At 39.0% G+C, this 237,500-nt stretch overlaps 13 protein-coding genes, 2 long non-coding RNA genes and 3 pseudogenes across 21 annotated transcripts in view; 11 read left to right on the top strand and 7 right to left on the bottom strand.

The window, feature by feature from the left end:
* The first annotated feature begins 4,093 nt into the window (after positions 1-4,093).
* LOC149106283 (tetratricopeptide repeat protein 28-like) lies at positions 4,094-6,110 on the top strand (annotated as a pseudogene).
* A 7,340-nt stretch (positions 6,111-13,450) lies between these two features.
* On the top strand, positions 13,451-14,689 carry LOC110067911 (uncharacterized). The gene is made up of 2 exons (XR_002298709.2): positions 13,451-13,609; positions 14,391-14,689. It is a non-coding gene; the product is annotated as an uncharacterized LOC110067911 (long non-coding RNA).
* Positions 14,690-17,547: 2,858 nt separating this feature from the next.
* LOC110067900 (uncharacterized) lies at positions 17,548-47,823 on the bottom strand. Its single transcript, XM_020775245.2, has 41 exons — positions 47,641-47,823; positions 47,412-47,509; positions 44,274-44,327; positions 42,237-42,296; positions 41,287-41,408; positions 40,788-40,906; positions 40,513-40,583; positions 40,154-40,227; positions 39,755-39,830; positions 38,996-39,084; positions 38,390-38,484; positions 38,092-38,178; positions 37,872-37,932; positions 36,956-36,998; positions 36,220-36,297; positions 35,977-36,053; positions 35,086-35,125; positions 34,874-34,944; positions 33,648-33,717; positions 33,035-33,116; positions 32,843-32,933; positions 32,058-32,112; positions 31,862-31,965; positions 31,537-31,605; positions 31,103-31,171; positions 30,919-31,003; positions 30,178-30,279; positions 29,749-29,877; positions 29,206-29,307; positions 28,472-28,534; positions 27,635-27,747; positions 27,417-27,504; positions 26,274-26,360; positions 24,370-24,613; positions 23,766-23,952; positions 23,116-23,263; positions 22,426-22,457; positions 21,957-22,060; positions 20,629-21,323; positions 19,283-20,241; positions 17,548-18,620 (listed from the first exon to the last, which is right to left on the bottom strand). The coding sequence occupies exons 1-41, from the start codon at positions 47,678-47,680 to the stop codon at positions 18,464-18,466; spliced, it is 5,190 nt and encodes a 1,729-aa protein (XP_020630904.2). The 5' UTR covers positions 47,681-47,823; the 3' UTR covers positions 17,548-18,463.
* A 1,344-nt stretch (positions 47,824-49,167) lies between these two features.
* LOC110067909 (uncharacterized) lies at positions 49,168-54,135 on the bottom strand. Its single transcript, XM_020775257.2, has 2 exons — positions 53,713-54,135; positions 49,168-50,600 (listed from the first exon to the last, which is right to left on the bottom strand). The coding sequence occupies exons 1-2, from the start codon at positions 54,118-54,120 to the stop codon at positions 50,280-50,282; spliced, it is 729 nt and encodes a 242-aa protein (XP_020630916.1). The 5' UTR covers positions 54,121-54,135; the 3' UTR covers positions 49,168-50,279.
* A 553-nt stretch (positions 54,136-54,688) lies between these two features.
* Positions 54,689-76,258, top strand: LOC110067907 (beta,beta-carotene 15,15'-dioxygenase-like). 2 transcript variants are annotated; one of them, XM_020775250.2, is made up of 3 exons: positions 54,689-54,896; positions 67,816-68,396; positions 73,949-76,258. In XM_020775250.2, the coding sequence occupies exons 2-3, from the start codon at positions 67,910-67,912 to the stop codon at positions 75,022-75,024; spliced, it is 1,563 nt and encodes a 520-aa protein (XP_020630909.1). In that variant the 5' UTR covers positions 54,689-54,896; positions 67,816-67,909; the 3' UTR covers positions 75,025-76,258. The 2 variants fall into 2 exon arrangements, with proteins under 2 accessions (XP_020630909.1, XP_020630908.1); XM_020775249.2 differs by lacking the exon at positions 54,689-54,896 and adding an exon at positions 64,025-64,275.
* A 700-nt stretch (positions 76,259-76,958) lies between these two features.
* LOC110067908 (opsin Rh4-like) lies at positions 76,959-86,573 on the top strand. 4 transcript variants are annotated; one of them, XM_089298438.1, is made up of 2 exons: positions 76,959-77,063; positions 84,363-86,573. In XM_089298438.1, the coding sequence occupies exon 2, from the start codon at positions 84,457-84,459 to the stop codon at positions 85,357-85,359; it is 903 nt and encodes a 300-aa protein (XP_089154564.1). In that variant the 5' UTR covers positions 76,959-77,063; positions 84,363-84,456; the 3' UTR covers positions 85,360-86,573. The 4 variants fall into 4 exon arrangements, with proteins under 4 accessions (XP_089154564.1, XP_020630912.1, XP_020630915.1 ...); XM_020775253.2 differs by lacking the exon at positions 76,959-77,063 and adding an exon at positions 77,129-78,259; XM_020775256.2 differs by lacking the exon at positions 76,959-77,063 and adding an exon at positions 82,537-83,492.
* A 4,372-nt stretch (positions 86,574-90,945) lies between these two features.
* LOC110067896 (NADH dehydrogenase [ubiquinone] iron-sulfur protein 3, mitochondrial-like) lies at positions 90,946-98,148 on the top strand. The gene is made up of 6 exons (XM_020775240.2): positions 90,946-91,165; positions 92,407-92,490; positions 93,422-93,651; positions 96,162-96,287; positions 96,559-96,678; positions 97,764-98,148. The coding sequence occupies exons 1-6, from the start codon at positions 90,961-90,963 to the stop codon at positions 97,932-97,934; spliced, it is 936 nt and encodes a 311-aa protein (XP_020630899.2). The 5' UTR covers positions 90,946-90,960; the 3' UTR covers positions 97,935-98,148.
* Positions 98,149-99,197: 1,049 nt separating this feature from the next.
* On the bottom strand, positions 99,198-111,960 carry LOC110067895 (uncharacterized). Of its 2 annotated transcripts, none has more exons than XM_089298436.1 (6): positions 110,546-111,960; positions 107,110-107,667; positions 106,524-106,571; positions 102,744-102,863; positions 102,218-102,387; positions 99,198-100,633 (listed from the first exon to the last, which is right to left on the bottom strand). In XM_089298436.1, the coding sequence occupies exons 1-6, from the start codon at positions 111,786-111,788 to the stop codon at positions 100,175-100,177; spliced, it is 2,598 nt and encodes an 865-aa protein (XP_089154562.1). In that variant the 5' UTR covers positions 111,789-111,960; the 3' UTR covers positions 99,198-100,174. The 2 variants fall into 2 exon arrangements, with proteins under 2 accessions (XP_089154562.1, XP_089154561.1); XM_089298435.1 differs by having other exon boundaries at positions 102,218-102,390; positions 110,546-111,945.
* Positions 111,961-120,059: 8,099 nt separating this feature from the next.
* On the bottom strand, positions 120,060-123,320 carry LOC149106284 (ras-related protein Rab-13-like). Its single transcript, XM_089297431.1, has 2 exons — positions 123,015-123,320; positions 120,060-121,492 (listed from the first exon to the last, which is right to left on the bottom strand). The coding sequence occupies exons 1-2, from the start codon at positions 123,195-123,197 to the stop codon at positions 121,034-121,036; spliced, it is 642 nt and encodes a 213-aa protein (XP_089153557.1). The 5' UTR covers positions 123,198-123,320; the 3' UTR covers positions 120,060-121,033.
* A 42-nt stretch (positions 123,321-123,362) lies between these two features.
* On the top strand, positions 123,363-127,547 carry LOC110067897 (ras-related protein Rab-1B-like). Its single transcript, XM_020775242.2, has 3 exons — positions 123,363-123,467; positions 124,312-124,572; positions 125,710-127,547. The coding sequence occupies exons 2-3, from the start codon at positions 124,408-124,410 to the stop codon at positions 126,196-126,198; spliced, it is 654 nt and encodes a 217-aa protein (XP_020630901.1). The 5' UTR covers positions 123,363-123,467; positions 124,312-124,407; the 3' UTR covers positions 126,199-127,547.
* A 944-nt stretch (positions 127,548-128,491) lies between these two features.
* On the bottom strand, positions 128,492-132,876 carry LOC110067921 (ras-related protein Rab-43-like). The gene is made up of 2 exons (XM_020775270.2): positions 132,635-132,876; positions 128,492-131,289 (listed from the first exon to the last, which is right to left on the bottom strand). The coding sequence occupies exons 1-2, from the start codon at positions 132,809-132,811 to the stop codon at positions 130,852-130,854; spliced, it is 615 nt and encodes a 204-aa protein (XP_020630929.1). The 5' UTR covers positions 132,812-132,876; the 3' UTR covers positions 128,492-130,851.
* A 649-nt stretch (positions 132,877-133,525) lies between these two features.
* LOC149106285 (uncharacterized) lies at positions 133,526-138,399 on the top strand. Its single transcript, XM_089297432.1, has 2 exons — positions 133,526-133,734; positions 136,053-138,399. Exons 1-2 carry the CDS (start codon positions 133,552-133,554, stop codon positions 136,479-136,481), a joined length of 612 nt encoding a protein of 203 aa, XP_089153558.1. The 5' UTR covers positions 133,526-133,551; the 3' UTR covers positions 136,482-138,399.
* Positions 138,400-154,660: 16,261 nt separating this feature from the next.
* On the top strand, positions 154,661-155,407 carry LOC149106286 (uncharacterized; annotated as a pseudogene).
* A 6,223-nt stretch (positions 155,408-161,630) lies between these two features.
* On the bottom strand, positions 161,631-207,918 carry LOC110069499 (uncharacterized). The gene is made up of 15 exons (XM_089298013.1): positions 207,875-207,918; positions 207,665-207,792; positions 204,843-204,917; positions 202,423-202,497; positions 200,963-201,048; positions 194,494-194,704; positions 192,383-192,475; positions 191,764-191,856; positions 191,095-191,187; positions 190,520-190,612; positions 172,378-172,463; positions 171,207-171,423; positions 165,955-166,158; positions 164,726-164,795; positions 161,631-163,037 (listed from the first exon to the last, which is right to left on the bottom strand). Exons 2-15 carry the CDS (start codon positions 207,723-207,725, stop codon positions 163,022-163,024), a joined length of 1,473 nt encoding a protein of 490 aa, XP_089154139.1. The 5' UTR covers positions 207,726-207,792; positions 207,875-207,918; the 3' UTR covers positions 161,631-163,021.
* LOC110053709 (uncharacterized) lies at positions 173,575-180,141 on the top strand. The gene has a single exon (XM_089298295.1). The coding sequence runs from the start codon at positions 173,989-173,991 to the stop codon at positions 180,139-180,141; it is 6,153 nt and encodes a 2,050-aa protein (XP_089154421.1). The 5' UTR covers positions 173,575-173,988.
* On the top strand, positions 179,745-182,068 carry LOC149106287 (uncharacterized; annotated as a pseudogene).
* Positions 207,919-215,506: 7,588 nt separating the features above from the next.
* LOC149106288 (uncharacterized) lies at positions 215,507-217,271 on the top strand. The gene is made up of 2 exons (XR_016210037.1): positions 215,507-216,096; positions 216,602-217,271. It is a non-coding gene; the product is annotated as an uncharacterized LOC149106288 (long non-coding RNA).
* A 3,484-nt stretch (positions 217,272-220,755) lies between these two features.
* LOC110069503 (uncharacterized) overlaps positions 220,756-237,500 on the bottom strand; it is a 66,672-nt gene continuing 49,927 nt past the window's right edge. Inside the window, exons 5-15 of one of the 2 annotated variants that reach the window (XM_089298010.1) lie at positions 233,754-233,964; positions 231,483-231,578; positions 230,862-230,954; positions 230,210-230,302; positions 229,560-229,652; positions 229,030-229,092; positions 226,219-226,304; positions 225,036-225,252; positions 224,103-224,297; positions 223,241-223,310; positions 220,756-221,951 (exon numbers count right to left, since the gene is read on the bottom strand). In XM_089298010.1, coding sequence (XP_089154136.1) covers positions 221,933-221,951; positions 223,241-223,310; positions 224,103-224,297; positions 225,036-225,252; positions 226,219-226,304; positions 229,030-229,092; positions 229,560-229,652; positions 230,210-230,302; positions 230,862-230,954; positions 231,483-231,578; positions 233,754-233,964 — 1,236 coding nt within the window. In that variant the 3' untranslated portion in view covers positions 220,756-221,932. The remainder of the gene's footprint in view (positions 221,952-223,240; positions 223,311-224,102; positions 224,298-225,035; positions 225,253-226,218; positions 226,305-229,029; positions 229,093-229,559; positions 229,653-230,209; positions 230,303-230,861; positions 230,955-231,482; positions 231,579-233,753; positions 233,965-237,500) is intronic. The other variant, XM_089298008.1, reaches the window with a different exon arrangement.

A 237,500-nucleotide genomic window follows, 5' to 3' on the forward strand; every position in this document is an offset into this window, starting at 1 on the left:
GCGAGATTATGAAACATTTGTAATTTATTAAATTTTATTGCGAATATCAAATCAAATGCAGTAGGCGCTTGCCGGTTACGGCAGTGTCCTTAGATAGATTTATTTGCATACCGTACGAGTATGGTTTTTGCACGTGAAAACTGTTTTATTACTATGAAACTTGAGAAATCGTGAACAGGTGAATTGTGTGCTCTTCCCAGATTTTTTTCAGTCATAGAAAACCAAGATAGTGGCGGTTCAACTCTTCCATCAGACAGAAAAATATGGTGCTGTCAACACTCTACATAAGTTTCTGGTCTCTTTATTCATTTTATTGCGTCAAAGACATGCGTATACACGATTTTCCATAGTTTTACACGGCATATAGTTTCTTGTCTAAACTAACTAGGACCACTCGAGTACGGATGATTTATTGACTTGCCAGACGGAATTCGCTTGTTTTACAACAGCTTTGCACCATAAATTTACTTGCATCGCAAATCTTCAGATCCTGTCAAAGGGAGGATTTATAGCAAAGGAAAAAGTTATTTTCTACCAATTGAACCATCATTCAAAATACACTGAATTAGAACGGCCTCCTGAACGACAAGTTATCGCACTTAATCATGAGTAAACATGAACATGAAGGGGCATGTATAATAGGCCGGGTACACCAGTTTATTTATTTTTTAATTATTACTTTTTCTTTAATTCTCTTTCTTTAATTAATTTCAAACATTTTTCTCATAATTATTATAATTTTTTGATGTTCCGGAATATTCCGGAAAGTTCCATGTTCCGGCTTTTATCGACGGCGATAATTTTCATTACAACTCGCGTTTAAAAAGAACCTGGGCAAATCTCGAGATATTTTCGGCCTCGCTTCGTGAAATCCGAAAAGTCACGGACTAATCTTACCCACCTGTTGGCATTACGGTTACTGGCTATTAGCTAGTAACCACTAAAAGGAAAAAGAAACTCGACCGAAACTTTGACGGAGAAAAAAACCTTGACGGTAAACTCAACCTAGAGCAGAATAAGTCAGTGCCTCTAAACCGCTAAATAGCTCCTTTTATGTAAACAATTCAGGAAGGAAGATTATGTTTGCCCATCTCACAATAAATCCGTCACAAAGCTTCACGTAAAAATTAAAGAAGCCATGTACATCAATTGGGAGAAGCCTGCTTTTAATCAGCAAAATCATCATGTTAATTTCTCTCTTTCAATTTAATTTTTTTCTGGACCTTTTTTCTGCATTCGCCTTTTGTTCTTTTTTTTTTTTCTTTTGTTCTACGTATTTTATTTACGTTACTCTAGGTAACAGCTATTGAACAAAACTTATGTATTAAGTTGTATATTCAAATTCACTCCAAGTGTAACTGACCATGACAGACGTTACTGTGAAAACATGTATTTCAAACTGAGAAGCGTTGCCTATTTTTTAAAATCCAAAATAATATTAATAGGTTAAAACAAAGCATTTCTAAATTTCAGTTTTTTCGGAAAATGTAAAATCTGAAATGACGGACTTGAAAATTTCATTTTCTAAGTTTCTCGTGCAACGTCTGATTTTATGACGTACTTACTGATATCCGGTGTTTACTTTCCAAAGTGAACAGTGTACAACAAACCTGATAGTAAAGTTCACTTCATGCAAGGAATGCAAGCTGGTCTTCAGACTTTTATATGGTGAGTACAACTTCTATTGAATTGTATGCCTTAAGTTTATATAATCTTTACTAGTTTAACCAAAAAGGGAAAATATTGTTTCGCAAATATTTAAGACGGATCGAGCAACAAGTGCTAAAAATCTACTCCGTTATAGCGCAGTAACTTTTGGAATACCATTTAAAACAACTCACTTTAGTTCATTTCTCGAAGTGAACCCGGGATTAAATTCTCAAGCATGTATTTTCGAGAAAGTTAATGTAAGAATGCTGAAAGCGTGTGTTATTGTAGGCATGATGATCGATGCGAATGCAGCCATAACACTACTGGAAAAAAGACACGTAAAGGGCCAACCCACACACGACCGCTCTCATGCGGCTTTGATAGCTCAGTTGGGAGAGCATTGCACCGGTATCGCAAAAGTCGTGGGCTCGAATCCCGTAAGGTCTAGGAAAAACCTCACGACAATAAAGGGATAATCAAGAAACACGTTCGCGGCAAATGGGAGACTTTTGCACTAAATGTTTAGTAGTTTATATGCTAAAGAGAAAAGATGAGTATTTGGGGCGACAAGGAGAATTTTTTGTCTATTTTGTCTATTATTTTTAATTTCAGTGTTATAGGGAAAGAAAACGAATTAAGACGAAATTTTTGCCATTTGTCGTTGGCTTCTTCAACCCTCTTTTTGCTGTCAACAAAGTTGAATTTACTTATGAAAAGATTCCTATAGCCGAAGTTGATTGGTACATTACATCGTTTTGTGGTTTGAAAGCGAACCGGAAATGTCAAGTACAACATGGCGAAAATGAAATTGTACACCCCAAATGAATTCGGTCCTTTTACAGCAAGCACTCTTTTGCCATTTATTTCTTTAGTTCATTAGACTTGCAGATCTAATGAACAGATTTAGAATGCTAATTTGCTCGAGAAAGGGGGGGAGGTGGGGTTCCTCCTTATAAGGGCTATGTAGGGTTGTGTGTACCCAAAGAGTATGGTTTTTTGATTCGTTTGGGTCAGAAATAGCATATCAATTTTGTCCATTTTGGTCTTAAATAGGGTATGGGTTTTGCTTCTCTAGTCTTGAATTGGGTATGTTTTTTAGAAGCTATCATTTTAAGGATTAAAGGATAAGGTCTTAAATAGAGTATCAAAATGTTTGGTCAGGTCATAAATAGTATAGGGAAAATCGCAGGTTTTAGTCTCAAATAGGGTAAGGGTTTCGGGAAGTGGGCCGCCCATCCCTGACAATTTTTCTGGGCGTATACCCCCAGGGCGGGGGGGGGGGGGGGGGGAAATTTGCTCAACCTTGGCTATTTCGAGTTCCTGCGCTTCTTCGTAATGACACAAAACTCATTACGTAATGTGGCAAAATTCTACGCTCAGCTTCACTCGGTTTATTTTTCAGTTACAAGACTTACCGAGGAAGGCGTCATGAATCACAAAGAAATTATACAAGCCATCCATATAGGCTGCTTTGTTGGCCATGCTTTAAAAGCCATCGAGTTATGCAAGGAAAGCTTGGTTTTGCGCAGTAACAAAGCGCTGAGTAAAGAAAAGCAATTAGGTCAATTATTTTACAAAAACATCTATTACATCATGTTTGAGGCGTACCGCCGTGGCGATCACACAAATGCGATAGCGTGCGGCAGGAAACTTCTTGCCATTGTCCACGAGTGTGGTGATACATTCAAAGCAGGTCGGCTTAGCATAAAACTGGCACAGATTCATCAGAGTCAAAGTACATGTATGCATGCTGAGGCAAAAGAACTTCTTGAGAGAGCAATCCCTGCCAATTAAGCGAGCAAGTGGTCACAGAAGAGAAGAAGCAGTCGCTTATGGAGGGTTAGGAAATGTGTTTCATTCTCTCGGTGAATATGTCAAGGCTAAAGAATATTACCAAAAAGCACTTGCGATCAGCATGGAAATTGGTGACAGAAAAAATGAAAATGCATGTTGTAGAAACCAAGGAGATGTGTTTCAATATCTCGGTGAATACGTCACGGCAAAAGAACATCAGTAGAGTAGGAGAAGGAAGATGTTGTGGAACGCTAGGAACTGTGTTTCATTCTCTCGGTGAATTTTTCAAAGCTAGAGAATATTCCGAGAAAGCACTTGCGATCACCATGGAAAATGAAGACAAAGTAGGAGAAGCAACATGTTATGGAAACCTAGGTAGTGTGTTTCAGTCTTACGGTGAATATGTCAAGGCTAGAAAATATTACGAGAAAGCGCTTGCGATCAGCATGGAAATTGGTCACAAAGAAGGGAAAGCAACAGAGTGTAGGAGCCTTGGAACTGTGTTTAGCTCTATCGGTGAATACGTCAAGGCTAAAGAATATTACGAGAAAGCACTTGCGATCAACATGGAAATTGGTGACAGAGCGGGAGAAGCATCATCTTATGGAAACCTAGGAACTTTGTCTCATTCACTCGGTGAATATTGCAAGGCTGAAGAATATCACGAGAAAGCTCTGATCAAACTGGAAATTGGTAATCGAAAAGGACAAGTAGTAACATATGTAAACCTGGCAACTGTCTTTCAGGATCTTGGAGAATACATAGAAAGAGTAAATCATATTGTGATGAAGCACTTGCAATCAGCAAGAAAAGTCGTGATAAAGTATTACTAACAGAAGCAAACTGTTAGCAAAGGGAACAGACTTTTTTAAAATTCCTTGGTGATAAAGTGAAAGCCAAAGCCTTCTTTGAGAAAGCTCTTGCGATTCCAGTTGAAATTGGTGACAGAAAACTGGAAGCAGAAATTTATGTAGACCTTGGGCTAGTGTTTCAGTCTCTTGGCGATCATGAGGTGGCCGGAGATTATCTTGAGAAGGGACTTTCAACAAGTAAAGATATTGGAGCCGCTGAAATTGAGTTATCGTGCTATTGTGGTCTTTCACTGACGAAGTTATCACAAAAGAACTTTGAGAGAGCTTTTCCCCTTTTGTTTCGAGGTATATAAAAATCCGAAAAAATGCGAGGTTTTCTTCAAGACAGCGATCAAATGAAGATATTCTTTGCAGACATGCATCTTTTTCCCTACCAGCAGCTTAGTAGCTTGCATTGTTCTGTGAAGCTGGAAATCATAAAGCTGCTCTCGATGTCGCAGAGCTTGGACGTGCTAGAGCCCTAGCAGACTTGATGGCAACTCAGTACTCAGCTGAAAAATGCATATCAGCTGACCCGAAATTATGGGCTGGTGTTGAAAATGTTACGAAGAAAGAAAGTAACTGTACTTGCCTTTACATTTCTTATTCTGGTCAAAGAGTCTTTCTGTGGATTCTTAAGACAAGCGGTGTCATTCAGTTCCGAAAAATTGAAGTGGATAAAAAGACTCTTCACACCAGATTAACAGAGGTTGCTAGAGATTTAATATTTGGATGAATTTTTTGCTATCATGGCTGGAAGCTTTCGAAGATGAGCAATTTTACCCGAGGAGGTGTGCGAAGATCGATCTATAACTGACAATAACACATTGAAATAAATCCTGAATCTAGTCGAGAAGGGAGCCCCACATCTTTGCGACGAGGTAAGCCTGGGAATATGAATGATCCCGCACCGAGTCTAACTTTGTTCTACGAACTACTCGTCCATCCTGTATCCGACTTACTTGATGAGCCTGAAATCATTATTGTTCCTGATCGCAGCCTGTACCGTGTTCCATTTCCTGCTTTACTCAGTGAAAAAGGGAAATATTTACCAGAGAATTTTAGAATCCGCGTGGTTCCTTCTTTGTCGACTCTCAAGCTCATCCAGGACAGTCCTGCAGACTATCACAGTCAGACTGATGTTCTGGTAGTGGGAGATCCTGATGTCGGAACTAAGGTGATTTACAGGGGAAGTATCAAGAAAGACTTCTACCCATTGCCTGGCGCTAGAAAGGAAGCAGAGATGATTGGACGACGGCTGGGCGTTGAGCCTTTGTTAGGACAGCACGCAACGAAGCCAGCGGTAATTGAGAGGATAAAGTCTGCTAGTCTGATACATATTGCTGCACATGGCAATGCTGAAAGAGGAGAAATTGCTCTTGCCCCTCCAGCCTCCACTACCGAGATTCCACAAGAAGACGACTACCTTTTGAAAATGTCCGACATTGCAAAAGTTCAAGTTCGAGCTAGACTGGTGGTACTAAGCTGTTGTCACAGTGGCCGTGGACAAATTAGAGCCGAGGGAGTTGTTGGAATTGCTCGCGCGTTCCTAGGATCCGGTGCACGCTCAGTGTTGGTGGCACTGTGGGCTCTAGACGACAGAGCAACAAAGAAATTGATGAGTAGTTTCTACGAGCACCTTGTTCGTGAAGAAAGTGCTAGTGTATCTCTCCACGCGGCCATGAAGTGGATGAGAGATCACGGCTTTACCAAGGTTTCCAGCTGGGCACCGTTTATGCTGATTGGAGATGACGTGACATTCCCGTTTGGAAAATAAAGGTGTGTTTCTCATAGCGTAGAAAACATTTCATAATTTTGGTAAGTTGGTTAACTGTATGAGTTAACTCAAAAGTGAAACATCCGTACTTTTTTTTTTTTTAACAGGGACAAAATCTAACTGTGTTGTACAGTAAGGAACTGCAGAAGTGTATAACAGATTTTTTTCAGTTATTGGAAAAACCGTTTTTAACAAGACTTTTTTGTGAGGCGAGCAGATCCGTTATACTTGTGATCTCCCTACCTAAAATTTGATACTTATGCTTAAAAGTAAAGAGATCTCGTGCCATTGCCTGGTGCAAGAGAGGAAGAGATGATAGGACGAGTACGTCTGCAATCAGTTCAAGAAATAAACTGTATTCATCATCTACTGTACGAATATATTTAATTTCGACATGCAATGATCACACAAATGAAAGAGCTCACAGTTGACAAAGCACTCAGCCAACGTTGTAGCAGTCGTAGGTACAAATCCCTTTCAAGCTTGCCTTCTGTTTCAGTTTTTTTCAGACATTAATGTAATGTAATGGTTACTGGAAAGTTTAAGAAAGTTCGCGCTCAAAATGTTCCCACGTACGGAATTTTTTCAACACTTGCCATGCAGTAAGGCAAACATAATCCATTGTCAAAAAGTGAAAAAATGCGAGGTCACCGTGCTCCTTTTCGAAATAAGGCTGACGACACGAGAACAGAAAAGGCGCAATAAACGTAACTTCTCATGTACAGATTTTTTACCTGTTTTTAGTTAAAATGTAGAAAATCATTTGAGAGCAAATATCAGGCGAAGTTGGCGCACTTAGCGCTAAACCATATATACTTACTTTTATTAAAAGCAGAATCATTGGATAATGCAATTTGAGAGTTTTCATTGGCTTAGCCATCGTGGGTCATTTACAGGTTAACACACTCAGCGAGTGAATTATCGGGATTTTACCTGCACGAGTTCACCAACAATGAACAAGAAATTTCAATACCGCACGAGGCTTTGCCTCGTGCGGTATTGAAAATTTCGAGTTCTTTGTTAGTGAACGAGTACAGGTAAGTCCCGACAATTCACGAGCAATGAGTGCGTTAACATTTTTATTATTCAAATTGAATACACTGCACAAAGGAACCACTAAATGTGAGTCAGCCGAAGCCGTGGTGTAACGACAGTGGTGTGTTAAATTTACACCACGGCTATTACACCACGATAACGACGTCAAGGTGGTTGTCTCGTCACAACCCAGTATCACGTGGTACAAATCAGCCAATCAGAAAATCGGAATTCGTACAGTGCATGAAAGTTGAAAAACGGTCATCTCCGGGTCAGAATCGTTTATAAAACAGAAGAATGCAAAAAGGCAAGAAAATACAACACTGACATGTTTGTAATCCAAGCCCAAAAGAGTTATTGCAAAAATGTAATACCACCGTAAAGCAAACAAGAACAAACATGGTGTTCTGTAAACAGCGGACAATCTTGTCACTGATAGATATTTACGGCACGGAAGTGCTTTAAACAAACCGTTTCTTTTGCGACGGAAACATTAACATTGAAAGTTTGACTTTATTTAACAAAATTAACGTTACTCCAGATATTGACGTTTAAAATGAAAAATGAAATAGACTTATTTCAAAGGGTTCCGAAGCAAAATAAACATGCCCGTTTTTTTTATTTATTTATTTTTTTTACTTTTATAAATTTTTTAATCCACTTTCATCCTCGCCCTCGCTTTCCATATTCACTTCTTAATGGGTTTTCGTCATTTGTCGAGTACTGGTGGACAAAATCAAAACTTTATTGTTGTGGCTCAATGTGTTCTAGGTGGCTTTATGAATCCATTCTCAATGGTGAATTCTCAGCAGTTCCCACGTCGTGAATACACTACGTAAGAAGTACGAGGTCTCCCGGTTCTTGAACGAAATCAAAAACTACCAAAAAAATCCCATAGGTGCTTCATGCAAAGTGTAAAGCAGATGTCAAACATAATTAACTCGAGGACTGGACAAAAGAATTACTGACGTGTCTTCGAGAAGCTTTATAAACATGGAGAGATCAAGAGAATATGATTGTCTTGAGAGAAATGATAAAATAACTACCTAATGGCTTTTAATTTTGTTGCCAAAGATATTTTAAAGCTCAGCTAGCAGCATATGAGACAGCTGTTAAATTCCACTCTTAAAATTGACTGTTCATTTATAGAATGTTCTTGATTGATATTTTAACATAAGCTCAGTAAGGCACGAACATGTAATCATATGAAATATTTAGCGGCTAAACGAAATCAGTCAATGTGGCTGATTGCTCACAACATAGTTAAAACTATGTTCACAACAATATGACCATTACAGCGATATTTTTAGAAGCGTTCACGCGCCATTACCTTGACAGTAAGTATTCTTATAATATAATTAAAATGATTTATATCCTCATTAAATTACTTGAAAAGAATTGTAGCTGAAATAAAAGCTTATTCGAAAAGAAAGAACTGCAAGTTTAATCAGGAAAACAATCAAGATTCGAATACATTTTTTTTTTTCATAAGGACGAACCCTCCTTCACTTGGTTGGATTCAATTCACGGTATTTGATTAGGAGGAAAAAAGGAACTCTGTTTGTTTTATTTGTCTGATCAATTTCCTCAACCATTAGGCTGGGTTGAATTGGTGGATTTGGAATAAAGTTTAGAGTTGCAATTGCTGAACAATTTCTCCTTTTTGATAAACTTTTCAAGCTGACGAAACGAACACGTCTTCTTTTAATAGTCAGGAATTCCATCAAATTGGCCAGTCGACCGGCGCGGCTGTTTATTCCAAAAAGCTCTCGATCATTCCGACCAAAAATGGTTAAGGAAGTGCCGAGTTGGCAATTTGGAAAACGTCGACCAAATCTGTTTGTAAAGGAAATGATGTCAAGATAGAACACGGCGTAGCTAAATAAAGACATTCTCAGCATTAGCTAATTAGCATTTCATATTTATTGTTCCTCTTCAAGTGTGAGCGTTCATCCTGGCCGATAGTTCGGTTAGTATGACACAACAACTCCTCTAGTTTGGCAACATTGTAAGGCAAATAAAACGCTTTTATAACTTTTCATAAAGTTTTATTTCTTAACGAACTATTACAACAAGGAAGTAGATTGTCGAGGTTGAAATTTGTTCCATACTCTTGAAAATCTCCTTTTTTATCTCGTTAAAACCGTACCAATTGTGTTTTGCAGTCGACAAGTCGTGGTATGGTGTTCCCGAGGAAACAAATATTCATGGTATTACAAATAATCACAGACTTGAAGTTGGTCTGTTTGTGATTTAACAAGAAGGCACTCTACCGTAGGTCTCAAAATTTGTAAAGTAAGATTTATGTTGTAAGAATAACGTCCTGTTAATTGGCAATATCTGAAAGCAATGGCAGGCTTACAAATTAATTAATGATTTCTATAAAAAAATTCATGTCTACGAAATAACTGTCTATGAAGATCTCGATAACTTCAAAGATTTTATGCGCTGCAACCGGAGCGCAAAAGCAGTTCTGAGGCCAAATTGTTGACGATGCCTCCCTTGTCCTGTGTAATGTCTTGAGCATACAGACCAAATCACGTGACATAACAAGCCTGATTGAATTTCACTTCCTTACGTATTTCAGCCAAAGCGGTTAAAGTCCTCAAGCCTATTCAGGTACTGTTTATGGCTTTCGAATAGGAAGGAACAACGATATATTCATTAAAGGTGGTTCTATACACACATATACCTACATAATATTGTGATATTTTCTTAAAGCTAAGCTCGACAGGGATGTTTTCTCCCAAACGAACACGGTGACCACAACTTTTTAATTTAAATATAAATGAGATACGATTGACTACAGTGCAAAAATTCTGCTTTGAGACATTTTTCCTTGAGGTCTGTGAAGAACACGTCCGCGCACATTGTGGAAAAAAGACAGCTTCGTGACCCTCATTTTGTTCCATTTTTTTATAATAGAGAGCTTAAGCATGACGCTACGTCAAACGGCAAACGGCAAAAATGAAACTTTTGCTGTCTGTCTTCAGCTGTTTGTACAGTAGAATAAAAATATCTGTATTTGCAGTGAATAGTAGGAGACATTGTTCTATTTTTGTGTGATTTAGTTAAGAATTACAAGAAACGAGTAAAAATTCAGAGGTAAAGGTAATCTTTGCCGCCGTTTTGCCGTCTGCCGGAAATGTCATCCGTAAACTCTCTAATATTCACAACATAAATACCTAGTGAACCTTGTTCAAAAGAATATTCTTTTACGATGGAATCGCTTTAAGAAGAAAGGTGCATCTTGAACTAAAAGGTTTTTTTGTGACTGATGTACGAAAACCTTTATTTCTGTGGCTTCTGTGGTCGCAAGACCTAAAGTGTGATTGTTCCCAACAAAATCAACATTACAGCAGTGAGTGTCTTGAAAAACAATTAAAATGTTACTTAGCGTTATCTCAGGTGTTTATAGCATGAGAAGACACGCACGGCTTGTACTGTAAGTATCCGGAGAGCTCCATGTTCATTGAACGAAACAAAAGGGGACTTATTCGGAAAGAAAGAACTTAAGAAAACGTAAACGTTCAACTTCAGGAAACAAAAAACAATCAAAATTCGATAACATCTTGTTCCGTAAGGATGAACCAGTCTTTACTTGGTTGGGTTCAATGGTATTTGATTAGAGGGGAAAAAAGTTTTTTTCGTTTTATTAGTCTGATTGATGTCTTCAACCAACATTAACCTGGGTTGAATTGGTGTATATGGAATGAATGAAGTATTGCAACTGTTGAACAATTTCGATTGAAAAGTTTCAAGCTAAAGAACCGAATACATCTTCTGTTCTGTTCTCAGTATTAGTTTTGGTCTCGAATGGAGTCAGCTTGTCACATGCAAATCATTGTAGTAACACGGCAACTGATTAGCCTGACTTTCTAGACAGAAACAACAATACATGGCAAACCTTAAGGTCCTTAGATCGTTTCCAAAAAGGCAAATGTTTGTTTTGTAGTCACCATTTGGAGTAAAAACATTGTACACATTATTTGTCCAACGTTTGTAAAGGTACTGCAGTTACAAGCATTCATCCATCACAGTACTACATTAATTAACACTTTCAAGAAATTCATGGCGTACATCGCGTCACGTAAAAGTGATGAATACTGAATAATTATGCATGTGGGTAAGATTTTAACGCTTTTTATGGCCATAAAATTTGTTAAGAAAAAACATGTTTTCCATACTAATGTCTAAGAACTTATGTTCTTATTACAGTATTAGAAAACTAAAACATGGAACTTCAAATTTTCAAACAAAAACTTTTCGCCTTTTCAGACCTTTTCAAAATTGCGTTTTGTAAAAGGAAACTGCGAGCATAAGGATCAAATGCGCGCATAAACAGCAAAACAGCAGGAATATGAATTAAGATATAAATACCCTGAAAAAGAAGACCGTAGAAAAAGTCGGCGTTCATTGATGTTCTTTGGCAGTCAGCTGTGTTTGTTTAACGACTCCGACATTATCTTGATTGGTTATATCTAAGCCCAACTTTAAACTGAAATTTATGGTGCGCCCCATACGCTTGCTAAAATCTATTTAAAAGAGATCGATAATGTGTTTTATCACATCATTTCAGAATATTTTAAGAATGAACCTGAAGCTGAGTTTTAAAAAGAATATAACTTTGTGCGTTAAAAATTTGTAAATATAAATTATACGCTTTTGACTAAACCGTATAAAATACTTCCATTCTCTGAACGACAAAACAAGCCAAAAAAAAACAACAACAACAACAACAGCACTAGCCATATTTTCGATACTAATAACATTTCTGTAAGAAATTATATGCGTCCTATCAGGCTTTAATCCCTGCAGATTGGCTCCAAAATTACTTGAACTCCATCCAGACACCAAATACATTCGAAAGCACAAATGTCATACGCTATAATCTAAAAATATTCACAAGAATATTTTCAGCCTAAAATCGGCAGAAAAATAAGAATATCAAGCCTCGGCCGGAAAAACAATATTCTTATAAAAGTGGAAGAGTATAAGAGTGTAGTCTATTAAGAGTTAATTTCATGTTTTATTACTATAGAATAAGAACATAATGTACGAAAGTGTTTTAAGCCACTGTACATTATTAATTGCTTTTTCCTCGCCTCATAGCTTCAGGTAATATCAAGCCTCGGCCGGAAAAACAATATTCTTATAAAAGTGGAAGAGTATAAGAGTGTAGTCTATTAAGAGTTAATTTCATGTTTTATTATTATTATTTTTTTTTTATGTCGTAAAATCGACACGATGTCTGGTGATTTGATAAAAGTTCGATCGCTTGATCGATTTTACTCAGTAGGGGATTCATACATTATCAACAACAAGTTAAGTCAGCAGCCAAACCGAGTCTGCGATAAAAACAATTGCAACTGCTGCCGATTTCTGTGACCGTAGCACAAATTGTCTTCTTAGAGAAAATAATAAATTGAAAAAAAAAAAAAAAAGCGGTACGTTATTGTTTTAGAATGTTAACTGGGAAACGATATAGGGGCAATAAAGATCCAAGGGGCAATTGTAAGAAAAATAAAACGATTATATAGCGCCGTTCCGACTATAGAATAAGAACATAATGTACGAAAGTGTTTTAAGCCACTGTACATTATTAATTGCTTTTTCCTCGCCTCATAGCTTCAGGTAATTATGGCAATTGTATGTTTGGGTAAAGAAAATTGTAATAAGGAATACCTACCAAGAAATGTTTTTTTTTTTTAAATCTATTTTTAAAAATTTAAATGAAAGAATTGAATGAGCTTCATTCGGACTCTCTCAAAGGAGAAAAAAAAATTAAGGAAGAAAATATTTAGAAATATTGTCTGACAGTTTCACCAGTAGTTTCATTATATTTGTTTCCAGAATGTTTTCTAGTAGCGTTTGATAAAGGTTATGTCATTTTGTTATTAACAGCTGTTTAGAGAAACGAACATGACAACGTCGAAAGGTATTATGGGTATGTGTGATTTACGGTTGCTTGACATTAAAGCTCATGGTGTTTCAGCGTGATAGAAGAGAACAGCATAAACACTTGTATTCATTGTTCCCCTTTCTTGTTACTGCAACACTGTGAACCTCAGTCAAACAACGCGAAAATATTACCACCCACGACAACAATCAGCTCTGTCGCGAACGCTCTTACGCTATTATGGGACAACCTTAGTCGAAACAGCTGTATGCATATCCAACAAGTTGAAGCTTATGATTAACCAAGCGGGATAAAAATTGGGTTACAAACCATTTACTGCCACGTGCTGCTTGATCACAATATAGATGATTATCTTACAGGAATTAATTGTCAAATAAGTCGTCATCATAATGGATAGGCATTTTTTACACCTGCTAATGGTCAAAACAGAGCATAATTAAAACGGATGGCGAAGCTGAGTCACTGAGTTCTACTGAGACCGAACTTGCATCACGTTCATCAAGATGTTCAAGCTTCTCCCACTTGTTTGGCTGACATTCATTCTTCTGGAGGTGGAGTGTGCTCCAAATTTCAAGAGAAGAGGTAAACCGTCATTTTATCAGTTTTTTTTTTATTCTAGTTTTCTGTCGATCTTATTTTTTTCAGCACTTTAGTCGGCGAGGCTAGCTGGGTGGTATTTTTTTCTTAATTCTTTCGTTAGAAATATCAGATGGTTATCTTGCCTTTATATGGAGCATTTCATTCCCTCTGAAACTAACGATTACATTCGAAAATAAAGAAACTCAGTGACCTAACTTGTTATGAGAAGACATGGAAGCTCAACTGCTGCAAAACTGACCCAGCTGACAATTCCACATCAAAAGAAACTCAAAGGCAAAATTACTTTCTTCTGATGCAAAATTGATTGTTGCAAAACTCGTTTAATCCTTTTTGTTCTAGATCTCTATGCAAAAAACAAAGAGTGATTCCTTCTAGGAAACTTTATTCAAAATATTGCTATTTTCTTATGATCGAAAAATCCGCTCACACATAGCCCGCGTTTTAGTTGTAGGAACGTAGCGTTCGGCATACCAAAAGTAGCCAGAACCGTATAGCCAGTGTGAAGCAAACCGAGGCACTTGCCACAGTCATTTTGTTGTTGTTGTTGTTTTTCTTTTTAAAGGGGGAAAGTGAAACACTGTTAAATACCTAAGAGGAGAGTTTATTAGATAAGGATGATTGCCTCTGTCAATTTTTTTTTTCTGGCTACGGCCCTGGTAGCTAGCGATGGAAACAGCTGCTTACCCCGAGAGCCAAAGAAGGTTCGTTACTTTCGGAGGTCTACGGTTTATGACTAGCTGCTGTTGTTTTGTTTTTTCGACAGATGAATCAGACTTGAGGGTTCAGCGACAGAGTTCCGACTGCTACGATTTCAAGCCAAGAGTATGCCAACAATTGGTTCCAAGCGATTGCGCAGCATCTACCGTTCAGAGAGATTGTGCAAGAACCTGTCAGATGTGCGATTATCTTCTCGCCTAGAAGAACAGTCTGCGACATTGTGACAAATTAAGTTAAGATTCTGTCAGTAAAGCGTTATAACTGTAAATTCAACTACAATGTTACTTCGGGAGTAAATCATAAAGCTAAATTTGGGATGAATAAAGATACGCTTTAGAAGCTGGTCATGCAAGGCAAATCATGTCTATAATCTAGATTACCTTCCCACCACCAGCATGGTTTCAGTATATAAAGAGAAAAAAGTGTCGCTGGCTTCTACAAGTCCCACTTACACTACGAAGCATTCATCTTTTTTAGGTAACGCGGCTTTCCTAAGCACTTAAAGCCGTGCCAGTCGCCACCCGCCTGATCAAAAAATTGGTTGACTGAAGTGTTGAGTGAAGTTGAGTGAAGTTGGTTCAAGTGAAGTATTCTTTTCCCTTCCTTTCGCTCCAGAAATTTATCTTTATAAAATATTTGGATAAAGAAATTTCAAAAAGGGCGCATGCTTACATGAAACTGTAGCAATTGAAACCCGATGGGCAAATTCTCATATTGGCATGAAGTAGATATCAATATTCAATGTAAATATCATTACGGCAAGAACAGTCTAATTGTCTTCAAAAACCGCCGGACGTCATTTGCAGCCGCTCCTCGGTGTAATAGCTACGTCTGACATCACATTTTTGGTAATGGAGTATTAATAATAATATAATGTTCATATTATGATGGCTCATGTTGTACCCTCGCCGGAGACTCCGGCCGATCCAGTCTACCAACGTTGGTCCAATTGAAGGCCCCATGGAACCAACAATCAACAAAATATCTCGATGGGAATAGTAACTCTGGACCAACTCCGGGAACAATAACCTCAGACACTTCATGGCAACATAAAAAGTCCCCTGTACTTGTATAATTTCTAGCAATAACCAAGAAAACCATAAGAACCATGCACCAGAAACAAACCCAGTGCACCCAAATGAGCCAAACACATTCAGTCAACAGGCCATGTTCAATATATCAATACTCAACATGGCTTAGAGGCTTTCGGGTCAAAATTGCAATTTTTTAAAGTTTCTTTTGTCCCTCAATTCCCAAAAGAGACTTGGATACAAGGAAAACACCACCAAATATAGAAGTCTGTCCTGAAAGCCTCGGAACCATGCTAGAATATTGATATATCGAACGTGGCCTATTACCACGTGATCAACAAGCCCAATATCGTAACGTTGAATAACGCAGTTGCTGCAGGCGCGGAAAATGGTTTTATTCTATAAATTATAAAGTTGAAAATAATCCAATTTTATCAGGTAATTTTGCGCGTAAATTGAAATAACCGGAGCCTGTTACAAAGGCTAAAATAAAGACGTACAAGACGTGTAACAAAGAAAGGTTCTTCCTGTAAACCTGCTCATGTCCAATTTTTCTATTTTGAAATTAATCAATTAAACTCACCAACAAAAAGTCCGCAAAACGTTTTAATTGTAGTTTGCGGTTTCTTACGAAATTGAACGCCCCTATAGCAAATATAAATGCGGAAAATACGATAGGAAAATTATTGAAAAGAGCGTCTGAATGTCTGATTTGCAACGTTCTAATTTCTGCTGAGTTTTTAAAGTCTACACCGTACCCATGACATAAGAACTTATACTAGCTCATATGAACTAATTACCCATTTCTTAGTCCAACTTTTGTCTTCATCCGTAAACTCTATTCAAATCATCTAATTTTTCAACTGAAGCGGTTCCAGACTACTGGAGACGCATGTCCAAATAACATGACACAAGAGTTTGTTTAGCTTTTATGGTCCAGCCTCTTGTCTTCATCCGTAAAGCTATACTCTAATTTTTAAATAGAAAGGCTCCAAACAACTGTGGCTGTTCCAAAAACACGATACCTAAAAACTTAATTAACAAACAAGGAACTTTGCTCATCACGTACTGTTCTTAGAACACATAGTTTGTCTTGCAGGAAACGTGAAATAATTTTACGGTAAAAAATTATGAGATGGGGAGAAGTAAAAAAGAATTAAGTTATACAAAAAAAAATTGTTCTAAATTCAAAAACGATGGCGCAGTTAATTTAAGGTGGCTCGATCAGATTTTTGTGTGACGATACCGTTCAACTTTGAGCGACTAGAGCACCACCATTATTGATCCAACAGAAAATCAAACGTTATTGGTGTGCTAGAGCTGTACAGGGGGAAAGATTAAAGTTTCAAATGGGGTACACTTCACAAGGATTTGAGTTACCATAGCAACGAAATGACGCCATACCCCATTTTACAAATTGTTTCCTTGTCCAGGGTGATGCAAGTCTTCGCTTTCCCGTTCCGCTGGACAAGGGTAACGAAGGCTCTGGGAACGAGATTGCCTGAGCCCGTAAGCAGTGCTAGGGATGCGCACAAAGCTGCGCAGTACGTTTTTCCGCTCTGAACTCTTATCCTACACCGCCGTCATGTTGAACATTCTAACAATCTACGCGATGAGAAAAACTACGTCGTTGCCAAAGCGTTTAAAAACATTGCTCCCGAGACTTGCTGTTTCTGATCTTGGTGTTGGTTTACTGGTTCAACCCTTGTACATCGCACGGGTGGTAAATCTCGCTTATTCCACAAACATCAAGTTAAACTTCGTCCACGTTGTATTTTATATTGCCCCATTCTTTACTCTCCTGGCCATGAGTGTTGACAGGTTCTTGCCGATTACACCAGGCCCGCGGAGCAGCCTGCCTACATGACCTATATAAACAAACAAGGTGGCACGCGGAATTGTTTTCTCATATATTTCGAACGCAGTTGGTAATACTTTTCACTTTTCGCATCAATGTTACCAGCTTCCGTTAACAGTTACATTTTACGGCGCAATATGACGCTTTTTCGAGTAAACAATGAGCACACAGTCATGCCAAGCACACTCTCGGCACTTCACTTCATACCCCTTATCTTTTTACTTTGTCGCGCGCGAAAGGTTCCGTGAAACAGTCTTTGCCGTCGCTGCAGACGACTTAAGTTTTACAAGGTTAAATCACGACAAAACAAAACAAAATGGTAATGTCGATTTTATTTAGTTGCTACGGATTTGATCTCATCAAATGCGGTGCAAGGTTCACATTTGGTAATGTTGAGCAAAATGACCGAACTGTACGTACCAAGATGTGCAACAGTAACAAACAAAATTATCAATTTACCATTTATACTAATACTGATATTCTACCTAGGTACACTTTACTGCAATTTATATAAAGCACCGAATTTACAGCAATTTGCCTAATTTTTAACCCCACTCCTTCCCCGCTTATTTAAAACTAAACCCTTCTGATGCAGCTGTCTAGTTTTGTCACGAGTCAGTTCCCGCAACAAGGTTGCGTAACGCTTTCCCCAATAACGCTGTGTGATGCACCTCCCGTGACGAGCCAGTGAACAGTCTGAACATGGAACCTAGAGCACTGCGTGGATGGCTAAGCCCGGACTTAACGTTCAATGTTTTATTCCTCTTCTTCAGCGATTGCTTATGTTAATTTTATATTACAGTTAGAAGTAGTGTAAGTGTAAAAGTGTACAGAGTTACAGGAAGTCCGAATTAGCTTGCCCTGCTCCGAATAGCCGTGGTTGGACTTACTGTTGTTGTTGTTTTTTCCCCTTGATTAACAAAATGAACATTTCACAAGCGTTTTTACCCATCGATTTACATTTTCACCATTAGACTACAAATCAACCAACATGGTTTGTCGAAATATAGCTTGCAGTGAACGACGTAAATGTACTAATTGCGGACAAATTTTGTATCAAAAAGAAGCTTTGTCAATAAAAAATAGTTACTGTAAAATAATCTGCATAAACGTATATAGACATGTACATCTTAATTTTTTTTTTTTTTGGCAGCTTTGTGTCAGCACACCTACACTCAGTTGTAAACTAATACGCTCTAATTAACATTCAAATAAGTTCACACATTTTGTTTATAATACTGTATCGGCTGCAGAGGTTAAGATTTTCTCCAAGGTCGCTGCATCGGGACTTTTCGGACTTTTTGGAATAGCACCGTTTTCTGTCGTGGCTTTAGTTTCGTCCTTCTGCTGTGATATTTGATCTTCTTCCTTGAGGGCTGCAGGCGCCCTAAAGAGGAACAGAATCAGCGGGATCATCAAGAGTCCATCATACAGACAAACAAACAAACAAACAAACGAAACATTAACAAATCACTCCGAAAGTTGTCACACCAATATCAGAACTAAATACAATTTTCTCAGCAATTTTATTTCAACTGAACTGAAAGAAAATGAACAAGCAACCATTTCATATTGATGCACGCTAGAAATTCTGTTTGTTTTCGGATTCCCGCATTTGGAAGTTAGTCACTACTAGAGGTCATTTGTCCTCGATCTTCAAAACGATTCATCGATCCAGCATGTAGTGTCATTTCTTCCGTTTTTATGCATAACCTTTTCTCACATATACTCCTCTACACCCCCTTCACCTCGTACGCGCTAATCCCTCGTTGTTAATCACTTATAAACACCAATGTGAAACTTCCCACCCTCCCCTCCCACGTCCTCGCGAGCCTACTCCCAGGCGGTAACGACTTTGGAACACTGATTTGCACAAGTACGCGCCGAGGAGGGTGTTCAATATGTCCCACGTAAAGCCAACGAATAAGGAATAATACTACATGTGGTAACTTCTCGTCTCTTCTATTCTGACAGAACAATGAACGTTTATTACAGTGCAGACTAAAATATTTGGTTTTGCACTACAGGGAAATGGGGTGAAATACTTACGGACTTTGATCCTCTGAATCCTCTGGGATGGGTTCTTCGCTGTTACTCCCACTTCGCTCTTTCTTTGCCCCTCTAACAGCATCCTCACCGCCGGCTTTTGGCATTTCCCAGCTTAACTTTCTGGACAGCATGCTAGAGGGTGCCTGCCCGGGGGACCAGGGTTTGGGTAGAGTAGCTGACCGCACCGAAGCCGCTTGTCCCTTCTCTGTGCCAGAGGTGCTTCGTTGAATCTTCAGCGACATTGATCGACCACCTGGTCTAAGCGCTTCTTTGCCAGAGTCGCGCTTTACCCATAAATCGTCTTTTGCTACAGCTGTTTCATTATCGCCTCCCTTCTCTATGTGATGTGTCTCTCCGTTGTCTACTTTTCCATCCACACTTTCTGCTTCTTTGCTTACTCCAGAGTCGGCGCTAACATCTTCTAACTTCTGTTTCACGTTTGGCTTTTCCAATTCTGTACTTGGCTTCCCTTCTTTCGCTTCTGTTTCTTCCTTTTTCGTTTCCTCCTCTTTTTTCTTTACTTCTTCAACTGAAACATTTTCTACGATTTTCTCTTTATCTTCCACTGCTTCTTCTTTCTTTTGCGCTGTCAAGGTTTGCTCCTCCCTTTTCCCGGCCAGTTCTTCCTCTCTCTTTTCTTCCGGTTTAACTGCCTTTATTTCTTCCTTCACTTCCGGTTTCTCCTCCTTTTTCTCTTCCGGTTTATCTTCTTTCTTCACCGCCGGTTTTTCCTCTCCCTTCTCCTCTCTCTTTTCTTCTTGCGCTTCTCTCTTGAGATCTTTCTTAGCAGGCCGTGGAGCGGGTTTTGGCGGAGTACCGGACGGTAGCCTGGGCCTCTTCAATGACGACGGTTTCACAAGTTTTTCCTTCGTGACTTCCGCATCCGTCTCTTTATTTCCGTTGGTCTCCTTTCCTAGCTCGACTGGTTTGCTCTCGGCTGGCTTGTCTGACGCTTTGTTCTGTTAAAAAATCAAATATCGCAAACAGTGAACACATTAACTTTACTGTAAGTATGGATTCTGAGTCAGGGGAAGGGATGCTAGACAATACCTCAATACCTTGGTGAAACAGATTATATTCATACATTTATTCAGGCAATTTCTTATTTTTGAATAAGTTTTCTCTAACGCTAACGCCTTAAAAGAAAAAAACTCCACCGGCCTCATCCAAAACTGCTTCTTGATTGGAATATTCCTATCGCACACCGTCGTAAATAAATCAGAATAAAATCAGACAGAACACACAAACTTGCAAAACATTCATTCATCACTATCCACAGTCCCTTACTTCTCCTGATAAATTCTGGGTATACTAATGTGGTGTCTGAATATCGCAGGATAACTCACCCTTCCTAAACTAGCCGCCCTCTCTTGCCTCATCTTCATTTCAGCCAATAGCCCTCCACCTGCTGCCCCGCCTATCCCAATTCCAAATTTGGGAGGTCCGCGCGGTCTAGCAGGTTCTTCCGGGGTGGCCGGCTTCGCAACGTCCTTTTCAGCCGAGGACGCCCTATCGCGCGGTTGGGAGGTTGGCGGTCGAGAAGCCGTCTCTGTAGCTACCCTATCACGCGGAAGAGCAAATGGCTTTACCCCCATAATGATTGGTCTTGCGACTTCCGGTTTACCTGCCGAAGGCGTCCTCTCTCGTTTTGTCTGCGAGGATACTCTTTCTCTAGAAACGACTTCACTTTCCTCAGCAGTTTTCTGATCTATCTTCACTTCAGGTATCTTATCAGAAACGGTCGTTTGTTTGGGTACTTCTTCTTTTTTCTCTGAAGGAGCCTTCTCTGGTTCTTTCGCAGAAGGCGCCTTTTCTATGGGTGCTTCTTTCTTCTTATCAGAGGGTGACCTTTCTTTGGACACCTCCGTTTTCTTTTCAGAGGGTACCCTTTCTTTGGGTGCTTCTGGCTTCTTCTCAGAGGGTACCCTTTCCTTGGGTGGCTCTGATTTCTTCTCAGAGGGGAGCCTCTCTTTGGAAACCTTTGTTTCTTCCTTAGAGGGAGCTCCATTTCGGGAATCTGTATTTTTCTTCTTTTCAGCCTCTGAAATCCAAAAGGAGCGAGTGCCATTAGTTCCAAAATGAAGAAAACACTCCTATTCTCTCTACGACAACAATGCAAACCCAATAAACACGCAATACAGCGGCATCTTTTGAGCAAGGAAAAAACCGTTCAATTAAGCTGTGGTTTGCAGTGACGTTCGTTCAAATCAACCTTGTTTCGAAGTAATCAGACGGAATTGTAGGATAGGCTAAGCAAAACAACTTTACAAAATCTGATAAAGTTGTTGGCGCAGGATTTTCGAGAATGCAAAAAAACTTCTGCGCATCCACGATTTTCCTCTGCTGCTTTTGTACATCAACGTGAAATACACACAGAAATACTCACTTCACATCTCGTTTACTTCGATTTCGCATTAATCTTGAAGATTAATTATTCCTTATGGAATACGGATGATTGATAGAATGCTTTGTGTTTTGTACAATTCAGAGATGTTCCACGAAGCTGTGGTAACTCCAAAGAAAGAGCATCTTTGTAGAGTTTAGAGCAGTTTAGATTTTGCATCGATAAATGCATCGGATGTAGACCGTCTCTTCTAAGTGACTTGGTTTGAAAATTCCACAAACTAGTGCAATAACAGGTATAAGGACATCACTTAATTTTAAAATTCTTTACCGTTGTTAGTGTACCAAGATGTGGAAGCCGATTCTGAACCCGGCGCTGTTGAAGCACGGTCCCTGCTTGGTTTCTTCTTTAAAAATCCTGGAAGGCTAATACCCCTAAGGAAGAAATACAAACTCCTCAAAATGCCGTTTCCTACTGTAGAAACTGTGACAAAGGGTGGGAAAACTGTAATTTATCTTCTTAAAACGGCTTTACGCAAATCGAGAACGTACGCAACTAGCAGGTGAATCAACTACTGAGTATTTTAAGGTGCTACTCGCACGAAATGTTGGCAAAAAATGCTCGATTATCAATATGGTAAAGGGATGCAGCATTTCTACTGTAGCTGTGTGAAATAGGTAGCTTTTTGTATGAAAAAGATACCCTATTCCGGATTGAAGCGCCTTCGCAGAGTGATCGCCGGGCATCGCTCGGAAACAACATGCAAGAAATAACATCAAACAAGTCTCTTTACCCTTACCCTTTGTGTATCCAGCCAGTTTTTTTGCTTTCCTGTTAAGACAAAATTTCACTCGAATGTTAAGCAAGAAAACAGCTTTCTACCGCTGACAAAGTTTAATTACATTACTTTTTAATATAGATTGCTTTATTACAAACATTCATATTGGCGAACAATTGAGCTCACTACCTTATGTTACAGTTATTACCAGGGGTTCTAGTTAATTCTGGAGACAATCGCTACTTTCATTTAGTCGTTCATCTGCGATGGTCGTTAGTTAGGAATTAAAGGGTACGAGAACTTTTCACTCGCTAATTACGGGATAAACACTGGGTAAAGATATTGTAGGTTTCGAATCGTTGTTACTAATGGTAGAGCTGAGTACGAACACGGTCGTAACATTTCTGATAATTGGTTCTTAAAGTTACCGTATGCCTTTAGAAATGCCTAGCGTCCAAGCAACGCTTTCCGTTTTAACTGCAGATACGTAGAGGTCTGTAGAGGTCATTCGACAATTCATTCTATTTCAAAATTCTTGGTATAGTTTGATAACCAACTCTATAAAGTTTAATTTGATATAGGGGTTTACGTATCTAAACTTTAAACCGGACGCGCTACATCGCTTGGAGGCGAAAAACCTCTAAAGGTATACGGTAATCTAAAGGGACGCGTTCCTTCATTAATTCTACAGTTATCACTAAATCCCGTTACCTCGCTGTCTTTTGGCTTGGGTGAGGGTTTTGGTTTGGTTGCAGGTCTGGGGGGAGTGGTCTTGCTTGGAGGCGTGACAGTCGAGGGGGGTGGTTTAGATGTTGATGTCTTCTTTGCGTTCTTCTCTGGCGTGACTACCACGCTCGGCCTGCAAAAAGAAAGAGCATGATTGAAGAAACAGCTCGGATGGGAATTTTAAAACATGGCTGTTGTTACTGCTGTTCCAAACCAGTTGGGAAATCAGAGGTTACACATGAGGTTCACTATGATAGTTCACGTCGAATTCAACCTTGCAATGTTCATTAAAAACGAAGTACGTCTTGATATATAAAGCTTGGACAAACGGAAACATATACTAGTGGAATTCATAAAACCGTAATTTTGGAGTCACTTCACTCTCGTATTTCAAGCGATAGTTAAATGACCAAGCTCTTCTATTCTTCATCAGGTCCGCAGTAAACATCTTCGACACTTCTGCGAAGATCTCAGACACAGTTTTTCCAAAATAGCTGACTGGCCAAAACCTTTCTTATATTTCTACACACCATAATTCCGTTCCAAACTCAGTTGCTCTATACAAGCTGTCGCGCCAACGTTTCTTGCCAAATGTCACGAGTTTCGAGGGAAAGAGACAAAGGAAACACGCTTACTCTTCTACCGTCTTGCTCCAAAATACTTCAATATCTTCCTCTTCGTTGTTCTCTTCCTTGGCAGAGTCTTTAGCCGCAGTTGGTCTGTTTGAGGGACGGGTGGGTAGGCGCCTTTTTTGAGGGGGTCGAGCACGGTCCTTGACCAAGTGCTTCAAATCCGAGCCCTTCATCTCTATGTCGGTGAAGACTGGAATGATGCACCAAAGTAAGTTAAACAAAAGGGTAAAAAAAAAAAAAAAAAAATTAAATAAAATACTGCCCCAGTAACAGTTTACCTACACTTACACAAAACGATTCCCAGCACTATCCAGGACGTATATTTTGATGGATCACTATAACCAGTCTTCATCAGATGATGCTACAATCAGGGTATCGAAAAAAACTGCCCAATCATTGCCCTCATTTTCGTGACACTATATGTTACCATAGCAACAGTACGGCCTGCTGAATACACCCTTAATTGTAGCTTTAAGTACTTATATTTCTAAAAACGGCGCGGTGAAACAATTTTTATCATAGAATTGTGATAAGAAGAATAAAATGCAACTTTTTGCAAAGTTTCAAAAACTTCTGTACATGGGGTTCAGAACCACGTTCAACGTACCAACATTTTTTGGCACAACTAGAGTCGCTGAAGGCGCCTCGTCGACCTCTTCCTTGGCCACCTTTACGACCGGGACCTCTTCTTTGTTGTCTTGTTCGTCTTCTTCAGGGACTCCTCTGGGAGACGGACGCCTGTTGATTGTAGGCCTCCTCTTGCCGCTCCTTTTACCTGGGCCATCTGTTCCGTCTGTCACGGGCACCGTCAGCTGGGCTGTGCTAAGGCGATTTCGAGCTTTTTTAGCCACCTGGAAAACCAGGAATGAATTAGTTAGTAAAGGCAGAATATATGTCGAGTTTGCAACGAGCAGGTTGCTGAGGCGGAAAGGGTGAATTCAAGAGATTGGCCAGAGAAATGAGCTTGCATGTAAATTACACACGCATAAACCGTCCCGTGCAGAACAATCAAACTATGGTTCTTCTGAAGACGTGAATCTCGAAGATTCAGTTTCAAGGTCCTTCTTGGATATAAAAAGACACACGAGATTCAATTGATATAAATATATGCGATATCAGTGCAAAATACCCTTTTCAACTTTTCAACTTTTCATCTTGGTACCATAAAATAACAATTAGTATAGGTAATCGTATGAATGCGAGTGCAATTACTAGTAAGGACTTCCACTACGAGTGATATTTGAAAATTTTCTCCAAATTGCACGAGGCTTAAAGCGAGCGTAATTGAAAGAAATCAATTTTCAAATAGAGCGGTTTTCCACTGAGTGTTATAAAACTCAAACCAAACCAATTACTTATTAATTTGACTTCTCAGCCAATCTCAAACCGTATTAAAACCAAAACCAAAACGAAAAACAACGTAATTCTCAATTGAAAACCGCTCTATCACGGGCAGTGCAAATCCTAATTCCTCGAGCTTTTATGGCATTATCCATTTATTATTTTTACCATAACTGTCTAATTTGTTGCGCGTTGATTGACTAATTTTTATCATCAATAAGAGTACAGACGGATAAAATTTTAATTTATGCAAGCTTTCAAGTTCAACTTTCAGCTGTCAAACTGTCAACTTCTAAACCAATGAGATTTTATGGACTTTTTCAAGAAGCCAATCAAAAGCGAGAAAAGGTATTGACAATGTTCGCGTCATTTTGAATAAAATTCACTTATCTTTGTTTACGGCGTCTTTTCCCCTCATTTATTCCCGGCATTGGACCATTTTGGGGTCTTCTTATTGTGAAAAACAAATTGACGTCAGTTTTTTAAGCGTCTGTCCTCTTATTGATGATAAATTTCGTCACAACATTGTCAAAGTTTACTGCGGAACCACTCGCCTGCGGCTCGTGGTTCTACGGCCACTTTGACAATGTTAAGTCCTGGCCAAACGGAGTCGCAAGCGGTCGCAACTAGCCACAAGTTGAACTTGCGTAGAGACTTGCGTTGGGTGGCCAAATGGACGCGCAAGTTTCCTCGCAAGTACACACAAGTCGCAAAAAACCCATTTTAAGGGACACATATGCTGCATTTCATTGGCTGATAATAGGTTAATGGACGTCACTCAACTTGCGTTGACTTGGGTTGGGTGGCCAAACGGTGAAAAACGTGGGTCGACTTGCGTGAAAATTTGATCTCGACCAAAGTGAGCGCAAGTTATCGCAAGTCAACGCAAGTGCACGCAAGGCCTTGGCAAACGGAGTCGCAAGTAGACGCAAGTTGAGAATATGCGTCTACTTGCGACTCCGTTTGGCCAGGGCTTTATGACGCAATTTATCATCATTATGAGGACAGACGCCTAAACAACTGACGTCAATTTGTTAAATAACTGAGAAACGTGCGAGCGCGAACATAATCAGCACCTTATCATAACTCCCTCGTTACTAAAAACACTGAAACCCCTCTGGCTTAGTAACTGAAATTATTGACTGATTACGCATGCCCAGGGTGTCTTACCGCTGCCACGTCGTCCTCCTCGGCGCTCTTTTCAGTCTCCGTGTCCTTGTCCTCCTTTTTGCTTCGATAGTCATTCAGAAGTAACTCCTGTTAAGTAAGCTCGACATGTTAATTCTCCGTACAGAATGTCTGAGATTTGCTTCAAGTTACTGGGGAGAATTTCGTGATACATCAAAATAATATTCTCTGAAATGCACTTGACTGTATCTAATGTAATACTTTCTAGATGATGCACTGTATCATGACCTAACACAATGTCTGTTTGTAACGTTGTGCCGTTAACATTTTTTTTTCCTGGAGAGAATATTTTCTGCTGGTGAATTCCTTCATTTCCGTCAGTAGTGTAGCTGAACATTTACGCTGCAAAACCGCACGACAGATTAAGTCATTTAAAAAAAAAAAAAACAAAAAAAAAAAAACGATGAACAATAAGTTTACTGATAAAAAGATCATTGCAATTACGCTTTTACCGTAAACTTTCAGCCAATTCACAGGATGAAACTGATGAATGAAAGAATATTTTTCGTTATTTATTTATTTATTTATTTACTTATTTATTTATTTCTTTCTTCTTTGCCTTGTTCAAAGAATATTTGTCAAGTTTCATAATTTTCCTCACTTTTATTTCTCGCCGCGTGACTTAAGTCATGTTTGCGTTATGTTCGCTGTCCTCTTCAGAGCCTTTGCTAAAGCACAAATTTCGTTCTTTCAGATAGCCTTCCGGACCTTTCATGAAAGGACTTAGGTCCGCTGATATTAAACTGGATTTCTAAATAAGACTTTGAACATCATTGCCACCCTGTGCATTGTACTCATGCGTGAATATTCCCGAAATTTTCCAGACAGAATTGACGAATATAACCAACGTGACAAATCGCTTATAAGGAAACGTTTCCTTGAAGCGAAAGTTACATCGAGCTATTTAGCATCAAGATCCTCCGAGTAGGTGTAAAATACACATAAACAGCAAGTTAAATTGTCACGTTATATTTGATTACGCTAGCCACACACGCATGATTGCAAGAACCAGATTCTCTGAAACAGTGAGATGCGTAACACGAGCAAATGCACCCAAAGTTTTAAGATCCCGCTTGTGTGAGGCTCGTCGGTGATTGTGTGTATAATTCTTGAGGTGTCACTCACCAGTTTGTTGACGCTGTTCTCCAGTTGATGTATCACCATCTCCATGATCGTGTCGGCCATGACAGAAGCCACTGTAAGCTTGTCTTCACTGCAAAGTAACACCGCGAGGAAGGGGTGGGTTAGTTGCTCACTTCACTTCTAGAGAACATACTAGAACAGGAACTTCGATGACATGTGACTTGTTACCGCAGATAAGTCAAAATGTGTGTATTACTGACCTTAACCTATTGGCGATACCCGCAGCAGCTCGAGTGAGTATCACTTCCTCCACAAATGTTTCATTTATACTTGACTTGCCCCGTACAACAGCTTGTAGACGGCTCTTCACGTCCTAGAAACAACACAGAAGACAGGACTTTGATAACCCTAGCATTCTGGACGGTATATAATTGAATTAACTAGTAACAGATCTCTCTTCAAAAATATTAGTGCAAGACTGGGATTCTCGTTAGAAAGATATAGCAACTCAAAGGCGAATAACTGTTATTGCACTTGAGTCTGCGGTCAAATATGTTACTAGCTACGGCACTGACTGTTGTCAAAGGCATACAAACGATATGAAAGGCTCAATACTATAACATGTCATTTATTTTTGTTGCGCTGTGTCACAATATATCACGTCATTTTTGTTGTTGGTAAAATAATATTTAACCAAGGGAGGCATAGAATACTCATACAAAGAGATAATGATAAACGACATATGAATATGGACTGTAAGGACTGAGAAGGACTGGGACGGATCATAATAACCGAACTTGAACAAACAAGGCTGAAGTTTCCCCACGATACGGCATCCGTGATAAAGGTTCTTTAAAGAAGGAACAACTGTCGTCACAGTTATCAGCGGTTTGACATACAAACCAGGAGAAAGGGTCAGTTCTACTTTGGACAGTTCAGCGTTTAAAAACTTTTGGAGAGCTTAAAACAGCAATAGAAACCGGAAGCGCACTTCTCTCGTTCAGTCAAACATCCACTTGTTTCACCACAACACGGAAATTGCTTGAGAACGTCTTCTACATCTGAGATCTTACACGCTTTAATTACTCGTTACTCACGTCCGCAGATGTGATGTAAGGACAAAGTTCTTTTGCGCAATCGATCATCTTGTCCATGTTGCTCTGAAAAGAAATCATACGTAGAAAGGCGTTGAACTTGGGCAATAATGCGAAAAACGTGTATGTGTGCTATGACCACTGAACACGAACATGCAACGCAAACAGCATCCTTCAACCAGTACCTCGAGTACAAGAGAACGACAACCGTGGTCAACTATGGATATTTTTTTCTTTGCCTAACGCCGCCTTTTGATTTTAGAAATGTACGCACTTGGGCATTGTCGCACCGTCAACAATAATGCACCGAATATTGCAGGGATTGTTGCAACGTGTGGCCACGCCCTCTAGAACAGTTGCACATAAATGCTGCATCCAGTGTTGCACCCGTAACGTGACCAGGACTTATAACACTGTCTCGTAACTGTGTTCATGGCAGTAGCATTTTCTTCACAGACTAGAAGCTGGCATGTAACTAATTAAAAAAAAAAACAACCTACATGCTACTTGCATTGCCTAATTTGCACCCGTTAAAATACTCGAAAGGGGTATAATAAACTTCATGGCAACAAAGCAAGTCTCCAAGACGCTGACGCACCTATCAAGTCCCAAGCTATGACCAGTCGGGTCTTAAAGCCATGCAAGTAACTTTAAGAACTCGTAAATTTGGGCCGTTGTTCAGATGGATCGCAACTACTGACGATGAATAGGAACAATTATATTACTTTCTTTATTACCTTCATTTTATCCTCAGCTGCTTTGTAAAAGTCGCTCGCAAGTTCAGCAAATCGGGCCTCTATGTCACTGTCACTTGTACACAAATGGAACTTTAGCAACAGCTGTTGAAACACATTTAAGGGTAAAGTGAGACTGCTGTATTGTTCAAGAAATCGGTGAAATCGTTGTTGTAAATATAGACATCCTCAGCCCTCTCACTCTCGGAAGTATCAAGGTCAAGAATCAAACTTGAAATAAAATGTAATGAAATGAAATGAAACGAAATAAGGCAAGATCAAATATTAGCTTTTGAGAGTGAAACAGCTACTGAAGACGCAGTTACTCTAGGGTGTTTGAATAATAGGTCTATCAATTCTGTTGCAAGTAGTAAATTGGTATGACTTTTGCAATGTTTAAAACGTCTGTTGTATAGGGTGGTCCTAATCGCTACAATACTTGGGTTTGGATTCTGCCATATACCTACTGCGAAACACGTTGATATCTCGATAGGTTACCATACGCAAAATAAAGTGTTAACTGTTCAAATGCTGAGGTTTCCAAACCTGTTTGAGCTTGTCTGCATCCTGTATACAGTGTTTAGCAGTTTTGATCTCGTTCTTTACGTCAGGGTCCTTGCAGAGTCGGAGCGCACTCACAAGGTCCTGTAACTGAACCACCAGGCGATCTACCATCTAAAAGGCCAAAAAGAGCCGTGTAACGGTGTAACCTGAGATGTTAATCTAAACTCTAACTGTCTAGACTGTCAGCGTTACAGGTTCATGACAAATCCTTTTCAAGTACTAGTGTTAACGTTTCAGTGGTTAGTTGACAACTTTACGTAACACTGACCAGGAAATGTCCCTTTTATGAGCCTCTTGTTAAGATACGCCGATGAAAACCTCGGGTTCAGTTCACCATTTTGATTCGAAAAACAGATGCTTGCCTCGCGACTACAATGATATGAAAGTGCAAAGAAATAGTTTCACTCGTACCTGTTGCTGTGTGGATGTGAGTAGCAAACCCTGTTGCAATCTGTACGCCTGTTCTGTAACCACTTTGTGAGGCGATTGATTCCTGAGTAACAACTGTTCGATCTATAGTAAAGCACTAAACGTCATCCAATAATATTAAGGACAAATTAGATGTAAAGGTTTTGAAATGCCGTTTGAATGTTTGGGCACCCCACTATCTTTCAATTTACCTTGCAGCTTTTTACTCTCTTACAAAATAAACAAAAGCAAAAGCAAGTGAGGAAAATCAATCATGTTGTGAGCATGCAGTCAGACCTCCACTACAAAGGAGGAGGAAATACTACACTGTATACTGGAATTTTGGAATTTTGGAATTTTGGAATTTTGGAATAAAAACTAGCGATAAAAAGTCATGACGTTTCGACCTCTCCGAGGTCATTTTCAAGTGCGAGTAAAAAAAATTATAAGTAGCATCAATACGTTTTTAACAGTAGAAAAGAGTTTAAAATGTCACGAACGGTAGAATGCAATGAAATATGTAAGATAAGTGATAAAAATAATTACGAAGATAAAAAGGGACCTAAAACTACAAGACAATAAAACAATACTAACAAGCTTTTAAAGAACTGACCTAAACAAATAATTTAACGCGATTTGAATCACACTGTTTGTTCAGTATTGGTTTCATACTGGATTTATTACAATTTTATTACAATAAAAACCACAGAAGCATTTAAGAGAAGCTGACAACTTAACACTAACCTTTCTCAGGTGCTGCTCTGTTTGTGGTTTAAGCGACTGTGCAGCATCGTGTAGAGGCATTGGCATGGACAGCAGCGTATGGTTACTACAAGAAACAAAGACAGCCTTGAACGTTAGAATTATGATAAACAGTCAGATATACACACGATTACAAGACACAAAATGTCACAAGAGTAAAGCTCACCACTCCAGAGCTGCTGCGATGTCTCCAAATCCTCTGTAAGTTGTTCCGTTCTTGTCCCAGTCTAGAGTCCTAAATATTTCAAAGGTTTCTCATGTTATCCTCTTTGAGTGGTTATCACTAACAGTAACTCAAAGCTGTATAGAGTAAATCCATGTCGATTGTTAGTTCAAAGTGTTAGTTTGTGACCATTCAAAGGAAAGCTACGACACGGTTTTTTTTTCCAAGTGGTGCCTTTTTATATGTCGTTGTTTAATTGACAATTTTGAATTTCACACTCTTATAGAGGCGACAACTGTATATTAAACAAACAGATACTGTCTGTTTATCTACTCCTGCCTTTTGTTCTGTCTTCTCTATTTGTCATGTTGACAAGTGTAGACAGGTAACTCACAATTCTACGACTCAACAGACGATCGAGTATGAGCATTCCTCACCTGAGTTTCGTGTTGATTTGAAGAGCCTTGGCCAGAATGCGGGCTCCTTCGTCGCCCATTTGATTTCCGCTGAAAAAATCAAGTAGAGTCCACCATTATACCGTAAAGAAAAGTGCTCCACATAATAACAAAGCTCATGCATAGAGTTAACAAGAACAAGAAAATTCTCATTTTATACATTTTTCCCTCAGCAAAGTATCCCTCTAAGGGGTAGCTACAATTGTAGTTACTAGTTCTAAGGTTAGTAAATGACTACTTGTTGATCTTGTTAACGAAAAAGGACAGGCCAAGATACAACGCTTGGTGAACCAGCTGAGAGTTTTACCTGATGTCAAGTTCTTTCAACGTTTCGTTTGTCCCGAGAGCATCTAAGAGCGGGATAATGTCCTGTTTCAGTTTGGATTCAGCTAAAGAGATGGATTCGATGTGCTAAAATAAAGAAAAAGGGGAATCACATTAAACGCCACAAAAAGCAGATTATTTTACAGATAAAGTGATTTCATCGTTTTGACTTTACGTACCGAGTTTTCTTCGGATATTAGCTGAACTAACGCTTCCATAACTGCAGACGAACTCCTACAAAGAATAGCCAAGTTAATGATTACATGTGTGACTATCAAAAACTACTGATTAGATTTAAACCGAGAACAGCAACCAGCGTAACGTACACCGGCTGCGAGATTCCGACAAAAATTATTATTTCCTCCAAAATCGGAGTCAAAGTCCACTGAAAAAAAACAACAACTTCACCAAAAGAATGGCACTGTAGCAAAACAGTTTTGACGTGAATGCTCTTAAACTTGAGGGTAACATTACATCAGTCAGCCAATATAGGTGTCCATTTCAAAATTGAGTCTAAGGAACCGTCAACAATGCGCCGGAGAAATTTGAAAACGCAGCTATATTTCTGCGAATAATCCTACCGTCTACACTGATCCGTCACGAAAACAAAGCTTTTCGAAAACGCTCTTCAAACCGGAGGAATTTGAAAACGCCGGTTTTGCGATTTATTTTCACCCTGAAAACTCATCAAATGATTTCCGTCCACACTACACCGGAGAAAGACGGGAAACATTTTGAAAACGGAGCTTTTCGAAAACAATGTGATTTCCCTGCCAAAGTTTTCCAAACTGACCGATGATTGTTGCGTTTTTAAACTTCTCTGGTGTAGTGTAGACGGAAATCATTTGACGAGTTTTCAGGGTGAAAAAAAAGTTTTCAAATTTCTCCGGCGTAGTGTGGACGAGACCTAAAGTAAGAAACTAACATGCTTCAAGTACATTGTTGGTGGGTTCAGAAACCTTACCGCTGTCTCGTGTTCTGTCCAAGGTTCAAATACTTCAACGCTTTGTTTGAGGACATCTTTTCAAGTATTCTGATCAAGTCCATTTCAAATCCTGAAACCAGAGAAACAACATTTTCTTTTATTGGAAAACAACTGAACCAAAAGATCTGAGGAGTTTCCTGCCAAATAAGATACAAATCTAATACCACTCACCGTTATCACTAATATTTAGTCTGCTCACACACTTCAGCCTGGATATATTTTCAGCAATAGCTTTGGCTCCTTGACTTCTAAGCTGCAAGGGTTATTCAAATTTGTATTCAGTGGAATTCTCATTCAAATTGGCCAACATGTTTATGTCGCCACCAAAGGTTCGGCTACATGTAAACAACTCCACAGTTAGTATAGTGCAAGAATTATTTGGTATCAGAGTCCCATACAAACACAATTGTCATAACTCTTTACTCCCTTTACAAAATGGTGGGAAACAATCGAACACGAATCAATGCAATCACTGATTTTGCAACAATTTGCACGACCTTGAATTCTCCTCTATGGTTTTATTGTCTTAAGTTAATTCAGTTTATCACAGAAATCTATTTCCCTGTGAAGCTTTATGCCTTTATTTTCTTCACACAGGCTGAGTTCCTTGGATCACATTCAGGTATTGTAGGACTCTACCACAAAGTATAACTAGGAGTTCCATCAATATTGAAATGAGTTTAATGGCACTTCAAAGTGCAAGCAAGCGTAAATGGAAACAATTTTTTTTATCAGTCAGCATCACTCATTTCAGCTTCCGTCAGATTTTCACAGCCAGACTCACCTCATTGTTGCTGATGTTAAGTTCAACATCAGTGAGAACGCTATTTTCACGTAATCCTTCGAGGATTGCTCTAAATAAAACAAATAAACAAACAAACAAACATACAAAAATAAAGTTGAACCCTTCTACAATTTTTGAACTCGCCGGGAATATGAAAAATAGTTCGAAATAGCGGGAGATTTCGAAATATTTTAGCAGATAGTAATTGAAGGCAGGACAAATCCAAAGGAAATGGTTGTGAGTTGGAAATAACGGGGAATTTGAAATAACCGAGTTCGAATTAGCGGGGACCAATCGTCGTGGTTTACGTTGCAGTTTTTAAACGACGCTTACTTCTAAAAGTGCAATAAAAACTAACCCCTTGCTCAAACAACCAGAAACGTTCAGTTCAGCAGAATAACAGTGACAATAATCACCACAACACATTGCCTACAACCACGACCAATGGCTAGCTACAACACCTACAACATCACACCACACTCAAGAACATTCACAATCCCTTCAACAGTCCGAATGGCAACAACACCTACACAACACCACCACTGGCTGTGAACCCACAACAGCGATCACAGGCGTCCCAAACCCACGATTCGAGGAATCGGTCAAATATTAATGATTTATGTACGCGCATCAAGTGGGACGTGACCACCTAAAGTGTGCGGTGTTGTGTTACACTTTCAGCTGTTAAGAATTTGAGCGCTCTAAGAGGCATTGTATGGAGTTTAAAATAACGGAAGATAAAAACGCTAAACGAAATAAAATGTTATTGAAAAAAAATAATAAAATAATGTTGCTCAAATTCTCAACGGTCCAACGTGTAACACAACACTGCACACTTTAGGTGGTTACGTCCCACACGTTACGCGTACATATGTTTGCCCGATTCCTCGAATCGTGAGTTTGGGACGCCTGTGCAGTTACTATGACCATCACTCTCAGAAACACAATAAAACCAGGCCAAGCAGCCACCGGATACAACTACAACAACATTCACCACAACGAACAGGCTGGTCACAATAATTACAATTTACCGTCACGATGGTCACACCACCACCACCACCACTGCAACACAGCCACCACCACCCTGCACCACACACCACTACTGCCACACCACACCCACCACTATTACAGCACAAAAACATTTTTGTGTCACGGAAAAACCCACAAGATCCAACAAAACCTAATGAAAAGACTGCTTTATAGAGAGGAAAGATAAATCTACTCACCTGACCGCATCAGCATGTAACTTACAGTCTGATACATCTAAAAATTTAAGAGCTTGGGAACTGCTAAAAAACTAGGGAAGAAAGAAAAAGTTTACCAATAAACAAAGTTCCAATGACTACAAAATGGATCATGTATAACGTAAAAATGTATCAGTATGAATGAACAAAAGCATAGGTGAAGTGTGTACTTTACAATATCACATTGATCTCACCTGTTTGAATGAAGGTGGGACAATTGCATCTTTAGTTTTCCTGTGCAAGACAAACATAATTTCATCAATTAAAAGTTTTATGTGCTATATATGATCAAGTACTAATATGGAGACGTAACTGCCAATTGAGCATCAAAATGTATTCCAGGACTATCACAGAAATTAAGGTAATTCCTCACATTTGCATTGCGCATCCTTACTGCGCATAATTTATGGCGTCATAGCGCGCGCTCGTGCACGCGCACATTGAAAACATGACGGATTTGCCTTGATATTGAGCTCTTTCAGTTGAAAAATGGCTCTAGCTCACCAACGAGCACGGACACCCCAATTTTTTTTCCAGTCATTGTAATCAACTAATCATAAGCTTCGCGTGAGGTAAGACTGATCTAATTTCTATTGCTGAAAATTGAATAAATAAGAAAAATATTAGATACACTGTGGTCTTTTTTATCTTGCAGTCGGTAACCACGTCAAGAAATTTGGTTCAATTTTTTAATCAAGGATTTAGCTTTCTGTCTGAATCAAACTTAAAATGTGTCCGACACAGTGTATTGACTGTAGTTTAATGCGTTTTCTTATGAGTCTGGGCTCAAAACGATTTTACAATTACTGGGAATACGTTTTTACAATAAGCATTAAATAATGCCAAAATGGGGCATTTTCAATGCCTCACTGCTCCTTAATGAGCATGGGCACCCCCATTTTTTCTTTCAAAATTGAAGTTATCATATGACAAATATTCAGTGGACAAAGTTTGAACAAAAATCTATTGTCACTTTAATTTCAGAGGAATTACCTCAACATACAGTGCATGTATTTTGTTTAAGTGTACTTTGCATATCACATTCAAAAATAAACATGCACAAATAAAATGCATGATCTTCTTACTTTGTGGTAAAACTGTTTCCAGCAAGGTGGATAGATGCTAACTGCTGAGCACAGCCTCGAATAAGAGCACCAAATAACTAAGAGAAATAACATATTCCACAGTAGGCAAAACAAGTCTGACTGAATCAATGCAGGTATCGTGTTACTCAAAATTAAACAAATTATGAGTCTCCTTAAAAAATTTACATGTATGCCACTCAGATAATGAATTATTAAGCAACGATTGTAAATACTAATTGTTACCAGGTCAAGTGGACATTCAGTTGCTGAGAGATCCAGGTGGGTCAGCATGTTTGGCTTTGACAAGAAATCGCACAGACCCTAAGAAAAATAGCACTTTCTACTTAAGGTCTAGGAAAATACAAATCAGATGTTTGTGACTTTATGCGGCTTCACCATCAATAACAGCTGGCACCAGCATAACAAACAAACACATTAATAGTAACCCTAAATGAAGACTTGGATGTTCAGTAAATGGATGTCAATCAACAACAGGACCTTGATGAATCTTTTTTTTTTTTCAACAGGATGCACTTTAAATATACATGATGTAGCTATACACATGGACATGTACAGTCTCCAACAGCAAACCCTCTCCACAAAAGACTGCAAAACAGTTGTCTTTAGTATTTTGTTCAGCACAAAGCACTGCAAACATTCATCCTCATAATTATGAGAAACATCTATGCCTACTTAGCCTCTTCCACGCGTTCAGTTAGTTGGGACGCAGTGCAGAAATTCTCGTGCGCTGTTTCCTTCTCGCTGTTTTGAAGGAAAACGTTCCGTCCAGAGCTTTTCTTCAGAGATGATGAGAGTTTGCAAAAACTAGGAGGGTCAGTGTTTTGTAGTCACAAAAACCCCACAACATAATCTTTAAAAGTAGGTTCTGGGGTATATTTTCCCTGCTCAGATTATTTTTTGACTTTAACTGAGACTATCATCAGAAGTTTTTCCAAGTTTACGTCTGGAAATAACTTACAGCTATCCCATCTCCTTTAAAAGGATTCTTGCTAAGGTCCAGTCTGAAAGAAAAATTGACAATTGTAAATAAATGACCCTTCTCACCATTATCCTAAGATATTTGAACAGCTTTTGAACTAGACAATTAGTGATGACCATTTTCATGTACCGTAAATCGTCGAATTAGCGCCTCCCTCGAATAAATGCCCCCTTCAAATAAGCATCCAAATTTAAAATAAGCACCCCCACCCTCTTAAATAGGCACCCCCTCCCCTCCCCCCATTTTGTGGACGAGTAATGAAACAGCAAAGGATATTTAACAATTAGACCCGTGGCCCTTGAGGGCGAAGGGTCTAATTGTTTTAGTATCACCCAACTAGTCGGACAGAAAAGGCAATAATAAAGTTAGCAAATGCAGGTTGAAGAAATATTTATTTGGGAATAAAACGAAAGAAAGCATCATGCTCGATTGCGCCAATTTCGCTACTCGAGGACTATTACTAATATTCCTCTAGTGGCATAGCCAATCAAAATGCAGGATTTGCATTAGTCCACTAGCTGGGTGATACTAAATAGTTTTGGTCATGTAGTATTAGGTTTGTACATTGTTTCGGTTTGTGAACATGTTAAGTTTGGAAAAAAAAAATTACAAGTACTAATGGTGCTGAAAATAAAATTTTAGGATCAGCTTTTTATGTTGATAAACAGCTTAATATGCTGTTGTTTGTGCGCAGATGATGTATTAAAAAAATGATATGTCAGGCCACGATTTGGGAAAAATTAAATAAGTGCCCTCCCCCCCACCCCACCCTTGATTAAGTGCCTTCTCAACTAAGCACCCCCTTCAAATAAGCACCCTCCATTTTCTCCTAAATTTGAAATAAGCACCCTGGGCCTGCTAATTCGAGGATTTACAGTAAGTAAGAAATGCTTACCTCTGTAGGGAGCTTTCATTATACTTGTTGCTTTTTAATGCCAGACCCAGTGAGCTTGCTCCTGTGAAACACACACACAAAAATGCGTTTAGAATGAGTCATTAAGAATATTGTATCTTATTCTACAGAAAAGCAGATATCAGGTCAAGCACAGTACACATGGAAATGAACAGATTACAACAACACTCACAAAATTAATAAAACTGTCTATTACTGCTACCTTTGGATGTAATTCCATTGTCAGCAAGACAGAGACACACCAAACCCTGAGGAAGCTTACTGAAGACACCAGACAAATGCACTGAACCTTACAAGCAAAAATTATGAGAGAATTAAACAATTAAACAAACCACCAGAAAAAAAAAAAAAAAAAAAAAACGAGTGCAACACTTAAGTCACAGCTGATAACCCAGGCACTAAACAGGTTTGCCTTGATTTCACTTCATATCTCTAATAGAGTAAAACAAAATGCCAGCATTTACAGAACACCATCCACAAATTAAACCAGAACCACCCACCTCTGTCCTCGATGGAGTTACCATTTAAATTCAATGAATGCAAAGATGTTTTGGGGTTTGATGTAAGAGCCAATGCCAGCTTCTGACAATATTCCCTGGAATCAAAATTTCAAGAAAATTATTGTACCCATAATTTGTGCTTATACATTTAGAGCAGCTTTCACTCGAGTGTCAAAATGTTATTGGTTCTGCATCACTATGCTACAATTGGTTTCAAAAAAAGTTACACATGTATCTTTTTCATCCAATCAAAAGTAAAACCAAACAAAAGTGTGACTCGTTAGCACATGCTTATTCCTGCACTTTCATGTCAGCTGGTTTAATGAAACTCAATTGAAAACTGCTCTATGGAAACACTACACGTAAGCACTTATTAATAATAAAATGTCCTACTTGTATTTAACTTTTGCGGTCTGAGCAAGCATGAGCTCCAGAGGAAAAATAAAATGTGATCAACATTAAAATTTGCTTGCCAAAGGAGGAACATTATTGTATGTTGCTTTATCTGGCCTTCAACAAGCATGGGCACTGTTTATGTGTCATGAAACTGGTCTGAATTTGCTGTTAAAATACTAATTTAAAAAAAAAAAAAATTATATTTTTTACCTGCCAAAACTGGCACTATCAAGGACTAATTCTTCTATTGTGGATGACTTTACCATAATTCTGACAATTGCATCACACACTTCAGATCCCTTTGGTAATAAAAATAAATGTATCAACAACTATTTTATTTACTACTGAATATAGCAGACCTAAGACATGATCCTTGCCATTATTTCCAGCAAAAATTGTTCCCTGTCCACAGCTAAGCTACATGTAAGTAAGTTCACTTTCTTTTACAGGGTTCAACATCTTATTTGTACCTTTTTACATGTAATTTCTGCTTTATAGCGTAACGAAAACAACGGTATATTAGCTCAGGCCTATAGGATTGTTTAGATCATGGTATTAAGACTAGTACATGTACAGTATGATATACAACTTACTGGGTATGCACATACTATGCTCCCTCACTAAATGTTATACTACTCAGAAGTAAGTGATGTTTATTTTGAGCCATGCAGTTTGTAAATTAAAATAATTACATGTATTAAGTTCACGCTTGACTAGTGTCTATCAAGTTACACATATAGATGTACACAGGAAAGTTAAGAGCAATTCTAGCTTGGAGAGTGCAATCCAAACTCCACAAGAGCATGAGAGAAGCATATTAGAGTTGCTCAAAGCATAGGCAATAGCAACTTTACTGTCAGCAGCTTCATGAGTGCTCTCCAAACTCCCAAGTGTTTATCGAGTTATGGATGTACAGTCACACTATAGATTTTGGTCACACAAATTCCCTGGCTATGCTACATACAGTACCAGTCGAAATGAGTCACATGTCAGCTTAGTAAACCAGTCATTGTACTCCAGTGTTGAAATAAGTGGAACCAAGTCCCTGAAAGATCAAGATCATATGCATGGCATGAATGGTCTATCGACTGGCTGGCTGTGCATCTTGCAGCAGAATTTCAGCAACAAAGAAAGGGGCAGAACACATTCATGTAAATTGGCTAGCCATATAAGATGTGACTTGACATTTCTTTCTTAATTAAAGCATAGTATTGCTGTTGCAAGAACTACAGGTAACGTCTCTAATTAAAAGTTTTTAAGTTTGACATATTTTTATTTAACATTTGCTTCTCCAGCAAAGAACTCGATGAGAAATTCTGTGCAACACTGAAAACCCCTGCTACCCTGCCGCAAAAAAAAAAGTCTTACTTGTGTTCCAGGTGGTCAAAGTCTTGAATGTTTAACTCTTTTGTATTGAGTGATAAATAGATTGTGTCAATATCCTGAAGATAAAGTTCAAAGAAAAAGAAAGAAAAAGAAGTGTTAAATTCTCCACCTTTCCAATGCTCTGTGGCAAGGCCATGCAGCTTGCAGGTGCCTCTCATAATTTCTTACAGCTAAGATTTTCCTCCAGGTACAGTGTACTGTACATTCACCCAGTCAAGTACCAAGAACATGTACACTCAACAGCTGTTTCCTGTACATGTCTTTTTGCCACACAAAAAGACCATCTGACCTTCTGAATATTACACACAATTTCTTTGTTCACTTTGATAACAAGTACATACCCAAACAACTTCTTCCAAATGTGGCTGTCCATAAAAATCACACATGGAAACATATACTTTGGAAAATCCACCTAATAAACAATAAAGTAAGAATGCTATTGGTAAAAACAAAATAATCAACATAATCTAGTTTGATGCTGTGGGCATGGCCTGCAGGAAGAAAAACATAACACATACAGTAGTGATATACAAGTAAAGAGAAGAATGATACATTTCCAATAAATGCACTATCAGAAAAGATCCTGCCAAATTTGAGTAAAGCCGCTGACACTCACCACAAGGCCCAGACTCTACTTCTCCTCCTGCATTTCGCAGGTTATTGACAAGTGTTGTGACCTGTGCTTGTCGTGCATCACTTTCCTCTGGTGGTCCATAGACCACTCTGAGAAGACGACTAAGATTACAAAACAACAATTGTAATGAGTACATGTAATCGTCACTGAAGTTTGCAATCATTCATGATATCTTTCAGTTGGTACAAAGCTCTGACTGGTCAATTAAGCAGGCACTCAACTGACTAATTACATTTAACGCTGAACGTTCTTGACTTGAATTGGTTTCCAGAACCCAGTAAAGTACAGCTACACTCAAATGAAGCCCAGGTCATGCACATGTACGTACATACACATGCAATGCCTTGTACATGTATTAAACCCTGCCAGCACTAGACAGTACATTTGTCTGTTGACATTAGAACAATTAACTGCATGTTGACCCTATGCTATATGTTACAGGTGTGCAGCATACATGGTACATGTACAGGATTATACTCACTCTGGATTTCCAGATGGAAAGTTAGATTTAAGAGAAGCTAAGATATGAGCAATAATCTCTGTACAATCCTTTGGTTGAAGAACTCGGAAATAATGGGACTTTTCTCCACATAGTAGAGTTAACTACAACAAAAGGAAAAACTATGTCACTCAATCAAATTCTTAATACTAAAGAGCTTGCATGGATGTGTACAATACAAAATGTAACTACACGTCCTTGTAATTCCTCTAATAGTGAAAGGGTACAAGTGAGGGCATGTAATAACGTACATAATGATGCAGGTGTTTCATTAACGGCCAGGGACCAGACAAATTGACCGGCTGTGAGGACGATTTTGCCCACCTAGTTTGACCATCCAGCAGAACATTTTTCCTATAAAGAAGTTCACTTCTAACAGTTTTGCCTGCCTGTGAAAACCAGTTACCCTCCTGCTGGAAATGTTAATAAAACCCCTGATGATGTACATGTGCATGCACACGTATGTATATCCAACATGAACTCGAACTGTGTAAAATTGTACATGTAGTGGGCAAATGCTTTCAGGACAATTTTAGAAAAAATACCATCTAGCAACAAATAACCCGTTCATTTTTCCTGACATCCCCTCCCCTAAAGATAATGTTGGAATCTTGGGCCTAAGATAAACTAAGATGGAACAACATCAACACTGTGTTCAGGAATCAAGACAAAGAAGAGTGTTTGCATAAAGGTAAAGGGTCCAAAGATACAATTGTACATTGTATCTGTAGATCTATAAACTATATATGTACATGATTTGGACTTGATATAGGCATACTGTATTTCATAGACTGGACTGTACATGTACTAGACTGGGTTAGCAAAACACAGATTTAACTTAAAGTTACATGTAGCAAAACATTGACTCGTAAAACGAGGATTAGTAAAATGCCAATTTTAGTGCATGTAAATTGCAGACTAGTAAAACATACCAGAAGAGGTTTACTACTCTCTATTTTCTGTATTTCCAAAACATGCATGCTAAAATCCACCTGAAAGAGAAAATTAAGCAACCAAAATGTTATTAAGATATATGCAAGTAAAGCTCATTGAATACGCCCTTGTTAAGGTGGCCGAACACAGTTTTCGCATGCGCTGTTGCTGATGCAATTCAGTGTGCACACAAGTATTGCAAAAAACAAACATGCCGTCAATAGAGCAATCATTTAATTTACTCAACACTTGCACTATCTGTGTTACTTTTCTCTATAACTGAATGCAGTGTATTGATGGCTTTAGTAACGATGCAAAGAACCCAGCAATTATCAGCTTTTTCTTTGTTACCAAAAGAACCCAGTTAAATGCAGTGCATGCGTAGTAAGTCAAAAAAAAATGCAATTGGATGAAAAATTGAACTCTCAGAAATATGCCTATTTCTCGATAACCGCTCATTAGCATTTTGCACAAAAATACTTTAGGAAATATGTAACTGGAGTATTGAAAATAATTGAACTTTAACAAAGGAAATTCTAGATATTCCAGTGAACCTTCAACAAGGGATAATTTAAGATCTCTGTTAAATTATTAGCAAAATGGTGTTAACTTGAGACAATCGTTACAAGCTTGTTGCATGCAAATTATAAAGAAAATCTAATGACTAGATTTTCTACAAATAAACAAAACCGATTTTAAAGGCCTGTTTATATTTATTCATGCTGCCATGGTAACGGCACATACATCAGCTTAACCATAAAAAAAACCCCAAAGTTTGTGTTGTTAACTTGCTTGCTGCCACTTTTGGCAACCAAGAGATCAAGGGTTTTGGAGAAAAAGGTGAATGAAACACAGGTATCAAAGCTGTGTTCAGCCACCTTAAACAGCAATGTTTGTTTGTTTGTTTGTTTGTTTTGCAAGAGAGTCGAACTCATTGGCATGCATGTCCATTGAAGAATGGCTTACAAACTTGAGGTTTTTCCAAAATCAGAAAACCAACCACGCAAGATGGTGCTTACCATTTAAAATTTGATTTCCCATTATGTTTCACCATCAATAAGAGACTAGAAACTGGGGAATTCAGCAAAAGGTAAGGAACGATATTTCTGCCATTTTGTTATGAACAGAAAGAAAGGACTAACTCTTGGAGTTACTGAATGGATTTTCTGGGAAATTAATGTTCCAAATGACCTTCCACTAACATTTTCTAGATTTTCTGGCTAAATAGTAAGCACCCTAGGTGACCATGAATTGAATCACACAACCTGATTTCAGGGCTGTCATTGAGGGTCATTACCCATATAACACCTGTCATTATCCAACTGCAGCCAATACTGTCCAAATAACAGTACAAATACACAGCGATATTGTACAGTTATTTGTACAGTAGAAAACCTGTTTGCCGGACAGGTTGGCACGTGCACACAAAACTGTCACACTCTCCCTATTTCACTAGTAAATTTATTGACTACAGCAATTGGATAATAAATCTCTTATTAGATGCTTTGTGTGTAGTATTGCTTTACATTTTTCCTCGTTGTTTGTATTTTGACTCACCCTATGGGCTCGTCAAAAAACGGCACAACTCGTAAAAATTTACAGTGACATTACACACCAAAACATCTAATAAGATATATTTATAGCTGAGTATGCTTGACGGATCCTTGATGCCGCGGGTGAACTTTCTAGTTGTTGATGTAATTCATACACAAAGTAACAAGACTGTCACGGCTGTGAAGATCAAGGACACAGGCGACTCAAACTTATGACAGCCTTGGATTTATTAAAGCTGTGGACAGGTGTAATTTGCTTAAAATCTAGACCGCCTCACACATTTTTTATTGCTTCCAGGCAATTGCCATTTTCAGTAGCTTTTTGGATGTTTTAAAATTAATTATAATTAGTAACTAACAAAATTCACAATTACAATGTGCCATGCTAGTTTGGTTCAGATGTACAGTACATCTTAGTCTGCTCAAACTAAAACAGACTTGGACAACAAGATATATTATGTACTAATTATTCCAGGTACATACCTTGCAGCCATTCTTGGAGCTCGTAAGGACATAAAGTCGGTGGGTAGAAAGGGCCTGAAGTAAAAACCATTGTTTTAAAAAAATGTGTCTCAACTATTACACAAACAAAGAAAACTATACAATGGCACATAACAAACAGCAGGTAATTTTGCAAACAAATTAAAGCCACTGTCTATAAAGCCTTAATTTAGTTTGAAACATTAACAGCACCTGCATCTGAAGGTTTTTTTGAAAAGAAAATTATGTCACAGTAGGTCTACTGTACAAAAATTATCAAACCAACTGATTTAAAAAAAAACCAAAGATGGGAGAAAAGGTAAATGTGAGTTAACTCCAAACTGCATGTTAAAACAGATTGAATACCTTAAAATAATGAATTTATGCATGCTACCAGAATGTGACAAGCATTACTTGCCTCATTAACTCTGGTCAACCCTACCTCTTGTTTTTATACACGAGATGTTACATATAAATACAAAATAAGCTGCATGCAGCATGATCAACATCAGTTGAACAGAGATCTTAAAGGAACTGTAGAATGCATGCAAACAAAACATGATTTCAAGCATGGCAAGCAGAGCAGAACTGGAGATGCAACTGTATATCACCTGCAAACTTTCCTTTTGTCCTTTCAATTAAAAATTCATGTACAGCTGTAGAATGGTTCTTTAACGAATCCACAGTTTTACACCAATTTAATAGCAGGAACATTATGCATTATAAGAAGACTTCAATTAACTATAACATATAGGCACTGTGAATGGCCCCATAGGTCTTACATGTACATTATGTATTCCCTAGTACATGTATAGTCTGCTTTTCGCTTTTAAACTAGAAATTTATGTTTTTATTTTTTCCAGAACAATATACATGTATTCAGTGGTGGATCTAGGGGGGCCCACCCCCCCCCCCCCCTTTATTTTGGGTAAAAAATGAAGAAATCACAGAAGGAAGAAAAGCCGGCAGGGCAAGTTCACAGCATGTCTTTTTATTTCATTAGCTAGCCAAGTGTCTCCTCAGTCGGTACTGACCTCTGACATTTTGTGGATCCATCTGATGCTTTATGCTTGGGCTACTTAAATCAAAATGGTCAAAAAACTTGGTAGCCTGGGTCTTTGTCATACATTGTACCTTACTAAAAGACTAAGCTAGTCCAGAGGGCCAAAAAAAAAATCAACCAATCAAATTATTCTAGGGCTGTTCCAAAATTCTCCATCTACATCTGATTATCTGGGCAATGTACAGTGTATGTGTGTTGACCATTCAATCTTCAAAGTTTTCTTGTAGTTTTATACCTTAAGAATTAAAGAATTGAACTACCACATAAATCTTTATTTTTTGTTTTCTCTTGCCTTTCTTTAAGCGAGTAGGTGCAAAGTTGGCTCTCAATCAGAATTGCCAGCTTAACATTTACAACATCATTCCAGTCTATGACTGTGGGATTTTTCCGTGAAATTTTTTAGTCATGTTTACAATAAATAACTTTAGTTAGTAACCAGGCTTGGTTGGAGTAGTGCTACAGTAAGAGAATGTCAGCCTTTTTTCTGTACCGACCTTGCTGCCCCTAATGTGTACTGTCAAGATCACAGGACAATGTTATCCCAGCATGATCCTCGCACTTGGTTAATACCATTTAAGTGCAAACCTCAGACTTAATTAAGAAAACATTTAGGGGCATGCTAGACAACGGAATTAGTACAAAGATAACAAGAGGGTCAGATATATGTAAAAAATATCTCAATATTGCACATTAATTAGATGTTACCCACATTTGCACAATATTTTCAATTAAATTTTAAATGTACTGGACAAGAGAATCATGTTCTGAGTGCAATAAAATGATTAAAAATACAAGTAACTGTCAGTTATGTCTAGTCACAACTGTATGCAAGGTGTCAAACTCAAAGTTTGAATGGACAAAGGCTGAGCAAGAATCTCATATTGTGCAGTTGTCATTGCTATTGTTATTAATCACTGAATATTGTCATTCAGTAGCATTTCAAATCATAAAACTGACAAAAGTTAAAACGAGGCCTAAAACAACTGTAAAATTAATTGATATTTAAAAAAAAAAAGATCAAATGATTTTAACATCAATCAATCTTACAGTTAGTTTCAGGTCTCATTTTAACTTTTGCCAATTATCATTTTGCTATTATTATTATTATTTTGTAATTTTCTAGAGGAAAATAATACATTCAAAAATAGCTATTCAATAAAGCATTGATTAATGAGGCCTGTAATATTACTGAGACAAGTATAATGTAAACTGGAAAGAGCAGACCTATGAGCGCATACAAAACGCTTTCGATTGAAATTTTTGCACAAAATTAGATTTAATTTCTGTTTTCAAGTATTTACTAGCTGTGTACACATATTATGTAGTTTTACAATACATACAGTATGTACAATTTCGATCCACACTTTCACACTATTTTTAATCATGGGCTAATTTGTTGATTGTTCGTAAATCAAATAAAAACAGAACCAAAATATTATGCCAAAAACATCGGAATAAAGTGGAAGTTATCAAAACAAGTGACAACAAAAGCGAGCGAAGGTAGCAATTTTAAAATTTTGAACTTTCATCCTGACGGTAGAGCTTCTTGAACGAGAGTAAATAATTCACACACACCCAAACCAAGCACTCGTAATATTGTTAGCTCAGCAAGATCATAAGCGCTGACCTAGAACTTGCGCGAGACATCATGTCGGCGATAATCTTGTCTGACAAATCTAGACACTTTCGAAACAGCAAGGTATCGCTTTAGCTTGAATAGAGACACAGTTTCTGATGACTCGCTGTTTTAATTTAGGAGTTTTTCTGTTATTTTCCTGTCCCGACAGGCGCTAAGGAAACCATACAGAACCTACCCACGGCGCGGTTTGTTTGAAAGAACAATTGCAAGTGCAGGAATGTTTTGACTCGGCAAATCATGCTTAGGCGAGACTACAGCACTCAAGGATAATCTATGATTCGAGAACAAATAAATCTACCACAAACGCATAGCAGTATAAGACAGTTGTTTTAAATTCAAGCCCCGCTTGAGTCTTTATTTTTTCGCCTATCGATATCGCTACGACCCTTTCAATGTGTTGTGGGCAAACACAAATTAAACTAGTTGGATAACTACTCACCAAGATTCGAGCCTCTGACCGGTCACCTTTGAATTCAACTTTCGCTTTCTTGACAAAAGCCAATTCTATATTCCTTCTAATAGCCAACTGCACACTTTCTGTGGATATGATCGAGAGGCAAAACTAAGAAACGTGAAAACATTGATAATGCCACTGGGTTCCTGACGGAAGTCAAGATTTTAACCTCTGCATGTGTGAGAAAAACACGCGTTCTAAAGACAGTTATTACCCAAGAGAGCCGGCTCTATCTCCGCTGAATCATCCGTCATGGTTTCTTCGACCAAATTCGCTGCTAATTTCACGGATGGAGGTTGTCTTGGTTTAGCAAACGTCGCTCCAAAAATCCGAAACCTTCCTGTCACACATTCATCATGCTTTCCTTCCTGTTCATTCACCAGACGAGTGAGTGATTACCATATTAGGTGTGTACCAAGTCACTGGGCGGGGTGGGGTAGGGAAAGGCAGCGAGGAAACATGGGCGACGCATCATTCTCGGCTTGTTTTTGCATTGATAGAAAAAAAATGCCAATTTTCGCAAAGGCACTCTGTAGAAAAGACAAAGGCTACACATCGCTGTAATTCTAAGACATATACTTTTTAACATTTTCCCTTTGGCTGGCAGCCTTAGGTGGTTTTTTTTTTCTGGGAGGGGGAGTTTGATATTTACCCCATCACTGTAATCCCCGTCTCTTGAAATCCTGATTATCACCCCGACCTGACTTCCCCGTTCCATTCCTAAAAGTGGGCAGAGGAAAAAAGAATTCATTTCCCAGCCCAACGTTTGCCCACATCCACATTTCCCAGGCTATTTTTTGTCCAGTCGTTATTTTTATGTTACTTTGTTTTCCAGTTCCAGAGACCCAAACCCCATTTTCCCAGTGAAAAAGTAGGCAAATGCCAGTTCCAATTTTACCCCATTCGGAACCCGCTTAATTTTATTCTATATTCCACAATACTTAGCCATCAATGTTATGAATAACTCACCTTTCTGGGGGTCTTAAAGACATTGTACAGGTAACAGGTTGGCTAGATTGGATCAGATTTGAGCTAAAGATAATTGAAACCTTGGAAATGGCATGTCCCATTTTGATGCTCTCCAAATGTGTAGTTCCAGAGAATATCCATACCTCCCCCACCCCTCTGGAAATTAAAGTTAATCTAGCTTCATACATTTCTTTACATTTTTGGTCACATAGGACCCCCCCCCCCCCACACCATCCCCCAGGAAATTCCAATCCCTTCTGTGGGAGAGTATGGATATTTTCTGGAACCCCACAATGCAAAAGAATGGGAGCCTCTAGTAACAAGAATTAAATCTCAGACCAGACCTATTTTCTTTGCAAATCTGCTTAAATTATATAAACTGTAAAATATCCCTAAGTCCTAACATGGCCAGTGAGGGTTAGGTGTGGCCACAGAATCAAATTTGCTAAAATAGACAATATCAAACGTTTATTACCTTTCATTCAATGGGGGATGGCAGGAAGAAAAGGAACCAGGTGTTGAGAGAAGGACTTGAAGAAAAAAGGAAATGCTTTGCAACATCATGCTTATGGTTGTTTCTAGCATTTTGCAGTAAAAAAAGCTGCACAATGCAAGGTGGAGACTGCAAAAAAGGCAGGTGAATCAGATTATGTTGTTCCAGAAAATATTCATACCCCTCCAACAGAGGGTTTCAGCCAGAACGTGAAGGGTACTGAAGTGGAATGTTCAGTCTCCCTGCCCTCCTCCTAGTTCTAGAGAAGTTCTCAAGCGATTATTTATTGATCAAAATCAGCCTAAGCTCTTTATTGGACAAAGAAAATGACAAGAGTTAAAGGTCACTCGTGGACAAACCCCCCAAGTTCAGCACAGCCAAGTCTACTGCATGTATCACGCATAGAAATCAAGAGCCAATAATCTAATTGTTATGAATAATGAATAATTATAATGAATAATTAATATGAACTCAGTTAAATGACCTTGCTCTCCACAAGTATTTGTAGCTCAGTGGATAGAGCGCCCACGCGGTGTTAAGGAGGGTTGGGTTCAATTCCCGTCGGGGACTCAGATTTTTTCTTTGTCCCACGGTCGTGTCATGTTGATCAGTTCACTTTTCACAATCTAATTGTTTTATTAGCATAGATCTACTAGTCATTGATTCAAAACTTTATCTCAACCTATTTCACAACCATCGAAAATGCAATGGAGTAGTGGCTGCCATGACTGTGTTAACAGCTGCACACTGCTGGGTTACTCACTATCTACAATTAAAGAGATAGAAGATGTTGGGTACGTGCAGGCAGTAAAATCAAGGAAGACACAAAAATGATCCCTGTCTGCCCAATAGTTCTCAACCCTTAATCAAATAAGTCATTCTTCAGCAATGAGGCTAGCTACCAAAACAGAGTAAACAAACATAATATATTAATTGACATTAGCTTCACTTATGCACCAAAAATATCTCTTAACTGATTTAAACATCATTAAAAATTATCACCAAATAAACTGGCCACCATCTTGCACTTATTTTCCTTCAAGAACATTCAAAAACATTTTCCTAAGTTTATTTCATTTCCCTCGGTTCAAATAATGTGCAATGGCCAACAAAGAGCTTGTTTTACAAAATGTTTCAATTTGTTTTATTTTATTTATTTATCTATTTATTTTTTCGTTTCATTGTGTTGCGTTGTGTTGAATGCAGTAAGCTGAATGGGTGAGGATGGCTTGGATGTTTGCATTGGTACAAAACGAATTCAAAATAGCCCCTAAAATCCATCTTGGCAAAGTTTACAAATTGTTTTAATCTATCAATAAATTGACCTTGAGCTAGTTATTTGGAATATACTAAGAACACAGTTACATTTTGTAACATTCAAAAGACATCAATTACAACTTTGGAGCATCAAGTGTTAGTTGTTTAGGTGATACAATGATACCATCAAGATCTGAGTAAACATAGTGACCGGGCGTAAACATCACCCCTCCAAATCGCACTGCAATGTCTCTTTCTCCGAGACCTTTCTTCACAGATTTCAATGGCATTGTTCCTATGGCTTTTACACCTACATCCATCTTTCCAATTTCTTCCGAGTCTCGTATACAGCCGTACATCACAACTCCTGCCCAATTGTTCTTGATTACAAGTCCAGCAAGCATGTCCCCAAACATGCCACATCTTAATGAACCTCCAGCATCAACAACTAGGACCTAGCAAAACAAGAAAGATAAATCAATGAATTGTAATAAGGCAGCCAAAACTTTGAAAAATATATTGCACCAAAACCTGACTAGCAGAAAATCTGGCTAGTTAAATAATATTATGCAACATGATAAAATTTGCTCTAAAGTATAATCATCATATCTGGTATGTCCTTTTCACTTCATGCAATCAGACGTTTCATTAAGTGCCGGACTGACTGGCTGTGAGGATGATTTTGCCCGCCTTGTTTGACCATCTACAGTAGAGAAATGTTTTTCTTACAAAGAAGTTCAATTCAAATAGGTTTTGTCCATGTGACAACCAGTTGCCCTCCACTAAAAACATTTAATTCAATTTATGAAACCCCTGTGCAATGCACAAGTCCTCCAATATATCTAACTACAATTTTGTGCCATAGAGGCAACTTCTTCACCTATGTGTATTCAGGCAGTCTAACCTCTTTTTCCAGGGTGAGGCAATTCACCCTTATAATTTATTTTTGTGAGCTATGATTTAGCTCTTTTTTGAGTATGAAATGTGAGGTACAGTAGCTGCCAGTTTCGCCCCACGGCAAGTTCGCCCCCACATCGACTCAACCTGATTGAGTTCACCTCAAGCTTTATTGTACGGTGACCCACAACTGTCACATCAAAAACAAATTGCTCACATCAAAAACAAATTGCTCACATCAAATTCAAATTGCTCACATCAAAAGCAAATTCCTCACATCAAAAGCAAATTGCTCACATCAAATTCAAATTCCTCACATCAAAAACAAATTGCTAATCGCTCACATCAAAATCAAAAACAAAAACAAAATCATTACTCACTGGTCAGCGGCTACGTTAGAAAGACTATCCCCAGTTTTCACTCGATTTTTCACTTGACCGCCAGTTTTTTGTTCGAGTCCCGTTGTTTTGAGTTTTGGAGCTATTTGACAGCTATTTACCAGGCAAAATTTAATTGAAAGGGTTTTTGTTTTGTTTCTTTTGTAATATAAATATTGCTATAATGTTATCAAGGAGGATCCCCCTTTTCCCATCAGAGTATGACAACCAGGCCATTTGATACTTTGTCACTGATATATTTTTAGCCTTGTGAATTGTCAGCTGACTCTTTATCTGTTCATCTAAAGCAAATGTACCAGGTTTTTTCATACTCTCTTAGTTGTTCATCATTAAATTGTCTTTCAGTTTGAATATACTTGTCCTTATTCACTTTCAGTATCTGGTATCTAGCGGTTTATTCTGTTTGATATAAAGGTAGTTTAATACAAATGAAATGGCCAAACGCCTATATAACTAGATAAACAACCAGGGCCATCAAGCTCCAGCTGTATTCTCGTTCTAACTTCTGTTTCATAAAAATCGGCACCCCTGCGTTGCACACCGAGTGATTTGTATCACTCACCATGAAACTTAGACAGGAACACAATGATAACATCGTATTCGTATCCCTGACTGAAATAATATCTTAGCACAAGCTCCTCCTTTGCCACAAAAGGAGCAGTAATTGTAATCAAGTAACAGTTTCTTTACAAATTCCACAGGTATAAAGAGCCCGCTAGCGTGAAGTTCTTGCTCACTTTCGTTACCCGCCATATTGAATTGCACTTGCACACAATCAAGCATGCTCAACCGCTGACCTATCTGTAGTGGAATTTAGTGTTCGGTTGGAATTTGATGTGTGCAATTTGAATTTGATGTGAGCAATTTGCTTTTGATGTGAGCAATTTGAATTTGATGTGAGCAATTTGTTTTTGATGTGAGCAATTTGTTTTTGATGTGAGCAATTTGTTTTTGATGTGAACAATTTGTTTTTGATGTGAGCAATTTGTTTCTGTTGTGACAGTTGTGGGCCACCGTATTATTGAGTTTGCCCCCAATGAGATCGTGTTCACTCTCATGTCAGTATTCGTTCGATCTTGAATTCTTAAATTCAATCTTGAATTCTTTTCAAACTTGAATTCTTGAAATGTGAATGGACATTAATTAGCATGTTCAAGTCAAGCATGTAACATAATTGGCCAGCCGCTGACTCGACTTACTAAGACTTGCGAATGAAGCCAACTCACACTTTGAACATGAGACCTCGAGCTAACTTTTATTCATACTTGCCGCAATAAAACGTTTTAAATGTAGTTCAATAAGAAGTTTTAACACAGTTCATTCTTTTAAGCATCATTCATCTATCAAGGTCTACCGATTGATCAGTGGGTTTTGTTTGACTTCGTTGCTATGCACCAACTGCAACAAGCCAACAATCATCAACTAAGCTTGTCAAACATTCAGACTGAAATGGTTCTTCATCTTCGAAAATGTTTAATAACTCGATATCAACTACGGAAACGTTTAATAAAAAAGTTTTTAATGCAGTTCATTCGCGACAATGTAAACGTTATGTGCGTGTACTCATCAACACAAAGAGACTAAAATTTTTCTCTATTGCTGCATCGAAAAGTTGGGGCAAACTTGATAAAGGTGGGGATGAACCCAAAATAGAAATTTTATAGTGGGGGAAACTCAGTGTGGGCGAACTTGCCATGGGGCAAAACCAGTTGTTTATTTTTTTTTCTGTGAAAAGTGGCATGCTGACTCCTGATCTAATGATCTGAATAATTCTACAATGTCATTAGATTCTATAGTCAATACCCATGACAAAAAGGAAAAGCTTAATGTTTCCTGTGAAAATTTGTGCTTTTGTAGCGGGCACTCTGAGGTTAAGTGAAGGTTTATGAACTGGAGAAAAGATACAGCGAGTGTTTAAGTAAAAGTGTTCCTCTTGTAGCACAACTTTAAACTTACACCGCCGGCCTTGAGGTCAAGAGTCCAAGAAGAGGTTCCTACCGTTGTAACGTAACATCTATAAACTGTTATAAGATATTTAAGGTAATACGCGCGCTTTCGTTGGTGGATGAGAGTATGTAACCCCCCGTTTTGAGAAATATTTTATAACAGCAAGAGGACTTTTTTCCGTGTTTACCTAGTGTTAAATAGCGTCATCTAAACACTCGTGGGGTTGGGAGAATTCTCGAAAGTTATGCACACCCGAGAGGCAGTCGGGTCTGCATGACTTTCGAGAATGTTTTCGAGAATGTTTTTAAGAACCCTTTGTTCTTACCCGTTTGTTCCCTGGCTCGTTCAGAGTTTGCTTGACAAGCAAATTGTCCTCGTGGCACTTTACAGTTGATATCACTCCCCCAAATTTCGACTTTCCTCCATAATTCCGAAAGAGATTTGGCTGGACGTATTGCAATGTGTCGCTGTAAGCGTCGCTCAAATCAGCTAAGTTCATTGTACCACTATTAAAACAGAAAGGACGTCGAAATGTAGCAAGAAGACAAAGAACAGGACCTCCTTGAGCGACTTGGTCGAAGTTCACTCCGACGCACTTTGCCACGCGTCGAGCGTGAAAAGCCATTTGTACTTCCAGTGGTCGAGGTAGACTGGTGACATAAAGTTCAATTACTCGTTCCCAGGTCTTCCCAGGAGGGTTGCGCGAGAACGTCGTCTGAAAGAAATGCCACATTTTGCGGCATGAGATAGTTCTTAATTTGTTTTGTTTGTTGGGGCTTCTCTGTATTTTGTTAAAGCCCAGTTTACGTGTGGCTTTAGTTTCTTTGTAACCATTGTGATAAAGATTAAGTCATTTAACAACATCATAAAGAGATTAATCCAGGATTTAGGCCTCAAAGAAGGAACCCCGGAAATAGAGAGCGCACTTTGAACACTCACGTGCAAAGCCTCTGATCATACCACAGGATATCCAGCTCTGAATACGATGCCTCATTCAATTACTGTTTACAGCTTTCTGTTTCTTGATGAGTAATATTGCCCTTTCCATGAAACATATCTAGCCATAGAGGTGCCACTTGGTCTCTGTTAGGAACACGATGCTTTCGTGCATGCATTTCCTAACAAAGGCCGGTGTCAAAGAACCCGGAAAAGAGTGTAATTAAGGACATTAGCTATTCAATTAATTGAGAGTATAAAAACAATCGAGGTTAATTGTAGCCAATCGGATTCGCGTGTTTAAAGCCGGTGCTTTGAAAATAAAGGGGTTGATATTACACCTAACAATATCAGTGGTGATTGTCCTCATTATTTACAGAATTTATCTGTCGCCTAGCGATACGTCACCATACAGGACCAGATAACTTTACAGGAACTACATCATTCAAGAACTTTTTCTCCACTACGTCAAGCAAATGTAAGCTGTCTTTTCGAGGGCCAACACAGAAGAATCAGCACGTCGAGCAGCGGAAGAAGAAACGAAGAACCAGTTTCTCCAAGCTACTAAGAAAGGTAAGTAAAAGTAAACATTTCTGCTTTGTGGCCACGACTCGACCGAGATATATTTTATTCTTATTATTATCTTGTCAAAAAATTTTTTTCCCGTTTATACTGTCTTTTGGATCGCTGAAGGGTCCGCATTCGTGATCAGCAAAGGGCGGCTCCGGAACATACAGTGCGCATCAAAAGATATCACATACACACTGTGGCACAAGATTTCATACGAATCGAAATCGAGTCGATCACCATGCATAAGAATGAATAAGTCGTTTTACGAAGTGATTCCCGGATTTTTGTTTATAGGTCATCCGTGCGAATTAGAAGTACGGAAAATCCTGACTGTTGCGCAATCAGCTGCATGTTTTTCAATGTGCACTTGTTGATGGAACGGTTGTATATAAAAGAAACGAACGTTACTATAACTACATTGCGCGCTACATTACCTTGCGCGCTACATTGTGAGTGTTCTGTTGTTGTCAGACTCTTTATATTGCACGATTATCGACCGATTCCGAGATGGGACACTTGCCTCTCTTTCTTACGTCTTTCCGCTTCGAAACCGGTTTGCGCAATAGCACAGCGGTGGCGTAAACGTAGTAAACTGTAAGTAGCCTTATCTGTTGGTTTACGAAAGTGTTTTGACACCAATAATCCCTTCTTTTCTTTGTACACTTTTTACTGTCTAAAAATTGAATAAGAGTTTCGAAGCCCTATAGCTAGTTGTTTGGTTGAAGATTATCATCATAAACGTTATTCCCCCTCCAGAACATGTACATATGCTTTCCGAGAATGAAGAGTTCTGTTAGCGGTCTATTATTAGACAGTGACTGAGAATCGAGCTTCATCATGCAGTTGACGCATGTGCCTAGTTTGTTAAGTCATCTAAGTCATCTAAGAACGTACTCATTTGAAACGCGTGCTAAACCGACCCTACCCGCGCCTACAGTTTTAAGTTACTTGGATGTATTTTCCTCATTTTCAACAACCGGTAGCAGTGCGAAGGGCAAATTTCTTCTCGACGGGTCGAAAACGAACAACTCCTGCGCCACACGTGATCATTAGTCCGCTGTGATTACCACATCCGTTCATCTAAGCGATCATCCATTAATGACCGGATTTCTAAGATGGTCCCGCAGTAACTATAGCGATCTTTCGAAGTTGGAACCCGAACCCAAAGCTATTCGGAAATCGCATAAATTTCACACTTGTAAGGCCAAAATAAAGAAGACCAGATACTATGCTGAAAATAGCGTTGGGACGGAAGTTTTATAATAACGTTAACTTGTCAGTAAAAATATAATCCCGAATTGCTGAGCTACTCGTTAAAGGTCCGCTGAAGAAAAAGTCAACTGCTCTTACACATCAGTACACATGCATGTATCGCCTTTTTGGACGGAAAGCACAATTAATTTAAGTGGAGAGAGAGAGGTCGGTATCAACGTTCGTCTGTAGATCAACTCTTAAGATCAGAATAAATCCTCTTTGTAATCGGCTAGTCTTCGATTGTTCTGCCGTATTGAGTATAAAGAGGAAGTCTTAATTACAAGTGGCCACTGGAACAGTCCATCCGCATTCCATAGGGTTACGATTACCAATTGTCATAATAGTTGACAACGTGTGAAATCTTGTACAGGCCTAACATTTGACTTGTTGTCTCATGACTCAATCCATGGAATCAGTTCATTGAATATGAGCTCAATGTCAGGCATATTTTTTTGCCTACCACGTTTCGGCGCGAGAGCTGCGAGGCCGCGAGGAGAATGGGTAGTAGTTAAGTTGATATTGATCCCGTCGCACCTTCCCTGGACTTGGCGGTTTCGCTGCCGAAAGCAAAGCAGCACCCACGGCTTCTCCAGCAGTCGTTTCGCCGCCCACCGCACTCCCGCGAAAAAAGTCCCACAAGATACCGTTTGATGCAGTTTTGATAGCACACGAGAGTGCCGTTTTCAGGTCCGGTTGCAATTGTCGTAATACTAGACCGGCTTATTTCGGTACCTTAATTTAAATTTATCTTTTCGAGTATCTGTTTAACATTCTGTAATAAAATCATTTATATTATTTTTTACTTTTAAGCTGCAGCACTAGAAAAAGAGCCAAGCGAAAATTGAGATTTTCTCGTTTCTCTTCATTTTGGGAGCTCAACCCGGAAAGGCGTTCCCTGCCAGCGGGGAGTGATAATCAGACTTTCTTAATTACTCGAAGTGATAACAAGTCATGTGTAACAAGCCGTGATAAAGTAATGCTCTATTTTCTTTTTCTGAGACCGGTCACGTGTTCGTGTACTAAAAATATTGTCCAGTTACTCTGCGATTTATCGTTTTCATCGCTTACTAAAATAGCAACCAGTTTTAAATTAAATACACCATGCCAAAAGCTAAAACAACTCGGCCACAGTGGAGAAGTACCACGGATTTATCCGATAATTTGGTTTTCTATATACAGCACCAGCCTTCCTGTTATTAATTGTTTATCATGATCAGGCATTTATTTGAAATATCATATCACCGTGAATTATCAGATAATATTAAACATGGTTATTGATCCCGTCTAAAAAAAAAAAAGAAGCTAGAAATTCGACAGAAAACAATGAAATAAGTTATACTGAGGCATTCTTTTTCAGTGTTGTTGTATCTTGTTTTCATCTGTCTTTACTCTCCGGGAAGAATTAGTCTGCGCTGTAAAAACAATACGATCTGGTCTATATTAGTTTTATTGCTCGTGATCCACTAGCATTCAAGCGTGGGTTTTTATCGCTACTCCATGTCGCCCCTCGACTAACGGAACGCTTAGAACATCTCTTTGTCAGTTTCGAGGAAGCCGGTTAAGAAACATACCAGGCAAATTTTTTTACAACAGACTAATGTAAATTGCAGGACCGGGGGAAGTGCTCCCTTATATGGACTATATACTGTGCGGCCCCAAAGGTACGGTTTTCAGCCGTTTAGGTCATTAACTGAGGGGATCGATTTTGGCCATTTTGGTAATAAATAGGGTATGGTTTTGTACTCTAGTCTTGAATTGGGTATCTTTTTTTTAAAAAAGCTACTTTTCATCATTATCTTATAAGAGTATAAACAAAAGCCCTTCAAAAATTATGTTTAGGGCAACTGTGTCAGCCGCAACGGTCGATCAAAGGGTCTCGAATTTTTGGTCTGGTCATAAATAGGGTAGGGAAAATAGTAGACTTTGGTCATAAAGAGGGCAAGGGTTTTCGGAAGCGGGGAGCACACCCGCACCAAATTTTTCTGGGGCGTACCCCCCCCCCCCCTCCCCCCTTCCGGGATTGCAGGCATAAATCAAAATAAATTTGTGTTTCTGGCCATTGGCCAGGTTTTGGTTTATAAAAAGAACGAGCTCGGAGTGTTTGTCAGCTGCCAGTTAATCCCATATGATTAAAGACAGGCCGACATGAAAATCCGTGGAAAACCACAGGCATTGCCTGGACTTGAATGTAATTGGAGGACACAGTACTATTGTATTGTGCATTGTACTGTGAAGCTGTACTCCTCTTCGTCAGAGATCGTTACCCTACGAACACAAAGCGAACTCACCCACATATTAGCTGATACATTTCAAAAGAAAGCTAAGTGGAATTGTAACAGCTGGCTTGTTATTTAAGTCTTCCCACGTAGTTTACAAGGTAAGTTATGATGCTAGAGAAAGCGAAACCAATCTACGGTATATCTTTTATAGTCAACTAAGAAAAGCGCCGCATGACCAAAACTTGTATTTCAAAGCAAATGTCAGTGTACTGTATGGTTAACAAACAGCAAACCGGCGAAAAGGTAGATACACTCTTTCTTCTGTTTGCAGCCGGCGCACAGTTCAAGCTCTTGAGAGAAAGAATAGCGATCCCTCTTATTTTATTTAGTCATTTGTTGTTTTGAAAGCGGAATAGCGCAGTCCAGGTTTTTTTTTTTAGCAAATTAGAACGGCTTGAAAGGTTGAATGCGAGCAACCCTTCATTTCGTCAAATCGTCCACGCGAACGCAACATCAGTTATCCTAAGTAAGGGGGCTGGTCACCGGGAATTTGTTGTAAACTGGAATAGCAAGGATATGTCCGTACATCGAACATACATATAAAACGTTTTCTACGGGGCAATTTCTTAATACCGAATTTTATGTCGCAACGCCAATGGCTTTCCTAGCTCGGCTTTCACTGCCTTCTTCCCAAGCATCCTTGCTATGCAATTAGGTCGAATTGCGCACTGTATGTCCAGCACAAATATTCTTTGGATGTTTACGAGCTTCTTGAAATCACCGTGCCAGTATGCTTAAAATAGATGACCGGAGGGTGTCAGTCAGAAATAGCAGAAGATCTGTGAAATATGCAATCATCGAGTCGCCTAAAATATCATCTACTATGGGAAGGGGACCACCTACAGTTTGCACGGAAGTCGGATCTGATTGAATTTGATTTACGGTATATAATCTGCAGTAGTTGTTTTCCTATTTCTCGAGAGATTTTCCCTTTGCTTTTAGCCTACCACTTTGTCTCGTAACTTTTAACTTTCCACATTGTGCAGTGCAGCGAATTTTTATAATTGCCCAACTTTTAAACATTGAATCTTTATGAATTTTGACCATAGGGCCGGGTCGCACTAGAGCGAATTCAAATATTTCCAATTTTTGGCGAGGAAAAAAATTGGCAACAATTCGCAAGTACCAAATTTTTGGCAGTGGTCGCATTAGACCAACATGTTGGAACCAAAACGTTACTGATTGAAATATACGTCACAAGATCTATAATGTCTCAATTAAGTATTTTTTTAGATTCCGTGCAAGAGCAGATTTTTCTCCACGCTGCATGTTCTTGACTCTCCGCTCTACAGCAACTCGTGAGTTTCGGTCCATAATTGGACGAGCAGATTTTGCTCGGCTTGCGTTTGTGTTGCTTGCGCCACTTGCGCTAGAAGAAGATTGTCTCGCTGAAACCATCTCTTCAAAGTGCTGACAGTAACCGGCTCTAGGGTATGGGTCATAAGAATTTGTATAAAAGCGCCGCTCACATTTCTCGCTTGCATTGAAATAACTTGTAAAAAGCGTCAGATGGACCGGGTAAAATATGATTTTGTCGTGCCATCGCACGCGCCAAACTGGACGAGCCGTCAAAGTTGTTTTCTCGTCATAATTTTATCCAGACTTGTTTTAAAAAATATGACAGTCAAATGGTTTAAAAAAAACAACAACAAAATTGTTTGCTTTGCCAAAATTATGAAGCCTCCGAGGCAGCTCTTCGGTTTCTTTGAAGATTGGCAAAATTTTGGCAATCCGCAAAAATTTGGCCGGCAAGTTTTTGAAACTGGGGGTGGCACTTATTTTGCGCTACTTACTGACAGATTTATTACTTACACAAACAAAATTGGCTCTAGTGCGATCCGGGTGCAGTGTGTCTTGATATGCGACAATTCATAATTTCAGTATGGACTACAAAGTGCTATTTGAAAATAGCTCGTACGGTAGAATGTGTTTACTCGAACTGACTATGGTAACTTCTATACTCTCTATCTGGCGATTTAGCGAATGGCCTAAAACTACGAGTTATCAAGGGCTACTTTAGGTTTTGTGCATCCTAAAAAGCTTAGCCTGAATATTTCCGAATTCATGCATTGTAATCCATGTTAGTCTTCTCCATCCTTTAATAACCATTCTTGTTCCTTTATGGTTTATTATTATCTGTTTGGTGCTTTTTTATCTCAGTAAACTACCATTTCCAGGTCTCTTTCAATTTAAAGGTAATTTTGTACGTGGTCAAAAACTGAAAGTTAACAGTACGTGAAAAAACCTAAGTAATTGCCAGCGGAAATTGAGTATCAGCGCGTCTTGTCTTTTTATCTTATTCCCTCTCAACGATCCCGGGCTCAAAAAGTTTCGTTCCGTGCTCGTAGCTTCAGTTCTTGTCTCACCCAAGACGGAAATCAAAAAAGTATAAATGATCGCATTTTTACAGTTAACCGTTTCACTGTCAAGCAAGTTTTGTGAGGAATAAATCACCCTCAGTCCGGTTGGAGATCAGGCTGAAAACAGCGACGAGCAATCTATATCAAAATCAACGCTCGGATATTTTCTGTAAGGTAAGTCCTTGAATCTCTCGTTAAGCTGCTCTATTAGAAAAAAAAAGGGTTATAAGATCCTTAGGAACAACAAGAGCAGCAAAAGAACAACGTAACAAGCTGCTTACTTTCAAACAACTCCGCAAAGCCGAAAAGTATCGATTCTTGAAAGGAAACCGGGATTGAAATTTTCGACTAACTAGAGAAGCAATTTCCTTTCAGAATAAATATTTTCGCTTCAAACATCTTTTTCGGTGGAGAAGACAAACATTAATGTTCTCATTTACCGATATCAGCTTGCTTTGTTCTCATCAGCTGCGCGCGCAGGAGAGCGGCGTAAAGCGACATAACATATATTTCTTACGTTCTTATTGTAAGACAGCTGTGTGTTGGTACTGCGGTAGATACTCTTGATATGCAGGTTACATAATCATGCTACGAAATTGAATATTTCTAAAAGGAGTTTGTCTGTTAGGTGTTAATCGACGGCATCTCCGTTTTTGATCCCTGACCAAGTCAATCTCGAAACTTTGATTTACTTTTTAGAAAATTTTGTGCCATGGCTGATACTTGTTTCGGTATAGTAGTGTCGTTTTACAGGGTTAAGTCTGCATCAATAAATGAGATGCCCTCTCTTATACGCCTGGTCTTCTTACTTGTGCTAAGTTAGAAATTATTTTGATTTTAGACAAAAAAAAAAAATCCCTTTCAGACATGTCAGGGTCAGCTGTTGTAGACTGCAAGGTATCATTGGCAGCCATTCCTTTAAAGACCGGATAATAAATGCTTACACACACACACACACACACACAAAAGAAACAATTTATGACTGTTTCACGCTACGTTTGTTATTGTAAATACATTTTATGCCCTTTTCGAAGACATCTTCTGGGAGCATGCCCCTCGAACCCGTAGTTAAAGCCACGCCGCTTAGGCATCTGTGTTTAACCCACCCTCCCCGCCTCTCTTCGCCCCACAAAATTTGCTGCGTAGGCACTGACACGGTTTTATCTATACCTCTAGAGGTTCGTCTTAAAACTGAATGCGCAAATAAACAGGAACTAGTTAGTAAGGGAAATTAAAGTGACCTTTAGAAGTCGCTGTTCTTAATTTCAGAATGACTCTTGGTCTTGCCATTATCTCTCGTCACTTTGATATCATTTTAGAGTATACCTTGGTACTTTTGATGGTATAAAATTAACTTTTCAGTACAACCACAAAATGGAATCTAGGTTGTATTATTTTTAGTTTTAGAAGTCTGTTGTCAAATTTTCAGCATGAACAAGGCGCTGCATCGCTTTCCTCCTCTCCGACACGCAGTTTCGTCATCTGTTCTTGTAGCAAAATCGTGTGCAACTAAAGGAAGTTGTTACAGATACACTACACTTCCTGTGAATTACTACGATGACAGCTATCGTAATTAACTTCATAGCATAGGAGTGTATTACTGATTCATCCTGAGAAATGTGTAGGAACACATCCTAACTCAACAAATAAGCAAATAACATATGGTTTCACTTGAAATTGCGACATGTTCCTGTGCGGAACTTGTTGCTATTTTAACTCTTTGGTGATCTGCACGCGGTCAAGTTTTCAAAGAGGCCCCGTCCACATCACGCCGGAGAAAATTAAGAACGGAGCTTTCACTTTTGAACACGCGTCAAATATTTTCCGTCTACACTACGTTGGAGGAATTTGAAAACGCAACGTACAATCAGCGGTCATTTTGGATTTGTGTTTGAGGAAAACTCGATCAAGGAAATCCCATGATTATCGTGACACCATCGTTTTAGTAAAGTTCCGTTTTAAAAAGGTTTTCCGTCCACGCGAATACGTAAAGCCGGCGTTTTCTAATTCCTCCGGTTTGAAGAGCGTTTTCGAAAAAGCTCCGTTTTCGGGACAGATCAGTGTGGAAGTAAAGCTGCGTTTTGAAATTCCTCCGACGTAGTGTGGTCGCTCCCGGAAACAAATTTATGCCTTTACTTTTCTCTGTTTAGCAACTTATAAATCATTTTTTTTTATGACTTTTTAATATTTCACGCTGTAGGTAAAAAGGTAGGAGGATTATTTCACCAATAAGAGGTTCGCGTATCCTCGTCCAAGTGCGACAAGACCGGACTGAGAGCTTTAGTATATAGAGAGCTGTGCTCGTAATGACCATTAGAACTTATGTGGAGTTAATCCTCTTTTGGTTTCACTCAGTTCCTGTTTTCAAAAATTTTAAATGACTACTTTTAAACAAAGGAAACACTTTTTATTTGTGTATTTATTAGTTTTTTGTTCCGGCAGAAATTCTCTGCAATCCAGGGATGTTTGTGTGTGTGTGTGTTGTCATGAACTGAGCATTCCTTGTGCTATTTTATTCTGTTTTAGTCGGTACTTTTAGAAACCGCCATGTCTTACTAATGTTACACAGCTGAGTTTGAATTTAAATTTCTGGGTAAATTTTACAGACCTCAAAACGGCAGCTCTATTAATTAAACTGAATTTATCTCCATTGACCCTCACCAAGTGGTTAGGCGGGACCAGTGAAATATTTGCGTTGCGTTGCACTTACTGCAATTATTACTTGTCAAAACACTAAACAATTGGTCACTGGTCTCTCACATACAAATAAACATGTCAAGGAAATGGCAGATCAACTGAATTAATGGAGGGCGAGATAAATTTTATTTTAGGTCAAAACCCGGCTTCAAACCAAACCTCTTGGAGAAGTTGTATGTGTGTGACAAAACAAGTAACTCCCCATTAAAACCGCCTAATATCAACAAAGCAAGCTACGCAGGCTTCAATAAAACGCTATCCGGCCCTGATGACCTCATTAACGAACAACGTGCTATTTCTAAGGCGTGTTAGCACGTCTTTGTTTTTTGGTAAAGTTAAATTGTTTACTCCGGATTTTCCGCTTCTCCCTAATTTCAACCCTTACTTACAAGAACGTCATGACGAATCTACAATCAGATTTCATAAACAATTTAAATGTTTTGTATGGGATAAAACTGCACAATAACAGGAACGGATTAATCGATTACATTGTTTTCGCCGGGCGGTTAAAACGCGGCGCAATTTTTTGCACCATGTTAGTATTTTTAGACGAGTGGTAAGGTGAACAGCGCTCTTGCAAACTTTGTTTCATCTTCGAAACTTTGAAATTCGAGTCAAAATCCAAACAAAAGTTTACAAGTTGACACTGCGGAAAACGAGTTCCGGTGGAAGACGGAGGTATAAAACACGTGCAAAAGTGGATTTTATAACTTATATAATCCGCGAGAAAGATTTGGCCTGTATCCAGTATCTGAACAAATTCTGGTGGATCTTGCTACACCACCACATAACGTAAGTAGCTTTGAAGTTATTTCCAACTATTTTCTTGTTCTTTCAGGGCTTGCGTTGTTTGACAAATCGAGCGCGGAACTACCAGTATACAGTACAAACTGAAGTAGATAAGGAGTTCGCCATGAAAAGTTAAACATTCTTATGAAAGCTGTATGTAAATTGATGTGGAGTTACTACAGACTTATTTCTTATAACTGAATCACGGTTTTGTAGAGTTTTGTTTAGATCAAATCAGTTTTCATGCGCCACAGGACTCTTGTTGCTATTATTTCGCCTCAAATCGGTCAAGTTACGCAATAACACGGCAGTGCTGAGTCAAATCACCAAGAAAATTTAGCTACTCTGTAGAATCCATGCATTAGTCCCCATTCCCCCTTCAATTCGGAAACCACGCGTAGTGCATATTTTTTTAAACTAGACCTTTTCCTGTTTGTGTATAATTTTACTGTCTTTATACCAAAATAGGAAATTTTCTACCTCAAAAAAATTGATTGTATTCGTCACTTTTGCTTTTGTTGTTGTTGGAATCCTATCACTATTATAGATCACTGATAAACTTTTCTGGGAGGTCCCTTTTTGCAAGAATAGCCAGACTTCCAGCTGTATCAATACAAGTTAATGCAAGTTTACTTTTTATGTTTTCCAAATATTGAATCTTTTGGAGAATGAAAATGATTGTTTTCTGCCTTAGAGACTAGTTTCATTCCAGTCCGCCGACTATGTGTCTTCGCAGCGTTTGTCGTTACGTAAATTCGCGCCACGTCTACTGTAGTTTTCCTCAATGTCAAAGAGCAAGATACAGCTAGCGTGGGAAAATGTTTAAAATTTCCCCTCTCGTCGCATGCAAGATCTCATGCAGCAGACACTGACGTTCTTTCTGTCCCGAAATTCTAACAATGCTCTGCGTCACCTAGACGTATTAACACTTCTACAGGTTGACCCGAATGGCGCCCAACAATACCGCGTCACGTATTCCGATCGCGATAAACGTACGATCATATCATTTCACATACAAAAGAGCACTTTCGTCACGAAGCAGGGCCATTTTTGGATATCTTTTAGCCTGACTTCACTAACTCAAACTATTAAATTATTGTCGACCTTTATATTGAGAGAATTCAAATGAATGTGCGGTCAGATAGGCGACTTATCTTTCTTACGTCTCTGGTTTAGGCTCGTGCCAGGCGACTCACGTGAAAGGAGCATTTGTGGATGCAATAAACGTATTTCCTCTATTTGATGTTATCGCTTTTTTCACGTGAGAGTGGGTGCTTGTGTAAGCGTGCTAATTGCTGGCTTCAAAACCACAAAGATTCACTGAAAATTTCCCTGTCCGGTTGACAGAAGTTGAGGAAACGCGATTCTAAAAAAAATTATAATCCGATTTAAGTAAGAATTTAGGGTTGATTTTAGCTCCAGCTAAGTTCTACTCTCTTTAGTCCATAAATAGCTGCGGATAACATATATAAAATGTGGAAGGAAATTCCGGCTCACAGTTCTTGTAAGACCATGTTTGGTATCTTGTTAGCCAGTTTGCTTTGTTGCTAGCGCTTTATATTCCACCGCCCAGACAAGTCGTTCATCTTTTTGGGTTTGCCGGTCCGTCCGTCCGTACGTCCAATAAGGGTTTTACCATCGAACGTTTGCTTTCCAAATCCTTGACCTTAGAGCCTTTTATGGCGCTTTCACACGGCCAGGCCGAAAACAGGACCTTTTTTCTACTGAGCACGGAGTCCAATAAAAATTTCGTCTACAGGGTCTTTCGCGATGGCAATTTTGAATATAGCATGCATTAGTTAGTACATGGTAGCTCAGGTTAGAAACGAACTTGTGTATTTATTTTGAGCACCGGCTAATCCTCGCTAATGGGTAACGGGGGTCTTACGAAAGGAAATACACGCGGCATTTCATTTAGCCTGTTCGTGCGCTCGTGCAGTTAGTGTTTTCATTTTGTCACACGTGGTACTTAAAACCTAACCCCTGTATATTAGTTTCGCTAAACGAACTTCTGGTTAAAAACGCGCCTTGTTGACTTGCTGCTTAGGTAGTCGGCGGGGATTGGAATTAAGTTGGGAAGGTCAAACGATAAATTAATGTTCGAGAAGAATCGGTCATTGAACATGGCTCAAAGTAGCTTCCGAGTACCGAGCCGAGGGTCCAGATAAGACCATGCGGCCGTTTCCTATGCTCTTGAAAATTAAGAAAAAAACAAATCGCTAATCGGAAGTTGCGTCTATAACTGGTGAACATGTGTTCCTTCACATTTGTAGCGATTCTACAATTCCGAGGCTTAACTCTAAATTTACGCTTTATTAGAGGTCCTTAAACAGCGAACATTTTAATTAACCTCGAAGAAACTAGCGACTCAAGTTTTGACTATACAAGAACATCAGAAAAACCGGAACTCTGTCATTCAACTGCTTATTTAAAGTGGGCGTAATGGATTTTGCACCCCGCTTTGACAAACTAATTGCAAAGCTCCCGATAAACGATTGAGGAATCTTTCCGCCTTTCCTGATTTGCTCTATTCATTTCTGTCAGCAAATGGGGTGATTTTCAATGACTCGTTATTTAGCGTGCGTTCATGTATCAACGTTCGTCTTGTATCAACTTTGTCTTTCGCGAAAACTATGTTTCCTGCACGCAGATGTAACAAAATCTATTCATACATCTCTTTTACGCAAAAGCCAAGGTGGAAGGGGGTAAAATCCTTTTCTATTTTTTTAATGTTTATTCAGATCAGCTGGTTAACCATTACTCACGCGATATGATCGTTATGTGTTTAGTAATACGAGACTTGTTTTCCACCTGTTTTGCAAATTTGTGAAATGATTAGAGAATCTCATAGTATCCCAGTAACAACGACTGGCAGCTGCTGAAACTGTTAGCTTTGTAAACCAACCACACGCATTTTTATGCAGGAATTTCAAACTTTCCCAAGAGGGCAGGCACCCCCGTTACTTTCGACTCTCGTCAATACGAACACGTTCAAGTTTTCATCAACAAACGCCAAACACGAGTGCGCCGCCTTAGACGAAGATGACGTAACAGATGAACAGACACGATTATTCTTTCATCGAGCACTTTCCAGAGTGAAACAATAGTCCAGAGTTTAATTTGTGTGTAGCTAAAAGCATTTTAGAGTTATATTACACATAATTGACCGAAAAAATGGAGCCAAAATTGCAAGAAATGACAGAATCTGTCGTTCGCTGCATCTGTCTTCATTGTGTAAAAACGTCGGGGTCAAAATTTTGTTTTTTAAATCCAGATATTTGCTCCTCATTTGTTGACTTAACGTGACTGGTCGTGATGTCCAATGCCTGCTAATTAAGTGAAATTTTTCGCTGTGAAAACCCATTATTTGAATTAATTCTTTTCTGGTTTAGCAATTATTTCGTCCGAATGCTGGGTTGTTTAGCGATAGGGAAAGCGTGACTGGTAGGAGTTTCCTTCTTTGGAATGCCATCCTACGATAAGCTGATACCATTTGTTATATAATATCATTCAGTGCTGTCATCAATCTATTGTTTTCTGCAGAGGTCGACGGACATAAATTCAGAGAGAGGGACTTCAATTCTGTCAGTTTAAGTTGTATTTTGACGTGTCCACTTCGTTAAAGATCGGAAGCACAATGGATGAGCTTTATCAAACAGTCAAAGAACAAGTCAGCCCTGTGGAAGCCAAGGTCGAAGGCGTTATTCCCCTTTGGCTCAATGGATCCTTACTTCGAAATGGGCCTGCTATGTACGAAGTCGGACCCGAAGCCTACAAGCACTGGTTCGATGGCCTGGGTATGCTACAGAATTTCAAGGTGGAAAATGGAAAAGTCACCTACTGCAGCCGCTACTTAAGAAGCCAGGCGTTCGTCCGCGCGGAGGCGCGTAGAGGCATCGCGTACGCAGAGTTTGGAACGCCACTGCCGCCCGACCCGTGCAAGAACATCTTTGCGCGCTTCTTCTCTTACTTCGTGCCACCCGAGCGGACGGATAACTGCTCCATTAACGTTGTTACGATGAACGGGCAGACTTTCGCCAGCAGTGATTCTCCGTTCTTGATCGGTTTTGACCCGAGTAGCTTACAAGCTTTGTCTGAGTACAACATAAGGAATGACTTTCCAGGTATGTTTTGATTATCTCTATTGTTACATATACTCTTTTTATACCACAAGAGGAAGAAAAAAAGGAAGTTTAAATTTAACTTTTGTATCGGGTTCTGTCTGTTTATTTACGTCTGGGAGAAAAGCGGCCACGGACGTAAACACCACACAGGAAGGAAAGTAAGAATGTCTCCTTACGACTCTCTTTACGCTTTCGTTAAAGATTCCTCTAGAACAAAAACAAAACAAGAGATGCCGTGATAACGCCTCCGGGAACGCCTCCATGCCCACACCCAACAGTGTCTCTTAGGGTGCTAATTCAGTACTGGGTATCACACTGGCCTGTTAAAATGTTCCTTGTTTACTCTGACAATCCGCACTGCACTAAATCGTCTATTGTGGCTTTTACTGCTCGCGTCCACACCAAAAAAAATTGAGTGAAGTAGGCGAAGGCCTTCTTTTCCTAGTTACCATTACAATCGTGCCAATTTGCCGGCGGTTTTGGTTCGAAAAATTAAATCGGATTAGTTAAAAAACGGTTTACCCTTGGCGCAGGAGATTCGCACGGAAGGGGGCGGCAGAAAAAGCCTTTATCACTTTCAGTAGCGACAAAACTTTTCAACTTTGACACCTGGTTCAGTTCTTAGAACTTCAGATTAAAAGCAAGCATTTAGTTTACTGCGTGAACCACACCTCATCAACTCCACTTGAATAGAGACAAATTGAATGTCCGATAATTGTGCCGTACTTGTATTTTATTTCAAGTTTTGATCGATATTTTTAGGGACTCTTTTCTGCAACAATTGGCAAAACTGGAGCTAAATTGGAATGGTCTAAAGAATGCGAGTTTCTTCGAAGGTCTCCTGGGGTCAGGAATAGTTTTGACAAGTTTAAGGTATTGAAGATAACAAAGACGATATTTGGTTGCAACAGTCTGATAAAAAGGCATTCTTGAGTTATTAGATAAACACAAGCATTCGTCAAATACAAAAAGAACTGAAAACTGTTTTTCTTGAAAACAAAATTTAAAAGGACCTCTGCTCAGTCCAGTATCACAGAGAATTCCGGAAATGAGAGAATCATCATTTCGTCCTTGGATTGATGTGTAAGTAAATTGAATTTCTCTTGTCCAAGGATAAACTCATTAGCCAGCTTGCTTAAATATGAATAAGGGTGGGGTGCTAAGATAAGAGATACACTGTACACGGGAGAAAACATATAAATTGCTAGAATACTTACCTAAAAAAAATGCTTAGCAGCTTTACTGAATATATTGTAAGAACAGCAAGTTTTAAAAGCTTATATCTCGAGAGAACGGAGAAGATTTTCAACTTGAGATATGAAAATATCCTATTTTAGTAGAGTTAGTCAAAACATATCGTTTGCTGGGCTTGGGTTAGATGTGGAGTTAAGGAGGGATTTCCAGAACACGGTCTCTTCATAACATCCATTGTATCCATTTCAATCAAGTCACTGCATGCTGCGGATATGAATTCGTGTGCGACATAAGCACAAGATATTGTAGATCGCGGACTCTGGTGAACGGAATTAGAGATCCAACGTGCCATTTCATGCTCGCTTTCAGTGTCTTTTTTGACCACACACAAGTAAAAGAAAGGGGTTTTTGTTTCGCTTTTTAACAGATTTTGACACATCCTTCAGTACACTTTACCTCGAGCCATTCTAGGGAAAGAAAAAGAGCAGGTCTACTTAAGTGGATTTTACTCAGTTTACATCTAAAAGGCAATCACGGAACCGCATAAAAGCCTAGATGAGGCCGTTTTCGCACCAATCTGTCATTAAGTAGTGCTTAATCGCACCATTTGATAATGTTGTTTCATTTCATCTGGTAGGTCAGAGGTCTTTCAAAAGATATCGTCAAAAGCCAATAAGTTGTAAACTATATCTCCTTACTCCTTGTTCCAGCCTGCCGCCTGCTTTCTTTCTCCAGAAATCTCCTTCTGGCCGCCCTGTTTAAGCGTGAATTTGCCCTTTTATCGTCTTTTATAGTGCTTCAGTGAAGACTTGTGGCCAGGGCAATAAGTATGGGTTTTCATCGTGCAAATTGTAGCCATGTACTTAATATTTCAACAGTCCCTTGTCGAGTTTATAAGTCGTGCACGGCTATAGGTGAAATGCGGAAAGATTATCCATGTTCTGTGGTCTGTGGTGGAAAGAGTTCGTGCTCGTCTGCGCGAAGTGTTTCGTTAATAAAGATAGCTTATGAAGGGGTTCTGCTTGCACTGTCACTCGCGAGTCCAATCCAACTGTGGAACTGACTTACAGAAGCAAGATTCCCTTGAGAAAATTTCAATAACTGGATAACCAAAGTAGGAAAATAAACAAATGCAATCGCATTTAACACTGAAAACAATAGGCTAATCAGGATTTCAGCGGAGTTTTGTTTACTTATATAAATATTTTTGACCGGAAGAACACCAAGGGTTGAGTGTTTGCCTTGAATGAGCTTCGTTTTAATAACCTGGCTTATCAGCGAAGATTTTTATCTGGCATGTGAGCATAAGGCTATAGATTTGTTTGTCTTCCGGTGGAGATTTGTCAAAATTTCTCGAGAAATTAGCTTAATTGCGGAGTGGGCGCATTAAAAACACTCGCTAATCTTCGGAGCCGGTGAAAAGGCGGTCGCTGGGCTTCCCTTGGAAATGCTCCTCGGTTTACTTAATATATAACAGACATGGGCCGAGGCACGTGAGCAAATTGATATCGAATCAGTGAGCATTTGCGTATCACTGGCTGAAAAAAGAGAACGTTGTACCAACACCGGCGAGCCTAAGGGGAGAGTCAGATACAAATATCGAATGAAAAATACACCACAGTCATTCAAACTTAATGTCTAAAATGAAATTCATTGATTTTCCAACTCTCTTCTTGGAAGAAGAGAACCACACATTCATTAACTGTGTTTTGTGCTGCACGCTGTACACCTATCATCCTGTTTAACCGGTTTCCTAGAGCAGGTATATCGTGGGATAATTGCACTCATTTTTCACGCAAGTTTTTCAAACTTTACCGATCGGAGAAGGGTAATGAATGAAAATATTTTCGAATGAAAGAGGAACAGAACAAACGGGAAGGTAAAAACTTTTGCAATGAATCCAAAAGGAATTCATCATCATGATTCATTAAACATCTGTCAACTTGGAGCTGGTGATAATTGCATAATTGTTATCAGGCATGTTTGAGTTGGCAAAAAGTTCTCTTGGTTTAGCAGCAGGAAGTTCCTAGTTCCTGTGCGTGATTGTGTTTCACTGGCACGTTTCAACTTGTTCAATTAATTGTTGAAGTGTGCTTTGTTTGATGAAGAGATGACATGCGAAAAGTCAGTAGCTTTGACAAATCTCTAAGGTTGTTATAAAATATAAAAAATCAGGTTTTTTAAATTTCTTTTTAATTATTCCAAGATGCCAATCTCTTCACTAAGCTCATGCATGTGTGGAGTAGCTTGGACAAAATTCATTTTTAGTGTCCTCTTTCTTCTAAACTGCTTAATAAAGATTCATAAGAAATTACGTAATGAAACATCGGAAGAATGCATGAAATTATTTAAGTTCTGTGGCAATCAAAAAGTGACGCAACATCTCTTTTAAATGCCTGAGCAAGTTTCTTTTTTTCCACCAAGGGCTTAGATAACGAAGATCAACTTCTGATGTTGAAATCCTTGCAAACAATGATAAAGATATTGGAGAGAAAAAGCAAAGTGAACATTGGAAGAAAGCGGCAACACAGTAAAACAGAAAGCCTGGAAATAGTTGCATAAAAACAAACAAACAAAGCAACAAATAAATGCACAACAAGCCAAAAATCATATAATATTAATGTTGTGTAAACATGATTGCCAGAGCTTTACAAACTTGACCGCGTGCTGTGCTCCAGAAAGCCCTCTTGCAGATTTAAAAGGATTTAGTCAGTGTGATAGGACCGTTTTGTACGGAAATCGATTACATCGAAAGGAATTTGTGTTACCCTCGAGGGTATTACATGACACAGTTGAAAGTTCATTAAGCTCACGTTTCCTGTATTGTTAATGAGCTAACTTAAAAGCTTATTGGCTTCCAGCTCCTCAAAGAACCCTTGATAAAAATCAGTTCCCAGACTTAAGAAGTCGGTGTGTGATCGTGAAATAGCCCTCGGCCAGTGATGGGGAGTTTCAAGGGGATGACTTCAGAGGCCCTCAGACACGTAGACTATAGTGACGGAAATGGCTTTATTTTAAACGAAAAAAGACGATAATTGTTTCTGTTGTGTACTTATTACAGTCTAAGAAAGCCTTGACTTGGAGACCCCAGTAACGTCACTTAGCTGAGATAAGGATTTGATCTTGCAACAGATGGTAACTGAACTGAAAGTTGTCTTATGAGCTCTCAATGAATTTTCTGTGTCCTGATCATACCCTGCAATGAACCGATAAAAACAATAAGATTAGCATCTTTCATGCTTGCTGTCAGTTATCTCTTTGCTTCCTTGCGACGGAAGCAATTCAGTTATCTGAAAATCTCAATGATGTGCAATGGATAAAGACCTCAATAATGAAGCTAAAGATTTAAAAGTGCGGCTGCTTTGACTGCCATGGAAAGTATGGCTCTTCCATCAACAAGAAAAAAGCACCGAAAAAAAAATCAGTATAAATCAGTTTCAATGAATTTCTACAGGTCATATGATCATTCCTTAAATCTTAAGATACAAAAAAGCTGTTAAAAAATAACATAAAATAAGCAATTCGTTAAGCCTTAAAACCCTTGCTCTCAACTATCGTTTTCCGTCCGTGCAACGGAAGTAATTTTAACTAGAAATCATAACAAAGTGACATAGTATTAAACTACTAATCCTTTCAACTCCGATCAAAGCTTAGAGTATCAATCCTCTCAGACACCGTTTGTCATACTTCTTTCATGGTCTTCTCTGAAGATTTGTTTTATAAATAAACTCATCCCTTGATGAATACTTTAATGTTTTTTCAGTATACTTTATACCCATACCCATCTCAACCAGTTTGCAAACAGCCTCCATCATGCATGTTCCGTTTAGTCGTCTTTTTGACTAAGCGGATTTTCTTTTACCATAACATTTCCTGACGGCAAACAATCCGAGGATGAGATGAAAGTTTAAAGTTGGCTTAATTACTGAGACGCATTTGCACAATCTTATTAGCTCTAGCCTTATTAGCTCTTGCTTTTTGTAAGCCCTTGCTACGCGGTACTTACTACACCTTTTTTGCCGCATCGCGCTTATAATTACCGTTTTAATTGTTATCTAGTAGAGTTTGGGATGGGCTAATTTAAGCTTGGATTTTGCTTGTACCTCAATAGTTTGTCTGAGATCGAGCTTACGAAGCAAAACAGAAAATTTGGCCTTCTCTTCTCTGTGTTCGTAGAGACTCTTGTGCACGCGCTTTTACCTGCGTCTGCGTCGCTAGTGCAAGCTACAAGTGGTAGGCTCTAATTCGAACATTTAGACAGCGCTGTGGTTGATGTGGTGGAGAGTATTTCTAATGCAACTTTAGGTCTTCTGTTGTTGTGCCTCGCTTTTTAACATTTCCTTTCATTCTTCTCGCAGGGCCCGTGCGAATGTTCTCCATGACACCACATCCCCACGAGGACGAAGAGGGAAACGTGTACAACGTGGCTGTGTCGCTCAAGAAAGGAACGCGTTACAACATAACACAAGTTCCGCCGCGGCCATCAACACCAGGAGACAGCCCTCCACACCCGCTTCAAGGGGTCAACGTCATGTCTACGTTTGTCCCGAAAAATCGTCTCTGTTACTACCACAGCTTCGCCATGACGCCCAACTACTTCGTGTTCATCGAGAACCCCTTCGTTGTGAATGTCTGGGCGCTGCTCACCATGAAGATCAAGGGGCGTTCTTTCCACGAGTGCATGAAGTGGGACAACAAACAGCCGTCGCGTTTTTACGTTATCGAGCGCAAGACGGGAAAAGTGGTCGCCCAATACAAAACAGAGAACTTCTTCTCTTTCCATCACGTGAACGCCTACGAGACAGAAACCGACATCATCATGGATGTGTGCTGTTACCCTGATGCGCGCATCGTGTATCAGTACTACCTCCATCACCTGCGCACTAAGCCAGAGAACGAAGTGAGCAAGGGCTTCCCTGATCCCGCCCTCCGTCGTTACCGACTGCCTATTCCTACCACTCCATTCTCCAAGTGTTCACAGAGGTTACCCAGCTACTCGGACGGCCGCGACTACAAGGTGCTGTACTATGGTGTGGAGCTGCCCCAGATCAACTACAACTTCTCGAATGGCAAGCCTTACCGGTACATGTATGGCGTGGGTCCACACAGGCGTGGAGACTTCCTGAACCAGCTAATCAAGGTGGACGTTCTGGGGAAAGAGGCCAAGACTTGGCATGAACCCCACTGCTACCCATCCGAGCCTGTGTTTGTAGCAGCACCAGGTGCTGAAACCGAAGACGACGGAGTCATCATATCCTCCGTGGTAGGTGTACGTGGAAAGCGGTCCTTCTTGCTCATTCTTGATGGGTCCACCTTCAAGGAAATTGCGCGCGCGACAGTGCTATGCCCCATGGCGCACTCCTTGCATGGTATGTTCAGACCTAGGTCACCAGCTTCACTTGTACAGCTCCGAAGAGCCTGGGCCGAGATTTGATTCTTCGCGCACAGTATTGTGGAGACAAAAAGACAAGCTCTGACTGACTTGGAGTGCTTACATCATCCTATACAGGCGCCCATAAACAATGACATTCAGCAGCAAGAAACGGTGTTAGCCCGCAAATCAAATAGATAAAGGTTTGCTCATAAAGACACTTAAAGATAGCAGTGACTGGACAAGGTGCCAGATAATGAAAAGAACGTTTCAAAGGCTGCGTATTTCTAAAAATCCCTTATAACTGTAAATTTTCATCCTAATCGTGGAATAATATCTAGATCAAAATGGATCACGATCAGGCAAGAAGCTTGATGAAATCCATTTCGTTGTATGGTTATAAGGTTTTTCCATTGCTAGAAAAGTGTAAAAAAGGAAAACGGCAGTTAAATTTAAGAAATTAGGCAACGCTATTGAAAATGTACCAAAATTTACCATTTCATATCTTCATAATATTCCTTGCGCGTATCAGAAATGGTGTCGCATATTGATAACTTTCAAGTGTAAGATAAATTTATAGTTTAGATTCGTTATTCTTATTCACTTCCTGCGAAACTCGTTAAGTAATAGGCACAGTTAGTCCAGAATCAAGTGCCGTTCCTTGGTTATTTCCGAGAAAATATCGATTGAGCCCAGGTCGGCATGTGTTGTAAGAGTAGTTTCTTAACAACGTGGCGTTCAAGCTCAGTGACTAGACAATGTGCGTGGTAGCCGACAAGCACACTTATTGGTCGGTAAACTTCGTCAGTCATCGCGGACTTACGAATATTCTTCGGCCAAAAACGACACTTGTTGACACTGGATTGTGCTATTTAAAATGACAAAATAATCAAAGGAAAACAAAAGCATACAAACCAAAACGAAAGCAACACACTAACCAGTAATATTACCTTTATTTAAAACGGCCTATATGTAACTGCTGCCGTTGAAATATTTTAAGCATTTTAAGTTATAAAGTAACGTTTTTAGGCAATCAGAGTTATAAAGTATTTTCTTAGAAAGGTGAAGTATATTTGGGAAATCAGTTGTTTTTAAATATCACACATAATATATATTAATCTTGAGGTTGTTTAAATTTAGAATATGATATTTACTGACTCGTGGAAGTGATTTTTTTGTTAACTTGATATTAAATGCGTGAAATCTTATTGTGCTCTTATTATGCGTGAGATTTTATTGTGAGCATTTATTGCCAAAGATGCATGTACTGTTCAATAAACATTTCTGTATTTCTTCTCTCTTTTGTGTAATTTTGTCCAGCGTTGGAGCTATGGTGAAAAAGAAAATAAAAATAAAATACAAAATTGGGGTCTCGGGAATTTATATAAAAACTTCAAGCTAAAATTAAACCTAGCATTACAAAATTTGGTAATTAAATCCAATTATTTGTCAAGTTTGAAATAAAAATGTGGAAAGGGATTCAGGGTCTCTTTTCGGAAATTTTAGGTGGCTCCGCGACACTTTTTTCTCTATTTTGTGAAAAGTGGCATCCTGACATGTTGATTACAATTCGATGACATTTAGTAGATAATTGGCCTTCGAGTGGGTTGTTGTTGTTGTTTGTTTGTTTTTGTTTTGTTTTGTTTTGGTTTGTTTTTGTTGCTAAACCGGGCTGATTTGATTGCTAGACTCAACCAGGTCGAAACAGCTGTCCACGATTGCATTTTGACTTTTAGTTTTAACTCTATCATATCGTTGTTGCATTACGTTTTGAACTTGTTTCAGCCGTGCTTAATTGTGCTCTGTCTCTAGTTCTATAGACTGCAAAAACTTCTTCTGTTTTTTCGGTGAGGTATTTTGACCTCACCTTAGAATACGGAGTTTATTTGCAGTGTAATCGTCAAACGCAAATAGTGCGTGCGCTCTTGCTAAGAAAAGCCTGATACTCAGGTTATGCGTGCGTGACCTCGAGCATGGAGCGCGAGGTGCCTTGTGGGTTGTCTGGGTGTTTGGGCTGGGATAGGTCAAATCGCGAGTTCAGTCACGCGTGCCGTTCCCTCGAGTGCGAGCCTTGCAAATCGTTTCACCTGGACAAAGATCTGGTAAGAATGCTTAGTTAAACAGCGTAAACGGTGTTGATGTACTGTTAAGTCGTTAAATATGTGAAGAAAACCCTCATGATTTTGACACTTGACTTCTTCGTCTTTGTTTCAAGTGGGCGAGCTGAGGCACACCCAGCCGTCCATAAATTCACCAATCTTTTTGAAGTTTGTCGTTCGAAATCAATCTTACTCTTGCTAGGTCGCAAGCATTTCTTGATAAGTTTCGGTTTATTTACTCCTGTGATGTTTTCTCACTCCCGAAAATTATTATTCATATTGCGGTTTCCCTCAACTTGAAAGTAATTATGTAATTATGATTTGTACCTCACATCAGATAGCTTCTATACACAGACACATGAATACCTACAAACTCTAAAGTAGAGAAGATTCCGTCAATCGTAAAATCGGCCTCGTTTCAGCGGCTACTGTACACTTAACCATCGATTGCCAATGTTTCAGAGTAAGATTGCGTGACACAAGTAAAGGGAGACAAACATCAGTGAATATCAGCGTACGTGCGCGTTCATGACATTTAAAGACACCCTCAAGCACGCCGAGGAAATGAAAAGGTGAAATAAAACAACAATTTGCATAACAGAGGTACAATATCGCCTTTGGGGGAGACAAACTGCTATTTGCTGCGGTTCGTGGAATAGCAGTAAATTTACGTTTTCACTGTTCGCCGGAGATTTGACAGTTGTCATGGCAACATCATAATCGAGATCGTGTGTTGGCGGGATTTTACTTGGGGAATCATTCTAGACTGGCCCTGCTACCAACATGTGCTAATTTTATTTTATGAAGTATACTGTATACATATCATTACAGATAGCTTGTCTAAATAGTGCACTAGTGTAGCTTACAACCTCTCCCTCGAGGTTCCTATATATGTGCCTGGCTCTGCATTCGAGGGGGATCAGGTTTCCTCCTAAAGAAAAGGGGCTTTTTCCTGGCGGGCAGTAGGCACACTAGTTTTTAATGTACTTGTTCAGTTTCATATAACGTACACTATCTAAGCTTATCTGAAGTTCTCAATAATAATCCGGTGCAGCAACCAGTGCCCCATTTACCAGTGGAAAGTTGTGTTTTATTGATTGATTGATGTAGGGAATAGGGAAAATCATCAGTGAATATCAGCGTACGTGCGCGTCCATGACATTTAAAGACACCCTCAGGCACGCCGAGGAAATGAAAAGGTGAAATAAAACAACAATTTGCATAACAGAGGTACCATATCGCCTTCGAAACCAAAACACAGTACAAAATGGCACCCAGTCCTTTTCACGGGTTGTACGCCGAGCGAGGAACTGAGAGAAGTAATTAAACTCGTGATTGGCACAAGGGAAAGCGCACTAAAATCAAGTGCCGCACCATTGCATTGCATTATAAAGGTCATGAACGTACATACAAGCGTCCTGTCAAAGCTGAAATGATCTTCAAGTTTTAAGAGGCTGTCCATGTAATAACCGACAACTCGATTTTCGGCCGAAGACAGAATTTCTTCAAATTTTCTGTGCGAGACAATTAGTCCATATGATAAACAAAAATAGCAATAATTTGGCTTTTTATGCTATTTTTCAATTATTCCGGCGACGATTTTCGAGGACGGTCCAAAACAGTTAAAATCGTTCTTTTGCGAGTCAAATTTAGGCGTTACGCTGAAGGCGCTGAAAAATTACGCTTTTACTGAAATACGATAAACTTACAGATCACTTTATTTCATGTTTCATATTTTGATAAACGTTAATATGTTAGAAATCGGACTTAAGAAAAATCAATTATGATTTTTTGAAAATGTCCCACAAAGAGCCTTTGCAAGATTCAAGCGGACATGCTGCTGGTTGAAGGAGTGTTTCTCAAAAGTATAACGTGATCTGGAGCCTCGACCAATATCCATGTTTAGTGCTAAGACTAGTGTACCGGGAACAGGAAAAAAAACTTTGGGCACTAACCTTTTTGAACCACAGGAGTTCGATCAACATAGCTAATATTCAGCCGCGAAAACGTCCGTCACACAATTTTGCACCGCTCGTAGTTCCTAAGTTTCCCACATAAATTTTGAAGTTTCCCACATAGAGTAATGTTACCTTGAAGCAGATATTCTCAAAACGTGCTCTTTGCTCGGGATAATAAAAAAGTCGTGAATAGCCTTAAATTCACCAAAGAGTCCTCCAAAACTTTGAATTAAAAAGCTAAAATGAGCGGCTGCGGTGTAAGTTACTGTTATCTTCTGTCTGGCCTAAGAGCTGTTTCGGCTGAAATTATATATAGGTTAAATAAGATTTGGTCTATATGTAAAAGGACTCTCATATTTAAAAATTAGAACCTTTTACCATAGAACTTACTGCCTAGCTAGAAAGGAAAATTATTTATCGGACATTTATCGCTTGTGTACTTCAGCTGTAGAGCTGTAGGTGATGTAAAGAAAATGTAGATTTCAGTCGTCGTCATTGTACAACGCTAGAATGTCTACACATATCCACACGTATCCGGATATTTTTGAATCCGCAGCATTTTCTTTCCGGATTCAAAAATTTCCCCGTCCACACGTAGTGTATTCAAATCGACTTCGCCTGTCCACACGCATCCGATGATATGCGGATTCACTCTAGAGAAACTAGGCCTGCACGTTGTGCCGCCATATTGGTTTATTGTTCGGTAAGAGACTGGACACGATTTTGCTGCGTCATCGGATTCGAAAATATCCGGATTCACCGTCCACACGTTATCGGATTCGTTGCGGATTTATTTTTTTCCACTTTGGAGAGCAGATTTAAAAATATCCGGATTCGCTGCTGAATTCGCTGAATGCGTGTGGACGGAAGCCGTATCTGGAAAGAAAAAGTTGCGGATTCAAAAATATCCGGATACACGTGGACGGGGCCTAAGTTATTTTTAGCCTGTCAAGGACATTCTTACCGGGTTGTTAAGTCATGTTAAGTTGTAATAGTAGTGACTGCTAGAATAGTTATGCTGAATTGTACACTTTCTCTCTTTGGTTTCATTTTGTTTGAAATAGCGTTTATCAAAATTTGGTGCAGGTTTACAACACAATGTGTCAATCAGGAGAGTTCATATTTTCGGCGAGCAAAAAAATCAAAACAAGAAACTGAAGAAAGAAAAGGAACTTTCGTCTGGAATTCAATGTTTATCCTGCTACCCTGAGTTTCCGATGGGTGGAAGAAGGCAAATAAAGTTGAAAAGGCTACTAACTTGAATTTAACTCAGTTACACAAATTAAGTTCTGTGATTCCGCTCAATATATTCACGATTATTTCACGCTGTTAGTCAGGGGTCCCGTAGCAGTAAATGGCTTGTAAAACCATTTTCGTTTAGTTAGTTCGTTAAAAAAATATATATTTTTAAGCCCGGCGTAGCTATCATGCCCAATACATTCTGAAGTAGACAGTTTGTAAACTTGTTTTCCTAACGGCGGCATTCACATCCCTAAGAATGTGGATAGGTTCACTACCAAATTTGATCCTTTTTGACAACCTCCACTGTGTTTCAATGATTGAGCAGACTGCATACCAGTCCTGTTGGCACGAATCAAAGATGTGCGCATTTGATTTCAGCTCAACCTTGCCAGTGCTAACATTCAATCTTAGTTATGACCGTTGATATGTGCCAGCCAAGGCCTCGTTTTCCGACCCAATCGGACTGCTTCTCGCGATATTTCATTTGAAGAAATTTCATGGCCCAGTCCATTATTAGAATAGCTGACTTGTTGTCGGCTGTGATCCTGTTTAGCCTCTCAGGCCTGGTTTATCGAACATCTTGCTTTCCACAGCAAGATGTCTGACTTGCGCGGTCAAAGGCATATAACAGATCTTCTCGTTGCTCTGAGCTTCCTGATCCGTGTTTGTTAAGTACCTAGAATCTGCGGCATGACCACACGATTATATACCACGCCCACCAGCCCCCTCCCAAACGAAATAATGGTGAACCTTGAACGACCAGTAGGTAGTTGTATTGCTAAGCAACTTTGTAAATAAAAGAATGAGCAATTTTATTAATGTTGTTGTTGTTGTTTTAAAATTTGTGTAATATTCAGAACAAACTATCTTTCATTGCGGCAGGGTGCCCGATAGTCTCTAAACGATGCACTCCTGGATACACCCATAGCGCACTCGTGAAATGACTCATGGGAAAATGAAGTCTGTGTCAGCTTTAGGGCCTTCAAACGTAAACAGTGACAACAACATGCAGTGGTTACAAAATAAAATCTTCAAAGATAAAACCTACGCGAACCAACGGGTGTAGCTTATCCAGAAGATGTTTTTAACTTTCCTGGCTAGCTTGAAATTAATTACATGTGTTCCAGTCACCGCCGTTGATGTCTTGGATACTGGCAGGTGTTAGGGGTTGCCGGTACTTTCCCAGGGTAAATTAAAACATAATTAAAACGATGAGCTAGATAAACCGTCATATTCTTAACCTGTTCTTCTGAGAGCTCTACAAAACCTGCACTTGCCAGTATTAGATCTTTTTCAGAAACATTTTGAAGATGCGACCTGGTCTCGCTGTCACAGGTGTTTAGGGCTACACAATCTGTTAATCCACGACTACTTCCGCACCCATCACCTGTAAACTGCCGAGAAGGAACACAAGCCTGCCATTTCAAACAGCAAAAACAACGCAAAGCGGCAAAAAATAAATTCGTTTTCTCTAGCGTAATTCAAAATTTTTGTTATTTACACCGCTTCTAAGTTTTGTTTGTGTGGAACCTTCTGTAAGTTAGGTATACTTATTAGATGTACAATTTAAACCGGTTTTCATTGAAAACAATCTGAATTTGCATGACAGCCTTATTTGCATTATGAAGTGTGATATTCTCGAAAGCCCTTAAAGTTCGAAGTTGCTGTGAAGATAAAAAGCGCAAGGTATTTTTACACTTCTATGCTTCCCAACATCTGTTTGGCAGAATTTAGTTGAAGTTTAATTACAGACGGTCCTGTCTAGACTTGAGAAATTATCTATCTGATCTATCGGGTAGACTTTTACTTGTACGAACCTCTGACTCAAAATATATCGAAAGTAGCACGCGCTCTGAGCCTTTTGAAGGAACACGGAGATAGCTAGGAATAATAATAAATTTTTGTTGCGCTCGGTGGTTTTTGAACAGAGAGCTCATCCATTTCGGCAATTTTCCATCTTGGCCATGCTCAAATTAGGCGTCTTGCAGGCTCTGAATTCAATATTATGACGTACCGATTTCCAAAAACAACTAAATTCGTTACATTTACTTGTGACACGACAACGTTCACTGGGCACAAATGCAATGAATCGCTTTTACAGAGACTGCCACACAAAAACTGAAATCGATTGCGGAATCTGAAAAATAGCTTGGTATGAAAAAAATTAACCTCATAGATTGCAATTTGTAACAAAACTAATTTATATGCAATTTATCTCTGCAATATTTTACAAATAGTTAAGTTAATTTATTTTATTTCATCTTTGTTTACGGTTGATCTTTTAAAGATTCAGTCTTCTTTGGTATATGTAAGTTTACTCAGTAATGGCAAAACTGTTTGGTTATCACATTACTGAATAAATTAACATGTACCAGTGAAGACTTAATTTATCTGCTTTTGTAGCCAGCGTGATTGAAGGTTCTAAATTTATTTATGCTTTTTAGAGTTAAAAACAGTCTTTTATTGCACACCTCCAGCTGAGAAAAATATGACAAAGCAAATACTTAGAACAGACAATATTAACAAAATACCGGTCTTTTGCACAGATGTACTTAAACTCGGCAAAATGCAGGCAAATGTGTTCACTGTATATGTCCTTTGCTTAAAAAACAAATGCTAACTAAACGCGACTGCCTCGAGAGCAAGCCAGTATTCAATTAAGAATGTTCTGTTCATTAAGAAATGTCCACTAATGCATTCGGCGGCTGAAAAGGTTTGTAACATAAGTGTGCAGATGCATAATTTGTTGGTTTTTTTTTTTTTTTTTTTTCGTCCCCTAGTTCGGCGACTATAAAACACTTCCTTCCTCACCTGACAGTCAGATGTTTTTCGTAAGGTTAGTGCCAAGCACAATAACAGCATGAATAATGCGGTGTTAAAATCTTGAAAAGAGTGGCTTTTTCGGACAACAGGATCAAAAACATTTGAATAATAATAATAAAAAAAATAATCAGCTGAATCAAACGGTGCCGCAGTGGGTTTATAATAGTTTTATGATCGCAAGGTCTTTTCATAATCTGTCATTAAGCGCTGCTTGCGGGGAGAAACAGGTTCAAACAGCGATCGACGCTTTTTTCTTACAAAAAAAAGATCTCTCCTGAATTCCTCTGTAAGAGTTGGTCTACATTCAGCACACGGAACAGCTTGCTGCTATTTGAATCACTCTATTTCGGAGATCAAGATTGAAGAAAAGTTTTCAGACCAGTAGCGGGACATTTTGGAGACCGGAAAGGTCAGTGAATTTTAAAAGAGGACACGGTTAGATTTTTGCAGTTGTATAGCCATAGAAACAAGTATTGCCGACTAAGTGAATACGTACGGTTGAAAATTTATCTTGGAAACACTTCCGAATGTATATATTTTGCAGTTGTTTTCACAGGGAGATATCTTATTTCTATAAGCATACACGGTTTTACACCTATCGTTAAATACGGCTTAGTAGCACAAGAGATCGAGATATTACCAATGTTTTTGTAGCGATACTTGTCGTATATGTGGATCAAATTTTATTGGATATCTTTAATTCCCCAGAGGCTATTAGGGAATCAATAGGATCAACCTGTTTCTCCTCGAGAGGAAATGGAACTGCTACAGGGCACACATTAGATTTAATGCTCGGTGATTGGACAAATCTTAGATACGTGTTTTCCAGCTACTTCGATTTTCAGGGGTGTTAAATTAATAGCGGTTATCTTTCCGGCAGGTGCTTTGTTTTGCGAACTGCGCTTTACACGTTTTGATACCTCTGTCTGATTCTGGTATGATAGCTTTAAGGTGTTGCAAATGGAGTGTTTCCTTGCCAGAATAGTGTGACCGACGTGCGTTTTTGAATTTCAAGTGCTAGTAGCACTAATAGAGCTGCTTAATTGGTTTTGTTGTGTTGGCGAGGAGCAAAGACACAATGCAAACCCAAATAGCAGGATGTGCGAAAGTGAAAGCTCCATAGGGTTCATTAATTTACATACGGCACACCTGCGCCCCACGTACTATAATAATAACAAAAAATAGAACCTATTGATAAAGTGCAGTTTAATTCCGTTCCTCATTGATTCGCGGCGCCTAAATTGTGCTATAAATCACGTTCGCTGTACTTTGTTCACAGATTCGCATGCCGAGAAGATCTTTTCGCAATAGCTTCGTTCGCGGTGTGGAAGCCGGCCAGAAATCAGCTTGTTTTTCACGATTAATCAGGCGACATGCAGAACTACGAGCAATATACTGCCACTACAGCCTTCGTTTGCCCGTTGTATCTTCTCACTATCGTCCTGGGCTCGCTCGGTAATGGAATGGTGATCTACTCCTATTTGACGGACAAGTCGATTCACCAGACTTTCAACTTTCTCATCACCAACTTGGCCATCGCCGACCTCTTAATCTGCCTTCTCTTCACGCCGATGCTGTTCATCTACCGAGTGTACCCGAAAGGAGAGATCATCGCGAACACGCCAGTCTGTGAAATAAGCTTGTTCTTGTCCATGTTCAGCATTTCACTGATGTATTTCGTGTTCCCTCTGTTGGCGTATCATCGAAAAGACGTCATGCTACGACCGCAGAATCCAAGGCTCTCTCTGGCGCAAGCACGCCTGGTGATGTACATTTTCTGGTTCCTCTGCATCTTGGCCTCGCTGTTCATGGTCCTACTGGCTCGAAATGAGTTCACAAGTGGTGACACCACCCCGAAACTTTACCGCTGCCTGTTGATCAACCAGCGCTTGGACACCTACGCGAAAATCTTCCTCGGCTACTCAGCGACCCTCTATGGCCTTTCCATTCTCATAACAGCCGTGACGTACGTCCAGATATTCCGAACGCTGCACACTCACATAGAAGGAGTGAATGGCTCGGCGGACGAGCGACACGTCACGAAGTTGTGTTTCTGGGTCGCCATCGTCTACACCGCTTTCTGGACCCCGTTTCTTCTCGTCCAACTTGGTGGCGTCTTTGGTACTTACACGGAGCTTCACTTTAACCTGCATGGTTGTTCTTCTGCTATTGGAGTGATTGGGTCAGCGGTGAATCCTGTGTTGTATGCGGTCATGAACCCTTACTACAGGACCAGGCTGTACCACGTGTTCAAGAAAGCGACTTGTCGCCAGTGACAGTAACATGCGAAGATTGCTGTTCATTGCTTGGTGTTGTAAAAGCTTAAAGCTTTAGGCTTAATGCTTTTTGGTTAGGAGATAACAAAAAGTTATCAGTGATTACAGTTGGTGTTGTTAGAAATGACGAAGGTTAAAACATCTCTTACTGTGTATTTAAGTTAAATGTTCGGGATGAAGTTTTAAATGCTAAGAGTACCATTATTAACTTCTATTAAGGCTTAGCCTAGGTATAATTAAGTCGAAAATCTCAAGCATAGTGCTATTCCCTTGGCCTTATTTTGTTTTGCACATAAAAGGCAGGGGGATAACTTGAAAACCGCAAGGTTCATTTATCCCCTTGGCTCGACTTTAAGCACATATCTTTATTTTCTATGCAAATGCGTATCAAGTGTCTAGAGGGTCCTAGAGTGAATAAAGCATTGTTGTTGTAAGAATACATGTATAGTTGAGTCGCTGGCTTGTTAAAGTATTTCTTAACTAAAACTTTAAATTTGTTGCTACTATACAAAAACTCGACCGTATCAGTTTTCTTGGAAACTGCACCATTTGTAACTGATGGTTCAGTCGACTCTAAAAGGAAAAATCATAGATCATTTATCAGGAAAACAGGCTCGTTTTTTCCGAACGAATCTGTTTCACACCTTTCTCAAGTTTAGCCGAGTTGATTCAAGGGTGCAACAGTTTTGTCTTGATTCCCCAATGAATCGTGAATTTTATCTTGACTTGCTTTGTCTGCCCTCGAAACTTGTTTTGCCATTGTGACACAAGACCGCGAGAAAGAAAAACAAACAAACAAACAAACAAACAAACAACAACAACAATAACAGGCAAGCTAAGTTTTATTCAACTTGTTTTATGTCGATTTATGGCTATCAATGCGGTAACTATCACAGGAGACACACTCGTTATTCCTACGAGTACGTATGTAAGAAATAACATGATGTATATAATATGTGCAAAGAAAGTTCGCTACGTAAGCTCTGATTTTAAGTGCATGTTACTAACATACTTTATGTATGATATCTGAACCCAGATATACGTTATACCAACTTTTCAGAGGTAATATAAGAAAGTAAACTATTCTGAAAAACTGAACTTGAATTTTGCGTCAGTTTATTGAACTGTCGAATGAAACAGTAATGTAAGAAAGAAAACCCAAAGAAATAAAATCGTGTCAGACGAGAAAGAGAAAAATAAATAATCATGAACGACGTGATGCGTCCTATGTTAAATTGTGTTTTATATGAAAAATGATTGCTCGCCCGCGTATCAAAGCTTCCTCATATCTGACTGGTGCCGCGGTATTTTATTTTTGATGTCAGATTTAACAAAGAGCGCAGCAAAAGGCGTTATCAGTTCACCGGTAGATGAAAAATAGTTTCGATCAAAAAATTCAATTATTCAGCGTTTAAAGATGATTGATTTTGCTAGGTCCTTTTTTTTAGGGAGGGGGGGGGGGGAGGGGGAATCAAGGAAGTGGTGACAAGCCGACATTTTCTGCCAAATAGGTAAGTCTTTGCTTCCTTTTTTAAAGACTCACCAAGTATACAATCCTAGATGTTTTTCACTGGGCTTTTCTATTCAAATACCGACGCTCCATATTCTTTAGTCAGTGTCAGCAGTAAACCGCTACGTTCTTCACAACAACAATTCTGTGAAAACAAATTAGTAATACCCCGAAGCAAGGGAACGTTGAATACCGACGATTGATTTGGGGCTGCCGGAAACAAACGGTCGGGAAAGCTTCGGTCGGGAAATGTGTACCAGATGTAGTTTTAGTGGCTTTTTCGGTGCACGGCCCACAAAAAGACGGCTGTAGCCGGGAATCAACGCTGGTTCAGTTGTAGGGCTAGATTAAAATGTGTAGCGTCTAATCTAGGCTCGAGGCGTTTTGGTTCTTCCGGAAGCAATGGCCTTCTTCCTGTCTCCCCAGTGTATAGTTGAAAACATGATAAATTAATGATCACGTGTGGGCGAACATTTGATCATGAAACTGGTGAGTGATTATTATTCCTGCATTGATTTCATCGTCAAAGCCGCTGCAATTGATTATTGAAGCCCTCGATCAATCGGTGGCATGGATTCAAGTTTCTTTTCTTTTTTTTTTTTTTTCATATTTTATTAACCTGCGTTCAGGCGTTCTTTTTCTCCCCGTTCGCCGAAAAAAAAGAACGCCTGATCGCAGGGTTAATATTTTGTAAACAAGATCAGCAAAAGAGCACGTGTGTCGGGATTTCAGGTCGGGTTGGACTGTTTATTTTTTGTCCTGCCAGCAAGGTTAGTCTGGTCAGAATCCACCTGCTGTGGAATGCCTGATAGTAGCCCTTAGAGCCTGTCTAGTAGTTCCCTAGTTCAGACCAGAGTCAAAAGACATCGAGAGGGGCCTTTGTTTATGTTCTTATCAATAAAGATGAAAAAGTTAGTTCTTCTAAAAAACATGCCCAATTCAAGACTAAAGTGCAAAAACCAGACCCTATTAATGATCAAAATGGCTAAAATCGATACCCTATTTATGACCAAAACGGCTGAAAAACCATACCCTTTGGGGCCGCTTATACCCTCCACCCACCCCAAGGTCTATGCCCACGAGGTAACTTCGGAATTCTTCAACCGACTGGTCATCTAGATCTTAACTGACTGGGTTTTTTAACCCTTTGTATACCAAGGGGGGTGGTATTTATTTGTTACAAAAATGAGTATATTTTACAAGAATGCTTGCCAAGCCTGTTCTTTACAACAAAACCCTTTAAAACTATATATATGTGCATTAAAAATACTTTCACATCAACCATAGAAATTATGACACATGTCAAAATTGTGACGTCGTAATAAGCATAATTTGCATAATTATGCACATTTTTTAAGAAACGCTTTGAAATCACCAGTTTTAAACAAATACTCCAACTTTTAGTTTCTTACTGGAAATTCTAATCGCTTTTCAGTATAATTTCAAAAGGTAAGAAGTATTAATAAGGGTTGTAACCCCTGTTTTAGAGAATTTAAGACAGATTAATGATTGCCTTTTGTGAAGTAAAAATTGAAAAAATAATGAAATATGCAAAAGATGCAAGTAGTTTCTTTATGGGTAATACAGTCCCTAGTTATATGCCGAACTAGCACAAAACTATGTTCACACATTAACCACGAGTTAATCTCTTAAAGATCTTCTTCTTCCTCTTTGATATGGCCTCCCTCTTGCTTCTTTTAGCCAACGGGGACCATCTCGACTTTCATCATCATAGTAGTAGTCTTGCATCGTGTGGTACCTTTGAAAACAAGGCTCAGGGCACAATCTAACGCCACAAATAGCACAGCTGTAGATAGTCTTCACCTTCTGGATATGGACCGTGAAAGGTGATCTTGTATCATTGCTCACAGGGTAATGGAAATGATCCCGATTGAATCTTATGTCAGGAATAGCAACAGGGGTCGGCACGAATCCTGTGTCTCTTCGAAAGCACTTGCCTTGAACTAATGTGCTGACCAACTCCTTTCTGAACTGCAGTGCTCTTAGACTGACATGATTCTGGGATTTGGTGTGGAGAACATGTGCATTTGATACACACACCTCAGTCATATAAAAAGCACTTTATAATACCAGACTGACCCCTTCATAAGTCTGGCATATGCAATGGTTCGCTGGTCAGACACATCTACTCCACCCATATAGGTGTTGTGGAGGTCAATTACACCTGGTCTAAAAAACTGCTTCTTCTCCCACTTCCCATTTACTTTTACTGATCGCTGAACCGAGCTTGAGTCTGTTGTACTGGTGGGAAGGGTGGCTAACACACTAACTGGCTTTCTGTCATGCCATGTCACGCAAGTCAAATTTCCCTTTTGCCTATACAAACACTTTCCTCTTTTAAGATCTTTCACTGCCTTTTCCTTCACACCACAAATCTCTCTTGGCAAGGCTACCCTGTTGGACCGAACTGTGCCACATGCAAGGGTGTTTCTTTCTTCTAACTCTTCAAACAGAGCTACAGAAGTGTAATAGTTGTCCATGAAGGAATAAAATCCCTTATCTAGATAAGGTTGCAGCACAGACATAACTGCCTTCCTTCCTAAGTCTTTCTGTACTTCATTATTCTCCTTGCCAGTGTAAATCTTACTATTCAACACATAGCCACTGGTGGATCCTGCAAGGGTGAAAGCCTTTATACCAAATCGTCCCGGCTTTATGGGGATAAACTGCCTGAAGTGTACTTTGCCTTTGAATTTAATTAAAGTCTCATCTATGGCAAGTTTTCGCTCAGGGGTGTACACGTTGTGACAACTTGCCATTACCAAATCTAGGAAAGGCTGGATTTTGTACAGCTTATTGTAGTCTGTGGAGTCTCGCGGGGGAGCATGGTTGTTGTCAGCAAAGTGCAGGTACCACAAAATTTGAAAGAATCGAGTCCGGGACATCAAAGATGGGAAGAAAGGAGAACTTAGGACGGGATCAGTACTCCAGTGACAATTAAGGTTTGGTTTTGTAACCAACCCCATATTTAGGTACAGACTAATCCAGGCCTTCATTTCACTTTCTGTGACTGGATACCACACAGAGCTTTCTGCTGACCCTCTCTTCTGTTCTGCATATATATTAGTTTGACTAACTAACAACTGCCATACCTCTTGGGTAAAACGCAGCTCAAAATAATCCAAACACGATTTCAGGTTTCTTGTGCTGACATTTATTCCAGGCTCTTCACCAAAATCAATATCTACTCTGCGTTCGACTTCTCTAGACCAATGTTCTTCATCCGATTCCACTTCGTTGTCTTCCTCTTCCGACTCTTCGCTCGAATTCTCGGAGCTTAATTCCGATGCACCAGAGTGAAACTTCTCATCAGAAGCTTGATGCTCGATTATACTGGCGAGAGGGAAGTCTTCTTCGTCGATAAACTGAATTTCGACGTTGTTTTGGTCGCCGAAATGTAGTACAGCATCATCTTGAAGAGCCGCCATTTTTAAATCTCCCCGTTGAAAACGTTTAAATCACAAAAAGCCTCAAAATTCGCCCGAAAACAAGCTCGATGGAAGAAATCCTCGAAAAAACTAATAAAGCAGTTCATGTAATCTACATTAAAATGTAGTCGTAGTTTCAGCCCCTCAAATCCCTCTCTTAAGGCCCGATCGAATGAGGACTGTATTAAGTGGCCATATATGGCCGCTTGGTACGCAAAGGGTTAACCAATAATAATCCCTCTCACAGTCTGGCGTTTACTGATTGAATCCGGCTCTTGATCGTTTCATTCCTGTTGTTCGCCAACGCCGATTCCATTGGGGTGCATTTAGTAGCTATTTGTGACCTACCCTCAGGGCTATTGATCTTGTTTGCCGGATTCATGCTTTTGATTTAGATTAGATTTCTTAGATCTAGGGGATCAAGCAAAAGCTTTTAGTACTGCTGACTTAGAGAACCAAAATTGGTCTTGAGCTCATCGGTGATTTTATCCGTGATCTAAGAATTTGGAACAGAAGAAATGTCGGACATAGCGAGGACAGTTCATGAGACTTGATATTGAGGGAGGGGTGGCAGGGAGTTTCAACTCTCCTCTTCCCGTACCTTTTCTTCTCGGGTTTTTGCCCATCATCCCGCCATACTAGATGGAGTCAGTGAAAACAATGATTACTGGTGTGGTGTGGGGACATAAATTTTCCCTGCGCGAGCCTGCGCATCTTAGAACAAAGGCAGCGGCTTCTCACAGAGAGCAACCGCACCAGAGCCTTCACGTTCTCAAAATGGCGTCCTCGAAAGTTCGTTCTCTGCTGAGATTGGGGGCAATTGCAAGTCCCAGAGTTCTACTGAGAAGTATGTATTCTATGTTTTGAGTTTTGAAGCTAATTTTTTTAAACCTCAATTTGCTTTTTAATAGTAAAAATTCCCAATGAGATAGGCAAAATTGCACTGAAACTAACTTGTTCTTATTGTCGTAAGCTTTGCTTGAACTCAAGTGTATTTACTTGTAAACAATTGCTTGACGGTGTTTTTGAGCTGAAGCTTAAACGTTTTCACGTTAGCTTACAGGTTGTAGCGAAACCTAAGATCCCCGAAAGCTAAGACCTAAGACCTAAGACCCGAAAACGAAGACTCCCCTATTTTCTTTCTTTAACAAGACGTTTTTATCGTTTGTCTCACGATGTAGTCAGTTGAGATGTAGATCGCGACGTTTTGACTGCTTACTGCTAGTCTTCTTCAGGCGATAAGGTCGACTGATTGCACGGTATCATTTATATCAAAAAGGTCGGCTGTGACATGTCCAGCTCCAGTTTTTTTCTTTTTAACAGCGGTAAAGTACTGTACCATCAAACCATCAACCATCAAACACCGGTTTTACATGTATTCCCTTAATTCCGCTCAATGGTTACCATATGAGAGCTGTTGGATTCTTGTTTCGTTGTTGTTTCTCAAACGGCCTTCATCTTTGAGTGTGGTACTATAATATAATGGTACTTTTCCTGGCCGAACCAGTGTGAAATGAAAACTGGAGGAAAATTGCCAAACCCTGTTCATTTATGTGGAATGTAACAACCTCAAGCACATTTTACACCAGCAGCAAATTTTTTGATGCAAACTTCAAAAGAGCTTCAAAAACAGTACTTTTGTTGTTTTTAAAAAATAAACAAAACAGAGGGGGTCTTCATTTTCGGGTTTTCGGGTCTTTGTTTCAGGTTTTCAGGTCTTCTTTTTTGGGTCTGCATGTTTTACTGCTATTAGAAACATTAAAACCAGAGCGGAATATGTCCAGTGAGAAACCATAACAAGATCATATTAAATAAAGAAAATAAAAGGTCTTCATTTTCAGGTCTTAGGTCTTAGCTGGTGGGGGTGTTAGTTTTCGCTACAGCCTTATCTTACACGTGCATGGGTAAATGGTACATCAATTAAATTTGGTCAACATAGTTTTATTCTGTGGTATATTCATGTAAAAAAAAATAATAATAAAATAAAAAAATAAAAAAAAAAACCTTCAAAGACAGACACAGGCTGGAGCCTTCAATATCTGTTAAATTGTAATCATTCATCAATTCAATGAATATTGTCTTTTTTAGATCAATACAAACGCACACCTGTCTGTACTCGTGCATTCTCCTCGCAGCAATCAAGAAAATTATCAACTGAAGTTGCAGTCAAAGGTGATACCTGTTATATTTAAAACTGTTCTGTGTGGAATTACATGGAGTAGCAACTGGGTTGCAGGAATGACATGAGTAAGGTTGCCAATTTTGAGATTGAGTGTGCTAGCTTATTAAGGTACATGTAATTCCATTGAAATAGAACTCACAATAGATGTTCTTTCAAACTTTACCTGTTGGCTGCTTACATGTAAGTCAAGAGAACTTAAAATTTGAAATAAAACAGGGGGGTCCCTGTATCGTTTAGGAGCAGGAGAACCTTCAATAAACCCCATAATTCCAGAAATTATTTGCTTTCAGAAATGTGTATATTTTAATCATTCACCTTATGCTTTAAGAGAACAGCAAAATAGGGAGAAAGTTAAACGAGAAATACATGTACAACAATGGATGTATTGCATCAATGTTAAGGAGCAATTTGATGTATGTTTCATGATAAAGGCAAGCATATTTAGTCGACAGGGATTCAATATGTTCCAAGCATGGAGTGTTCTTCATTTACAAGTACTAGCTATGCTCTCAATTTTTGTGGTAATTTTTTACTCTGCAAAAGAAATTGGTCCATGTTCACTATATAGAAAGAAGGTGATCTCTGTATTCAAATTAAATAAAAAAAATCGTTAGGTTGCAGCACTTGTTTCCAAGAAAAAAAACGATGATTTGTCTCTCGCAAGCCAAGCCATTTAGAAAAAGGCCACCATTTTGTATATGTTGTGTATATGTTGTATGCATGTGCTCATGAGTGCGCTAATGATGTGAAAATCGTGCACAGTAGGACTGTGCAATGCAATTCTGAGGAATCACCTTAATGGAAGTTTCAAAGTCAGGCAAAATGACTGGTCCAACTGTTTGTGACTTGTTTATAATGCGTAGGTAATGAGAGGTGCTTATCTTAAGTCATTCACCTTTTGTTGTCTTGTTTGTTGTTCAGAGGATGCAGCTGTCGCACAGCTGTCTGAGTTTGGGCAGTATGTAGCTAGCATATTGCCAAAGTACATTCAACAGGCACAGATAACGCAAACAAAAGAACTGGAATTGTTGATTGCTCCGGAGGGAATCATCCCTGTCCTTACCTTCTTAAGGGACCATACTAATGCTCAATACAAGTCTCTGGCAGACCTGACAGCAGTGGATAAGCTGGGAAAGCCTTTCAGATTTGAGGTACATGTACAGTGTATGTTGCAGGTTTAATTTTAAAATCTAAAAATTTTAAAACCAGTTTGATTGTCTTTCGTTTTTCTTTTATCAAACCCTGACATTATTAAGTAAACTCTTTGGTTTGAACTTGTCTCAAGCACAGAACAGAAAGTAAAGCCCTTTTTATATTTGGCCTAGTGGCTTGGGAGCTCAAAAACACTGAACCCCGGTCTGTGGACCCCCATTACGGACAGGGTCCATGGACTACTCCTACGGACTCCCTCTATGGATCACCCCGAAAAGAGAATGAAAATTACAATACATGTACACGTAAATAAAGATTTCTCTTACGGTTTGTCTAAGGCAACATTCATGCTACAGCAGAGAACTTTGAAAATGTGGCTTTATTTCTACAATTCAGTTTTGAAAAGGCTCTTCCAATGGGAGGAATTTCAAAATGCCACCTTTTCATTTTTGTGTAGACAGAAAACATCTTGAAAGCTTTTGGAAAACAGTGGTGCCATGATAATCATGTTATTTCCCTGACTAAGTTTTCCTCAAACACAAATCCAAAATGACTGGTGATTGTTGCATTTTCAAATTTCTCTGCAGTAATAATAATAATGATAATGATAATGATAATGATAATGATAATGATAATGATAGTGATAGTGAGTGATAGTGATAGTGATAGTGATAGTGATAGTGATAGTGATAGTGATATGATAATGATAATGATAATGATAATGATAATAATAATAATAATGGTAGTAATAATAGCATTTTGTAAAGCTTAGCTCTAGTTTTTGTCACAATAAACACTCCTCATTATTATAATAGTAGTAATAATAATAATAATAATAATAATAATAATTTATTGCAGGGCTCGAAATTAACTTTTTCGTTCGGGAGCCAGCTGGCGACAAACGGAAAAATTTTGGTTGCCAGATCGTAAATTTTGGTCGCCAACTTATTTTATAAATAACCTACACAAGGACACGATTTTCTACATTACTTTGCATGCAAGAAAAGTCACAATTGAAGAGCGAAAACAACTAGAAACAACACGAGTAACACTTAGTTATAAAGCTACCGTTGTTCTCAGGTGATATGTCTCTGGTCCGAAGGCAATGGTTGTCTCCATAGTCATTTTAAATGAAGCGAAGCATAAAACGTTTTAAGTCCGTGGTTTTCATTGTGAGACAAACACGGGTCCTTGCGTATTTTCTCTTTGCTACTTCTTCGAAATGCCATTCTTTATTTTTGACTTGCTTTCCTCGAAGGATTCAAAGTTTGGATTAACCTTTTGGCTGAATCTTCATTCCCCGCACGTAAAAACTCACGTAATTCCTTCAATTGATTGGTATCTGCTGCCATTTTCGCGGCAAATGAAAAGCATGTGGTGTTGAAGTGCGCCTGCGATCCCAGTTTCAGAAGAAGCCGATGAAACAATATGGCGCGCCGTGAACGCAGTATCGACATGTCGAATTACATTCAATTTTTTCGATTATCTTGTAATATTCAGACATTATTTTACTGGGGACGGAAAGGTGACTTGTATGCTATCTACCATATCCGAATGATTTCCTAATATAAGGATTTAAAAACAAAAGTTGTGTCGTGGTGTTCTTTAGTTATCGGACAAAATGCGAGTCGCCGGCTGGCGACCAGTTCTGAAAATTTAGTTGCCAGTGCTCAATTTTTGGTCGCATTGGCGACCAGTGAGTCGCATTTTCGAGCCCTGTATTGATTTATTTTTCTGCAAAGTGTGGACAGAAAACGTTTGATACATTTTCAGTGTGAAACCTGAAAATGCATCAAATGTTTTCAGAGTGAAACCTGATCATTTTTCGGGTGTAAAAAACTCAAGTCTGTAACAGACTTGAGTTTTTTTTAAACCCCCAAAATGATGTCTAAAAGCTATTTTTGGCAAAAAGAGAAGCTGGTGGCAGAAAAAGGAAAGTTTGTACATTCCATGGGTGGCTGAATCTGACTAATCTGGCTTGTCTGACTTTTAGCTTGTTTCTTGTTTTTATCTGTTATTTGGCTGAGCAAACTGGGAAGCCCGGGGGAGTTCACAAACCTGTGAGAGAATGAGCTGAACAAAATGGAGGAGGGACAGGAGCACAAATTTCAAGACTTTCCAGAGGCTTCTCGGTCTTTCATACATGTACATACAATAGCCACAGCAAAGGAAATGGCAATGTGTAATGAATGATATAACTTGCGCCCAATCCTGAACCCAAGTCTGTTACATTTGCACAGTGTAATCCTTAAAATTTCGCCTACACAAGTGATCTACATGTATAATAATTAGACAAACCGTAGGTGAAGTCTTTATATATTATTTTAATTCTATTTTTGGGGTGGTCAGTAGAGGGGTCTGTAATCCTTGGTGCTCAACTCTATTTCTTGTGGTGTGAAGTGTACCTGTACTTCCTGTGGTACAGGTACTTGTCCATCAAAGTTTTACTCCTAAGCATTTTGAGTACATGGACGTCTTTTTTTTTCTTTCTTCCTTTTTTTTTTTGTAGATTGTGTACAATTTGCTGTCCCTGAGGTACAACTCAAGGATTCGAGTAAAAACATACACTGATGAATTGACACCAGTTGACTCTGCTGACCCAGTGTTTAAGATAGCAAACTGGTATGAAAGAGAGGTAAGTGTCCACATGTATACCAAGGCTAACATGTACAGTATGTACAGTATTGTTTTGCATTTTCCTCATCTCTACATCATCTACTCCTATTCTGTAGTAATTCACATGTCAGAAGTACAATCAACATGAGAAAGCCAAACCATGGAATCTTTATTTGTGGTTGAAACGTGACAAATATGCAGAATTACCTGCAGCTCCCTGAATAGTGATTGAGGCTTCAAATGTAATAGAGTAGAAGTTGTTCTTATTTGTCATCTCTGGATCCTTTTAGATATGGGACATGTACGGTGTGTTCTTTGCGGATCATCCAGACTTACGAAGAATTTTGACAGACTATGGGTTTGAAGGACACCCCTTTAGGAAAGATTTCCCTCTTACTGGTTATGTTGAGGTAATCGATTTAATGATTTTACACTGATCTGCTTTCATCCTTTCTTTCCCACTGTTGTTGTTAATCTCTTTTTGAGTAAACATTTACAAGAGTAGTGTTGCAATTATGGGCACTCACTTAGTTAAATTATGTTTTAAGCAATCTCTCATTGTTGTTTCCTATTTTCCGTAACACTTTCTGTCAGTTATGATACATGTTTGCATTGTACCAGACTTTTCACTAAGTGCTACATATAACTAAGTTTTCACTTTAGTTAAAAGTACCTTTACAATGGTCAGCATGTGTTTACATTCAAAGTACAGTATTACCTGGAATCATTTGGCAATGCACATTGGCACGGGTGAACCGCAGTGACAGAATGCGTGAATTGCATGCGAGAGAAGTGAGATGAAACGGCGTGGTTCAAGAAAGAAACTCACCCAATTCATGAACAAAAACCTAGGTTGAAATTTTACTTTAATTTTTCAAATGGATGGATGAATGACTGACACAATAGCAATATTGGGATTTTATTCTTTTTCTGTTGAGATGAAATTCTTTGCACCCAAAGTTGTTCAGGGAAGGGTTTGTTATCAATTAACAGTAACTTAATCATGTCACATCAGCCTTTAGGAAAGTACCTTTTCCTATTTCATACATTTGATATACATTCATACATGGATGGCACGGCATGGCAGAGAACAAAACGAAACTGTTTCATTCTAATTGTTGTTTTGGTATCTCTTGTAATTTGGTCATATACCGAGTAATAAAATACAGCTATGAAGTTAACAAAGGCGATTAAGAGTATGAAGACACAACCATACGTATTTGGACAAGTCAATGGGTTTTCCCCTGGGTTTTGTTTTGGTTTCATCTCGTGTTTCATTTGTTCCTCCCAAGGTGGTCACATGGGAAAACCTCATGTACTGCCTTGTGAAACTGGTGGCTAATGTGCATATGAAGTCAGGTGGTACTGTAATGCAATTCTTGCTTTTAACTAGTGTGAATTGATGGTAAGATTGTACAGTGTGTACTTAATATCTTCATCACTGTAGTTTAGGCTTCAATGCCAAAATAAAATATAAATATGTATTTGTTTTCAGGTGCGTTATGATGATGAACTTAAACGAGTTGTCTGTGAACCAATTGAAATGGCCCAAGAATTCCGCAGGTTTGACTTTCAGACTCCTTGGGAGAATTTCCCAGCACACAGGAAAGAGGTAGAAGCTCTTTCAGAACAACTACCCAAAGGGAACAAGCCAGACAAGAGTTAATTGATTTCTTCATTTAGCTGTTTGAAAAAAGGTTTTGTAACAAAATACATCTTATTTGGTGATTGCATACAGGTACAGCTGCATTCTGAGCAGTGTTCTTTAATGATGGAAGAAGTCATTGCTATAATAAATTGTAAATATCTTATTACAACCAAATACACTGTATGTCCATTGGTACATGTGCCAATAATTAAAGAGCTTTCTTTTAACTGTCTATTTACTGTTTGCCTAAGTCTTTTACCATTCTGTGTGAAACTTGAACGATTTAAACATCAACAAATGGCCGAAATGAAAGATCGAGTACCTAAAAAACGACTGGGCACTAGCAGGTTAAATGACGTTTTTCTCAATATCTAAGTACCCATATGACCCCACCTCAAAGTTTCAGGAATTAGAAATTGGCTCCAATGTAACATTCATGCATTTTTACAAACTAAGAAAATGTGAAATCAAAAATAGTCTTACAGATTTCTGTTAAATCTTGGCTCTAAACACGATTCACCTGGACAAATCAACTGTGAAAATTTCATCATGGGTTGTATGGTAGGTTTTCTAGCAATCCTCGATCAAAGACAGGCTTTTACAACCTTGGACGGGAATTGGAGTCATGCCCTTTATATAGCCATGCACTCATGTGACACCAGGTATTGCATACGAGGAAGTGAGAGAAAATTAGAGCTCTTTTACTCGTAGTTTATCGACCTTTTTTGTCACATTTTATTGGCCCTAGGCTTAAACACATACTAGGATTTCACACCACCTTAACAGACCAAGTACATTTGCACACAAGTTGAGCTTGAAAAGCTGAGCTCTGAATGAGAAAATGTCTGTGATGATCATACATGCAGCTACATGTACAGACACAAAGGACACAGACCAAGAAACTCGTGTGGCAATTCAATTCAATTTTATGGGACATTCTGTGAGCAACTAGGATCGACTCTAAATGACTTAATGCATTTTTTTTTCCTCAGACATTTGCTATTGCCTAGTAAACACGTGGTTTAAAGCACTGGGTTTAGTGTTTTGCTAGCCAGCTAACACTAGCTGCCAGGCTCTAAATCACAAGTCTCAACATAAGCTCAACATGTTGTAAAATGTGGACTCAACCCAAATTACTAAATTTGTCAAAGTGAGAAGCACATCAACAATTTTTTTCCTTTTTCTTGTTATAAATAAATCTTTATTATTTAAAATAGTACCAAAAAACATACATGTATATTTCAATTTAAATTAATATATAAAGCCAATAACAGCAAAAGATTTTTCTCCTTTCCTTTATTGGTGGTTATCACCAAAATTAAGTGCCCAGTTATTTAAGATGTTTATGGTTAAAGTTGGTAAACAAATGAGGGCAAATGAAACAGGAATGATTTAAAAATCCAGGTACTTCTAGCCAGCAGTGCAGACGAACAAGTGCACATAATTATTCCAGTGTCGAGTGTTACATATAGGCTGCCATCTTGGATTGGGTAAACAGTGGAGGGCTGGGGTGAGGGTTAAAATTGCCAAAAGCTCTCTCTCAATCGTTGTAACTCTCCATGTTTTGTAAACTTGCCACCAAAACTGCCTGCACTGCAGGCTAGGGACCTTAATACTAGAAACAGGAGGGAGAATTACTATATACAGGTTTATCCTTCCCATTATTATTTGGAAGAGAGAAACTGCGACCCTTTGACCCTCCCTTCCTCATTCCCCCCTCCGATATTACCTGGAAGGAACTTCTTTGATCCTCAGCATGCTGACTCACTGCTGAGTGTGCAGGAGCTTTTGATTGGGATAATAAACTAAAAAAAGCATTACAGCAGATTTTCAACAGACCTGCCTTGTGCAATTATCAGCCACTGACTAGCAGTTTGTGTTTACAGTGACACCCTTCTGAACACAATATTTAGCTACACCTGTGGGCTAGCAATGGAATCTGGATTCCTATGACCCTCTCAAACCTCTGAGGGAAAGCAAAGTTTGTGGAACAAATTATCAAGGATCAGAAATCGAGGAACCTGATACAGATGAGTGTTCAGTGTCCAGAGCAAATCTGAAGGTGGTTACTTTTGGGATTCCACTGTTCTACTTTTACATGTACATGTAAGGATGCTAATTTTGTAGCATTATACTGACCACTAGAGAGCTCTTGAACTTGACCCTACAGTTTTCTTTTATGGCAAGGTTTGATTCCAATGCACACATGCAATTTGTTAGTGAGTCACTTAAAGATAATTTAATATTAACATTAATTTTTAACATGGGCAGCTGCTTGTTGTGGAAGGGGTGCTTGCTGGTTCAGGTTTGGATTTAATCTTGTCAAATTCTCTTCTTGAATTGCTGGGTTCTGCATTTTTAAGTAGATATTTAGCAACGTTTTGTATAAGTTCATTAATTCCTGTATTTTCCTTTGCTGAAGTTTCTGCTATGAATTTAAACTTGCAAACAGATCTGTCCCTTTCCTTGTGATTGCAGAGTAGCTTTTCAGCATCTTTAATGTCCACACACTGGAGTTCTTGGTCTACCTTATTTCGCACTAATACGACAGCAGCTCCACTAGCATTATTTTTGGCATCTTCGTAGTAACCTGCAAGATCTTTTAGTGACTCCATATCATCACAATCATAGACAAAGAGCACGACACTGCTTCCAAAGTAGTGTTGGCGGGTCAAGCGAGAGTATCTTTCCATTCCAGATGTGTCCCAAAGGTCAATCTAAGTGTTGGAAAGTTCAAGAAGAAATAACAGATCAAACAAAAATTTTGTAAAACATCCTTTACTGTGCCTTTTAATAACATGCAGACCCTAAAATTCAAAGTTCAACCGACAAATGCATTTTTTGCTACCGCCAATCAAATGTTTGGTCACTCCTCCCAGCTTCCCACTACTGCCGAGTACTGTTTCGTTGTCTGAACTGTGCTCAGCGATTTGATTACCTGTGCTCGGCATTAATCGAAAGCTGTGAGGAGCCGCCGAACATTTGATTGACGGTAGTGAAAAACGCATTTGTCGGTTGAGCTTTGAATTTTAGAGTCCGCATGTTATTGAAAGGTATAGTAAGGCACCAGGATCTCTTGTGGGGTTTGGCTCTTATTCCCTACATACACCTGACTGTAGGGCAATGTAGACTGTCAAATTCAAGACTAATAAGCTGTAATAAGTGTCACTGAGCCACACTGCAAGGGTAAAAAGGTAACCAGAGCAGTTAATACAGAATGTGGTAACTATGACACACTTAAAGCATTATCAAAACATGACTTTCAATCCCTGAAAGGAAGAACATGCAGCACATTCAACACCAAGCCAGATATCTTTGCATCACAACGAAATAATAGGCTATTTTTTGACTTTTGCCTTGTTACAGTAAGTAGTTGATTTGCATGGAAATAAACATGCGAGTACAACTCATTTTCGTGTTGAACAATTTGTTCTCTGCTTAGCACTTTTCAGGATTTGATTTGAACTGGGGGTAAAGGGAGCTCAAAATTGCCCATTAGCCCAAAAAGAATTTGCTTCCCTGACAGATGCACAGACACAATTAATTTAGTAGCCAGTAGCCGTTCACAGCAAATAAAAATCACTTATAACACTGAATTATTATACCCATTGTATGTTTAACAATAATAATTATTAACAACATACAACTCTTTACACCAAACAAAAGTGACGTTATCTTTCACTGATCTCTAGATACTATTACTACTAAAATTGATGAACTGAACCTACTGTCGCTTGAACAAAGAAGAGCTTTAGCTGATGTTTCATTCTTTTACAAGGCACTAAATGGCATGATTGATATTGATGTTCAACCTTACATATATGTATGTTGAATACTATTCAGAACGTGGCCATTATTCTCTCAGGCATAGTGATAATTTGACTCTAGAACTAATGTGCTAAAATCCTCATTTTTTCATAGAATTATAGATATATGGAATGAACTGCCATTGGCACTCGCTGTGAATCCAATCTGAGAGCTTTTAAGGCAAAAGCTAGAAAATTCTCAATGTCATAATCTTTTATTCGAGGGGCTGAGGGGATTTTATTTTATTATTTATTATTATTATTATCATTATTATAATTATTACTATTACTATTACTATTACTATTACTATTACTATTATTATTATTGTTATTATCATTTATTTATTCAAGCTTATTTGTTTATATATTTTTTCTTCTATTTTGTTGGTCTGTTTTTATATGGGGTTTTGCGTCCTTTACAGATCGTCCATGAGGCTTATTTTTATTCTTTGTAGTAGTCATTAAATCGTAATAAATAAATAATTGTTTTCTTACTATAATGGTCTTTTCTTCAACTTGGACTTCGATCTTTTCTTCTGCCAAGTGTTGAAATTTGGAAGTGTCGATTTCGAAGCCATCGCCTCTAAGTCTGCGAAAAATGGAGGTTTTTCCAACGCCACTTTTACCACATAGGGCAACCTTGTACACTGGTAGTTCCTTGCGGGCTTCTTGTACCATGTAAAATTAAATGCAGGGTCAAATCAATGATGAAAATGACAGTTCAAAAGATACATGTAGGGAGGTCCAATGTCCACCATATTTATATTGCAAACCCGTTTTGTGAAAGTTAACAGTCGACACTCGGCGAAAAAAAAGGCGAGGCTACTAAGCTAGTTCGGCTCAAATTTCAGCAAAGGGGAAATTGCTTGACTTACTACAATGTAATTGTCAAGAACCAGAGCAGAATTTAAACTTGTACTAAATGAATTTTAAACAGTCACAGATGAAGATCTCATGGATTAGGCAGAGTTTTTCAGTTTTGCTATTTCTCAATGACAATGGTACCAGAAATGATCATTACCATGAAATCCTAGGGCTTGTCTTGATACTGATCCTGGATTTTTCCCAAGGTACTTTTTGAGTGCTTCATACTCCTCTTCTGAGAATGTTGTTTTAAGCTTCAACTCTGCAAGGCTCAATGCTGTAAAATTAAATGCAGGGTAAAGTCAATAATGAAATGACAGATCAAGATACATGTAGGGAGGTCCAATGTCTCCCATATTCCAAACCTTTTTTGTGAAAGTTCATGGTATGTACTTCATGGCTGAAAGCTAGACTTGCTCTCAGCTATCACCTCTACCAACTCTTGCGCTTCTTTTGTGCTCTCCAAACTCCCTGCATGCATCCATAACTGGATGTTAAGGTGTACAATAGCCTGCTTCCCCTTTACAGAGAGAGACCTGAGAGATGCGTTGTTGGAAGATCTGAAATGGATGCGTGCCTTGAAAAAGGACCCCATCTATCAAGAAGTAGTGGCAACCAGAGATGAATTAATGGAGGAAAAGGGATATGACTGGTTAGAATCCACAGAACTGGCCATTCACCAGAGGTGATTTCTACTGAACAGGCTGTTTAAAGAACAACGGGTTCCTGGAGAGTGAAAACTGCTGATGCTGTTTGTCATAATTCAAAGAATACATACTTTCAAAGATATGCTTTAACAGTTTTATTAAACACCTGTATTTACATGATTTAGTGTTGTCTGATGGGTTGTAGAACTCCAACATACCCTGGTTCATCTTTTAATACATTAAAATGAAAGCGTATTTCCTCTGGGTTTGTGGGTGATGGTCCGCCACTAAATACCCATAGGGCTGAGTAGTGGCTCGTTCGTACAGAGGCATAAAACGTTTCGCATCACCCATCCAACGTTGCCCCAGTGTTTTACTGTAACGGGTGTCAGCTGGATTTCTAAAAAGGATTGTGTATTCATTTGATAGTTGCAATTCATTCCAGCGCTGTGCTTGCCTAAGACATACAGGTTTCGTGTGACCACATCACGAAGAGATTGAGGTGATGAGCCTTCTTACTGAGTAAATCCATCACTTGATCTGAGTCAACAGTTTCTCTCATCAAGTCATCTAGCACTAACAAACTAGGACCTTGTTCCGGGGGAAACACTTCTTCCCAAGGGATGGTTGGTATTCCTGGGTGAAAGGTAACACCCATGTCTTGTTGCATTCTTGTGAACATCGGTTGCCAGGAGGAGCCGTAACAGTACAAGGCTTGATGAAAACATGCACTGTCTCCAGTGTCATCTCAAAAATAGGTGACTGCATTCTGTATCAGTTTGGACAACCATGTGGTCTTTCCACTGAAGGAGGGTCCCACGATTTGCATGCTGCCTCATACACGAAAACGTGGGTCATAGGTCTTGCTCCTACCCATTCCACTCTGTGAGTTGGCTTCTAACCAGGGTAAGGAGGGTGTGGTACTTGTCTTGGGTGTCGGCCCACTGGGCATGTAGGGGCAGTGCCGCCGCCGCCAGTGCTGCAGCCATAAACACGAATGCCCCAGCCAACACTGCCGCCGCAGCCAACACTGCCACCAACTTGCAGAGTGGAATGGGTAGGAGCAAGACCCACGACCCATGTTTTCGTGTACCAGGCAGCATGCAAATCGTGGTATCCTCCTTCAGTGGAAAGACCACATGGTTGTCCAAACTGATACAGGATGCAGTCACCTATTTTCGAGATGACACTGGAGACAGTGCATGTTTTCATCAAGCCTTGTACTGTTACGGCTCCTCCTGGCAACCGATGTTCACAAGAATGCAACAAGACATGGGTGTTACCTTTCACCCAGGAATACCAACCATCCCTTGGGAAGAAGTGTTTCCCCCGGAACAAGGTCCTAGTTTGTTAGTGCTAGATGACTTGATGAGAGAAACTGTTGACTCAGATCAAGTGATGGATTTACTCAGTAAGAAGGCTCATCACCTCAATCTCTTCGTGATTGTGGTCACACAAAACCTGTATGCCTTAGGCAAGCACAGCTCTGGAATGAATTGCAACTATCAATACACAATCCCTTTTAGAGACCCAGCTGACACCTGTTAAATTAAAACACTGGGGCAACGTTGGATGGGTGATGGGAAACGTTTTATGCCTCTGTACGAATGAGCCACTACTCAGCCCTATGGGTATTTAGTGGTGGACCATCACCCACAAACCCTAGAGGAAATACACTTTCGTTTTAATGTATTAAAAGATGAACCAGAGTATGTTGGAGTTCTACAACCCATCAAACAACACCAAATTTTTTTCTTCATCTTCTCCTCCCTCTGGTTCTTCATCTTCTTCCTCCTCTGGTTCATCATCTTCTTCTTCCTCTGATTCGTCCTCTGGTTCTTCATGTTCATTATCCTCGTCGTGTTCGTCTTCTTCCACTATGTTTTCATCATCACTAACGTCCCTCTCACTGTACTCCATTGTGAGCTGTATGGTCTGACCTGACGTCTCATGACACTTCTTTTTGTAAATTTTTCAGTGCAGTGGGTGTTTGTTGATAAACATCATGCACTTCCACTCAATGGAGTTAACAAGTGGGATTCACTGGTAACAGCAGGTACTCGTTCTCACATGCCTTGGGGTTTGCACCATTGACGATGGTAGAAGGCATAGCGGGAAACCAAGGTGTGCAACACATTGGGCTCCAATTGCACAGCTGCTGCTTTCAAGCACATACCTTCTGGAGGCATGTTTGGATCCTTGGTTTTTTCTACACAGTGTTTTCTTTATGTAGTATCTGTGGATCCGTTCTTCCAAAGGAATAGTCATCTCTACTGGAATAGATGCTGGTTCTGCCATAGCTTTCTGAGCCGCCGGTGTTTGGTGGAGGTACTGACTGAGTGAGCAGCTCTCTTGCTACAGTACTTTTCTTGTTTTCTTTAGGTATAAACACAACGGATTCCTCATCAGCTGATGCTAATCCAGCTTTTTTCCTGTAAAACGTCAATTCGTTCCAGGCTTGTTGCAACTTCACCACATCCTGGGATAAACTATCAATGCAACTCAACAAGTGAAACTTGGTTTTCATGTATAACTGCGGCGAACTCTCGACCACGTTGGACACCAACGTATTGGTCAGTTGGGTGGTGCTGTGGATCAACTGGTCTAACGACTGGCAAAATTTCTGTTCTTGCACATCGATATTCATAATGTGTCCTCAATGCTGCCTTCAGTGTGAATCAAGAAAAATCGCATTAGGTAGCGCGCTTTTATACCCATCTGGGAACGCACTCACACCACACGACAATGTTTTTTCCAAAAAAAAAACCAGGGCCTTTATTCATAAATGTCTATAAGTATGTTTTCAAACCATAACGTTTTTTTTAAAGATCAATGTCCTAGCCATTTGTCCCCTCATGTGTGTTGAGTTTGACAAACCAGACTGTCTTGCGACAGGCGACTTCTTCCCCAGCTAGGGAGGGTTTCGTGCGCCACCCACCAGTTGGGCCACCATGTGCCACCTGGTGACATCACCGTGACGTCACGTTTTCTCAAACTTTTATTGGTGGCCATTTTGAATAAATTTAAAAAGCGGGTGCATTTGGGTAATTTGGCAGCTATCCTACTACTATGTACTATCAGAGTATAAAGCAAGCACTATGTCAAGGTATTGTTGACTTAAAAAGAAATCCCAGCTGCAGAAATTTTAATAAATTTAGGCATCTTGCACTAAGTACAAGCACACATTGCGTGCTTCTATGTATTTTCCCCCTTGCTTGGAAAAATGATTTCTACAAAAACATTTTCCAGCTGGTAAGTGTATAATTTACACAATGAAATATGCCATGTACCTTCATCATTTGATGCTGAATCATCACCATCATATGTTTCATCTGTTTCTGTTGGCAAAAGAAGAAATGTTATCTAGGAGAAGCCATGCAGTTACTTATAAAACCTACCACCTTCGATTCTCACATTGATTTTACATGTGTTTTAATTGAAAAAGGAACAGATTCAAAGTACAGAGAGAATAAATTTTCCTGCTTCCAATATAATAAGGCTGCTCTAAAGTAATTTTACTAATTAGTACACTTGTCTGACAAGACCAAAAATGATCTGCATAATGAAAACACTATCCATACTATTTAATATTACCATTATCAAAATGTCCGGAATTTTTGGTTGAATGGAAAATGCCCTTAGTTACATGTAGACTGCCTGGTAATCAGAGGTCTAATCAAAGGAATTGCTTGACTTACTACAATGTAAGTGTCAAGAACCAGAGCAGAATTTAAACTTGTACTAAATGAATTTCAAACAGTCACAGATGAAGATCTCATGGATTAGACAGAGTTTTTCAGTTTTGCTACTTCTCAATGACAATGGTACCAGAAATGATCATTACCATGGAATCCTAGGGCTTGTCTTGATACTAACCTACTGCTGGATCTTTCCCAAGGTACTTTTTGCATGCTTTGTACTCCTCTTCTGAAATTGTTGTTTTAAGCTTCAACTCTGCAAGGCTCAATGCTGTCAAGATCTCTTCAGTAACAAAACATCTTTGAACCACTTCACCAAGATGACCAGACAAATAATCTTCCCACAAGCTCTCAAGGATCTGGAGTGAATGAAACTTCACTGTTATCAGCAAACTTCCAATATGAACACCAGCAATAGTGAGTCGCATTTCTTTCATGTATGCCAAAAAGCTATCAAAATCATCCCTACTACTCGGTTGAGTAGCCTGCAGATAATTGACAGCAATTAAACGTAGGACTTCTCCTTCTGTAGGAATGAAACTCACAGGTGCTTGGGTAGCTTCAGCACCTGTACATAAAGGCTGGGTCTGTCCTGATGGTGCAGGTACTACAGGTGCTTCCTGGTGCCCACCATTTTGAGATCTCCCTGATTCTACTATTGAAGGAGGAGTTCTAAAGGCCTGTGTGTTGAGATCTGCTGGTTTCATGGTTTCCACATCAATTCTCAAGTTCAAAGCTGTTGAATTAGTAAGAACAATTTTTAAATGTTTCCATATTCAGTTTCAGTCTTCCTTTATATTATTTACATACTTCCAGTTAATGAGTTAATGTTTTTCCTTAGGAACCTGCTCACAGCTTATGGTTAAATTATCTAGACAACAGATTCTCCAGATAGGCACTCCCACAAAGAGACCAGTGAGAAGAACTGGTGTAACTGCATGTTTACAATGATGTAACTCTCTACGAAGTGCACATAACTATGAACTGACTGTATTAACTCTGACTATTATTATGAACTCTATAAAGAACTCTTAAGTCATAAGAACTCATCAAGTTCAAGTCCATCTTACTACTATAACTGGATTTCAGAATTGAACTCATCCTGTAGCCAGTTAACTGGAATTCTCAATTGTTTACATTTAACATGCATGTTTCAAATTTGCAAATATTTCTTGTTTGTACATATATTCACTGTACCCCAGTTTACAAGCTCCAAAGACACTCAAATGTATTTGTAGATTTTGATGCACATGTAGGCCAGGTAATGAAAATCTACAGACAACCCTGGAAAGATCACATAGACCTTGTAAAAAATTCCAAGTTTGAAAGTTGCATTTATTAATGAAAGATATAGATTTGTAAAATCAGAGAAATTTAGAGGTTTGTAAGGAAGACATGCAAACACCTATATCTAGATTAGACTCTACTCCTTATAGTTCACCCCCACCCCCAAATTCCCTTCTCTCTCTCTCTCTCTCTCTCTCTCTCTCTCTCTCTCTCTCTCTCTCTCTCTCTCTCTCTCTCTCTCTCTCTCTCTCTCTCTCTCTCTCTCTCTCTCTCTCTCTCTCTCTCTCTCTCTCTCTCTCTCTCTCTCTCTCTCTCTCTCTCTCTCTCTCTCTCTCTCTCTCTCTCTCCACTGATAGGGGGTTAAGGTGGGAGGTGTATACTGACAAAAAAAATTTATTTTCTTTACATTAAAGAAGAAGGTCTCTCCAAAAAGCTTACTTTTTCGTGTTCACCTATAGCAAGTAACCATCTAGCGTTTTCACTCACCAAAATTTCAGCCTCTAACGTGTCTACTATCCTGAAGAAATTTCTCTCGAAAACAAAGAAGCCCAAAATTTGACTTTGGAGGTCTTCATTTTCAAACTATGTAGCCAGGCCATGTTTATGTGATGCTATTCTGTCTGACTCAAAATTGACGGGAAGGAGAAAAACCTGCAACTGATATGCATTCTTAAGGTAAGCAAAATGTATTTTTTCTAAGCAATTATCTACTTCACTATCTTCACCACTCTCATTCTTTTAGGGAGTTTGGAGCTTGCTTGGCTCAAAATAGTACTGCTCAAGAACAGTCATAACCCAGAGTGGTCGTTAAAAGGCTTGTTGGAAGCAATTTGGACAAAATCTCTAGGAGGGAATGACATCACAAAAATGTAGCTGGGCTGCTGAGTACTATTCAAAATGGCCACAACAATGTCGAATTTTGCGCTTCTTTGGAGACAAATTTCACACAGAAAACCTGCACTGTAGTGGCTGAAACTTTGGTGAGTAGCTACATGTACAGTTTTGGTAAGAAACATTCCATTTGTAATTTCTTAACACTTTTGCTTGCATTATATTGTTGGTCTTTGATATAGCAGGTTGCATTGGACATATGTTTACATACTGCGCTTAAACTAAGGATTGCAAAAGTGTGTACCCTTCTGGCATCTACAAAGGATCATAGGCTTTTATCAGTTTCTCCTACTTTGATTATCATGTTACACTATACAGGTGTAGGTACCTAGAAAGAGCTATAATAGAGCAGAAAGTAGGGCTCAAAAAAAGTGCTGTGCGGTTGTCCCGGAGAAGTTGGTTTTTCTGTCGGGCAAGTAACTTTACAGTCTTACTTGCCCAACAGGCAAGAGCCCACCCTTGTAAAATAGGTAGCAGGATCCTGGTGCCAGGATTCCTGGCCCTGGCCAGGATTCTGCCCAGGTGGCCTGTTTTCCCAGTGGGATCCTTGCTGGGAAAAATTCCCACTTCGCATCTCGGCAAGAATCCTGCCAAGACATCTGTACTCACCAGGATCCCACCAAGGAAAAAAATCTGCTCCAGGATCCTGCCGAGAATACTGCCAGGAAGCAAAATTCTTGAGAAAACTTCTTGCATAGAAATTCCTGCCGAGAAGTTGCACGTTCTCATGGCCGAGACACAAATCCCGGTGAGGGTGCCTTAAACATGATCTTGAGATAAACTACTTCAAGGTTGACCCTGGAAGCAAGTACCACTCTAAAACTATCATGAGCCATATCAGTTAAATTTACATTTACTATGACTCAATCTTAAAGTTTGCCATGCCGAAAACGAGCCATGAAGACAAAATCCCATGCATGTTTATCTATGAACATGCCGATCATGTCTAGACAAACTAGAGCTTTTAGTTGGAATGACTAGCCAAGTGTTCTAACATGTTTTATAGCTTATAGAAGAAAGATAAGAGCTTTGTTGACTTTCATGTGTAGCTTCTTTGCTTTGAAATTTCTACATGATTTTAATTAGTCCAGAGATACTTACTTCTCAGGATTCCAGAGACCATCACTGATGCAGCGATAATCTTACAATGGCGAACTCTGAAAATTGCCAGTAACATAAATGCTCACTTGGCATTAAAAATTTTCTTTGAGACAGCATTCGGCAAATCTCTTTTGTGAAGATCTTCCCGTAGGCCACACAAATAGCAAACTTGTCACAGGAACTTCCCACCAAGATTGTTAACCCGCTCAAGATTAGAAATAGAAATAAGTAAAGTAAGACTTGCCCAGGGCAAGCAAAATTTGAGACCGGCTTGTTCAAAGGGGAAGCAACAATTCAATTTTTTTTGAGCCCTGAAAAAGGTGTCATGAACATACCATTTAAGCTTTCCACTAAATCTTGGATCATCCTTTTGAATCTCTCACATTCCTCGCTCCAAGGGTAAGTTTTGTTGTAATTGTCTCTGAGCAGCTTGGCACTGTTTTCTCTCTCTTCTGGATTTTGGCTGGACAGTTGCTGGATCCTTTGTGCCCACACTTCAGGATCATTTGATCCAACAATGAAAGATTGCCCACCATCTACTTCATGTAAAGCCTCAGCTATTCCAGATTCACTTGCAACAAGGACAGGTATACCAGCAGAAATAGCTTCCAGGGCAACCAACCCAAACCCTTCTGTGCGTGAAGGCAGAGCAATCATGTCTGACTCTTGAAACATCATCTTAAGTTCATCTTGATCATTGCAATAACTACGGATTGTTATTTGGTTGCGGCTTATGCCTGTGTTGTCAAGAAACCATTGTTCTATTTTTCTGTGTTCACCAGGAGATGAGCCAACAAATGTCAGCTCAAACATCTTGTCAAGGGATCCTATGGCATTTGCAACAATGTCATAACCTTTGAGCGTGAGATCTTCAAAGCTTGCCCGACCAAACATAAAGACCTTGAAATTCTTTACCACTGATCTATCTTTGACCAGCTGTGATGACTCGTTGGAAAACTTTTGCAAAATCCCAGGAGTGATGATCTCCACCTTAACATTTGGAAGACTTCTGCTGTACTTTTGTTGCAGCCGTGATCCAACTGCGACAACTACATCTGCTGCTTTGCACAGCTCAATTTCACTTTTATGTTTCTTCTCATTCTCTTCGATTGTATCCACAGAGGCACTCTGGGTTGCTTTGAACTTTCCAAGATCTTCACAAAACACATGAACAAAATGCATCCACTTGCACTTTGCAGTTTGGACAACAAAATAGGCAGGGGTACCAACCTTTCTTCCGTGGCCCACAACAATGTCAGGATTTGGTAGCTCCGGCGGTGGAATTTTCAGCCAATCTAATGGATCAGACGATCCAGGAATACTACGAGCAGTGATCAAATGAACTCCATGTTGTCTGGCATCTGCTCTACTCAGTTCGTCACTTTGAGCAACGTAGCAGTGAACTTTGATGCTCTCGCTTGTTGTTCTTGCCAAATTCACCGCGAATTCTCTGTTGAAAGTGGACAGTCCACCCTTTAAAGACATCCACTCGTCGCAAAGAAACATAACATCGATACGCTTCGAATCTTTCTGCTGCTCGTCGATACTTGCTGCACTCGAAGTTTGTTCGCACGCCATTATGCGCACTACAGAGCTTCCTTTCAGCAGTTAATGACTCCTACTTCGCTGAACATCAGCTTCTTCGTGAATTTTAGTTCTGCATGTTCATGAACATCTGCCTCCGTTGCAGGTTCAGAAGCCCATCGGGAAAAATTAACGCCCGGGCGGAGTGTGGGGATATTCAGCGGGCATGCTTTTAAATAACAAATATGTTGTGTAAGCGTCACGGAATATTTAAGTACCATTCACACAGATCTTTAAAGTCAATTACTTTATTTAGGTGTCATCAATTGTCATCGAATAACGCTTAGAACTTTCAAAAGTGTGCATTCGCTCAATGTTGCACACCTGGTATCATTTTTACCTCTGTTTGCGAATTTATAATACTCAATTCTTTTCCCCCTCTTCTGTACATAAGTTACAATTACGCCATTGCGCGCGGATCGTCCGGCAAAAATTCGTTACAATCGAATGGTAGCATTCCGAGTTAAGGCGGACAAACGTGGCCTTTTTCCGAGGCAAACTGAAGTACGTTGTTCCATCACTGTGGCAGCTGACTAAGGTTTAATTAAGTTAACGGCAAAGAAAAAAAGAAGAGTATTTTCTTAGTTTCACTATTAGGTTTACTGACATGGAATCGATATAATGTTATGCCGTGTTCAAAACAACTGGTAAGAGGCTCAAGAATTTACAAAAGGAATTAAGACTCGTTTCAAAACAAAAATCTTGTTTAAGACAAATAATCTGGGGCTAGTTTATAATGCAATCAACTATAAAAATGGTTCTCAATGAGGGCAAAAGAAGAATGGCTGTGAGAGGATTTGGAATAACTGACACCGAGCCAGTTCGCATGGAAATATTGGGCGCACCCGTCGCAGCCCACCCAGTCTTCTCCGTCATCATCTCGGCAAATCTTGCATAAATTAAATTCGCATTCTTCCTGCAAGTAAGATTCCTTACAATGGCAATCTGACAGAACAAAGCAGCTTCAATTCGATGACATATATTCTTCGAAAAATTCTTTAAGATCACCCTCGAAAAAAAACACAAAGACAGCCATTTTCCTTTCTATAATCATGCAATTGCAGACGGAGATATTCCTCGTCCACTTTGTCCGCCATATTTACATTTTACGCGGGAAAAGTATGTCTTATTACGTATGTGCATGTGAAATGTCCTTTAATTTTACGGGATCACTTACACAACGTAGTTTTAAATAAAAGTGTGTCCGCTGAATACCGCCATACTCCGTCCGGGCGTTAATTTTTCCCAAGCCCATCGCAGTGACGCGAAAGATCGCGGAAGTGGGTATATACTTCATGGCTGAATGCCATATAGTCTCCAAATTAACTAACTCATGTAAGCTACATCCTCTGTCCACTTACTACCAAGTATGTCACTTTTGTTCACTTCCGTTCACCTCCGTTCACTTTCGTTTACCTCTGTTCACCTCCGCTCATTTTCGTTTACCTCCATTCACCTCCGTACACTTTCGTTTATCTCCGTTCACCTCCGTACACTTTCGTTCACCTCCGTTCACTTTCGCTTACCTCCGTTCACCTCTGTTAACTTTCGTTTACCTCCGTTCACTTGCGTTCATCTCCGTTCCCCTCCGTTCCCCTCCGATCCCCTCCGTTCACTTTCGTTTACCCCCGTTAACCTCCGCTTACTTCCGTTTACCCCCGTCCACCTCCGTTCACTTTCGCTTACCTCCGATCACTTTCGTTTAATTACCTCCGTTCACTTTCGTCTACCTTCGTTCACCTCCATTTACTTCGGTTTACCTCCGTTCGCCTCCGTTCAACTCCGTTCACCTCCGATCACCCCTGTTCACTTTCGTTTACCTACGCGTACCTCCGTTCACCTCCGTTCACTTTCGTTTACCTCCGTTCACCTCCGTTCACTTTCGTTTACCTCCGTTCACCTCCTCTCACCTCCGTTCACCTCCGTTTGACTCCGTTAACCTTCGTTCCCCTACGATTACCTCGATCCGTTAACCTCCGTTCCCGTCCGTTCACCTTTGTTTACCTCGGTTTGCCTCCGGTCACCTCCGTTCACCTCGGTTTGCCTCCGTTTACCTCCGTTTACCTCCGTTCATCTCCGTTCACCTCCGTTTGCCTTCGTTAACCTTCGTTCCCCTCCGAATACCTCCTTTTACCTCCGTTCACCTTCGTTTACCCCCGTTCCTTACCGTTTACCTCCATTCACCTCCGTTGACCTCAGTTTACCTCCGTTATCCTTAGTTTACCACCGTTCACCTCCGTTCACCTCTGTTTGCCTCCGTTAACCTTCATTCCCCTCCGATTACCTCCGTTGACCACCGTTCACTTTCGTTTACCCCTGTTCACCTCCGTTCACTTTCGTCACCTCTGTTCACTAGCGCTAACCTCCGCTTACTTTTGTTTACCCCCGTTCACTTTCGTTTACCTTCGTTCATCTCCGTTTACCTCCGTTCACCTCCGTTCACTTTTGTTTACCTTGATTCACCTCCGCTCAGTTCCGTTCACTTTCGTTTATCTCCGTTCACCTCCGTTTACTTCCGTTTACCTCCGTTTACTTCCGTTTACCTCCGTTCACCTCCATTCACTTTCGTTTACCCCCGTTCACCTCCGTTCACTTTCGTTTACCTCCGTACCTCCGTTCAATTTCGTTTACCTCCGTTCACGTCCGTTTACCTGAGTTCACTTTCGTTTACCTCCGTTCACCTCCGTTCACCTTCGTTTACTTTCGTTTACCTCCGCTTACCTCCGTTAACCTCCGTTCACTTTCGTTTACTCCCGTTCACCTCCGTTCTTTTTCGTTTATTTCCGTTCACTTTTGTTTATCTCCGTTCACTTCCGTTTACCTCCGTTCACCTCCGTTTACCTCCGGTCATCTCCGTTCACTTCCGTTTCCTTCCCGGGGGGTACTCCTAGTAAAAAAAAGGGGTGGGGGTGTGGGGCCCGCTTCACAAAACCCTTACCCTATTTATGATCCAAATCTGCGATATTCCCCACCCTATTTATGACCTGATCAAAAATTCGAAACTCTATTTATGACCTGACCCTTAAATCAAAACCGTGTTTCAGACATGCGTTATAGTTAGTTCCCTAGTTCAGACCAATGTTAAATTACCGTAAACATAGTTTGTGAAGGGCTTTTGTTGATTTTGTTTTCGATAATGATGACCTCTTGATGGCTTCTTACCCGCATCAAGGCTAGAGAGCAAAAACCATACCCTATTTATGACCAAAATGGCCCAAATCAGTTAAAATTGATACCCTATTTATGACCAAAACAGCTGAAAAACCATACCCTTTGGGGCCGCACATATCTATATAGCCCATATAAGGGAGTGCCCCCCCCCCACCCCCGGGCGTTTACCTCCGTTCACCTCCGTTTACTGTCGTTTACTTCCGTTCACCTCCGTTCACCTCCGTTCACTTTTGTTCACCCTCGTTCACTTTCGTTTACCTCCGTTCATATCCATTTACCTCCGTTTTCCTCCGTTAACCTTCGTTATTTAAAATAGTACCAAATGCCAAAAAACATATATTTCAATTGAAATTGACATATAAAGCCAGTAACAGCAAAAGATTATTCTCCTTTTCTTTACTGGTTGTTATCACCAAAATTAAGTGCCCATTTATTTGAAATGTTTACGGTTAATGTTGATATACAAATGAGGGCAAATGAAGCAGGAATGATTTAAAAATCCAGGAACTTCTAGCCCGCAATGCAGGCGAACAAGTGCACATAATTATTCCAGTATTAAGTGTTACATATAGGCTGTCATCTTGGATTGGATAAACAGTGGAGGGCTGGAGTTAGAGAAAAAATTCCTAAAGGCCCTCACTGAATCAACTCTCCACGTTTTGTGAACTTGCCACGAAAACTGCCTGCACTGCAGGGTGGGGACCTTCATGCTAGAAACATGCAGGAGGGAGTATAACTATACAGAGATTTATCCTTTCCATTATTAAATTGGCTCTGATGTAACATTCATGCATTTTTGCAAACTAAGAAAATGTAAAATCAAAAATAGCTCAAAATCTGTCTTTAGTTACAGATTTCTTTTAAATCTTGGCTCTAAACGCGATTTAGCCCTACAAATCAACTGTGAAAATTTCATCATGGGTTGTACGGTAGGTGTTTTAGCAATCCTCGATCAAAGATTGCAATCTTGGATGGGAATTGGAGTCATGCCCTTTATTTAGGTGTGCACTCATGTGACACCATGTTTTGCGTGCGTGAAAGTGAGAGAAAATTAGAGCTCTTTTACTGGTAGTTTATCGACTTTTTTTGTCACATTTTATTGGCCCTAGGCTTAAACACATACTAGGATTTCACACCAACTCAACAGACCAAGTACACTTGCCCACAAGTTGAGCTTGAAAAGCTGAACTCTGAATGAGAAAATGTCTGTGATGATCATACATGCAGCTACAGGTGTAAAGGACACAGACCAAGAAACTCGTGTGGCAATTCAATTCAATTTTAGGGACCGTTCATTTTTTATGAGGGAGGGGGGGCTGGTGGGATATGGGAAGCACCATTTAAAAATCGCATGACCCCCCCTCAACTTACCAATTTTTTCACATGGCCCCCCCTTATAGCGGTCATTTTTTGGGATGACCCCCCCCCAAAAAAAAAAATTGAACAAACAATATTTAGATTTCAACTTTTTCAATATTTCTCTATTATCCCCCTACTTCACGTTATTGTGCTCACTATGAAGACAATATTTACAATCCCTATACTACAGAGAGCTGTTGTTTAAAAAACAAATCAAAAGAAAGAGAAGTCAATTTCGGATCTCCTAGTTATGGCTCGCCCTGAGCGTGTGGCATTTGGCCTCTCATTGGTATCTTCCTCATCTGAATTGATGAATGCAAGAATGACATCACTTGAGTCATCTTCTCCCCTAGAGTAAATGGCATCACTGTCATACTCATCATTGTCACTTTCATCCGTTTCACTGCTGTCAGCACTTACCCTGTTGTCATTTTGTGTCAATGTCCTGGCATTTCTCAGTGTTGGTTGGCCAGCTCTGAGAGGACTCTTCTGCCGCAAGCATGAATGTCTTACAATTGCCTTTACTTTCTCACTCTTGCTGCTTTTCAAATGCTGCTTCAGCCCGTGGTGGTTCAAGTGCTTGTTTTGTTCTGGAACACGTTACTTTTTAAGCTTGGTTAGATCTTCGCACAACTCAGTCCAAGGATAATCCTCATATGATTTATCTTTTGCGTCCCTACTTAACTTTGCCTTTTCTTCTGCTCTCCTTTTCCTTTTAAATTCCAGCACTTCAAGATGCTGAATATAATCCACCACAAACTTTGATTTGACAATAAACTTATCTGCAAATAGAGCAACGCTCTCTGGGTCAGATAAAACCAGCCTGCCACCTCCATGCTCTTTCTTCGCTTGGACCCTTGGCTGCCAGTCATCGGGATCACGCCCTTAGCTTCTTTTGGGGTCTTCTGGTAGGAGAGGTAGTGGTATTCCGGTAGGCAGGAATGGTCAGGAACTGGTTTAGGATATCTTTCTATGGGTGATCCAGTCCATTCACAACAAAAAGAACAAATTTCTCCTACCTTTTCTTGACAGGACGACTTTAGAAACTCTCTGTAGTTCTCCCCCTCCTCATAGTGCTCATTCATAAACTTCTCAATCTTACGGAAGTAACAGTGGCCTGGAACAGAGTCTTTCCTTGCTCCTGCATTGTGATACTGAACCAAGTACGAAGTGTTGTGAAAAAACTGGAAATCTGTTGATGTGTTGTGTGAAACACATTGTTACATTTAATTTACAGATGTCTTTATTTGGAAGGTTTTTACCTCTACTCTAGTGATAGGCATGTATAAATGTTGCCCTGTCCAGGTAAAACAAAAAGCTACGAGTGTTCTCAAATCTTGCAAATAGTGGATTACTTTTTATAAATTTTAGCATACTTGTTGTGGTTTAAATTTATCTATGGTTTAAAATTTCTTAATTTTCAAGGTAAAATGGGGTTGACTAGCCTACACGACTTTTACGGTTCGTGACATTTGTACATTTACCGTTCTCTGTTCGGTCACTCGACCTTTCTTGTCGCTTCACTCGTGTTCATGAAGGGCACTTCATGTTGTGTAATAAGGAGGAATTGAGTGGAGTTGAGCCGTTAGATCGTGCTATGGCAAATTTTTACAAGTCATAGGTCTGCATGGTTTCCGCTGTTATCTGCATGTCGACTCGTTGAGTTTGAAACCTCTGTAATTTGCCCTGTGTTTATGCATTGTTCAGGCTCATTTGTATTGCAAGATATGCTTTTAAATCTCCATGAATTTGCTTTTGAGGGACAAAATATGAAATTTACCGTGAACATGTTGCTTACTTGCATTCTATATTGTGACGCCGGGCCCGGCTGTGATCAGAACTGTTTGCAAGCACAGTAGGTAGATCGTTATCACGGATGTCATATTTGTTCTCCTACGATTTCCTTCGGAGACGCCGTAGCTTTACTTTGAGAAAGCTATACGTTTGTCTAGAGACATTCCTATGTTTCTTGCAGCTATCTGATCGAGCTTGTGTTTCTCTTGCTCGATGTATAGGTTTATTCCTCCTTTTTATTTCCTCCTCTTTTGCAAACCCCGTCTTTAAAATGGGGTTGATGCTATACGTTGAGTGCGTATTTTTGCTTTAAGCTCCTTGACGTTAGTTGAGTGCTGCTATGTCTTGCACGATGTAGAACGGGGCACGTCCATAATAATCATGAAAGAGGCTCATTCCAAAATGCGCAATAATGGCGAAAGCGACGAGTCGTTTAAGAAAAAGTTTACAGCTGAACGATCCAGGCAGTTTGACATCTTACAAGCAAAAGAAGCAATCTTTCTAAGTGCGGATGGCTGTTCAGAAAGGGCGAGTGAGTTTTCCATGCCAGGGTACCAGTTGAAGCCCAGTGATGGAAGAAAACTGAACTTCTCCATCAAAGAACACAGAGCAATGGTGGAAAAGTTGAATGCCACGATTCCACACTCTTTCAGTCCAATGGGCTTGCTTTAAAGCAGGGCGAAGAATTTGCCCACAGTTTTAATGTAAAACAGATCAAATTTATAGAAGCTAAGTTGACGAAGGTCATGCAGGACATGGAAGCACTAGAAAATAAGAAGTGCAATTATAACAGCATATTCAAGGGCATACTCAAACAGCACATCAACAAAAGGAGAAGGAAAAAAGAAAACCGCAGAAAGTCAAATGAAAGAAAGAGGAAGCGGACTGAAAACAACGTCCAACGAGTTTATGGAATCTGTGTTGGAAACCCGCTAGGAAATGATCTTCCACAATGCCTTGTGTACCCTCCTAGAACGGCCGTCCCGGAAGAGTGTATTGAAGTTGAGCATGTTGCCACGTCGTTATTTAGAAGAGATGGGCCATACATCGCACAGCTCTTGGAAGGGAATTATTTCACCAATGCTGCAAGAAGCAGAATCACCACCAACCTTGAGCAGGAAGTCAGAGATTATGTTTACACCTTCATGTACCCTGAAGAGTACACTCTGACGGAAAACATTGCTGCTTCTTGCAGCATTGGTGAAAGAGACTCCCATAGCAGCACAAGCGGCGACGAAGAACTCGACGACAGCGAAGATGAAGATGACTGCCAGTGAAAGTTGCATTCGAAAATAACAGTGTTAAATACTTCTTTTCAGTAGCTACAAATACTTTTTGTCGCTAAACGTTTTTTTAAAGCAGAAGGAAAGTTTGTAATAAATTTGTATCCTGCCTTCTATGTTTAATCTATAGCAATTTTTTTGATATTCAAACATTATGCCATTTTAAAGTTTTACTAAAATATTTCACGTGACCCCCCCTTTTCCCCTTATTTTTTTGGGATGGCCCCCCCTCGAAAGCCATTTTTTTTCGCATGGCCCCCCTCCCAAATCCCACCAGCCCCCCCTAATAAAAAATGAACGGTCCCTTATGGGACATTCTGTGAGCAACCAGGATCGACTCTAAATGACTTAATGCATTTTTTTTTTCCTCACACATTTGCTATTGCCTAGTAAACACGTGGTTTAAAGCACTGGGTTTAGTGTTTTGCTAGCCAGCTAACACTAGCTGCCAGGCTCTAACTCACAAGTCTCAATATAAGCTCAACATGTTGTAAAATGTGGACTCGACCCAAATTACTAAATTTGTCAAAGTGAGAAGCACATCAACAATTTTTTTCCTTTTTCTTGTTATAAATAAATCTTTATTTAAAATAGTACCAAAAAACATACATGTATATTTCAATTTAAATTAATATATAAAGCCAATAACAGCAAAAGATTTTTCTCCTTTCCTTTATTGGTGGTTATCACCAAAATTAAGTGCCCAGTTATTTAAGATGTTTATGGTTAAGGTTGGTAAACAAATGAGGGCAAATGAAACAGGAATGATTTAAAAATCCAGGTACTTCTAGCCAGCAGTGCAGGCGAACAAGTGCACATAATTATTCCAGTGTCGAGTGTTACATATAGGCTGCCATCTTGGATTGGGTAAACAGTGGAGGGCTGGGGTGAGGGTTAAAATTGCCAAAAGCTCTCTCTCAATTGTAACTCTCCACGTTTTGTGAACCTGCCACCAAAACTGCCTGCACTGCAGGCTAGGGACCTTAATACTAGAAACAGGAAGGAGAATTACTATATACAGGTTTACCCTTCCCATTATTATTTGGAATGGAGAAACTGCGACCCTTTCACCCTCCCTTCCTCATTCCCCCCTCTGATATTATCTGGAAGGAACTTCTTTGACCCTCAACATGCTGACTCACTGCTGAGTGTGCAGGAGCTTTTGATTGGGATAATAAACTAAAAAAAGCATTACAGCAGATTTTCAACAGACCTGCCTTGTGCAATTATCAGCCACTGACTAGCAGTTTGTGTTTACAGTGACACCCTTCTGAGCACAATATTTAGCTACACCTGTGGGCTAGCAGTGGAATCTGGATTCCTATGACCCTCTCAAACCTCTGAGGGAAAGCAAAGTTTGTGGAACAAATTATCAAGGATCAGAAATCGAGGAACCTGATACAGATGAGTGTTCAGTGTCCAGAGCAAATCTGAAGGTGGTTACTTTTGGGATTCCACTGTTCTACTTTTACATGTACATGTAAGGATGCTAATTTTGTAGCATTATACTGACCACTAGAGAGCTCTTGAACTTGACCCTACAGTTTTCTTTTATGGCAAGGTTTGATTCCAATGCACACATGCAATTTGTTAGTGAGTCAATTAAAGATAATTTAATATTAACATTAATTTTTAACATGAGCAGCTGCTTGTTGCGGAAGGGGTGCTTGCTGGTTCACGTTTGGATTTAATCTTGTCAAATTCTCTTCTTGAATTGCTGGGTTCTGCATTTTTAAGTAGATATTTAGCCACGTTTTGTATAAGTTCATTAATTCCTGTATTTTCCTTTGCTGAAGTTTCTGCTCTGAATTTAAACTTGCAAACAGATCTGTCCCTTTCCTTGTGATTGCAGAGTAGCTTTTCAGCATCTTTAATGTCCACACACTGAAGTTCTTGGTCTACCTTATTTCGCACTAATACCACAGCAGCTCCACTAGCATTATTTTTGGCATCTTCGTAGTAACCTGCAAGATCTTTTAGTGACTCCATATCATCACAATCATAAACAAAGAGAACGACACTGCTTCCAAAGTAGTGTTGGCGGGTCAACCGAGAGTATCTTTCCATTCCAGATGTGTCCCAAAGGTCAATCTAAGTGTTGGAAAGTTAAAGAAGAAGTAACAGATCAAACAAAAATTTTGTAAAACATCCCTTACCATGCTCAACCGACAAATGCATTTTTCACTACCGCCAATCAAATGTTCGGTCACTCCTCCCAGCTTCCGACTACTGCTGAACATTGTTTCGTTGTCTGAACTGTGCTCAGCGATTTGATTACCCCGCACTCAGCAGTAATCGAAAGCTTCGAGGAGCCGCCGAACATTTGATTGACGGTAGCAAAAAACACATTTGTTGGTTGAGCTTTGAATTTTAGAGTCCGCATGTTATTGAAAGGCACAGTAAGGCACCAGGATCTCTTGTGGGGTTTGGCTCTTATTCCCTACATACACCTGACTGTAGGGCAATGAAGACTGTCAAATTCAAGACTAATAAGCTGTAATAAGTGTCACTGAGTCACACTGCAAGGGAAAAAGGTAACCAGAGTAGTTAATACAGAATGTGGTAACTATGAAACACTTAAAGCATTATCAAAACATGACTTTCAATCCCTGAAAGGAAGAACATGCAGCACATTCAACACTAAGCCACATATCTTTGCATCACAACGAAATAATAGGCTATTTTTTGACTTTTGCCTTGTTACAGCAAGTAGTTGATTTGCATGGAAATAAACATGCGAGTACAACTCATTTTCGTGTTGAACAATTTGTACTCTGCTTAGCACTTTTCAGGATTTGATTTGAACTGGGGGTAAAAGGAGCTTAAAATTGCCCATTAGCCCAAAAAGAATTTGCTTCCCTGACAGATGCACAGACACAATTAATTTAGTAGCCAGTGGCCGTTCACAGCAAATAAAAATCACTTATAACACTAAATTATTATACCCATTGTATGTTTAACAATTAACAACATACAATTATTTACACTAGGTAAAAGTGACGTTATCTTTCACTGATCTCTAGATACCATTACTACTAAAATTGATGAACTGAACCTACTGTCGCTTGAACAAAGAAGAGCTTTAGCAGATGTTTCATTCTTTTACAAGGCACTAAATGGCATGATTGATATTGATGTTCAACCTTACTTGTATGTATGTTGAATACTATTCAGAACGTGGCCATTATTCTCTCAGTCATGGTGATAATTTGACTCTAGAACTAATGTGCTAAAATTCTCATTTTTTCATAGAATTGTAGATATATGGAATGAACTGCCATTGGCACTCACTGTGAATCCAATCTGAGAGCTTTTAAGGCAAAAGCTAGAAAATTCTCAATGTCATAATTTTTTATTTGAGGGGGTGAGGGGATTTTATTTTATTATTTATTATTATTATTATTATAATTATTACTAGTACTATTATTATTATTATTATTATTATCATCATCATCATTTACTTACTCAAGCTTATTTGTTTATATATTTTTTCTTCTATTTTGTTGGTCTGTTGTTATATGGGATTTTGCGTCCTTTACAGATCGTCCATGAGGCTTATTCTATTCTTTGTAGTAGTCCTTAAATCGTAATAAATAAATAACTGTTTTCTTACTATAATATTCTTTTCTTCAACTTGGACTTTGATCTTTTCTTCTGCCAAGTGTTGAAATTTGGAAGTGTCGATTTCGAAGCCATCGCCTCTAAGTCTGCGAAAAATGGAGGTTTTCCCAACGCCACTTTTACCACATAGGGCAACCTTGTACACTGGTAGTTCCTTGCGGTCTTCTTGTGCCATGTAAAATTAAATGCAGGGTCAAATCAATGATGAAAATGACAGTTCAAAAGATACATGTAGGGAGGTCCAATGTCCGCCATATTTATATTGCAAACCCGTTTTGTGAAAGTTAACAGTCGACGCTCGGCGAAAAAAAAAAGGCGAGGCTACTAAGCTAATTCGGCTCAAATTTCAGCAAAAAACCCTCAGCGACCCTCGGCAACAAACATGTAGGTCCCCAGCTGCAGTGGGTCGTTTTCCTCCGAAATTCAATAATTGATTGATGATTCGGTGAGTTACGTATAGTTTGAATGAAGATGTCTATCTCTACTGCATTGGCAACTGGCCTGCAAATGCTTGCAGCGGTAGCGGTAGATATAAATAAGGTTGTCTGGTGTTAAGTGCGCTCTTCGCGGCCGTAAAAACTAAAATCTTAATTTAAGATTTTTCGTCTTAACTCAGCACCAGAGCAATAGCTGAAAACTTACGGCAGCTTTTGTTCTGGTACTGAGGTGCAGTGTATGACGAAAAATCGTAAATTAAGATTTTAGTTTTTACGGAGCTGGTGCAAAATTTTATTTAAAATGCAGATAATTTTTCAAAAATGTGTATTTCAGTGTTTACACTCTTGAAGGGGTGACTCACTTCTTCGACAGAAGTTGCACTTGGGATTTTCTTGTGAAGGACTGCTTTCATTTAATATTTAAACTTTAAAGCTTCTATTTGTGTGGGATATTGTGTGGTATGATATTTTTGGCAGCAATTATTTACTTGTTTCATGCTGCACAATATTAATATATACAATAATTATACAATACACCACACAAATATTAATATTTCCCTTTGCATTTATTTTGTATTATTTCGCCGTGACCTCCTGCTCATTTATGCGGAGGTAGTTACATGTACATGTATGACTATGGTTTGAATTCAGATAGTTTGGTGAGCCGGGCAATCATCAAATTATAGTTATTCTGCAGTACTAGAGGTTATTAGCTTGGCTACCATTACGTACATGTACTTCACAACATACTGTTACACTGCTGTACATGTAATACCGTAGGTAAATCTCAAAGATGGTTAGAAAGTTCTCTGATCAGTTTTCAAAAAATGCTTTTTTTATTTTACTTTCCAGAATCTGTCAGTGTGAATTAATGTGTGGAGCATATGCCATTTAAATACACATTGTAAAGCTGTTGCCAGTGGAGTATCACTGAATTCAGACTGTGTAATGGTCAATACATACAAGGTTGTATTATGTGGAAAGACTGGTGTGGGAAAGACGTCCCTTTTTCGACGCATGTGTGGACTGCCTTTGGACTGTAAGAAGTCTGGCAAAACAACAAAGGATCATGAATGCAAAGTAACAGTGGAAGTTGAGGATAAAACTGTTGAGGTAAAATGAACAGGCATTATAATCATGATACCTCGGTTGACTTGCATAAATTATAGAAAGCAAATGAGTGACCAGGTATTAGTGAGAGTTCACTATAAATTTGTTACTCAGTCCAAAAACAGCTAAATATCAACTAAATGTACAGTATACTTGGAGATCTCTTGTTTTGCTTGTAATATTTCAAACACAAACGACTGTTTGACCACATTTCCAAACACTAAGAAGAGGGTTGAAGATAGGTTGTGCAGCAGAGTATTTTTGACAAACTTTTAGGTGTTCAGAAATTTGTCAAACACTGAGTCAATTTTTACAATAACTGTCTAATTTCTTGCTCATTGATTGATCATCAATAAGAGTACAGACGGATAGAATTTTAATTTATGCAAGCTTTCAAGTTCAACTTTCAGCTGTCAAACTGTCATCTTTTTAAACCAATGAGATTTTCTGGATTTTTTTAAGTAGCCAATCAAAAAGCCAGAAAAGCTATTGACAATGATCGCATCACTTTGAATAAAATTCTTTTCCCTCATGAATTTATTCCCAGCATTTGACCATTTTGGTGTCTTCTTATTGTAAAAAACAAATTGATGTCAGTTTTTTATGCGTCTGTCCCCTTATTGATGATAAATTTTGTCATAACATTGTCAAAGTTTACTGTGGAACAACCACTCGCCTGCGGCTCGTGGTTCCTCAATTACTTTGACAATGTTGTGACACAACATTACCATCAATAAGAGGACAGAAGCATAAAACACTGACATCAAATTGTTAATTTACACAGTTCTTCTACTAAGGAGGATGCGTGGCCAAGTGGTTAGGGCGCAGACTTGAAATCTGGAGGTTGCGTGTTCAAGTGCTGCTCTGACCACTAAGTTGGAGTTGTTTCTCTGTAGACCCTGTAGTAGTTGAACTCCTCAGCTGCTCAGTTGGGATTTTTAACCATGTTATGTTCATTTGTATTGTTTGTTTCATTATTTGGTTTCATTGGCCCTGAAAAAGCCCCTTTGTGGGAGTACAGTGGTCAGTTAAGATATTTTATTATTTTAATTCTTATTTGTAGTTAGTACATAAGTGTTTGATATACTTCACAATCAATCTTTGCATTTCTGACGTGAAGTTCTCCATTTTGATTTGCAGCTTGATCTGTGGGACACTCTTGGGCTTGAGGCACATGCCAAGTTGACACGCTCTCACTTTCTACTTAGCCAAGCCGTTCTGTTTGTGTACAGTGCAACTGATATAGATTCACTTAGTCAAGCTGCTGAACTGCTACCCTTAGCCAAAATGGATGCACAAGGAGCTTGTTTTATTTTGATTAGAAATAAGATTGACTTGGTGGCAACTGTCAGTGATGATGATGAGATGGCAGCCATTTCCACTGATGCCTTTGCACTTCAGTTTAGAACTTCTGCTGTGACCGGTGAGGGAATAGAGAAAATGCTACAATCAGTAGCTTCTCATTTGATGAAAAAAGCCACGCCCATGAAATCCATAGGTCGTTCTACATGCTTGGAGGGATGCCCTGAAGGCAGCTCATCTGCCCAATTCTCTTGTAATGGAACTAATGAGATTGTTACTTTGCAAATGGAAGTACCTTGCAGGAAAAAGAAATGCTGCTATCGCTAACATTAGAAACAACTTTTAAAGTTAGTAATAATGTGTTTTGTTAGTGAAAATGTTTTGAAGTCCTGGCAATTTCCAAAGTTCAGTTATTCAGAGGATCAGTACTAACTACTTATTAACCCTGAGTGAGGTCTTTATGGGAAAATTTCAAACCGAGACCTTGACGTATTGACCGAGCGATAGCGAGGTCAATACAGCAAGACTGAGGTTTGAGATTTTCCCACAAAGACTGAATATTTAAGGGTAATAAGTTGTTTATTATAATTATGGCTTTTTGCTTTGTTTTTGGGGGCCCATAATCAGCCCATGGGCATTACGGAGAGAATAAATAAATGCCCTACAATTGGCCAATCAGAGCGTGCATTATATCGTCTACAAACACAAGCCATAATAATAATGTAAATTATGTCTACATGATGATCCATTATCTACCCACTTGATGTACAAGATAGACAGCGTGGAATCGCCTATAGCAAACCAATCAGATTGGTTAAAATGACAAATAAGTAATAAGGATTTTATCATGAAGTTTAGTAACACTTTTTTATTACTTGGAGAGGTTTTAAATTGAGTGCTGGAAAGTAAACATGTTTGGTTTTGGTTTTGCTATGGTTTCAGTGAGATTGGCTGAGTGGTCTAGTTTGTTTAAGTAATTGATTTGGTTTTGGTTTTATGACAATTGAAAACCGCTCTATTAATAGAAAGGGGTAGTACGAGTAATACTAATATTGACATTAATAGTGCTTTATTTTTTTAAATGTTTTATTGTGACATGTAGATGTACTGTACATAATGTTAGTTTTAGGTAGTGTTATATATAACATAAATGAGGGATAACATTATTTTTAAATTTTATTCTATGATCATTGGGATAAACACTTGCAAATGGGGATGTATTTGGTTTCTGACAGAAAGAAACTGGAGCCAAGAGTGTTGCTGTAGCAATGGCATGACTGTTGACATTCTGATTCTTTTGTCATGTACATTTTTGATGCCAAGGATGAAAAACACTGCCTTTATATTTCTAGATTCTTATTTTATTGGAACTACATTATAAATTTCTATTTGTACATGCATTTATGACATAATCACTTTCCTCATTTGCATAACACAAAATCGTAATAAATATCTCTAAAATGAAAGATGATATTTCAAAAAGGAAAACGTCATTCTCACAGTTTATTTTGAAAAGTCTTTCAAATTAGCAGCAATTATTTCTTTTTTTTTTACTTCATAGTCACTTACATGTAATAATTATTATTTTGCAATCATATATTCTAGCATTTTAGTTTTATTAAAAGAATAACAGAATTAGAAAGGACCTGATTAAATAATTTTTAATTTATCTCCAACATTGTAAACAACTATTATGAGAATATCCCACTCGTCTCAAAACCAAAATCAAAGAAATTCTTTTACTCATCCCCCCCCCTCCAAAAAATACTGAAATTAGCCAAATACCCATTTAATTTGCTAACTTAAAAAAAAGACCCTCATCACTTTTCTTTGAGTAACGTGCCTGTGACAATAACACTGACAATAATGTAGCCAACCCAATTTAGCTAAAAAAAAGTTTTATGCAAATCTTTATGGTAATTTTGGCACAACTGACATGACTGAGTGGTCCTATCATGAACCTGGGCATCCTCTGATTTAATATAGTGTAAATTATGGCAGCCGAATGTGCAGGTGAGGGCCTCCCAGGGGTTTTTAGGAAACAATAACATCATTCATTTCAGGGTAATAAGGGCTACTTTTGAGATTTATTTGAGGGAATAAGGGATGTTATCTTTACTGTTAAAGGGAACTTTGACAAAAAAAAAAAAATGTTAGGGAACAACAGAATTTAATAATAGGAAAGAAGAGAGAAAATATGAAATTTTCAATAGATCAAGCAAACATTAATTCCACCCCCTGAGAGTCCCTCCCCCCCTATATATTTTGCTCCTCATTCAATTTTGCACCCATTATCAGGCTGTTTGAAAGGTGTTTTTTTTTTTACAGGTAAATATGGATTCAAGCTAACAGGTTAACCAGAAACACAGTGTAGCTGTGATTGTTAAGCAGCACAACATAATAGGAAGTTTGTTCTCCTCCTTTCCCATGATCACAAATGATAAAGTATTAAATTCAAAGCACTTAAGGGAATGTTCAAACAGTCAAGATCTAAACTAGAAGGGTATCCACTGCATATCAAATTCAGAATGCTTGTAGCCTTTTTCTGTTGTTTTTTTTTTTAAGCATTTTTCTGTTTGAACTCCGTTGTAGCTATATATGAAGTAAGCCACTACACAAGAAAATTAACAGAAACTGTATTTCACAAATATCACCAAAAAACATATGTACCCCAAATGTCATGTAAATCGTTTTAAAGAAAGGGATCACAAAATTAAAATACCAGAGTATTTTTTTGATTAAAAAAATAAGGATTGTAAATAAAACTTTCTGTAGGGGTTATAAGTTTTTATAATTTTAAGTACATGAAGTAAGCGACTACACAACAAAATCAATTCAGTATTGTACTGCCACAGAAATTCTTAGTATTCACTAAATAATCATTACGAATTAAGACCAAAAGAGTAAAATACCAATATTCGTTAATTTTAAAAAAGATAACTGTAAAACCTTATCTCTAAGTGTTATTAAGTGTTAGAATTTTTAACCTTCTTGCAATTAATTAAACGTCTAATTCTCTACCTTGCTCAGTAAGATATATAATTATTATTAGTTTGGATAATCGTATTTACTCCCCTGCACAATTCTGGGCAGTCTTTTGTAAGTAGCAGGTCACGAATGAAAATTATAATAATTTCATAATTATTGTTATGTCCAGGATTACTCCCTAAATAGACTGTTTTCGATATATTAAATTTCAGCTTGGTAGTGAGGCTTAGAGGACACCAACAAAGGAAATTGAATGACCATGTTTATTCATTTCTTTTGTTTGTGTCCTCTAGGCCTCACTATCAAGCTGAATTTTAATCTAACGAAAGTAGCCTATTGTATGAAACCTCCAATTACCAATTGAAGGCTTTTGCGCAAAAAGGGCGTATATCACTTCTTGGGCCAATTTTCATTTTTTCAGGATTGAGCTAATTCTTGGCAGACTGACTTGTTTTGACTTGAAAAGCATTGTTGTGTAATTGTTTTTGTTGATTTGCGCTTCGTTTTGGACTGAAATAACGTATGCAAAAAAGTCAGTTTTCCAAGGGTATCTTTTGGAGATCTTTTGTTAAACGAAAAAAAAGAGAAACCTTTTGTTTTGCAAAACAAAGTCACTGAAGTGTGGCATTTGCCGCTAGTTGTTCAAACCGATACAAGTTTTATTATTCATATAATTACGCCAATCTCTTACTGTTGCTTTGTTAGAGCAAGCAAATAAGGCGCTGAATGGGCCGGATTTGAGTTTGTTTTGTTGTAACACCGGTTTGATACGAGGTTGGTCAATTTTTTTTTCTGCTCTATTTCTCTACTTCTTTCAAAAATAAAAACATCTATTTAAAAAAAACCGTGCTGTTGAAGCTGCTAAAAGTAACCGTTTAAGTTCCATCACGTTGAAATCTACCTTCGAAGGATTCGCTCCAAAAGATACCGCTTGGAAAAGTGAGTTTTTTTGCATACGTTATTTCTTGAAAACGAAGTGCAAATCAACAAACAATTATGCAATGATGCTTTTCTTGTCAAAACAAGTCAGTCTGCCAAAAATTAGCTCTATCCTGCAAAAAATAAAAATTGGCCCAAAAAGCGATGTACACCCTTTTTGCATGAAAACCTTCAATATTAATAATCAATAGAATGCTAGCAGTCCCCTTCTGGATGGTACTTGCCTCTTTTTTGCTGCTTTGCTGACTAAAGACGGACATGCCCCAGTCTACATAATTTTGTACAAAAACTGAATTTTTTAAGAATGTCTGCAAGAACATTTTCCTAGTAAAAAACCAGAAAGACCAATTATTATTATATATTAGACTTGCTTGGATTTGTTTTACTGTTAGTAATTTTATTCCTGACATCTTTGAACTTTTGATTTCTCTAACCGATTTGCAATTCTCTTGGGGTTCAAGAGAAGCTTAATAGAATATGCAAGTGAAAATAATAATCCACATCAATAAACCAAACCAGAATTAATCCATGCTACATAATACACACCAACATGTCTTAATTCAGAAGAAAAATAAACTGTCCCTCTCTAAGGCTAGGAGCCATCAATATAAGTTTTATAATTCTTGCATAATTCTTGCATTTTGAATAGCTCTTACATATGATTTGATAGAGGACAGATGCATACATGCATAGATGACGTCAAGTAGATTCCAGGTTGCCATGCATCTGTACTGTAATAAATCACGGGAGATGTCAACATCTGCCCCCCAAAAGGCAGATACGGTTTGGACCAGGAAGAGTACAATCTTTGTTGGTTAGGATAAAACCTTGGAAGCTGCGAGAATAGGATGAATGCTTCTTGACCTTAAATCACTTTTATGACTTCAGCTATGGTGCTCCCTCACTGGAGACTTATTGAGGCTACTTACTAACAGCAATGCACTAGTTATGTTTAGAAATCTATGCTATCTGATTTGCATGCTAGTGTCATAATCCTGCCTTAAAAGTTAATTTTTATAATATAATATAACTTTGGAATGGTTTATAAATCTGTCAACATGGGCAGCCATTGTTTGAGGTTGATGTCTTGCTGTCATCCGCATAGACTGAAAAGGCACTTTTATCCCGTATTACAGTGGACTCCTTATTGGATATCAACATCTTTACAACGTCATCAAACATCTCTTTGACTCCAGCACCAGTCTTGGCCGAAACTCTATACAATTTTTGTATTCCATTGTTCTTGCAAAATGACTCTGCTAGTTGATCATCGACTTGTGATACTTCATCTGCAAGATCTATTTTATTGCCAACAAGAAATTTCAAGGCGTTTTGGGCATCCTTTGTTATGTCAACTATCCAGTTGCGTAACACAGTCAGAGAGTACATGTCATCAATAGCATACACAAGGATAACAGCTTGAGAACCACGGTAGTAGTTTGATGTTAGGGACCTTGTTCGTTCCATTCCTGCTGTATCCCACACATTAACCTTGTAAAGATTCAAAATAACAATAATTAGTCAATTACATGTACTTAAGGTCACTGAGTTCATCTCATAGTCAGCTTACAGTACAGGTTTTGCATACAACTTGAAAGTGCTTGAATTTGAAAATCAAAATTCAAGGCCTTGAAGGAGCAATGTCACAATATTTCATGTCATTTTTCTTATTACTTTTTGAAGGTCACTTCAATAGTTTTCTATGGAATAGAAAATGAAAATAAACAAGAATGGCTTAAACTGACAAAGACTTAGGAGGATTATAAAATGGCGAAATGATAAACTTGAAAAAATTGGCCATGTTTGTCACGGGAATAGAAAAGAGAATGGAACATGGAAACTTCTGACCACCCCTCTATCTTCCCTACAGTCTATGGAAATTTTCACAGTTATAGAATTGCCATACAAAAAAATTTATACACTGCAACATGAATTTAGGGCAATTGGGGCTGAATTACTGGTAATTCATCTTATTTCTCAGCCAGTGAAACATCCACTAACAGACTTCCCTTTAATGGTTACCTATATTCACGTCCTACAATGCGAGACAGAGATTCCCTTCTCAAGCTCCTTCCTTTCTGGAGGATCTTTTTCATCATATTTGCAAATTTTTTTAACAACAGCCTGCAAATTGTGCCCCAGGTCACAAAGTGTTGAAGCTCAACTTTAGCTTTTTAAGAAACTATGACAACACAGTACATTAAACACACCTGAGAACATAAGCCATTAAGCCAATTGGCTCATTCCATTACATGCAAACTATCTCACTTTTCAACATGCCGCAGGAATAAAATGTGATTGGTTGGTCCATTTATATATAGACACACATTAATTGCTCAAGTTTAAATTCCTAATTGCACATGTTCTTTCCAGGTGCAGTAATACGTGGAAACAAGGAAATGATTTTTTTCCTTTAAATTATGTTTTCTTTTCTTTTTTTTAAAACAAAATCTTGTTCACAATGGCACATGCAGTGTTTTCCAGAAGTATTCTACTCCGTGTGCTTTTAAACAATCACAGTTAACTCAGTATTTTTTAAAAATACTTCTTTAAGTCCTATGCAGTTTAAGTTATGTAGCTATTGAAAAACATCTGCATGAAACTAAATACTGAAAGCCAAATAGTTTTGAAAAAATGTGCATAACTTCTGAGTGAATAGCTTGCATCAAAATTTGAGGCACTTTCCTTAGGTTGTACCGTGGTCATGATGTTTTAGTATGGCAAATATCCAATGCATATTCTTAACAAAACGTGAGGTATTCATATCATAATCCCTTGATCTGTTAATGTTGCGATTCTACATCAGATAAATTCGAATAGCTTCGATCCAACTAACCTTGCATCGCTTTCCGTCCACTTTAACATCTTTGGTCAACTTGTCCAGGCCAAACGTCGATTCCTTGTTCTCAAAAAACTTGTTGATGTCGTACCTTTGAAATATGGAGGTCTTGCCTACACCGAGATCACCAGCCAGCACGATTTTGTACAGCCTAATACTCTCCTCTTCGGCCATGATATTTGCTGTCGACGTTGACGTGGTTCTACTTTTTCGCAGAAATCACCAACCTGGTTCCCAGGGTTCTCTCTCAGGGTAGAGAGAGGACCCTGGGGACGAGGCTGAGAAAATTGCACACAACACAGTCTTACACAGTGGGGTGGCACAGGGAGGATATCATTATTATTATTATTATTATTATTATTATTATTATTATTATTATTATTATTATTATTATTATTATCGTCCTCACGTAATGTTTGCTTAGAGTCCTTAGGGCCGAGACCAAACCATGGTCCTGGGGCACTAGGGGATAGCCAGTTTTTAGCTTGATAGCACCCTCCTCAAAATGTGTGCTGTACCTAGCAAGGTTATCTTTTGTAGTATCTGGTATTGTTAGGTCTAGTTCTTGTTTGAATTGTTCTGCTTGCCTTTGTATAGAGTTTATTATTATTATTATTATTATTATTATTATTATTATTATTATTATTATTATTATTATTATTATTATTATTATTATTATAACAACAACTAGTACTAGTACGACTACCCGATGGGGCTTGCATGCAAGTCGCAGGGAAAAGTAAATTTCCTCTTTCACATAATTATTTTTTTTCCCATTTCTTCACTACGAGCACTTTAGAGAAACTGGTGACATTCAGCTTGATCTATAGCTATGCAACAGTTACCCGTCTCCCTCCCCTGTTGAAAACACTTTTTGTCCGTGTCCAGTCGGGTAGGGACAAGAGGAGAGCAATATGGCGGGTCTAAATGTCGAAAAGGGTCCTCTTTTCAAAGTGATCTTGTTGGGGGAAGCAGGGGTTGGAAAGACAGCAATTTTTCATCGCGCAAAGGAAAACTCATTCAGCGACGGTAGGAAAAGTACAGTGGGAATTGATAGCTTCTCTTTGTACGTTAAGGTTGGCGACCAACAAGTGACGGTAAGTGAATTTGAAAGCCGTCGTTTTAATATTGAGCTTATATTTTTAGCTGTAAATACAGAATACTAGCTACTTGGCAGAATAGAAAGGATATACGTTACTTAAACTCTTTTATGTATATTCTGCATGCTATCTTTTCCAGTTTGTTGGATCAGCAATTGTGGGACAATTTCTTTTCACGTTCTCTTTCTCTGCTTGCTGAAAAGTGTCAACTAGCTTACATAATATGTACGCTTACTTTTTTGTGACTGTCAGCTGATCACCGGAAGCCTTAACTAAGCTGAAATCCAAACATAAGCTCATCGTAAGGTCTTAATTAAGCCGGCTTATTATTAGTTATAACTTAATTTCGATATGATAATTTTAAAATATCTCCTCTATATATTTACCACCTTTTTGAGGAAAAAATAACTAAGAGGTACCAAAAACCCTTTTTTAACTCCTAAAAGTTATGAAGAGCACACCCATCCATTTTATATGGGAGTCCCCCCCCCCCCCCCCCCCCTTAGCCTGAGCAGGCCCACATCCATCAACATACTTTCAACTGCTATTTCCTGCCCCCTCTTTGGTTTGAAATTTCACCAGAAATATACTGGAACATTGTTAAAACATCAGTAATACGCACACTCAACTCTTTCCTGCTGACTCCAGATGTGGACGACTTATTTTTTATTGCCAGAACCTGCGGTAAATTACTGACTCCATGGAGATCTAATTGCTCCTCATCAAAAATAATAGATTGACAGTTTGCTCTCCTTTCCCGCTTTTTGACCAATGGTATTTCACTTCACTTAGGCGTAGCAGAAATGAAAAATTACACAGATCAAGGCAGGCTCACTTTCTTGGCACCTCTTCACCAGACTCCTTCCTGCCGGATCGCTTGTTCTTTGCTGCCCATGTGCGTGTCTCAAAAGTGAGCTTGCTCGCAGGCTACTGCCCCTGGGATCTTACCTCATACCCCCAGCAGCAGCCGAGGTTCTTTGGTTTGAAATGACCACCCTTCTGTACTTGAAATTTGAGTGAGGGATTCATTACTTATTTCACTGACCTTATGTAGGGAGGGTATGGATGTTTCCTGAAACTGCGCAGTTATAGTAAAAAAGGCTCAATTTTTTTATATCAACCTGCAAGTGTCCATCTTAGTACCTCGTATACAGTTGGTTTGTCCTACTTGTACACCGAATGCTACATAGCTAACAGTGCAGCGTAGCGTTTGGTGTAGGAGGGTGCCATTTTAGGGGCCTATCATTTTATAAGCAAGTGTCAAACCAGCCAGAGAGGCGAGGGGGGCAGGGGGTGGAGGGGGAGAAAGGGGGTCAGTGGGATACCACTATGCCTGATTTTTGTTTCTTAAGATATACCTAACATAATATCTTATACAGTTAATTCATGTCTACATGCATATACTGAATACTTAAAATTCAGGAAAAACTAGATACCCAAATTGTGACAACAAAAAAATACCATATACCTGAATTAAGATTGATCCAGATACCATACATGCATACCCAATGGCCTGAAGAGCAGAAAAGTGCAATGTTTTTGGCAGGTGTAAGTTAATAATTATCTCCTGGCACCTAACTCTAGTCTCTGTAGTATGAAGTAAGGCTAGGAATGTTGGTAGATCACTAGACGGTGTTTAAATATCACTGACAGAAGTCATCCTTTCCTATTACCGTACTCCTTTTTAAGAATTTAAAGAAGCAGTCTGAGAGTAAAGTGCTTTCTCTAAGAACACAAAAGAATGACCTTGGCTTGTAAAAAAAACTCACTGCTACAATCATGTATATTTGTGCTTAATGGCATTATATATCTCAATGATGAAATTGAGAGAATACATGTAGTCTCCAAATACCTCAGGGGATGAAATGACGTTACCCTTGAATAACAGAAAATTAGTTTTTATAGTTTGATCATCTGGGTTAGGGTACTTAATGAGGTCAGGTTGTTGAGATGTTAGTCACCAACAAAAGTTCTTTTCAGAACTACCCTCACGCAGATGATCACACTATACCAACTACTGATACTCCTGGGTTCAAGCCAATTACTATGAACACAAAACAGAAACGTATCACAAAAGGTGATATTCTTCTGACACAAAATTAATAACCATACTGTATACATCAACAGTGTTATTTCTCCTAATAACTGAATGTGCTGCTATGAGAAAAACTTGGCAAGCTATATCTTGAGAATACTCAAAGCACATAACTGGATAGTGACAACGCTTAGAGCACTCTTCTTTTATTCTTACCTTCTCTCAAAAGCCAACATTGCTGATAAAGTTGTTCTGATCAGAGTATCTTTTTGTTATACAGCTTGGTGTCTGGGACACTGCAGGAGTGGAAAGATTCCGCACAATTACAAATAACTACTATCGTGGATCTCATGCAGCAATTTTTGTTTATAGTGTCGATGAGCCTTCGTCCATGCACTATTTAGGTCACTGGATTCGGGATCTAGAAGAACATGCTCCAGACGCATTGAAAATACTCGTCGGCAACAAAAAGGACTTAGAATGTCAGATATCCACTGAAACCACTGAGTTATTTAACAATGCAAATGAATGCTGCCTTAGTGTCCGTACATCAGCAAAGACAGGGGAAGGTGTTCAAGATACTTTTAAAAGCATTGCGGAGATGTTGGTCGAGAAAGTGAAGCAAGAAGAGTCATCGGCATCTCAGACTGTGGAGCTAGAAAATCCACAGCCAATGGTTAGGCATTGGAAAAGTGGTTGCTGTTCTTAACGCAATATGTAATACTTTATCTTTTATATTCGCTGAGTGCGCAGGTCAAAATGTAATATCTGATTTCTTCTCACATCTCATCTTAGTTAATAATGTGTACAGTCACGTACACCATTGTGGATGGCAAAATGTTCTAAACATTTGCAGATGATAAAAGCTACTGTACACTTACAGATAAACTGCACTCAAAAATCAACAATAGAAAATATAATAGAAATCAAATTTTGGAGAAAGTATTTTCAGGTTTCAGAGTTAAGCATGAAAAGAGAAAAATTATAGTAAAAGAATGTGGTCTCTTAATATATAACCACAAACAGAGTCATTGAATCACAAGAATATGTTTTTTTTTTGTATTCAATTGTGGCATGTAATTCTCAACAAAATGCAATTTATAAAAATTTAAGAATTTGTTTCTAGATGCTCTTGCAGATAAGCTGCATCATTATTTGGGGCAATAGCTTTTCTTTTCGTGGGGCAGGAGTGATGAGGTACTGCCTACCTTCATGGTTATGCTTAAATGTTACAGTAAATTTTCAAACAAACATTGATAGGAATGTATGGATATGAATAAGAAAATAAGAAGTATATTTTGAGTTTAACGAATATTTTATATAGAGTCATATAACTTCAGATAGAAACATTCATAGTTAAAATATGCGAGTATGCAGTTCGCTATTAAATGAGACATTTTAATTAATCAGCATAATGTCCTTTTCCCTGCAAGGGAAATAGGGCCTTAATTTTCATTAAAATGTACATACTATTAAGGGAAAACAAAAGAACATTTGAATGTAATGTAACGTAAATGGCTAAGTCTGCATACAAGCCAAGTGGCCCATAAGGTTGGAGCTGAAACATAGCATAAAGTGACTAGGAACATTTCTATCCCCCCCCCCCCCCCCCCCCACCCTCCTGGATAGCTGGCACCCACTTATACACCTGGGTGAAGAGAGGCTCTGTGAGAGTGAAGTGTTTTCCCAAGAACACAATGCAGTGTTCCCTTCCCGGCAAGAGCTCAAACCGAGACCTTTTGTTCTGGAGTCGAGTGCACTGACCATGAGGCCACCGCACCTCACACTGTAATGTACATATTTATGTATTATTAATTCGTACTGGTTTCAACAACCAATAGAGGTAATTGTGGATTTGGGGTCGACGTTTAGTGGGCTTGCAACTCCATCTCCAGTTGTCTCATTTTTGAACACTATGAAAAGCTGGGTCGGATCTAGGGGGAAGGGGTAATAAATTTAAAAAAATGGTACAATATATCAAGCTGACTTGGCCTCAGGACGTTGGAAATCGCATTTCTGAGGACCTCAGTTTTAGAAGTTTTCCGTGGACGGATGCCCCCGGAACCCCTTACAGGGGACAGTCTTTCAGGGTCCGTATCTCAAACCCCCTTCTCTAAAATTCTGTATCCGCCCCGATGAATTCAGATTAAAAGGAAGAGGTGGTGGTGATTGGACACATCAACAGAATGACTCTGAACACCATCCCCAGGGCTACGATGAGATGAGCTCCTGCAGGGACGAGGAAATGAGATTGGTCCAAAGAGACATGGAGAAGCTCAGTGAAACAAGAAAAGACACACCAGGCTTGGTGCATTTGGAGCCAGAGTCAAAGGTGGTTATCTGGCAGACAGCATTGACATTCCTTTGTGACAGCGTTCATCCGTGCTACGTAGGACAAAGAGGATTAAGCCTAAGGACGAAATAATAACCTAAACTCCCCCTGGTTTCAGTTACAAAGAGCCCACCTATAGATCATCTATAGCCCTACAGCCTATAGATGGAGACGTTTGGGGGAGTGGTGCAAGAAATCACGACTTCCCCTGTCCACCAACCTAGGCTATACGCTATGATTTTTGTTAATTTTGTGTCAAAATTAATGAACTGAAGTTGTCTAAAAAGAAAGAAAAGGATGGAACAAAGAATACAAATACTGGAAAAAGACCGAAGACTAAGCAGAAATTTAAGAAGTAAGAATACGAAACCAGAAGACAGAGGCACTGGCGCAGTACAATCAAAGTAGCAAGAGTGAACCAAAGCTGTATGACAGCTCCATCAAGCTCTCATCGCGCTTCTAGCCTGGATGAAAGGACTAGTCAGAACAAACCTGTTAAAGGCCATACAAGGAGGCCCAACTGAAGCGATGACGAGGGAGCTGGTGCTTTAAAGGGCGAGGGCCTAAATATATCTCCCTCTTATGACCCACGTGACCTCCCTATGGGCACAGATCTTGAGATAAATGCCGCGGGAATCACCGGCGAGGAAGTGGAAGAAGACAGAAGAGGCGTGAACAAGGCCACTGAACCACGTTAGGTATTGATTAGGACAGTTTGCTTAAGAAAAATTGCAACTTGCGATGTAACTTTACTTGAGTAAGTTCCCAAAAAATCGTTGCAGTGTTGACAAGTTCCAGTTTTCATTTTCCAATATTAAAAAAAAATGAGATAATTATACCACGTTTTTGTGTCTTCGCATCACAGACTCACACCACCTACAAAGAAACAAAAACATAGGGAAGAAAATTATTACCATTATTATTATTTGGATCTTATGGGAAGCAATTATTATGATTGCTTACCTTTATACCTTGTAGTTATTTTGTTCAAATCCGAATAATAAGAGCTAATTTTCGCATATTATTGTTAAACGTTAGTACAGATTTTTTTGAGTTTCAATTTTCCCCTTGTAGCATGATTAGGGAGCCCCGAAAGCCTAATTTTTTAATCTCTGCGTTCATTTGTGCAAAATATGTAGTATGTTTCCCGCGGAATAGAGTAATGTTATACCTCCCAGCGCGATGGGGGATTTAAAACTAAGAAAGATTAACCGTTAGATAAAAAATAGACAAAAAATATTTGCGCCACTTCGATGCCAGAGAAAAGACCTGCTGAAAGACTTTGAAGGGATGTGTAAACTACTTATATACTTTCATTTAAATTGCATGAAAATATTTCCCTTCATAAATAAAGCGGAGTGGGGGAGAGAATTAATATTTACCTTAGGCAAGTTTAAACGTTTTCAAAGGAAGATCAGTTACGTAAACCAAGGTAATATAGAAGTTTCGAGAGACAATTACACACATCGTGTTTACAACATTGGATACAAAACGCCGGCCGCGTTTTTTGTGCCAGTCGACTTGTCCAACACCCCTACTCGAACCATTTCTTCCTGGTAAATTATTGAAAATGTGAGGGGACAGCTCGAACAATTTCAATCGGGTGCTGACTTGGAGAAGAAGCCTGCGGGTTTTACCTCGAGTCTCTCAAAGTATGAGCCACTTCTTTCGGTTTACCATCGTTACATGTAGCCACAAAGTAGACGATCTTTTTCTGAGCTAATTTTCATTTTTAATTTCGCTTGAAAACAAGTTTTGAATCATGCTTTACAAGTTTCTATTTAAGATTCTGTATCATGTTAAAAACAAACCCCGAGACATTTCGTTTTAAAGGTTTCATGACGTTATTTCAGGCTTTCGGCTTCGCATGCAAGGTATAATTCATATTGCCTGACTATTTGATAACGGACGCGACAAATATATTCCAATTCTTTCTGCGCTTGAATATATAAGAAAACTAAACAGGATATACAAGAATTTTTTTTTTCAAAATTGAATGCTAGAATATTTAATTAGAAAATAAGACTGTCTTGTTCAATTATGAATAAGTGCTTGAAATTGAATTTGAAAAAAAAAAAATCTTCATCGGTTACTGGAGTTTATACATATTTTTAATGTAGATGCATTGCGATATTCACTGTACCTTTGCGTGATCCTTAAATAACCCAACATATTTGAAGTTAACGAATATGAATCAAGTGTCGGAGGGTTTTAGGATAACTATCAGTCTTAATCAACAGACTGATTTCCGGCTGGTCTGTTTAACTACTCTCTGTCACCTTAGCAACGGGGCTCTAACTATAGAGAAGCCAAAATTGTGGATGATGACAAAATTATTTTATAACTACTACAGCTACTAATCTATTTTCCAAGCAATGAGTTGATACACTCTTGATTTTCTTTCTGTCAATGAACCTAACTTGAAAGAAACTGGCCACACACAAATCCACCTGATCGGTCATTAAACATTCAATAATTTACTACCATGCAAATGTTTTACGATTCTACGTCGGGCCACAGATAAGCGGACAGAAACAGCAGTTTGGTTTCATTAATTTCAGGAAACGCAACTTCTTAACTTATGGAGCTTCGCAAAGAATGCTATTTTGACACTCTAGCTCAATTTAACGCTTCGATCAATCTTTCACTAAGGCAAAGGGTGCTGGTTTATAGATCTTTATAAATATTTTACAATTTAAGCTGCCTATTTGCTGTTCAGTTTTGAAGTCAGTACGTGGCTGACATTGTCTGTCACAGTTCAGAGGCAATTTTACTTTCTCTATAACTAGGATTTTCTGCTTCTTATATTAGTAAAGGGCTTTGTGTTCGATCCAAGCTGAACAGCAGAGAAAGGTATCGTATTTCCGCCAAACGTCGTGTTTTACTCTAGCTGTTAGAAGGTCCTGCATGTTTATAAAGTCCTCTTTCAAATGCACCCTTCACTTGATTCCTCAGTAACTTTCAAATCAACTTCCGTCTCGAGCCTCTTTTGAATGTTCTGCAGATTTTCCTCAAAATCTTTCTCCAGCGTTGCCGATCTTTCCAGAATACTCGACACCTTGGTCAGTTTCCTAAGTGCCTTGTCGAACTCTAAATAGCCATCGGAATTGAATTTCCGCAGAGAGCCTTTGGGAAATTCGCGATCTACATCATCTGCCCACTGCACCGACTTCTTTTTCTCCCGCGTCGAGCCTTGATTTCTGTTTTGGTGGTTGTTATGATCCTTTTCTTTTTGTGGCGCGCTCGATGCACTCTGTGTCCGGCGCCTTCTGACCGTTGAAGTTCGCACACGCATCATTTTGTGACTAGCAAATATTCATCTTTACTTCTATTTCTTGAACAAGGTGGTTGTTTTTTTTCATAATTGAGAAATGTCCACTTTCAAACCACCATAACAAAGTAACGAAAGATATCATTGGTTCGTAGCTACTGTTGCAAGTCATGTGACAACTGATGAGGCTTTTGACTTGTTTGTTTTTGGAGAATAGGAGATTTAACTTAAGTTAACAGCTGCTAGTGTGCAAACAACGTATTTGTAGGGTTGTCGCTTCTGTTAGCTATAGCTGGCGCCAAATGTAGACATGGCGTGCGCTGTATGCCAAAGTACCGACTTTCGTAAAGTCCAAACAGTTTTTTACGAGCAACTCCTCCCTATCTTCGATCTGATTATGTGCCGTAATCGACAAGTTATCCATTGTTATGGATTTCGTTTTTCATTTGTGCATGATACTGTCGTATTCACGTCTATTACAAACAACCGCAGCAAGAATGACTATGAGCTAATTTTACCGCGATAGCCATCTTCCAAGTTAAGATAATTAATATTTAAAAAGGCGCCAATGGTCGCCAATGGAATATTTATGGGAATATCACTAAAACAGCGCCAACAAATGTTGTTTTTCCTTTTTTTTTAATGCATTTGTGATTGAAATTGCAATTGACATACATAATTCCTTTCCAACATAAAGCACTGAAATACTATGGTGAACTCTTCTCTTCTGTGTTTTAGATGGACTCTCATAGCGCTTCTATCGCGTTATATGTGGAAGGCTAACAGAAAAACAAAACGGACCTGCCAAGAGCTTTGTTTCCGCACAATTATATAATTCTGCGGTACAAAGGTCTCAATACAAAATATATTTGCCTATTTAAACTGGTCGATTCATGCATGCACAACGTCTTGTTATTAAACATTTTCAACGCATATGTATCAATCGTAACATTTTTACAGCTGTGTTGTAAAAAATACACATCAGTATTCTTGGCGAGTGTTTTAGCACAAGTTTCAAAACTTAAAAAATAAAAAATAAAAATAATTGTTTTTAAAAAGGCAGAAATAACCAACTGACAGCTGTGAAAGAGCAAATAATACGCAATGATTGATCGATTCATTGTATGCACGAGTCCTGGGGCGCTTTTCATTAAACCGAAAATTTCGAAACGGGAACAAATGGTACGGAAATTTCCTGGAAACGTTTTCAGGGGCACTTGCCATTCGATGAAAAAAAATCTGGTTTAAACTTCTGGAAATTTCCAGTGACGAATGGAAACGCATTTTCCGGAAATCTTGGAAAAGAAGACAACACCGAGAGCTACAGCCAAACTTCAAAAATCCGTTCAATTTGATGATTTTCGTGCGGGAATCAATGTCGGTTCAATGGTTCGCTTTTCAGAAATTCAACAATTTCTGGTTGAATGGAAACCGCCCCAGATATTCCAGAAATTGTTGAATTTCCGAAAAGCGAACAACTCAACAGAAAGTTCGGGAAATTTCGGGAGGAAAGTCAAATGGACTGGAAATTCCTGGTAAGAAATTTCCGAAAATTTCGGTCGGTCGGAATACTTCGCAAGGTGGTCGTCTTTTCCGGAAACTCCGAGAAATTACAGTTCCATTAGTCAGTCGAAATTTTCGGAAATTGTAACCGGAATTTTTTATCGAATGGATACCGCCGTTTGTCTTTATTTCTCGAGTACAGAAGCGAGCCACGTAGCAGAATTGTCTAATTAGGGACTTAAAGCAACGACAACGCGGACGGCGACGGGAACGCGATAAGATCAGGGAAAAACCAAAAGGTCCACTGCGCATGATTGGCGGGAAACAGGTTGACGTTCTGCGTTCAGGCCCGACGTGAGGGAAGCTCATTTCTCGTTGTCTGAAAACATGAGTTTTCGCTTTCGTTTCCTCTGCTGTGCCAACGTTAAATAACCCGTGTTACAAATTTTGAGGAACTTTAATGCTTGTTTTCTCTTGTCATGTGAGATATTTCATTTTAAAGAAACGTCGAGAAATCTGAAGCGAAATCAAACCAGTCGGCGATCAGGGGTTTACTTTATAGATCTTTATCAGTCGGCACTGATTTGCATTTGTCGCGCCAGTCTGATTAAACATCTGCTGATAATAAGTTCATTTATTTCATTGTACAACTCAGCGAGAAGGGGGCCAAGGGGCAAGCTGCGTTTGTGGAAGCGAAATTCGGACAGGCACTCGTCGTCTTCAAACCACTGAAGTTGAAATCAGGAAAGGAATCATAAGGTTGGTCGAGATCATTTAATATAATAGACCGGTTTAAATCGTTCAAGAGCAGAAGTTCGTCATCGTTTAACACACCTTCATCGTGGATTATCAAGAGTTGATTGCGAACTCCTTTCAATGAAGTCATCCTAGTTCATCCTGATAAACAGAGGACGAATATCAATAATGTCAATAAGCTTGACAGTGCGGAAACCGCGGTTTCCGACGGTGCTGCTTAATGTTTGTGAATTCCCGCCACAACGGCGTTCTCTCCCCAGCCTTCTCACAGGTTTCGGCGTCCCCGTCGGCGTCCGCGTTCCCGCTGCTTAAAGTCCCTATTAACAATCACTCCACGAGCGAGCGTTGGATATGAAATGATAGATAGCCAACGAGGCGCGTGGCGCCGAGTGAGTTGGCTATAATCATCTCATATCCAGCAAGCGCGAATGGAATAATTGTTTTATTAAAAACCCTTCCAAAATATAGAAAACTAAAGAAACATAAAAAATTAAACGCCCCCAAAAATCACGTGTACGCTTACAATATTTGTAGAGCATAGTGTAATGGCTCATACCTCATGATGGCTAAGCCAATGAAAACTCTCGAATTGCATTATCTAATGATCCGCTGAATTATACTATACCGCATGTGGTGTTCTTGGTAGGTGACGTTATCTGTCTGTTTCACTGTAAACACATACTACTGAGCTATGCAAAATACGCATGACTTGCCAGATAAATAATTTTAGGCCCGTCTATGTAGAAGCGTTTCTGGAAACAGTTGCATAAGTTAGTATGGGCTAGGACCTCAACTCCCGCACCAGCTAAACGCTTCTGCGCAATATACTTCCTCTTATCCACAACGGTTACGGGAAAAGCAAAATTTTAATTGACCAGCTGAGTCCCCTCTTTTACCTACCGGACTTTTTTGTTTACGTTTAGAGGGTCTGATAGGGTGGTATGAAGTATGGATATCACCTTTTGGTAAAAAGGTTCACTTACAACTTTGGTCGTATCATGGTTGTCTGTAACGATGTGGAGAGTTTTATAAGATTTGTCACTTATATCTTAATGTTCCCGTAAACTGGTAAATCAGTGTCATCTCAACGCGGGGTGTTCGGTGGAACGCCATCCTAACCCACAGATAACTTGTTTAGAATAACTATAGTTTCATTCACTTTTCACCACACTACGTAAATAAAATTAACTGCTCTAACTTTAGTCAACTTCTCATTATAGTAGTTTAATGCTATATTTTGCTAACTATGGTAAACAAGTGTTTCGTGTTACTGAGCGAGACAAATGTAATACATTATTTGTTCCGTGAAACTAGATATGCATGTAAATGTCCTTAATGACATACAACTGAAGTGGTGCCTATGACCGAGATCCCTTGTGACTGTAGTCTCCTTCGCAGCCGTTATTAGGGTCGTCACGCAACGCTCCTCCCCACTAACGATTTCTGTGACGTAGGAATTTTAAGCCAATCACAGTTTAGCTCAAGTAGCCCCAGAACTACTGCGCGAGGTATTCGCTGCGAGGAGCACTCGAGTTTCCTTCTATCATGGAATCTGATTGGCCAAGGACAAACAAAAGTCATTACGTCACAGAAATCGCTTCCTGGCTCGGGTTCGCAGACGTTATTTTCGGCGGAGACAAGCGACAGCCGGAAATACGTCTGCGTTCGCAGGCTAAACGAACATAGGCACATGCCTCTTTTCACGGTCGCTTATGTTAGAAATTATTTGTGAACGAGCCCTGTAAAAAGCACTCGGTCAGAACACTTTTTTTTAGCTTAACTCAACCCTCTTCTTAATGGAGAAACAATAGAACATGAAGGTCCCTCCCTTGTTCTCAAGGTAATCCCCCTCAAGGTATTTTTAGATCAACCCCTGTTTCGGAAATCTTGGTAGAGTGAAAAAAATACCAAATCCCTTGACACAGGTTTTGCTCAACGTGGGCTGCCTAAGCGGCCTTCATGTACTTTTATCCTCCTCAAATATCTTTTATGGCAACTTGGGAGAGAATATCTTGAGCACCTTGAGGAAGAAGCCTATACTCTCTCTTGATGGAAGATAGCACTTTACAGCGAATCCTTCAATTGCCTAGGCGAAAAGCCAATGCTTGATTAAACCTAAATCTATTACTCAATTACTCTTGAAAACCCCATTTAAATAGCACAACAGATAGTTTTAGGAACTAGTCCTTAATCTACTCCTTGTTTTAAAAAAGTGAAGTCAGTGAGGGTGTTATGTAAGGCTATACGAGACTAAGTCAACCAACATTTCTTTTACGTTATTTAGCCGGCTGTAAAGCGCTGTAAATAAAAACGTTTCTTGTCAAAACAAGGCGGCTGTTGGCTTCTTTACTTGATCTTTTAACAGAATATCGTTCTGGGGAGGAAAAAAAATTAAATAAAAACATTAATTAACAGTCGCTGTAGCAAGCTGATTCACCGTTGTGACTATCTCACTGTACCAAACTCTTGTAGGTCATTCTCCTTCCAGGGTAGGCCTGATACTGCTTGCTGCTGCTTATTTAGCTGTGTTCCTGGGTCTTTCTGAGCCGTTTAGAAGGGATTTGACGAGAAGCGAAGGCGGCTAACATTTCAAATATCATGTCTGCTCCTTTAAAAATAGGCTCGCAAAACGTGCATGTGGCTACTGCCTAACGGTTTGTGTAGCTAGATGTAGCTACAGCAGTTAAGTTGTGCGCGCGCGATGTACGACACTTGAAGAGGCGCGCGCTTCTGCAACAAATTTGCACGCGCAACATTGCGCAAGTTTTCAACGGGTTTCTAATTTAAGCTGTTTTACGCTCAATTACTATACTTTGTAGCCTTGAGAGTACTATTTTTTAGTCATTGGAAATTTATTTGAACGTCTATTCAGTTATTTAAGGCTTTTTCATGCGTATTTGTTTCGCGTGTACGCTACCCTTTTTCCTAGGTCTTTCTAGTAAGCTCTATGGTGTCGCGAAAGCAACGCGTAGCGCCGCGACACCCAACTAGCGTTATCAAAGAGTAGTTTTTTCGTTAGCAAGATCAGTTGACGCAAGATCTGTTAATTCACCGCACGTTAACAAGTTTCTCCAAGTTTATCATTGTTCTGGTGATCAAGGCAGCACCGAGGTAATTATTTTTTACGCTATTTTAGTTTGTTTATGTAAGCGGTTTGTATCTTTAGTCGTTTAAGTTCAGTTTCATCGCTTGTGAATTGTAAATTTAAGTCTTAAGGTTTTAGATAAAGTCAAGTTGTATACGACATCGTTTTACCGTTACTGTAAATCGATCTTAAGTTTTCTCCTTTCACTTTTGTAACTTTCGAAGCATTTGAAATGTATTTATATCCTGTTATTTTCGCAAGCTAATGTGTAGTTTATTTGTATCTTTTATTTTAGTTTTCACGGTGTTTATAGAATTTTTAAAGAATTTTAATAAACAGCAGTTTGTGAACCGACTTTTAAGGGCATTCCGCTGAAATAGAACCTGCTCTGACATTTTTGTGAAACTTTGCTAATCGATTATTTATATTATAGGAACTTAAATTTTGAAATAAAAATGAGGGGTCCCCCGTGTTCGTTTAGGAGCAAAAGCATCTTGGTTATACCCATATAAATCCTTGTAATAGCACCATGATTGTAGTTACGATTGCTTACTAAATTCACGTTTCCGGCGATTGCTGTTTGTTCTACACTGAGAATTGGTCCATATTTATTTTACACAGAGAAATTTATTACGCAATTCAAAACAACAGAAAAAAATGACAGGACACCATACTCGTTTGCGAGAAAATGACGATTTACCTCTATGGCGAGGTCCAGCTGTAAAGAAAAAAACCGCCATTTTTTAATGCGCGCGCGCTAATCACGTGTGAAATTATGCGCTGTAGGGATGCGCAATGTAATACTGGGGAATGACCTTGAGGTCATTCCTCACATTTGCATTGCGCATCCTTACTGCGCATAATTTATGGCGTCATTAGCGCGCGCTTGTGCACGCGCATATTGAAAACATGACGGATTTGCCTTGATATTGAGCTCTGTCAGTTGAAAAATGGCTCTAGCTCACCAACGAGCATGGGCACCCCAATTTTTTTTTTCAGTCGTTGTAATCAACTAATCACAAGCTTTGCGTGAGAAAAGACTGATCTAATTTCTATTGCTGAAAATTGAATAAATAAGAAAAATAGCAGATACACTGTGGTCTTTTCTATTTTGCAGTCGGTAACCATGTCAAGAAATTTGGTTCAAATTCTTAATCAAGGATTCAGCTTTCTGTCTCAATCAAACTGAAACGTTTATTTGTGTCCGACACAATGTATTGACTGTAGTTTAATGCGTGTTCTTATGAGTCCGGGCTTACAAAGATGTTAAAATTACTGGGAATGCGTTCTTATAATAAGCATTAGATAATGCCAAAATGGGGCATTTTCAATGCCTCCTGCTCCTTAATGAGCATGGACACCCCCCTTTTTTATTTCAAAATTGAAGTTATCATATGACAAATATTCAGTGGACAAAGTTTGAACAAAAATCTATTGTCACTTTTATTTCAGAGGAATTACCTTAACCAAATCACTGGAGCAATAGTTTATGCTTGAGGTGGCCGAACACAGTTTTCGCGCGCGCTTTTGCTGATGCAATTTAGCGCGCGCACAAGGATAGCAAGAAACAAACATGCCGTCGATAGAGCGATCATTTTATTTACTCAACACCCGCACTATCTGTGCTATTTTTCTCTATAATTGAACGCAGTGTATTGATGGCTTTAGTCTTTTATTACAAAGATATGTTAGAAAAGGTAGCGATGCAAAGAACCCAGCAATTATCAGCTTTTTCTTTGTTACCGAAAGAACCCAGTTAAATGCAGCACATGCGTAGTAAGTCAAAAAATTGCGATTGACTGAAAAATTGCACTCTCGGAAATACGCCTATTTCTCGAGAATCTTTTTTTTTTAAATTTTATCAGAGCACTCACACTACTTACAATACTACGGCAACTACAAATACTAAAACATCAGTTACAAATGCAACGTGCTAATTAAGCCGAATAACTCATTATTTACAATATCATTTCATAACTAACAATACTAGCCTAAACATACTGTGCCATACATTTATGTTAAAATACAATCACAAAGGTACTAGAAAGTTACAAAGGAAGCAATATAATGAATAGTTAGAATACAGTTATTGTTTACACAGGACAAATTGTCCTCCATTTTTTAATAAATTGATCTAAAGTTTTGTTCTTAGTGTAGACATATTTTCCCGTTTCAAATTCAATTCAGTTGATCTTTATCTTAAACCCAGCTAAGTATAGCTGGTTTTCACATGACGTCACTAAAATTCGAACTACAAAACTATTGATCTTCCTGAGATTTTACTTAAATGATGTATAAGAGCAGCCGAAAACTAATATTCATACAAATTTTCGCTCCGAATGGGTTCTTGGTTTTGTGATACACTACGCTTGAATTTCCAGGGTTGGTACATTTCGCTGACCCCTAGTCCATGGACTACCCCAATGGACCTGGTCCATGGACTACTTGAATGGACTACCCATGGACTACCCTAAATGGACCACCCTGAAATTTGTGGCAAACATATATTTTTAACGATGCTAAAATCCGAACAAAAGATGCGATCGATCGCAAACACAGTTACGGAACACTTGCGATGTAACAGATTTAATCCCCAACTGGACCTTTGTCACAAAATATTACAACCGAAATAAAGGAAATGAGTTGCTTTTCTCGTTCCCTGTCATGGCGTAAAGAACTGGCCCACAAGTCAGAGATGAACGCGATTTCCACTTACCATCTAGCGTGCTTTCCATGTTGTGAGCGACTTGTGAGCTACTTGTGAGCGACTACTGCGCCTGCTAGCTACACTCTTTGGGCCAGCAGTAGAAATGCAAGATCGCGGTGTATGGAGTTATATGGACGGTTATGTGAATGTCGTGTCTTATCACGTAGGCAACAATAGGAAAACTCTCTCGAATCCAATATTTTGTGACAAAGGAAAAGTTTGAGGATTAAATCGCAACTGCTCTGATCGATCGCATCTTTTTTTCGGGATCGTTAAATCTGTTACATCGCAAGTGTTCCGTAATTGTGTTTGTCGAACAATTGCATCTTTTGTTCGGGTTCTAGCATCGTTAAATTTATGTTTGCCACAAATTTCAGGGTGGCCCATTTAGGGTAGTCCATGGGTAGTCCATTCAAGTAGTCCATGGACCAGGTCCATCGGAGTAGTCCATGCATATGGACTAGGGGTCAGCGAAATGTACCAACCCGAATTTCCAAGCTTTTGCGTGCGCGGCATTTACATGACGGCCTAGAGAGCTGTCATGATGGTTAAAAAAGTGACTTATTTCGGGGAACTTGGCTATCTGAACAGTTCATGTCTTAGAGAAAGTATTATTTTAATGTTTTAGAGTTCCATGAGGGATAAATCCACGCTTTTGTAGCAAAACTCAGTGACACATGTTTCTGTTTCACCAGCATGGCGTCTCCATACAAATCTCTATAAATTTGGGTAAAAAATTTCTCCGCATATCTCGCATAAAAAAAAATTGCTGTGACCAGAATTTTGGCGAGAGTCTTTGCAAATTTACGTTCTTTCATTTTCCAGATTCTGGACTTTATCTATCGACCGGTTTTGATTTTTATTTTGATCTATTTTGAATTGCGTGACACTGAAAACCAGCAATTTGAGATCTTATGCAATCCTATAGATATAGTTTGGCTGTCAACAAGAAAAAATTTAGTAAGGAGCATTCTGAAGTTATAATGCCAATGAATACATCTCGCAAGCTAAGACGAACAAATTCTTTTGATAAAGAGTAAAAGTAAAATTCAAAATCTATCCAGAAAAGCTTTAAGTATACGCAGTTAAAAAGAAGGTGCAATAGGGTTTCTGGTTCAGACTTACAAAAATAGCATTTATCGTCTGTATGTATCCTATCTTATGTAATTTGGTATTGATAAGTTAATAAAGATGGTGAATTTTAAGCTCGGTGATGAAATGTGAAGGTGAATTAATCAACATGACACGAGCGTGGGACAAAGAAAAATTCTGAGTCCCCGACAGGAATCGAACCCATGACCTCCCGAACACCAGGCGGAAGCTCTATCCACTGAGCTACGAGAACTCATGGAGAGCAAGGTCATTTAACTGAGTTCATATATGATAGGTGTCCTGCGTACTGCTAGGATCAACGCTATCGAATTTGGTATTGGTATATAGAATAAAGTTAAGGACCTTATATTGAAAGGCCTTAACATAAGCCTCAGAATACACAATACGCGACAGAAGAAACACTTTTCTTAATTGATCCCCATTTAAGTTAAAATCGCGTTTCAGAACCAAAGAATTGTTAGAAAACTGTGCTTTTTACTTATTAACATTGTATAATAGTCTTATGATTTTTTCATTAGAATATTAAAAAACATTGCTTTCAATAATCAGAGGGTGGCATTGTAAAAAGGTGCGATTATTTCTTTTGGATTTTGAGATTAAGTGGGACGGTATGGCATGTCTGAGACCAGCCCATACCAAAATATTTGCTTTTTTCATCTTTTTTGTAATGATCTCCATATGTCAACAAGATCGAACTCTTCTTGTAGATTTTCAATTGTGGTTACAACAGATTTTCTCGGAGGTAACAGACCTCCTTTCTTATCAAGGATTGGATTAGGAGGGCAGTTAAAATCTCCACCTATAATAATGTTCTCTTCTTCATCAAAGTTATCTTTTCGCAGGGTCGTATGTAGATTGCTAAGAAAGTTAATGACATTTGTGTCTTTGTTGGGAGCATAAACATTAATCAAAACATACATTTTATCGTTAATCTCAGCTTTTAGTACGACATACCGTCCCAAGGGGTCAAGGATTTTAGAGTGGATTGTACAATCAACACCCTTTTTAACAAGAATTGCCACCCCACATAAATTGGAGCTGCCATGAGCCATAATAATCTCACCTCCCCAAGCCTTTCCAACACGTTTCTGAATCTTTTTTTGAGTGAGTTTCTTGTATATAAGAAAATAAAGTCTGATTTCTGTTTTCGACACCAAGTAAATATCATTTCCTTTGCTTAAAGTTGCTTATGCCCCTCATATTTAACGAAATCAGTTTACATGTACTAGCGGTTATTCCGGAGAAAATAAGATAATTCTAGGATTGCAGATTGAATATGTTAATTAGAAAACGTTTCACAGGGCTTCTGCGGTGTTCAACTACTAAAGAATTAAATATTCTATTCGGATTATCGAGAAAAAGCATGACATACTTCAGCGATATATAAAAAGAATAATGAAACCTTCTGTTGCCCGACACGTACACGTACACATTACTAGGTTGGAACAGGAGGAAAAACAATAAAACAAACAATAAAAGAACTGCCTCATGTTACAGATTAATGACCGTCTACTAAACAACCTTCCATAAGGAAAACTCCTCCACCGCAATTCAAATATAGTCAGAATATCAAGGTGGCTATGGAACGAAATTTAACTTCAAAATTCAAATTTCAAAAGGGAGGTGACTTGGTCTATTGTTATGGCAGAGAAAGGAAAGATTTATGCAGTATTGAACAAGCCTAAATCATAGCAACGATAAATACATTGTGAGCTCTGACTAACAATTTAACGTATTTTCCATCAATATATAACTTATCTGGCTCAGACTTACTAAAGTTAGCGCGTCTACCCTCTTTCTTTGCCTCCTGCAGTCTTCCCATCTGTACTTTTCTCTTTTGATGTAATTCTTTTGGAATGTCTTCGAACATCCTGTAATTAGTATCTTTAAGTTTGCGCCCTTGCTTGAATGCTCACTCTCTGTCCGAGCAAACGTGCAATAATTGATATATCGTTCGGCCACCATCTCAGCTGTCATTCTTTAGCTTGCCTAGCCTGTGTATCCGCTGGAATTCGATGTTCTTGGCGTCCTCAATTCCGAGTACGTTTTCAAGAAAGTCCACGAGGACGTCTTCAGTGTCCTCGCTTCGAGTTAAAATTGCATTGTTTTGGGAAGCTTCTGCAATTCCTTCGAATTTTAGATTTTCCCTTCTGCTATAAGCCTCTAAATAAAGAATTTTCTGATGACATTTATCAACTTCCTTCTTACTTTTTTCGCGAATTCCAGACTGCTTTCAAGTTGGTTAATGCGTTCATCAACAAATTTGGAAATAGTTTATGTGCGTGAACTTTTCATCCAGATTCTTCTGCTTGTCCTTAACGGAGTCAATATCAATTTCCACGAAAGATAACTTATTTTGTAAACTTTTTACCGCGGTGTTTAAATCCTGCATTTTCGAGTCCAAACTGCATAGTTTTGCTAGGATTAGGTCAAATTTCTCTGCGACGCCTTCAGATAGGTTTAAAGCTGCCATTATACTTCGTCTTCATCTCCTGGACTTGTCACGTCGGGGGAGTTGGATTCTTTCGCTCGTTTTTCTACAGATGACGCATCCGAAAGACTGCAGGATGTGTTGCGATTGAATTCTCTTTTTGGAGTTACATAAACGACTGAAGTACCATAGACGACCAAATAGAATAAAAAGATGATAGCGCACGACGGAGCTTCCAAAATCACATCTTCATCCGATCAAGTTCTCCCCTGTTTCCTATTTCTCGAGAGCCACTCATTAGAATTTCACGAAATTTGGCACGAAAATACTTATGGAAATAAGTAGCTGGAGTATTGAAAATAATTGAACTTTAACAAGGGAAATTCTAGATATTCCAGTGAACCTTCAACAAGGGATAATTATGGATCTCTCTGTTAAATTATTAGCAAAATGGCGTTAACTTGTGAGAATCGTTACAAGCTTGCTGCATGCAAATTATAAAGAAAATCTAAAGACTAGATTTTCTACAAATAAACAAAACCGATTTTAAAGGCCTGTTTATATTTATTCATGTTGCCATGGCAACGGCACATACGTCAGCTTAATCATCAAAAAACCAAAGTTTGTGTTGTTAACTTGTTTGCTGCCATTTGTGGCGACCGAGAGATCAAGAGTTTTAGAGAAAAAGGTGAATGAAACACAGGTATCAAAAACTGTGTTCAACCACCTTAATGCAATCAGAGCAAAGAAATAACTACTTAAAGAAGTGAACGTCACGATTAACTAAACATGGTTATTTTGACAAAAGTAGCATTCATTATCAGGTAATTAAATTTCTAATGAGATGTTTCTCGAGTATTTAAGAGGGAAGACTGTGTACAACAGTGGAATGATCCAGTTGTACGTATGATTTTGAGATTGAATCCCATGTTCTTTGAACCGAACATGCACAAGTTATTCGCATACATGTGTATGAAGCTCTTTTAGCTCTTCTTTTGATCTAATAAATAGAGCCTATTGGTTTTTAACTGTAACAATTTTTGAACTCAAATTACCATGAAGCATACCAGGAAATGCAATGCTCCTAGCACAACGGTGCATAGCTCTAGGAAGGTCCCCCCATCCTAGATTTTTGTGATTGATATAGATACCATTTGATGAATAATCAATTGTTTGAAAAAAAATGGCAAGGTCAAACACTCAGCAGTTCTGATGCTCTAAGGACAATGTCAAATTATTAAAGACCATATCTCACTCGCTATGTGCTTACTACTTCCCCATGTCAGATGATGCTCAGTGGTCCCTGTTTATGACATTCTAAATATCTGTCATGCAGCTTACAAGACGACTTTGTCACTAAATATCATTCACCCGTGGTCCTGGGTCTGTTTGAGCCGTTTGGAAGGGATTTGACTAGAAGCAAAGGCGGTTTACATTTCAAATGTCATCTTGTCTGTCGCTTTGTAAATGCAACAATCCGATTTCGTCTCAAGTTTTCACTATCTTCATTAACTATTAACTCTCATCGGGGGAGAGATTCTCAGGTTTCATGAAATCCTCAAGACTTCAACATGGCCGGTGACTATATGAGATTATGCAATAATATTGCATAATCTCACAAAAATGAGAAAAAGATATCAGATGGTTCACCTCTTATTCTTTTCAAGAAAGTACCTATTCTTGTGTCAACATGTCATGGCGTTCAACTTCGAATTTTTCAGCTGCCGATCTAGTAAGACCTTTCGTGTACACGCTGCTTATGATCTGACGCGTTTCTACCTGAGCACGAATTTTTGCGATACCTTATAAAGAGGAAAAATCCTTTGAGACCTGAAAACTCTATTCAAAATGGTTAATTCAACGAGAAGGTACACCTTCAGGGAACGAGCTTGCGACAAGTGCAAAAAGATCTTCATAATGTCAAGAATGAATCCCGTGTAGCGACCATGGGCTTTGAAGACCTCGCGTACTATCTGAGAAGGGACTGTCTCGAGATCTCGGGTATTCCTTCCAGTAAAAATTATATCAGCAACGATATCGTTATTGCGGTCGGTCGAGCTATCGATGTCCCCATTAAAGAAGAGGATATATCTACTTCCCACCCTCTACCTCCTACTCCACCGAGAATCATAGTGAAATTCACTCTGCGTGATACAAGGAATGCCTTCTACGCAAATCGCCGAAAGCTAATCAACAAGAAGACGAACGAGCTCCCTGGGCATGGTTTGGAAGAGGAGGAGAAGATCTGGCTGAGTCATTAACAAGGTATAAGAAACATATTTTTGGGGATGTTATCAAGATAAAGAAAAGACTAAGATGGAAGCATATCTGGACCAAGAACGGCCGTATCTTTCTTAAAGAAGCGGAAAGGTCCAAGCCTGTAGTGATTGACACACACGAACAGTTGGCAGAGTTTGAGCGTAGTCTTCGTCGCTGACTAATGTACAGCCTCTGATGGAAACTGATTATTTGGTTTCTTACAAAGATAAGTAGACTCCGTGCTATATCACATAGCTTATACATCTTAAACTAGACCTAAAGTATAAGTAGCAGACCATTTCCTTATGTCAGGTTATAATAGTGATAACAATATAATTTATTCCTTTCCTTTTCAAGATCTGGACCAAATTGATTTTCTTAAAACCACAGGTTCTTGGATCCATCATTCAACTGATCGGCTTTCTAAGACTTCTAAAAAGTCGATCTATATAGGGATATTATTGAATCCCCCGGCAGAGATGATCCACTAAATGCTCGCATGAGGACTATATCGAGTCGAAATATTATACGATAAATAAATCTGACTGTTTAATGATGCCGCGAAGCGAAACGGATTTTCAGTTTTACATTGCAACATTTGTAGCCTCAGCCTGGGGAAAAACATATCCTTATTGCATGATATCCTACAAACAGTTGAAACTCAACCAGACATTATTGCAATTTCCGAGAGTAAAATCAGTGAAAATACGTGTACAAATTTAAACATACCAGGCTATGTTTTCGTAAATACTAATTCAAAAACGCCGGCAGGAGGCGTTGGCCTGTATCTCTCCAGTGATTTAGAATTTACGAGGAGGCGTGAATTGTATATTTCATCTGATGGAATTGAATCGTGCTGGGTAGAACTTGAACGCCGTAAACAAAAAAAACCTGATAATAGGCTGTATTTATAGACATCCTAAAACGGGAAATAGAGGCTTGTTTCATGACACTTTGAAAGCCCAATTAGAAAATTTGAAAAGCAAGGGTCGCGAAATTTTGGTCCTCGGGGACACCAACGAAAATTTTCTACGATACAATGATGATAAACAAACATCGGAGTATCTAGATATGCTATTGGGGCAGGGTCTCATGCCAGTTATTACCCAGGCAACTAGAATAACAGATCACACCTCGTCTCTTATCGACCACATTTATACCAACACGCCTGAAAAAGTAATCAAAGCAGAAATCTGCCTTGCTGGTGTTTCAGACCACCTTCCAGTATTTTGTACTATAGCTAGCACTTTACCTACTTAATGAGCCTCGGTATTTTCGAGACTTCTCTCACTTTAACAAAACTGCCTTTCTTCAAGACTTAGTGACTATCGACTTCAGAGGCTTAATTGCAAATGATGTCAATAACAGCATGAGCCACGTAGTAGATAATTTGTGCCTCGCAACTGACCGACATGCCCCTATGAGTAAGGTATCCAAACAACAAAGAAAGCGACTTGAAAAGCCATGGATCAGCAAGGCCATTCTTGTATCAATTAAACGTAAACAAAAGCTGCTTAAAACCCATTTCTTGAGTAAAGTACCGCGAAAAGTAAGGCAGTATAAAGTTTATAGCAACAGATTAAACACAATCAAAGAGATCTCACATAGACTCTGAAGTTAACATCAAAATTGGAAATGAAGATGGTACGTTTTTCATTTGCTGGAACGTACAGATCGAATCAAATACCTTGGCGTATTGCTCGATGAAACAGTATCGGCCTCCTGGGTCCACAATTGACATGATGGATAGATTTGAAGCTGCATTGCAAAAATTGGACTCATATCAAATGGAAATAGATGTTATTGGTGACATAAACTGGTATTGATGCAACACCACCAGACTGCAGCACACAAAAATTATTAGATATCTGTGAAACTTACCAATACAGCCAATTAATTAACCAGCCAACACGCATTACCCAGTACACATCCTCTATCATTGATTTATTTTTAACTAATAACCCTTTGTACTTCTCGGATATCGGAGTCTCTGATATTGGTTTGAGTGATCACTGTCTCGTGTTTGCAATAAGAAAGATTTGTACCCCTAAATCTAATCCAAAGATAGTAATGAACAGATGCTTTGAGAACTTTTTTCCTGATAATTTTCGACGTGATTTATTAGTGGTCCTTTGGCATCTGATTGAACTGGAGGATAACCCTGATATTACCTGGGATAGATGCATATGGCAACAAATGTTCTAAGGGATTGCTGATTATCATGCACCCCTAAAGAAGAGGCGAGTAGAGGCATCTCTTCTCCTTGGATTACTCCGGAACTAAAAAAGCTAATGTTCCAAAGAGACAAACTTAAAAAATAGCATCAAATTTCCTAACAGATGTAAATTAGACTTCCTATAAACACCTAAAGAGCAAGGTTAATTATGAAATTAAAAATGCTAAAACGAATTATTACAATGCATTTTTTAAGGAAAATTGCAGAAACATAAAGAATACCTGGAGAGGAATTGACAGACTAATTGGTAATGAATCCAAATCTACTAAGATTACTCATCTGGGGACAGAGGATACAATAACTGCTGATCCCATTGAAATCAGCAATATACTTAAAACTCATTTTTCACAAATAGGGCCTTCTTTAGCCTCTCAATCATCCAGTAAATATACTGATTATATTAACCCAACGGAACAAATCTTTAGCTTAGCAAAAATATCAAGCCAGGAGATTTTTGGAGTAATTCAGAAAATACCAGGTAACAAAGCCAGTGGCCTAGATAATATTTCTGCGCGTCTTCTAAAGGAAGCAGCACCCGCAGTTACTCGTAGTTTAACCTATATAATACTGAATCTCTCCATTACCACTGGAATTTTTCCAAATTCTTGGAAAATAGCTTAAGTTACTCTAATATTTAAAGAGGATGCAAAGACTGATCCTAACAACTATAGACCCATTTCAGTTCTGCCTGTAGTGAGTAAACTAATTGAAAGAATTGTTTTTTTACCAACTCTATGAATATTTAAATAGTAATTATTTATTAACCGAAACACAGTCTCGTTTTAGACCCATGTTTTCTACCGAAACAGCTTTACTTGAGGTGACCAACGAATGGCTCTGGAATATTGATAATAAACACCTCATTGATGGTGTGATATTTCTAGATTTGAAAAAAGCCTTTGACACCATGGACCATGCTATTCTATTAGGAAAGCTTAGACTCTATGGGGTCGATTGTCTTTCTCTTGAATGGTTTCGGTCTTACCTATCTGACCGAAAGTAGCAAACCTTTATTGATATAACTCAACCTGATTTCTTTAATGTGATATGTGGTATTCCACAGGGCTCTATCTTAGGACCTCTCTTGTTTACATAAACGATCTTCCCTCATGTAATTTGTTTTCAAAACCCAGAATGTATGCAGATGATACGACTCTTACCTCATCTGCGGAAGACCCATTTGTCCTTAAACACAAAACGAATCGTGATATGAATTTAATCCAGTCATGGCTGACAGCAAACAAATTAACTCTAAATGTAAAGAAAACTAAATACATGCTCACAGGGAGTAAATACAAGTTATCCCAAATACATAATGATTTTACAGTTAAAGTCCCTAATACACCACTAGACAGGGTAACCAAACATAAAACTGTTAGAGTTCACATTGACGAATCTCTCAACTGGCACCTACACATAAATGTTACCTCAAAGAAAATTTCCGCTGGTCTTGCAATCTTAAAGCGTGTAAGCACTACAATACCATTTGATACTAGAATGAACATGTATAATGCACTTGTTATGCCTTATTTCAATTACTGTGGCACTGTATGGGGGAATATCGGCAAGGGGCTATCAGACAAAATTCCAAAACTGCAAAATAGGGCTGCCAGAATTCTCACCTTTTCAAATTACGAAACTCGTTCAAGTATTTTGTTGGACGAACTTAGCTGGGAAAGTTTGGAAAACAAAAGACTTAAACTACTGGCCATGATTATGTACAAAATCCTTAACAATCTCTCCCCATCGTACCTGAGGCGTATTTTTACCAACGCCTCAAATGTACACGCACACAATCTTAGAAACTCTGAGATAAATTGCTATGTCCCCAATCCAAGAACGGAATATGCAAAAGGTAGCCTGCACTGTTCTGTGGAACAAGATTCCATCGGAAATCAGACACCTATCTAGTTTAAAACTGTTTAAAACCTCGCTGAATGGGAAAGATTATTTTTAGTGCACTGTAAATTAGAGAAAGTTATATTACATAGGTTTTTATTGTAGCCTAGTTAATTAGTTCGTTAGTTAATGTAATGTAATGTTAGCTAATCCATTCCTGTTAATATAGTTCATTTATTCTTTGTATTTTTTTACACGACTCCTAGGAAGACCATTTTCATGATACGATTTTCGTGTTTAAATAAAGATTGATTGATTGATTGATTAATAGTGCTTGCCAGCTAAAAGCCAGTGACTCATCGTCTGAAAAAAAAAAAATCGATCCACGAAAAAAGTCGTGGGGGAGGAGGTGGCCTCTTAGGTTCCCCTGAAATCTGCCCATGAATTAAGTCTCAATTAATCCATGAATTAAGGCTCAATTAATACATGAATTAAGGCTCAATCAATCACTTAGACTGCGAGCAGTCTTTCTTTTCCTCGAAAATCCGTGGGGAAGAACGCAAAACAAGTAGGCTCTAGCGTGACTCATGACTGTGAGCGTGACGTGCGACTAACGACGCGCGAACCGCTAGTAGCGCGACGTCGGAAGACGGCTGCTAGCGGCTCGTGGAATCGCCGCTCGTTGTTCGCACGTCACACTCACAGTCACGCTCGCACGTCTACTTGTTTTGCGTTCTTCCCCACGGTTTTCGAGGAAAAGCGATACTGCTCGCAGTCTACACAACATCATGACATTTCCCTCCGGTGGAGAATCGTGTTGTCAGCGCGTGATTCGGTTCTAATGGACCAATCAGAGTTGAGGATGAAACCACCTTGCGAGCGGCCGTTGGCGCAGACCTGCTCACAAGCATGGGGCACGCCGAAGAGGCGAATTTTAAGCGAAATCTTTCGTTCTTCACTCCTCTTACCGCCGAAGCACGTGTCTGTGGAGTGAAATGCATTGGGCCTTATGGAATTGTTGTTTTTATCGCGATTCGGGACTTTTCCTTTTAAAGAGAGAGCGATTTGTGGAGTGACGTCTGGCGAGCGATCGATAGAGTGAATCTGAAAATTATAGTTGGACCTATAATTAGTCTATCACTATTCTCGACTTCTGCTCAAGACATAAGATAGACACTTACGACTATCACAAATTTCGTTTCCATGGCAACTCATTCCTTTGCAGACCCCCACAACTTGTTTTCAATATGTTCGTGATAATTAAACCAGGTCAAGAACTTGACCTTACACATTTATATGCAGATGATGCAGATGAGGCATAGTTCGACCACTAGTTTGTCCGAGTCAGTGCTAACTGTAAAGTGTTTTTACCCTCGTTAAGTAAAGTTATATAGTTATAGAACGCCATAAATGGCCATAAATGCTTTTAATATCTGGAACCCAGTATGCTACCAATGGACCAAAATTACTACGCTCATATTGTGGAAGATTCTTAGCCAACAGAATAAAACTTTCAGCTAATACAAATTGGGTGAAATGTCTTTTTCTTGATATTTGATCTAAACTTGGTTCAGTTTATGACGTCATCACCTCGCTATTTGCATATTTTAAAAACTTGAATATCCTTGGAACGAAAAGAGATATTTGAAATAGGGTTATTCTTCTCTTACATACTACTGTTTAGTACTTATTTTGATTTTAAAACAGCTTAGATAGGACAAATGCAAATTTCGTCATGGTAGCACTTAAGTTCCACGTCTGGCAATATATCATTTTAGTATATATCACACAAGTGAATAGTGCTTTTCGCGAGCTCTGATTGGTTGACTTGGAGGTGATTAGCAAGTACTCTTCATCTCAAAGCAGCCGGCGCGAGAGATTTTAAAATTTCCGACCGCTTGTCAAACATAAAATAGCGTTTTGGTCCGCTAATTATTCAGCTTGTGTGGTATATACTAAAACAATTATTCACCTCAGTGTCGGTGAAAGTGATAAATATTTACGTCCACTTCGGTCAATAATTGTTCACTATTTCATTAGCATTTTGCAAGGTCACTTCTTCAAAAGTTTTGAGGTAGAATACAAATTCTCATCTTTTCCCCTCAGATATTACTCCGAGCATGTGAACATTATATTACCGCAAAACCATAGGAAAAAAAAAAAATTCTCGAGGCGCTACTTGCCCGACGACCCATCACAACGTACAGCTTGATCTAGGCTGGATGGAGGCTGTTGAAAGTCAGTTCTTAGCACGGCTACAGCTTTCATTTCCGCGCAGTATATCAGGTTTATGTTAACACACACATTTTTTTTTGTGAGAACATGATTGGATTCATGTGTTCACTTCAACACACTCTTTTATTAAATGGATGTCTTAGCTTTTAATGTTTTACAATATGTTCATGTGGGATACATATAGGCTAATGCAATATCCTAATGCAAATTTATCTGTTTACACGGAGTACTGAAATGAGATACTTTCTTTAAGTAGGTATAGAACAATTAATGATATTTCTTCATCCTGAAGGTGAAGCTAATTTTAGCGAACAACTATGTGAAAAAGCAAAAAGAAACGTCAGATAAACACTTAAGCCTACACAAGGTAAAGGCCCGAAAATTGTCCAAGAACTCTTTATACTGTAACGTACCAAAAGATCTTTTATGGGATGAGTAATATTCGACGTAAGAAAATAATAATAAAAAAACAACTGATTTTCTTTATACTAGCGTAGGCTTAACCCTTTTATGCGTCCACGTTTATAGAAATAATTTCATCGCAGGCTTGAGTGGGAAACTCTTACACTACAAAACGTGGCAGTGTCCCAGTTGTCAGAAAAAATACTGAGTTTATCACAAGATTTGTCAGGTGTTAGTTAATCATCTTGTAAACTGACAAAATCCGTTCGCCTTCATTACTCATCACTCATGTCCCCATCTTGCCTCATGGATGAATTTGCAATGCAATGCATAGATTTTCCTATTCATGTGTACTAGATTTAAAATTACCAGCTCACATTACCTGGTCAAATCTGACACACTTTTGGTAGCCTGCGAACGCAGACGTATTTCCGGCGGTCGCTTGTCTCCGCCGAAAATAACGTCTGCGAACCCGAGCCAGGAAACGATTTCTGTAACGTAGGAATTTTAAGCCAATCACAGTTTAGCTCAAGTAGCCCCAGAACTACTGTGCCAGGTATTCGCTGCGAAGAGCACTCGAGTTTCATTCTATCATGGAATCTGATTGGCCAAGGAGAAACAAAAGTCATTACGTCACAGAAATCGTTTCCTGGCTCGGGCTCGCAGACGTAATTATCGGCGGAGACAAGCGACAGCCGGAAATACGTCTGCGTTCGCAGGCTACACTTTTGGTTACTTAGCAAACAATTACCTGCTCTAATTTACATTTTAATCAACTTTTAATAGCAAGTTAATATTCCTTATATGCTAACTAGCTAACTTACGTTACTTGTCGTGCAGAAAACACTCTAAAGCGGTTAGTATTTTGACCTCAGTTGAAGATCAATCAACCGGGAATCCCTGGTGTGCTTTGACTAAAAGACGATGTTTGAAAGACAACATGCTAACGTTCTTCTACTCTATCACTCTTACTAATATCTCGCAGCTACTGTTCTTGTAAGACCTATTCCTTCCATGTGTTCAATCACGTGTTTCAACGTTTCTTCTATAGGGCTGTAGTTTGATTCCATACTTGGTCCTTTAAAAGAATATCGTTCTGTGGAGCAAATGATGAGGACAAAAATCGTTAATTGTGAAATGTTAAATTGTTAAAACGAATTAACGTTGTGATACTCGCCGATTCGTACAAATGCTTCCAAACGCCAGGCAAATTTGCATTCAAGGAGGCAAAATAAAAAGACATAATTAATGCAATTATTCTGTGATAAACCATACAAACATGAGTTATAAGAAGCATTTTCAGTTAAAAGGCCTGGTTCTTTCTAAGTTTTTTCGTAGTAAAAAAGGTAACAAGCGAGAAAGATAACCTTTAAATATATATCTTATTTCTTGCTGTCACTCTAAAATTTAAGTCCATTTCGTTGCTCTATTATTTACTTCACTTGGCTTGAGTCGTCATGCAGAAATAATCATAGTCAATAGAGGGGAATGGTTATGAAACTCGACTTAACACGATAGTTGTTTACTCCGTACTGAGGAACTAGCCAATAGAAACGTTTTGGTTACGTAAATAGCTAACGACTACAACTTGTAACATATATGTAATTAACTGGCAACCTGGCATTTTTAACTATTTCAGGTTATTTCATGTTTTCAGTTACCCTAATTTAATTTAATTTAATTTAATTATTATAGTACTATGTAATTTAATTTATGGAAAGGAAGGGATAAATAAAGATGTTGTTGTTGATGTTGATGTAACTTGATGTAATTCAAATGGTTGGCCATTCGTTTCAAAATTACGACAGGGTATACGCGGGTTTTTCTGCCGCGTATACTTCTTTATATACGTTACGTATGGGCTTTAAGCTCATATATACGACCATTTAGATCGCGTATATACGCACTTTTAAAGGGCCACATATTTGCGTAAATTCAAGCGCGGGGATATGCGAAATTAATGCCCAAATATACGCGTCCTGCAAGAACCCATATATACGCGTGCTGAAATGCGCGAAAATGCGGGTCTCGTAAAGTACGTTGTATATGCCAGCACGAAATGTGCCTTTTAAGAGAATGGCTGTTCGTGTATGATAGCAATGAAAATTACTTTAAATAGAAATCGTCAATATGGCGGCAGTGGTGAAATGCCTTGTCTTGGTCTATCTGCTATTTAATGTTTGTTACTGCAGCTCCCTCAGTCAAACAATAGATTGTGCGCGGAACTGGACCTCAATTCCAACATAAATCTTGGCATCTTTGTTTGCCCTTTTGATGTTTCCCGGGTTTCATAACCATTTCCTTCGAAAAACCATGAAATAATGAAACTCAAGTTGTCAGATCTAAAAGATCCTTATTATTATGATGACACTAATATAAATTGCAATATTGACAGGGTGTTAATGACAGACAAAAATTACGCTATGTAGTATCCTGATTGGCTAATTTTAAAGTTTCTCGCGCCTAGTTTATTGGGTTGGCTCGACCTGAGATTTAGATAACTGACAACAACGGAAGTTTAAAATGTGTGTAGGGCACTTTTTTTAAGTTGAAATAATAAAACGAGTGTTGCGTTTGTTTCATGATTTTTCTTCTAATTGCTGGTATATATTTTGATTTCTTTTTTCGGAAACTTTTTAAAATATTTTTTGTAGAATACGTACTGAAGAAATTGGTGAAATTATGGTTATATTCGTATTTCAATACCTCCCTGTTCGACTCTGAGTTTAGCTCAAAGATATTCATAGAGAAAAAGTTCCAGTCGTTAGTATTAGTGTTACTTACTTGGTGAACGCTGCGATCGCCAGCAGAGTAACTAAAGCATAGCTTGGTGAGTTGTGGATACCTCCAGATCCTTAATATAAAAATAAAAACTAATTTGTTATCCCGATTTTGTCAGACGAACCATTTTCGAACAATGGTAAAGGAAACCGTACAATTGGCTGTTAAATTGGCAGGTTTCACACTTCAGACTTTGTGTTTAACTGGTAAGCCCAACCGGCAACAAAAAAATAAAATAAAGTTATAATAAAAAAGCCTATAAAGTCATACCAGACGATTGAATATCGGTCAGACTGTAAAACGCAGACTGCGGACTGCAGGCTGCAGACTGCAGACTGCACACCAGGGTTGAAACGTAGACTGAGGGTAAAATTCAGACTGCAGACTGTATAACTTTTAAATGAATCGTGTAACCATTTCCATAATTGACAGCTAACCGTAAACAGGCTAACCGGAGCGCTGTTTAGGTAATATTCAGTCTAGTGTGAGCGGTTTCCAGGCCAACCTGAGTGATATTCAGTCTAACCTGAGTGATATTCAGTCTAACCTGAGTGATATTCAGTCTAACCTGAGTGATATTCAGTCTAGCCTGAGTGATATTCAGTCTAACCAGAGTGAAATTCAGTCTAACCTGAGTGGTATTCAGTCTAACCTGAGTGATATTTAGTCTAACCTGAGTGATATTTAGTCCAACCAGAGTGATAGTCAGTCTAACCTGAGTGATATTCAGTCTAACCTGAGTGATATTTAGTCTAACCAGAGTGATATTCAGTCTAACCTGAGTGATATTCAGTCTAACCTGAGTGATATTCAGTCTAACCTGAGTGATATTCAGTCTAACCTGAGTGATATTCAGTCTAACCTGAGTGATATTCAGTCTAACCTGAGTGATATTCAGTCTAAGCTGAGTGATATTCAGTCTAAGCTGAGTGATATTCAGTCTAAGCTGGGTGATGTTCAGTCTAACCTGAGTGATGTTCAGTCTAGCGTGAGCAGTTTTCAGGCTAACCAGAGTGATATTCAGTCTAATTGGAGTCCGGACTTTCACTGCGAATTTAGCCTGGTCTGCAGTTTGCATTTTACCCGCAGTCTGAATTTCCCCCATTCTGCAGTCTGTAGTCTGCGTTTACAGCTCACTGGATTGAATGATTCCTAATACTATGAGATTTGGACAATGACGCCACCAACAGTCACCCTATAGCGAGGCAGACAAACAAATCTGTAAAGCTCGCCTTCATCGTCGCATATATCGGAACAAGTTCCTTTAGATTCTTTTGGGCAATGTCCATCCTCCTCCTTTTCGTCAGGTTCAATTCCTTTACACTTGTCTGTCGGAGTGCACTTCCTTTCTACAGTTAATGCTCCACCTGCTCCATCACAGCAGACGGCTTGGCATTGCCCGTCTTTTGGTGTGTATTCCGAGGCTAAAGTGATTCCTAAAACACGACAGACAATGTTAAAAAAAGATAATTAGTAATTGCACAAACTGTTTTACTCATTCAGTGGATGCATTTTTGTTTTGCTTGTTTGTTTGCTTTTTTGTGGTCAGTAATTCTTGGCATTACTAAAACAACTAAAACGGCCAACAACTAAAATAATCCAATCACAATCCTTTTAGTATTAGTATCAGCATGGGCATGGGCATGGGCATTAGCATTAGCATTAGCCTTAGCCTTAGCAGTAGCAATAGCATCAGCATTAGCAACAACATAAGCATTAGCGTCAACATTAGCCTTAGACTTAGCAATAGCCTTAGCAATACCCTTAGCATTATCATTAGCATTAGCATTAGCATTAGCAATAGCATAAGCAGTAGCATAAGCCTTAGCAATAGTATTAGTATTAGCATTAGCATTAGCGTAAGCATTACCAATAGCATTAGCATTAGTATTAGCATTAGCATTAGCAATACCACTAGTATTAGCATTAGCATTAGCAATAGCATTAGCACTAGTATTAGCATTAGCAATAGCATTAGCATTAGCATCAGCATTAGCATTTGCATTAGCAATAGCATTAGCATTAGCATCAGCATTAGCATTTGCATTAGCAATAGCATTAGCACTAGTATTAGCATTAGCAATAGCATTAGCATTAACATCAGCATTAGCATTTGCATTAGCAATAGCATTAGCATTAGCATCAGCATTAGCATTTGCATTAGCAATAGCATTAGCATTAGCATCAGCATTAGCATTTGCATTAGCAATAGCATTAGCACTAGCCTTAGTATTAGCATTAGAAAAAGAATTAGCATAAGCATTAGCATCAACATTAGCCTTAGCCATTAGCATTAGCATTTGCATTAGCATTAGCATTACCAACAGCATTAGCATTAGCATTAGCACTAGTATTAGCACTAGCCCTAGCATTAGCATTAGCATTAGCATTAGCAGAAACATTAGCATTAGCGATAGCATTAGCAATAACAATAGCAATAGCAATAGCAATAGCATTAACACTAGCACTAGCCCTAGTCCTAGTAGCCCTAGCCTTAGCAGTAGCAATAGCAATAGCAACAGCAATAGCAACAGAGACAGCAACAACAACAGCAACAGCAACAGCAACAACAACAGCAACAGCAACAGCAACAGCAACAGCAACAGCAACAGCAACAGCAACAGCAATAGCAACAGCAACAACAACAGCAACAGCAACAGCAACAACAGCAACAACAACAACAGCGCCAGCAACAACAACAGCAACAGCAACAGCAACAACAACAGCGACAACAACAGCAACAGCAACAGCAACAGCAACAGCAACAACAACAGCAACAACAACAACAACAGCGCCAGCAACAACAACAGCAACAGCAACAACAACAGCGACAACAACAGCAACAGCAACAGCAACAGCAACAGCAACAGCAACAGCAACAGCAACAGCAACAGCAACAGCAACAACAACAACAACAGCAACAGCAACAGCAACAACAACAGCAACAACAACAACAACAGCAACAACAACAACAACAGTAACAGCAACAGCAATAGCAATAGCAGTAGTATTGGCATAAGCATTAGCATTGGAAAACTACTTAAGTCACGAAAAAAAAAACCAAACAAACCACGAAATTGGTTTCAGGTGAATTGCCGGAAATTGTCGGAAATTCTTTTAACACAACAATTTAATTTTGCCCCTATTGGCGGACCAAAGGCAAGACATTTGAGCATTTAACACTTGTTTGTTAAGAGTCCCTGCCCATAAATATGGAAAATAACTCGGCAAGGGTCGAAAATTCGATTTCGCTCATATTGTTACGGTAGATAGGCTAGGGCGTGACAAAAACTACTGGATAGTTTTTTTGGCAAAATATCCTTTTATTTCAAAGAAATATGCAAATTACCAAATTCCGTTAAAATTGTCATTTGACGTACCATTTTATTAAACAAGTTTGAGTGCCTCGCATGCAAAACCACATCATTCTTCCGTCTCTAAAACACTCAAATATTTTTATGCAATGTTTAATTGTGTACTGGGTTGATTTTAGGGAATGTTGCGGTTTTTGTTGGGTGCAAAATAATTACATTTCGAAGACACGTATTTCATTCACTTAAAAGTACTTCGTAAAAATAATTGATTTTCAATATGTGCGAAACCTTCAAATAGATTAAGTTTCTGGTGGTTGAATCGCAGAAGGATGGTCTACAGATTCCTGTAAAAATTTCTTTGGGCAAATGATTGTGAGCGACGCGAGAGCTTTTCAAAGTACATTAAAAATGCAGATATTTGACCATCCGTCGTCAAATTTCAATTGACGGGTTAGACATATATTTTGGCACGAGCCACATGTCTTGAGCTATATTAAGTTGAAATAGACACAGAGTTGTTAATTTCAAAATGTTCTAACCTTATTTGCTGTAAAAGGCAGGTCCAAAAGCTGATTTGATGTGTTTCTGTTACCATTCGTCGCACATAGAGCAGAAGTTTGCAGAAGACAATCATGATAGACGTCATCCTTGGAGACCCAGGGGCAGTTAATAGGGGCGGGGAAAAAGTGTAAACGGGTCTTCGCCCGAACTTTTTACTCACCCATTTAGACTTTTGCCCGCCCCCATTAACTGCCCCTGGGTCTCCAAGGATCACGTCTATCATGATTGTCTTGAATTGACTACATGTTCACTAAGAAATTTAAAACCTGATAGTGAAATAATATTCAAGGAACACCAACCTCTAATAAGCGGCCAACCCCTATTAAGCGGCCACCTCCCATTTCCCCGAGGGTAGCCCACCGTATTATATGTAAACCAAAAATAATTGCACAGCGCGAGTTTAGCGATACAGTATTACTCAGGGCACGTAGGTGGCGGTGGTCTAGTAAAAGATGACAACGGAGGCAATGGTTAACTATTCATTCTTTTCATTTCTTAATTTAATCTCTTCCCACTCAACAAGATTGTGTGCTCCCTGTGGTGTCAAACCTTATGGAGCCTTACGTATTAGGATGAAAATTGTCCTACCCCTACCCCCTAGAATGGGATGACAGCATTGCGTGACGAACAAACAAGGAACCGCTGCAAGCAAGGATTCAAGCAGCAATAGATCAAACGATGATCAAACGTAATATTTTGGTGTAGTGCAAGGCAAGCAGCTATCAACAAATCACTTAGCCGTTTCTGACTCAGATGCAGTGGTGTTCATCAGTATGTGTCGAAAGAGGTTCATAAATTCATTGTATTCGACCATTAAATAAGTTGACAGTTGGCGATGTACATCGGACGTTGTCTAAACAAAAGCAGACTTCTGCTTTATGTGCGACGAATGGTGACGGAAACACGTCAAATCGGCTTTTGGACCTACCTTTTACAGCAAATAAGGTTAGAACATTTTGAAATTAACAACTCTGTGTCCACTTCAACTTAATATAGCTCAAGACATGTGGCTCGTGCTAAAATATATGTCTATCCCGTCAATTGAAATTTGACGACGGATGGTCAAATATCTGCATTTTTAATGTACTTTGAAAAGCTCTCGCGTCGCTCACAATCATTTGCCCAAAGAAATTTTTACAGGAATCTGTAGACCATCCTTCTGCAATTCAACCACCAGAAGCTTAATCCATTTGAAGGTTTCGCACATGGTGAAAATCAATTATTTTTACGAAGTACTTTTAAGTGAATGAAGTACATGTCTTCGAAATGTAATTATTTTGCACCCAAAAAGACAACGCAGCATTCCCTAAAATCAACCCAGTACACATTTAACATTGCACAAAAATATTTGAGTGTTTTAAAGACGGAAGAATGATGTGGTTTTGCATGCGAGGCTCTCAAACTTGTTTAATAAAATGATGCGTCAAATGACGATTTTAACGGAATTTGGTAATTTGCATATTTCTTTGAAATAAAAGGATATTTTGCCAAAAAAACTATCCAGTAGTTTTTGACATGCCCTAGCCTATCTACCACAGGAATATGAGCGAAATCGAATTTTCGACCCTTGCCGCGAAATTAAGAATTTGTCTGATTTTTCCAGGCAGGCACTCTTAAGGACAATTTATCCTCCTATGCTAGAATTAACTGTCCATGTCTGGCCATGCGATATACGTTGGATAATTATTCCCAAGCAAATCGCATAATTGTCGGGTATTTATGTGACTGATTTAAACATATACAAACGTGGTTAAGGATCAACGGAATACGCGTTTCTTGTAACGACCGCTCTTGTATGATAAGGTTAAATAAATAATAAAATAATTAACTAATTGGGGAAAGGAATATTGCAAATAGAACATTAAGCACTTAATGACTGGCTCCAAGGGAAACAGTAAGGTTTGTTTCCCCGAGACCCTCAATATTCGCATCGACTTCGCCTCGGGGAGCATTTAGGTTGAGGGGAAACTAAACTCACTGCTTCCCGCGGGACCAGTCATTAAGTGTTTTTTATATCTCCCAACTCAAAAATGAAAAAAAAAAAAAAAAAAAACTGCGAAGAAATCGTTTGCTTGACGCCGGCTGGCTCACAAATTTGCGGCGGTTTCAAGGAGCACGACCTGATCACGTGCGAGTCGAAAGTTCAAGTTGTTGTTTCCCTAGAGAGTTAGTGAGTTTTTGTTTGCCCTAGGGTGTTGTGAGTTTTGACCCACGACACGAGACACGTCCTCCTCCAATGAGAAAACGTATTTGAGTTGGGAGGTGTAACAAAAACTACTGAGAATCCCAGCTGGTAGGAGGCTGGCTATTTACAAAACGCGGTTAAGGATTTGAAGTCGGCACTACCGAAAACAATTCCAGATAGTGGATAATGGCCCTAAACCACTCGGCCATCCGCCATCCGCCTATTCGATTAATTCCTTTGTAAGTAGTCGCGTAAATGATTTTCCACGGAATCTTCTCTCCTCTAATGGCTTTAACCGACAGGCCTACTTTGTACCTCTCAGTGGCTGACCGAAACAGATTCAATGGTTACCCAAGAGTAAGTGAACTTAAATCGACCAACTGTAAGAGGATCTAATTAATATTTATTTATTTTGTTCACTTACCAGTAAACGTGATGTTGTAGATTGTGTTACTTTCTGTTAAATTGGTAATCTTTCCGTCCTTGAGTGCATCCTGAAACACCCCTTTAATGGTTTTTCCTGGCGGAATTCCGGTGTAAAACGACAGTTGTATAGTGATAGTTAAACGCGAGGTGCAGCTAGTACTCTGTATCACCACGAGCTTGATCTGGAATCCTTCGCCTTCGTATAGGACTTTGATCTGAAAAAGAGATTGAGAGAGAAAAAAGGAAAACGTATTACAGGTGAATAGCTAGTAATGTGATTTCTTACTATTTCAAAGTAACAGTTGAAATTCAAGTCTTAGGCGGAGGTAAAGGGAGAAGATGGAAGGCACATTTAAGTCAATTAACCCTTGATACAATCATAGTAATGCTTTTCTGGAGATTGAAATCCTCATTCTTTTTCAGACTTAAGTTTCCGTATCCTTTATTTGATAACTAAAGAACTGAGGTAGCCATTTTTCTACCCGAAAACTAAAGAACTGTCCATATTTCATGCCTGAGGAATGTTTCCAGTTGTTACATTGCACTTCTAATTTCAGGAAAGCCCAGGGGGTGGGGTGGTACGCCACATATAAGCTATATGGGTATGTACCGCTGTGAAGAATATGGCTTTCAGGCAGTTTAGTCTGGGATAGGGTTTAGAAAGTAGACAGTTTGGTATAGAATAGGGTATCATTAAAAAACGGCTAATGCAAAAATAATTTAGTCTAAAACGGGGTTTTTTAATTACTCGGGGTTCTATAATAGAAATTAAAACTCAGAAGTGACTTGGTAAGATACTGGTTTAGTTAGTTTACGTTGAACTACGATAGTGACAAAGTTTCTGCATGGAACATAGCTAATCTGGGATAGGGTAGGGATTTTTGGTGCCTAGTCTAGAGTAGGGTTGCCAAATCAAGCTGATCATGGTCTAGTTTAGGATAAGGGTTTCAGTGACCCAGCGGTTTACCCCTACACAAAGATTGAGGTGAAATATAATAGTAATTGATGACAAATGTTCTATTCTATGCTCTACCCATTTTCAGACGTGACTGTGCAAAAGCCACTCTATTTCAGACCAAAATTGTTAATTGAATGTTTGAAAACGGTAATAACGTGCAAGGATTGCATGTTATTGTCTTGGAACTAAGTGCGGTTTTGCTTTTACTTACGTCGATCTGCAAGCTAGCTTTTAAGGCCATCAATCTGTCACCACTGCAAGTAGTTGTAATTGTTAACATCAGAATTACTATTGGACCTGAATTAGGACAGAAAAAAATTATAATGATACAAAAATCAAAACAACAATATTATTTCAATAAGAAAAAGTTCTTTCCCTTGCAGGACTGATTGGTTTGTCTAATTTGCTTATTCAATAAAAATTTAACCTCACACTTGTTTTTACCATGTAGCTAGCGTAGTGCAACAGCGAATTGGAAGAGATGGAAGCAGTGGCCGGGCTTGGAAATGTAATATCCAGTCTACCATTCCTACAATTCCAGTATAGTTCAGTTTTGCACAGCCGCATGCATCGCTTATGGTACCACGTTGTCAGATGTAGTCGGCGAAGTGTTCTTGTTATTAAACGGCATTTATCTAGAGAAAGACTCGCGGTTGGTACAGGAAACTGCTTCATCTAATCTTTGTTCTAAGGTTTCCATTAAGAAGGAATTGTTATCATTCAAACCTTATCTGTACTCCGTTTATGAAACGAGGGCGCTTGCGCGCTTAAGAGGCGCCCTCTGTAAATTTCAACTATGGCCATTTGGACCAGAAAAAAATCAGATTCCTCAAACTTTCTCAGATGAATGGTCTAGACAAGTGATTCACAAAAATATAACTTTCAGTTCAATTCGATTCGTATTTTAGCGCTGGGGCCACCATCTTGGTTTTGCCCCTCTGAGAGGGCTTTCAGCGGCCATTTTAGGGCACATTTTTAACAATTTGCCATACAAAGAAAACGATATAAATCCGGGTAAAAACCCTTTATTCGAGACAAGCAAATGTTTCTTGTTACATTGAGAGGCTGTTTTGGCAATTTGATCATCACCTGATTTTTTTACAGAATTTTAAATTTCTTCCCTTTCGGACTACTCATGAAGCGCCATAAAAAAGGCGAAGTTTAAAGGAAAATATCGCCAAAAGTACATCACTTGAGATCCCAAAACAGCCCTCCACTTATAGAGCAATGTCTCACCTGTAAAAACATGCAATAAAATTTTGGGGCAGTCAAAACTGTAAAATGTTAGAAGAAGAAGTTTAAGCTGTGCTTTTGTCAACAAAGACCGCCGTCCTAATTAGCATAATAACGTGAAAATAACGATGCACAGAGAAAATAATGATATTGTAGGATTCCACGTGGGAATTTTTATTTTAGCTTGCCATTTACGTATGCAAATTAGGACTATTTAAAACGCTACGGTTTCCTAGCGCGCCAATCTTTTCAACGTTTTCTCTAGCTTCAAGTTAATATTGTTGCGGAATCTATTCTACCTAGCTTCACCGTCATCGCTACAGTCAGGAAACATTTGTAAGTCTTTATATTCTGTCCTGTATTTCTCATATCGCTCGGCTCTTCTTCACATGTATTTTTATTTATTTTTCTAGTCGGACCTCGCTCGCTCTATCTTTCAATTCTCAACGGGCTCCTCGAGTCTCTTCAACAGAGCGTGAGTTCGAAATCTCTAGACGTAGCGTCAACAAGAACTGTAAGCTACATTGTCCGAAAATGGTTCCAGAGGTTGATTGCCTTTCCTAATCGTCGATCGCTGTTCAACTCGACGATGGAAGAAGAAACCGATGGCCAAGCTACCCGTCGCCAAGTTCTACCGAACGTAACGCTGGATCAACAGGGCGTTCGGAATGAAAATTTACTCCGTCTTCATAGAAGCAGACGAGCGGCAAAGGGCAACGTTACGAAGAAAATCACTGAAATCACTTTGTGTATGTCGCAATCGCCTTCATCGGAGGAATTGTTATCCAAGGCACAAGAATTTAACACGACTATAGAGGCTTTCAAAACTGCTCATGCAAATTATCACTCAATGTTGAGTGATGAAGATGAGATTCAAGACTCTCAAGATTATTACGAATCCGAATGTGCAAGGATTGCTAATTTTCAAGAGACATTAGATCAGTTTATCACAAGGACCAGTGTACAGAATTACGCAAGCGAAGTTCGACCGGAAGATTCAATTAGCAATGTCGGCTCGAGAACACACACGCGATCGCGCTCGTCGCACGCGTCATCTCGGAAGTCGGGTGGTGGCTCTACGACTCATGTACATAGCCCAAGATTGGCCGCTGCTGCAAAAAGGGCAGCTCTACAAGCAGATGCCGCAACCCTCCATAAACAGCAAGCTATACAGCAAGAAGAATTACGCCTTCGACGGGAAATTATTAAGCAGCAACAACTTCAAGAAGAAGCCAAGTTACGCCTCGATCAAAGAACGCGTGAGCTGGATCTGGAAAGGAAAATTGCTAGAGCGCAGGCCGAGGAACAAACGTACGCTAATGCCGAGCTAGAAACTGCCAACGTCAAACAGCCATCTGGAATTCCTGCTCAATTGCTCCCTCTTCCGTTGGATCAACAGCCATTTTCTCCTATGAAGCCACGCCCTCCCATGGCTCCACAGAAAACCAAGCCTTTAGAGAACAAATACTATGAAGATGTTCGCCTCGCCGGCCATCTTGAAGACGACATAAAAGAAAGTCCATCATCACATGGCTCATCTACCGGGGAGAGATTCTTACAAGAACTAATAGAGATTCAGAGAGAGCAGCAGAGACATAACAAGAGTCTTCTTTACCTCCAAGAATCTCGTGATCATCAATTACAGGAACTACTCGCTCAGCAAAACAAGCTTTCCTTGTCACTCACATTACCAAGCAGCGAGGTGCAAGTGTTTGACGGAGACCCCGCCAATTATTACAACTTCGTGCGGTCATTTACGAATCTCATTGAGGCGAAGACCACTGACTGCAAGATGCGCCTACACTATCTTGTCCAATACACTCGCGGAGATGTCCATGATTTAATGCAAAGCTGCCTAGCGATGGAACCAGATAGGGGTTACATCGAGGCGCGCCGTCTTTTGAAGGAAAGGTACGGACAAGGATATAAAATCGCAACAGCTCTGGTCGAACGTTTGATAAACGGGCCACCCATAAAGAATGAAGATTGTAACGCTCTCCAGAAGCTTTCAATTGCACTTAAAAATTGTAAGAACATTTTGCAAGATGTTGGTTACCTCAACAAGGTTGACAACCCTGACAGTCTGCAGAAAATTGTGAGAAGGTTGCCACTCCCACTGAGACGAAGTTGGCGCGACAAGGCAGACGACATTACAAATAATGAGCAGAGAGAGATCACTTTCCACGACTTCGCAAAGTTTGTGGACGCGAAAGCACGCGCAATGTCCCATCCGGTGTTTGGAAACATTAAAGATGATCCAAGGAATGGCAGAAAGGATTCAAAAGGGTCAACCAATAGAAGAGGTGCCAATTTCGCCACTTCCGGGAGTGATGGAGACCACCCTGATGTTAACAATAAGCAGCCAGATTCATCCATTGGCTCAACTTTGACAAAGAAGCTGCCTGCTAAGTGTCCCTTTTGCAATAGTCATCACGTCCTAGTCCGCTGCAAAGACTTCAAGAAGCTTCGCGTGGAGCAGAGACTTCAGTTCGTTCGTTCAAAGGGTCTCTGTGTTAACTGCCTCCTTCCTGGCCATTTTGTAAGGGAGTGCCCCAAGTCAAGTTTCTGTAAGATTTCCGGATGTCAATCCAAGCACTCCACATATCTCCACCCACAGAGAGATGCACGAGAACCTGAGGAGACATCGCGTCGTGAGAATACTAATGAGCATGAGGTTTCAATACCAGACTGCAATGCTGTAGGCAACGCCCAAAGCAGCTTCATCACCGCCGATGGTCAGTGTGCTTCAATTGGGGCCGGCAAATCAGGGACCGCCTTACCAATAGTTCCTGTAAGGGTCAAGGCTAAAGGATCAAATAGATCAACTGTAACCTACGCCTTTCTCGATAACGGCTCCAATACCACATTCTGTTCCAACAAGCTCGTGGAGACTTTGGGCATCGATGGGGACAAGACGCGACTTTCCCTTACTACCCTCGGCAAGCAGAACTGCATAACGAGCTGCAATCTCTTCAGTCTGGAAGTATTTGATTTGGATGAGAATTACTTTGTTGATCTTCCGTCCGTGTTTTCAGTACCGAGCCTACCCGTGAGTAATGACAGTATTCCGACTCAAGAGGATGTGATCAGCTTCCCTTACCTCAGAGATCTTCAAATCCGAACGATCGATTCGAATATCGGCTTGCTTATTGGATGTGACGTTCTAAAGGCCCTGGAACCTCGTGAAACTCGTGTTAGTCAAGGCCAAGGCCCATTTGCCACTCGAACGATATTTGGTTGGACGGTGAATGGTCCCTTGGCGAGAATGGGCCAGCCACACCCAGTTTGCAACTTTGTAAAGGCCGACGAAGAGCTTAGCCAGCAGTTTCGCACGTTCTGCGACTGGGAATTCTCGGATTCCATTTGCGTCAGCAAACCAGCAATGTCCAAAGAAGACAAGCGTGCACTATCAATCATGAAGGAGTCGATCTGTTTGAAGGAAGGTCACTACCAGATAGACTTACCCTGGAAAGACGATGTGCCCTGTTTACCAAACAATCGAACAATGGCAGAACACCGTTTGAAGTTACTGCGCAGAAGGTTACTTAAGAACCCAGACCTGCGTTCGAAGTATTCAGCATTCATGGACAGCCTTTTCGAGAACAGGTACGCTCAAATGGTACCCCAGACTCCACTGGAACACACCACCAGTGTAACATGGTACTTACCTCACCACCCTGTCGTGAACCCGAACAAGCCAGACAAGGTTCGTGTAGTGTTCGACTGTGCCGCACGATACAACGGGGTGTCCCTTAACTCTCAGCTTCTGCATGGTCCAGACCCAACCAACACGTTGGTGGGAGTTCTGATTCGTTTTCGTGAAGAGCCCATCGCCATAATGTCCGACATCGAAGGAATGTTCCACCAGGTGCGTGTCAGCCCCAAGGATTGCGATGCTCTCCGCTTCCTATGGTGGCCAGAAAACGACTTCAGTAAGGATCCAGAAGATTACCAAATGTTGGTTCATTTATTCGGTGCCACCTCGTCCCCGAGTTGCGCTAATTTTGGCTTAAAGCAGACGGCAGACGATAATCAAGAAATGTTCAGCGAAGAGGCAGTGAGAACTCTAAGGCGCAATTTCTATGTGGATGAGTCCATCAAAGGCGAAACCAAGGCAATATCACTGGTATCAGAACTTCGCGCACTGCTTTCCAAAGGGGGATTTCGGTTAACCAAATGGATTTCTAACTCCAGAAAAGTCATTGAGTCTGTACCTACATCAGAGAGAGCAGTCTCGGTGAAGGATCATCTCCTCGACCAATTGCCTTGTGAACGTGCTCTGGGAATCCGATGGGATGTCGAGACGGACACCTTTGGCTTTAAGATATCCTTAAAGGACAAGCCTTCTACCAGAAGAGGAATTCTCTCCATCGTGAGTTCCATCTACGACCCTCTGGGTTTCGCTGCACCTTTCATCCTCCCAGCCAAGCGTCTACTGCAGAACGTGTGTCGAAGAGGCTTAGGATGGGACGACATAGTGTCAAACGAAGACATCGCTATATGGCAGAGTTGGCTCGGAGATCTCCCTAAGCTGGAGTCACTTAAAGTTTATCGATGTTTCAAGCCGCCTGACTTCGGCGACGTCACAACTTGCCAGATCCACCACTTTGCTGATGCCAGTCAGATCGCTTATGGCGCAGTGTCCTACTTGCGCATCACAAACGCGCAAGGTCTCATTCATTGTTCATTTGTCATTGGGAAATCCCGGCTGTCACCACTCAAGCTTCTTACTATTCCTCGGTTAGAATTGAGCGCAGCTGTTGTCGCAGCCAGACTGGACAAGATCATTAGAACTGAAACCGACATAAAGGTCGACGAGTCTGTGTTTTGGACCGACAGCACTTGCGTCTTGGGATACCTCCGAAACGAGAGCAAGCGCTTTCATACCTTTGTGGCCAATCGAGTAGCTACAATACAGGAGGTCGCGGCGGCTTCGCAGTGGAGGCACGTTGACTCCTCACAGAACCCAGCGGACGACGCATCGCGTGGGCTCTCCGCAGAGGCTCTGTTAAAGAACAGTCGATGGCTCAGAGGCCCTGATTTCCTGTGGCGTCCAGAATCTTCTTGGCCCGTTGCACCCAGTCCCGTCCTGGAGGTTTCACCAGCTGACCCAGAGGTAAAATCAACAGTTGAGGTATACTCCCAATACACAGAAATCAGAGAGGAACCGATGAACAAGATCTTTGAACGATTTTCCTCGTGGTACGGCTTGAAGAAATTCATGGCTTGGATCCTTCGCTATCGTGATAATCTCCGATCAGCAGTTAAGCAACGTAGGAGTGGTTACACAACAGTCACTAAGAAAACAAAGATAGTCCCAATTACCCTTGAAGAGTTACGAAATGCAGAAAAGGAAATTGTGAGACACGTTCAAGAAGAAAGTGTCGAAGAGGAATTGGCCATATTGAGAAAGGCATCATCCACGCCATCATCCTCACCCCCCTCAAGTGAGCAGAAATCAAAGCGTCAGGTCAAGAAATCGAGCAAGATCGTCAAACTCGATCCCCGGATGATTGACGGCTTGTTGTGTGTCGGAGGGAGGATAGCCAATGGACCCTTCCAGCAGCGTGTAAAGCATCCAGTAATTTTGCCAAAGTCTCACCACATTGTTCCCCTCATCATTCGCCAGTATCATCATGTTTCTGGTCATTCAGGAGTGGAACATGTTCTTAGCCTGATTGGAGAGAAGTTCTGGATCGTCGGCGCCAGAACAGCAGTGCGAAGATATCTAAATACCTGCGTTGCTTGCAAGAGAAGACAAGCCCATGTTGGAAAACAGAAAATGGCGGATTTGCCACTAGACAGAATTACACCTGACAAACCTCCATTGACCTATGTGGGAGTCGACTGCTTTGGCCCGTTCCTGATTCGCCGTGGAAGAACAGAAGTTAAGCGTTACGGTGTGCTGTACACCTGCCTGATGGTACGTGCTGTTCACATAGAAGTGGCCCACAATCTGGACACCTATTCGTTTCTAAACAGTTTCAGGCGATTTGTTGCAAGAAGAGGATCTCCGGAACTGATAAGATCCGACAACGGCAGCAATTTTGTATCAGGAGAACGCGAGCTTAACCGCTCTATCAAAGAATGGAACCAGGAAAAAATCGCCGATTTCCTACTTCAAAGAAACGTCCAGTGGGCATTCAACCCTCCATGTGGGTCCCACCATGGCGGTCCATTGGAACGTTGCATAAGGACAGTAAGAAAGGTCTTAAACGCACTGGTCAGGGAGCAAGTACTGGATGACGAAGGGCTGTCAACATTCATGTGCGAAGCGGAGTCAATCGTAAACAGCAGACCCTTGACAAAGGTCTCAGACGACGTTCGCGACCTCGGACCCCTCACGCCTAATCACCTTCTCCTCTTTCGGTACAGCCAACCGTTTCCTCCTGGAATCTTTGCCAAGGAGGACATATACTCCAGGCGCAGGTGGAGGCAAGTCCAGTACTTATCGGATGTATTTTGGCGCAGATGGGTAAAGGAATATCTCCCAACTTTGCAACAGAGGCAAAAATGGTTCAGGCTGCGCCGAAATTTTCAAATCGGAGACATCGTACTGCTCACAGATGAGAAGTCACCAAGGGGTTTATGGCCACTTGCACGCATAACCGGCGTTAAGACAAACCAGCGAGACCGTCTAGTAAGAAGCGTCACGCTGAAAACAAAATCAAGCACACTCGAACGTCCTATAGACAAGATCGTCTTACTTGAAGGAGTAGCTGAAGTTGCGGAGGAAGCTTAATTGTGGAACTTGCCTATCTGTCTCGTCACCCAGTGACGCTGTACTAAGGAACAATTAATGTTAACATTGCGTGGTAATCCTTTATAGTCTAATGTAAATGCCTATGTAGCGCATTTAGGGGCCGGGATGTAGGATTCCACGTGGGAATTTTTATTTTAGCTTGCCATTTACGTATGCAAATTAGGACTATTTAAAACGCTACGGTTTCCTAGCGCGCCAATCTTTTCAACGTTTTCTCTAGCTTCAAGTTAATATTGTTGCGGAATCTATTCTACCTAGCTTCACCGTCATCGCTACAGTCAGGAAACATTTGTAAGTCTTTATATTCTGTCCTGTATTTCTCATATCGCTCGGCTCTTCTTCACATGTATTTTTATTTATTTTTCTAGTCGGACCTCGCTCGCTCTATCTTTCAATTCTCAACGGGCTCCTCGAGTCTCTTCAACAGAGCGTGAGTTCGAAATCTCTAGACGTAGCGTCAACGAGAACTGTAAGCTACAGATATATTCCACTTACCTCGCGACATGTCGACAACTGGATGTTCCACGATACCTCATGTTATATTTCCAGTATGTTTCAGCCACATTTTCGGTGATTAGTGTACGAAATCACTCTCGGACATCGCCACGGTTAAGCAGATTTCAACTCTCCAAAACCCGCTTCATAACATCTATCAATATATGTATTTTCCTTCGGAAGGTCAGCGTGAGCACGCATGTGATTTATGCTAACACATCTTGTGCTAGCACGTGGAGTCTCTAGAGACTCCAGTTGGAATATATATAAGGAGTGAATAGGTTGATATATTCATCAAGTGCGACACTACTCGACGGTGCTTGTAGTTTTCTTGTTTGTTTCATCGTATTTGAGATGCCCTCGAGTCCCGAAACTTCGAAGAACCCTACAGAGTCTGCTACGGAGGACGTTTTCGAACGTTTTAAAACGTACCTTGACCACAAGATTGAAAATCTCTCGTCGGGATTAAGCTCGCAATCGTCAAGTGAAACTGGAAAATTGCAAAGAGCGTCTGAGGCCGGCAAGCTTACGTTCCAAGGCAACAAAGACCAGTTGCTGTTTAACTCCGAACTTCAGGCGACGGTAGACGAAGCCGCTAATTTTCTTGGCTTGCGCGACGTCGACAAAGCTGCTGAAAAGGTTGACGACATCATCAGAAGATCATACAACTGGCAGACAAGAGCGAAGCAGGTTGGCTTGCGGTGAAGGAATACGAGGCGGAGGAGTTAGCTAGTGATTCGGACGACGAGAAGAGGATCAGGAAGGCCCAGGAGAGGGCTTTGAAGAAGAAGAAGCAAAATGCTTTAAAGAAATCCGAGAAGAATAAGACTCCCCTCAGCGCTCATACTTCTCGCGCTGCTGACGACCGGTCTCTTTTTCGAGGTATGCTCCTTGCCCTTTCTTTGTTTTTTCAATGTGGCAGGCAGGTGCTCTCACTCTGCCTGCCTTACAGTCTTGTGTATTTGTGTTATGCTTCAGCGTTCTGGAGAAAGAAAATGATTTTCCTTCATACGAACGGAGTGAGGGAGAAGGAAAATGTATTTTCCTTCGGAAGTTCAGCGTGAGCACGCATGTGATTTATGCTAACACATCTTGTGTTAGCACGTGGAGTCTCTCGAGACTCTAGTTGGAATATATATAAGGAGTGAATAGGTTGATATATTCATCAAGTGCGACACTACTCGACGGTGCTTGTAGTTTTCTTGTTTGTTTTGTTTATTTTTTCCACGTTTTTATTTTTTCTTCAGTGAAGGTTTTCTGCTGTGCGTTCTTTGTTTTTTCGTTTTCAGGCCGTAGAATGCCTTCTCCGGCAGACATCTGCTTCAGATGCGGAAAGAGAGGTCATTGGAGTTCAAGTTGCGGGAGGCTCAGCGACGGTCCTGGATTCGGGAATTACAGAAACACAACCAGACTTGGCTCAGGCAGTACATCTGGAGAGCAATCCAGCAGACCAGACGAGCGACAGTCAACTATTTGAACATGATGATGCGGTCGGATGTTTTGAAGATATCATTAAGGTGGAAGACTTGTTTTGCCTTCTTTTGAGGTAGAATCTGATTCACTGGTCCCTGGTACAGTTCCGCCAGGTGTTAAGTGGAGACTTCAAGCTCATGTTCTGTTTTGGGAGAAGATTGGCGCACCACCTTTTATCATCGATTGTATTAGAGAAGGTTACAAAATTCCGTTTTATGTTTCTCCGCCTCCAGCAGAATTTAGTAATAATCGTTCTGGTTTAGAACATTCCGAGTTCGTTCACTCAGCTATTCTTGAGTTGCTTTCCTCGGGAAGAGTTTGTCAAGTTCCGAAGAGTTGCCTCAACGTTATCAATCCGCTTTCTGTTTCGGTTCAAAGTTGTGGGAAAAGACGTTTGATTTTGGATTTAAGGTACATCAATCACCACGTTTTTAAGCAAAAATTCAAGTTCGAGGACTGGAGAGTTGGGCTAGACTATTTTGAGAAAGGTAGCTACTTCACCAAATTTGACCTCAAAAGTGGATATCATCATTTGGATATTTTTCCAGAACACCAGCCATTCCTCGGTTTTAGCTGGGTGATGTCTGATGGGGAACCTAGTTTCTTTATGTTTACAGTTCTCCCGTTTGGTTCATCTTCGGCGCCTTACATTTTCACCAAGTTGCTCAGACCTTTAGTAAAGCATTGGAGATCTCAGGGAATACGTGCCGTTGTTTACCTCGATGATGGTTTTGACGTTGAGTCTACTGGGTCGTTGAGCCAACTTCATTCGAACATTCTTAGATCAGACCTTCCCGCGGCGGGCTTCATATCTAATGACGACAAGTCAGTTTGGGTTCCTGTACAATTTATTGTTTGGCTTGGTATTGTTTGGGATGGGATTCAAGGAAACATTAGCATTACCGAGTCAAGAATAGATAAGGCCTTGTCCCACATTGGCAGCGCCCTACAACCTCGTGCGTTATCAGCAAGAAGTTTGGCTTCCATTTTTGGAAAGATCATATCTATGAGTCCCGTTTTAGGAAACCTCGCTCGAATTATGACCAGGCATTGTCAGACGTCTGTGGCTGCCGCCCAAGATTGGGATAGTGTATTTTTGCTTGATAGATACTGTGTAGTTGAACTTGAGTTTTGGAAGAACAATCTTCGTTCCGTTAACACTAGAAGCGTGTCTGATTCGGTCACTCCATTTGTTTCTATTTATTCAGATGCAAGTGATGTTGCTTGCGCTGGCCATATTGACGGGAAAGATATTTGTGCTCATAGGATGTTTACTGAGGCTGAACGTCAGGAGAGTTCCACTTACCGTGAATTATTAACTGTACAGTTCGTCCTTAGTTCATTCAGTTCTTTTCTGCCTAATTCAAGAGTCAAGTGGTTTACCGATAACCAGGGGGCCGCAAGAATTGCGCAAGTTGGTAGTATGCACTTTAATCTTCACAAGTTAGCTTTTGATATTTTTTCGCTATGCTTTAAATTGGGAATTGTTTTGGACATTCAGTGGGTGCCCCGATCTCTCAATGATAAGGCGGATTACCTCGGCAAGATAATTGATTATGACGATTGGGAACTTGCCCCCGAGTTGTTTCAGCAGCTAGACGGTCTTTGGGGGCCATATACTGTGGATTGTTTTGCCTCTCACTACAACAAAAAAGTTCCAAAATATTTTTCAAGATTCTGGAACCCTGCGACGTCAGGTGTGGATGCATTTTTCCAGGACTGGCGAGGCGAAAATTGTCTACTTGTACCACCGATTCCAATTTTGTCTAAAGTTCTCATTTTCATGTTTAGATCTCCTGCCAGTGGAACGTTAATTGCATCGCATTGGCCGTCTGCTCCTTTTTGGCCACTGTTGGTCAATAGGTTTTGGAGTTTTGTTGTTGATTACGCATTCTTCGAAGGTGCGCTAGCGTTGCGTTCAGGGCGCAACATTAACTCGCTGTTAGGCTCGTCAAGTTGGAATGGTTTTATCATCGCTGTCAAACTTAATTTTTCTGACAGTGTCATCACAAACCAACTGGATCGTACATAAACATTATACACGCTGTGTTATTGTATTACAGTTTTTCAAGCCTTTTTTGGCAGTCCTTGGAGCCGGTTGGCATCAGGTTCTAGCCGGATGGCAGCGAACTCTTTTAGCCATTTGGCTTTATGGTCTAGCCGGATGGCAGCCGACTTTGGCCGGTTGGCTATGGATTTTTTCTTAAACTTTTCGCCGGCGCTAAATCGGCATAAGCACATCCCCTTCCCTCTATTTTATATTATCTCTTAGTATTTTTGCTTCCTTAGGATTTGACTGAAGCCACTTCGTGGGGACGGACCTGTGTTGCCAAAAGGCGTTTAATGCTGAAGCAAGTTTTATCGTCTAAGGCTAATTCTTCTGTTAAAAAGTATGTCGCTCAATACAGGCTTTTCTGTCTTTATATGAAGTCCAGAGGCCTAAGATTGGTTTTGCCTTATGATAGTTTACTTATATCTGAATACCTGTCTAATCTTCACGAAACCAAAAAATCATATGCTGTTGTTTTGTCTGCGTTTTGTGCGTTAAAATGGGTCCATGATCTTATTCCATACGGGATACAAGGTAATCCAGTTGATTCTGCACTATCTCGCAACATTGTGGAGGCTAGTAAACGTGTATTTAGCAGACCGGTCGGAAAAAAAGAAGCCTATTACTCCTGATATGATACGTCGAATTTGTATTAAGTTTGCTTATGAAGGCTGTAATCTTAGTGGTTTACGTACAGCATTAATTTTTGTTTTAGGCTTTTATGGCCTCTTCAGGGTTAATGAGCTTTTGGATATACAGGCTTCGCATATTGTAGTTTTTGATGATCATCTAGAGATTAATGTTAAGCATAGCAAAACTGATCAATATAGGCAAGGCAATATTGTGTTTATTTCTAAAAGTGGTGGTCTTGCATGTCCTCATTCATTATTAGCCCGTTATTTTTCAGCAGCAAGTATTGATCTAAGTTCATCTGCTCACATTTTTAGAACCCTTAAATTTGTCAAGAAGTGCAATTTGTATACCCTAGGCCCTAGGAGACTAAGTTATACTAGGTGTAGAGAGCTAATTAAAGAATCGCTTTCAGCTATAGGGATTAACTCCATCCCTTATAGTACTCATAGCCTTAGATCAGGCGGTGCTACCTTTATAGCAGACAATCTTATGAAATCAGGTGCGTCTGATAGGTTATTAATGCTTCACGGGCGATGGAAATCAGAGAAAGCTAAGAATATGTATGTTAAAGATTCTCTGGAAAGTAGGTTACAACTAACTACATATTTTCCTACTTAGGCTTTTTGAGTCGTAAAGATGTAGCCAGTTTTCCCTCCTCACATTGTTTGTACTTATTTGCCTAGCTTAGTGTGAAATGAATTAAAGCATCGTCGGGTAGGTGCTCTCACTCTTCCTGCCTTACAGTATTGTGTATTTGTGTTATGCTTCAGCGTTCTGGAGAAGGAAAATGATTTTCCATCGTACGAACGGAGTGAGGGAGAAGGAAATATTTGTCTTCCGTCTCATAAGCCGCCGTTTACAAGAAGTTTAACAATTTGCTGAGATCCTAACTGACCCAGAAGTCTGTTAGCAGCCTTTAAAATCCTCCTCTTAATCGAGGACTCATCAAGAACTCGTTTTAGCTCAGTTCTGCTTTGATCTGTTGTGCACCCGCCATTATTCCACAGATTGCGTTACATTTGACAAATGCACATTCCAACGGGTAGGGGTAGGGTGGGTAGGAAGTGAAAATGTAACCGACATTAAAGCCATTGTAGGCATTTCTGTGGCTAAACTAGTAACTGGCTTTTCCAGAATGATTTGAACATGAGCTTCTGCTTGCAGGCATTTTCCAGGTTATTTTTGCAGGGTGAGTTTTGAGGAGTGGGGTTCGTGTCTTAAAAAAAAAAAAGAAAACGATAGACAGTATCAGGTCAAAAGATTATGATTTGCGTATCTTGATCAGCTTTATCAGTTCATCAGTGAGGCCCTATTGGGGGTTTTCAGGATACTGGATATTTGGGTAAAAAATTAATAGGATGCAAGAAAGTTACGGGAAAAATTAATGGAGTAGTGCATGTTTAGATCAGATAAAGCGGGACAGTTGTGTCTTTCGCTGCTGGAAGTGCCATCAAATTTTGCAGAAGACAACAGACTGACGAATAGTGCGCAGGAAGTAATGGTAAGGGACGTTCCATTGAAACTCCTTACATTTTCTTAGCCGTTTCACTTTTGCATCAGAAAAGAAAATGTTCAGAAAATTACTGAAGGGCAGTTAAGGACGGTGCCTTCTTTTTTAGGCATGGTTTAAACGCCAGGCGCGCGCTTGGGTTGGAACTAGTGACGTAATTAACTACCCTACCAAGCGTGCGACTTCAAAACAAATCTTATTGTGGCCGAAACAAATTTCGCACTAAAATTACGAGCCTGTACTAAGCCCGGGATTACCAGAAAAGCAGCATATCGCTAAGCACTAACTGTGAACGGCTTCCAACTGAAAAACTAGCTTTATCGTATCCGTAGAAATAATCATACTGAAATTCAACTGTAGATGGCATAATGCGCGCGCAAAACAACTGCGAGAGACGTCAATGTTTAACTTATTTGGGAAGTAACAAGAAAAATTGTAACGGACACCGACAAAGTTTTCGAAAGGATGAAACAACTCATTTAACTTTTGAAAAAGGGGTGATTACAGCTACATTTTATGGTATGAATTGGAAGTGGCAAGCCTTTCAACAATGATTAGATTTTGGCTGTGAGGAAAAGTTATGTAGACTGTATTTTGGCTAAGCCAGAGGAGTGCTGTCCAGGGACGCTCAAAGCGCTGTTGCGACGATTCTGTTATTAAATACATATCAAAAGTGGTTTTTATGTTACCACTTACCACGTAGTTTAAAGATATTTTTTAATATGTTTAGTTTTCTGCATGTAAAGGCGAACCTTAGGAGAATCTGTGAAGAAATATCTTTACCTTTTTTTCAGAAAAATGCTACTGTCAGCAGTAGCTAATTATCTCGGAAAAATTAATGACTACCCCCAGTTTTCTTTGTGGATTCTAATAACCCTGGCTAAGATCTACTTTTTCCACGTTTTCTTAATCTGGCGGAAACACGTCTGTATTTTGTAGGCACCATTTGTTATGAGCCTGTGGCACCCCACAGCCGCTAATGTCGTTCAGTTCTGTAATGGAGCACAGCTGCATGTCTGCACAAGACTAGTTTTCAACCCTATGCAGGACGCTTTAAAATACCTGCATCTATCAAGCGAAGCACTACTGTTGACGCTTAGCTTTTTAAAGACATTATAGATACGTTTAAGGCACACAAGTTGAATGAGTCATAAGCAATTGGATGAGTGACACTTGTCAAAAATATCTGCAGCTTGATTCTCAGCGGCTGTTGTGTCTTCTTGGAGGACCTTCTCCTGTCTGTTTCTGAGCTTTGAAGCCATTCTCAAGAGGAAGGATTAAACGTGGCAAGGAGTCAGGAACTCATCACAGGTGAACCGCCTAATTCTGGCCTCATCTTTTGAGCGCCTCATCTTTTGTGCTACAGTAATTGCTTCGACTTTTATGGCCGTGTCCTGACCCGAGAAAAACGTTTCTTCAAGGTAGTTTTGTTTGTTTTTCATTGAAACGAGTGGCCTTTTTCGTCACTTTCAGGGCCCAGCCTTTAGGTTTAATTTCTTCAGCAGGGACTGGAAGAGTAGAATTTGCTAGGACAGGGTGAACACCACGATTGTCGCTATATCATATTTTGGCCTTGCCATGAACCGTACTGTAAATATTGTTCTTCAGTAATTTTCCGAGCTTTTCCTTATCTGAGGCAAAAGTGGAACAGTCTCAATAACACGCCGCTTATCACTACTTCTTGCTCACTACTTGTCAGTCTGTTGCCTTTCGCAGCATTCGATGGCATTTCGGGCAGCGAAAGACACAAGTATAATGCTAAACAAAAAAAAAAGTAAGAGGCTTTTTATTGGAGTTCTATCCGTATTCTATTTGTAATAAATGAAAATTCTCGTCAAAAACTAATGGCTGTCAATGAGATTAGGATAGTTGTTTACAAATATAGTGTGGAATGTTGTGCCTCGATCTCTTTGCAGACACAAAGGTTGTCATGTAAGAAATTCGTGTTAAACGGTACAGAATTCGGGACACATTTAATTCTCTGTTTATTTCTCCAGCCCAGTCTTTATCTATCTATTCAGTGTAACAAGTGTGGGCTTCGAAATTACTAACAAGGAGCTGCGTTACCTAACCTCAAAACCCCTAAAATCTGATACAAAACTTTCATATTCCACCGTGATATAAGTACTAAGAGTCCAGAATAGATGCTTATATCAGTTGACATACATTTATTTTATCCTAAATAGCAGACCATTGTTGAGGCCCCATAGTGGGAGGAGAAGGAGGGGGGGGGGGGGGGGTGAGTCGGTGTATCCCTTATCCTATTAATTTTTGTCCTAAATATATTGTATCCTGTTAAATCCAGCTCAACGATTTCGTACTCAACTAATGTCCTGTTTTATCTGATCTAAACATGCTCTACTCCATTAATTTTTCCCGTAACTTTCTTGCGTCCCATTAATTTTTTACCCAAATATCCAGTATCCTGAAAACCCCCAATAGGGCCTCACTGATGAACTGATAAAGCTGATCAAGATACACAAATCATAATCCTGATACTGTCTATCGTTTTCTTTTTTTTTTTAAGACACGAACCCCACTCCTCAGAACCCACCCTGCAAAAATAACCTAGAAAATGCCTGCAAGCAGAAGCTCATGTTCAAATCATTCTGGGAAAGCCAGTTACTAGTTTAGCCACAGAAATGCCTACAATGGCTTTAATGTCGGTTACATTTTCACTTCCTACTCACCCTACCCCTACCCGTTGGAATGTGCATTTGTCAAATGTAACGCAATCTGTGGAATAATGGCGGGTGCACAACAGATCAAAGCAGAACTGAGCTCAAACGAGTTCTTGATGAGAATCCTCGATTAAGAGGAGGATTTTAAAGGCTGCTAACAGACTTCTGGGTCAGTTAGGATCTCAGCAAATTGTTAAACTTCTTGTAAACGGCGGCTTATGAGACGGAAGACAAATAATATTGATAGATGTTATGAAGCGGGTTTTGGAGAGTTGAAATCTGCTTAACCGTGGCGATGTCCGAGAGTGATTTCGTACACTAATCACCGAAAATGTGGCTGAAACATACTGGAAATATAACATGAGGTATCGTGGAACATCCAGTTATCGACATGTCGCGAGGTAAGTGGAATATATCATTATTTTCTCTGTGCCTCGTTATTTTCACGTTATTATGCTAATTAGGACGGCGGTCTTTGTTGACAAAAGCACAGCTTAAACTTCTTCTTCTAACATTTTACAGTTTTGACTGCCCCAAAATTTTATTGCATGTTTTTACAGGTGAGACATTGCTCTATAAGTGGAGGGCTGTTTTGGGATCTCAAGTGATGTACTTTTGGCGATATTTTCCTTTAAACTTCGCCTTTTTTATGGCGCTTCATGAGTAGTCCGAAAGGGAAGAAATTTAAAATTCTGTAAAAATATCAGGTGATGATCAAATTGCCAAAACAGCCTCTCAATGTAACAAGAAACATTTGCTTGTCTCGAATAAAGGGTTTTTACCCGGATTTATATCGTTTTCTTTGTATGGCAAATTGTTAAAAATGTGCCCTAAAATGGCCGCTGAAAGCCCTCTCAGAGGGGCAAAACCAAGATGGTGGCCCCAGTGCTAAAATACGAATCGAATTGAACTGAAAGTTATATTTTTGTGAATCACTTGTCTAGACCATTCATCTGAGAAAGTTTGAGGAATCTGATTTTTTCTGGTCCAAATGGCCATAGTTGAAATTTACAGAGGGCGCTTCTTAAAGGCGAAAGAAAAGGGGCCAGGGAGGTCAGCGCCTGCGCTTATCGTGCAGCTTTCAAGCATTAGTGATCACAATTTCAGGCTTTTCCTAAAATGCTTTTGTCATCAGTCTGTTGTCCCAATTGTTTGGTCACCGGACTTAACATTTCTGCGGGAACCATATTTCAAAAGGGTCTTTTACCGATAATTGGCATCATTAGCAAACGATTTAAAACAAGATGCATGTTTCCCTTTTTTGGTTACAACACTGCTACTAAACGAAATTTGCATGTTTTTTTCTTTGGCTACAACACTGCTACTAAACGAACCTTGCATGTTTTTTTTGGGTACAACACTGCCATAAACGAACCATCGATGTCTTTTTTTTTGTTACAAAACAGCTGCTAAACGAACTTTGCATGTTGTTTTGGTTACAACACTAAAGTACCATAAACGAACCTTGCATGTTTTTTTTTTTTGGTTACAACACTGCTGCTAAGTGAGTCTCACCTGGTGTTGAGGCTACAACACTTCTACCTGGAGTGGATGTCATTTGGGTGGGTGTAGTAGACATTTCTGTCATCATAGTGCTTGAAGATTCATCTAAAGTTAGGGATAGACTACGTGTAAGAAATCTTAAAATGACAAGAACACCTTCATTCGAAATACCTAGACTTTGCAGAATTTTGATTGGTGCATGGAACTTAAAACAGAAGTAGATATTAGTAGGCATTAGATGTTTTACTATTGTTTTGCATTCATTATTTTTTTGTTGTTGTGCATTTATAGTGTTTATCTCGACTGTAGATCAAGTTTTTATTTTTAATACAACGTAAACACTGCTGCTAAACAAACCTTGCATGTTTTTTTTTGTATTAAAACGCGGGTGCTAAATGAACTTTGCATGTTTTTTGGTTACAACTTTGCTACTAAACGAACCTTACATGCTTTTTTGGTAACAACACTGCAACTAAACGAACCTCGAATCATCATAGCGCTTTCGTTTTTGGTCTCAACATTGCTACTAAAAGAAACCTTACATTTTTTTTTTTTGAGTTACAACACTGCTACTAAGTGAGTCTCACCTGGTGTTGAAGCTACAACACTGCTACTTGGAGTGGATGTCATTTGGGTGGGTGTAGTAGACATTTCTGTCATCATAGTGCTTGAAGATTCATCTAAAGTAAGGGATAGATTACATGTAAGAAATCTTAAAATGACAAGAACACCTTCATTCGAAATACCTAGACTTTGCAGAATTTTGATTGGTGCATGGAACTTAAAACAGAAGTAGATATTAGTAGGTATTAGGTGTTTTGGTATTGTTTTGCATTCATTGTTTTTTTTGTGTTTGTTTTGTTTTGCATTTATAGTGTTTATCTCGACTGTAGATCCAGCTTTTATTTACAGCGTAAACATTGCTACTAAACGAACCTTGTATGTTTTTTGGTTATAACACTGCTATTAAACAAACCTTGCATGTTCTTTTTCTATTAAAACACGGTTACGAAATGAACCTTGCGTGTTTTTTGGTTACAACTTTGCTACTAAACGAACCTTACATGTTTTTTGGTAAAAACACTGCTACTAAACGAATCTTGCATGTTTTTGTTTTTGGTTACAACACGCAGTGCTACTAAACAAACCTTGAATCATCATAGCGCTTTTTTTTTTTTGGTTTCAACATTGCTACTAAACGAAACGTTGCATCGTTTGTTTTTTTTGTGACAACACTGCTATTAAGTGAGTCTCACCTGGTGTTGAGGCTACAACACTGCTACCTGGAGTGGATGTCATTTGGGTGGGTGTAGCAGACATTTCTGTCATCATAGTGCTTGAAGACTCATCTAAAGTTAGGGATAGATTACATGTAAGAAATCTTAAAATTACAAGAACACCTTAATTCGAAATACCTAGACTTGTAGACTTGCAGAATTTTGATTGGTGCAGGGACCTTAAAACAGAAGTAGGTATTAGTAGGTATTTGGTGTTTTGCTATTGTTTTGCATTCATTGTTTTTTTGTTTTGTTTTGCATTTATAGTGTTTATCTCGACTGTAGATCCAGTTTTTATTTACAACAGTGCTACTAAACAAACCTTGCATGTTTTTTCCTATTACAACACGAGTACTAAATGAACTTTGCATATTGTTTTTGGTTACAAGTTTGCTACTAAACGAACCTTACATGTTTTTTTGGTAACAACGCTGCTACTAAACGAGCCTTGCATGTTTTTGTTTTTGGTTACAACACGCAGCACTACTAAACAAACCTTGCATCATCATAGCGCTTTATTTTGGTTTCAAAATTGCTACTAAACGAAACCTTGTATTTTTTTTTTTGAGTTACAACACTGCTACTAAGTGAGTCTCACCTGGTGCTGAGGCTACAGCACTGCTACTTGGAGTGGATGTCATTTGGGTGGGTGTAGTAGACATTTCCGTCATCATAGTGCATGAAGATTCATCTAAAGTTAGGGATAGATTACATGTAAGAAATCTTAAAGAACACCTTCCCGCCTCGAAATACCAAGACTTTGCAGAATTTTGATTGGCGCATGGAACTTAAAACAGAAGTAAGTATTAGTAGGTATTATTAGGTGTTTTGGTATTGTTTTGCATTCATTTTTTTTCTTTTTTGCATTCAGGGTGTTCATCTCGACTGCAGAGCCAGTTTTTAACATCATGGAAAACTATGGCTGTGAACAAATTTTAAGTTCATTTGCAGTGCAACATATCGATGGAAGAAATTAAGGTGTCTACGTAACAAATAGATTCCATGTTGCCGTGCGTCTGTTCAATAATAGATCACAGATGACGTCAAATTGTGGTAAGAACAAATAAGTGGCACACGAGGCGATAGCCGAGTGTGTCACTGATGTTCTTACCATATTTTGACGTCTTCTGTGACCTATTACGTTATTTTATTTTATCAACTTTTGATAAGCATGATAAGACACAACTTTTGGCAAAGTCCAAAAAATTTCTGTAGATAGGGTTCAGAGCCAACTTAAATTTTCGAAAATTTAAGGTGGCTCTGAACCTTACCTACAGAATTTTTTTAAACTCTGCCAAAAGTTGCATCTTATCATGCTCATCAAAAGTTGATAATATAAAAAAAATTTCACCGTGACGTTTTTGAATTATAAGCCCCTAAAGCTGTAATTAAGCGTGTTTTTAGGAGGTCACACTGTTGTTATGACAACCTATTGTGTCACGAAGATGATAACAACCTGTTTTCCAATGATTGGGCAAATGTTTGATACCATGATTGTAGCATCAAGTGATAAAGAGTGGATATAATTACCCATCAAAATCTAAGTGGGTGAAACTGTTTTGAGCCACCTTAAATGGCTTTCGATGCCAGGAAAGGTTTGCAATGAGAGCTCTTTCTGAATTTTATTGTCTTTAAATCGCTAGAAAATTCTCTCTAAAATTCCCGCTATACATTACCAACCTCGAAAGGTTGATACAAAGCAGTTTTTTTTTTTTTGGGGGGGGGGGGGGGGGGGGTCTGTCTCTGGATGCCGAGTGCCTTTGTTCAACCAGCTGATTGAACTCCTGCTCGCTTATGGCGAGGCCCGGCAAAAAACTTGGTAGCTCACAAGAATAAACATCTTCATCTTCGGAAGAATTATTAGATATTTCCATATTTTAGGAGAAGAAATATAGGAATTATGTTTTACCAAGTGTCAACATCGATGAAAAAAATTGCTGAGAAAAAGTACTAACAAACAAATTGACGTCAGCGTGCAACCCATGGGCAAATGGATCGAGCGTATTAGTCAATGAGAACGCGGGCTTCGCTAAGGCTATGTTATAATTTTTAAAATTTTGTTCCTCTTGGCAGACCGAAAGCAAGACATTTGAGCAGCACTTGTGTGTTAAGGAGAATTTATCCTCCTATGCTAGAATTAACTGTCCATGTCTGGTCATGCGATATTCGCTGGACAATTATTCCCAAGCAAATCGCATAATTGCCGGGTGTTTATGTGATTGATTTAAACATATCCAAACGTGGTTAAGGATCAACGGAGTACGCTTTTCTTGTAACGACGGCTCTAGTATGAGAAGGTTTAATAAATAATAAGATAAATTAACTAATTGGACATAAAGTATTAAGAGTCCCAACTGGTAGGAGGCTGGCTCTTTACAACAACGTGGTCGATGAGTTGAACGCGGAACTACCGAAAACAAATCCAGGTAGTGTTAGGGAAAAGGATTTGAACCAGGGACTTCCAGATTTCAAACCCAGCGTCCTAAACCTCTCGGCCATCTGCCATCCGCCTCCGCGATTCACACCTTTTTCAGTAGTGGCGTAAATGATCTTCCTCGGAATGTTCTCTCCTCTAATAACCGACGGGCCTACTTTGTACCTCTCAGTGGCTGACCGAGACAGATTCAATGGTTACCCAAGAGTAAGTGAACTTAAAATCGACCAACTGCAAGAGGATCTAATTAATACTTATTTATTTTCTTCACTTACTACTAAACGTGTAGACTGTGTTATTTTCTGTTAGACTGGTAACATTTCCGTCCTTGAGCGCAGCCTGAAACACCCCTTTAATGGTTTTTCCTGACGGAATTCCGGTGTAAAAGCACAACTGTAAAGTGATATTTAAATGCGATGTGCAGCTAATACTCTGTGTTATCACGAACTTGATCGGGAATCCTTCGGCAATGTATATGTCTTTGATCTGAAAAAGAGAGAGAGAGAGAGAGAGAGAGAGAGAGAGAGAGAGAGAGAGAGAGAGAGAGAGAGAGAGAGAGAGAGAGAGAGAGAGAGAGAGAAAAGAAAACGTATTACAGGTGAATAGGTAATAGCTGGTTTTCACATGACGTCACTAAAATTCGAACTACAAAACTATTGATCTTTCTGAGATTTTACTTTAATTATGTATAAGAGCAGCTGAAAACTAATATTCATACAAATTTTCGCTCCGAATGGGTTCTTGATTTTGTGATACACTACGCTTGAATTTCTAAGCTTTTGCGTGACGCGGCATTTACATGACGGCCTAGAGAGCTGTCAGGATGGTTAAAAAAGTGACTTATTTCGGGGAACTTGGCTATCTGAACAGTTCATGTCTTAAAAAAAATATTATTTTAATGTTTTAGAGTTCCTCGAGAGAGAGGTTCACGCTTTTGTAGCAAAACTCAGTGACAGATGTATCTGTTGGTTTCCGGCCGCCATGTTGGTGCCCATACGGATGGACACCAGCATGGCGTCTCCATACAAATCTCTATGAATTTGGGTAAAAAATTTCTCTGCGTATCTCGCATAAGAAAAATTGCTGTGACCAGAATTTTGGCGAGAGTCTTTGCATATTTACCTTCTTTCATTTCCCAGATTCTGGACTTTATCTATTGACCGGTTTTGATTATTATTTTGATCTATTTTGAATTGCGTGACACTGAAAACCAGAAATAATGTGATTTCTTTCGACTTCAAAGTAAGAGTTGAAATTCAAGTTTTGGGCGGAGGTAAGGGGAGAGGGTGGAAGGTGTATTTACCTCAATTAACCCTTGTTACAATCATGTGATGATTTCTGGAATTCGAAATTCTCATTCTTTTTAAGACTTAAGTTTCCGTATCCTATATTTGATGAGCAAAGAACTGAGGTAGCTTTTTTTCTCTATCTGAAAACTAAAGACCTGGGCTAAGCCCATATTTCATGCCTGAGGAATGTTTCCAGTTGTTACACTGTACTACTCATTTCAGGAAATCCCTGGGGAGGCGGTACTCCCACATATAAGCTATATGGGTAGGTGCTGCTTTGAAAAGTATGGCTTTCAGGTAGGTTAGTCTGGGACAGGGTATAGAAAGTAGACAGCTTTGAGATAGATTAGAGTATTATAATTCAATTCGTAACACAACCACGCGATCAAATAAACAACAATAATAACACAAAAAATATAATAACAGTAACCAAGACATAACCAGCTGGTTTTCAGTTTGCAATATTCTTTCAAATGTCATCGCTTGAGTGATCTGTCTCAACACAAACATGTTTGTTCGACCAGCGGGAACCTCAGCGACAAGCGGCGAGAAGGACCGGGAATACCTCTAAAAAGTTAATATTGGAACAAAGGGAGTGATTAATGGAGTGCAGAGCTGTACACCAGTTGTGAGGATATAACTACGTATTGTAGTCTACAAGGGAATTGGGGGCCGAAGCCCTCGCAAACCAATCATCGGAACAAACGACCCCATAACTGAGAAAAGATGCGTCGGTTTGAAAACCGACAGGATACCGAAAATCGAGCATCAAAGAGGAACTGTTGCCACCAGTTAATGTCCGCACGAAACTGAGAATTAAGGCGACAACGATGTGGCGAATGCCTGAACCTGTTAACACAATCGATGACACGCCGCAAAAAAGTGTGACCGCCGTGTACAACGTGACTCGCAAAGTTAAGAGAACTTGCGAGAGATTGTAGATGACGCTTGGAAGTCAAGGAACGCTACAGGAACTACAAAACATCCTTTCGACACTCGAAAAGAAAAAATGAGAAAGAACTCTCCAAATATGTTTAGAACTTACAAGACGCAAAGAAACCGTTTCTTGAATAAATGGAAAATTCTTAAGAAATGTAGACACTACAGCAACATAAGCAAAAAATGTAGTCTTTGTCTGAAGGAAAAGTTCATAATCATCTGTAAAAAAAAAACTGTGTAGCCTCCTGTAGCCCAGGAGACAAACCTTAGAAAACAGTGTTTTGAGGTGGTTTTTCTCGTGAAATGTTGAAAAAGTATACTAATATTAACTAATATTAACTATATTAACTAAATAACAGGGAAAAAAAATCATAAATTGCAAATTTTGGAGGTTTAAGACCTAGATAATTGTGCCCTTCACCAATGTTGAAAATTTGACAACATTCGGTTAAAACCCAGTGGAGATATGGTGTGCGAGATATTGATGATCCGTCTATATGGTCATTTTGAGAAATAAGGCTTAAAAGTTTTACTTCGGTCTCCGAGAGCCCAAATTAGCCCTGTGAACTGGGGGGGGGGGGGTTAGGGGCAGGGGGAGGGGTATATTTAAAGGTTTTACATAAATGTTTCTATGAACACCCGAATACACACCAGTCATAGAAATGTTAACCAAGTATAAGGAGCATATAAGATGGTAGAAGAAACAATGTTCAGGACCAGGATGCAAAATTCTCATAACTACACATCTTTAAAGCGTTTGTGTAAAGTATCATTAAAATGTACTGAATTGAATCCATTTTGTGAGTACTTTTAGACCGTAAACAATGGTTGCTATGAGTGTTGCTATGTTGAAATATAGCTAGAAGTGTTCAGATTTCTTAATTTAAACGTAAATTCAGGAGTAATTAGAGAAAAATCGTTTCAAAATACGATTTACAAATTGACAGGGATGTTGAGTCTTCATGTTCCGAAAAAATGGTTTTTTTGGAGAAAAATTTATATCTGCGAGTATAAGATCCCCTTAAAGTAACGACACAGAATCCCTCTTATATCATGTTTTTGTTACTTAGCAATTCTTCGAATAGTTTCAAATAGCCTTAATGTAACGTATCTACAATAGCAACCAAAGTAAAGTATAAATCGATTTTTATATTTACATCCAAGTAAAAGGGTCCAAGAATGCATAAGATAGTGATAAGGACGCCTAAGATTGTTAAATAATGTCAATCCTCGGAAGCTTTGGACAAAGATTAATCATAGGTAGGAATAATATTAATGCTACAGAGGATTAATAGGAATCCTCTGTAGCGTCAATATTATCAGCTTAATATCAATATTAATCAGATTAATATTAATCTAAGATTAATATTAATCGTAATTGATTAAGGCACGGCTCAAACCTCAGTAAAGGATTATAATAATCTATTACTTAGCTCTTATTAACCGAGCAGGAGGTCTGTATGGGAGAATGAGCTTAATGAGCTTAACTTAAACCTGCCGAAATTTGCTCGTCCTCTTTACCTTTTTTTTTTGTCATCAGGCTTTTTGGCACTTCCCTTTTAATAATCATTAGGATTAATATTAATTCGATTAATATTAATCTGAGTTGTCCTGTCAAAAGCAGGTTTAATGTAATCATTAAGGGAGTTTCCTGGTGGACGACTGCAGTCAGTAATAAGGCGGGATTTTCCGAAATCTTTTTTAGGGACACGACCGATGGCATGAGAGAGATTCGCCCGAGATTAAGTTCCTTAGCAAATAACTCGTGCAGTTCAGGTTTGAACTCGTCGCAGCTGGTAGCAGTAGTATGATTCACCGAGTCATAGCCAGCAATGCCTGAAACATCCGGCTTTTTCATTAGCTTGAAACCATTTTGCAGACCATCGAGAATCTTTGTTGGAATCAAAAGAGAGTTCTCTTTGCCAAGCGTTGAAATTCAGGGGACATTCCTCAGGCGGAGTGAAAATAGAAGCATCGAAGAAGGGCGCAAACGGGGCATAATAAGAGCGAAACCTTCATTTCTTGTTGTTATTGGGATTAGTATCAGTGGGAGCCCCAGTGCAGGCTTTGCTTTTGTGAGAGGACTGTGAACAATGGATGCAAACACGCTTATACGAGCACGACTGAGGATTAGGGCAACCACCAGGACTAAAGTTCCAGCGAAAGCAAAACTCAGGTACTAGACGTTCTGTAGTGCTAGTCGTGCTGGCGGGGGCTTAAGTGCCACAGCAGCGTCGAAGTATTGCGCTCTCAAATCGTCCACATTTGCGCCCCAGGAAAACTTCTCGCGCAGTTTAGTGGCACGATAATCTTGGTCAAAAGCAAGAATTGCCCGAGTCTGAAAACGGGTGCCTTTCACTTGATCCCTCTTGCCTTCTTTGTGGATCTCTTACTTTTAGCGGGCATGGTGAAAGGTGGAAAAAGTCACCATCTGTCTTCTCATTGGCTAAAAGCTTAGAGGTAATTCTGGGAAAAACTGCGACCTACAGATTATTCACTAATCTGCTAGCAGATTAGTGAATAACCCGTAAGTTGTGCGCGCAATGCATGATTTCCAAGAGCAATGTCAAGTTCACGTAAGAACATGGCTTGTCGAAAATAAACTGTTTTCCGTGTGATAATATGTTTGTCGTTATTTTCTTTAAAACAATGTATAATAAAACAATTATGAGATTAGGTTTTTGTGATATCCGAAATAAGGTCTCGGTTACTGTTATCAGGCTCAACACTTTCTTCGACCTGGATTATTCCGGATATCACAAAAACCTCATCCAATAATTGTTTCTAATAATTAAATTGTACATATAAACTTACCATATTTGTAGAGCATGGTGGAATTACTGAATGATATACTAGTATTACCGCTAACAAGCCAATGAAAACTCAAATTGTATTATGCAATGATCCAGTTTTAAATGAAACTGATTGTATATATGACTTAACAAATTTAAACAAGACAAATCCATACATAACATTAATGTATGGTCAACAATATTAATTTAAAAAAATAGCAAAGAAATCATTGTCTAAATCTCCAAATATAATAAGCTTACTTTTCGAACAATGTGATTATGATTTCTAAGTACAGTAAACAAATGCAAATCAACTCTAATATGGTAATATATTTCACTTTTGAATATCTAATTTGGACAAAGAGAAAACGTCACAGTTCATATTCAAACTGAGGCGAAGAAGGGTACTTACCCAAAAGGGTAAAAATATATTCCGCAAATCGACGGCTTTACAGTCAACTGATCATTGAATGACCTCTTCCATGATTTACATTTGTAAACAAGTAATTCCACTAATTCAATCCAAATGTAAAGCGATGAAATATATTACCCTCTTGTTTCCGAAAGTCTTGAGAAGGTGTCTGTGATTTATATTGTTTTCAAACTCAAGCGGTACTGTCTTTGAATTTGTGGTCACCGATGGAGACATTTTAAAGTTCTGACGGTTCAAAGCACTGAATATTGTCTTTTAAAAGTATACAATGGCTCCTGTAGAACCTGCACTGGACACATGTCAAGTCTGTCCTAGCTTTCGCGAGGAACTTTACTCCCGTTGACAGACTCGAGTTTTCGACTTGCATGAACACCTGAAAGCGAAACAACAATTGCAAATGGGTTTCGTTATTTGTATTTAATTACGAAGCTAGACTTTTGACACGTAAAAGAAATGATATCGATAACATGCAGAACTCAAGACCAAGCTCAAAATGAAAAACGACTTACCTTTAAAACTAAAAGCAGGGGAAACTAGAGACCACACTTCCAACCGAAATGGCTGATTCAGACTAGTACACCGTACGATACAAGACCACGTGACAGACGCTGACCCTCGTGGACAAATAAATAAATCCGATCATGCTATAATGTGGCTACACTCTTCGTGTAAGCCCCACAAGAACTAAGCCAGAACGCTCTCTCAAAAGAACTGCTGAGCTATCATATGATCAAGCATTACTGTCCATGAGCGCGTTAATGATTAACCTACTTCACAAATTATACCGCTATTGGTCAAATTCGATACCGTACATTTAAAAACGGTCAGGGTAATAATAACTCAGTCTAAAACGGGGTTATTTAATCACCCGAGGCCCTATAATAGAAATTGAAACTCCGCTTGGAAGTGACTCTGTAAGACATTGGTTTAGTTAGCATGTGTTGGACTACGATAGTGACAGCTTCTGCACTGAAACTAGCTAGTCTGGGGATAGGATAGGGGTTTTAGTGTCTAGTGTAAGATAGGGTAGATAAGATAGGTTGTTCATGGTCAAGTATAGCGTAAAGGCTTCAGTGACCCAGCGGTACACCCCTACACAAAGATTTAAGCGAGATATAACAGTAATTAATGACACATCTTTTATTCTATGCTATACCCATTTCCAGACTTGACTGCGAAAAGCCGCTCTATTTCAGACTAAAATTTTTAATTAAATGTTTAAAAACGGTAATAACGTGCGAGGATTGCATGTTGTTGTGTCGGAACGAAGTACGGTTTCGCTTTTACTCACGTCGTTCTGCAAGCTGTTGTTTAAGGCCATCAATTCGCCACCACTGCAATTAGTTCTAACTGATAATGTCAAGGTAACTATTAAACCTGAATTAGGAAAGAAAACATCATAATTACACAAAAATCAAAACAACAATATTATTTCAATCAGACAAAGCTCTTGCCCTTGCAGGATTGATTGGTTTGTCTAATTTGCTTATTCAATAAAAATTTAACCTCACACTTGTTTTTACCATGTAGCTAGTGCAGTGTAACAGTGAATTGGAAGAGACGGAAGCAGCGGCCTGGCTTGCAAACTGCTTTCTCTAATCTTTGTTCTAAGGTTTGTTTTAATAAGAAATTTCTATCCTTTAAACCTTATCTGTGCTCCGTTTATGAAACGAGGACGCTTGCATGCTTGAAGGCGAAAGAAAAGAGGGCAGGGAGGTCAGTGCCTGCGGTTATCATGCAGCTTTAAAGCATTAGTGATCACAATTTGAGACCTTTGCTAAAATGCTTTTGTCATCAGTCTGTTGTCCCAATTGTTTGCTCTTTTGATTGAACATTTCTGCGGTAACCATATTTCAATACGGTCTTTTACCGAAAATTGGAATCATTAGGTATCGATTTAAAACAAGAGGCGTGTTTTCTCTTTTGGTTACAACACTGCTGCTAAACGAACCCTGCATGTTGCTTTTTGGGTTACAACACTGTACTAAACGAGCCTCGAATGTTTTTTTTTTTGGTTACAACACTCAGTGCTACTGTAGCAAATAGCGTAGAAATTTGCCAACGTTTGAGTTTTCCTGCTTGTCTTTGTCATGGAGATATGGATGGCCCTACATTGCATCTAATCAGTCCAATGATTGGGGCAATTCCACCGGCTTAATTCGTGTCGAGTAAGAGAAGACTGGTGACAAAATGACTGAAATTGTTTTCACTTTTTCAATAGCCCCGAAGAACCAAATTACAAATGTGAACAAACGAGTACCGAATATTGGGTTATTTCATTCAAGAAATCGGCTGGAATCGAACTACGAACACATCGATTGAAGAAATTAAGGTGTCTGCAAAAGTATGCTCGGCCTTAACTGTATCGAGACTCTTTCTTCGATGTGTTTGTAGATCGATTTCAGCCCATTCCTTGACTAAATTAATCAAATATTTGGTACTCCTTTCTTTACATTTTTAATTTGGTTCTCCAAGGGCTATGATGGGAGTTTCTCTAATCAAACCTTGCATGTTTTTTTTTTTTTTTTATTCAAAACACTGCCACTAAATGAATCTTGCATGTTTTTTTGGGTACAACACTGTACTAAACGAGCCCTTTTTTTGGTTACAACACTCAGTGCTACCATACTAACTATGGTGCCACTAAGCAAATCTTGCATCATCATAGTATTGTTTCTGGTTTCATCACTGCTACTAAACGAATCTTGCAGGTATTGTTTGTTTACCACACTGCTATTAAATGAGTCTTACCCGTTGTTGAGGCTACAACAATGCTACTTGGAGTGGCTGCATTCATCTGGGTCATCGTAGTGCTTGATGATACATCTAAAGTTAGGGATAGATTACGTGTAAGATGCAAATGTTTCGTGCAAATGAAACCTTCACCCCTGCATTCGAAGTTTACATTGGATTGATTTAAGAGAAATAATTCTTGTTGTACACTTGTCGTGAGCTCCTCGCTGATTTATATCGTCCACATCGGCCCTGATTATGATTTACTTACAGTGTACAGCACTAAAAGAAACCGTCTTGTCCATTATCAATAACAACTAAAACTTTGCAGCTTTTTCCCAAACCGCGCTGCAGACGACGAGCGTCGTAACGTGACGATTATGCAGAGTATACATACTCGAGGCGCAGCGGAGTGGATCTACAAACTACAGTAAAAATCCTCGTGTAAGAATCTACACTGAATATTTTTGAAGTCTGGCAAAATAGGTTCTTGTATTTTGAGGTAGTTATTGGCAATTTAGGCTGAGTAGGTTTTTCATTAGGTTCTTAATTTCTACGAAGGAGATAGAGCTGTTGAAAAATAAATAAACCTGGGTTTGGTTCTTGAATATACAGTATTTACTAACAGCTGTATATTTTCTTGTAATATAAATTTGCCATCTCAAAGTCACACTCCTTAGTTTAAATGTTTATCATAAGTCAGCTGTAACTCACACATAAGAAACTGCTTCATCCTGCTTGGCTAAACAGGCTCTTACATTTTTGTGTATAAAAATGGTAAGTTTCGGCCAGTAGGTTCCTAAACCACTAGGTTCTTACACGCGGGTTTTTACTGTACCTTGACAATATGATATGACACAATTTATCATCGATAAGGGCACAGACGCATAAAGTTGGCTTCCATTTGTTTTTTGCAATTACAGAAAGCCAAAATGATCAAGCATGGACTTCTGAGGAGAGAAAGTATTAGGTACCGAATATGTTTTGGCCAGAAATGATTCCGAAACTCATGAGCTTTTCAACACTTCATTTTAAATTTGTAAAATCAGTCAGTATATATGACATTATAATATAGATAGGACCCTGCGCGCGCTCTGATTGGTCAAAAACCCATTTTTTATCAGAGTATTAAATATAGAAAAAGCATGTTCTATTCTTTTTCGCCACATTACCTCTATATCATAAAGCAAATGAAGAAGCCTAAGCCGTGTATCACACTGTGATAAAACACTTCGGACATATGACAACACTCGAGAAATGTAGAAAACACTCGCCTGCGGCTCGCGTTTTCTACATTTCCCTCGTGTTCTCAAATGTCCGTCATGTTTTATCACAGTGTAATACACGGCTTAGGCTTCTTTATTAATATTTTGTTAAATAAAATATCCACAAAGCAAATATTAAAGCCACTTGTGGTAGACCATCCATGAATTTAAAGCATTAGTGATCACAATTTGAGACCTTTGCTAAAATGCTTTTGTCATCAGTCTGTTGTCCCAATTGTTTGGTGTTTTGAGTTAACATTTCTGCGGTAACCATATTTCAAAAGGCTCTTTTACCGAAAATTGGAATCATTAGGTATCGATTTAAAACAAGAGGCGTGTTTCCTTTTTTGGTTACAACACTACTACCAAACGAACCCTGCATGTTGCTTTTTGGGTTACAACACTGTACTAAACGAGCCTCGCATGTTTTTTTTTTGCTTACAACACTCAGTGCTACTGTAGCAAATAGCGTAGAAATTTGCCAACGTTTGAGTTTTCCTGCTTGTCTTTGTCATGGAGATATGGATGGCCCTACATTGCATCTAATCAGTCCAATGATTGGGGCAATTCCACCGGCTTAATTCGTGTCGAGTAAGAGAAGACTGGTGACAAAATGACTGAAATTGTTTTCACTTTTTCAATAGCCCCGAAGAACCAAATTACAAATGTGAACAAACGAGTACCGAATATTGGGTTATTTCATTCAAGAAATCGGCTGGAATCGAACTACGAACACATCGATTGAAGAAATTAAGGTGTCTGCAAAAGTATGCTCGGCCTTAACTGTATCGAGACTCTTTCTTCGATGTGTTTGTAGATCGATTTCAGCCCATTCCTTGACTAAATTAATCAAATATTTGGTACTCCTTTCTTTACATTTTTAATTTGGTTCTCCAAGGGCTATGATGGGAGTTTCTCTAATCAAACCTTGCATGTTTTTTTTTTTTTTTATTCAAAACACTGCCACTAAATGAATCTTGCATGTTTTTTTGGGTACAACACTGTACTAAACGAGCCCTTTTTTTGGTTACAACACTCAGTGCTACCATACTAACTATGGTGCCACTAAGCAAATCTTGCATCATCATAGTATTGTTTCTGGTTTCATCACTGCTACTAAACGAATCTTGCAGGTATTGTTTGTTTACCACACTGCTATTAAATGAGTCTTACCCGTTGTTGAGGCTACAACAATGCTACTTGGAGTGGCTGCATTCATCTGGGTCATCGTAGTGCTTGATGATACATCTAAAGTTAGGGATAGATTACGTGTAAGATGCAAATGTTTCGTGCAAATGAAACCTTCACCCCTGCATTCGAAGTTTACATTGGATTGATTTAAGAGAAATAATTCTTGTTGTACACTTGTCGTGAGCTCCTCGCTGATTTATATCGTCCACATCGGCCCTGATTATGATTTACTTACAGTGTACAGCACTAAAAGAAACCGTCTTGTCCATTATCAATAACAACTAAAACTTTGCAGCTTTTTCCCAAACCGCGCTGCAGACGACGAGCGTCGTAACGTGACGATTATGCAGAGTATACATACTCGAGGCGCAGCGGAGTGGATCTACAAACTACAGTAAAAATCCTCGTGTAAGAATCTACACTGAATATTTTTGAAGTCTGGCAAAATAGGTTCTTGTATTTTGAGGTAGTTATTGGCAATTTAGGCTGAGTAGGTTTTTCATTAGGTTCTTAATTTCTACGAAGGAGATAGAGCTGTTGAAAAATAAATAAACCTGGGTTTGGTTCTTGAATATACAGTATTTACTAACAGCTGTATATTTTCTTGTAATATAAATTTGCCATCTCAAAGTCACACTCCTTAGTTTAAATGTTTATCATAAGTCAGCTGTAACTCACACATAAGAAACTGCTTCATCCTGCTTGGCTAAACAGGCTCTTACATTTTTGTGTATAAAAATGGTAAGTTTCGGCCAGTAGGCTCCTTAATCACTAGGTTCTTACACGCGGGTTTTTACTGTACCTTGACAATATGATATGACACAATTTATCATCGATAAGGGCACAGACGCATAAAGTTGGCTTCCATTTGTTTTTTGCAATTACAGAAAGCCAAAATGATCAAGCATGGACTTCTGAGGAGAGAAAGTATTAGGTACCGAATATGTTTTGGCCAGAAATGATTCCGAAACTCATGAGCTTTTCAACACTTCATTTTAAATTTGTAAAATCAGTCAGTATATATGACATTATAATATAGATAGGACCCTGCGCGCGCTCTGATTGGTCAAAAACCCATTTTTTATCAGAGTATTAAATATAGAAAAAGCATGTTTTATTCTTTTTCGCCACATTACCTCTATATCATAAAGCAAATGAAGAAGCCTAAGCCGTGTATCACACTGTGATAAAACACTTCGGACATATGACAACACTCGAGAAATGTCCGTCATGTTTTATCACAGTGTAATACACGGCTTAGGCTTCTTTATTAATATTTTGTTAAATAATATATCCACAAAGCAAATATTAAAGCCACTTGTGGTAGGCCATCCATGAATTTCTTTTATCCTAATTTTCTTTTGAATCTGACATACGCGCACTAAATTGATACTGAATTCAAAAATTTGAAATTGTTTATCTCTTATCAGTTCGCTATGAAACTACATTGCTCAATGAGCGGGCAAGATGAAACAAATCCTGTGCAATGATTGGCTACCCAAGCGAACACGATGTTTCCGTTGAAAGGTGTAGGGTTTTTTAAAGACTAAATTGAATAGTGCATGATCGTGAGCACAAAGTCCAAACGATGATCAGTCTGACCTTCACGTGATCACTTATTTCAGTTATCGACTCAAACAAGTCGAGAAAACCGTTTCAAAAGACTTGTGCGGTCAATGTCGTATATGATTTGCTTACCGTGATAGATTGGCCGAGATAGATGTATATATTTACACTTTTCAGATTGTGGTTAATTCAGGTGAAAAGTCCTTTCCATAATAAGACAGTTAATAAGATTGTTTTGAATAGCCATGAATAAATTAAGCGTGCCGCATCGCTTCTTCTGTAAACCGAGGGGCACATCTCTTAACCTTTTCCTTGGTTACCTACTGTAAACTAAAATAAACACTGTATTCTTCAGTTGTTTTCCAGAAAGCAACGTATCTACAAGAGATCTACCAGATGCTACAATTTTCTGATCTATTGAAACGAGCTGATCACATTTTGTCAGCCAATGTAAATAGTGTTCGAGATTTAACGAGCATAACTTTATTCAGAATAAATTCAGGAATAAATAAATAAATCAGTTGCGTTGTACATGGTCTATGCTTTCATTGCGTAATTTCCAGTGAATCTTGCAATTGCAGGAGTATAGAGTATTCTTTCAAGCAACTGTTTTATGGCCGGCAAACTGCAAGTTTTGGTCAAACAAAAAGACTTAGTGATAACTCTTGAAGTGTCATTCACAATGATATAATTGTAAGCTGGGCTCAGTGGGAAACTGTTTCGAGTTGTTCTTAAAATCAGCTCTTGGATGGCGGAACTGCCGTAGTAAATCATATACACACGAGCTGGAAATTGTAGCCAACCATTACAGTGTTTCTCTCTCCAAACAGACGACCGGCACATCTACTAAAATAACATTGGTCTGGACTTCTTTTTAAAGTGTTCAATCTGCGGAGGTATCAGCATTCGAGCTATCCCAGAACAGCAAATAATAAACTAATCCATAAGCAACTAAGCGAAACCCTAAATCCCATTCCCGCCTTTCTTAGGAATGCTTAGGGTGAGTAACGTGTGCTTTACTTGTAACCATGCGAACAGAAACGTGCGTTTTGTCTTGTTTAAGTGTGGCATTGATCGGCTGTCTACACTATCACTATGAATATTCAACTTGCAAAGAACAATGCACTTTTCTACGCTGCTTTTTCACTGAAGGCTTCTTTTAATTACTCCACAGTGCTTATCATTACCGAAAGACGGCCGAAACAAAATAGATAGACATCAATACGTTTCTGACTTACCATACGAGAATACCAATACTTGAAGCATCATCAATTTCGCGATGAGATAAATTGTTGCCATGTTGCCACTCGTTGCAAACGTGGTCGTTTTCAAGATACCTTCCAAAAAAATTTCACTCCAGACTCTGCTGACGAGAAAATAATCAGAAAATGGAATTTTAGATTGCTTGTGAGATTTAGTTGAGGAGAAAATAAAAAAAAAAAACTTACGGGTTGCACTCAGGAACACATGCGAAAGCGAAGTGAGGGCAAAGGATGATTTATTTAACTTTCAATTTTTCCAATCACGCCGTTGTAACCATAGCGATCGCCACTAAACACCGGTATATCCCTTAGGCTAGTCTTTGTTTTTTTTTTTTTATCGTATCACGTAGCTAAATATCTGAACTTGATTACCCCTGCACAAAGTCCTAAGAATTATTTCCACAAAGTTGAAAATACCAGACTACCTAAGATGTAATGTGAAGACATAACTAAAAGAACTTTTTGAGAACTTTGATACATACTATCCTAGTGAAAAATTGCAATTTACAGGCTATGAGATCATGCCGATAATTTGATCTGTTTTATGCCTTGAACGCCGTAGCTTGGGAATTGTGAAAAAAATGAATTCTTCAAAAACGGTTTTCATCTCCCTCCACAATTCTAACTTAAAATGCCGGAAATATAGACAAAATTCCAAAACTGAAAGGCAAATTTATTCAAAAACAAGCTTATTCAAATGCAATTACACCGTTCCACTTGAAATCTCTTGATACAATAGAAAGAGGCAAGAAGTACCAGACTAAATGCGAGTTCGCCGACTACGACTTTAAAAACCTGGTGCTTTGTTTTCAGGCGGTGAGCAGTCCTATGTCGAGAGTCTCCTGGTCAACTCGTGAGTAACAGAGAGTAGTGAGATCTATTTGTTGAGGAACGTTTGGAATGAATTTCGACAGTCGCGCTAGCTAGTATTCTATCTCGCACTCGTTTTGCTATCGGAAGGCCCACACATGCGTTTAAGGCATTGTTTTGTCTGAGCTCTTTACGAAAGACGACGTAATTTGCAACTGATTTCCATTTCCGGCACGTCAGTAGAATGTGAAATAATGTTCGGAACGTTTAACCTTGGTTAATGTTCTGGCTGAGTGTTTACACGAAAACAAGAGTCTCTGCACAGAATACTAATGACACTCAGGCTGTAATTAAGGGGGCCACACCACTGTATTTTACTTCATTCTGTTCAGTTTTGCTAACTAAGAATTCTAAACGTCAAATTGGCTCAGCAGCTGTCTTATAATTAGCAAATTCCCGACCAGATATTAAAGAATGACGATTTTCAACAAGTTTAACATTTACAACACTTATAAATTGACCTAAAGCAGAAAAAAGTCGGGCCATGGTTTTTCAACTTTACCCTTATCCATAATCCAAATTGTTTTGATTTCTCCAGTTGTGACCTTCCATGTTATTTTTGGTTTCTCTGTTTCGTTTGAGTTTGTCTGAAGTTTTAAGGCATTATTGCGATATCACCTAAAATTGGGTGACCTGGCCCCTCCAAACGTAAATCGATATTGCGTACTCTCTCCCTCGCATTTTCATTAGTTAGTTTGAACAGTTATTTAATTATTTGTTATTTATTTGTTCTTTTGTGGAGAAAGTCGAAACTTCAAGAGTGCTTTAGCCGTTGCCGTCTGCCTCTGATAAATTAAAATTGGATGGTTTGTTTGTGCCGATCTTTAGAAATAAAGCACATTTTGAATCACTCATCAACATGAGAAACTTGCGATATTCAACGTTTTTTGAATCTACGGCCGAACACGGCACGAAAAATTGGATTTACTCTAAATTTGATCCTGATCAAAGTCGAAGTCAAATATGATCATAGCTTTGATCCAAACTTTGACGCGCGTCAAATGTGTGTCAAAAATGTCATGGTTTGGCCGATACATTTGATCCATGACAAAGAGGAGGGCAAATGTGATCTTAACTTTGACTCCACCTTTGACCCACGTAAAAGGGGGAATCAAAATTCGAGGAATCAAAAATCGAGGTCAAACATGTCAATAACTTTGACTACAGTTTTGACGTGCGTTAAAGGCGTTCAAAGACACCACGGCTTTGCATACCTTTGATCTCTTATGTCAAAGGCGTTCAAAGACACCACGGCTTTGCATACCTTTGATCTCTTATGTCAAAGGCGTTCAAAGACACCACGGCTTTGTACAACTTTGATCCTACGTCATGTCATGTCAAAGGCGAGGTCAAATATGGCCATATCTTGCGACTCCGCTTTTAACGCCCTAATTACTTGCGTTTTCGTATTTTTTTTTTTCTGTTTTGACGATAAAATGAAAGCTTGCTTTTTTGCCAATGTGCATTTTTTTAATAAAAAAGTTTTCACTTAACCTGGAGGTGGCACAAGGAAACAACTCGAAAACAGCGGGAAAACGCGGCTGCCAGCGGCTTCCCGCATTTTCTGGCCAATCAGAATAAAGGGAATAAAGGTCAACGAAGTCGGCTGTGAGGAAAGCAGACATTTTTCTTCATTTGGCTTCATTATGGCGGCTTTGGTGAAATTTTCGTTGTGTTTTGCACCAGGAAAAGGTAAGTCTTTGAATTTCGTTCATTTTTTTCAATGTTGAGAGAATAACGGAGTTTAAAAAGTAAATTAAACGCAGCAATGGCTACATAAAGAGCTGTGAATTGCGTATATTTATGGCAAGACAGATCCTCGGCAGTGAAAACAATTTGGTCGAAGATTAATTGCGCTTGATTGAATCACAGTTGATCGGCAAAGCTCTTCGTTAAGAAAGACCAAACTTTATTTTCAATTCACATATACTTATTTACAAAAGTTGACAAAGATAATTTTTTTTTCTCACTCAGTCAAGTCTTGTGCATTAAATTGAAGTGTCTGTCATAGCATAGATTTTAGCATGATCAGTGCTTGAAATAAACGTAACTTAAGAATTAAGCTTAAACTTAACTCTATTTACGTATAAATTGTTGTGCACAATGCCTCTGGTAATTTCTGAGCTTAAACAATTCCCTTGAAAGAAAGCTCATGTCAATATAAAGCAAATTTGCGTTGAAGGAAAAACTCAGTCAGCCATGCATGACAGTCCATCACGACCTGACTTAATTATCATATTCATTATACCATTAAAAGAGTTGTTGACTCTGAAAATTTAATCTATGGATAAGTTTCTGCCTTTGTCTCTAGTTACCATTCTATTGAAAAAAAGCTCTGTTTGTTGCCACAGTTGAAATAATGATGATATTTGTTCATTAATGTTGATAAATGACTTCACTGGGTTGAATTTAACAAATTGCATGTGGTTTAGTGTGGTCTGTACTCTTATCGACAATGATATGCATCATCACAGTGGTCAAAATGTTGTGGAGTAAAAATATGTTTTGATATTTGTTGTATCAGGCTTATGGATCAATCATTTGGAACTCCACTATCTCCTGCCCAACCACCCCCCCCCCCCCTCCACTCCGAACCTAAGAATGGTGCTAAGGGCTAAAAATGGTGTCATACCAGGTGATCAAATGCACCTACCCTGTGACATTTGCAAAACTGCGTAATAGAAATGTAGATTGAGTGTCAACTGAGGTGTCAATGGAGTGTTGATTGAATATCGATCGGGTGTTGATAGAGTGTCAATTTAGAGGATCGATAAAGGGTATCGATCGCCACTCGACCACGGATGCCTTTAGTACACATAATCCAGCTTATCTTTAGTAGGTGAAATTGTTACAATGTTTGATAAAAAATCAAACTTGCCATTAGTTGCAAATTAAAAAGCTGACCCCATAATAATATTATTATGTGACCTCTCTGGACAATACCAGTAGTTTTAGAGTTTCATGTCTTGGTTTTTTGAGCAGTAGACAATTAAATGCCAATAAATATGTGACTAGTGGAAATTTGCTGATGAATGTTGTTTTTATCCTTCAGCTAGCCACTCTAGAAGAACTGAAGAAATTAACAATAAATTCTGGGAGAGGATACAATATACAACTCTGTAGTTCATAGTCAACTCAGATGCAGTTAAATCATGCAATGCTCCAAAGTGTGCAAACATCAGAACATTTGGGTAAGTAAAAGGCTGGAATATTCATTTGTTATTTCTATATTTTGTAGCATAGACCATCTTATAATTTCTTCAGCCACAACTTTTAATATCTTTTTCCAGCAAAGAAAGGATATAAATAGATTTTGAAAACCTGGCTATAGCTTATTAATATTATTTTAATTGATCATTTTTATTACAGTCTCACTCTGTGAAAAAAAAAGGTTGTTTCTTTTTGGTTCATTTAAGGGCAAGTGAGGAAATGTTGTCTTTCTTAAGGGACAAATACATCAACTGGCTCACCTGGATGAAAATTAAGTAATTAAGTGGCAGTCTCTCTAAAAGCGGTCCACTGCATTTTTGGTCGGAAAAAAGTTTTCCCTCAAACTTTTCTCAGTGAACTATCTTGGGTCATAAGTAAATGCAAAGACTTTAGTTTTTGCAAATACGTCAAAATAATTTTTTTTAGAGCTCACAACAATCATAGCCGGAAAACGCCTAAATTTGAGCGTTCCAACGACGGAAAATTTCCTAAATTGACAAGCTCGCTGCTCAAAGACCACCAAACGTAACAAAAAATCGTTGCTATCCCTACATTAAGTGATCCTTCAAGGGTAAGAAATGCACGTTACTTTTGATACATTTTGTTTTGGGGGATCCTGAAAATTTATCTATTACCACCCGTTATATCACTTTTTGAAAACCTGCCAAAGTAGCTTGTCTTCGCTGGCGTTTATTTCCCAAGTCCAGACCCGGCCGCTCAAAACTCCAACTGAATTCTGCTAAACAAGGGTTGGGAAGCATAGAAATGTAAAAATACCTTGCGCTTTTTATCTTTCTTTCCCACAGCGACTTCGAACTTTCTGTGCTTTGTGCGATTCTCACACTTCATTATGCAAATTAGGTTGTCACGCAAGTTCACATTCAAAACGCTTTAACATTGTTACATTTCACCTTAAGTCTAAGATAAAAACGATTACACAAAAATAAAAATTATTAACGGCTTAAGTAGCTGAAAGTGTTGACTTATTTGTTCCCTTGTACCGTGTCGTGAGGAAATCGCTGGGAAATGATGTGGTGGCTCCAAAGTATTATGCAAATTTGGTTGCCTGTAAAACTTGGTCTATATAATCGGGAAACTTTTTCATGTTTTTGAATCTAGCTTTTCTTCTACTGACGATTTAAAAAAGAAATATGTGTAATTCAATATTTGCATGCACTTAGGGTTCTAATACTTGAACATGTAAAATTCAGCTTTTACTACGTGTGAAAGGCTTCTACAATGAATACTGAAATCGACAATTTGTGTCAATGCATTCAATTCAGTTAGCTTCTATTCTGTTTATTATCTTCCATTCGGCAACTGGAAGTTGAAAGGCGACATGATTTAGCTTTGGAGGTTTTCGTGGATTAGTATATCCGTATCATTTATGAGCAAAGTTAAATATTTAGTAACTTGAAATAGTTTGCGCGGCTAGAATTAATATCAAAAGATCAATTTTGGCTTTTTTTATTACCCGTTGAAGCGACCGCCCAACAACAGGAATAGGCAATTTTATAACTAATTTTGGTGGCCTCGTTTAGTATCAATTTTGTAATTTAATTTTAGGGGCATTTTTGGCAAGAAATTTCAGTGCTAGTTGTGTAGTGTTTTGGCTAAAGCCTAGCTTACATGATTAAATTATACCACCGTGTCTGACAAATCAGATTAAACGGATACCTATCTCAAAAACAAAATGTCGTGCTTTTTATCGCGCACGTGTACAGACCGTTGTGGGATTCAATAGGAACATCGAGTATCATTAGCTTACTTCAATGCAATGACATCATAGAAAGTCACCTTGCTTCCATCCATTTGTCACGAGAGACCATAACAGAGGGACAGCTTATCTTGACGAGGGCTGACCTTTTTGATTTAGACGAGTCGCTTGTCGCGCAAATGTCCGTATGCGTCAAGCACAGGCACACGTATGGGAAGTTCTGGCGACCCAGAACAGCCTGTCAGTATCCAGCACATCAAGGGCGTCCTGGTAGGAACCAGAAAGCGGCAAAGAGCTGATATTCACTGAATCTTGAAATGGCTAAAGCCATCAAATGTATGGTGTTCTTGTTCAAGTTGGCTCAGGTTCGTACAACAAATTGTAACTTTCTTACACACCTTTTGTTACATAACACAGGCGTTAAAACATTTTGTTTTATCCGACTGTAATGTATTGAAAACAGTTTCAGAGGTAATAGGGGCACTGCCCCATAGAGAAAAGGTCAAATTAGCTGCCCCTGAGAGGGATCTGAGTTCACATAGCTGTTAGGTCACGACACCCTCACCACAACACAACCCGTCCTCATCCTCGTGTTTACTTTTTGATCATCCTGATTCTCGCTCTTCTGGAGTATAGTAAAACATATGAGAGTCATCTGAGTGATTTCGTTACGAAAACGTTATTAAATAAAGAAGTACTCACTTAGTTAGGAGAACAATAATTGTCCACCACTTCGATGCTCATTTTGAAGTGTTTTCCAAATGCATCGCAATTCCATTATAACCAAAGAGCAAGCAAGGTTGCATTGTAAGACAATGAGTATTGCTAAAGCGAATACACACTGTACGAACCTGTACACATTGGTTGACTTTGCAGTGTCTGGAGCAGATAAGGAGGTAAAATATTTGTGGCTTGTGCAACACAGCTGAGATTACTAAGTCTACGAAGGTCACGATGTTGTCGATTTCAGTTACAGCGTTCTGTCAAGATTTGATATCAATTTTCAAGTTTTAACATCGGCTAAATAGTACGGTTCACTTTAGAAACATCAGCAGAAAATGGAAAGAAAGAATCGAAACACTAGAAAAGTTTTGCAAACCGACCGGTCTATAAACGGGACTAATAGAAGTAATGGATCGTGACTAAATTTGCAAATATTCCGGCCACGTTTTCCTGACTTTTCCACAAAGCGTCTGGAGATCACTGCTAATAATTCAGCAATGCTACCTATTTAAACCGTTTCTGAGTTTTAGTTTTTGTTTGATCCCTGTATCTTAAACGTGGCATGATTAATTAAAACAATGTGAGAACGTTTTGATTGAAAACATTCTGAATTAGCGTGACAACGTAATTTGCATAATGAAGTGTGAGAATCGCACAAAGCACAGAAAGTTCGAAGTCGCTGTGGGAAAGGAAGATAAAAAGCGCAAGGTATTTTTACATTTCTATGCTTCCCAACCCTTGTTTAGCAGAATTCAGTTGGAGTTTTGAGCGGCCGGGTCTGGACTTGGGAAATAAACGCCAGCGAAGACAAGCTACTTTGGCAGGTTTTCAAAAAGAGATATAACGGGTGGTAATAGATAAATTTTCAGGATCCCCCAAAACAAAATGTATCAAAAGTAACGTGCATTTCTTACCCTTGAAGGATCACTTAATGTAGGGATAGCAACGATTTTTTGTTACGTTTGGTGGTCTTTGAGCAGCGAGCTTGTCAATTCAGGAAATTTTCCGTCATTGGAACGCTCAAATTTAGGCGTTTTCCGGCTATGATTGTTATGAGCTCTAAAAAAAATTATTTTGACGTATTTGCAAAAACTAAAGTCTTTGCATTTACTCATGACCCAAGATAGTTCACTGAGAAAAGTTTGAGGGAAAACTTTTTTCCGACCAGAAATGCAGTGGACCGCTTTTAGAGAGACTGCCACTTAAAATGTTATTGAAAACATGCAAGGGGTGGGAATCTTTTTGGTAAATGAATCAAAGTTGCAGAATGTTGCAAACCTGTCTCAGGAAATGTTGGTTTTTGACTGGTAAAAGCTGAGTTTTGAATCCAAATTTTGAGTGGTTGTCTGCAATATCGACTGTTTTGGTTTGGCCATCAGGTTTCCAAACCAAATTTTTCCAAGCAAAATTAATAATGTGGTTAATTCATAACTATTGATGGGATCAGTAGAGAATTTAAGGCGTAGAGGATTTGATAATAACTTAGTAAAAGTAAATTGACAAAGACATTTGTTTGCTTTTACTCAATTGAAAATTTTGTTGGCAAATTTGACTGGATAATAGCCATTTCTCTCTATGAGGTGCGGCTGCACTGGGAATCATAGTGGTTGTATTCATCATCTTGGACTGGATTTTTGTTTCAATGAATGAGCCATGCGATTCCATGCAGGCATGTCTCATGTTAAATTATTTAATTTCAGGAATTTTTTTCAGTGGAAAAAAGTGTTCAAGTAGTTGCTAACTGTTTAGTAATCAAATGTGCAATTATTTTGATATGTTTATATGCTCCTTTTCACATATGATCTACAATGAAAATAAGGAAAAAGATTACACTACTGAACATGAAGAGATCTGTGGAAATTACACAGGAACAGCAATATTCCCAAAGGTGTGTGTATTCCTCATTTCTTGTCACAGTTTATGTCAGATTTGTTGATTTTTAGATTGCTATTCTGCAACCATAAAAGATCTTTGTTGTAAGAGGTCTGTAAGATGTCTTTAAGAGACAGGCAGACAGATGGACTGGTAAACTGGCTCTAGGCTTTTTGTTTATTTGTGCCAAGCTGTACACTTTTAAAATGACCCCAAGTCTTTGTTCTCTTATGAAATTCTAGCTGGGGATAACCCTTGTTCAGCTGGTGAAATTAGCTTGTTAAACTGGCTCTTAATGACATACCTGTGTGACCAAATCTCTGAGTAGAGTGGAGAGAAATTCAAAAAAAGGCTACTATTGACAGAAGCACAAACTATTCGGAGGAGGAGTAATGATCTGATTGGTCACGTTTTATTAATGTGATATTAGCAAAAACTATAGGCAAACTTTAAGGAATAGAATGCCAAGATTCACCCTTAATATTCATTTCCAACGTTTTTGTCTGTTTGCTTCTGTTTAGACAAATGCGGACAAGCAGTGGTCGACAGGATGGACTTATCCAGTGAAGATGCATTGATTAATTTCGTCAACACCTTAGACTTTGTCAAAATGTGTCTTCCCTAGAAATCATGGGTATTTAGTTGGCATTGACCCCCAACAAGGCAGTTTAACCACTTTGATGAGAAAGAAATGGAAAACACTGTATTCCATTCCACTTATAATGCAAGAATGAGCAAGTGCAAGAAGCAGAAAAGGAGAACTGCCAAAACATAAGGAGTTCCATGCAACGGACTGTACGTACGTGCCATCTGGAAAGGACGCTTATACACTAGTTGACTTTTGTGCGAAGTTTGCTATATCTTTCCCGAGATTTTGCGGTTGTCTTCCCTATTGTCTAGTCTGGTCTAGTAAATTTAAGGAACTGAGAATTTAGCCATAGTACTTCAATGTTAGATAAATGCACTTTGTACCATGGAAGATTTGTTGACTGTTGTTTTCACGATAGAGTACACAGAATTTTCTATTTTTTTCTGATATAACCAGGTACAGCTATCAGCGAATGTTCCAAAACATTGTTCTCGAATGATCTTGCATGATTTTGAGTGGTTTCTGAAAGGTTTTGATCGGAAATACGATTGTTACGTGCCTTCAAAGCAGCTATCGAGCAAATAAAAATGCACATTTTCAAATTGATGTTTATATTTCATGTTTTCATAGAACCCGGAACTCAACGTAATGTTTGTTTTATTAGAAATATTTGTTTCAGCTACAGGCAGGATCGATTCTAAACCGCTCTAGATCTGCTGACAAAAAGCTATCTGAACCAGGTCGATACAAAGATCGGTCACATAAATTCTCCATACGGAAATTCTGGATTCTTTCAATATTAAATACCGACAGGTCAGGAAGGTTTGCTTTACATATACAAACAAGAGTAAGTTCCGTGTCGTCTGTTCACCATCGTTTAAACTTAACTGGATAATATTTCTATACTATCTCAAAGGGATGTCATTGGTTTTATGAAAAACTTTTATGAAGCTAGAGATATTGACGTCGCCGTCCTATACGAAAATTACACAACTTAAAGCATTTTGTCTTTAGCGACACGGCACGGCACGGGTAATTGTGTTTGTCGGTCGATCGCATCTTTTGTTCGGGTTCTAGCATCGTTAAATCAGTATGTTTGCACAAATTTTAGGGTGGTCCATCTAGGGTAGTCCATGGATAGTCCATTCAAGTAGTCCATCGACCAGGTCCATCGGGGGAGTCCATGGACTAGGGGTCAGCGAAATGTACCAACCCCTTTCGAAGGATGACGCAGTCAGAGCACAACGCAGTCAATTCCACTGACCGCTACGTGAGAGTTCCTCTTAAGGAGATATGACTCTCTTAATTAAGTGCAAACAAAAAGCTTTAGTTGACGAAATCATGACCATGGAAAACACATCCACAGAAGCTATGCTTGGTCATTATGTAACTAGTATTTTTTTCCGCAAATACTCGGAGTGAAAGCCAATCTTTCCAGTGTTTACACTTAGGCAAGGTACATGTAAGAGTAAATCTTTAATCTTTAATCAGTATACTTATTAGTTGCTCCATGTAGGAAAAGAGACAGAGAGCCATCTAGATTACCACGTGAAGTTTTAAAATCAGTTAAACACAGAAAAGTAAGTGGCAGAATTAAATATTTCTTGAAGAAAAGTGTTCCCGTTTCATCTGTTTTATTCACTGTGGCTACTAGTTGTGAACTATGGATTGTCAAGCTTGCTAATGAAGAAGAGTCTGTTTTTACTCGCTTTTTTTAAACAAAATTTGAACAAGAAAGGTGTTGGTCTTCTGGTAGGGATTATAAATGTTATGCAGAATTTTTGTCCGCGTTCAGTTTGATAATAAGAACTACCTCTTGTCAGAAAAGAAGCTTTTGTTATCTGGAGACATTGAATTAAACCCAGGTCCTACGGCCGTGGATTCATGTGCTCATCGAGCACCTATTTTCTTTATTTGTATACATGTACCACTCGAACAAATCAATCTCCTCTGAAGCCAAAAAAACAAAACAAAACAAAACAAAATTTAACGCACGAAACTTCCACAATTCAGGTCATAATTAGCCATTATATGGGGCAGCGATATATCCAGAAAGCAAATGAGCCAATGGTGGCCAGCCAGCCATGAATTCTCTTCGTCTTCCTTTTGAATCTGATAATGACTAGCACGCACTAATTCACTTGCTTCACGATCAGTACAAACTGCCTCACAAACTTATTGGCACACGGACACTTATTCTGAAATCAAAACTTGAGAAATGCCAGATAATTGAAGATATAATAGTACTCCTTCGTGATCAAGTTTTATTGATCAACATCAGACTTCATGGATTTTAAAATAAAAGGTTATTATAGATATCATGGTAGGATTCGAAGGCAGACCGGCGTCATGATTTCTGGATTACAGCCGGAAATACGTCTGCGTTCGCAGGCCAACGCCATACATGATATGAATAGGTTTGTAAATACACAGCGGAATTCTAGATTAGGAAATTTGAAAATTATGGTTCAACCTAACATTAGTCTATTACTATTCTCGACTTCTGCTCAAGACATAGGATAGAAATTTCGTTCCCATGGCAAATGGCAACTCATTCCTTTGTTCAACTTGTTTCCAATATGTTAGTGATAATTAAACCAGGTCAAGAACTTGACCTTACACCTTTATATGCCTGCCAGATCGTGCAGATGAGGCATATCATTGGAAAAATATAAAAATGGAACGGATTATAGAATACGTAAATGGCCAGAAATTCCTTTAACATTTGAAACCCAGTATGTTACCAAGTGAACAAAATTGTTACGCTAATATTGTGAAACGCATCTAGAATAGTCTTCCTCAACATAATTTCAAACAAACATTTCTGATACAAATTGGTTGGGATACCTTTTTTCGTCATATCTGATCTAAATTAGGTTGAGTTTATGACGTTATTACCTCTAAAATTTGATATATTTGTAAAACTTGAATATCCTCGGGACGTTGGGATGTATTTATAGACAATAAACAGCATTTTTCTTCTCGTTTATACTGCTTGTTGGCTTAGGTAAGACAGATGAGAATTTCGTCGTAAAAGCGCTCGGATTTTCCGAAAACTTCCCCTGGAAATGTCCCCACTATTTGACCCGTTTCGAAAGTTCAGGATTTTTTGGTTGAGTGGAAAGCGCCCTAGGTCTATTATTTGAATGAAATTGTCACGACGTCGAGAAACAATCAAGTATATCGTACTTTAAGTAATTAATCTTTTAGATATAGTATATACCGGAGCAAAGTGGAATTCACAGAATTCGGTTCTGGCTAAATATATATATATATATATATATATATATATATATATATATATATATGTATGTATGTATGTATGTATGTATGTATGTATGTATGTATGTATGTATGTATTTAACAAATAAAGAAGCCTAAGCCGTGTATTATACTGTGATAAAACACGACGAGCATTTGAGAACACGAGGTAAATGTAGAAAACACGAGCCGCAGGCTAATGTTCTCAAATGTCCGGAGTGTTTTATCACAGTGTAATACACGGCTTAGGCTTCTTCATTTCCTTTATAACATAGAAGTAATGTGGCGAAAAACAATAAAACACGCTTTTTCTATGTTTTATACTCTGATAAAACATAGGTTTTTGACCAATCAGAGCGCGCGCAGGGTCCCGTCTATATAAGCCAAAAGTGACATGGGTCAGTTCTTCAATCCCCGACCGCCATTATATCATTCACTTCGTGTGCTTTTTGGTAGGTCATCAAAAGTTATAAGATTCAGTAGTTTTGAGGTAGAATGCAAATTCCAATCTTCTGTCCTCAGATATTACTCCGAACGCGTGACGCAAAACGGCAAAAAAACAAAAACAAAACAAAAAAACAAAGCAAAAATAATACAAACAATTTTCGAGGTGCGTCATGCGTGACAACCCATTCCCACGTACAGCTTGATCTAGGCTACATGGAGGCTGTTGAAAGGCAGTTCTTAGCGCGGCTACAGCTTTCATTTGCAGCCAGCAATTATGATGCAAAACAACCTTCAACGCAGTATACCAGGTTTATGTCAAGACACACATATTTTTTTTTTTTTTTTTTTTTTTTATGAGGACGTAATTGCATTCATGTATTCACTTGTGCACACCCTTTTATTAAATGGATATCTGAGCTTTTAATGTTTTACAAAATGTTCAGTGGGCGATACATGTAGGCTAATGCAATATCCTAGTACAAATTTACCTGTTAACATCGAGTACTGAAATGAGATACGTTCTCTAAGTAAGTGTGGAACAATTAATGATATTTCTTCATCCTGATAGAGAAACTAAAATAGCGAACAGCTATATGAAAAAGCAAAAAGAAACGTCAGATAAACAACTTAAGCCTACATCAAGTATCAGCGGAAAATTGTCCAAAAAATCTATACACTATAACGTACCAAAAAATCTTTTATGGGCTGAGTAACATTCGACACAAGGAAATAATAAAAACAACTAATTTTCTTTGTACTAGCGTAGGCTTAACCCTTTTATGCGTCAACGTTTCTTGAAATAATTTCGTCGCAGGCTTGAGTGGGAAACTCTTACATTACAAAACGTGGCAGTGTCCCAGTTGACACTCAGCAAAACTACTGAGTTTATCACAAGATTTTGTCAGGTGTTAGTTAATCATCTAAACTGACAAAATCCGTTCGCCTTCATTACTCATCACGCATGTCGACCCCATCTTGCTTCAGGAATGAATTTGCAATGCATAGATTTGCACATTTATGGATACTCAGATATAAAATTAACTGCTCTAATCTACATTTAAATCTCACACACCAAGTTTTATTTACTCAGATATAAACTTAACTGAACTAATCTACATTTTAATCTGACACACTTTTGGTTACTTAGATATAAAATTGCCTGCTCTAATTTACATTTTAATCATCTTTTAATAACAAGTTAATACTTCTAGAGTGCTAACTAGATATAACATGCGTTACTTGCCGTACCGAATACATGACTGTACACTCTAAAGCGGTTAGTATTTTGACCTTAGTTGAAGATCAATCAACCGGCAATCCCTGGTGTGCTTTGACTAAAAGACGATGTTTTAAAGATAACTTGCTAACGTTCTTCTACTCTATCACCCTTACTAATATCTCCCCTTTTCGAAATGAATCCAGAATTAAGGAGTGTTGCCCAAAACCGGGTACACCTTTGGCGACTGCTGTTGCAAGACGTATTCGTTCCATGTGATCAATCATGCGTTTCAACCGTTCTTTTGCAAGGCTATAGTATGTTTCCATACTTGGTCCTTTAAAAGCGGAATATCGTTCTGTGGAGCAAATGATGAGGACAAAAATCCTTAATTGTTTAATGTTAAATTGTTAAAACGAATCAACGTTGTGATACTCGCCGATTCGTTCAAATGCCTCCAAACGCCAGGCAATTTTGCATTCAAAGAGGCAAAATAAAAATACATAATTATTGCAGTTATTATGTGATAAACCAAACAAACATGAGTTGTAAGAAGCATTTTCAGTTAAAAGACCTGGCTCTTTCTAGGTTTTTTGGTAGTAAAAAAAGTAACAAACGAGAAAGATAACCTTTAAATATATATCATATTTCTTGCTGTCACTCTACAATTTAAGTCCATTTCGTTGCTCTATTATTTATTTCACTTGGCTTGAATCGTCATGCAGAAATAATCATAGTCAATGGAGGGGAATGGTTATGAAACTTGACAAAAACACAATAGTTGTTTACTCCGTACTGAGGAACTAGCCAATAGAAACGTTTTGGTTACGTAATTAGCTAACGACTACAACTTGTAATATACATGTAATTAACTGGCAACCTGGCATTTCTAACTATTTCAGGTTATTTCAGGTTGTCAGTTACCCTAATTTAATTTAATAATTATAGTACTATGTAATTTAATTTATGAAAAGGAAGGGATAAATAAAGATGTTGTCGTTGATGTTGATGTAACTTGATGTAATTCATGCATAGTGTATGAGCGCAAAACAAAAGATTGTGCACGGAAGTGGACCTTCCAACATAAATCTTGGCATCTTTGTTTGCCCCTTTGATGTTTCCCGAGTTTCATAACCATTTCACTCTAAAAACTATGAAATAATGAAGCTCAAGTTGTCAGATCCAAAAGATCCTTCTAATTATGATGACACTAATATAAATTGCAATATTGACAGGGTGTTAATGACAGACAAAAAATACGCCATGTAGTATCCTGATTGGCTAATTTTAAAGTTTTCTCGTCGAAGTTTATTCGGTTGGCTCGAATTGGGGTTTTGTCGGGTAACTGTTTAAAATGTGTGTAGGGGACTTTTTTAAATTCAAATAATAATACGAGTGTTTGAGTTATCATTTTTCTTGTAATTGCTGGTATAAAATAAGTTAAACGCATATATTTTGATATATTTTTCCGGAAACTTTTAAAATATATTTGGAGAATACGTACTGAGTATATTGATGTAATTATGGTTTTATTTGTATTTCAATACCTCCCTGGTCAAGTCTGAGTTTAGCTCAAAGATATTCATAACGAAAAAGTTTCAGTCATTTATAGTCTTCTTTTAATTTTCTTTTTACTGTGTTACTTACTTTGTGAACGATGTGATCGCCAGCAGAGTAGCTAAAGCATAGCTTGGTGAGTTGTGGATACCTCCAGATCCTTAATATAAAAATAAAAACTAATTGGTTATCCCCATTTTGTCAGACAAACCATTTTCGAACAATAGTAAAGGAAACCGTACAATTAGCCGTTGAGTTGGCACGTTTCATACCTCAAACTTTGTGTTTACCCGGTAGGCCCAATCGGCAACACAAAAATGAAATAAAGTTATAATAAAAAAGTCTATAAAGTCATACCAGATGATTGAATATCGGTCAGACTGTAAAACGCAGACTGCGGACTGCAGGCTGCAGACTGGAGACTGCACACTAGGGTTGAAACGTAGACTGAGGGTAAAATTCAGACTGCAGACTGTGGAACTTTTAAATGAATCGTGTAACCATTTCCATCATTGAGAGCTAACCGTAAACAGGCTAACCGGAGCGCTATTTAGGTTAACCTGAATGATATTCAGTCTAGCGTGACCGGTTTTCAGGCCAACCTGAGTGATATTCAGTCTAACCTGAGTGATATTCAGTCTAACCTGAGTGATATTCAGTCTAACCTGAGTGATGTTCAGTCTAGCGTGAGCGGGTTTCAGGCTACCCAGAGTGATATTCAGTCTAACTGGAGTCCAGACTTTCACTGCGAATTTAGCCAGGTCTGCGGTTTGCATTTTGCCCTCAGTCTGAATTGTCCCCATTCTGCAGTCTGCAGTCTGCAGTGTGCAGTCTGTAGTCTGCGTTTTGCCGCTGACTTGATTGAGTGATTTTAAATACTATGAGATTTGGACAATGACGTCACCAACAGTCACCCTATAGTGAGGCAGACGAACAAATCTGTAAAGCTCACCTTCGTCGTCGCATGTATTCGGGCAAGTTCCTTTAGATTCTTCCGGGCAATGTCCATCCTCCTTTTTTTCGTCAGGTTCAATTCCTTCACACTTGTCTGTCGGAGTGCACTTCCTTTCTACAGTTAATGCTCCACCTGCTCCACAGCAGACGGCTTGGCATTGCCCGTCTTTTGGTTTGTATTCTAAAGTGACTCCTAAAACACGACAGACAATGTTAAAAAAAGATAATTAGTAATTGCACAAGCTGTTTTACTCTTTCAGTGGATGCATTTTTGTTTTGCTTGTTTGTTTGTTTTTTGTGATCAGTAATTCTTGGTATTACTAAGACAACAAAAAGGACACACAACTAAAATAATCCAATCCCATAATCCTTTTAGTATTAGTATCAGCATGGGCATGGGCACTAGCATTAGCACTAGCACTAGCCTCCTCCATTCACTCCTTTGTAAGTAGCCGCGTAAATGATTTTCCATGGAATCTTCTCTCCTCTAATAACCAACGGGCCTACTTTGTACTTCTCAGTGGCGGACCGAAACAGATTCAATGGTAACCCAAGAGTAAGTGAACTTAAATCGACCAACTGCAAGAGGATCTTCCGTGGCGGCACCAAGGCTCTGAAATAAACTACCCCTCCAGATCAGACTTTCATCATCAGAGGCAGTTTTTAAGGCTAATCTTAAGACTTATCTTTTTAAACGTGCATTTGATTTGTAGTTTTTACTTTTTATTTGTAGCCTAATTGTATTATATAGCGTATTTAATTCTTAGGATTTTAACTTTTAGGATTTAGGATTTTAGGTTTTTAAAGAATTAGGATTTTAATTTTAAAGTATTGTAAAGCGCCATGGACAATAAGTGGAAAATGGCGCTATATAAATGTATATTTATTTATTTATTTATCTAATTAATACTTATTTATTTTGTTCACTTACCAGTAAACGCGATGGTGTAGATTGTGTTACTTTCTGTTAAATTAGTAATCTTTCCGTCATTGAGTGCAGCCTTAAACACCCCTTTAATGGTTTTTCCTGACGGAATTCCGGTGTAAAACGACAGTTGTAAAACGATATTTAAATGCGAGGTGCAGTTATCACTCTGTATTATCACGGACTTGATCGGGAAGTTTTCGTCTACGTATACGGTTTTGATCTGGAAAAGAGATCGAGAGAGAAAAAAAAGAAAATGTATTACAGGTAAAGAGCCAGTAATGTGATTTTTTTCTATTGCAAAGTAACAGTTGAAATTCAAGTTTTAGGCGGAGGTAAAGGGAGGGGATGGAAGGCACATTTACGTCAATTAACCCTTGTTACAATCATAGTAATGCTTTTCTGGAAATCGAAATCCTCATTTTTTTTCAGACTAAAGTTTCCGTATCCTATATTTGATAACTAAAGAACTGAGGTAGCCATTTTTCTATCTGAAAGCTAAAGAACTGTCCATATTTCATGCCTGAGGAATGTTTCCAGTTGTTATATTGCACTTCTAATTTCAGGAAAGCCCAGGGGGTGAGGGGGGGAGGGGGTGGTACGTCTTATATAAGCTATATGAGTATGTACCGCTGTGAAGGGTATGGCTTTCAGGCAGTTTAGTCTGAGATAGGGTTTAGAAAGTAGACAGTTTGGTATAGAATAGGGTATCATTTAAAAACGGCTAATGTAAAAATAATTTAGTCTAAAACGGGGTTTTTTAATTACCCGGGGTTCTATAATAGAAATTGAAACTCGGAAGTGACTTTGTAAGATATTGGTTTAGTTAGTTTATGTTGAACTACGATAGTAACAAAGTTTCTACATGGAAAATAGCTAGTCTGGGACAGGGTAGGGATTTTTGGTGCCTAGTCTAGAGTAGGGTTGCCAAATCAAGCTGATCATGGTCTAGTTTAGGATAAGGGTCTCAGTGACCCAGCGGTATACCCCTACACAAAGATTTAAGTGAAATATAATACTAATTAATGACAAATGTTTTATTCTATGCTATACCCATTTCCAGACGTGACTGTCAAAAGGCCACTCTATTTCAGACCAAAATTGTTAATTGAATGTTAAAAAACGGTAATAACTTGCGAGGGTTGCATGTTATTGTGTTGGAACTAAGTACGGTTTTGCTTTTACTCACGTCGATCTGCAAGCTAGCTTTTAAGGCCATCAACCCGTCACCACTGCAATTAGTTGTAATTGTTAACATCAGAATTACTATTGGACCTGAATTAGGAAAGAAAAAAATTATAATGATACAAAAATCAAAACAACAATATTATTTCAATCAGAAAAAGTTCTTGCCCTTGCAGGACCGATTGGTTTGTCTAATTTGCTTATGCAATAAAAATTTAGCGTCACACTTGTTTTTACCATGTAGCTAGCGTAGTGCAACAGTGAATTGGAAGAGATGGAAGCAGTGACGGGCTTGGAAACTGCTTCCACTAATCTTTGTTCTAAGGTTTCCCTTAAGCAGGAATTGCTATCCTTCAAACCTTATCTGTGCTCCGTTTATGAAACGAGGGCGCTTGCGCGCTTGAAGGCGAAAGAAAAGTGGGCAGGGAGGTCTGTACGGGTCCGCAAATGATCCCAGGACCGCAAATGGTCCCCATATTGAACCGCAAATGATCCCGGACCGGAAATGATCCCCATATTGGACGGCAAATGATCCCGATCAAAAAACAGGAATGGCATGGATTTATATCAGAGGAAGGTGAGAACATGTACAAATAATTATGAACTAAAAAACATGTTTTATCATTTTACAAAAACACATTCCACAGTTGCTGTTTTGTTCTTTGAAGGGTACAGATCGTTTTCACTGTCACCCAAATAAAAAAAAAATAATAATAAATCGAAAACCAACCAATGGAAAAAAGCTAAGAAATTGTGATGTACGCTATAGAAGATAACTAAATAAGACACTTTCCAAGTTTTAGGCCTGTGCGTTTCCCCAAACTTCAGATATTCGTCGTAAATGTTTCTCAGAAATTTTCAGAGCCCAGTAAGAAAACGCCATGTTAGTGTACATCCGTGGTACACCAATATGGCAGCCGGAATATAGTGTAAACATCTGGAACTTACTTTGGCTTTCTAGGCGACTGATTATCAGTACTAAACAAATAAGCATTTACATAACTACTTTTCCTGATGCTCTAACTTCTAAGAAGGCTCAAAATCATGAGATAAGTATATATTTTTCAACAAACTCGATCGTAGCCTAGTGCCACGCAACCTCCATAACCCTGAAATTCAAAATGCTCTGCTTTTCAAACGAAGCACGCTAATTGTAAACAGATATAAATATACCGCCTCTTATACCTGATGAGGATAAAAACACGTCACGTGAAGACGATCTATTGAATTAGAAGTCTTAGAAAAACACATACTTGTAAACATTCGCGAAATCCTGTTGGCGATAGTATCAAACATCTATCAAACAGCTAATTGTCAAAACGAAGCCCAAGCCTTGGCCTTGCTTGCATGGTCATGAAGCTGATCTTCATAACTATAGCTTGGAATTTTGGCTTCTTATAAGACTCAAGTAGTCATTTCCGAGGAATTAAAGCCAAAATACGACCAAGGAAAAATTACATAATAAATTTGTTCAAATTTCCAGTGCTACACACTAGGTGTTTTACAGAGTGATGAAGCGTTGTAGGCTTGTGGGTCTACTCAGGTGACAGCGTCGTCTGTAATAGTTGCTTCATGGTTAGATTTTAGTTTAAAACCTTAGACGAATGGCGTTAATGGCTGATAAAATGTGATTTAACTATAACACCGAAATATCAATGTTTAACAAAGGAGGATATGTAGCGTATGTTGCACTGATCATAATTTTACTGAGAATTGCAAAGAAATGTAAGCCAAGTCGTGTTTTGATGACTGAGTGGTGATATTCATAACATCGTAGTTAGCAATAAAATTTAGTCGAAAGTATGAAAAAAAAAAAGCAAGTTGTAAGCCATGATAATTATAAGATGGCTTTAATAAAAACATCGGTATTCACGTACGTCAATTCCCTATCCACACCATCCACACCATCCATGCCATTCCTTATTTTTTAGTCGGGATCATTTGCGATCCCTATCGGGGATCATTTCCGGTCCGGGATCATTTTCGGTCCAATTTGGGGATCATTTGCGGTCCGGGATCATTTGCGGTCCTGGGATCATTTTCGGACCCGTACAGGTCAGCGCCTGCGCTTATCATGCAGCTTTAAAGCATTAGTGATCACAATTTCAGGCTTTTCCTAAAAGGCTTTTGTCATCAGTCTGTTGTCCCAGTTATTTGGTCTTTTGATTGGACATTACTGCGGTAACCATATTTCAAAAGGGTCTTTTACCGATAATTGGCATCATTAGCAAACGATTTAAAACAAGACTCCCGTGCATGTTTCCTTTTCTTGGCTACAACACTGCTACTAAACGAACTTTGCATGTCTTTTTCTTTGGCCACAACACTGCTACTAAACGAACCTTGGATGTTTTTTGGATACAACACTGCCATAAACGAACAATGGATGTCTATTTTTTTTGGTTACAACACAGCTGCTAAACGAACCTTGCATGTTGTTTTGGTTTCAACACTGCCATAAACGAGCCTTACATGTGTTTTTGTGGTTACAACACCGCTGCTAAACGAACCTTAATTGCATGTGTTTTTGGTTACAACACTGCTATTAAACGAACCTTATATGTTTTTTAAAGTTACAACACTGCTACTAAACGAACCTTGCATATTTTTTTTTATTGCAGCACTGCTACTAAATGAACCTTACATCTTTTTTTGTTTACAACACTGCTACAAAGTGAACCGTGAATGCTTTTTTTAGTTGCAACACTGCTATTAAACGACCCTTACATGGTTTTATTTTATGGTTACAACACTGCTACTAAACGAAAGTTGCATGTTCTTTTTGGTTACAACACTGCTACTAAAAGAGTCTTACCTGTTGTTCGGGCTACAACACTGCTACTTGGATGGACGGTTGCAATAGTGCTTGAAGATTCATCTGAAGTTAGGGATAGATTACGTGTAAGAAATCTTAAAATTACAAGAATACCTTCATTCGAAATACCTAGACTTTGCAGAATTTTGATTGGTGCATGGAACTTAAAACAGAAGTAGGTATTAGTAGGTTTTAGGTGTTTTGCCTTTGTTTTGCATTCATTGTTTTTTGTTTTATTTTGCATTTATAGTGTTTATTTCGACTGTAGATCCAGTTTTTATATTTACAACGCTGCTACCAAACGAACCTTGCATATTTTTTGGTTACAACACTGCTACTAAACAAACCTTGCATGTCTTTTTCTATTACAACACAAGTACTAAATGAACTTTGCATGTTTTTTTGGTTACAACTTTGGTACTAAACGAACCTTGCATCATCAATGCGCTTTTTTTGGTTTCAACATTGCAACTAAACGAAACCTTGCATTTTTTTTCTGTGTTACAGCACTGCTACTAAGTGAGTCTCACCTGGTGTTGAGGCTACAACACTGCTACTTGGAGTGGATGTCGTTTGGGTGGGTGTAGTAGACATTTCTGTCATCATAGTGCTTGAAGATTCATCTAAAGTTAGGGATAGATTACGTGTAAGAAATCTTAAAATTACAAGAACACCTTCATTCGAAATACCTAGACTTTGCAGAATTTTGATTGGTGCATGGAACTTAAAACAGAAGTAGATATTAGTAGGTATTAGGTGTTTTGTTATTGTTTTGCATTCATTTTTTGTTGTTGTTGTGCATTTATAGTGTTTATCTCGACTGTAGATCCAGTTTTTATTTACAGCGTAAACATTGCTACTACACGAACCTTGTATGTTTTTTGGTTACAACACTGCTATTAAACAAACCTTGCGTGTTCTTTTTCTTTTAAAACACGGGTACGAAATCAACTTTGCATGTTTTTTGGTTACAATTTTGCTACTAAACAAACCTTACATGTTTTTTGGTAACAACACTACTACTAAATGAACCTTGCAGGTTTTTGCTTTTGGTTACAACACGCAGTGCTACTAAACAAACCTTGCATCATCATAGCGCTTTTTTTTGGTTTCAACATTGCAACTAAACGAAACCTTTTTTTGTGTGTGTGTTACAACACTGCTACTAAGTGAGTCTCACCTGGTGTTGAGGCTACAACGTTGCTACTTGGAGTGGATGTCATTTGGGTGGGTGTAGTAGACATTTCTGGCATCATAGTGCTTGAAGATTCATCTAAAGTTAAGGATAGATAACGTGTAAGAAATCTTACAACACTGCAACACTTGAATCATTGCTACTTAATGAACCTTGCATATTTTTCTGGTTACAACATGGCTAATAAATGAACCTTGAATGTTTTTTTTTTTGGTTACAACACCTGCTACTAAACGAACCCGGCTTAAATCTTTTTTTTTTTTTTTTGGTGACAACAATGCTACTAAACAAACCTTTCGTGTTTTTCTTCGTTACAGCACTGCTATTAAATTAACCTTGCATGCTTTCCTTTTTGGTTACAACACTGCTACTAAACGAACCTTGAGTGCTTGTTTTTTTGGTTGCAATACAGCTATTAAACGAACCTTACATTTTGTTTTTTGGTGACCACACTGCTACTAAACGAACCTTGCATGTTGTGTTTTCGGTTGCAACACGCAGTGCTACTAAACGAACCTTGCATTGTCATACGCTTTTTTTTGGTTTCAACGTTGCTAATAATTGAAACCTTGCTACTAAACGAAACCTTGCACGTTTTTTTGTGTGTGTTACAACACTGTTACTAAGTGAGTCTCACCTGGTGTTGAGGCTACAACACTGCTACTTGGAGTAGATGTCATTTGGGTGGGTGTAGTAGACATTTCTGTCATCATAGTGCTTGAAGATTCATCTAACGTTAGGGATAGATTACGTGTAAGAAATCGTAAAATTACGAGAACACCTTCATTCGAAATACCTAGACTTTGCAGAATTTTGATTGGTACATGGAATTTAAAACAGAAGTAGATATTAGTAGGTATTAGGTGTTTTGGTATTGTTTTGCATTCATTGTTTTTTTTTGTTTTGTTTTGCATTTATAGTGTTTATCTCGACTGTAGATCCAGTTTTTATTTACAACATTGCTACTAAACAAACCTTGCATGTTTTTTCCTATTACAACACAAGTACTAAATGAACTTTGCATGTTTTTATGGTTACAACTTTGGTACTAAACGAACCTTACATTTTTTTTTTTTGGTAACAACACTGCTACTAAACGAACCTTGCATGTTTTTGTTTTTGGTTACAACACGCGGTGCTACTAAACGAACCTTGCATCATCCTGGCGCTTTTTTTTTTGGTTTCAACATTGCAACTAAACGAAACCTTGCAGTTTTTTTGTTTTTGAGTTACAACACTGCTACTAAGTGAGTCTCACCTGGTGTTGAGGCTACAACACTGCTACTTGGAGTGTATGTCATTTGGTTGGGTGTAGATGACATTTCTGTCATCATAGTGCTCAGTGAGGATTCATCTAAAGTTAGGGATAGATTACGTATAAGAAATCTTAAAATAACAAGAACACCTTCATTCGAAATACCCAGACTTTGCAGAATTTTGATTGGTGCATGGAACTTAAAACAGAAGTAGGTATTAGTAGGTATTATTAGGTGTTTTGGTATTGTTTTGCATTCATTGTTTTTTTTTTTTTTGCATTCAGAGTGTTCATCTCGACCGTAGATCCAGTTTTTAACATCATGGAAAACTATGGCTGTAAAAAATTTAAGTTCATTTGCACTGCACCGTAGTTTAAAATCTTGGTAACAGCTTTTATTATCCAACTCTGCTTCGTAGAGTACAAATAACGCGCGAAACGAGTACAAATATCACAAGATATTTGTACTCGTCTCATTCCTCCAGGCCGTATGAAAGGTTAAAGAACTTGGCAAGTCAGAATTTTGGGACAAGAAATCTTTGGATAATAAATCACTTGTTAGATGTTTCGGTGTGTAGTATCGCGGTATATTTTTACTCGTTGTTTGTATTTTGACTCGCCCGTCGCCCTACGGGCTAGTCAAAATACAAACAACGAGTAAAAATATACCGCGATACTACACACCAAAACATCTAATAAGACATATTTACTGTAGCAAATAATGGATTATTGTATTTAAGAAATAGGCTGGAACCGAACTACGAACACATCGATCGAAGAAATTAAGGTGTCTACTTAACCAATAGATTCCATGTTGCCGTGCGTCTGTTCAGTAATAGATCACAGATGACGTCACAATGTGGGAAGAACAAATAAGTGGCACACGAGCCGACAGCCGAGTGTGTCACTGATGTTCTTACCACATTTTGACGTCTTCTGTGACCTATTACTTTATTTTATATTATCAACTCTTGATAAGCATGATAAGACACAACTTTTGGCAAAGTCCAAAAAAAAATTCTGTAGGTAGGGTTCAGAGCCACCTTAACTTTTCGAAAAATTAAGGTGGCTCTAAACCCTACCTACAGAATTTTTTAAACTTTGCCAAAAGTGGCATCTTATCATGCTTATCAAAAGTTGATAATATAAAAAAATTTCACCGCGCCGTTTTTGAATTATCAGCCCCTAAAGCTGTAATTACGTGGGTTCCTAGGAGGTTATACTGTTTCTATGGCAACCGATTGTGTCAAGAAAATGATAACAACCTGTTCACTAATGATTGGGCAAATTTTTAATACCATGATTGTAGCATCAAGTGATAAAAAGTGGATATAATGACCCATCAATATCTAAGTGTTGGAAACTGTTTTGAGCCACCTTAAATGGCTTTCGATGCCAGAAAAGGTTTGCAATGAAAGCTTGTTCTGAATTTTATTGTCGTCAAATCGCTAGAAAATTGTCTCTAAAATTCCCGTTGTGCATTACTAACCTCGAAAGGTTGATACAAAGCAGTTTTTTTTGGGGGGGGGGGGGGGGTCTGTCTCTGGATGCCGAGTGCCTTTGTTCAACCAGCTGATTCAACTCCTGCTCACTTATGGCGAGGCCTGGCAAAAAACTCGGTAGCTCACAGGAATAAAATTCCTCATCTCCGGAAGAATTATTACATATTTCCATATTTTAGGGGAAGAAAAATAGGAATTATGTTTTACAAAGTGTCAACATCGATGAAAAAAATTGCTAAGAAAAAGTACAAACAAACAAACAAATTGACGTCAGCGTGCAACCCACGGGCAAATGGATCGAGCGTATTAGCCGATCAGAACGCGCGCTTCGCTAAGGCTATGTTATAATTGTTAAAATGTTGTCTCTCTTGGCAGACCAAAAGTAAGACCAAAACAAATTGGACATAAACTATTAAGAGTCCCAACTGGTAGGAGGCTGGCTCTTTACAACAACGTGGTCGATGAGTTTAACTCGGAACTACCGAAAACAAATCCAGGTATTGTTAGGGAAACGGATTTGAACCAGGGACCTCCAAATTTCAAATCTAGCGCCCTAAACCTCTCGGTCATCTGCCTCCTCGATTCATTCCTTTTTCAGTAGTCGCGTAAATGATCTTCCTCTGAATGTTCTCTCCTCTAATAACCGGCAGGCCTACTTTGTACCTCTCAGTGGCTGACCGAAACAGATTCAATGGTTACCCAAGAGTAAGTGAACTTAAATCGACCAACTGCAAGAGGATCTAATTAATACTTATTTATTTTCTTCACTTACTACTAAACGTGTAGATTGTGTTATTTTCTGTTAAACTGGTAATGTTTCCGTCCTTGAGCGCAGCCTGAAACACCTCTTCAATGGTTTTTTCTGATGGAATTCCGGTGTCAAACGACAGTTCTAAAGTGATATTTAAAGATGAATTGCAGCTAATACTCTGTGTTATCACTGACTTGATCGGGAATCCTTCGGCAATGTATACGGCTTTTGTCTGAAAAAGAGAGGGAGAGAGAAAAAAAGAAAACGTATTACAGGTGAATAGCTAATGTGATTTCTTTCGACTGCAAAGTAAGAGTTGAAATTCAAGTTGTGGACGGAGGTAAGGGGAGAGGGTGGAACTTACATTTACCTCAATTACCCCTTGTTTCAATCATGCGATGGTTTTTTGGAATTCGAAATCCTCATTCTTTTTCAGACTTAAGTTTCCGTATCCTATATTTGATGACTAAAAAACTGAGGTAGCTTTTTTTTCTATCTGAAAACTGAAGACCTGGGCTAAGCCCATATTTCATGCCTGAGGAATGTTTCCAGTTGTTACACTGCACTTCTGATTTCAGGAAATCCCAGGGGAGGGGGTACTCCCATATATAAGCTATATGGGTAGGTGCTGCTTTGAAAGGCATGGCTTTCAGGCAGGTTAGTCTGGGACAGGGTATAGAAAGTAGACAGCTTTGGTATAGAATGTGGTATTATATAATCCAATTCGTAACGCAATTACGCGATCAAATAAACAACAGTAATAACAGAAACCATATAATAACAGAAACCAAGACATAGCCAGCGGGTTTTCGGTTTGCAATATCCTTTGTTGATAAATGTCATCGCTTGAGTGTTATCTGTCTCAACACAAACACGTCTGTTCGACCAGCGGGAACCCGAGCGACAAGCGGCGAGAAGGACCGGGAATAACTCTAAAAAATTAATATTGGAACAAAGGGAATGATCAATGGCGTGACCAGCTGTACACCAGTTATGAGGATATAACGACATATCGTAGTCTATAAGGGAATTGGGGGCCGAAGCCCCCGCAAACCAATAATCGGAACAAACGGCCCCATAACCGAGAAAAGATGGGTCCGTTTGAAAAACGACAGGATGCCGAAAATCGAGCATCAAAGAGGAACTGTTGCCACCAGTTAATGTCCGCACGAAACTGAGGATTGAGGCGACAACGATGTGGCGAATGCTTAAGCCTGTTAACACAGTCAATGACACGCCGCCAAAAAGTTTTACCGCCATATACAACGTGACACGCAAAGTTAAGAGAACTTGCGAGAGATTGTAGATGACGTTTGGAAGTCAAGGAACGCTACAGGAACACAAAACATCCTTTCGACACTCGAACAGAAAAAATGAGACAGAACTCTCCAAATATGTTTGGAACTTACAAGACGCAAAGAAACCGTTTCTTGAATAAATGGAAAATTCTTAAGAAATGTAAACCCTACAGCAACACTAGCAAAAAATGTAGTCTTTGTTGGAATGAAAAGTTCATAATCATCTGTAAAAAAGAACTGTGTAGCCTCAACAGAAGAAACGAATTAGCAAGTTCATGCCTCCACAGAAACCGATATGTACTTCGGAACTTTAGAGTAACGTAACTTAAATTAACGACACAGAATCCCTCTTATATCATGTTTTTGTTACCTAGCAATTCTTCGAATAGTTTCAAATAGCCTCAATGTGACGCATATACAATAGCAACCAAAGTAAAGTATAAAACGATTTTTATATTTACATCCAAGTAAAAGGGTCCAAGAATGCATAAGATAGTGATAAGGACGCCTAAGATTGTTAAATAATGTCAATCTTCGGAAGCTTTGGACAAAGATTAATCATAGGTAGGAATAATATTAATGCTACAGAGGATTAATAGGAATCCTCTGTAGCATCAATATTTATCAAATTAATATTAATATTAATCAGATTAATATTATTCTAAGATTAATATTAATCCTAATTGATTAAGGCACGGCTCAAACCTCAGTAAAGGATTATAATAATCTATTACTTAGCTCTTATTAACCAAGCAGGAGGTCTGTATGGGAGAATCTTGACCGAGGTCGTGAGTACAGACCGAACGCAGTGAGGTCTGTACACACGACCGAGGTCACGAGATGTTTATTATATGGCAAAGAAGAAAACTTTAATCCGTTTAATGTAACTGGCCGGTTTGCTGACATTTTGCTACCAAACGGAAATAAGCTTAACTTAAACCTGCCGAAATTTGCTCGTCCTCTTTACTTTTATTTTTGTTGTTGTTGTCATCAGGCTTTTTGGCACTTCCATTAGAATAATCATTAGGATTAATATTAATTCGATTAATATTAATCCGAGTTGTCCTGTCAAAAGCAGGTTTAATGTAATCATTAAGGGAGTTTCCCGGTGGACGACTGCAGTCAGTAATAAGGCGGGACTTTTTTCCGGAATCTTTTTAGGGACACGACCGATGGCATGAGAGAGATTCGCCCGAGATTAAGTTCCTTAGCAAATAACTCGTCCAGTTCAGGTTTGAACTCGTCGCAGCTGGTAGCAGTAGTATAATTCACCGCGTCATAGCCAGCAATGCCTGAAACATCCGGCTCTTTCATTAGCTTGAAACCATTTTGCAGACCATCGAGAATAAAATCTTTGTTGGAATCAAGAGAGTTCTCTTTGCCAAGCGTTGAAATTCAGGGGACATTCCTCAGGCGGAGTGAAAATAGAAGCATCGAAGGAGGGCGCAAACGGGGCATAATAAGAGCGAAACCTTCATTTCTTGTTGTTATTGGGATTAGTATCAGTGGGAGTCCCAGTGCAGGTTTTGCTTTTGTGAGAGGACTGTGAACAATGAATGCAAACATGCTTATACCTGCACGACTGAAGGTTGGGGCAACCACCAGGACTAAAGTTCCAGCGAAAGTAAAACTCGTCGGAACCAGATGAACGCCGTTCTGTTCGTGGTGGTGGTGGTGGTGGTGGTGGTGGTGGGATAAAAATAATAATAACTTTATTTAAATGTTGATGTATTTAGCACTAATGTGCTAATTGGGGACACTGTAAATAAATAAACATATCTTTCAAATATAACATAAACTATAAAGAATCCCAACTGGTGGGAGGCTGACCAGTTGGCTATTTACACAACGCGGCCGAGGAGTTGAACTCGGGGCTACCGAGAACAAATCCAGATAGCGCTAAGGCGGAGGATTTGAACCAGGGACCTCCAGATTTCAAATCCAGCGCCCTAAGCTACTCAGCCACGCCGCCCCCCATAAAATGGTACATGAGATGCTGCTGTATTGTAAATATCTTTGCTAATTTGCCAGTAATTGAAACTTATTGCTTCAGCTTATAACTAAAAAGATTAATAGGCCTTGATAAATATATCCCGAACCAAACTTTAAAAAAAAGAAACAAACAAAAAAAAAAAAGAAATATAAATTTTTCTTCAGGCTTGTTTAGCACACTGTTTGTGAAAGTTAGAAAAATCAGCAAAAGATTAACTGATTCATCGTATTATACATTCATTGTATTATTTCCTACTGCAAAGCAAGCTCTTTAAGAGCAATTCTCCAGGAAAGTGAAGCAAAGTTGGAAATGAAAAATTTTAACAAACCTTCAATTTTTGTGTGGAGGTAGGTTACCTTGGGGGATAAACAAAAACAACCATATTTGGATCGGCAGATGTATCGTTGCCATGGTAACCGCACTAGATGAAGTCGGCCTCAGGACCATGTTTTGAGCATAAGTTCCTCTCTCAAAAAG

Source organism: Orbicella faveolata, unplaced genomic scaffold (genome assembly GCF_042242905.1).
Source record: "Orbicella faveolata isolate gen_17 unplaced genomic scaffold, um_ofav_v1 contig_3, whole genome shotgun sequence".
In the NCBI taxonomy this organism is placed as follows: domain Eukaryota; kingdom Metazoa; phylum Cnidaria; class Anthozoa; order Scleractinia; family Merulinidae; genus Orbicella; species Orbicella faveolata.

Coding starts and splice junctions, on each gene's coding strand:
- LOC110067895 (XM_089298435.1), bottom strand. CDS start 111,788: ATGGCGTGCGAACAAACTTCGAGTGCAGCAAGTATCGACGAGCAGCAG. Junction 106,572..107,109: donor TGGGAAAGATCCAGCAGTAG/GTTAGTATCAAG, acceptor TTTTGCCAACAG/AAACAGATGAAACATATGAT. Junction 102,864..106,523: donor TTCAGCATCAAATGATGAAG/GTACATGGCATA, acceptor TTAATTTTACAG/CATTGAGCCTTGCAGAGTTG.
- LOC110067921 (XM_020775270.2), bottom strand. CDS start 132,811: ATGGCCGAAGAGGAGAGTATTAGGCTGTACAAAATCGTGCTGGCTGGT. Junction 131,290..132,634: donor TGGACGGAAAGCGATGCAAG/GTTAGTTGGATC, acceptor AATCTTTACAAG/GTTAATGTGTGGGATACAGC.
- LOC110067896 (XM_020775240.2), top strand. CDS start 90,961: ATGGAGTCAGTGAAAACAATGATTACTGGTGTGGTGTGGGGACATAAA. Junction 93,652..96,161: donor GAAAGCCTTTCAGATTTGAG/GTACATGTACAG, acceptor TTTTTTTTGTAG/ATTGTGTACAATTTGCTGTC. Junction 96,679..97,763: donor CTCTTACTGGTTATGTTGAG/GTAATCGATTTA, acceptor ATTTGTTTTCAG/GTGCGTTATGATGATGAACT.
- LOC149106285 (XM_089297432.1), top strand. CDS start 133,552: ATGGCGGGTCTAAATGTCGAAAAGGGTCCTCTTTTCAAAGTGATCTTG. Junction 133,735..136,052: donor TTGGCGACCAACAAGTGACG/GTAAGTGAATTT, acceptor TTTGTTATACAG/CTTGGTGTCTGGGACACTGC.
- LOC110067900 (XM_020775245.2), bottom strand. CDS start 47,680: ATGACGGATGATTCAGCGGAGATAGAGCCGGCTCTCTTGG. Junction 30,280..30,918: donor CAGAGCAGCACCTGAGAAAG/GTTAGTGTTAAG, acceptor GCTTTACTATAG/ATCGAACAGTTGTTACTCAG. Junction 22,458..23,115: donor CCAAGCCAAAAGACAGCGAG/GTAACGGGATTT, acceptor TTGTCTTAACAG/GAAAGCAAAAAAACTGGCTG.
- LOC110069499 (XM_089298013.1), bottom strand. CDS start 207,725: ATGGCAACAATTTATCTCATCGCGAAATTGATGATGCTTCAAGTATTG. Junction 204,918..207,664: donor AGTATTGGTATTCTCGTATG/GTAAGTCAGAAA, acceptor CCCTAACTTTAG/ATGTATCATCAAGCACTACG. Junction 172,464..190,519: donor TGTTGTAGCCTCAACACCAG/GTGAGACTCACT, acceptor GTCCTAATTCAG/GTCCAATAGTAATTCTGATG.
- LOC110067909 (XM_020775257.2), bottom strand. CDS start 54,120: ATGTGGCATTTCTTTCAGACGACGTTCTCGCGCAACCCTCCTGGGAAG. Junction 50,601..53,712: donor ACGAGCCAGGGAACAAACGG/GTAAGAACAAAG, acceptor TTGTTTTGCTAG/GTCCTAGTTGTTGATGCTGG.
- LOC149106284 (XM_089297431.1), bottom strand. CDS start 123,197: ATGGCACAAGAAGACCGCAAGGAACTACCAGTGTACAAGGTTGCCCTA. Junction 121,493..123,014: donor TTGAAGAAAAGAATATTATA/GTAAGAAAACAG, acceptor TCCAACACTTAG/ATTGACCTTTGGGACACATC.
- LOC110053709 (XM_089298295.1), top strand. CDS start 173,989: ATGGAAGAAGAAACCGATGGCCAAGCTACCCGTCGCCAAGTTCTACCG.
- LOC110067908 (XM_089298438.1), top strand. CDS start 84,457: ATGCAGAACTACGAGCAATATACTGCCACTACAGCCTTCGTTTGCCCG.
- LOC110067897 (XM_020775242.2), top strand. CDS start 124,408: ATGGTCAATACATACAAGGTTGTATTATGTGGAAAGACTGGTGTGGGA. Junction 124,573..125,709: donor TTGAGGATAAAACTGTTGAG/GTAAAATGAACA, acceptor TTTGATTTGCAG/CTTGATCTGTGGGACACTCT.
- LOC110067907 (XM_020775250.2), top strand. CDS start 67,910: ATGGATGAGCTTTATCAAACAGTCAAAGAACAAGTCAGCCCTGTGGAA. Junction 68,397..73,948: donor CATAAGGAATGACTTTCCAG/GTATGTTTTGAT, acceptor TTCTTCTCGCAG/GGCCCGTGCGAATGTTCTCC.